Raw genomic sequence first — 279,339 nt, forward strand, 5'->3', positions numbered from 1 at the left:
AACATGAAATGTAGGTTCAGGACCGAAAAAAATGGGTCATTCTGGGAACGTGATTTCGAAAATTATAATGTCGTTTACCACTAATGAACAGGTGTGTTTAATTGAGGAGGCAGTGCGTACGGTTACTGCGCGGATACAGGTGGGTAATCCATGCAATAATAGGAGAAGGTGACGATTACACATCATTAAAGGCTGCGGAGGGGAGGGGAAGGTAAAGCCAACGCATCTCTGCCTACGAGTAAAAAACAGCGCTAAAAAGACGGGACAATAAAGGACACAAGACCACTGGCGCTACTTGTCCCAGTCTTTTTAGCGCTGTTTTTCGCTCGTAGTCATAAACCAACCAGCCCAAATGCGTACCCTACTACAGTGCATCTCTGCCACCTCACCCATTCTCCCTCCCTCCCCCTCCCCCCCCCCCCCCCCCCCCCCCCCCCCCCCCCTCCTCCGTCTTGCGAAGCCCCTGCTCAATAACGGAATTATTTCGCAACACTATACCTATGCGGAAAGTCTATAAAGTATTCTACAACGAGTAGCATTTCCTCTCTGTTTCTCATATTTCCACGCGTTCCATTCATGCACAATGAAATGTAAGAAGCCAGACGTGCTCGATTAGCGGCAGTGTGGCGCTGAGCAAAAGGCCGCTGGTCCATTACACGGCCAAAACGACCACGTTATGACGGGGACGAAGTGCTAAAATGCTCGTACAGCATGATTGGTTGGGAGGATGTTATAAGGAACCAGACAACCGAAATTCCGGAGCCCTCTGCTACGTCTACATCTATGCGTGTGTATTGAACGCACTCAACAAGACGCGATAGTGTATAAGATAAAGAAAAAAAGCGTTAGGCAGACTTCCTTTAAAAAAGCAGTCGTTTCTCTAGTCATTTCCCTGCCGTGATCAGCTATAGTAGTATGTCTTTATGAGAGAATATTACTATGGCCTTATTCGCGACATTCATAATTTTTTAGTGTGATTCAGAACCATCGTAACGCTGCATTATTGATCAGCATATACAGGTTGTTTTAAGAAATGTGTCCGGAAATCCTCAAAAATAAGGAAAATATGTTATTGGCTCGCTGCATTCACAATAAATTTTTTTCTGTGGTGCCAGACGCCTTAAGATGGCTAGAGACATTATTTACAGCATTAATTGTAGATATTAAAATATCTAACTTTTTATTTACAGGAGACAGGCAGGTTGGGTTAAATAGCAGAATTGAAGACCTTTCTGCGAAGAAGCCAGCGCCACTTAGCAATTTCCGGAAAGCGACTTCTGGCAATTATTATGCAGTGATGAAGTTCAACAAAATTCACCGGCGTAAGCGAAGCTGAAGCGCCCATGATCGCAACTAGCTAACAGCCAGGATGACGTCATTGTTTTCGACCGCGACTGCAGTGTTACAGTTCTGCATTCTGTAACCTAGGTCAGGGGCGTAGCCAGGTGGGGGGGGGGGGGGGCAAACCGGGCCCGTGCCCCCCCCCCCCCCCCCCCGCGCGAATTTTTTTTTTTTTTTTTGCTATGGCATACAGAGCCCAAAATCACACTTGACCATATCTGCCTGCCCGGCCCCAACTTCGAATCAAGGAGGTGCCCCCCCCCCCCCCCCCCGAAAGAAATTCCTGCCTATGCCCCTGACGTACGTGCGCCATGCGTGCTGTGATAGCAAGCGCAGCTCGCAAGCTCACCAAACGATATAGATCGGTGTTTGATATAACGACACTAGCTCGTGCTGGACCTCTCGGGAGAGCTGGGCAGTTGCGCTCTTCCTAACCTTCGGTTTCCGTTTCGCCGTCGAAACTGGTCGGTTTTTCATCACCCTATAAAAATTACCACCGGCCGTTTTTCTTTTTTTTTTTTTGAAAATCTCGAAGCGGCAATGGGCTTCTCGCAGGAGTGGTTCCAATTATCCTTGTCGACCCGACCACCTGTCTCCAATAATTGAAAACGTAATTTCATTTCTTTAATTAGTGACGTAATTGATAAGTCCGGTAATCTTAATATGTCTATCACTTCATCATAGGTATTAATGAAGGCAGCGAGCAAATATCGCATCTCCCTTATTTTTGAAGATTTTCTGACACATTTCTTGAAACATCCTGTGTACGCAAGTCATTCCCATTAACGCGGAATAATGGATCTTGGTGTCGACTTTCGATCACCGCCTCTAATGGCTGCCGTGTCGTCATGTATATATTAGCGGTGTCATTTTATGCATGTGTACGTATTAGCAGCATCCTCATGTAGATATTATGTATATAGCGTATGTGCCTAAAGAAAGTTGGTTATGCATCAGTGGCTATAGACTATATTCATTCATCCGCACAAACATCACTACAACAATTATGACTGCAACAAAACAAACAAGATCGCAGTAACAGTGACGCGTCACCCGTGTAGGGTCGCCGCAGAAAATTATTACCACAAGCGTCCAGTGGGCGCAATGGTCACTTGTGCTATCCTATTCTCCGCGGCTACAGACTATGGGCTTCAATGACCGCACTCAAAGGGGGCACGTTTCTTTTCTCCTTGTGGGTTTGGCGCAGTTCATAGTACAAGGCAATACTGTCAATATATCACTTACTTCTCCACTGCGCTTATCGTAGTACGTCGCGAATGTTTCCGTTACCTTCTGTCAACAATAAATACGCATATTCACATCCTGCCGTTTGTCACGGTGCATTTCAGCTTCCCTCGAAGGCCGCATACTCCAGCACATAAAAAGCGCACAAAGCACTACTCCGCTCCTGCTGGTCGTCGAACGAAGCGTGCTGCGCAGTCGCGCCTTTAGTCCACAAGCCATCATCAGGGGCATTTTCCAGAAGGTGGTCGACATGAAGGGTCACGGCGTTGTGCTCAGCGATGACGAACTTACGGATGCCGACACAGCAGACATAACGAAAGATGCCCAGGTGAGTTGGTGACGCATAGCAGCTTCCTTTCTGTGCGATTTCCATTTGACAATCGTTATTTAAGAATCCTTGGATAAAGATTTATAACGGTTTAAAAGCTGAAGCGGGAACGAAGCTACTCCTAAGAGTAATCCATATTTCAAAACATCGAAAACCCACAGTAGTGTCACTCCACAAAAGAACATTCTTTTGACAAAGTCGGAGTTCAATAAGAGTTTTCAACCGTCAGCGGAGCACCAAGCCCGACGTGCGTATGGCCACAATAGTCGGACTATAGTTGGGCCACGTTTCCCTCGCATTAGGTGGCTTTATTAAAGGGAGAAAAAGTGTAAATTATCGACCAAAGTAGAGAGGCCTCCTGTCACCGATGTAGATTCGTGAGACGACTAGAGAGGTTCAGCCAAAATTCGGAGGCACTGCACTTCAGCGGAGATATAGGGTGTATTCTTTCTGAAACGCTGAACATAACTCTTCTGGTGATAATGTGCATTAGTGGCGACATTACGATACACATATCGCCCCAGGCAGCCGAAGTAAGGTCCAAATAGTAGTATGTACAAAAACACTTTATTTGACGTCTGTAAGTTGGCTTAACAAGTCCCGATACGAGGGACATTGGAGCACTACGTAAATTTCAAATGGATCATTAGTTGGAGAGCTTGTGGGTGGATTTTGTGATATGACGTTGGCACGATACGCGTCCCCACAAAGTCACTTTTTTTCGCCTGGATCGTGGAGGACGACCGGTAAATCAGAGAATGCTTGTTCAATTTGCGCCAGTAATTGAAAGATCGCGTTATGATCGGAAACAATGACCGGACACTAATCAGAAAAATGATCAGACACAAATCGATAAGCTCTGATCACTGCTTGCTTGCTTGCTTGCTTGCTTGCTTTGCTTTCCTTTGCTTGTTTTGCTTGATTTGCTTTGCTCGCTCACTCGCTCGCTCTTCCACGTTTCTGGCAACGTGCAGAAGGAATTTGTTGCCCCTGGACAGACGGTAAATCAGCTATTTGCCTTGGAAGCATTAAGGTGCTTGAAAGTAATTTCCGAGAGAAGCGCCTACAATGGTAGAAGGCTGCAGATCTGTTCACCCATCGCGGTAACGCCACTGCTCGCGCTGCCTCGGATACTCTCCATCCTCAGATTGTGTGTGCTAGCCGAAATGGTGCTGTCGTTACGAGTGCTGGCGGAAACAAGAAGAAAATAACGTGTTTTAATTTAAACCACATTTTTTTCCGTATTTTGATTGTCTATGAAAACATGTTGTTGTTGCTTTTGTAATACACGTCGTTGTGCTTGTTGGTTCATACTGTCCAGAATGGCAACAAGGAAACTCATCGCGAAGAAGCTAACTCTACTGTGAAATATGTTAACAACACAACGGAAGGAGAAGCGGTGCTCTTTCCTGTCCTCTTTGTAAATTTGCCTTGCGTTGCGTTGCGTTGTTGCCATTCAGCTCAATTCCCTACGACTACATTATGAAGGGCCTCACGATAACATTCACCGGCGACGCGACAGCGTGGTGACACATCAATACGATATCGTGCGTGACCATTTTCATCCGAATTTTCTCTTTATCTCGCAGGCCCTGTCCGACGAAGCTCGGTCGTACCACGGTCTGATCAGGTACGACGTCTTCTCTGGAAACCGTTCAGCATTGAGCGACATCATGCTGCATGTAGCCAGGTACGAAAGAGCTAGTTCTGGCTGTTTATCTGCTCTTCATGGTCTGATGTACAAATCGCAGCCACTGTTAAGCGAACTGACTGTACAGCCACGTACAGTGCAAGACACTTTCGCTAGATCTATTTCCGAGGCTTTTGCCGGGTGCGAAATGCAATGTACCACACTGCTGTTAGTGTAAGAGGAAAAGTTCCTCCACCTACGTAGCCATTTTTCCCCTCGACTAGCCTCCAGTATAACTAAATGTGGCTTTTATCTGTGTTAATTATTACAGAAAACGTAGTTCATATGCAAACCGTATGCTAAAAGCATAAATGGGTGTCCCGAGCGCTTTCTAAGCGTGAAGCACAAAATATATTATATTTGTTGTAGGCAAAGTTTCTCGGCGACGACAATTCACCAGTACCAATGTGAATTTACATAGGGTATCCCAGACAAAAAAAAAAACACGTTATCAAAGATCAGTTCATTTTTATTTAAGATTTCTCATTAGCCAAGTAGTTAGTACACAAGCGTAGTGTCGGTTGCAGGAGTGGATAGCTGACGGATCGTATCATACATCTGATACCCATATATTCCACAAGCTATGTTTTTCTTTATTTAAATCAATGTTGGCTGAACTTCGCTGCAACACTCCGTGGAGAGCCATGCGGCAGGCGTCTGTCAGACAGCCTCGGAAGCCAATGCTTAAGTATACCCTAATAGTTTCTTTGATACAGAAAGGCAAAAAAAAATTAATAATTCCCCTCTTTGTTTTGTTCTAACTCGTACACATAATTTGCAGTCAACTTAACTGATTACCTTATTTTAAGCTGCCCGGAGTTCTTATTTTCTGTTCTGGTGCCTTGAAATTGAAAAGCGATAAAGAAAAAATAGGGCAGATGTGCAAGATGATTTCAACATTTTCTAATTGTTTCATAATTTATATGCATGTTTCTTGCACCAATAGGAAGCCATCGATCACCTTCGTGTACCGGATGGCGGGTATCAGCCGCACATTTACGCACTTGTACTTCGACAACTTCTATTCGGAGAAAATGGGTGAAGAGAACTTGGTGAGCTTTTACTGCTCGAGTTTTGTGAATTTTCTCGCCATGTCTGAAAATCTAATGGCAATAAATTGACAGCTGTGACGTGGTGAACAAAGCAGCTTTGGAAAGCAAAACGATAATTTATGTATTAGACACACTGCGGCTCTGTTCTCACGGGGGTATGGATGTGTAAAAAATTTCAACGTTTGCTGTTTCACGTAAATCAGAATCTTCAACAACCTTAAAAGGTCGCGTTTACTAAACCTTGCTAATACTGCTGACACCAAGACATGTAATTAAATTGACGTGTATTGGCATTCTTTCTTCGGTTAGTAATATCGCGCGAAATAATTCATTAACGTGTCCTTCATGTGAGTACCCTGGTAAAAAACGCCAGGCCTGCGCTGAAACCGCAGGACAGTCACAGCTTAAGCTGGAAGAGCGGCGTTTCTAGAGTCCGTTGTAGGCTCTCTTAGGGCTACTAATACAATGTACACTAGCAAGGTACCCACTACGCCATAAATCACAATTTTTGTGATGTTGGGAAGCACCTACTAAACCATTATTCGTCATTCTGCGGAGAAGCGAGGCACTAGCTACACGTCTGTAAGGCATCATGTGCACTTTATTGACGCGACGACTGATGACGATGAAGAATTATGGCTCAGCCCTTTGTAATGGGTTGGAAGCTTTAAACGGCCCACCAGTTATGTAACTTGCATTGGGTGACGCCCGGTCGCTATTTCCCTCTCCCGCCATGCTGTATAACATACGTGGAAAATAGGGGGGGGGGGCGAAGAACTTTACTGAGACCCGAGGAAATGGATCATGCTCTTATGGGCTTCCTTGGCAACCAATACAAATGCACTTGCGAGGAACCCACTATACTACAAATCATAATTTTTGTGCAGTAAGGAAGCATACACTACGCAATTTTTCGCATTGGAAGCAGAACCGTGGTACCTGCTAAACACATGTCAGGTATTATGTGCACTTTGTTGATGCTGTGGCTAATGACGATCAAGAATTATGGCAGAGCCCTTTGTAATGGGTTGGAAGCATTCAACAACCCACTCGTTGCGCAATTCGCATTGTGTGACGCCTGGTTACAGAATTCGCGTTGTGCGACGCTTGGTGCTTATTTTACTCTTCTACCACGCTACATTGCATATGTTAATGTGGTTCCTTCCCGACATGAAGCCTGTATAGGACCTTTTTGCAAAGCAGTTTCAAGCACCGGCATGGCTCAGAGGTTGAGTACTGGGCTCCCACGCAGAGAGCCCAGGTTCGAACCTCGTTCCATCCTGGAATTTTTTTTCTTATTTCGTTTTTTTTTTTATTTCGAGCGATAGTGGTTACGGACACCGGCGGCGGCGGCGGACAACTACGGCGCCAAAAACGGCCGCTGAAATCATCGCATAACAGCTTCCGCTGTAAAAAAAAAAAAGTATTGTAACGTTCACCCAGTATGTGCAGTCAAACAGCTCGCACTTTTCAATGACGTAGCAACGATATTATTGACGCTGATATTTTTAAGCTTGAAATGCACCCGTTACGTAACAATGCAGCTTGCAGAATATACCCATGCATGCTGGAAAATTCATCGAATGTCTTGCGAAACAGGTTAAACGTTGTTGTTAATGCCAAAGCATGCATAAAATGGACATAGAGGCTGGCGAGAGCTAACACCTCCCCACTGTTTAATCTAGGGGGATAAATAAAAAAATAGAAGATTGGGAGAAGGGAAGTAGAAAAGAAATAAAGACTTACTCGGATATCACTCTCTTAGTTCAAGCAAAGTCGAAGCGAGTAGTAATTAGTGTAGAATAGTTTCGAAACAAGGAGTATTTCAAATAATTAAATGTGTATAAAACAGATAAAAATGTTAGATATCGACAAATGTAAAATAACGTTGCTTTTTTACTTGCCAAAAAAGAAAGCAGGCACTCTTCTTTGGAGCCCGTCTATTTTCGAAGTTCGGTTATTCAAATATTTCCATGCAAAAACACAAGGCCGACATTTCTTGCCACTCTAGAATGGTTTAGACTTTACGGGCTCTTGCTCCCTGGTGGTGGTTGAGATCGCAGGAGTGTTTTGCGTTCACCGTAGTTCGTTGTCGTGACGCTGTGAAGTGAAACTGTGACAAGCTGTTTATGCTGGCTGTACCATGCTTACCTTCTACACGCGAACTAAGCCCGTCGCGCCATCCCTGCATCTTTGTTAATAAACTTGGCTCCTTCACTCTAAGTTACACTAATCCAGGAAACGTCGTGCAACTCCAATTCGCCCAAGCTAGCAACCTTTTTCACTAAACCATTAGCATTGTCTAAGTTCATAGACAAACGTGGTAAGCTTGCTAGCCGCTTTTGTGGGCCTCGGTCCGGACCGCGTGCCTGATCTCGCGATGATCTGCCGTCTTCTGATGCTCCTATCCGATTAGGCCTGTTGAACCTACCCCGTGTTGGTTCGCTGCTTGTCTTCCACTAATAATGTTATGGTTTAGTGCTACGTAGACGCAAATCTACTCGCAGGGGCCGCGTTGCTCTTCAGAGTCCAAGAAATCATCTTGCTAGCGAAAACGAAGCAATGGCATGGATTCTAGCCAGATGAGGTTATCTTCACGGCAGCTATTTTTCACTAAAATGTGCGCGGATATGTCACGAATACTTGAGCCACATACAGCGTCCAAATCTGTGAGCTATTATTTCGCGGGTTGTGCCTACGCATTTCTCCCGATACGCTATAACCTTGCGAATCCGGTATCTACATTTTGAGCGGCAAAACACGTTGCATTTTTCATGTTACAGTAGACAGCGCGTTTAACCCGAATTAGGGGTTCCAAAAAATTTAAATCTGGGTGCAGATAATATTGCGCAGCAAACCTCCCCTCGAGGGGTGGCTTCGTGGCAGAGCACACTTCTTGGAAAAGAGGTGTTTTCGTCTAGCGACCCCGCACTGCCGTGAAACAACCTTTATAATTAGGTTGCACCATGGAAAATACGTGTGTTGGTTCGTTTCAAATACTTCGAATACTAATATTCGAGCCGAAGTGAATATCACGAATGACAATAATCTGTCAATTATTCGAAAACATTGAATATACGTGCACGCTTAAAGAAACTAGCGGTTCATTGCGAACAAAAAAGTTTTCTCAAAACGAGACACATTTCTTGTAGGCAAATGAACAGAGTGCGATGTGCCTGGTTGCGTCCAGAAGCACAACCATATGGACACAGAAAATGATCGACGGTCGCACATTTTAGGACAAGTAGACGATTCTTCATTAGCAGCTATGCGCGCTGCTAAACAATCCTCTAATTAATTAATTGTTGGGGTTTAACGTCCCAAAACCTTCGCACGATTATGAAAGACGCTGTAGTGGAGGGCTCCGGTAATTTCGACCACCAGGGGTTCTTTAACGTGCACCTGAATCTAAGTACACGGGCCTCAAGCATTTTCGCATCCACAGAAAATGCGGCCGCCGCGGCCGGGATTCGATCCCGCGACCTGCAGGTCAGCAGTCGAGCACCTTAACCTTTAGACCACCGTGGCGGGTGCTAAACAATCTTCGTCCACGTACACACACACACACAAAACTATTCAGTTCCAGCACGGTGCTTTCTGTACTGCTTGATGATGCTAAGAATCGACAGAAAATCTTTGTTAATGTTGGTTGATGCATTTGTGATAAAGTTATAACATAATTACATGTATTTGTGTTGCATAAGGTTGCTTACATTTCTGCATTCTGACCAGATTCGCTCGGGAATTCTTGATCGTTTAAATATGATTCCCCAAAACTCCTCCGCCAGTAACCTCACCACATTTTCGCTTAGCACAGCACGCTTTTCATCAAGCGAATATTCTTCGTAGTTGCGTAAAATAAATAAACATCAAAGGTTCCTGCTCCCGCCGCCAGACACAACGCAAGATAAGATCTTATGTGATGGACAGAAAACATTGTTTCGGTTAAAAAAACAATACGTTTAGCAAGAACTTTTACCTGGTTGATCGATAACTTCATCCCCAAATGTTGTACAGAACTGCTTGTTTTTTCGTGCAGAATTTCGTAGTAGACCGCGATCTGATACAACCTATGGGGCGGCACGTCGGTTCTAATTCCATCGCAATTTCCATGACGCTGATGGCAAGGCAGTGTCCAAAGGATACCGTGGTCTATTTCCGGAATCACGTCAGATGCGTCGACATACCGCTGAACTTGACGCATGTAAGTATGTTACTCGCCACCACCCGTGCATACTGCTCAGCAAGAGACCGCGGACCGGGTTATCGAACCTTGAAGGAAATGCAACTTTTCACGCGCTTTACGCTAAAGTTGTCCGTACAATAATTGTGTGGTCAATCACGGAATACCGTAGCACGCAAGAGCAGTTTGACTTGGATATACTGCACCAAGGTTTGACGCTGGCGGACGATATTTATCGAAGTTCTTACTCTCATTTAGATAGTAAGTAGTAGGCACGTTAGCCTTGAAGTTCCTCACACCTGCGTCATTGCGATCTATTTATGGAACGAAAAATAAGGAACAATCTCAGCTCAGTAGAAATAGATTGGTCGTCTCACGGCTGTTGCTTTTTTTTTGTTCTTGTTGACTGGCGATTGAAGCCGCCAATAACCTTTCGATATCGTAATTTTGCGAAGGATTGTGATGAAAGCAAATGGTACCCAAGTTTTCTTTCAAAGAACATTGGGGTATCTAAGATAATTTACTAAAAATAAGTCCACTTCGCTATTTACCTAGCGAACCAAATACATTTTGACCGTATCTATCTATCTATCTATCTATCTATCTATCTATCTATCTATCTATCTATCTATCTATCTATCTATCTATCTATCTATCTATCTATCTATCTATCTATCTATCTATCTATCTATCCGCCTCCGTCTTCGCGCTCTCATGGTCGTCTCCTTAACTTAATATATACCAATTTTGCGTAACACTTCAGGACGAGCACGATTTCGCAGGTCATGACATGGATAACGTGACTATAGCCAGTCGTCTACACCATGAATACATCTCCACCAGTCACGCGTGCCACATATACTCGTACTGCGGCCCGTGTGGTATTCGGGTATGCGCCACAGGTGATTCACGGTCTATATGAACGCACACTTTGGAAATCTTAACGCGACAGCTTGAAGGAGCTCGTGTCGAATCCAATGCGGTGCCGTCGCCGGCGGCGTTGTCGATGGGTGAAAAAACTCACGGGGTCCCTTATGCACTCACCTAAGACGACTGGAAGGCGAAAGACATCTTTTTCTTCTAAGTCGATGTATTGATCCTGCCTTGCCACCCTCCGAAAGCTTTCTCCACCTAACGTGGTTCTGCACTGCTTCAGTTATGAGTCCACCTTTCACCAAGCAATGATGTCATGTGATGACGTCGTTATGTGACGTCACCGTCACAAATTTTGGCGATCTGTCACATCATGGTGACGTCATCGCGTGATTATGATTTTTTTACATCACTCGTGTTGACTCCGCCGACGCGGGACGCCAGTCAATTTTTGCGTTTGATGAGGCATTTAAGGATTTCGTCTTAATAATCCTATGGAAGCAAATAATAAGGTTCACGGCTCGAGCCGGAATCGAACCCAGGCATTCTTCATGGCAGCCAAGTGTTCTACTAGGGACCACGGACTTCCCAAGCCTCGGAGCGTCACAGAATAAAATGTAAGGAATTAAGGTGTCATTCCACCCTTTGAAGGTGGATGACCAGCAAAGTTGTAGCATCTCACGCAGGGTCACGCAAAACGTACCACGTCACACGTGGTTAGTGTTTAGGGCACGCTTCGCCTCCGCGTCTTCTTTGAGACAATCGGCGACTGTTATCTTAATTGTGTAGCAACTCACGTCATTCCGTGCCAATGAGAGCGTACATCGATGCATACGCGCCGCCAACAGAGCGCGCCCTTGGTGCTTTCTCTCTCTCTCCGAACGCGCATCTCTACCCAACACCAACTTGTCTGTAAGTGGTGTTGCTTTACCGCGGCCGCACGGATCCATGGACGCGGCCGCATGGACACAATATATATCCAGATCATAACCATAAACTGTTTCGCTGTTAAATACTCCCTTTCACCGAGGTTTCCAAACTAACAGGACCTATGGTAGCTAGGTACCTATTTGATGTACCTCACTCCAAGCACTGCAGGAGCACTAGTCCGCATTTGTTTAGCAAAATGACATTGTCGAAATAGACACAACCTAACGAAACCAACAGACAATGAAGCTAAGGAATGGGTAGGGGACATTACTTGTACGCTTTAGCTGTAGTACAAGAGTAGTGGCACAAATGGAAAGGAATTAAAGTGGACGAAAAATCAATTTGCCGCAAATAGGGACCAAACGTATACAACGCTTGTATAACGCGTCCGATGCTCTACCAATTGAGTTACTGCGGCGGTCGCTCTCCAATCCACTTTATTGGGTATTTATGTTTGCCTAATCTTGTTTGTCTAATACTATACTACAGTTAAATCATACAAGTGATGTCCCGTATACCTTCCTTAGATTCATTGTCTGTCGGTTTCGTTAGCTTGTGTTTAACAAAAGAAACGAGCCCTCGATCAATCCCCCCTCTTTTGTTCATTGTTTAAATTTAAAAAAAGTTGGAGAAGTGTCTTTGTTTCCTGTGCGGGGGCGCAAAGGCGATAGGCATTTCACAGCGTTTCTGCGTCCGTGTCTCGTGGTCACGACGCAACGATGCCGCGACTTTCGTTGTAGAGAAATCTTACCGCTTATTTCAATTTGCATTGTCACCGCAGTTATGCACGATACCCCCAGCCTATATCCAGTGCCATCACTACTCAGCCATGACGAGGCATTACCTGACGGGGGACGTTTTCTTCGAACTTGAGGCAACGTTAAGCGCCAAGGTAGGTGAAACGCGCACGTAACACGTCTGCGACCCCTAGCGCTGAAAACAGAACCGTATCAGTGCGAGTATTGTGATGGCTATGGCTATGTGTACGCCTCATCTCTAAATAACCATGTCTTTCCAGCGTCTTATTTGTATGCCGCGCAGCAGCGTTCAAGAACTTTTTTATTTGATGTAATGCCTCTTGTGTAGGCTTTCCTTGCTTTTCCAGGCTATTTCCTGTTCTCACTGCGCGCCGCGCAGACCGTTCATTTCGAAAAACAATTCCCGCGCTTCTTTCCTACGCCTGACCAATCCTCCTCGTACGCGCAGTGACGTCAACTCGGCGATCGCCGAGTTGACGTAGCACTGAGCTCGTCGATTGGTCTAAACCAGGTATCAACAAACAGTTGCCAAGGTAACGTCAGTTCCTGTTCCCACCCACCGCTACGAAACTGCGCCTTGTTTTTTTGGCCCTGCGGTGATGCGGTTTCGGCCACGCAGTTGTCGCGCGTATATTCCTCGCACTGCATAGCACCTGCACGCACTTCGCCTTCGACATGAGGCAAAGCGTTGTTCAGTTGCCGGCTGCAAATCGAGCGGGGAGAGGGGAATCTCTGGTAGCTCGGACGGGTCGCGCTTGCTCGCGCGGCAAGCGGGGTTCTCCAGGCTTTTCTCTCGCGCCCCTTCGACGTCTCGGAAAGCAAGCACGCATTCCTGCTGCATTGTGAACTGTCACAAAGGTTTAAAAATAGTGAAGAGCCGAAAACTGCCCGTCAAGTTACGGAGCACGTGCGACAATATAAACAATAAACAACCAGGAGCCGCAGCAAGCGGAAGTGCATTGCGACTGATCGAGCTCGCCCATGACGTCCATTGTTGACGTCGTGTCACGTTGCCGAAGTAGGCGGAGTCACGACGACGGGCTACGCCTTTCCCTCCATGTGGCGGAGAAGGGTGGTGAGGCCGCGCGAAAATTTGAAACCAGCTGAAACGGATGTTCTAACCCCTGTAACTTCCTTATCATAGCACGTACTCGCAAAATTCTTGCGGCAGCATGTTCACAAGCAAAAGTGCGCATATTTCTTTTCATTACAATTTTTGGACATCGGGGTTGTTTACTGGCCCTTTAACGCTGCGCGTCAACTTCTTCAACGCTGTTCTGACTCAACGTGGGTGCGACAACTACAGGTGCAACGGAGCAAAAAATGCTACTGCTACTGCGCGGAACGTAGACAACGTCCTGGCTTCTACCAGGAATTTCACAAAGCACCGCGTAGTGTCCCTTTATATAGGCCTGCTTCCACTGCGGGAGCATATGCAGGAACATTAGGCAGGTGTGATGTGAAAAGCGCCGCCAGTGGCGCTGCTGGCGTCACATCCCCATGACGCTTTTTAGATGCGAAGCATCTCTTGCTCGGGGGTATGTCCCGCGGCATGGTAGTCCGCACTCACACTACGCATGCGCAACTCTCCTCCTTCCCTCTCTCCAACAGCTGTACGTTACTCTCTCCACTTCTCTCCCAGCAGCTGCTTGCGCTTCTCCTGCGTTCTTGCTTCTGCTCTCGCGGAGTATGCGCTACTCTCCTCCTCTAGTCTCCTCTCTTTCAAGTGGTAGAGCGCTGCGCGCGTTCAATCCAGCGCTTGCTTTGGTTGACTCCTCTGAAATGCCGGCTCGACATGCCGAAATTCTCTCCTGCGCAGCGCCGCGATGAGCTCCGGCGCATGCGCGTCCCCTCCCTCTCTCTCTCTCCTCTTCTACGCTGCCTCCCTCTCGCGCGCCTGTAGACCGCGTTCCCCGCTCGCCCTGTGAGAATTAACGGCCAGGCTAGTGGGAAGACACGACGCGCGTAATGTTCCTCTTCGCGCTCCACGACGCGAGGGCGGTAGCATGCCTGAGGTCGGTAGCATGCCCAACGAACGCCAACGGAACGCGATCGTGCAAGTGCTCCGGCTTCGCATCGCCTCATGGTCTCCTTTAGCGGGAGATGGTGTAATTTTTTTAATACCTGGGGCTTGACGTCCCAAAACCAGACGCTTTTATGAACAACTGAATTGCGTTGGTCTACCCTGTGCCGCCGTCGTCGTAGCAATAGTAGCAGTAGTAGTCACTCGCTAGTAGTAGGCCTCAGCCGCCTCACGCAGACCACGTGGTCAGAGGGGCGAGAGTAAGGCTCAGCGGAAAGAGGGAAAGGGCTGCGCTTCACCGAGAGTGGCGAGAGAGAGGCTCACTCGGAGGGGGACAATGTGAAGAGCGTCATTGTAGGCTCGCGCGGATGGGGAGTTGAGTGGAGCATAACGAATGGCGTTAGCGGAAAATGAGTCAACCGGAGAGGAGCAGGCGCTCCTGTACATTTTACTCCGTAGGTGTGACGCACACAGTTCTGCACTATCTGCTCTCGCAGACGGCATTACGCCATTGCTTGAGCCAATAGGTCACGTGATCTCACTTCGGCCAATCAAGTGCAAGCGCACATATTTCAAATCTAGCGGCGGATTTACACCACGTGACCTCGTTAGCCGATCACCTACACTCGCGCGCTTACAGCGTTGCTGTCCGACGGTTTTCACGGCGTGAAACTGGCTGATTTTTTTGTTTATCTACAAATGCTTGTTATGGGCCATCGCTTTGTCCCAAGCCGGATCTAATACACAGGCGCCGGTTTATCTAACATGCTAACACGGCATTATCAGAATATCTTAATCTGATTAAATTTAACTTCAGTCTGCAGTGCGTAGGCGTTAAAGGTTAAGCACTACAAAATGGAAACGTGACACAATCAATGAACAAGTGCAGCCCAACAAACAGAGCCACTATCAAAGATCAGTAAGTATGGAATACTTACTGATCCTATTTCGGCATTGAAGTTTTCTGAGCCAAACGCTCCTGCGGGCAGACATATCCAATCAGTAATTGATTTGGGGCCAACACCTCGCTTTAAATTCTACGATACGTGCGAACTCAGGGCACAGTAAGGGATCGCGAAGTCGTCTTGCTTTTGCAGCAGGCTTACGTACCACACTAAGGCGAAATTCGCGTTCCTTTTCCCAGAAATAAATATGTGCAAAAAGGCCGGGCGGTTTAACTTTGCGACGTGCCTTCAGTCAAGAAATCGTGTGATGTTGCATGAGTAAACACGGCGCATCGTACCTTTTACACTTCCTTAATATAAATAATACAGCATTCCTCTATATACATTTTCTAATGTATCAACACGTTTCCTTTTATTTTTCGTTCTGGGGTTCCCACATAACAGTTGCGTATTCAATCTTGTATCTACCATAAGCGTTGTAGGTTAACATTTTTGCTCTTATAGGAGCCTTTTTAGGTTTTCGTTTCGAAGTGCACAGCTTCCACAGCGTCGACGTACATGTGCTCGAAATATGACTTGACCATGTAAGTTTGTTTGTTAGAATGACACCCAGATATATTTAACTGTCAACCAACAAAATTTTAGATGCACGACGCGTTTTCAGGATGCTTCCTCAGAGTTCGTCTCCATATGCCGCAGGTGTACCTCATTCTGGCGCAGCTGAAACGGGCGAGCATATCGCCCGCAGCGTTCATCCTCGAGCGCTACGACTTGGATACTCCGAGCGAGATACGATTCTACGACGTCAACACGATGGCACTCGTGCAGTGCGCTGCCAGACCGTTCGGGTTCACGAAGGCAACAAAAGAAAAACTTTCGAAGTTTTCGTAGACACTCGGGGGCAGGGGGCAACGCTCTTTCGTGCAGAAACCTCGGTTGTAGCAGCTTCTTCGAGTGGTGTGTTCTTGCAATAACGTCACGTGACCCACTTTTTTGTGTCATCATACTCGTGTTCTACTTGTAGTGAGTCAAATAGACGGACGATTGCGTACGCACGTGACTCATAATTCATTGTTACACTTGTGTTTTGAGATAAGGGACATCACTCTGTCACATTAAAGCTGAAAGATGTTGACGCTTAGCTTACTTTTACTCACTAACTTAGCATCACATATGTTCGTAATTTTACAGCTAAAGAATGCGCTCCAAAAATGCCGGAATGGTGGTCTATTTTGTAACATCCGCGGCATCCCTTGTCACGTTTCCGCAAAGGTACACGAACTGCACGTGGGCAGCTGAAACGCTTGTCTTTTACAGGCACTGGCTACGTGAAAAGTAAGAATTCTTGAGCCATTCAACTCTTTGAAGGTGGGTGACCAGCGAAGCTTTGTAGCACCCGGCTTTGATCAAGGGCACAGAAATCTCAATATTAATGAGAACTAACAGACAATAATGCCAAGGAAAGTATAGGGGATGTTATTTGTAGTAATACAGGAAGTCCCTTTTGAATTTAGCGTATGCTCGTTTAAAGCTTTCCGTTTGAGCAGTGTGCGTCTTTTTTTTTTTTTTTGCTGCGACATGCGTCGTCTTGTCTGCCTTGCCCCATGCGCTTGGTTTATCTTGAACGATCGTAATTGGTGCTTGCCGCCCGTGCGTTCCCTTGATATTTTTAGTTGACCAATGGCGGTCTGCCCAATTTCTGTGGGCAATTTATTTCTGCCCGCGGACGATTCGGTTTTTAGTGCCCCAGTGGTGAGTGGGGTTTGTCCAATTTCGGTGGCGCACACGTTGGTGTCTGCCACCCGTGTGTTCCCTTCATTTTTAGGGGACCAGATGCGATTAGGGGGGTTCGGCCGATTTCTGTGGCACAACGCCTGCGCTAGTGGTTTTCTGTTCGCAGAGTAACTGTTCGCGGAGTTACGACTCGCCTAGTTATATACGGCCTCACTGTAAAAATCCCCCTGATTCTGCAGCACATACACTCTAAATATGGTAACCTATGCAAAAGTGAACTTTTTCACATTTTTGTGCACCTATAACCTAAAAGTTACATCAGTGTAACTTTTACATTTGTAACCTTTTTAATCGTTACAAAATTGAGGGTTAAATCTTGTTTATATAGGTTACACCCTTTTATTTCGGAATGTAACCTTTGTAAAGGTATACGGCAACCGAAAAGACATAGGTTACTTTCAAAACGTCCTTTAATAAAATGTCCTTCGTGCTTTCTCATGACTCAAAAGGCAACTGTCATATATGCTGCAATGTGACCTGTATACAAATAATATCCAACCAGGAAAACGGTGTACAAAACCAAGACGAACAAAACTATCAGTGGAGTACATGGTTAGCACACATTCTTCTTTTTCAAGAGCAAAATAAGATTCTTCAGGCGGTTTGTGAGCAGTCCACGAGGAACGGTTGTGTCCGGCAGGGCAATCTTTTGCAGCAGGACAAGAATTGGTGAGAAAGCAGGCGGGTACTCTGCTTAGGCACTTCAACAACTCCACTATCTTGTTCTGTACCACCTACGTAGAATACACAATGAAATAAGAGACAGAATCGTTTCGTAACAAAACGTGAAATTCTGTCACGCTATCGATGCCGTCTGCACAATATGGTGCGCTGAACCCTCCGTCAACCAGTTTCGTTTATGTGTTGTATAAAGCATAATTCTGTGGCACCACACATTAAGTATTTTCACTCGTGCCCCAGGCGTATCGTCAAAAGCTTACGGCGCAAAACTCACTTCACAATACTTCACAATACTAAGAAGGAACACACAAACACACACACAGCGCTGACTTTGAACTGGAATGTTCATTTTTCATATGCACGTGACGCTTATATTGACACACGCGAGCAGGTGCACACAAAACAAGAAACAAAAGCAGGACCCAAACGCGCATGTTTTGCCACAATCACAACCAGCTGAACCAATCATATGTATTGGGTCTTCTATCGCTCCCTGTTTGAGCGACCTATTTCTGGCTCACCGCAATAAGCTGACGTCGTTGGCGTCTTGAGATTCGTAGACGACTACCTAATTGTTTCACGCCTTGACTCCAACAACTTTGACGCGGGGGTCGCTAGAACCCTGAGCATTTTTACTGACGTGTTGTCCCCTCTCTTACTGACGCATGAAGTCCCGAAGGACAATTTCATAAGATTTTTAGACATAGGGCTGTACTGCTGTCCAAGAGGTCTTTGTTGGAGCTACGAGCCCAGAGGTAACAAGCCGGTGTTGCCATTTGCATCGGCGCACTCCAAGTTAGTGAAATGTGCTGTGATTCAGTCATGTTTTCACAATTCATTGTACAAGTCTTGTGAGCATAAGATTGGGGAAAGTTTGTGGGGCCAGGCCAAGCGTCTGCGCGACTCCGGTTACACCATCAGACTGTTGTCAGCGGTGGCGGAACGCCTGAGCAAAAAGTACCGGTCAAATCCGAGTGAGCGTCAGAGTGACACTCGAAGGAAAAAGCTCGCAGTAGTGCCCTACATACACACCGTATCTCACAATCTGAAAACGATTGCGAGAAGGTCCGGTGTGGGCGTTGTTTTTTCTGCGCCCGTGGGACTGCAGGGACTTTGCAGGCGAGTGAACGCTGAAAAAGAAAATATTTCGTGTTCCACTAAACATAGCGAGAAGTTCGTGGCCTGCGTTAAAGACGTAATTTATTCCGTCCCGCTGTCATGTTCTCGTGTTTACATTGGCCAGACCGGCCGTTGTGTGAATCATAGGTTGAGGGAACATAAGTACAATGTCACGAAAGTTATTTCCGGACACCTTGCTATTCACTGTCAAAGATGTGGCTGTTTTCCCATGTTTGATAAAACTAGCATTCTCAACAGGGCAAGAGATCGATTGACAAGAGAAATTATTCAAGCATATGAAATAGATAAAATGAATGATACATGTGTCAGCATGCCATCCTTGTCACTCTCAGATACGGAAAAGAGATATCTGGATCCGTCACTCTATGTAGGTGGCAACTGGTTGTGATCGCGCGGCAAAAGATGCGCGTTTAGGTCCTGCTTTTGTTTCTTGTTTTGTGTGCACCTGCTCGTGTGTGTCTATATAAGCGTCACGTGCATATGAAAAATAAACATTCCAGTTGAAAGTTCGTGTTCCTTCTCCGTCCGCGACCAGTCGCGCTGTAGAAACTTAGCATGAACAACCAACTAGCCCGCCAACGCACTTTGGCTCACTTCACAAGTACAGAAAGCACGCAGAGTTCTAGAACTCTGGTTTAAAATATTGATGCCGCAGCCATGCACTGGAAGCGTACGCATTTATGACTACACGAAAGCCCGTAATCACCGCTGCGCACGAGCGCACATGAGAAGGCGATATTTATTTGGAGAAGGGTAATCACCCTACTTCTCAAAGATAGCACATGACAACACGACGCAGCTGCGCTAGTACTCTGCTATAAAAAGGAGATAGCAGATAAACCGACAAAAATATCTCTCTACAGAGTGTCGCGAGCAATAGGCAATAGGTCAGTAATGCGCAATGATAAACCAACTAAACAAACCCAAGGAACACACACACAAACCCAAGAAAGCGAATTGGAAATAAATTTCGCAACCGCCGCCAGAAATGCCTCATGCGTCCCGGGCGATTCTGCGCTGCACGCTGCATGCTGTGCACACGGTGCGCATGCGCTGCGCCTGTGGTGGCGCCTTCGCGCCGTCTAGACCTCTTGGCGCCGAACGCAGCCGACCGCCAAGCGGTCCGGAGAACCCGCGCTCGCAGCCGCGGTATACTTTCACCATGCTTTTACCCTTTTAAAGACGATAGTCTTTCTTGGGATACTTAAACGGAGAAATTTTGGTCTGTCTGTCTGTCTTTCTGTTTGTCGGCACGTCACTCGATTCAGCCACTCGGCCAAAGTTGAACCACTTGCCCAAGGGCCAGCCATCTTGAACGGCTGACTAGGTTCATACTTGTGTACATTGTCGATGAAAAAGCAAACATTACGCATATCTGAGGCGCAACATCACTAGGTACTTTTCACTCTTTTTTTTTTTTTTTGGCGAGGGACGCGGTGAGGCTGTGCACACATAAGTTACAGCGTTGTTCATAGGTTATTACGGACAGGTTACACTGCGCTTTCCTTGCTGGTAACGTATGCATTGCTCGAAATGTGGATTTTGTAACTTTTAGACACCGCAAAATAACGAAAACATGAAAATAAACTCCTTTGTAACCCTTATTTTATAAGTTACTCACGCCCAAAAGTTACATTATAGGTAACCGTGTTGAGTGTGGTGCCGTTCCTTCGTTGTCTCGTTGTGTGTATTTTGTCTCACAGTGGTGACCATGCAACTGTGTGCGTGTGTCGAGCATCCAGTTCCTTTGGGTGTAAGTGCACGAGTCACTTTAAGCGTTCTAGCACTTGGTCCATCGTTTGACGAGTACGTTAAGGTAGTGTGGGCCTAATCAAGTTTGTCATACAGCGACAAATAAACTTCTCCCGGAGTATTTTGGAGATATCAAATTACTCTGAAAAGCATTTCATGTAGATTAGCTTGAGTGAGATATTTAAGGTGTACGTACAAGTATGCTTTATGGGTGTGGTTAGGCTCCCTGACAAAAATATATTGGAGGCCAGGGGCTAGGCGGCGAGAGCAGCATACACCCCTGAAGTGGGCACCACTTCCATTCGGGTGCTAGGCGCTGAAAAAGCTCACTAAATAAAGTTTTTTAATTAATTAATTCATTCATACATTCAATCGTTAAGTCACTCGAACAGGCGGACAAAAAGGACGCGAGGCAAACCTAACTGTCGCAGTAATGAAATCTAAATAAATGTACGGCTTCTTTCAAACCAGGAAATCACACGCACCCCATATCGCTAATATGATGTTACGACTTCTGCGTTCACTAGGAGCACCACACGGTGACAATTGTATTGCGGCTCTTGCCAGCTCAAATCACTTTGCCAAACTCATGCAGGGTAAGACCACGATCAATTATGCAATGCGAATGGTGCATTGAATCCTAATTTTATGAAAGCCGGCATACTACAACGCATTTTTTTCGTCCTCGTCACCGGTAGCATTGTTTACCAGCATGCCTCCAGGCATATACATCGAACTGCCCCTTGTAAACCATGACACTTCTTTTTTCATATGCGGCCCATACTGATAAACTCTGTGTCTGCTCGAAACACCAATGGCGCTGTCGTCTTGAGGCTGAATCGTAATTGGTTCGCCGCTATCATCCGAGAAGTCGCGGCCAGCTACGATGACGTCAGCGATGGCGTGGAATGCCCAGAAAGAGATCATGGCGGCAGAAGCGAGGCACAGGGTGAGGCAGGCTGCGCGCACCTCCTTCTTCCAGCTGCTCTTAGTGAGGAGGGGATTAATGGTGCTGCTGGTTTCGGTGGCGCTGCCGCTTCTCCTTGAACCACTGGTCGCAGACTGCCAATTCACGTCATTAGCCCAGGACACGGAATGTCCAACTCCTCCCGCTGGCCTCGTGGGGTGGGCAGCAGCGGTGCGTGGTACCGGTAGGCTGTATTTCGGTAAAGATTCGCACTTATTATACAATTCTTGAATGGCATCAGCTGGACGTGACGTAGTCGGCATCGGTGTATTGCCTTGCTGGAAAACTTGTGCTTGTGCTGGTGGCACGTTGGGCACTAAGGTAGGGCTAGCTGGAAACGCTTGCGGCATCGTTGCGTAGAGATCTGCTGGAACATTTCGATAATGCGCGACGCTAACTGGAAGCTGAGGAAGGAGAGCAAGGGGACCCCTCTGGTCGTCCAGCCGATCTGCAGGGCGAAGTAGTAGTCGACCCGTGGGTTCTACACGTGGAGGCCGAAGGAGTGGTCCCAGAGACGCAGTGTCGAAGGCCTGCCTACGGTCGCAGTACGTGGGTACAGCGTCGGCCCTACGTTTTGGAGACACCCGGCCAGTTGTTCTGACTAGCCCCTTGAATGACTTGGCCAGAGAAGGTTTCTTCTTTCTGCGAGTTCGCAAGAGATTCTTCGCCGATTTTCCTCCCTCGCTATCGTCAGACGACGCGGATTGATGTTTGACTGATCGATGCGATTGACACCTGTGTCTGCGAGAGCCTCGGGACTCGGTAGTCATGTGGCGTGGTGCGAACGCTGCGCTTTCCATATCGTCCCACCTTGAAAGAGCAGAAGCGGGGCCATTCGTCGCCTCTTCCTTTGTCCGAGGACATGTGCGAGTGTGCAGGTGCATATCGGCAAGATGCGCCGCTGCATCCCAATTTGCAGTCAACGGCGATCTTGCGCTCTGCATTTGCGTGAAACCTGCCGTAACCTGGTACAAGCCTTGGCCACCTAGCGGAGCGTCCTGGTGGGCTCGTTCTGGAATTCGCGAGCACCAGAATCGGTGATATCGATAATGATTGTGATAATTTTCCTACACAACATGGCACGTTCCGACATTGAGAGAGACCATTCATTTGAAAACTTACACAACGATAGGGCAATGAAATATTTAAAAGGAGAAGGAGAAGTTGCGAGTTTTGTGCAATCTGGCAATTAGACCAGATGGATGAAAGGTTATAACCTTTACAGAACACATTGGAATATTGCTTGAAGAATTTGCCACGAAAATAATTTGTAGCACTGAGCGGCACAAAAATTAAGAGAAATTGAGATTAGATTTCGCTGGAATAAAGCAGCTAACAACATTCGAACACGTCCCAGTGGCTGAAACCCAGTACTGAAGCACCGAAAGATAGTACTATTTAATCCTGAACTCAAATTTCACCTAGGTTTATCTAGTTGCATTTCAGAATATTTTTCCCGGTGAGATATAAAAAAATATCACTATATCACCAGGGCGGCGTTTTGGAAATATTACAGTGAATTGCTGTTAGCCTCTAGTGGGGCGTAATTTTTCGTGACGCTGTTCACCTCTATAAGGAACTCTCCACGCAGAACCTGCTTTTTCAGTTGCCTAATATAAGGAATGAGTTAGCGCAGTCTTATTGCAGGAAATTATATGGTCGCAGCTGCCTTTGTTGGAACGTCGTCGTCGAGTGGAAGAGATGAGGATGATGATAATAATTTTCTTCCTGTATGGCTCATACACAGGGGATTGGCCAAGATTTGCTCATATGAGCTAGAAAAAGTATTTGAAAAATTACATAATGCTGAGAACAATGAACAGAAATGAAAACATATGAAGGAGGGACTGCAATAATTGTGTATTCGTACAATCAGACCAGACACCTCAAAAGTTAACCTAAATAAGACTTAATCTAGCGATATTAAAGTGTAGCCCGACCTCATTTTTAGGATGATTTATTCATTACTACTATAGGAATACTCATTAAAATAGTAATTAAAAGCGTACTCTTTTTGTTGCATGAATAAACCTACACACAGCATCAAAAACGTCCTTATGGCTGTAGCCCCGGACCGAAGCACCAAAGGCAACGAAAGGTTAGCGCAATTTGTTTTCTTAAGTTTAACCCAAGGTTAGCCAGTGGTATTTCTAGAAGTCTTTTCCTTTGTAATATGTAGCGGCAAGATGACAAAAAGTAATGCTCTATTCATTCTATTTCTAAGCAGAACTGGCATGTAGGTGATATTGCCAGACCAGCCCTGTGTGAACGCAGGCTTAAAGGAGTACTGACACGATTTTGAAGTGCAGCAAAACGGACGTTTTTGGTTTCCTTGGCATGTAGTGCTAACGCTCTCCCCACACCGCATCCGGGAAACACGTATAAATATTTAAGTTTGATTTTAAAGTTTTCATCTCCCAGCATCTGCAAGGCAGCTTCACCGCATGGAGAGCCCTGTGACGTTTCAAGTCAACCCACTTGGTTTGCGAAGTCTGGGTTCTGCATGCAGCCTAAATCACAGAAATCGCTGTCGGAGGCACCGGACGACAGTTCACTCATCATGAACCACGTTCGATTGACAGCAAAGGACAGCAAGTGCATATTTCGTGGGTTGCAGTCTGCCCGTGACGTCACGGGCAGACTTGACACGTCACTATGAAGACGCCCTCTCGAAACCGAAACCGAAACTGCTGGTTGAAAGAAGCGGTATTAAAAATATGTGCAATGCATCCCCAGGCACCACGACACTCTTTTTAGGGTTCTCGACACCCGTGCTTTCATTTAGGGCAACAACCCGAAAAATTTTAAAATTCATGTCAGTACTCCTTTAACGAGGGGGGGGGGGGAGGCTGCATCTTAATCTACTTATCGTGACTTCGAATTGTCTGGTGCTCGAAGTGCGAATAGTGCTCGAAGACGGGACATAGTTTGGACCTGGACAATGCAACGACGCTGGCCCGTGAACAAAAGAGGGAAAAAGGAAATTCCTCGAATCCTGGTGCACACGTCGTGACGCCTCGGCTCGCAACACCATCAGTGGCCTCCTGCCGGACGTTTGCAATGACCTGTGTGTTGAGTAGACATTTCGACATTCCCTAATTTCTGTCAGTATGTACTGAAGATGCAGTTTCTAAAGGTGACGTAATGTTTGTACCTTTTATTGTTAATTTGTTTTGTTAAGTAGTAGTAGGAGGAGGAGGAATAAACTTTATTATGAACCAGCAATTTAAGTGCCTTGGCCTAGTAGTAATTTTTTTAATTTGTGGTCGAGGCTGTACGTTTGGAAACTATACATGCTCACGCAATAACTATATTGAAAAATGTCCATTACGAAAAGTTTCATGACAGGGCGGGCCCAGCAAATTAAGAAAGAAAGGTACAACGCCAACTTGCCCTGAAGCCTGTTTTGCGGAATAGAGGTACGCTTTTCTTATGGAGCGGCCGTAAGCATACACACTGTAAGCGCCTAATAAGCGGGAAGTAGGACCATAAGCACAGATTAAAATGTAACTGTAATAATCAGTAATAATATTTTATATATAGTGTCAATTTCTGGAATTTCTGGAAAAAAATAAGCTACTTTGTGCAAATCAGCATGGCTTCAGAAGAGGCCTATCTACGGTTACACAACTTATCGAAACGGTTCACTATTTTTCATGGGCTTTGGACGAATACAAACTGATGTGATTTGCGTCGATTTTAAAAAAGCGTTGGACAAAGTATCAAATAGTAGACTAATTTATAAGCTGCGTCAAGTTGGTATCAATAATGACATTTTAAAATGGATTGAAGCATATCTAACCGGGCGGAGGCGAGTCGTGCGCGTTAATAATTCTGTGTAAAGCTTTTTGGTTGTACTTTCTGGCGTTCCACAAGGGTCGGTGCTAGGCCCGTTATTGTTTTTGCTTTATATCAGTGATGTCACATTTGTTCAGCCGCCAGGTGTGTTGAAGCTGTTTGCAGATGACTGCTTAATTTATGTTCCAGATACTTTTGAAAATGACCACGAAAAAGTTAACCAGTGCCTCGAAGGTCTCCATACTTGGTGCGAAAAATGGGATATGGAAATTAACTCCGCCAAAACCACTTTTGCGCATATTACCCGAAAGAAGAAGGTTCTTGCTTTCCAGTACCATATTGGCGGTGTAATTTTAACGAATGCTACTATTTTTAGAATCTTGGTTTTGTGATATCCTATGACCTTAACTGGCGCAGTCATATTGAACATGTCTTCTGCATCATATAAAAAGCTATGTTTTCTTCGAGTAAAGCTGCGAAACGCTACCAAAGACGTCAAGCTAATGGCATATACAAAACTTTTATTGGTCCTGTTCTAGAGTACGCTGCCGTAGCTTGGAGTCCTCATCAAAAAGTCCTAATTGCTGAACTGAAAAGAATTCAAAGACTTGCAGCCAGATTCATGTGTTCTAGGTATAAAAAAATAACTCAGTTACCGAGATGCTAAGTTCGTGTCAATTGGAATTGCTTGATATTAGGCGAAAGAGGAACAGAATAAAATTATTGTTTCATATTCTCAAGGGTCACATAAATATTCATAAAAGTATATACATACGAGAACCTGGTAGAATTAGTAAAAGAATAATCATAGTGCAGCCATTAGACCTTGTGCCACGCGCACAAACCTCTTTCGGTATTCATTTTTTCCCCATGTTATTAGAAAATGGAATGGGCTACCTTCACAGATTGCCGAGTGCACTGACATAAAGGCGTTTGAAGATTTACTTGAGAGCTACGTTCCCTGAAATGCATTGGATGGTATCTTGATGTTCTACGTTTCTTGTCAGGCCACTTGATGATTTTGATATTTTGGATTTCTTTGTCATTGTTGTTGACATTTGACGTTCTTTGAGAGTTACTTATATCAATTGTTATTTTATGTAATACCTCCCTGTAATGACCCACAAATGTGAGTTAACAGTATAGTTATGTTTTTCCATGTTCGTTTTCTCCTTGATGTGGATTGAAGTCCCGTCAAGGAGATGATCGACGTCGATGAAGCAGGAGGCAGGTTGGAGGTAATAAAAAGTTGAAGGTATATTGCAGCGAAATATTTACAGTCATATATACATCTTGCCGAAGCACACCGATGATAACATAGACATCAACAGCGTCTTACTCTTCTACTTAACTTTTCTTAAGTTAGAGCCTAGAACACTGTTACTACATACGAAGAACCGAGTCTCACTGTTCGACCACCAAGTGGTTACGGCCCAGACAAAAGTTGCATCGTACGGAGTCTTACTGATCGATCAGTTAAGTGATTACAGCCTAGACTGAAGGGAAACGAATTCCGTCCAGTCTTAAGTACCTTGCGGTAAACAAAGAAAAAGGGAGGTGGCCACTGGTGGTCCGCCTCTACATTCCCTTATCCAATCCGTTTACCCTCAGATTAAGCCACTCCCCACTTGGCTGTCCCTAATCTCGACAGCGTTGTCTTTACAGTGTAGACAGGCGTTTTGGCACTCTTTCCCATCATGGCTCTCCCTCTCCTTATCTCACGCTTTCAGGGATTCTCACAGTCGAAATACATCGGCATTGTAGCCCTGGTGCATTCACGCCATTTTCCCACACTCATCGAGTTGAACCCACGGCGCCGGTCGTTAAACGGTTCCTGGAAACAAAAGGCGTTTGCGTGTCCTTGTCTCCCTCGCATTCGGACCTTGCATTGCTGCGAAAGCACATGTCGGTCGTTAAAGTGTCCCCTCGAGCGACGGCGAAGAGCAGGAGATGTTTGCCCGCCTCATCTTCCCACGCGTTCGGGCCGCTCTTCCCCAAGCAGGCCTCTGAGAAGAGAACGGTCGCGTGACCGCAACGCCCGAGGGCCAGCGGGGGAGACAAGCTGCTCAAAGGAAGCCGTTTCCTTTCCATTGATAACTGCACAGCCAAAGACCATGCAGAGAGAGAGAGCCGAGAAAGAAGCTTTGTACAACGTACAGTGCCGCGCCGTCCCTTCTGCACGATCGACTTATGAGCGGCAAAACATAACAAGTATGTTCAAATAAATAAATAAAATTATCAAGTTAATCGGGAGAGGTATTGTTGATACTGTCGTCAATATAGTACCGAAATTCGCTCATTTTAGGGAAAAATAGTTTTGAAAGATTGAGCAGAAGTAGAGATATCGATTTCGAAAGGTATGGAAAAGTTTCGCCCGTTTTGCATTTTGTTCGCGGCGCGGAGGTGTGTTTTTATCACAGAGTGGCTGGCTGACACCGGAGTACACGGTATCTGCTTATTGATATCGACTTTTTTGTGATATTGTCTTCTTTTTGTGGTCCGTTTAATAAGCGCTGCTCTGTCAAACTTTGCCGTTAATTTTAGTATTGACTGTACTGTAAGAACCTGGGTGTCCTCATGGACTGGCACGCTGCATGGTGTTTAATGAGTATCTGTAGCTTCAGTGTCCTCTGTTTTCATGTCTGTGGCATGATTTACAGTTATCACGTATTACTTTTTTTTGCTAAATTGTGCAGGAAGCAATCAGCTGAACTCTTGCGTCGTCAGTGGATCTGATGGGTGGTCCTTCGTGAATGGTTCCCGGCGGCTACGCTTCCTTCGTTTGTTGTGCATCCTTTTGCGGCATTCTGGGCTTCATTTCAACAGGCTGTGCTTAAAACTGTAGTGCTGGGTGTGTCCAGATAAGATCGAACACGAGGTCCCGGTTACCATTCCCTATTCTGATGAAATTTACTGTAGGTGTAGGCATTACACCCAGAACAATGGTTTCGCAGTTAGTTTTGCGAAAAAAGAATTTGTTCGCCTGAAAAAAATATACAAACTTTGGCCGCAAAAAAAAAAACGCTTTTCCGCTAATTTCGCGATTTCTGAATTTTGAGCGCACCTAGGGAAAAAACGGTGCACTTCTTCGTCACAATATTTATTTCCCTTAAAGAACAAGTAAAATACAATCTCATGAGTCTATTTACTTGCTTGTCGAAGCACTTTTGAAGAAAAAAATCACAAACTTAGCAAATCGCACAAAATACCTGTATTTCAGGAATTTATTGCTGCAAGCAAGTTGAAGTGAGGATAATAAAAATCGGTACATATTAACTTTCATACTTTCGCTCTCTTTTAAAATAATTTGCGTGGGTTTGTCGCGCTCAGTTTTACTTGATAATTGGGCTGAAACGTAAGTAATTTACCAAAAACGCCGAACTTTGAAAATGATTTTCTCAAAAAGGCCATTTTTAATTTTTTTTTTAAATCCCTCTGATTGAAGTCAAGGACGTCATCTACCATTATGCAGAAAAAAACGTTGCATTATTTTGGTTGCTAACAAGTTATAGTGCGTCAAATGAGACCATGCCAGCCTAGCGGCCGCGTCGTTCGTTATGGGCTGAAACTCGGATATAAGTTGCTCAAAATACTTGTACGTGACATAATCACAAATCAGCAGCTCCACACCAACAAATGCGCAGCCCGGTGTCATGGTTCAGCAAGCTTTGTCTTGGGATCAGCCGCTTGACAAACCCGCAGCAGCGGCCGCTCGACGCTGCGGGCACTCACATTACATGAGTGCCGCTTCGACTGCGGATGAGCTCCGCTTGCGCGCCAAACTACGCTCAGAGGACAAACGAGAGAAGGAATGCATCACTGTGAAAGTTAAAGGCAGTTAAGTGCCAACAAATGTCATAGTATGCAACGAAAACTCTGCCGGCAATTTCCCAGTGAGCGCCTTCAATACAGCACGGATGTATTTTTTTTTCCCTGCTGTTATGCCCGAAGCCGCATAATATCATGATAAACGCTCGACTTGCGTTGAATATTCTATCTGCGGACGCACAATAACACAGTATTCTAAAAGCGGTTCTTTAATGAAGTAAGGGACTTGGACACACTTCTTTTCACAGCCGGCTGACACAAGTGTTCTGGCACGAGATGAACAACTACAGTTTGAGTTGCTCGACCATCGGAAGCACGTATGACAGCTTTCTTTAGATGTCAATGGCTTTCTTTTGTGTCATATGTTGCTCATAGAATGAACCTAATTATCTTTAGGGCTTCAGAAGAGATGTAGAAAGCAACACATGAGCACACTACTGGAGGCGCTCAATGAAAAATTGCCGGCAGAGTTTTCGTTGCATACTATAACATTTGTTGGCACTTAACGGCCTTTAACTTTCACAGTGATGCATTCCTTCTCTCGTTTGTCCTCTGAGCGTAGTTTGGCGCGCAAGCGGAGCTCATCCGCAGTCGAAGCGGCACTCATGTAATGTGAGTGCCCGCAGCATCGAGCGGCCGCTGCTGCGGGTTTGTCAAGCGGCTGATCCCAAGACAAAGCTTGCTGAACCATGACACCGGGCTGCGCATTTGTTGGTGTGGAGCTGCTGATTTGTGATTATGTCACGTACAAGTATTTTGAGCAACTTATATCCGAGTTTCAGCCCATAACGAACGACGCGGCCGCTAGGCTGGCATGGTCTCATTTGACGCACTATAACTTGTTAGCAACCAAAATAATGCAACGTTTTTTTCTGCACAATGGTAGATGACGTCCTTGACTTCAATCAGAGGGATTTTTAAAAAAATTAAAAATGGCCTTTTTGAGAAAATCATTTTCAAAGTTCGGCGTTTTTGGTAAATCACTTACGTTTCAGCCCAATTATGAAGTAAAACGGAGCGCGACAAAACCACGCAAATTATTTTAAAAGAGAGCGAAAGTATGAAAGTTAATATGTACTGATTTTTATTATGCTCACTTTAACTTTCTTGCAGCAATAAATTCCTGAAATACAGGTATTTTGTGCGATTTGCCAAGTTTGTGATTTTTTTCTTCAAAAGTGCTTCGACAAGCAAGGTAAATAATAGACTCATGAGATTGTATTTTACTTGTTCTTTAAGGGGAATAAATATTGTGACGAAGAAGTGCACCGTTTTTTCCCTAGGTGCGCTGAAAATTCAGAAATTGTGAAATTGGCGGAAAAGCGTTTTTTTGCGGCCAAAATTTGTATATTTTTTTTTTCAGGCGAACAAATTTTTTTTTTTCGCTAAACTAACTGCGACACCTTTGTTCTGGGTGTAATGCCTAGACCTACAGTAAATTTCATCAGAATCGGGAATGGTGACCGGGACCTCATGTTCGATCTTATCTGGACACACCCTGCTGTTGATTTCACGTGGTCTTCTGCTTTGCTTTTTGGTGGCTTTTTGCATCTTCGTTTCTTCTTGTATTGCTTTCCCAAATGCTGGATCATCAACCGAAAACTGCAGCTTATTGTGAATAAATGAAATAATAAGAACTCAATTGTTATCTTGAATTCCATCTGCTAGAGCTCTGTGGAAGGAAAATGAACAGTGACTCTGCAGTGTTTGCGTGAGAATTCCATCATGCGACCAACGCGTGACACGATCAGCATAGAGTAAAGAAACTGCAACAGCACAGGAAAAAAAAATACTCCAGATGCATCTCACTGAAATTCCGTCTGGACGGAGTAAAGAAATTCGTAAAATACTCCGGAGGTGCCACGAAAAAACTTCGGATAACCGGAGTGAAAAACAGCAAAAAATACTCCACGGAGTCACTCAGGCCAGCCGGAGTGAAAGCTTTACTCTAGAAGTCCGGAGTAAAAAAAAACTACCAATGAGCGGGGAGGGGGGGGGGGGGGGGGGCTGGCTAGAGGACAAGCATTTTACTCCCACCTGGAAGTTATTTTTTTTTTACAGTGTAGCTTTCGCGGCGCTAGAGTGATTGCTAAGAGCTCGGTTTCAAAATGGTAGTGAAGTCTGGCAGTCTTAATGAAAATTACCAGCCAAGGAAAGATGAAAAAAAATGCCTACGCCAACCTTTTCGTCAACTACTGAAGCATCTGTGGTTACTCCATCTTAAAGGAACTATGACACACAATTTTCGCTCATAATCTGTGTTATGTGGGTTAATCCTTGGGTTTTCACAAACAATCTGGCGAAAGTTCGGCGCATTTGGTCGAGAACTTAATTTATAACGAGCATTTTTATAAAGACGCGAGCAGCCCGAGAGTCTGACAACAGTGGCGCACTTGCGAGCCGTGACGTGACAAGCCGCTTGTTTTGCAAGCGTCTGTATTCCGGACGACGATATTGTTTCGTGGTCAGCTGCGCGTGCAATGGAGCTATTAGAGCTTTCTTCAGTTCGGCATTGAAAGTTGAACGGTTTGCAACGGCTGAAACTTAGGTAGAAGACGACGGCTCCACTCCATGAAGCACATGACATCGCACACGCCATGGTAAAATGGCGGTCGCCGGCGGTGGGCGGGGTTTACAACCGGCGACTTCTAGGGCGGATTTTGCAATGAAATATGCTTTTACAGTCCATTTTTTATGCATGTACAGGCACAATAGACCCTCTACTTCTATATTTCGCTGAAAACCGCAATTTAGTGGGTGACCTTGTCATGGCCCCTTTAAAGGCGAAGGCCTTACATGGCTCATTAAACGCGAAATTTGACCGTCGGCGGCGTCACGCGTCCTGCGGCGACGGGGACGAGTGATGCAAAAAATCATCATCACGAGATGACCTCAACATATGACGTCACAGATCGCCGAAATTTGTCACATCATTACGACATCATCACATCGCATCTTTGCTTGATCAAAGGTGGTCCGATCACGGAGGAAATGAAAAACCAGGTGAAGTGCCTCCGATCTTGGAGGCAGTGCAAAACCCCGTTAGGTGGAGAAAGCTTGCGAAGGGTGGCGGGGCAGCATCAATAAATCTAGAGTTGCTATCTTTAAAGTTACTATCTTATGCTATCTTTAAAGGGACACTAAAGTGAAACAATGATAGATTGATAAATTGTAGTATGAAAATGCTAATCTCGTTAATTTTACCACCGTAGGCTTATTAATGGCGGAGAAAATCAAGGTCAAAGTTCCATTTTTCAATTTCGCGCCGAAATCGCCGCCCGTGACGTCACGAATTTTAAAGCGTAGTTTTCGTGTTTTGACGACATTGTCTCAAATAAACTTCTTGAAACTTGGTATGTTAAGTCTAGGCCCTCTCAGGGAACAATGTACTTCATTTTTACCGATTAAGAACGCCGTAGGACCTAGTAGAGACCGCCAAAATCTATGACGTCACGACGCTTGGTGCTGGAATTTCAAGGTGGAGTCGCCACCCGCATTTTCTTTATGCGCGTTTTCCACCTTACCAAGCGCCTTTTCGTGGCGTGCATGGTGATATTGGAATTGTTAAAGAGTAATTTACTAATATGATAAAAATTGTTTTTCTCTTTAGTGTCCCTTTAAGGTATCCATATACAGTAACTCTGATTCCATCGGCTGAGAGGAAAAAGAAGATGGCTTTCGCCTTCGAGACGTCTTAGGTGAATGCATAAGGGACCCTGTGAGTGTATGACCAGTGGTTTTTTGTTCGCACGTGTGCAAGGTAACCTTGCAACCGGGTATTTAAAGAGGTACTGACACAATATTTCGCGGCCGGGATAGCCTGCGGGATCGATTCCAGTGAACATATGCGTATATCATATGCAAAATACCAACAGCGAATATAGCTTGGAAGTTATTATTGCGATAGAAATTATATGGACAGTCTCGGCTGGTTTTTGCCGTCGCCGTCGCCGCCGTCATGCTGCGTATATGTATAAGTATGTATATATACATCAATATACCAAAGAAAAATTAATCAGAAAAATGCTTCCGAAGCGCGGAATCGAACCAGCGACCTCTCAATTCGCAGCGCGGTGCGCTAAGCACTACTCCACAAAACGTAGATCCCTCAGGTAGCTAACGGCGAGCGTTATATACACACCCTTTACCGTTTGCAGCCCTCCGAGACGGAGGCGCTTATAAGCGTTTCTTCATTACCAGCGAGATGGCGCTAGGAGCGCGACGGGCGCACTTAAAGGCGTCGGCCAGCTCTCTCGCTTCTTCTTATATTTGCGCAGGGAGAACCTTGCCCTTCCGCTGTCTGCTCGCGCGGGCGCTCGAACAAGCTACCGCAGTGTTCATGATTCTCAGCAGATGAAGCTACGTGGTAGCTCTCACCGCGCGTCGCGTACGTGTAGCTAAAAGCGTTTCAGATGTCGTGCACGTAACGTACGTGTACTTTTCACGTTTGCGTACGAGAAGTCCCTACGTACGTGAAATTAGAACTGTCTAGTAGCTGCCGGGAAGTGATGGACGAACGGTAGTTGCAGCGCGTCCATCACGGGCCACTTTTCTTGCTATCGCATTCATTGCTTCGCCCTTGCGGCGAAACTGTGACTTTTTTAAAATAAATTTTGAAGTTTGCGTGAGCAATCAACATCCTCGCGCTACTGACACCCTCAAAGGGGACCCTTAGAGACCCCCCTACTTTCCTCACGTGACCACGTTGCAACAAATTATGATGACGTCATAGCCGCCATGTTTTTTTGCCGCGTTTGCTCCAGCCAAGGAGGTTTAAATAAAAGATGCTGGAGTGGAGGCCGCCTGTACTTACCAATGGGTCGCAGTGAAGCCGAGCGAGCGGCGGCCATCTTGCCATAGGCAAGAAACGGGAGCCAAAGCGCGCCCGCCGCGTTGACCGCGTCTCTCCGGCGTGGTTTTTGACGCTGATGGCGACCATTAAGGGAAAAGTTGTCAAGAATAAGAAGCCAAATGGCATATAAGAATGCAGTGAGTTTTATTCTGTTTCTTTTGGCGGCTTCCTTGCAAGCATGCACACCGAAGAAGGGTCTGCATCACCGTGGTTTTTGAAAATATTCATCCTCGTAAGAGCACACCTCACTTCTCGGCACTCATTTTCCTGTTTATTTCATTCGTCATGTGACGGAGTCTTATGCATATGTGGAGTTCGGCCACTTTCTTTGAGCAGAATATAAATGTGGGTGTCCAAAGGATCACACTCAAGGATATCCTTATCAAGGCTTGAAAGCCATTTCTCAAGACAAGCTCAAAACCTCCAAAGCCAATAGTTTTGGCTTTGCCTGGACGTGCTTCAAGTATAGGCATTCAGCTTGCAGTCGACACTATCTCAATATATATATATATATCTTTTCGGTACTATTTCGGTGGCTCGGCTCTCTCTTATCCTGTCAGTGAATCAATTAAAAACGCCCAAGTGGCATCCTAAGTCGTAAGTTTAAGCCAAATATACACATGCAGTTGTCATCATGCATCCAGTACCAAAGTCTACATATCTAACCACTTAGTCGCCCACAATCTCAACATGTTTCCTCATTTGTCTTCAACAATCGAAGTAGAGTGGAGTTTCTGTGCGGCATTGGGCTAGCTTTTTCGAGACAGTCACTCATCTGTGCAGCCAGCATTTCCTTTGATGGAATTCTGTATACCGTTCTCGTATAGTGCGCTCTGCTGACAGTGCTCGATTAAACTTCGAGCGTACATACTCATAAGCTCATGGAGAAAAGAAGCGTAGCGTTAACGCAAACGCCTGCAGCTCGAATGGATACGTGCCTTTCTGGTCGTTTCGTATCCTGTGGAGGGGTTGCTGTATGTGTGGGGAAAGACTGCAGTAAACATTCCCCTGCCCTATTCAGACATGAGCTTTTGATTCTTTATCTCCTTTATTATCGCTTCAGGATCGAGCCTCGCTCTTTTTGGTCAGTCTGCAATTTCTCTAATGCAGAATTTTCATCTAGAGCTGTTTTATTTCCCCTTGGGAAACATGAAGCATTTCTTCGTAATGCTGCCGTGTAGGCGATGCAACTGTCACATCTTCAACAACTTCTCTTTTTAATTTGAACACGTATAACGGCCGGAGTACCCCGCGGCCGTCGGTTAGGTCGCTTTATTTGCAGCTGGAACGAGCATTGCAAAGTTTACACCTACTGGTTTTACTCGCTAAACTGCATAAAGCAAATACAAATAACAAAAGAAAAGGCACAAATGTAAGAAAAAACTAGGTCCTTGAGTATTGCCCATATGACGTTACGTAACCTCTTAGTTGCGACCTACCCTTTTATAACACAACAGGGCAACCGATCGCGGAATCTAGGGAGTCGCCTGTTTATATAATTTCAACGAATAGCGAACGGTGCGTCCTTTTCCTATTCGCGCTCCGCACCAGTGGTATCAACAAGCACAAGAATGTGTGTGATGTATCACTGGGTTTTGCAAGTGTTTTACAAATGCGTCAAGCACAGTCGGACAACTGCCGGGTCGCAGCCTAGTCCGGTCGAAACAATTCGGCGAGAAGTGCCTCTAACACATGTGATCGCCGTCTTTTGGCTTGCAGACTTCCTGTCAAACAGCCTGCCCCGACGCGCTTACCGGTTAGAAAAAAAGAAAGACCGTCAGATGTGAAATTAGAGACAGATTGCGAGCTGTCAGCATGTGTTCCGGCATATAGAGAAGTTTTCGTCAAGCTCGAAATGGTCTGCTTACAACTGAAACTTCATTCCGTTGTGCCTTTGTGTGGAACCCAATGAAATTTCTCGTCATAAATAATTCCCAAATATTTTAGCGACTCAACTCGGCGAATGGGCTCTTGTTTATAGCCTAATGAAATTGAAATGGTTTCTGCTATTGGGAATACTAAAGACTGCGCTTTTGTTTACATTTAAGGACACGCAAATTGTGTGACGCCATATTTCTAGCATACTCAGTATCTTTGCAGTTTTTGATATATGTAGTTATTGTCACTATGCGCCGAAAGAAACCATCTGCATGAACGTGTACTTGTAAGTACTGGCACTTAGGCATAGAGCTTATTAATATATTGAATAATATTGAAGACAGGACTGTTCCTTGGGAAACATCGCGAGTCTGTTTGCAAGGCGTAAGCTTTCGTATTTTTTTCTGCCGTTCGCCAACGTCTGGAACGGTTCAATGGAAGGAGTATCCTGTTACCACCAAAATGAGTGTCTTGCATTAAATTTTCACCAAGTCGGAATTTTCCTCGTTCCAAAATCGTACTTGTCAGCTTTACATTTTGTCCTCGAGAGAGCTTTTGTTCAACCACGACGAAATTTTTCAACGGAGCCTTATAGAAAGCGATCCCCTTTTGCATTTGTTTTACTACTCCGGAGTAGCAGATGATTGTTCAGATACGTTCGCATTCTGCAAGCGTAGGTGTTTAGCCCCGTGGGTGAGATGATCGCCTTCGGAGCGTGGGAGCCTAGGTTCGAAACTCAGCACCGCCAAGAAACTTGATTTTGTTTAATACATTTCTTTCTGATTCGTCTTGAGTGGAAGACGAGGGACGGAAGTATACAGCTTTTTTGTTGGGCCGTGCAGAACTACATGCTTACGCATCTAAAACTTGGAGGACGCTTACAGAGGCGTAAGCAGAAATTTTTTTTCAGGGAAGGGGGGGGGGGGGGGGTGGGGAGGGTTTCCTTGATCTGAAGTGGAGGCCGCGCAGGCAGATGTGGTCGAGCGCCATTTTGTGCTCTGTGTGCCATGGCAAAAAATATTTCAATTTCAGGGGGAGGGGGGCACGGGCCCGGTGTGCCACCCCCTGGCTACGCCTCTGGAAATTTGAGCTTCGCCTTCAAGAGTGGAACGCGATAGCGCAATCGGGCCCCGTTGGCACCGCGTTCTAATTCGATTGTCATGATCGCTTCTCAGTGGGCACCTCAGCCGTGCCGCAAGGAAAGGAACGTCTGCATGCGTAACGTTGAAGGTCTTAAACTCTCTTAGAATGCCTACTGCAGTTGCGAAAGATTATATGTTATGTAAGGGTAATGGGCGCCGCCATCGTGGGCTGTTAAACCGATGTTTTCTTATTTTAACACGAAAGTGTTTTATGCTGGGGTCCACCAAGACTTCAGTGACGTATTTTCGTCACGGAAATGACGTCGAAAAATTGTACACGGTCAGATGGCAAAGAAAAAATCTTCCGTCAACGGGCATCGAACCTACGACCGCTCGGTCCACAACAAGAGATGCCGGGCACGCTATCCGCTGCGCCACGGTTAATTTTTTAAATGCGAAGCATTTCTTTGCGAACCTTTGGCACTTTGAGCGTTTCTATCTACGTATATCTATCTATCTATCTATCTAGCCGCCTACGTCTGGGTGCTCTCATGATCGCCTCCTTTCCTTGGTGAAGACCAAAATTGGCATGGGAGGGTAAGAGCATTTGACGAATATGACTGTCGGGTCATGAATAACGTGAAAATCCTGTCGCATACGTCGTCAAACCCTTTCCTCCAGACACGTGTGGCACATACCCGTTTACCGCGGGTCGCGGTGCACGGGTATGCGCCACAGGTGATTGACAGTTTATATCTACCCAGGAACAGCGAGAACAGACTTTGGTAACTTAAAAAATACGAGAGCGTTAAGAAAAACATACATCGGCAGCATTGACCCCACGAATTTAAAGAATGAACATTCCAGAAGGAATCGAACCCAAGCATTCTGCGTGGCAATCAGGCATTCTACCACAGAGCCACGCCAAGTCTGTAAACTGGTTTCGAAAAACAGCCGACGCAGGCGTAATGCCGGTGCGAGGTCCATTGTGGTTGTGTTGCTGGCTATCTAATTTTGCAAGAAAAGAATAAACACATGTGTACTCCTACGATACAGGCGTCATATCAGATTAACGTCTGTGGTTCCAGTGTTGGCTGTGCTTTTATAGCAGTCTAATAAACATTACGTTTGTACTCCCATCATTCAGCACGCTATATTGAAGACTGATCGACCCCGGCGGAATACATCAACGATAGTTACGTATGATATTCACATCATCGCACTGTAAAGTGCACTTAGTCCTCCAGAACGACGCAGTGTCATCATTTCTTACGAGGCTGGCCGATGGCCTCATGCTGACCGAGGGTGATGCCAGATTGACTGACAACCGCTTTGTAGACTAGGCTACGTAGGCCACATGCGCCCAGATAGTCTGCAATACGAAAAGCGTCGTCCACTGATGTTGCTCTACTTAGCACTATCCAGGCCTACCAGCGTCGACGGCTTATACCTCACCAACGCTAACGGTGACTTCAGGTTCCGACATGTCGCCGGCTTTATCGACAGACAATTTGTCGATGAAATGACCGAGGCGTCCACGATTTTCAACAGCTGTGCAATACCTCATACTTCACTACACATGGACCCCTCGTCACCGCGATCATGACTGAATCAAACAAGTCATGCCCAGCTGCTGGTGCTCACTGACCACGGTGATGATGACCTTGTTCAATAACTGTCAAGAACTTCTTCCGCACATGCACATGGGTTCGTGAAACGTGCGTGTGTTCTCCATCATAAGGGACAATATAAGCACTGCATATCAGCTTACCGCTTCTGGTGCTGGTAATACCGACGTTGGCGTTGGCAGCGTTACCCAACTATAAACAACTGGTCATATAACACATCTGCGGCTTTTCAACATATATGTGTGCGTATCAAATTTATACAAATCTTTGGCGTCATTTTGTAACGTTTCGCTCAGTAAGAAAAATTACGCCACAGTCACCCTCCCGCCGCATGCTTCGCAAACATCGACTCTCACGGTACGTGGGATCTGCCGAATTTTTTTCTTTATTGCTACACACAAGTATTTTCACACACTGATCGTAAACCACGGAACAGTACAATGATACACCATCAGCTGTTAGCTGACTACATGTTAAAACTTTGGCATGTGTAACAACGACTCCACTCTGGGAACCCACTCCGGTACATCCATCTGCACCAGGGGCGTAGCCAGGGGGGGTTGAAATTTCGAGGGGTTGAAACCCCCCCCCCCGAAATTTTTCAGTTTTGCTTGCATATATACACACGCACACATACAAACGCACGCACGAACGTACATAAAGTATGGTTGAACCCCCCCCCCCCCCCCCGAAAAAAATTTCTGGCTACGCGCCTGATCTGCACTTTGTGCATTTCGACAAAACGAGACGCACATTCGCGAAAGTAATCGCGAACAGGCCTGACTTCTACATCGGCATTGTGAAAGGTCGTTCGGGTTTGGCATATACTATGCAGGCCCAGGAGCATAATAAGGTCGTAAGGTACGCCATCTTCATTTTCAACGGAGAGAAACCGGATTCTATGTGAATTTAACGGTAACTTCTTTTTTAGAGTTCTTTATAATATATCCCAGCAAAACACCCCACTCCAGCAGTCTATGAAAACGTTTCAATGGTCTCCGGTTTTTTGCATAGGAAACAATCTGGGCCCCATGGTACAAATAATCCTTTATCTTCCTACCATGTTTTAACTGGTCAAGCGCCGATGTGCAATTTAAAGAAAAATGTTCTAACTCCTGGCGCTACGAGCATTCTTTTCACGCGTTTAGGTACATCTTGGCCTGGGCCTGCAGAATATACATAGCTTGCATTGACGTCACCGTGGCCGACATCTTGGGGTACCAGCTGGTTGAGACGCTCCGTGAGCTTTTGCTCGAACGCGCCGAGCAAGAAACGGTGACGGCTCGCCATCAGATTCGCCCCCAAACATCTTTCATACCAAAACCCTCGCGTTCCTTTGTGTTCCCCCGTGGCGCGGCTGGCGAACAAAAGAAAGCGGGGAGAGCAGGCCCGTAGCTAGGATTTTTTTTCGGGGAGGGGGGCGGGGCACTTGCTGAAAGCCTTCACTATTTGAGAAAAACACCTATTTTCATTATTTATTTTCGGTAAAACACTAATACGTATCAAAAATTTCGGGGGGGGGGGCTAGCCCCCCCCCCCCCTCTGGCTACGGGCCTGGGGGAGAGCACAACAGAACGCGGGGACCCAACGACTGGGTGTCCTCCTCTTCACTGACACACTCTAAAGAGGTTAAAAAGTCACGGTGGCCCCCATGTTGGGGCCCCAGTGCAGAGAACCTGTGACGTCACGTGCGAGGCATGTATAATAGCTCACGGTACAACGGCACAGGCAATAAAATATCAACAAGGTCTTTATACAATTTTCTACGTGACACCTCAGTCAAGTATTCAAATGAAAAACGCACTGACAAGAAATGGAATGATGAAACATCTTCTTTAAAGATAGTCCCTTATGGGTCCTTGCACACTTTTTTGTGACGAAACTATGAATGCCGGTAAGACTCTGCGCCACGGTCACAGACTCTAGAGGCTTTATAAACGCGCCTTTTATATCTATCACTCTCCCGGTCGGCGGGGTGGTGTTGCCCTCTGGGAGCGGTAAAGTAATTCGTCGTTATACTGTGGCCTCCGCGATTAACACCTGCAACGCGTTACACGTCCGTCCCATTCGGCGCGCTTTCAATAGAAGTTCAATTTTGTCAATGCCTTACACACCGCGAGGTGGCGATCTTAGCCCAAGCGTCGTAGGGATGCCTACATGACCGGCCGTTCACCTGGCCCCGCTCGCGGCCGGGGGGGGGGGGGGGGGGGCGGCACGACGCGCTTTGCATTTCCCTCTAGTCAGGTCGTGGTGTTCAATCACATTTTAACATGCCGCGGTATGGCGACCAAGTTCTGCATCCAAATCACACCTCGTTTTCTGATTACGTTTTCACCGTTAACTACTACAGCTACCACAAGGTTTTGTGTAATCATTTAACATGGACGTTAGTCGTCGGGATGTACCACCGATCATCAAAGTGGGTGCGTCCACGTTAAAAGGTGCTATAGCTGCCAGACATCAATATACATTGTGCAAACTGTCTTATATCAATGTGCAGTAAACATTCAGTTTCTTCTGTAAGGGCACGCTTTACTTTCGTGTTATTCCGATTCCTATGACGGAGGGATCAACCATCTTTTTGTATCCCTGACGCGAACTGATAAAGTCAGCAAACGCCGAATACACCAACCCAACAGTTTTCATGTGTATACGCCCATCGCAGGGGTGGCACACGGTGCAACAGCTGCGCCAATTGCGCCAATTTGATACGATTCCTTATTTTTGCCCAAGCTGAGCCAAAACCGTGAAATTTGTTGAAATTGCGCCACGCTGCGCTAAAATGCCCGACCAGCTTCAAAATTTTGTCAGTTGCGCAAATTTTAGCAAGAAATGGAGGCCGCGTTGGTCATCTGCAGTGTGAGCATCATCACCCAATACAGACGCGCAGACCCTAACCCCCCCCCCCCCCCCCCCCTCGCGAAAGAAAAGAAAAAAGTCACAGTTTCACCACGAGGACGAAGCAATGAATGCGATAGCAACAAATTGTAATTTTATACGAAGCGAGGCTGGCAGCAAACTCTTTGGTATCCAATCTCGCGTAACTCTACAAAACGTTGGTGTGAGAGAATACGGCCGCGCCAGGGAAAGATGCTCTTTCTGCACAGTGTCTTCGCATTGAGAGCACAGCGCGTAGAAGGGTATACGAGCCGCCAGTTGATGGCTGCCGAGATAGCGCGCGCGTCAGCGATCGCGATCGCGCCCTTAAGGCCCGAACACACGTACGCGTTGCAGCGCCGCGCGCCTTCTCTCCTCATAGGGAGAGGGCGCAACGCCGCGTCAGAAAGTCACGCGTTGACGCGCTGCAACGCGTACGTGTGTTCGGGCCTTTAGAATCAAAGTTCAAAGTTGCTGCTCGAGCGACATCTCCCCCCCTCGCGTCTTTTCATGCTCGTTCAAGACGGGAGGGGCATTTCCTCTCTGCTTCGATGGCAGGCCTCCCGAGCGGAGTGGAGTTATCGCATGCGCCCTACGAGCGACGGAGATGGGCCGGCTCGTTTGATCTCTGCTTCAGCCGCGTTCGTCGCCCGCACTCGCGCGCTTTTACCCGCGGTAGAACATACTATGCGCGGGGGGGTGTTATCAATTTGGACTTTATACGGGACATGACGGCAAAAACACGTCGAGAGTGTCCATATAATTGCTATCGCAATAAAAAAGGACAGTGGTTAGCAAATTTCTTGATGCAATTGTTTTATTGCGCCCAGAACGCTTTTTAGGCCACTTTGGCCGCAGTACACTAGTGTCCTGCGGAAAAGCGTACTGAGATTTAGAAGGGGCTATGAGTACAGCTGTCAGGGACACAGCACATTTTGTTCCTTAATTACTCATTCGTGCACGCGCAGTGTAATTACGAGTACTAGTATGATCGCTGGCATCTAAAAAATTATTGGCAATTATTTGGAGCTGCTGTGTATGGCGTTTCTGTGGCCTTGAGAAACAAATAGACAAAAACGTACGCTAGTTTTCTTTGCTCCTGCTTTACGAATCTCCCGAATTTTGAGGTTGCCATGTTCACAGGTCCACATTAGCATTTGCTGTGCCTATCGAAATATTTGATAGGCCCCGCAAATGCTAATGTGGACTTAGTCATTGCTCGCATTGCGGGGTACGTGGCTCAACACACTGCTTTTATTGGAATAACAGTGCTCACGTGCACTGTGCACGAGCTTGCTGATGTTGAATGGTTCATAGATATTCTTGTTTTCTTTTCTAAAAGTCAGCCTTATTTGTTATACTGCTGCAAATTTGGGTTTTTTTGCTAGAAAAACGAATTTTTTTTGTGACCTGCTCCAAATTTATATTTTCATGCTCCAAAAGCAACATTTTGCTGTTCCAAAAATTACTCCAAATCCTATTTTTGCACCCCTGCCACCGTAACACTGTTCGCTTAGTTGTTCAAGATAAAACACGGCGAGGTTAACAGCCCAGCATGGCGGCATCGAAACCCGTCCGTAAAATAGCTAGTCTATAGCTATACGCTATAATTCACTGGTACATTGGGCTGGCCTGGGCACCTGACACGCCTCTCTACCCGCGGTAATGAATGCGCTAATACGGTAGCCCGAGAGCTCACAATTCGGGCGCCATTAGAAGAGATGTCCAACCCATGACGCACCAACAGAACCACTGATCTACACTGAAGCGCTACAACATTACGGAGAGAGCCCGAGATGTATACTCGCTACCGGCCACCCCACATATCCCTCAAACGAGAGGAAGCTGCCACGTGGCGGCTGCGCTTCAGACTAATTCCTTCCCTTGTCTTTTCACCCTTCGCCTCTTCCACCCTGCACAATCTCACATTGTCCCTACTGTGGAAATGTCCCCACACGCTGGGCTACACCCCCTATTTCTTCACCATTACATTGCACATTCGTCCTAGGAGACTGCGCTAGAGCCGCGGCAGCAAAACGCTTACTGGGCCGGTTCCAGACAGCGAAATACCTCGGGATAGGTGAGGAAAGTTTCAAGCGCTCTGCCCCTTAATTATAGTAACAACAACAAAATAATAATCATGCATGACTATAAAAAGTCCTTGCTCTTCGGAAGTGCATGCGTTTCCAGCGAATTGCTCTTTACGATATACAATCAGCTGATTGGAAGACTCGCTCCAGTCAGAGACTTGCTTTTTACTAGTTCTACAAAACCTCACTACGCCGAAATTATTGTGCAGGAGAACAAACATGAATTCCCAAACGCACACGCATATGTCAACGCATATGCCAGTTGCGAGCGGCGTGTTCTGGCTTATCTATCACGGAGGCTGTAAAACTGCGGCTCTCGCACCCCGAGGCACATAAACTTCAGAGTTTTACCATAATAACGATGTTAAATTTATACTCTCGTAAAGAAAGACATCTTTCTAACGGTAATAAATAGTCATCTATGTCACTCGCCTTCTTCGTTATCGCAGTGCACCTAGTACCAGCTAGTACTTTTAAGCCACAGACGTCATTCTTGATGGGAAGGATGCGAGCTCCGAGTCATCGAAGAAAGAAACGCACGCGTGCTTGGTAAGGCGATCCTGATGTGGTCCAACAAGACTTCTGAAACGGCACAAACTTTCCATGTTTTGACCATAGCAAATTACAACGATCACAACGCTGATTTTTCCGGGCTTTTGCGTAAGTTCATTAAAAAACTCTGAGGCATTGCAAAAAATAAATCTAACCCTTACAAATACGCTGTAGACAAGAGCGAGGAAACGAGGCCCACATCTTTTTAAAACACGCTGCGGGAGTAGTTGGTAACGCATGTTTTTCCTCATAAAATGTATCTAGCGCTTAGTTTTGCGACAAACACGAAGAAAGACGTGACGGGACAGGCGCAGTTTACCGATTTACATCTTTTACTGATTTTTTTTTTCTTTTCTATGAAACGTAAGTTCTTTTGTATACAAATAGTTTCGATTTCGGTTACCGTTGAAGTTGAGTTGAGAACAGGCAACACTGGTCTGCCGCTTTCCCGCGGAAATTATGCGTGCGTGATCGTGAACCGTGCGGCGGCATAAACAACGGCACGCATTTCAACCGATTGCGCTTGCTAAATGCACAGACGTGAGCGCATTTGCGTTTTGTGCGTTTAAAGTTTATCGCGTTTCGTACAAGCAATGCCTCGACAGCGCAACGGTGATATTACTACGTCGGAAGGTTCTCAGGAGCCGCTGAGGTTCTTCGTGCTGCCAAGTGAGGCCAATCCGTTGCACATTTTGCGTTGTTAACGCTCTTTCGAATCGTATGATTGCTAAACTTGTCAGGAAGGTTTCACAAGGCTCGATGAACGCTGATCAATCAGTACGAGCTATCTTGTTTTTAAATGACAACACGGGCATGCTCTCGCTAGATGTTTAGTCGATGTTGCTATTGAACTTGGCGCTATCGGCCGTCTTCTATTAGAGAACAAGCGGGGGAAAACATCGCTCCCTCACGATTATCTATGCCATCCTCTCTTTCTTATTAATAATAAACGGTGTACTCATGCTGTGAATGATGTCTGAAAACAACATTCGCGCAATGTTTCCACGACGTACGGCATCTTACTTGCGTTTTCAAAGAGCTCACATCACTGTTCACTGCTGCGTCCGTGCGCATGACACTATACCTTTGTCCGTGTAGTGTCAACAACCCAGCCTAAGACCGCCTGCTTGAAGCCTTCCTCGTAACAAGTCTTTCTCGAAACACTCATGATTTGCATGTTGAAAAGAAACGCAGTAATTATACCCCCCCCCCCTTTTTTTTTCCCCGTGTAGATGAGTACGCGGCAGGAGACGAACAAACACACAGCATTGTACCACTGCCACACCCAAAAACAGGTAATATTTTTGTGTTTGTCTACTTGCTGTAGGAGACGTTACTGCACTGCATTGCATGACAAGTACAGTTGTGAAATGAACACACACAAACACACACACACACACATACATATATATATATATATATATATATATATATATATATATATATATATATATATATATATATATAGCAGTACACTGCCCTGGCATATCCTGTTTAAATTTGCTGCCCTGGGCGAATATGATTTGCTACTTGATAAATTCTGGTTTCTTGCTGCTTATAGTTTTTATTTATCAATACATTAAATCTTGGAGTGCAGTTTGGTTGGGCTACTTAGACTCATGTTAAAACATTTTTGGCTGATGTGTTAATTCTGTTAATTGATGGCATTGTTTTGATGTATTTCACTGACATACAGTTCACATTGTTTCATTAATGACATCTTATACACAATCAATCATTAATCTCGAGTGCATGGATCCTTTCCTTCTTACATTAGCTCAGATTGCGTAGATATTTTTCTCATTAAGACAATTGCTGAAAAGCTAATTGCATTACAGACTATGTACATTTAATCCCCCACCTATTCCTTCAGAGGCATCGTCACTGTACCTGAAAGCGGACTCGGGCAAATACCTAGAGCTAGTCAAATTCAAGGAGAAGCGTGGATCCTGGATTGTTGAGGACTTTGTGGAACCAGGTATAACATGCCTTACGACAGATAGTTACGCTCTATATGTTCTTAATTCTTTGTAGAGTCAATCAGATAGGTCTTTTGTTCCTATTATTTAAACCAACACAGTATTCCCAGGTTGGTGAGAGCAGTGCCGCCTGTGTTTAAGCATGAAGCATCTTGTGGACGCATCTTTTCATGCTTGAAACGTAGTCATTTTCAAGATCTCTCAGAGTTGAAGTTAGCAGATGCTAGTCGTTAGCAATGCGGGATATATATGAGTTGCACACATTTTCAATGTGGATTAGGTATGCTATAGGAGTTTAGTGTGTCTAAGCCAGTTTCATGCACTATTCTCAAAACTGTCTTGCGTCAAGAATAAGGTTAATTTTGGGTTGGCTCTGGAACACTGAACTTCAGCTTGAAGTAACACAGTGCCTGCATTGTTCATTATTTTAGAGTGGCCATCCTTCGGAAAGTTTGGCTCGTACTGTACAGAACTACAGAAATATTGCCTTGCCTGCCACCAAGGGGATGTTTCTTTACAATCTCACAGAGGTCTTGCTCAAAGTTGAGAGTATGCCTAATATCTGTTTCTGTGTTAAGAATGTGTATTATATTCTTGACTGCTGCAGGGACAATGCGTGACACATGTTCTCTGTATTTGTGAACAGATGGCTCACTGTATGTTGCCACTCCCATGGATCCCCTCTTCTTTGCTGTGGCTCTCTTGCAAAAGGTACAGCTGCATTTTGAACATCAGTGATTGTGCTTCAGTTTTTTGGGGGTCATTGTCTAAGCCACTGCTAACTCTTGGCACTGCAGTGCATCAATTTCTTCCAAGTAAATCATTTGTTCAGCACAGATACATTTGGTACAACCATTTCGAATACAACAGTAAAATAGGAAATGGTGTATCAATGTTGTGTGCATGGTGCAAGAAGGCCACTGGTTAAAAATAATACTTGTTGTAATGACGGGGGAAGAGAGCACAACTGGCGCTTGGCTACCGATGTGAGGAAGACAAGCACCAGAGTTGCCAGTTCCGCTTATATTAAGCATGAACACGAAGAAGTGCGCGAAATAAACAGGGACAATGAAGACACGCACAAGCACAGACTGCACTTGTGCATGTGTCTTCCTTGTCCATTTGTCCATGTTTATTTCGCGCAGTTCCTCGTAGTCGTGGATTACCAACTCACCCAGCACTCACTCCTTCTAAATTATAATAAGCAGATTTGGGCTTCTTTTTTCACCTAGTCGCTTGTAGAATTTTCTAGGCACTTGTTGCGTTTTTTGGGCTTATTTGCATTTTTCCAGCAAATATACTTATCTTAGTGGTCATCACGTTCACCAATAGTGCGTTTGTCATTCACTAATAGCATGTTTGTTGATGACTGAATGGTTGAGTGTTGAAGTCAAACATACGTTGGGAGAATCGGCATGTAACGTTAATCATGCACTGGCAAACACGCATTCTACTGAACGGAGACTACCCTGGAGACAGTGTTAAAAAGAAAATATGTGCTTCGTTTATAGTTGCGCATATTTTCGCTGTACAAAATAATGAAAGTGATTTTTTTAACTCCCCTTCATATTTGAGTGGCATTTTTTTACTAGAATTAAACATATTTTGAAGAATGGGAAAATTCATTAAATTGCCACTTCTTTTCTGCTTCATCGCGAAAGTTGCACCACTTTTTTTGGGCTCCTTTTGTGATGATTGTTTGCTTGTTAGCTCAGTAGCAGCTGGCAACTCTGACAAGGACTCAAGTCTCGATTTGGCTTTACAGCCACACCCATACTTGGGTCTTTGTCTGTATGTAAAGTGCACAGGAAATGGTCAGAAAGGAGGGAAAGGAAAATTAGTACCTCTGGATTCCCCAATCAGTGTAGCACCACCAGCATGTATGTGTGTGATCTCCATTATTTATGGCTCAGCATGTTATCTTTAACCTCGAAGGCCATTGCTCTTGATAAGGAACTTGCGATAATACATGGATCAGTGACTTGAATTTGTCATAATTAATGCAGTGCATGCCAACCCTACTTGTACCATTCTAGCACCGCATACATTAAGTGGTGTCTACACACAAGTGAAGTATCGGAGGTACAATAGTTTATTTTTCGCGAACTAAAGTTGCGTATCAATCATGCTACAGAATGGCAGTCATGACGCTAAGCCTCCCCTGTAGCCCATGGCCGGCCTGCCTCCCCGGCACTGTCAAAGTGCCCATCATTGTTTTGATAACAAAACCAAGCTAGTACATTGGCAAACCACCATTTATAGAAACTCTCCGTAGAGACGACATGCTATGAGCCTTAACAGTGTGTGAATGTGCCCCACGTGTTTGTTGCAAAAAGCCATTTAAACAGCCATTATCATCATTCATCAGCCACAAGAGTCAACTAGACAGGCTCTCAGCTTGCAGGGCATGCACAGTAATTCCTGCTCATGTGTTACAAACAGCATCTGTGAGTATGAATGTAAAGCACTTGGCACAGCCATTGTAGCTCCACAGACCATGCAATGCATGACAAGTTTTTAAGTGCCTCTGCTGCGTGAATCTTATATTGCTCACACAAGTCAATGTAGCACGTGATGGCTTTGTAAAATTTAAAATGTAGTGCAAGTTATCTTCTCTGACTCAATAAATTTTGTAAGTTAAAGGGCCCCTCACCAGGTTTGACAATTTTGAGCTAACGAGCGCAATGCATACTCTGGGCGTTCACGATCACGTCTGCCAAAATTTGCAACGCTACGCGCCGCGAAAATGGGTCAAATTTCAAGGTGAACGCTGCTTGCCCTTCCTCTCGCGGGCGCGCACTTTAGAGAATGAGGGCATGACGTACATGAGAAAATGGCCCTACGTAGATGGTAGTGCTGTGACGTCGCTCCTCTACGTAGACGACTGTGCTCTGACGTCGCAAACAGTAGCATGTGACACTGCGATGATTATTTGACACGACATGTGTAGTTTGTGTAATTTGTTGCTTGAATAGATTAATAAAACTTGAGAGAAATAATGAGACACACAAAGCGAATGTGTGCGTCTTTCTCTTTTTTTTTTTGTGAATTGCAGCGAGATGCGGGGCTAATGTGCCTCCCTTTCCCATGCGTTCGTGTCCCCGCGGTTAGTGCATCGAGCAGACGCCAGTCCTGGAAAAGAAAGTAATGTTCTGGCGCGTTCGAGCACTCATTATGCTCGTTTATTCTACCGCGTCCAAGTAAATGTTAATGCGGCACTGGCTCATGATACCGCCACTCTCGTGCTCGTACAAATGTCTCAACTTTCATGCCCGTCCCGCAGAAACAGGCAGTACATCACAGAGAACGCCGACAAAACGCCCACGGTCGCTACATAAAAACAAAGGTAGCGGCCGTGCAACGCCACTCGCGTGCTTGGGCTGGCTCGGGCACGTCATGCGCATGACGTGTTCATGCGTATGTGTCAAGTGAAGAGGGCAGGGAAGGGATTTGGCTTGCTAAGGCTACACAGGGCGAGTGGCAAGGGTTTGAAAGTCGCCTCCTCGCATCATGGTTTCGCGCCGCCACAAATTATTGTTTTTCTCAGTTCGTAATGAACCGATTTGAAAAATTCTTGCGGCATACTGCTCTTCATTCGGCTCACAACAACTTCCAGCATCTAACTAAAATTTGCTATGTGGCCTGGTGAGGGGGCCCTTTAAGGAGGATAACGGGACGGGACAAGCACAAACTGACCACTCATGGAATGTTAAAGTTCCTTTCGCAGAATTTAGTTTGAGAATGCCCCTTTAGAGGTACAATATAAATTACTAAAGGCTAAGGTTTAAAAAATTCAGGTGTGCAAGAGGAAGGTGTAATGCTGTGCTGGTGGGCAATTGAACTAGTTAACTTGATTATCAAGGCTGCCTTGTACGGGTTTGCCATTTGCTGTGCTGAACTGTTTTGAGTGTTTTGGCATGCTTCTTTAATGGACACACCTCTTACCAGTGCCCACATGTATGCTTTTAAGTGTTTTAATCAGGCATTGTAGATAAATCTATACTTTCGGTCTCCAGACAATGAAATTGATGGAACAACCAGCCGTGAGCTCAAGCTTCATAACGTTTGACTGGCACTGCTGGTTCTGAAGTAAGGCTTTCCTTGCCTGCAGGGTATGAGGACTCTAGCCATGCAGTTAAATTTCCTAAGCTGGTATTTAATTAATACAGGCAGCACAGTGAAAACGTTTCATGAAAAGCAACCAACGTGGTATACTTCCTGCTTGCAATGCCATTTGCACATTTCATTTAGAGTGCTTTCAAGCTTCTCCGTCGTAATTTAAACTAATAAATATTGTGAGCGCTGACTGTGTAGTCCATCATCTTCGTCTGTGCATATAAATCATCGTAATTATCATCATCGTTTGTCTAGCCGGTTGTTCCCCCTTTGGCTTGCGCGCCTGTGTTGTAAATACAACAGTCATACCGTCGTACCTGACGTCATCTTATAAGTGGTGTGGCTACTTTTGCTGCTTGCAAAATAGTCGGTGTTATGAGACCCAATTTGTGCCTTCCTCCATCTGGTTCATTAGGGGGCCATGACCCCTAATGCCATTGGGGGCATGGTTTGCCAGACATTGCAGTGAGTACGGGGCCTCTTGAGTAACCTTTAGATTATAACATGGTGTTAGGTCTGCATGGTTTGCTTCTACTACATTCTACACATTATTTCTGCAGTGTTGTTTTCTTGCTAAAACTGTTTTCCTTTTATTGATGACTTGTGCCTTGTTTTTTGCCCTCGTTCACACATGCTCTTCTGTGACAGAGTAACAAGTTCCGGCCATTGGAGGACTTTGTGGAGGACAACTCGTATCCTCACCTTCTGAATGTCATTCGTTCCTGCAGCAACCGTATGCAACACATTGCAGACGTCAAAGGTGCGTTTGCGCTTTATAGTGCCTTGGTTTGCACACTTGAATGAGCCAAGAATCTCCCATCTATGTAGTGGTGCTGGTAGCAGATCAGGGTATGTCTGTTCCCTCAGTTACATTTTATTTTCTTGGCCTTGAGAATGTTTGACATTCTATAGAGTCACAGACTTCTGAGATCAGGCTTTATGTAAGGCAGGGGTCTCAAACTCACATCAGCTAGCGGGCCGCAGTCACGACATTTAGTCTCCTGCAAGGGCCGGTACAGTGAAGAACATTGGAGCGGGGTGGAGAAGCTGTGGGAGGGGAGGGGAGAGAGAGAGATTGAACAAAATGTCAGCTAGCATTGCCATTTGCAAGAAGGCCTTTCCCATGTCTCACAAATGCATCATTTCTGAAGGGGATTTGACGTCAGGATTCTAGGAACATATCTATTCTGAGGGCCAGAATGACTAAGATCTGGACACCAATTCCGAAATATCGAGTTTTTGTTCCAGGATCATGTTTCACCACATTGCGACAGCATAGGGTGCTTCACAAAAAGAATGCTTGAGACTAGTCACGTCTCTGTAACTGATGAACGCGCTGAATAAGAAAATTTAAAAAAAAATGGGATGAAGACAGTCAAGTGAGAGTTCCGTGGGCCGCGTGTTTGAGACCCCTGATGTAAGGTATCGTATTTACTCTATCATAATGCAGCTGCAATTGTAATGTGATGGGGCGACTTCTCAGTCTGTTCAGGAAAAAAGTAAAATAAAACCGCTTTTGTAACGCAAAGTACTATGGCAAAAAAAACATTATCTTTACTTTTTAAATATCACAGCAAAAAAAAAAAATTTTCTTTCTGTGCAGTGTGATCGCTTCACTCATCTTCATCAGAAGTTGAGTGCTCAGTCAAATTCTCTGTCACTCTCATCTTCAGACAACCATATAATGTTCATATCTGCAAATCAGTTCTGCGGAATCCCGCAGGGTGCCGGAAGGGTTAAGAAAGGAGAAATTAGACAACCACCCGTTTCATGCTACAAACGGATGGTTGTCTATTTTCTCCTTTCTTAATGTTCATATCTTCATGATGTTCTCATCTTTACACAACCACAAAATGAGCACACAACCACATAATGTTGGAGCACATACCATGTCGCAGGTGCCTGTTGGGCAATCTGCCATGCACATGGTTGTTTTATTGTGAAAGAAGTCAAGATGTGGAGATGTAGACACAAGCGAGGAGAACCAGACACCACACACTGTGTGTGTTGTGTGGCATATGTGTTATCTGGTTCTTTTTCTGTTGTGTCCATATCTCCACACCTTCTTTCATGATGAATTCCTACTTGAATAGCTCAACTTTCTGTCTTTCTAATCTGTCATTTTATTGTTCCTGAACCTGAAACAGTTGTGGCCAGTTCCTATGCTGATCCAATCTGTGCACAACTTCCAAACTCTGTCTTTAAAAGGTTCGTTCAGGCACCCATCCAACGATTGGAGCTTGGCGGTGACACCATTGGAAATCACTGCAGGATGGGTTTTTGTTTCGGCTAGCAGCTATTTCACATCAGGCTTCAGGTGTCTGCAGTGTGGATCTAGCACCAGGACAGATCCTTTGGGAAGGAGGGCGCCTGGTTGTCAGCACCACGCAGTCTGTCATCAAAATGGCCTTCCTATTGAAGTTGGCATCGTAATGGGCGTGATGTGTAACCACTGTTCTACAGAGAACAAGGGAACACGAACTTGTGGTTACAGTGATTGCTACACGACGATGAAACAACTAGCATGAATGGCCCGTGCTGGAGGAATGCCCAAAGGAAAATGTTTTGACTTGCGGTGGGTTTCAGTGTGTGTGTACATATTTCCAAAACATATTGCAAACATGTCAAAACTGGAGGTTTGCAATCAAATCGGGTGTATTGTGGCATTTTTTGGCTAAAACTTGATTGTAACACGAGGATCGACATAAGGAGCCGCAGAAACTCTGGTTACAGTATGGTAAATATGGTATCTCACTTTTCTGCGTTTTACCCACCTTTAGATATGATAACTTCTAGAAAAGGAAAAAAAAATGAGGAGCCCTTCCCCTGTTGGGAAAAAGGGAGCAAGCGAAGTTTGGCATGGGACTGTCGGGCCTACTATTTTTCTTTCTTTCTTCCGCGTAGCGCAATGCTCCCTCGTAACTTTTTCCTTCCTCCATGCCGGGAATTTTACCTTCAATCAAAGTGGCTCTCGAGTAGTCTAAGCTCGTCCTCTTCCAGTGCCCTGCCGTCACCAATCTTGGTAAGAATGGATGAGTAGGATTAACACTGGCATTGGCGACTTTTGCACTGGTCCCTGTCCCGGCTTCGCCCTTCAGGGTTTGCTCTCAATACTGGACTTTTGCTTGTGCTTGTGCAGCCCGAGCCTCAGGATTGTCCTGCTGTTGTTTTTTTGCTTCGACATCGACCTGTCGAACTTGTGGAGTGGACCGGTGTTGTCTTTGCGCTTCTGCGATAGCAGCTCTTACCTGCGGATCAGCTCGGTGTGCTTGGGCTCAGCGTTCTTGTGTGGTGATGTGGATGAAGAGCCTGCAGTGAAAATTGCTGGGTTCAATATAGTGTTAGTCAGTTGCTGAGTCTGTGACAAACTGACTTACTGTCTTTCGTAATCTAGCTCTGCTATGCGGTGTCTTTGTATACCATGAAATTTATTTCATCGTGCGGTTAGGTTGTTGCCTCTAAAAAAAGCAGCACTTTGCCTATCCTTCATCTTTGCCTCACCGTAACTTGAACTAGAGATAAACAGAACCTGTTTTCCTGGTTCCTGTAGGTTCCGTTTGAAGAGAGTCCACTGTAAGACTGTGAATCATTTCTGCTCTTACCTGGTTTTTTTTTCTGTTTGGCTGATCCACTTGTGCGTACAAATGCAGAGCTGGGTGAGGACCGAGTGTACCGCTACAATGAGTCCAAGTGTGTAGCCTGGCTTACCAAGAAGGTGAAGGCCGTTGCAACAGCGCTTGAGTCAGCCGACATCCAGGTTGGCGCAACGTGTGTCAGTGCGGCTCTGGTCAGGAGCAAACGAGACACCAGGCCTTCAAATGGTAAGTTTGGATGCGGAGAATTTTTGGCATCCAATTTTTGGGACTTTCTGCCCAAATTTCAGGTCCGAAATGGCGTTAATTAAAGTTCCTACCTCTGCCGCGTTTATCATCTCGTAGGTTCAAAACAGCGTTTTCGTGAGATACGTACATCCGTTTGCGGCTGTAGGAGAGTCTGAAAGGCAGCTTTGTTGCAATGCCATAGTGGGATGTGGGTAAAGCATATCGAAAATCTGAAGGGGCCACTGTCATGGCTCCAACAGCACAGTGCAGTCGGTGCGGCGATGTCTTTACGAATAAACACTGGAAATGCACGGAGGCGTGACGGCAGCCGGAGGCAAATGCTCCAGTTCGGCTTAGTGCTGACAACCCTTCTGATAAGCAGCTTCATCTAACTGCTCGGTAGTGCATGTGGCCTAGCGCAGTGGTATGCATATAACCCAAACACGCCGCGCTGCCATTCCGCTGTCTCTTTGTGCGAGGCTACTAAGTGCGCCGCACAGATGCGTTGCTTTCATGAATGAAAGCAGCTCGCCATCGCCGCGCCCGTGTGCGGTCAGGACTGGAGTGGGCATCACGAACACTTTCATGACAAATGTGTGCGTACGGTACAGGGAGCACCCCAGCAGTCTTTGTGTCAGTTAAGTGCCCCGCCACAGTCTTTGTGTCAGCAAGCGCCCCGCCACAGTCTTTGTGTTCTGCGTCATTGTTTCCAAACACTCCATGCGGGAGAGCCGTAATCTGTTCTGCGCTTTGCTGGTATCGGTGGTGCTCATCACAAGACGCAAATTTGCAAGTGGCGGTTGGCACGTAGATAAGCTGAGTTCGCGACAGGTAGCGAATGTATTCACGAGAGCCCAGGCGTGCACCAAAATGCCTGATAAGTGTACTGGGAGGCATTAAAGCAATTTTGGGCATGGCTGTGGCGATTTGACTGCTTGAGTGGAATAAAGAAGCATGAATTCGTTTTTTTTGGACTGCCTCATTTTCCAGACGATTTCACAGTCCATAAGGAGTCCGGAAAATCGGACGCTGACTGTATTTATCTTCTGGAAGTTCGAATACTTCGAATAGTCAAATTCCGGTGCGAATCGAATTGAATAGCAAAACTATTAAAAAAATATTCGAAAGTTTGAATATTCGCACACCCCTTTCGCACACCACATTGTTTGCAAGGAACCATGGCAGTGCACAAGTCATATCTAGACGTTTGGTTTAGTCCTTTGAAGTGCCTATGTTATAAGGGTAATGTTGCCACTTTTGTTAAGTGCAGTGTTGTTTTTTTTGTCGTTTTATACTAGCACCAGGGCAACCATAAATGGATTGAAATAATGGCTGACCCACTGTGATAGCTTAGCAGATAAGGTGTCAAGCTGCTTAGCTTGAGGACATGGGTTCAATTCCTAGCCATGGCGGCAACATTTTGACGGCGGCAAAATGAAATAACACCCATGGACTTAGATTTAGCTGCACCTTAAAGAACCCCAAGTGGTCACAATCAACCCAGAGTACCCCAATACTACGTGCCTCACAGTGATATTTTGGTTTTGGCACGTAAATCTGCAGAAATCAAATCAAAATAACGGCCAGCAGTCCTTTTGATACAAAACTATACTCCAATGTGAGATTTACCACGCTGCAACTGGGGGCAAGCCGCAGTATAGAGGTCCCACCACAAATTTTTTGCTTTGCAATATCTGCGACGCCTATATTGGGTGTTTCAGTAAATACCTCCAAAAAATCCTGAAAATAAGGGAACTGCAGTATTTGCTCACTACCTTCAGCATCACTTTTTTCGTGGCAGCAGACATCTTAAGATGACTAGAGACACTAATTGCAGTATTAATTATAGAAATTAACATAGTTACCTTTTAATTAGTGGAGACGGGCGATTGGGTTGAATGGCAGAATTGAGTTGAGCAAGCAGATCTCAAATTTCCTTTACATTTAAGGATTTTCAGGTGCATTTCTTGTAACACCTGGTATACTATGCTGAGAAGTAATTAACCTATAATTGGGAGATGTTTAATGTCTGAAATTCAAATGAAAAAGAATTAATACACTTCACACCTTTCACATATTAACATGTTGGTGGCGATCATGACCAAAATTGTGCAAAAGCTGACCGCGTTAATAGCATAGCATGTATGGCCACCATGTTGAACGCGGCTGGCAACGCATGCATTGGTGATGCTGATGAGGTGACAAGCACGCCCAGTCATCCATTCACAGGGTGAATGCCAAAGCGATCTGCATCAGCCATATTTATGTGTGAACAGAAAAGAATTCTTGTAAATTTGAAGCCAAAACTTACGGCTGCACGCACACACAGTTGTGTGAGCGGTAGCCAATGCACTGGCCTAAACAAACCTTGCAATAGAAAGCAAAAGTCAAAGGTGCAAAAAGAAAAAAATTTCTTGCATACACACCGGGTACTGGAAATAAAAGGAGTCGAAAAACAGGCACGTTTTCCAAACATACAGATGGCACTGTATATTTACAGTAGTGACCCTCGAAGAGTTTATGCGGAAAGGAAGTACCTCAGTGAAATTTGCAATCACTTGTTCATTATGCTCCTCCATTTTAGGAGTGTCAAGCTCCAAATTTATGTTCACTGCTCTAGAACTCTTTTCTTGCTCCGCTTAACCTGCTCCAAGTTCAACATGTTCTACTTAAAAGTAGGGGTGTGCGAATATTCGAAATTTCGAATATTTTTCGAATAGTGTTTGCTATTCGATTCGATTCGCACTGAAATTTTACTATTCGAACTATTCGAACTTCCCAAAGACAAATGCAGTCAACGTCCGGTTGAAAGTGACCCCTTCAGATTTTCAATATGCTTCACCACATTACAGTCTCGTATTGCGGCAAAGCTGCCTTTCAAGCTCCGTTACGGTCGAACTTAGCCAAGAAACAAAGTCCGGTTGGAAATGGTCCCTAGATTTTCAATATGCTTCACCTCATCACACCCCCGTATTGCAGCAAAGCTGCCTTTCAAGCTTCATTACGGTCGAACTTAGCCAAGAGACAGTCAACGTCCGTTTGGAAGTGGTCCCTAGATTTTCAATATGCTTCACCTCATCACACCCACGTATTGCGGCAAAGCTACCTTTTAAGGTCCGTTACGGTCGAACTTAGGCAAGAGACAGTCAACGTCCGTCTGGAAGTGGTCCCTAGATTTTCAATATGCTTCACCTCATCACAACCCCGTATTGCGGCAAAGCTGCCTTTCAAGCTCCGCTACGGTCGCAAATGTATTAACTCAAGAAAACGCTGGTTCCAATATGGAGATGAAAGATGTGGCAGAGTTGGGGGCTCAATTAATGCTGTTTTGGACCTGAAATTTGGGCAGGAAGTCCGAAAAATCGGACGCCGAAGCTTTTTAGCATCCAAAATTTCAGAGTTCTTATATATCGACGTCTACGAGGCAGATTTGGAACTCCGGACTTGAAGGGAGCACACCCTTGTCCGCCACTTCAGTTGGCCTTTCACAGCAGTTGAAAGAGGAGGAGAGGCTGAGGAAATGGCATCTCTGCCTATCACGTGTAAAGTGTTGTCGGCAACACTTTTGTTGCACCAAATCATGTACATAAATACAATTCGGCCTATGCATTGCCTCACTCTTGATAAGAAAGACAACTATGAAATATGACCCCACCTGCGCTTCATCAACCTAGCGAAAAGAAACACTTTCATGTTGCGATCTCACAAGAACATACTTAGGGATTCTCTGCAACTTTTTCTGTAATTTCACTTCGAATTATTCGAAAAATGTTTGAGAAATATTCGAAAATTATTCGAAATTATTCGATTCGATTCGCACTCAATCTTTATTATTCGAATTCGCTTCGCACCCAAAATTTTGCTATTCGCACAGCTCTACTTAAAAGGGAATACATGGTCTCCTGCTCCAAAAGTTGCTCCAAAATCTTGTCTATCTCTACCACTCCTGTATATCCTTTATGCTTGTGAGGGCAGCAAGCAATGCCTGTATCTTTCATTTGTCTATGTAGTTAGCCATATTGCGGTACAGGCAGCGGGCGTCATTAGGAGTTTCTCATGACAGAATGCTTAGTGCGAATATTTAGTAGAGTTTTTATGTTAATCTCATGATTGCCGTTACTCTCTTTTTTTTTTTCTGTATGTTTGTCACTCACCTAAGTGTGGTTGCATGGCTAGCCAGAACATGTTGAATTGGCATAGCTTCTCAGTTTTTCTCTGCCAGCACACCTCCCTGAAGCGTGCAGTGCATCTTAATTGTGTGCTTTTTTTCCCCTTCAGAGGACTACATGGTGACGGCACATTCGATAGTGGCTGACTATGTTCCACCCCCCTTGGGTTTGTTACTGAAGTCATCACTGGGGTATGTTACTATGATACACTTTATTTAAAATAAGCAGAATGCACTGTCTGAAAAGTTTCACGTCAGATTTTTGCACCAAAAGAAACATTTTTGAGCAAGAAAAGCTTTGTGAATGTGGGCACTGGTATTCATTTTTAATTGTTCGAACAACACACCGTCGACTTTTGTTAATTAATTCCTGGGGGATCGAAGAAATTATTTGAATTATCGAGCACATCAGAATTAACAAGCGGCACAAAAAAACACCATAACACACTGCCGGTTTATTTGGCTGTAAGTAGAATCTCGATGATACGATCACGGCTAATACGAATTTCGGGATGATACGAATTTTTCTGTGGTCCCGGCCAAGGCCCATTAATTTACAACGTGCTTGAGTACGGTTGTTACGAACTGATTTTTGACCCGCGTCGTTTGATACGAATAAACGCCGCCCCACCCAACGCAACGTTGGCCCCACCGACGGCCGCGGAAGATAGCAGCGTGCACTTACGGCGCTGGAATGCGTGCGGCGCCGCCGGTTTGGCACGTTGCCAGCGCCGCCGGCGAGCAGCGCGCGACAGCCTCCAAGATCTGCGTGTATCGGAGGCCGGAGTGTGCCTTTTGCTTTCTCTTGAAGATTACAGATGGCGCTGGCCACGTTTTTTTTTTTTTCTTGGTGCGGAGGCAGGCCGGCAGGCGGAGACGCCGGAGAGGGAGAGGCACGGCCCGCGGGAGCTTCTTTCTTCTATGCGTGCCGTCGGACAGAGTGGTTGTGGTTGCTGTGCTCGAGCCCGCGTTCTTGCTTTGTTGTGATAGTGCCTTTTTTGCCGAGTGGCAGCAAGCTATGTCTCGCAAGCGGAAAGCCCTCTCCTTTAAGGAGAAACTGGACATTCTTCGAAAGGTCGATGAGGATCCCAAAAGAAAACGCACGGAGTTGGCTAAGGAGCTAGGCCTCGCAACGTCGACATTAAGCACAATTGTTGGACAGCGGGACTCAATAATGAAGAATGTGCTTTCATTTAACGTCAACGCGAGGCAAGCGAAGACAGCCCAACACGTGAAGCTTGAAGAAGCTCTTCTGACCTGGTTTAAGGAGGTTACTGCAGCTGGTGTGAACATCGATGGCAAAGTGTTGCGTGAGAAAGCCGTCGAGATCGCACTTGCTCTGCGCATCGACGGATTTCAGGCCTCAGGTGGGTGGCTGCACCGTTTCAAGACGAGACACGGTCTCGTTTACAAAAGCGTCTGTGGGGAAGCGAAGAAGGCTGACGAGACCGTTGTTAGCGACTGGCTCGCGAAGCTGCAGTCACTCATCTCTGGGTATGAGCCTCGTGATGTTTTTAACGCAGACGAGGCTGGCCTGTTTTTTAACCTTCAGCCTGAGAAGAGCCTTTGCTTAAAAGGCGAAGCGTGCCAAGGAGGCAAGAAAAGCAAAGAGCGAATAACGGTGCTTTTGTGCTGTAACGCCGACGGGTCGGAGAAACTTAAGCTGATGGTAATTGGCAAATCCCAAAAGCCTCGGTGTTTCAAGCGCGAGAGCCATTTGCCGTGCGTCTATCGCGTAAACAAAAAGGCGTGGATGACGGCGGCCCTGTTCGAAGAATTTCTGTCGCTCCTTGACAGAAGGATGGCCTGCAAGAATCGGAAGATTGTTTTGATTCTTGACCAGTGCGCCGCCCACCCGAGGCAAGTAACGCTCCAAAACGTCAAACTGATCTTTTTGCCCGCGAACACGACGACGCACCTGCAACCGCTTGACGCTGGAATAATAAAAAACCTCAAGCATCATTTCAAGGGCCTTCTTGTGCGCCGCCTACTTGCCAATATTGACAGAAAACACGAAGGCGACCTGCGAATAAGCCTCCTGGACACCATCCATTTTATCGCTATGGCTTGGGATCGAGTAACGCCGACTACCATAGCAAACTGCTTTGCGAAATGCGGCTTCTTCAGGAGTTCCGAAGAGGTGCCCTCAGAGCAGGAAGAGCCAATTGAGGGTTGGGAACTGCTTGATGCTGGGTGTACAGCTGAAGACTTCTGCACGGCGGATGACAACCTCGCCACTTGTGGTGCGCGCACGGTGGAGGATATTGTTGAGGAGGCCACATGCGAGGTTGCCGATTCCAGCGATGATGGCGACAACATAGACGAGGGCGATGGTGAAGGACCACCACCGGCGGCTGAAACGCTGCACGCGCTCGACGTCCTGAGGCGTGCTATGGCCGCTGATGAAATCAGCGACGACACGTGCACGCGTTTTTACGGATTTCAAAGAAGTCTGCTGAGTGACTTCGCGAAAAAAAAGAAGCAGAAAGACATTAGAGATTTTTTCTGCAAGAAATAAATGTTTTTTTTATGTGTTCCTAAAAATGAGTTTGCCTCTGACTGTTAATATAGCTAGTTTTACATGTGTTTCGGTGATACGAATTTCGGCTAATACGAATATTTTTCGTGACCCCGCGGGATTCGTATCATCGAGATTCTACTGTATTTGACCGAGTTTCAAGATGCCCCCCTAATTGAATGCTCATCCATTTTTGCAGGTTGAAAGTAGAAAACTACCATGAAAATTGAGTTACAGCTCTTAAACAAAATAGAAGCTGCAGCTTTTCAGCGACAAAAGCATAACATGCCTCGCGTTCTGGCAGTATGAAAAAACCAGCGAAATTCACTTTTAAGCAAATGCAGCTTGGTTAATGTCCATCGTAAAATTTTCTCAGAGAAAAAAAGGTGGGTGTTCGATGGAAGTAAACACTGCATTCATTGTGAGCTACTGCTCTTGCTTTCTGGTGATTGGCACGTGTTCTCTAGCTAGCACTGCTGTTCCCGGCTCGCATATGATCTGCAAGGGGTGCGAAGGCTGCACAAGTAGTGATGCAGAACTATCGGTAAATTGACTATCGGTAGTATCGATCGTTATTTTTAAACTATCGATAGTGCTACTATCGACAAACTATCGATAGTGCAATCGGTAGTACCATCGTTAATATTACTATAGCGATATTACTGCCACGCGTGATTATTGCTTTGTTTTGACGTCTTCGGGTTTCACCCACAAAGACTGTTAGCAATGTTTGACGCAGACCGCGCCGTAATGTTTGAGAAGCTTCACAATTGTTTGAGATCATTCTGTTAAGATTACGCGCCGGACGCGAATATTCAAGTTTATTCGAGAGCTTACGCGAGCACCCGCGATAACGCTGAAAGGTTTGATGACTGATGTATAAAGGACAACGCGTTCCACCGATGATCAGATTACTTGACGGCAGAAGACTGCTCCCGCCGCTATCAGTGCGCAGCATGTATTGCTTGTATTATGAGTTTTGATTTTCTGGGCACAAGTTCGCCCATTTAAAGAGCTCCCTAAGGAGTCTTACTGTAGCATTCTTCATCGTCACAACCACGTGACAACACTATCGATAGTGGTGTGAATAATCATGCGGTTGCTGGCCAGCCATATTGCCAAAATATTTGCGATAGCCAACTACCAGCTTCGCTTTATGTATGAGCAATTTTTCGCAGAGAAATAATTATTTCCTCAGTGAAAATGGTGGAATACAGTCGACGTCCGATTTCCCGGATGCCCGAAATTCCGGACATGCCTGATTTCCCGGACTCATCTGTGGCACCGTCAAGTTCCCCATAGAGTCAATGTATTAAAAAGTCCGAAATTCCGGACGCTTATAGCCTTCGCCATCCGATTTCCCGGACTTTTTACTGTTAACCGCCGACCCAAAGTCACCACCAACGCCGCCATTTTGGTTGTTTTCATATCCTCGAACCCACCATACTCGCATCGTAGGTGTGGCCAGCAGCACCGCCGCACCGCGCCGCGGCTGCCGTAACCTCGAAACCACACGTGTCAATCCGTTGCCAGCCGTTGCTTAGCCAAGCCAAACCTCACTGTTTTCGTTCACGTGTTGTTTTGTCAGCTCTGCAGTCGTGTCTGCGGTTGATCGTTTGCTGCTGCGCGCTATCTTCAGTAATCACGTTTCCCGACCTTCAGCATCCACCGAGTTCCTAGCTGTTTCGTGCTGCGCTTTTTGTTGACGAATTCGCCGTTTACAGTGATGGCACTGACTGCTCCTTCGTCTTCGTCCGCGCCTTCGAATCGCACAAAGCCCCCTCGTAGGCTCACGATGGAGAAGAAAGCCGCCATCATTAAACAAGTCCAAAGCGGTCGGTCGCAGACAGAGGTGGGGAGGGAGTTCAGAATTTCGAAGCAAACTGTTTCGGACTTCATCAAAAACAAGGCGAAGATCTTGGAAGTGGCTGCCAAATCAACCGGGGCTGGAAAGAAGAATGCGAGTCAGGGGGTTTACCCGCAGCTCGAGGAAGCGCTCCTCGTGTGGCTCAGTGCCATGAGGGGAAGGCGTAGCCCGTCGTCGTGACTCCGCCCACTTCGGCAACGTGACACGACGTCAGCAATTGACGTCATCGGCGAGCGGGATCAGTCGCAATGTACTTCCGCTTGCTGCAGCGCCTGGTTTATTGTTTACATTGTCGCACGTGCTCCGCAAATTGACAGGCAGTTTTCGGCTTTTCGGTATTTTTGAACCTTTGTGACAGTTCACAATGCAGCAGGAATGCGTGCTTGCTTTCCAAGACGAAGGGGCGCGAGAGAAAAGCGTTGAGAACCCCGCTTGCCGCAAGGGTGACCCGTCTGAGCTATCGGAGATTCCCCCTTTCTCCGCTTGATTTGCAGCCAACAACTGAACAATGCTTCCTCCACGTTTTGCTCATATTGAAGGCAAACTGCGTGCAGGTGCCATGCAGTGCGGGGAAGATACGCATGACAACTGCGTTACTGCGTGGCCGAAACCGCATCACTGCAGGGCCAAGAAACAAGGTGCAGTTTCGTAGCGGTGGGTGGGAACAGGAACTGACGTACTGTTTGTCGAGACCTGGCTTAGACCAATCGACGAGCTCAGTGCTACGTAAACTCGCCGATCGCTGAGTTGGCGTCACTGCGCGTACGAGGAGGATAGGTCAGGCGTAAGAAAGAAGCGCGGGAATTGTTTTTTGAAATGAAGGGTCTACGCAGCGCGCAGTGCTGTAATATTCGGAAAACGTGATCGCCGCGGTCTACTGTACGAATTAGCGAGCTTGTTTGGGGGTGTAAAAAAAAGTCGCAGCCTGTTTACGGTTTGAAATCCTAAATAAAAAGCCTTGCTTGTTTGTGTTAGTAGATTATAACTAGGGGTGTGCAAATATTCGAAATTTCGAATATTTTTCAAATAGTGTTTGCTATTCGATTCGATTCGCACTGGAGTTTTACTATTCGAACTTCCCAAAGACAAATAAAGTCAACGTCCGATTGAAAGTGACCTCTTCAGATTTTCAATATGCTTCACCTCGTTACACTCTCGTATTGCGGCAAAGCTGCCTTTTAAGCTCCCCCGTTACGGTCGAACATAGCCAAGACACAGTCAACGTCAGATTAGAAGTGGTCCCTATATTTTCAATATGCTTCACCTCATCACACCCCCGCGTTCCGGCAAAGCTGCCTTTCAAGCTCCGCTACGGTCGCAAGTGTATTAACTCAAGAAAACGCTGGTTCCAACATGGAGATGAAAGATGTGCCAAAGGTGGGAGCTCAATTAATGCTGTTTGGGACTTGAAATTTGGGCAGGAAGTCCATAAAATTGGACGCCGAAGCTTTTTAGCATCCAAAATTTCAGATGTTATTATTAGAGCTGTGCGAATAGCAAAATTTTGGGTGCGAAGCGAATTCGAATATTGAAGTGTGAGTGCGAATCGAATAGAATATTTTCGAATATTTCTCAAATATTTTTCGAATACTTCGAAGCGAAATTGCAGAAAAAAAGTTAGGACTCTTAAGCATATTCTTATGAGATAGCAACATGAAAGTGTTTCTTTTCGCTAGGTTGATGAAGCACTGGCAGGGTGGTGTTTCTTAGTTGTCTTATCAAGAATGGGGCAATGTAGAGGTCGAATTGTGTTTATGTACATGATTTGGTGCAACCAAAGTGTTGCCGACAACCCTTTACACGTGATAGGCAAAGATGCCGTTTCCTCAGCCTCTCCTCCTCTTTCTATGGAACTTCTGTGGAAGTCCAACTGATGTGGCGGACAAGTTCCAAATCTGCCTCGTAGACGTCGAATATAAGAACATCTGAAATTTTGGATGCTAAAAAGCTTTGGCTTCCGATTTTTTGCACTTCCTGCCCAAATTTCAGGTCCAAAACAGCATTAATTGAGCCCCCACCCCTGCCACATCTTTCATCTCCATGTTGGAACCAACGTTTTCTTGAGTTAATACATTTGCGACCGTAGCATAGCTTGAAAGGCAGCTTTGCCGCAATACCGGGGTGTGATGAGGTGAAGCATATTGAAAATCTAGGGACCACTTCCAATCGGACGTTGACTGTCCCTTGGCAAAGTTCGACCGCAACGGAGCTTGAAAGGCAGCTTTGCCGCGATACGAATGTGTAATGTGGTGAAGCATATTAAAAATTTGAAGGGTTCACTTTCAATCAGGTGTTGAGTGTATTTGTTTTTGGGAAGTTCGAATAGTTTGAATAGTAAAATTCCAGTGCGAATCGAATCGAATAGCAAACACTATTAGAAAAATATTCGAAATTTCGAATATTCGCACACCCCTAGTTATTATATATCGATCTCTACGAGGCAGATTTGGAACTCCGGACTTGAAGAGAGCACACCCTTGTCTGCCACATCAGTTGGGCTTCCACAGAAGTTGAAAGAGGAGGAGAGGCTGTGGAAATGGCATCTTTGCCTATCACGTGTAAAGTGTTGTCGGCAACACTTTGGTTGCACCAAATCATGTACATAAATACAATTTGACCTCTACATTGCCTCATTCTTGATAACACAACTATGAAACACCACCCCGCCAGTGCTTCATCAACCTAGTGAAAAGAAACACTTTCATGTTGCTATCTCATAAGAATATCATTAGGAATCCTCTCCAACTTTGTTGTCTGCAATTTCGCTTCGAAGTATTAGAAAAAATATTCTAGAAATATTCGAAAAAATATTCAATTCGATTCGCACTCACACTTCAATATTCAAATTCACTTCGCACCCAAAATTTTGCTATTCGCACAGCTCTAATTATAACCCTTTAATTTATATGCAAGAAATTTCATCAAATTCGATACAGTGGACACAGGGCAAAATGACTTCTCTTTTCCTGCCTCTCTCTATGTAGCCACTCCCAGGGTAAAGCTTCATCTTAAACAGCAAAGCATGCTTGTTATCTGCACAGTAATGCTTCACATGGAGGTAATCGCTTCCAGTTCATGCTTTACACAAACTCAGCCTTCTTAAAAAGCATTTTTCTTTCTTACAGGACCATGTGTTTAGTGTAATCATTCACCCACTCGTGCTATGTATCTGCGTAGCTCCGTTGATGCTTTTGAAGAGGGTCTACTGACACTCTTCCTCTTCTGCTAGAGCAGTTCTGCCTGCAGTACGTGTGCAATATGTGTAGCCCCGCCATGGTGGTCTAGTGGTTATGGCACTCGACTGCTGACCCGAAGGTCGCGGGATCGAATCCCGGCCGCGGCGGCTGCATTTTCGGTGGAGGCGAAAATGTTTGAGGCTCGTGTACTTAGATTTAGGTGCACGTTAAAGAACCCCAGGTGGTCGAAATTTCCGGAGCCCTCCACTACGGCGTCTCTCATAATCATATGGTGGTTTTGGGACATTAAACCCCAGATATTATTAGTGTGCAATATGTGTAAAGGGTAGATGCGTAAATGTTGTCACAATGCTCCCATAAATATTAGTCATAATTGTGCGAAACATTTGTTACGTGTTGTTCACTTGCAGACTGGACAAAAAACCTGCAGCTGACAAGAAGGCAGAAGCACCAAGTTCGCCTCCACCTAAGGTATGGTTGTGAACCCGGCAATATCTTGCGTACGGTCTCAAACAAATGGAACATGAACTAAAAATTATGAAGTGGAATAGTTTTTGCGAGGGATATCTCAAGAGCACTATCTCGGACCGCTTATTGTGTGGCCGCCCACGTTGCGTTAGGCCTCAAATTAAAGTGGGCAAGCCATGCTGTCATTGCACGTACTGGCGAAAACAAGAACAAAACGACGCGTTTTACTTAACCTTAGCTTGTTTGCATTTGAATGGTCCGCAGCTGTACATGTCCAAGTGGTGGCAAGACAACTACTGACATATTGTGCCTTATTTTACATGTTCTGTATTTTCATATTGTAGTCCTAGCGTCATTCTGACATGTCTCCTGTGTTCCCCATGAGATTCTTGTAGAACTTAATGCATCAATGTTATCGCTTCAAAAAAGTTTTCACGGAGCAAGCAGGCACATGTTCCCCGTTTGCTCTGTGAAAGTACTGTTAGGGCCACTTTTGTTAGTCCCGAAGCTATGAAAATGTTGATGATTGAAGCAAATGCAAGCATCTGCTGACTTTGAATGCTCCCAAAAATTGCATTGGCAATAGCTGTGCAACAGCCTGCTGTAAGGGCCAGTCTCAGTGCCATTGTCATCACAAGGGGCCAGCAGTTTTCATGCATTTCTTTAAAGGAACATACAGCTCAGACGACTTATAACGTAACTTTATAATGCAGGACTGTCTTTAATGTGGTCATTAATGTGTCTTTAATGTGGCCCTGTTTAGTGCCATACAACACCACGGATACGCATACCGCTTATTGTGCAGTCCCCCGAGATGAAAGGCTGGTTACAATGCAGCCAGCGGAAAATCTCCGCTGACAAGCGAGGTAGCTAGTGCACTTCTCAACGGAGTTGCGCTGTCTGTGGAGAGAACAATGAGGGCTATATGAAGGAAGAGGAGAGGAAGAAGAGGAGTGGACGCATGAGGGAAGGAAGGAAGAAGAAAAGAAAAAGGTTGCAGCTGCAGCATGTTGCATACACAGAGTGATAAAGACCGGTGGTGGGGCAGCTGCCTAGGTGACGGAGAAGCTTTTGTCGTTTGCTTAGGCATGGCTCCGGCCGCATCAAGTGCACATTGCCGCTGTTTGTCTCTTCAGTTTGCTGTCAGGAAAATAAATGGTAGTTGCATCGTCAAGGAGTGCAGATATCGCGCAGTTGACTTCAACTCCACCGTCTGTATGAGGGGTGTTCCACAAACCATAAAAAACTTGGTGGCTTTATGACCCGAGCTTTTGTCTCTGCTGCCAGCATGGAAGCTTAGATGCGTGGCAGGCTTTTGCAGGACGGTTGCCGTGGCTGATCTCCCAGCCGCGAAACCAAACTTTGTTCCATGCGAGCCACTCTTGGTTCAGCATGTGCGTGAGCGGGATCTCTTTGACACCCGATCTCCATGTCATCAGGGCAAGCTTCCTGCAAAACCATGCCAACTTGCAGGCTAGGCTTCATGAGCACTAACTGCCTTGTCAGTGTGACTGTGGGAGATCAAAGTTGCAGTTTGGTACAGAACCAGCAAAACTCTTTGCAGTGGCTGCATTGGCAAAGCGGGGATCACATTGTGAACGAAAGCATTGCTGTGTTTATGAATCTTCAACTGCGTGGGTAAACTTTCTAGACACAACCATATATTTTGATAATGAGACACCAAAGACAACTCCATATAAAAAAACAACATTTGACAAACAACAGATCTAGAATACACAAGTGGCCACCCCTGACATTGCAAACAGGTCATCTTTAAGGGACAAGCAACAATGCTGCACTACATATTTGTCAAAAATAAAGATTTCATAAAGAAGCTCATTAACCTAAATGCAATGCTAAAGAAAAAATTGCTTATACAGTAACCTTCACAAACCCTATGATGCATTAAAAGTCAACTCATTCATCCATTGACCACAATGAGATGCTATAATCATGCCATAAGAACACAATAGTAGCAACAATGTGTATTCTAACTACCAAATTCTGAAATGGGCAACCGAACATAAACAACACTCTCAGAAAATAATACAGCTTTCCCTGCCAACCAGAAACTTAAATCGATCTCTCCAAAACTGCCTGAAGTCACTTACAAATGCAACACCAGCTTTAAAGGCATTCTTGTTCATGCAAAACTGAGAACAAACACCGAGCCAATGCCTGGTTCTTCAACATACAGCCGTTATTAGCTCACCTATCTTATTTTTTGCTAGCTACTTGAATAGAGCTGTGCAAATAGCAAAATATTGAGTGTGAATTCGAATAATAAAATGCGAGTGCGAATCGAATAGAATATTTTTCGAATAGTTGTCGAATTTTGTCGAATATTTTTAAAATATTTCGAAGCGAAATTACAGAAAAAAAGTTGCAGAGGATCCCTAAGCATATTCTTATAAGATGCAAATACCATGCATTAAGGATCAGCAATGGAGCGAGCATACGTACGCATGAAAAGTGACACCTGGTACTTTCTGCAGTGCACGCGATTTGCACAGTGCACACGATTGCAACAGCTGGGCATTGCGTGGCTTTCCTAAAGAACACACAGAAGGGGCAGCATGCGTGAATCGACTGCGTCGCTTGCACGAGAAAAAAAGAAAAGACTACAAGAGTTTCGCGACTTAGTCGATGTGTGCATGCGCTTGCCAACGACGCGACGAAAATCTCGAAATGTTTAGCTGCTCCTTCACTAGAAGGCAATGCGGATGTTTGCAATGTGGAGGCTTCATGAATGTGACGTCAGGGCCTCTCCTTAGTATTCCTTCCTCCATGGTACCGAATGTATTCATTAGAGCCTGGGCGCGCACCAAAATGCCTGATAAGTGTACTGGGAGGCATTAAAGCTATTTCGGACGTGGCTGTGGTGATTTGACTGCTTGAGCAGAATAAAAAAGCATAAATTCGTTTTTTCGAACAGCCTGATTTTTCAGACGATTTCGCAGTTTCTAGAGAGTCGTAAAAATCGGATGTTGACTGTATTTAACTTCCGGTAGTTTGAATAGTTCGAATAGTCAAATTCCAGTGCGAATAGAATCGAATAGCAAACACTATTTGAAAAATATTCACAAGTTCGAATATTCGCACATCCCTAGTTTCGAACCATTGCTTTCCCAAGCTACTCCTCTATCTCATATTCTCTAGATCTCTTCATGCTTCTATGTGTACCATTTTAACATGAAAGTGTTTTATGCCGGGGTCCACCACGGCTCCGCTGACGCATTTCTGTCACGGATATGACATTGTAAAATATAAAAACTAACATATGGCAAAGAAAAAACTAGAAGAAAAGGTTCCGTCACCAGGAGTCGAACATACGACCCCTAGATCCCCAGCGCGCAGCGCGAAACGATTCCGCCACAGATGGCACATTCTTCGTCATACTAACGGCGTGCTATTTATATACACCATTTGCCAGTGGCGGTACTCAGAGATCCGGGGCACATCGGCGTGTTTTCGTTATCACTAGCGAGATGGCGCGAAGGGCTCGAAGAGCGCGCTTTAAAAGCCATCTCCCACGCGTTGAGATGAGCGCCTCTACAGGGCGTGGTCGCTCAAGCGCGCGCGCTTATCTGTGATGGCAGTGGTATGTCTTGCGCTATCACCGCAAGCTTGTGTTGAAGTTACAGAGAGCACGAAGGTCACTTCGCTCATTGCAGCGGCCGCTTTTGCGAAAGGAGCGCGCTGCTCACAAACAAATAAGTTACACCTGTGACAGTTCGCGCTCATCCTGTGTATACTTGTGCGTTCGTTTCGTGCGTGCTCCTTTGTATTTGACCAGCGCGCTTTAACTCTCGAGCTGTGACAGTTAGTTCACGCTCATCCTGTCTATGTTCGTTCCGTTCGTCCTTTCTGCTTCAGAGGCGCGTTGCAAGTTTCAAGCTGCTTGCCGTTCTTCGCGTGACATTACAACTTGTTGCTATAGCATTCATTCCTTCGCCCTCGGGGGGAAACAATGCACAATAAACGTTCAACTACGTCTGTGAAGACACGTTTTACTTTCGTGTTATACCGATTCCTCTGACAGAGGGGTCGGCCATGTTTTTTTTTTTTCAGTAACAAATTCTATCAACGTTTTCTTACAAACGCCTTGTTCCCCTCTATAGCCCATGGCAGCAATTCCTTCTTTTTCTTCACTATAGAGGAATGGAAGTGAGGGATGCAGGGGGAAAGAAGGGGAAATTTTCGCAGCTAAGGTCTCTTTTGTAGAGCTGAGCACCTGTTCTTCGTAAACCCATTTTGATTTCAGCATCATCACTGCAATGGTACCTTTGCCTGTTTAATTTAATGGGAGACACGGTCGGAAAAACATGTGCAGCTCTTCTGTGACCACTTCTCTCGGGTTGTTCCCATCCAAAGCCACAAAGCCATGAGTGGACCTCTTCTCTTTTGCAGAAACAAAGGACCGAACAGGTTGAGCCACTGGAAGACTATAGTCAAGGTACGCCAAAGAACGGCCTCTTCAAGCCAGCCAAGGTACGTACATCTTGGTGCAGCCACATCACCAGTTGATGACATTCTACTGACCAAATAAAGAAAAAGAGGTGGGGGGGGGGGAGGGGGGGCACAATACACACTAGCTATCTGCATATGCATCCGCCTTAACTGGATAAATACAGATAGGTTTGTTCACGGTGGCCATGTGACACCACATGCACGCATTTTATATGCCTGAATAATTAAGCAAAATTCAGTACATTGTTGCAAATGTTGGTCGCTGCTATGCATTGGCTCGACAGAGGTCATTGTAATTTGGGTTTGTTACAGAACAACCGTATAATTTTATGGAATTAGTATGCAGCAGTGTGGCATACTGCAACTGCAAGTAGCTCTACAAAATTGGTTGGCTACTTAAACCTTCTTGTATTTGTACGCTCATCGAGAAACACTTCTGTTTGTGGTAAAAGAATGCTCTGATTCCGTTTGCTTTTGCTGGCAGTTTATATACTATTCTTTAGCAATTCCAAGATAGTTTCTTTCAACTTTGGGATTATGGGCAGCGAGTTCTGCGATGTTCGTAAACAAGTGGCAACATCTGTTTTCTCGCTGATCGAGACCACTTGCAAGATAGCCTTGTCAGTGACGTCAGTTTCCTGAACAGTCGAAATCATTCAAAGACTAGTGATGGGGGGGTTGCATTTAGTATTACCACCTCTACAGTTACTCATGCTCGTAACTGCCCACAGGGCGGCAACAAAAGCACCAAATGGGGCGCTGATGCAAGCCATATGAGGCAGGGTACACGGAAGCATGCCGTGTAGAGTGCACGGTACAATGCGCTTGGATGCTTACATACTCTCCCTTTCCCACGCTTTGGGGGCAAGGAGGAGAGCATTCAAGCACCCTATGGTGTGCCGACATGTGTGCCTTCCAGTGCCCCTCATCAACACCGCCTTCGCAAGCATGTGGCCTTTGAGATATGGCCACTGCTCTGTTGCGTAGCACGCACTTACAAAAATGTATTCACAAAAACCACTTGTTGATCAACCATTGGTTCGTGGCACCCGCAAAAGTTAAACATATTGCCCGTCTTCTTTTGCAGCAGCAGTGAAACTTCGTTATATTGAAATTGCAGATAAGCACGATTTGTTGTATTGAAGTTAAAAATGTGTTCTCTCTATGTTAAGTTACAGAAAGTGGAATATCTTGTGGCATTGAAATTTGTTATGCAGTGGCGTGGCTACTTTTCTCCGAGGTCCCAACTTCCAAAATTAGTTTTACACTCTTAGCCATGCTTTTTCAGTACGATGCCCTGCTTATAACTAATGCTACTGTATACTTTAATTAAGGTATCTTTGAGGGAGATAGATGTGTCTTCACTGTAATTTGTACTAACTAGCCCAACCTAATTGTCTGTTAACTATATTAAGGCATGACTTTATGAAAATAAATGCAACGAAGTATTGTAGCCTAATGCCAAACTTGCATGGAGGTCTTTCTTTCCTTTTTCCTTTACAACCTGTGTTTTATGTTTCGTTGCAGACTCCAAAGTTGACAGCCAGCCAGAAAAAATTGCAGAAGGTGGACAAGACAGGCATGAAAAGCATTTCAAGCTTTTTTGGCAAGAAATGAATGGCACATCTTCAGTGCTTGCTTCAGTGAAAGTCGTGCAAGGCCTGTTTGGCTGTCTGCACAACAGAAACGTAATACATCGTCTCCTGCTGATTGCCAACACTAATCAGTTGACGCTCCCATCAGCTTAGAATCCCAGCACTCCGAGAAGGTGGACGTTCCTTCCAATTTCTAGCCAGATGAATATCTTAGCTGCGATTAGGAGCTTATCTGTATAGATTGCCATTCAGCGACATGTTGAAAGCTTCGTTGACCGCCATCAGCTTTCGTGAAAAGCGTGTTGTTGTTTGATAGCATGGTGTTTGTGGATCCATGTCTTGTATCTTTCGTTTTAACCTGTGTAAATTTGTTGCACGTGCATTGCCAATCTCATCTACCACATTCTTGTTTCAATAAAGACCAAATGTGCCTCTTCTTGAACAATTCAAGATGACGAGCAACGAAGTGTGTGGATGATGATTGCAGCCCTTTACCAAAGCGCAACTGTTTGTCCCAATATGGCCCTAATGATCTTGCAAGATTGCTTAGTAACTGCCTTTCTGAAAAGTATGGTGTTGCTGTGAGTTTCATCATTGACCACAATATAACTCCTTTGGGCATAATCGATACCGCCCAAATTATAAAAAGTGTATAGCAGCAGAATGAATTTAAAAACTCTTAAAGGGACCTCAAAAAGAACTTGACATTTTGTAGTATTGTAGAAACACGTTGAGCCAGTAACGCAAGCCCTTTGGATCATTAGCCGACTCATTGAAGCATCCTGCATAAAGCGCGTAATTTATTATAAGATCTTGAATATGCGCATTGCTACGGATAGCAGCAGTATTGCCAATGGAGTTTTTAGTTACCCCTACCCATGGTATGTTATACGGGTGAGCGTCACACAGGTGTGACCTAATAGGATGTCCCACTGACGTCAGGATTAATTTTTTCAACCTGATTGTGAACAAATGCTTGTAATGGAACGCTCTACAGCGTATTGCTTTGGTAAAGTAACAGAAATAGAATAGTACACTATCATAATTTACTACAGCATTTGGTAACTTCAGGCATTGTCTGTCTGCATTCCATGTTGACGTGAGCTGCTTAACCAATGTTGATCTGAAAATTTCATTTCTCCAGCACCACAAGTCGCACTCGGTGCAGTGTATGTGGCGATATCGTACTACAGTCGCCGACTGATAAATCGGACACCGATAATTCGGACATGCTCGGTAATTCGGACAGTCGCGCGGCACCGCCGATGATCCCATAGAAGTAATGTGTAAAGACGACCGATATTTCGGACAGCTGCGAGATCTACATTCGATAATCCGGACCCTGTCCGAGATTGTCGGGCACGCCGAATCGCCGGCCACTATCTCCTCCGGCATCCGTACCATACAAAGTATGGCCAGTATGGCCTCAGAGATTTGCAATTGGAAATGCCGATCTTGGAGGCACTGGTCAACTGTGGGAAATCGTATCGACATCGCGAACATCCTACATTCCGGTTCCTGTATCCCCGCGCTGCGCTGTTATCGCCAATGCGTCTACGGTAGAGCGTTTTGCACGCGCGTTCATTTTTATCTTGAGACTTGCTTCATTTTACGCTCTGCTGTCTCAAAAGATCTGAGTTAAATGGCACCAACGGTGCCCTCACAGTCAGCGCCGAAGGCCGCGCCGACGACAACGAAACTCGGCAGATACAGTCAACTGCCGATTTTCCGGACATGCTCGAAAATTCGGACGCTTTCGCGGCACCGTCACCAGCCCCATAGACGTCAATAATCAAGAACGTAGGAAATTTCGGACGCTAAATCTCTTCGGCGTCCGATTTTTCGGACTTTGCCCAAATTGCAGGTCCGAAAGGCAATAATTGAAGCCCCCACCTCTGCCGCGTCTATCGTCTCGTAGCTTCGAACCAGCGCTTTGCCGAGTCGACCTGTTTGCGACAGTAGCAGAGTCCGAAAGTCAGCTTTGTCGCGATGCCGAAGAGCTATGGAGCGAAGCGGACAGGAAATTCAAAGGGGCCGCTATCACGGCGCCGTGCGGCGATGTCTTTACGGATAAGCAGTGGAAATGCACGGAGGCGTGATGGCGGCAGGTGGCAAACGCGCCAGTACGGCTCAATCGCTGACAAGCCTTACGATAAGCATCTTCAGTCAACTGCTCGATAGTGCATATGGCCTGGTGCAGTTGCATGCGTAGTGCACGCATTTAATAGGCGAGAACCCAAACGCGCCGCGCCGCCATTCATGCTGCCTCTTTGTGCGACCGCTAAGTGCGCCGCACAGACACGTTGCCTTCACGAACGAAACCAGCTCGTCATCGTACAGCGATCACATCACACTGGCGGAGATACAGGCGGACTTGGTTGCACGTAAGCGGAACTGCGGGCAGCAACGCATTGACAACTTTTTCGGCCACTGAGACCCTGAAGTGTCAATAAAAGTATTTTTTTTTCTGACGCATTCGTTTTTTCGGACATTCGATAATTCGGACTTATTTACGTTCCCCGTGGAGTCCGAATTATCGGTCGTCGACTGTATAGGCGTCAAATGAAACCTGCACAGCAGCAAGCATTCTCAGTGGTATAGTGCATACCGTCTGGTTATCACCACGGACAGGTGCGCATACCGTATTTACACGATTGTAAGTCGACTCTAATGTAGGGCGAACCTCCTAAAATCGCACGGAAAAAAAAAAACAGTTCTGGTGTGCAAAGGTGGCTTCGCGGCAGTGCTTCAGAGCTCAACAGGAAAGCTAGCTTCGTGACAATACCCGGGAATCATTTTTTAGAAAATTTTCCACAAAACGTTGCTGAGAGTGCTGGTTATGCACAAGAACATACGATATATGTTTCAGGTAGAGCCAAAACGCAAACACAATGTTGTAGTCATGCCACGGCGTGCCTGATTTCTCGTTTGTTTCGGTTTTGGTTGTAAGTCGACCTTTCAACCAAAACTAGTTTCGGTTTCGATTCTCAGTCGACCCCCCCAACTTCGGATTTCAATTTAAGATAAACTGGGTCAACCTACAATCGTGTAAATACGGTATATGCGCAGTGCTGCCTAACCAGATGGGCATGCCTGTCCATGCTGATAACTGGACGGCGCGCACTATACCACTGTGAATGCTTGCCACTGCTCGGGTTTCATTTGACACCGGTTGTACCTGTGCAAGCGGCGAGTGGCGTGATTTCACCACATTAATCGGTACACTGTGCATCAAGCTGTACCTGATCGACGACAGGATCTGCGTTTTGGTGGCCGCCACTTCACGCCAGAAATTGAGAACCGTCCCGGCACGCAAATACACCGTGTGTACCAACAGCACATTTCAAGGCTTCCTGCGTCGACACATTGGCCACCGGACTTGAACTATCCGCCCTGGTTGCTAGAGCTACCAACTATTGAAACGTCAATAGAAGGACTTCGTAGTAAACATGACGTACCAGCCATTGCCGCTCTACAGTTGGCCTCACATCACCTGTTTGACAGGTACCAAGGCTACACTCACAAGTACACTGATGGCTCCGTCAACAAAGAGACTGCGACATCAGCGTTCATCATTCCGGAGTTACATGAGGAATATGCATGTCGGCTGGGTCATCTTTCCTCTTCAACAACATCGGAGCTCGTAGCTATTTTGCTAGCCATCGGCTTTATTAAACTGTCAACGACGCCCAGAAGGTGGGTCGTAATCACGGATTCCCTGGCGGCTCTTGCGTGTGTGGAAAATGCCACTTCAGGAAAAATAGATATACGTATAGTATACGCGATCTTGAAAGAGCTTTCAGAAGCTACGAAGTCAGGTCATCACGTGGCATTTCAGTGGGTTCCCAGTCACTGCGGAATCAAGGGAAATTAAATGGCAGATGAGTTGGCGAAAGGCGCTCATCATTACGCACAAACCCGCCTCATTCCTGTATCCCAATGTGACATAAACCGAATTTTACGAAGAACAAAACGTGAATTATGTTTATCCACCTGGTTCCCAGACAGCACAAAGGAATCGATCTTGTACGCTGTTGACCCTAACCTTGAGTGCCAATTAGACCCCCAACTCCCAAGACGTATCGACACACTCATTCATCGCCTAAGACTCGGAACCACTTACACAAAACACTTCTTATTTCGGATTCATCGTGCATCATCGTCAACACGTTCGTGCGGCCACGACGACGAGGATGTGCACCATCTGTTGCTCGACTGTCCCAAGCACGACACACATAGACAGCGACTCGAACAGGAACTTCACACGCTGGACTCTGAGCGAACGTTTTCCTTAGCGAAAATACTAGGCCCATGGCCGACTAGGATAAACCATAAAGCAATGAAAGTGCTCCAGCGTTTTTTTGAAGACACTAATATTTGCGATGGCTACTGAGTTCTTGAACTTGTAGGACTGTATATATGTATATATATTTTTTTAAATTTATTTTGTTATCCTAACAACTATGTGGAAAGGGGTAGCCGTCACCAAGCAATGGTGACAACTCCTTCATTTATTTTCTATTTCAATAAAAAAAAAAGACTTATCACAGCTCACATGTTTACGCTCTCCAGTGATTATTGTGAGAGAGCTTTGTATTGCCCGTAAACTTAGCTTTTGCACGTTGTCGGCTTGCTGGAGCATAAAGTGCAAGCGGCCAGGATTTGCACAGCGCGCACTGGTGCAGAGCTCGATTATGTGGGAGGTTGAGCCCCGATCACAGATCTGCAGTGAATGCAACCACTCGGCTATCTCAGCGAAGTTGTCGAGGAGGAAAAGCAGTGCTAAGAAAGAGAGTAACTACTAATTGCCCCTAGCTCCTTTGAGACAAGGGTGCTTCGCTTAAAGGAGTCCTGAACGACTTTTTTCCAAGTAATTATCGAATGACCTTGGTATCTGAGCTTATTGCCACAGGAATTTCTCGAATCCATGAAGAACGAGCTAAGTTACAGGGGTTTGTCGCTTTAAGCACTTTCTCTCTTCTCTCATCCCGAAGAGCACGCTGGAAGCTACACAGGGAGGCATGACACTGTGGAAAGAAGCTACGTCAGCGCACTTTATCACATGTGAGCACTCTCTCCCGTAGTGATTCCTGTGTGCACTAGTGTTGCTATTGTGTAATTTTAGCAGACAATGGCGTGCAGTGCCGGCACGTGGTGACACTTCGTGACAAGAAGTGCATGTGATCCAGACACTGCTTCTGCTTTATGTCAGCTATCAGCCAATAGCAGCAATCTGCTCTTTGAGGACATGCAGCTGACCCACCAAAGTGAACGAGGACAGAGCCTCTGTATGAAGAGGGGCTGCTTGAGAAAGTGGCAACTTCATGTTCTGCTTCTAAACTCTAGGTGTCGTGCACGACTTCACAATTTAGCTGGACTGTTCACAGTAGTGTTTATGTTCATAGAATGTGTTTATTCACCAAGCCTGAGAAGTGGTTTAGGACCCCTTTAAATTATGATTCGAATGATTTGATAATTTTGTATCTTAACCAGTTACACAAATTAAAAACACAGTTTCAGAGACCCCTTCATTTTTGATTCTTCTCAAGGTTTCGTGTGGAGTAAGTAAATTTGTACAGAAACGTACGGCATGAATATATTACATCCGCTATTTCCTGCCTAACCTACCTTGACTTTTGATCCCAGCTTTAATGGCCACATTTCGGTGGGGGCAGAATTCAGAAACCTTCATGTGCTTGTATATCGGTGCACATTAAATAACCTCGGGTGGTCAAAATTAACAATGTGATGTGTCCCGCAATTGGATAGTGTAGTAATTCTGGCACATAAGACCCTCTCATTTAATTCTTTTTAAATAACTAAGCTACTCTGAAATGGTTTATGTTATCAAGCCACTTGAAGTCATGTGAAGAACACTGAAGCAGAGTCTGCCAATAAACATACTGGCACTTGAGAGAACAACCAGCCATCTATTTTCCAACTATAGTCGGATGAAACTTTATAAGTCCACGGCATTTCCCCCTCAAAGGCGGATTCACACAAAGCCTGCACCAATGGGCACAGACTCCAGATCGACGTCATGAGCCGGACGGCCAGGGACCCTGCCTTTGGAGAAAATTGCCGAGCGCATGAGCAGGACTACTTCTTTAGTCGCAGGGGCGATCTGCTGCCGCGCTTCGGTCACCTGGGCAGGGCCTCTCCGGACTTCTTAAGCTGTATCCGATTACACGTGTCTAACATGCAGGTCCAGTCTGAAGTCTTTCAAAGTCTATGTGGCACGTTTTAAATTATGTTTTTATCAGTGGTTGTGTTTTTGGTTCAAGATTTATTGTGTGGAATGTGCATAGAGCACTTGAAGGGAACATAATGACTTCAACTTTTAATATGACTAGACAGTTGCAACATGTGCCCCTGTTGGGGTTTGGCAGTGAGGTTCCACTTCTTTCCTGCATTAGTGTTTGCCTTGTTTGTCTTTACACATGGCTGACAACAAGCAGCAAAAGCAGTTGCCTGCATACCTGCAGCAGCTCAATTCAGTGATAATGTGGTGGACATAAGACTGTAATTTATAAAAAAGTTACACCATCTCCCGCTAAAGGGGACCATAAGTATGCTAAGCCGGAGCACTTGCACGATCGCGTTCCGTTGGCGTTCGTTGGGCATGCTACCGAGCTCGCGTCGTGGAACGCGACGAGCGACGCTACGCGCGTCATATCTTCCCTCTAGCCTGGCCGTTAATTCTCACAGGGCAAGCGGGGAACGCGGTCAACAGGCGGGCGAGAGGGGGCAGCGTAGGAGAGGAGAGAGAAGGGGAGGGGACGCGCATGCGCTCGAGCTCATCGCGGCGTTGCGCAGGAGAGAATTTCGGCATGTCTAGCCCGCGTTTCAGAGGGGGAGGGGAAGTGGAGAGGGGAGCTGTGTGGAGAGGGTATGCGCATGCGCAGTAAGGGTGGTCACGCCGCACACCACCACCGGATTGAGCTCCGCCTTAAGATACTTCGCATCTAAAATGAAGTAGGCAAGCAAGGTTGTGAACTTCGTAGAAAAATGCAAACCAAGAAAATGCAGTGTGGGCCACTATTCTGTAGCATTGCCTTTTCCAGTGTCAATGCCTTTGGTGCTTTTCGTGCTTGGCCAATAGTCAGAGCGTCGATCTGCTTACGTTACGAACAGGAGAACTTTCCGAATACAAACTCAAGCCACTGCACGTTACTGACTGCAGTTCCTAAAATCTAGGTGACCTTGCTACAGACCATCATGCATCCATAAGGTGAACTAGAGCTTAGCACACCAGCTGCTGCCAATGTTACTTGCTGCCAAAATGGCAGAGACTGCTGCGCCGCGCGGTGCACGAGCCGCTCCCACACAGAAACGACTCCTGCACCGCACGGAAGTGACGTCATGCGTTTTCCGGTTAGGCGCGCCGTTTGAATATGCCGTGAATTCGCCGAGTCGGCAAGCGAGTATGCCTCCCCATCGGCCTCCCGTCAGCCGCACTTGCTGCTGCTGCGCTGCTGGTGGGCCTGTCTACAGGCCCTTTGATATTGGATGTTTGATGATCAGATGCAGCTGGCTGCATCGGTTTCTCCGGCATCCGCGTCAGAAATGTTGATTTGCACGGCTTATCAAGGCTCCGATGACAGGACGTGGTCTCAGAACTGAGTCACTGGGCGCCTAGATTTCGCGAATGGCTCGTGGTGACGTACTATATCGCGATGAAAAGAAACGCGAACTGCGTAAAGCGTGGCTTCGGAGCAGTCGAACTTCAGCATGCTTTCAAATATCGCTGGGCGAATCTGTGCTTTCGGCCGGCGTCACAGTAGCGCTAGAATAGTGCTCCGGCTGGCGCTATCGCATTGCGTGTGTGTTCCGAGTGCAAGGCATGACTGGTAGTGTACCGTTGGTACCGTCTCCGCGCGCCTCACGAAGTAATCGGCAGACTAAGTCGCTTCAAAATACTGAAGTGTCGACATGATGCTTTAGGCTACACTGTACTCTAGGCGATCAGCACTTGATAAACGATGCCCAATGGCAACAGCTGACTGCGTTAGCCCACCTACCTCCAAAACAGTGCCGCACAGTTTGTCTGCATTGCTGAATAACACGGCCGGTGACAGCACAGCATGATTGACCTAGCAACGGATGAACGGCCGCTACGTGTTCGCACTTTGCGAAAAACCTGCAGTGCAGGAGCATTGGCCATCGGAGATCACAGGCTGAGTAAAAACACTTCGCAGCCGCACGGGGATTTTTTGTGCGTCCGGACATTCACACGAACTGTCCTGTGGTTTTTGTGTCTTCAGTCCCGTCCCTTGTGCTGTTATATTTTTGCAATGTGCAACAACATTTATTTCATCGTCAACCTTACCCTTCGCGACAAGCACAATGAGGTACTCGGTTGCAAGGACACTTTCACCCTCGACAACACCACGTTTTGACATCGCAAACTAGGAAATGCAGAACTTCCAACAGCAACGCAACAATCCGCAGAACATCAAACTCTGCCGCACATCAATCTTCTCGCGGCTGCTATGTTTGCCTGCTGTTACCTTTCGCAACGCCCCCTGGATTTAAGGTGGTTGCGATATGTCATTATTAACAAATATACATTAAATAAGTCGTCAAACACGTTTTGTTTAATATTTTTGTAGGTTTAACACATTATAAAGTAATACTCTGTCTATTTGAGTTGTTTTAAGTTAACTTTAACGAAGTGACGTCACTTCCGTGCGGTGCAGGAGCCAGTTCTGTGTGGGATCGGCTCCTGCACCGCGCGGCGCACGAGACGCTGCCTTGAAAAATTGCTTTATGAAGCAAAACCAAAATATTGCAAGCAGAACCAACTCCGATTGCCATCTCTGTGAGAGCATCATTGGATCGAAATTGAATGATGACAATGTTGCTATCATAACAAAGGATAGCCTTCACCAGCGAACACACCATCGATTAACCAGCCATCATTCATCTAACGTATGGCAACACCATCCAACTGTTGCCAGTAGCAAGGCAACGTTGGCGATCCTTTAGTCAACACTAACGGCACTGGTGTGCACTCTCTGGTTGGCCGAAGGAACTTCCCACTTGCTATTGAAAGGACACAAAAGTGTAGTTCTAGGTTGGCTGAATCTGGTAATGTAAAAGTGAAGCTAAAGCATTCATTACCCCATGACTATATCGCAGCACATGCTGCTTTCGTGAAGCAAACAAGTGGACGATGGTGGTTGTGGTGGCGAAGTCAAGGCTGGGCAAAGATACTTTGCAATTGTGTCGAGATACAATGCATGATACCGAGACGATAAGCTTGCATACAAAGTGGGAATATAGCTTTCTCGATAATTCCATGTCCCATAAACTTTTGCTGGAGGGTGCACATCTCTACACAGCTTTTCAGATGAAGACCTCAAGTGTGCCGTTGAACCACTCTTTCTTGAGAATGCAGTGGCAACCAACAATTCTTGATGTATGATCTGTACATTTTCAGAAACGTCTCAGGACTATTCACATTTGTGAGCACTTTAGCTTAAAGCCATTTTTTAGCACTTTCATCTGCTCATGGAAGTTTTAAAATGACTGCTAGGTGTTCAGTACCACAATGTCTGCCAATTCCGTGGAACCATTCAATCTGCAGAAAGTCTACCTACAGCACATCTGCAAGAGTTGCCTAAGAACCGCCATTTTCAGCTAAGAACTGCCATTTTCATCGTCCGATTCCTCCAGCCCACACAAAATATTAATCCGCTGAATTTTCCTATATCCTACAGAGAATAAAGTTCGAACTGTGCAAGTCAAGTTCTCGATTTGGCCTGTGCAGGATGTATAAAGTGATGCATTAAATGTATTTTATAATACTTAACACATCGACGTCTATGGGGCAATGGCATTCCTTGTACCGCAGTGCAACACCATGCTCTGCATTGTGCCCAAGAGGTCCTTCATTCACTGCCAGTACCATATGGTGCCAGTAGCCAGTTTACAAGAAATCCTGTAATGCATCTGGAGCAAGTGACAGTAAATCTTGCTATGTTTGACACTACTTACAAGAAATCTTGCACAAGTGAAAGTATCCCTCAGACTGATTAAGAATACGGCCACAGATGTTGAATGCGCGTGCATCAGCAAGGGATAACATTGACACAAAGCAACAAAAAAAAAAGAAAGATGTTCTTTTTTATTGACATGCCTTTGGTTACACGGTTTGGACAAGACGTCTATGTACAAAAAGCTTTCTTACAGCAGCGAGCAACGAGACTCGCCCAGGAAACCGTGACCAAGCCTTCCCGTTGATGGAGAGATGAAATGACTGTACAGTGTTGGAGTCATGTGCAATGTAAACGTTGCCCTTCCCAGTAAAACCCACTTTGCCACATTTTTCACTCTTGCTGCCAGGTGCCATGAAGGATAAAAGCAGCACTAATGGACACATACTAATCACAGAAAAAAAAAAACTAGCCTGCTTCTGAAAAAAAAAATTAAAACTGGCTTGTGTGAATATCAACTTTTGGATTTCAAGCGGAGTGCTTGGTTTTCGGACGCTTCAATCTCGTATTTCAAACATTAGATTTTGCGAGGAGGCTCTGCTGTACCTACACAATCTGAATATATGCTTTTTATGTGATTCTTACATTGGTCTTTAATTCAGTCACTAACCAATGAATGAAATTTAGAAATTTCGAATAATGAAATCTGAACTGAAGCAAACATTTAATAGCATATTACTATGCCATCGATTATCCGAAAATATCGAATATTCTCACAAGCCCAAAATAAATCCCAGCAATTACGCCAAATTCAGCAGGTCGGCAGCGCAGGAAGCGCAAATAAAATTCATTGTGCGCAGGAAAACCTTTGTAACCCGCTGAATTGGCATATTGCACAACATAACAGTAATAAACGCACACTCATAATCATGTTCCTGCACAGGACATATTCAATATCATTCGAAACTAAAGAAACTGTTCCTCGCTGAGGTGCACTCCACAAGGTGCTAGTGGTGCTGCAATGACGAGTAGAGGGACTTGCAAGGCTCACAACAGCAATGATGTCAATTAATAAATTGTACGCAAAAAATCATTAGGCACAAAGCAGGAGCACTAGCAGCCTGTGAAATGGACCACACATACACAGCAACATATTGTATCTAATAAAAAATATCCATAACTTAAGATGATATGTACAAATATGAGGACATTTCTCAATTGAAATAGCACTGTACGCCCGGCCGCAAAGGTTTTTAGAATGCGGCTGCTTTCCTGAAAGGCCGAACTCCTGACAGCGAATGGATGACAGTTTTTTAAAAGCATTAAGATGACGATAAAATGCAACTACTCTGATGGTCGTCTGCGTCAAGCCCCATCCTTGTTACTAACTCATTGGGCAAATCAAATTATCCCTCGGTTGTCTATGAAATACCATTCCGCTGCATTTTCAATGCCACGAAATAAATTAGTTTTCCTTTCCTTTCTATTAGAGTTACAGAGTTAAGCATTCCAAAAATTTCTGCAGGCAGGCGTACGTCGACGTAAGCATACAAAACGAGGCACACGCAAACTCAATTGCAGGCAGCACACTCTGGCAGCACCATTTCATTAGCTCTTCTTTTTTCCCCTTTGTTCTAGAAGCCTGGGTCACCGCAATAAAACAGAATAAAGACAATCGATTGAAAACGCATGTATTGATGTCTGCTCAATATGCATCAACAACATACACTACAATATGGTAAAAATATGGGGCACTCCAAACAGTCGCAAAAATAAAAGCATTGCCAGCCGACAATGTAACCTGTTGGTTGTATGCCCACACATTCGCAACTTTTTTTTAAGTATCGACATACAAACTGTGGTGTACGCACGCTGCACCCTTCCCTGAACCTCTGCAAGGGTGACAGGGTGTATATAATTAAATATAAGCACTCTTTTTTTTTTTCTATGTCCCCACTGCCTTACTACATCCATCCTGTTGGAAATTGCTATCACACGACAAGAAACAGTTGCAGCGGCAAGGCCGTAAAGTTTTCCTTTCTTGGAAGCATAACTTCCGGAAAGAACGGATCTCCGTGAAATTACCCGCATGCATTTCGTGAAATTCATTCGCAGTACAGGCCTCGGAGTAGCCTTTTCCCCCACATGTGATTTTCCATACAACCAGTTGAGCAATCACTCTTCCTATAAAAGATGCTATACGGAGAGGCCATTCTGTGTCTGGCATTTTTTTTTTTTTTTTGCAGCTAGCCTCAACCACTGCGGACCAAGGAAGTCAGAGAGGATAGCAGCCAGGGGTTGATATTTATCCACGAAATGGATTCCGTCTGCTCGCCGCATTACTAGGCCATGAGTTTTGTTAGCCTTCTTGTGCACCAGTTCTTTCCTTTGCATGCAGTACTAAAGACATTGAAGCACCAGAAATGATAAGGTTATCTGTCTTCCTATGAGTGAATCACTGCGCAGCTGTCACATAAAAGATAAACCAGGCTCGCGAGCAGCAGAGAGGTCGCAACTGCAGATCGTACCAGACTGCAGAAAGATCGACTGTGATCATACCACAGTGGAATTGGTGAGGCACCAACAAACCCGCTTCCTGAGCTGTGCCTCGGTGAATAGCCAGCGCATTCAGCATGCAAAGAATCCGGGCAAAACAGTGACTCGCAAAGCACTATGTGCATGGCACCAATATCCCGATTGAAAGCCAGGCACGCATTTGAAGGCATCATTTCGACTAGCCTCTCCTACAATGGGTGTTAACAGTGTAGTTATGAGAGAATGCTACAGAGCAGATGGACCGTAAATTAGGGGAGTTGGAGCTTTGCTCTGCATTTCTAGCTTGCTACTTGCCAGATATCGACACGCAGCACACAAGGGGCATTACAAAAAAAAACGTGTGGAACAACCTTTTTCTCAAACGATGTTTAGAGGAACAGACGATTGGGCAATTTAGTTAAGCTTCATGCTAAGAACAGCGCTAGCATATGGACATGTAGGTAAGCAGCATAACAGCAGCAATCCTGTTGTCAATATTCACGTCCATTTAGTGTTTGCACTGTTCTTAAGATGAAACTTAGGCTCCTTTATGGGAAACCTTGAATGTGAAACACATACACAGATATATATCTTAAATTGGCCACAATTATCCTCAGCATACTTGTTCCTCAACACTGAAATTGTAATGTCGGCAGGAGACACTCACCACAACTCGTAGGTGCAGCTTAATGCCTCGGAATGCAAATTTAGTAATGAATGTCTTATATTTTAATGAAGTTAAAAGCAATATTCTGCACTGGCAAGGAATACGGTAGTTTCAGATCATAATGCGCATGGGAAGAAAGAGACTAGCACTGACAACTGCTCTTCATTCATTCGCTGGATCTTCCATATGCCAATATTAAAATCCAAGAAAGACAACACTGATTTAACAGACAGAACAATATTACTCTGTAGAAGCGACGCAGCTGCCAAGGCTTGCACGTGGCAATCATTGAGCTCGGCCCAAGCAAGCTTTTTTTTTTTTTAAACTCCCTGTAAAAACGCTACACTCAAGAACCAGTGCCTCAACAACCTTTTCCAATATGCCTTCGCTTTCTTTCAAACCACAACGTTGCCTGCATATTAAGGGAAAAAACTGCCAGGCGACAGTGAGGCAGGCTGATAAAGTGCATTTCTAGACACTCCTCTGTGTAAAAGCACTTACCACAAACGTGCCAGAATGCTCGAACACTGAGGGAGTTCACTGCATGACAGAGCATAAAATGCACACACCAAATGCAGCCTTCGACTCTCTTGAGCACACACACCCCTTCAGCTCTGTGTCTAGACCATCCGGCAACACATGCACACATGCACACAAGGGAAGGGTGAGCCAGCCAACCAAATGCAGACACCGCTGATCCGGAATGTTCACAGTCGGCGAGAGAAATCCAGAATGAATGCACACACACATACACACACACCACATGGCGACATCGGAGAAAGGTGTGCCCCTCTCGCAATGCAGGACAATGAGTTCCGTTATGCTACTCTTGGGTGATGTACGACACAATGTCCGTCACACTCTTCAGCTCGTCCTCTTCTCCTCCATCGCCAGCGTTCCTTTGCCGCAGGATGTTTGTAATGGTGAAGCCACCGTCTTGCCCTTGCGGGTTTGCACCAGGGGGCGGTGGGGGTCCTGCCCCCCAGTGAGGCTGGTCAGGGCCTGGGGGACCTTCCGAGTAGGAACTACCCGGGGGTGGTGGCGGCGGAGGCTGTGGCGGAGGCGGTGGGTGGTGAGGAGGGGGCGGCCCGTAGCCACCTTCCTCGGGAGGAGGGGGTGGCCCGTAATAGCTGGGCGGCCGGTTGTAGTAACCAGGATGTGGGTGCTGGTACCCCGACGGCGGTGGTGGCGGATGGTGATGTGGGTACCGGTAAGGACCGGGTGGACCAACGGGCGGCGGAGGGCCTCCACCGTAGTAACCAGGTGGTGGTGGTTGGTAAGTGTCGGGAGGCCGGTACTGGTCTCGATACGGGCCTCCCTCCAGGGGCGTCAGGTGGCGGCCACGCCCGTGAGGCGGCGGTGGCAGAGGGTGCGGAGGAAGAGGAGTGTCGAGACTGGTGAACTGGGGAGGACTGGGCGATCCACGTGTGTAGGGGTCGACTGGAGTCGGTGCAAGCGGTCTCCCATAGGCACCGTCCATAGGCACGCAGTCTCCGTATGGGTCCTGAGGTCCATACGGTGGCCGTGGACCTATGAAGGGGTACGGTGGGCGAACTGGCGGGTAGTGGCCTGGTGGAGGTGCGATACCCCGGCTATTGCCCGGGGGTGGAACTGGTTGTGGCAGCGGTTCTTCCGGAAACCCTTTTTCCTCCAGGTCTTCCTCCTCTGGTGGAAAACCCTTGTTAGAGTCTTCCTCCTCTTCATCTTCAGGGAAACCCTTGTCGTCACCTGCCACTCGCATTGGGGAAGAGACACTGCGGCTGGCTTCTGGAACTGCAAGAAGGCGTCTGCTCAAGCTGGGGGAGCCTTGTATTGCAGCCACCGCTGCTGGCCTGGTGCTTGCCTCGGCAGGAGGAGCACACTCCTGGGGAGGATTAGGCTGCGGGGCAACGGGACATTCGGGAGGCGGCTGTTTTGCGGCAGCAGGCTCTGTACTGGCAACTGCAGGCTTGTTCACACCTGCCGCCTCAGCACTGCAAGGAGTTGATTTCGGTGCCTCCTTGCTGTCAGAGGTGGTAGCTTTAGCTTCTTTCGTTTCCTTGACCTTATCTTCATCGCTTTCGTCGTCGGATCGAATTATGCGGCGGTTCTTGGCAAACTTCCTTTCTCCGTCGTCCGACGCAGCGTCACTGCTCTCCTCCTCATCCTCTTCATCGCCGCTTTCATCTGTCTCTTCTTCCTCTTCTGAGCTGCTTTGCAGCTGCTTCTTTGACTTCTGTGGTGCTGGCTTCTTTTTTTCCGATTTGCTGGTCTCCTTCTGTGGCTTCTTTGTCTTCTTCTCGGAGCTGCTGTCATCTTCCTCACTGGGGCCTTCGTCCTCTTCCTCGGAGGAATGTGGGGGACGCTTAGCTGTCTTTCGCCTGCGGTTGTCGTCGGAGCTCTCTTCCTCGGTGAACTCGGCCTCTTCCTCCTCAGATGTGGAACTGGCTCGCCAGGTGCGCCTGCCTTTGCCTTTCCGCTTTTTGTTGCAACGCCACTCTTTGTCACTCTCGGAGCTGCTTCTGGCCCTGCGGCGCCTAGAACTGAGCCGATGACGATGCATCAGACAAGAATCATGTACTCCTTAATAAACACTGCCACTTTTCAACTCCACTTATACAATTAGCAGAAGAAAAGAAAAGCTGATGCCAAATGTAGCATGTGGTACACTCGGAACTAATAGTAGCCTTTGTGGAAAGAATTAAAGTATTTTCGACAAATTTCGATGGATTGAGAAAGTTTTCAAGGAGTAAAGTGCTACAGTGCCTGACTTCCTATAAACACCAGCTGAAACAACGAGAAAATCCTTTTCCACTGCGCACAGAACGAGGACAAGAGGGGGGCTTGCTAAAGCCTCTTTAGCATACACCGTCACCAACTGCCATAAACAAGCTGGCTGCCTACCACTATGATCAAACTGGGGTTGGCTTGACTCTTAAGCCTGTAAAATACACAAAACAAGTCTACTAAGCTTAGCCAAAAGTAAATAAAGTTCAATGATTTTTCAGCACATTGTGGAACTTAAAGGGACGGACAACTGGGCAGAACGTGTGATTAGATCCTGGTAGAAATGAAAAGACCATTAAATATAATGACAGATTCTAGCATCCTTTTCGCGTTGTGAGTAGGATACAGTGAAACCTCGGTGATACGAATCTCACGGGACCACCAAAAATATTCGTATCATCCGGAATTCGTATCACCAGAAAGGATGGAAAATTAGCATGCGACAAAAGAAAGCTGGCGTACATTTTCAGATATTGTTTCTCAGGGCCGCAGCAAGGTCAGGAAGAACCCTGAATGGTTGTCAGTTAAGTTCTTAGATGTCGGCAATCATACCAGCACTGGTAAATCTACGGCCCGTACGCGCGTACATAATTAATGAACCAGGTGCATTGTGACCCGCGACAGCAGTAGCCCCTTCGAAATTTTAGCATGCTTTTTTTGCATGACACCGAAGTACTGCAGCGAAAATAACAAACGAAGCGCTTTGACGCGATGGATCAAGGCCACAAAATTACAGCACCACGGACCTGCATTATTATTTTGTTATTGCGGAGGCGTTGGGGATGTTTTTTGGTAGATTTGATTTACGGCCGTGCCCGCACATGTGCGACCTCAATGGTCGCTCATGTTGACGTTGTGAGGCCTGACTCCTTCGCCAAGACCGTCCTCGCCTTCTTTCTGTCCTCGTCCACCTTTCATGGGATGTCTGATGCACGAGGCAGGCACGTGTAAACACAGTACAGCTACAGCAGCCCGCGTCGATGCGCTAGAAAAAGAAGCATGGCGCTAATGTCCTCTGTAATCTAAACGCGAAGGCACATCACGGAGGCACATAAGAGCCTCAAAGATTCGCGCACACAATCTCGGAGGCCGTGACGCGTCTCTGTAGGTTTATTCTGAGCGTAAGAATAGTGTTATTCTTACACCGTGATTCTGACTATTTGGCGGTACGGCGCGCATGCCCTTGCGTTCCCGCGCTCGCACGTGCTTGGCGTGTCTTCTGCTACAGCGCGGACAGCACCTCTTTGTACCTGGTGGTAGCGTACGTTCGTATCAAACGCCGCTGGGTGAAAATCGGTTCGCAACAAGCGTACTCCATTACATTGCAGGCCAATGGGCCTTGGCCGGGATCAACGAAAAATTTGTATCACCCCGAAATTCGTATGAGCTGTGATCGTATCACCGAGGTTTCACTGTATATATTTTTAAATTGTGCTTAAAAGTAACAAAAACCAGTATTGTCGCGCAGCCTAGTGGAAGAGCCTTGAAGCTGGATTATGAAGTCGGTCACTTTGCTGTATGTAGTCACGTAGTCTGATGCTGTCATGCGCGCCATAATTGGCCTCAAAGTTAGAGTATGTATATTACCTATCCCCGCTCTGTTCTGTGCTGCCTACGAGGTAAAAGGAGTTGCACTGTGAGAAGCAGCGCTGCCTTCGCAGCCACCAGTGGCCTATGTCGAGCCGTGGCACATGCACGCGGAGTACACACATGCACAGTAAACCGGCGCGCTCGAACACGAACCACTCTTGCGCTCACTGTTTGCAGCATGTGTTGTCAAGTGTGTATAAGACTTCATGTTCGCAGCACATAGAGAAAGTCTGATTAAAAATGTTTCATGGCGTTTTCTACATTACCATTCCGTGGCTAGACACTCTGACCAGTTAGCTTTCCGTTGCACTAAAGAAAATCGGTGCCCTGAAAATTGGTTGTCAGTCCTTTTAACTCTGTGGCCTTTGAAACCGGCATTTGCACATACAAATTCTTTTCAAGGCTTTCAAAAACTGCAACTAAACCTGCATTTAATATGTTACCCTCTGTATCGTGCATGCGGCAGGTGCCCTTCTCCTCCTCTACCAGCACTCGTGACTTCATATTGCAATTAGTATTTCTTTTTATATTTTATCTCCCTACAGAGCATGGCAACGGGATCTCCGCTTTACAGACCATTCTGAAACTTGCTCTACCAAAAGTGTGAATTGAAGGGGTACTGACATGAAAGTTTTCGGTTGTCGTTTTTCTGCGTCAAATGAAGGGACAAGCCTTCAAGAGCCTAGAAAATGTACTGCTAACCATGAGTGCACCCTAAAAAAGTAATTACAGTATGTTTTTAAAAGCTAGTTTCGTTTCCTACTGTACCCTGACGTCACAACACAGTATGAGCTTCTGGTCACGTTCTCATGCAAGATGTCGTGACACTTCCGCAGCAGTTCTGCGCCGTGGCACCGTTGGTGACAGAGAAGCGGCCATTTCGAATGTTTTGGTGACACATGAGCGGCCATTTTGGAAGTTTTGGTACCTGACGTCATCAGAACTAACCAGACGGCTGCGTGAAGTCATCGGAATTAGTACTGTAACCTGACGTCAAGCTAGTGCCAATGTCGGTAGGTGCGCCACGGGAAAAATGACTTTAATATCAAAATTAAATACCTTATCAGCGTTTGCCGAGCTTCACATTTGCTCAGAGCCGTCTCTACATAGAAGAGGTTTGTACGGCAGAGTAAACTCACCTCTGAAAAGTGGTGTCGGTACCGCTTCAACCCTTTGAGGGTTTACGCCATACATGTATGGCATCACCTAATAGGCAACAAAGGGTTTACGCCGTACATGTATGTCATTGCCTGTATGTTTAAAATGCGCGCCTTTTTCAATCATTTCTGTTGCATGGGATGTGCTGCCACATTTCCGGAATACGTAGAATTTTTTTTATGCACCGATGTTTCCTCGTTTTTTTTTTCTTTCCAAAGCAGCAAGCCGGCTTTTGCTTGCGCATCTGAGCGCGAGTGCAGTGTGGCTGGTTTCGGTTTCGTCCTTCAGGTGGTTATCGCTTCTCGCACCCACAAAGCTGATGGCTGTCCGGTTTCTAACCTCTCAAAGGCTGACCGCTTGTTACTCTCTCATTTGTTGCTCCCCTGGGCACGATTACATCTGTTTCCGTGCGGTGCTAAATTACACAAACGATGCTGCCATGATTGCATTTTCTGTTTTGGGGACTCGGAAAAACCAACTCCGTTTCGTTGGCGATAAGATGAAGGATTATTACAGTGAAAGCTCGTTAATTTGCACCTCATTAATTCGAACTTCTGGGTTAATTCGAACTGATGGTCATGGTCTGGCCATGATATATAGGCATCTATGGGTTAACGATCTCGTTAGTTCACGCGCGCATCGGCTCCTCTATCGATAATTCGAACTGCGCGCCGCTGCGTGGTGGTATTTTATACTGCCACCGCAAGCTTTTATGGCTCAGCGATAGATGGCGCGAGCGCTGAGCGCAGCGCCCGGATACGTGGCGTCACTGGCGATATTGCACTAGCTCTTTGCATCGTGTGCTGGCTCGTGCCAGACGTGTCTGTGTAGTGTCCGTGTCTTTTGTGTGCCGCACATTCAGTCACTAGGCCTCATGTACGTCAGAGCTACAAAGTCGTTCGGTGCCGTGTCGTGGGTTTTGTGATGGTGTTGCCTTCGGCTGCTGGACCTAGCATATCCATACTTACTACAGTATGACTTCTCGCGGAAGAGGACAGAGCACCAAAACGCTCAAGGAGAAGGTAGGAATCCTTCGTGAAGTGGACGGTGGCAAAACAAGCAAGCTCGCAATCGCAAGGAAGCATGGCATCCCCCAAAACACTCCTTCAACGTACAGTCAACTGCCGATTTTTCGGACTCCCTAGGGACCGCGAAATCGTCCGAAAAAACAAATTCATGCTTTTTAATTCTGCTCAAGTGGTCAAATCACCACAGCCACGTCCGAAATAGCTTTAATGCCTCCCAGTACAATTATCAGGCACTTTGGTGCGCGCCCAGGCTCTCGCAAATACATTCGGTACCTGCCGCGAACCCCACTTAACTACGTACGTGCCAACCGCCACTTTTGCATCTCTGATGAGCGCAGCTGATAACAGCAAAGCGCAGAATAGATTACGGCTATCTCGCATGAAGCGTTTGTAAATGACGACGCGGAACACAAAGACTGTGGCGGAAGAGCGGACGACTCGTCCGGCTTTCCCCGATGCGTGTGCGCATGTAAACATGCGCACACACATCGCCGAATCGCCGCTGATACGCAGCATTTGCTGCCGTGTCATGCCGATCGTTTCTAGTTGTGTGCAGCCATCGCCAACTAAGCTGACGCCGTCACTTTGCTGTTGCTGTATTGTACGCACGCATTTATCATGAAAGGGTTCATGATGCGCACTTAGTTCCTGACCGCACACGGCCGCAGCAATGGCGAACTGGTTTCGTCCGCGAAGGCAACGCGTCTATGCGGCGCACTTAGCGGTCTCGCACAAAGAGGCAGCAGGAATGGCGGCGCGGCGCATTTGGGTTCTCGCCTATTAAATGCGTGCAGTACGCATGCAACTGCGCTAGGCCACGTGCACTACCGAGCAGTTAACTGAAGATGCTTATCGTAAGGGTTGTCGGTGATTAAGCCGTACTGGTGCGTTTGCCAGCTGCCGCCATCACGCCTCCGTGCATTTTCGCTGCTTATCCGTAACATTGCCGCACGGCGCCGCGACAACGGCCCCTTTGAATTTCTGGTCTGCTTCACCCCATAACGCTTCGGCATTGCGGCAAAGCTGACTTTTGGACTCTGCTACTGTCTCAAACAGATCGACTCGCGAAAGCGGTGGTGTGAACCTACGAGACGATAGACGTGGCAGAGGTGGGGGCTTCAAATAATGCCTTTCGGACCTGCAATTTGGGCAGAAAGTCCGAAATTTCGGATGTTCTAATACATTGAAGTCTATGGGGCTGGCGACGGTGCCGCGAAAGCGTCTGAATTTTTGAGCATGTCCGGAAAATTGGGCGTCCGAAAAATCAGCAGTTGACTGTATATACAAAAATAAGAGAGCGATTGAGGAGGCATACGCAACTGATGCGTTCACTGGCAGTTGCAAGAGGCTCCGCTCGGCGAAGCACCCGGAATTGGAGCATGCAGTGCTCATGTGGATCAAGGAAATGAGGAGCCAAAACATCCCACTGAGCGGCCCTATCGTTATGGCGAAGGCAGCAGACTACGCGTTTCGCCTGAACATTGATGATTTTAAAGCTTCAGAGGGCTGGCTCCATCGTTTCCGAGAGAGGCACGAGATTGTGTTGCGCACAGTGTCTGGCAAAGGCAAAGAAGTGAACAGCGAGACTGTGCACAGTGACCGGGACCGAAAAACTACCGCTGCTGATCATAGGGAAGGCCCTGAAGCCTCGTTGCTTCAAGAACATCCGCACACTACCGGCAGAGTACACAGACAACTGCAAGGCATGGATGACGCGGGAAATATTCAAACAGCGGCTCATAAAGCTCGACTGCAAGTTCGAATTAGCTAACAGAAGGGTGCTCTTGGTAGTTGACAACTGCTCAGCGCACGTGGTTGATGTGGACTTGAAGGCTTAAGCTCATGTTTCTGCCGCCGAGCACAAAGGCAGCCCTGCAACCAATAGACCAGGGGGTCATTAAGAACTTAAAGTGCTTTTACAGGCGCCACATGTTGGAGTGTTTGGTGTTGTGCGCCGCCGGTACGAAAGGCTACGATGTGACGCTGCTCACAGCCTTGCATATGGTGGTGCAGATCTGGGATCAGGTCATGGCAACAACTGTTGTGAATAGCTTCCGCCACAGTGGCTTTTGTGTGGCCAATGAGGGCACAGCTTGCGAGCCCGACGAGCGTGAGGCCGAGGTCATTCCCGCCGGACTGCGGGATGCACTCGAGGACGTGAGCTTCCACGACTACGTCGATGCAGATCGCTGTGCAGCGGTCTGTGGCACAATCACCGACGATGATATCATCGCACAGGTGACTGGCAGAGAAGCACCCACCGTCGATGTAGGTGCAGATGACGAAGAGGATGAGGCGCCGACGCGGGCCTCAGCTTCGGAGCTAATGGAGGGAGGCTACGCGTGTCATGCGCCTATTCTTCAGCTTCGAGGAGGGCAAAGAGGATGCTTTCCGCCACGTTCGCGCGTTGGAAAACAAGGCTATGGCGATCGCATTCAAGAAAGAGAAGCAGACAGTGATCACGGATTATTTTCGCAAGTAAATATTTTGAGTGATTTTTAGGGGTGTGCGAATATTCGAAATTTCGAATATTTTTCGAATAGTGTTTGCTATTCGATTCGATTCGCACTGCAATTTTACTATTCGAACTTCCCAAAAACAAAAACTACTGTCAACGTCCGACTGAAAGTGCCCCCTTCAGATTTTCAATATGCTTCACCTCATTACACTCTCGTATTGCGGCAAAGCTGTCTTTCAAGCTCCGTTATGGTCGAACATAGCCAAGAGACAGTCAACGTCCGATTAGAAGTGGTCCCGAGATTTTCAATACGCTTCGCCTCATCACACCCCTGCATTGCAGCAAAGTTGCCTTTCAAGCACCGCTACGGTCGCAAGTGTATTAACTCAAGAAAACGCTTGTTTCAACATGGAGATGAAAGATGTGGCAGAGATGGGGGCTCAATTATTGCTGTTTTGGACCTGAAATTTGGGCAGGAGGTCCGAAAAATTGGACGCCGAAGCTTTTTAGCATCCAAAATTTCAGATGTTATTATATATTGATGTCTACGAGGCAGATTTGGAACTCCGTGCTCGAAGGGAGCACGCCCTTCTCCGCCACATCAGTTGGGCTTCCACAGAAGTTGAAAGAAGAGGAGAGGCTGAGGAAATGGCATCTTTGCCTATCACATGTAAAGTGTTGTCGGCAACACTTTGGTTGCACCAAATCATGTACATAAATACAATTCAGCCTCTACATTGCGCTTCAACCTAGCGAAAAGAAACACTTTCATGTTGCTATCTCATAAGTATATGCTTAGGAATCCTCTCCAACTTTTTTTTCTGCAATTTCGCTTCGAAGTATACGAAAAATATTTTAGAAATATTCGAAAAATATTCGATTCGATTCGCACTTACACTTCAATATTCGAATTCGCTTCGCACCCAAAATTTTGCTATTCGCACAGCTCTAGTGATTTTCCAACAACCCGGTCTCAATTCTTGCTGTTTTTTCAATGAATTTCGTTAGTTCGAATTCGGTTTAATTCGAACTCATTGGGCATCCCCGCGGAATTCGAATTAACGAGCTTTTACTGTATAGCTTTATCACTCGTTTTGCTTTCCAGATGTGCGCGCAACCACACAGTTTTCTTCCGTGCACTCACTCATGTAGTTTGCTTACGCTGTGGAAGTGCGCGCCGGTTCCTCTGCTGCTAGTGAGTCGAGCGATGGTTATTCTGATGTGGACTATTCCCCAAGTGCTGAATCAGAATCTGATTTATTGGGTGTCAGTTCGTCAGACAAGTAGTATTTATTTACGAGTTCAGACTAGGATGACGATGAAGGAGCGACATCTTGACTATCACACGCTGAAAAGCTTTTAGTGTTACAGCAAGAACATTTTTTACCGGAAAAGTGCTCTGGTGTGCTTATTTTTGTATGTCTATGAGCTATGTTTAATACAAGGCATAATTTTTGTTAATAAAAAATCATGTTTTAAAGGATTTTTCGTGATGCTACTCGTGAATAAACCATGTGTATGCAACAACAAAAACGATTTTTCTGTCACTTTACGGTCACGCAAAAAATTTCAATTTGTTTCTGAAATAGAATAGTCTGAAGAAATTAATTCAGCAATAAAAAAACACATTTTTGGAGCACATTTCGTGAAAAAATTCAACCCTCAGGGGGTTAAGCATCTTACAGCACAATAAGACAGAAGACAAACTGAAGGTACACAACCAGGCCAGAAAATAGCATAAGTACACCAATAAGCTTGAGAGTTATGGCCACCTGAATAAACTGATACTGATCTGTTGATAAGGTCTCTTGCAGAGGCTTAGTGAATAATACGGCAAAATAAGAGACAGCCCACTGAAATATCAACAACATGCAAAGAAGGACCACATAAAGAAGCTTTCGCTACTTTTACTTACGCATGCCACCTTTCAACACCTGAAACACAACCGCAATGCAAAAAGACAGGGACTCGTCACTTTGGTTTGGGTACTGAGCATGGTGTTCTAGCTATGAACCTTCAGAACCACTGTCATAGGGAAGCAGTTATCATATCGCGTTCCTTTATAATGTCACAGGGGTCCCCCGTGAATCTGGGTCCCAGTTTAGGATACTAGTAATATTCTTTGTGCTAGAGTATATAACAGTCAATCCTCATGACATGTCTCATCCAACACGAACTAGCTTCATTATATGTGAACATTCATTATAAAGGTACATTTGCTGCACCGTTTCACATCACTATTCCTGACTTACTTTGTTGTAACTGATAATTCGTTATTATCGTGCCCATTATATAAAGGCCTGACTGTATTTGTTTTGAAGACAGATGTGCAGATGGGTGACATTCTTTGGCAGCAAACTTTGTGTTACCATCAATATGCTTTCCAACAATGGTCTGTCTCGTCACTCACCTGCTCTTCTTTACAGCGGGAGCAGCCTCTTCATCGTCTGACGAGAGCTCCCGGTAGTTGACTTGCTTGGTAGCTGCACGCCTGGTGCCATAGCCACCATCGCTGTCTGACTCGTAATCATCATCCATCACTGGCAACGAGAGAATCAATTTCAAATAAGTGTGTGGAAATCAACAACTGTGATAGTCATTGCACTTCAGAATACCGTATATTGCCGATTATAAGTCGTCATTTTTTTCATAAAATGACCTTCCAAAGTTCGGGGGTCGACCTATAATCGGAGTCAACCTATACATGGAATCGTATAGTCGACTTATCTGTGGGATCTGACGAAAGGTCGTCGTCCTCGGATTTCCTGCTGTTCGATGCATTGATAACATCAGCCACAGAGGCAGCGGAGTCGCGGCAACAGCTATCTCCCAACGCGCGCGCTCCGCTTCCGGAGCCGGACATTTTTGCGATCTGCCACGACGATCGCGAAACTATAGCGAAACCACGCGAGGCAAAACTACGGAGCGCGTTTGAAAATCACCACCGCGCGGCATTAATGTGAACTGCTTGGGAAACACGGTCTCGAAAGCAGCATTTCAAACCTTTGATAGAGGGCGAACGATGCTCTATGAATAAGGAGGAATTTACCTTGCGATGCGCCCTGCAGTTTTGTTTTCATACAATAGAAACGATTTGTTGATAAACCATCGGCATCTGTGTGGGCTGGCAACACTTCGCGGGGAACTAAACCACGTGACCAGTCACATGCGCCCACAAGCGTCTTCGCGTCTTTTTGCACTCACGCCTGTTTGCCATTTCTGCATTTCGCTTCACTTGCGAACAGTGGTGTGCGTGATTTGCGACGCTGCCAAACGGACGCCAAGATGCCACCGCTACGCCGGCAACAGTACAGTGCTGCTTTCAAGAGGCTAGCGATCCTCTATGCAGAGTCGGAAAGCAACGTTAAAGCAGGGCGCAAGTTTGATGTGTCGGAAAAGTGCGTGAGGGAATGGAGAAAACAAAGGACCAAGATCTTTGTGTGCGTTGCTACACGCCGTTCCTTTCGCGGACCGAAGTCTGGACGATACCTGGTCGTTGAGAAGGTGGGTCGAGATTGGGCTAACAACCTCCGGCACCCGTTCCGACGGCGAGCAGCAGCAGTGGCTCACACGATGGCAATGACCGTGACTGCGTCCTTTTCTCAAGCGACAAGTCGTAAGCAATGTTTCACGGGCAAATAAATGTTTCTTTGCATCGCTCCCTCTTCTGAAAAACTTATTGGTGAGCTATGGCCGCAGCATGAGGCTGTGTTTGGAGTCAACTTTTTTTTTCCCTAGAAGGGGTTGCAAGTTGGGGGGTCGACTTATAATCGGCAATATACGGTGGTCAAATGCTTCTAGAAGACCAGTGTCATTTTGTTAACGGAATAATGTGCATGAGGTAGTACATTTATTGCAGAGAGTACATTCAGGTAGCACGAGTTGTACTGCGCGATTCTGTAAAAGAACAGACCTGTAAACTGGCACTTCTGAGGTAGCAGTAATATAGGCGGCTATTTGTAATAAGCTGCTTCGTTGTATGTGCATTGCATATAGTAGCACAAACACTGGTGAGGAAGGCAACATATTTTCTTTTGCCGCACTTTCGGAGCATTTAACCACAGCATATACAGTAGAACCTCGTTGATACGTTTCCGAAAAAAACGCGGACAATAAACGTACGATCCAGGAAAACGTACGATCCGAATTCAGTAAAAATTGAGGCTGACAAGCCTATAATGAGGTGCAAGGGCAAAAAACATTTATTTCTCAAAAAACATGGAGGGACTCTTCAATTTTCGAACTCCTGGCATCTCGCTGGCCGCCAGAGGTCAGCCAGCTAGTTTCGGTCCTGACCGAAAATAACGTCGTGGTCACGTGTATTGAAATCCCGAGAAAACCCGAATATTGCAAAATCGAACTCTGGGACAACCAGCGTAAACGTAAAGAAACGCTACCACTGTGTCAGCAGACGAAACTGCGCCGCATGAGCGTCGGTTCTTTCTGCATTGCCGCTTGGAAATATGGGGCTAGGTTTGCCGAAGAGCAGAAGTGATATTCTCGAGCATATGCATTTGGGATATGATCACGTACGTTCGCAAGATCACGCGTGACTCGCCTTGTCCGTGAAGAAAACTGCCGCCCCGCTAAAGGCTCTTCGCAGTGCACATAACAATCGCGGTACGACACGATATGCGAAATCTCGCAAAAGTGATAAGCGTCCCCGAAAGCGACAGCTGTTCGCGGCTGTCGCATACTATGTCGCACACTCGCACTGATCAGTTTGCATTCTTTCTTAACTTGAGACATGTGCTAATATGTTTGCCGCCACTCGTAATCGCACCATCTCACACGGGCGGAACGGGCTTTAAAGATAATGCCCGGCGTAATGGCAACTGAAGGTGAAGTCTCCAAGCGCCCGCACTGCGATCATGCTGCAATCTGTCGAGTCCTCACAATGATGGCGGCGAGCATGCGTCGTCTCGTTTTGACGTCTGATAACCAGAAACCTCCCAGATATCCTCCCGAACAAATATTTTCTGGCAGCTTCTGACGACCCGCTGGTAGGCAGAATTGCCCAGCCAGAGAAGTACGAACGCCGACTGGAATTGCGCCAGGCGGAGCAACCCAAAAACGAATGCGCTCCGGGAGAAAAGTGTGGGGGAAATTATCGGCCATATTCACTGGGCACAATGGCGGCATTGCTATGGTTTCGGGTCGCGGCATGTTGTGCAGCGGTGGCGATGCGGCGGCAGCATGTGCATTTCCGCGGCAAGCCGTTTGAACATTTTGACGGCCAGTGTCGCCGCCTGCCTTCGGGCCAGTGTGTGGTTGACAGAGAGCGGCGATCGAGCAATTCGGAGAAGACACTGAGGGGACAATCGAGCAATTCGGAAGAGACGTGGAGGGGACAATTGTGCAAAGCAGAGAAAGCGCGGAGGGGGGAAAGACGAAGGTGAAGTCAGAGGGGCGAAAGGCGTAGAAGCTGCCGTCGCCGCGCGTCGGCTGTCTGCCACTTCGTGCTTCACAAGCACACGAGAGGGCCCTTTTTGCACACCTGAATGAGAGTTTCCGAGTACAAAACGTATCATACAACCACAGTTTTCCGCGGTGCTGAACGTTGCTGCCGAATAATCGTATTTTCCGGGAACGTATTAACCGGAACGTATTAGACAGAGCTGTATTGGGTTATTTTTAATTTTCGCGATTTCGAGCGTAGCAGCCGGGAAATCGTACTAAGTGGGAATGTATCAACGAGGTTCTACTGTAAATTATTCAGACATTCCATAGGAGAGCATCCCAGAAGAGCATTGCAGGACAGTGCAAATGAGCTCGGCCATGCGTGGTCTATGTGGTGATGGTTGTAGATACTGAGCACATAGGTGGCCAGCGCTCCTTTTTTGAGAGGCACTCTGTAGCAAGTGCAAAGGCTAGGCGAGCAGAGATGGTTGGTAGCTTCACATACACCACCTTCCTGGTCACTCGGGGTTGATGGTTGCTTTATCTCAATTTCAGAGAGGCGTTGATGCAATAGGTAATGCGATGAGGCTTTTGTTGAGAAAGGTGGTCCCCAAGAGCAAGAAATTTTGCTTGAAATAACTCTTGCCGCCAAGGCTTAGGAGTCGGAAGGGGCACAGCCCCCTTGCCTAGTGACCACTAATACATGTACATAAGCATACCCCCTTTCAAACACACATACACACATCATACAAGCAGCCCATGTGGGGTGGTACCGCCCCACCATGAACAAAGCGAGACTTTAGGCACTGCGGTGGCTCGAAGTTCTTAGTAGAGTTTGAATTTATGAGATGAATCAAAAGATGAACAGCACGATGAAACTTTCAGTTGGCAATCAGCGATCATCCTTCTGTCCACTTTTGTGTGTGCTCCTATAGTGCTGTTCAGTAATGATGAATGCATGAGAAATGTTTGCTGTTTAATGTAACCAGCTTTGCTGGGAGCAGCTATGCTGTTAGAATTATCTGAAAACTTGAATTTAGGGATTTAAAGTTATTCAGATTCTAATGTACCATGAGAATGTCCGAACAACTGATCAGTGAAAAAAAAAATTCCAATTGTAAAATAAATAATACTGCTTCTGAAGTTCAGGAGAGCGATGAAATTGCTTACAGACAATTGCTTAATGTTGTGTTCTATTAAAGGTTGCTTGACATTTCGTGACTGAGGCTATGGATGCATTTTACATTTCCCCATTGCGCAGCCTGATGTGTCTCGCAGGCCATAATAAAATGCTGATGCTGTGCATGTAGCGTTGACTCTGCAACACCTAGGCTGTGCTGCCCAAGGTTATTCGAAGCTTTATTTGCTTCTACCAGCATGCAAGCTTATGCAGTTCCAATTACATCAGTAAGCACACACACACAAGCTTCATAGACATCTGCCTATGTTTGCAGGCTGACTGCCCACAGACCATGCAAACCATGCCTATTGCTTATGTGATCTACTGGTAGTACAAACATTTAAGGGGAGATGCGGGATGAAAAATGCGAGTTTTTTCAAAAATTATTGATTTTTTGTTTTCACCTGTTTTGTTAAGATTAGTATCTCTACTGTTCCGAAAATAAAAATCAAAGTCGAGACTCAACTGTAAATGCGTTAAAATTGCGTCTAAAGAGCACAAGGTGGCTGTTAATCTTGACCGAAAGTGTGACGTCTTCTAGCGCCTCACGGCCGATAACGTGCGGCCGCTCGCCATTGGGGATCGCATGAGGAGATCTTCAAATAACCATGGTTTCCCGCGCTACAGAAGCACAAGAAATCATAAAAAAACCATGTTTTTGCCGCGCTTTCCGAGTGCTGCGACTGGCTTTTAAATCACGTGGTACGGATCGGGGACCGCCATTGGCCGCTGCACACCCTGAGTGTTGTGAAGCCTGCTTGCAGGGTCCGTGTTTCATCGAGCTGCGCAGCTGAACATTTCTCTCGTGTATTTATTTTCATCATGGACGAAGAGAACCGTAGCAAGCGCAGTCACCGGCCAGTGAAGTATCGCTCGGTGAACCAATTTTGAGGACGCTGGCGCAAATTGAAGCCAAACACTCGTCGAGCGGCAAGTGCGTCTGCTGCCGCGAGGCCTAGCGACGGCGATGCTTCCGACGAGTTTGCCGCGGCGTTCGAGTATGTCAGGGCCTCTCAAAGAGAAGATCGGACTCTTCGACGACAAAGAAAGATCACGGTAGAAAGAGTCTTCCTTGATCGCTGACATAACAGCATTGAACATCCTCGTGATGGGTGCAGTGTGTCCAACGTGTCACCGTTCGGGAATATGCGTCCGGGAACCAGCTTACAAACGCAAAGGCGTCGTTTCTGGAACTACAATGCGAGAACAGCGAGTGCCCCGAAAGTATTCTTTCGATGACGTATACGTTGCAGCGAGTTGCTTCGAGCGAGGAGGCCAGCGTAGGGGCAGCGAGTGACGGACCGATCGCAAGCAGAACCTACGGCAGCGGAAGCTCGCGCAAGTAGCTACTCTGCTCGAAAGAGCTGCGAAGGAGAAACTTATGGCGCTGGCTCCTTTTAGTGGCAGTGGCTACTAGAAGAACAATTTACCTCTTATGTGTGCAATTTTGATCGGATTTCGTTACCTGTTTCATAAATAAACATCCAATTTTAACTTTAAAATTCGTTTTTCTCAAAACACTTTTTGGCAACTTTTTCAGCGTGCCCCTCTTGTTTTTGGCGCTTCTCGGATCTGCATGAAATTTTGCCCAAATTTTCTCTAAGGTGCGAGGAGTGCCAGTCATCTTCCCCAAATCTCAATATTATTTATGCCTATTAGAAAATTCGCAAGTAAACATTTACCGGGGCCGGCGTAATAATGGATTTCCCATGTTTGAATTTTTCACGTCTAGCAAATATTTTCTATGTACTTTCTGGATAGTTTTCAGCACTCTACAGTTCAAATGGAACAATATGAGCCACTAATTGGCAAAATGTATAGAAGTTTAAGGATCGAAATATGGGGGCAAAAAGGCCTATGTTTTACACATTTGTCATGGTGCAGAACAAAAAGTATGCAACTTACTAGAAAACGAATTATATATTTCAAATCAGCATAAAAATCTCTATAAGTACCCCAGTTTCATTGCTCTAGGTTGAATATTAAAAAAAAAGTGTCTTCAACCCGCATCTCCCCTAAAGACATCTAAAACAACTGACCCATTTTTAATAAGTTTTGATAAAACAGGTGCTTTGTGAGTAGCATACAGTGACAATTAAGATTATGCTAATAGCAGTGCTCCATGCCATTTGGAAAGCCAAATATTCAAAATGAAGTGCTGTATGTACTTTCTCTGCGTTTCTGCAAACATCACAAAAGCATGACCTGATTCAAACAATAAAGCAAGGTCCATTATTCTGCAGAATTACTCAATATTCTGAGCAACGATTATGTTTTTCTTGTTAATATAAAGCTCGAATTTCGTATGTACTCTTCCAAGCTCCCTATGCAAAATATTGGACAAGTGTAAATGATGGTGGAGCACAGTGACTCACCAAAGTCATCTCGACGGTAGCCAGAGCGGGTAGTCTTCCCCTTTTTCCTGGAAGGTGCAGTCCCTCCACGGCGTCGACGTCTCGAGCTTGCTTGCCAGTCCGAGCCTGATGATGGAGGGCCGTCACTCACCACACTCGATGCACTTGCTTCCGACTGGCTTGCACTGAACACACGAAAAATGGCACAGTGTTACTGGTACTGGGACGCTGCCTAAAGGGGAGGTTGACCCAGTAGCCAACGTTGTAGAACTCCATGTACACACGTACTGTTTAGTGTGCAGTCCCCCCCCCCCTAAAGATGACAGACTGGCTCTGCATTCGCTCTCTTTCATCCTTCCCTCTGCCAATCGTTCGCTCAGTTCAGCCAACCCTTGAGTGCTGCGCTCTAAAAAAATAGGCAGCAGCACATTACAGATGTGCGAAGTGGGGGTGGAAATGGTTTCCTAAGCAATGGAGAAGTCTGAAAATTTTAGATCTCTTTGGGTTTTGTGGCTCCAACGTTCACGTTTGTTACAAGAGGGCACATGTCTAAGCTTAGCAAGTCTTTGCAGGATAACTGCCATGGCTGATCCCCTGGCCGTGAATCTCTTCTACATGTAATTTCTACATCAAAGGCATGCTGCCCGACACCCCGCAGGCTAGGCCTACCGAACGCAAGCAGCCTTGTCAACAAAACGATCTACAGTGGCCACATTTGCAAAATGAGGGAATCGCGTTGACAATGAAAAACAGGACGTTGATGGCATGTGCGACACTCAAATGGTGGAAACTTGGTTAGCGGTTTCAACATTGCGCATGTGCCCAGAGAATCAAATGAGGTACTGCACAGTGTGTGGAACTTCAGTTGCCATTCCACACAGCTAATGTGTAGTTGGTGTTTGCGCCGTGGAGAAATCCACATAATTGAGGAGGACTGAAAAATGCGTAACTTTCTTCTACGGCGTTTTTACTATCCCTCGCCTCCATTTTTTCAGCACAGTAGGTTCTTGAACATAACACTTCAACATCAGAACAGACATAGACATCCCAGTTGCATAGTTCAATACATGGACATTTATTTATTGTTTTCTTGATACTGTCGTTAATTCAGCATTTGGTTAATTCGGACAGTCTTTCTGGTCCCATGAAACCTGAATTAGCGAGCTTTTACTGTATTTATTTTCCGGAAGTTCAAATATTTCGAAAAGCGAAATTCTGGTGCGAATCGAATTGAATAGCAAACACTATACGAAAAATAATCGAAAGTTCGAATATTTGCACAACCCTACTGTACAGTGATGGACAAACAAAATTCAAACAAGAAATTACAAAGCAGAATACGTTTCATGAGTGCTAGCTCCACAACAGTTTCTTGGACTGCTAATTATGTGGTTGCCAAAAATAGTTTAGGCCTCAAAGTAAGCGTGCATGCCACAACCATGCTGACATAAAGCCTAGTAATGGAAGCAAAAACAAGAGAACATGTATTAGGTAACCGAACTTTTTCTGTATTTCAATTGCCCATAACAACATGCTTTTTTATGCTGTCATTTTCCCACATCCGCAACCTTCTGTTGTCACACCTAATGCTGACCAAGTGCATTACAACAAAATACAGCAGACTTCCATTAATAAATGCTGAATTTAACAGAGCCCGTTACCTTTGCATAAAGAACGTTTATTTGTAGGCTTGTGCAAATATTCGAGCACTTCAAATATTCGACGAATAATACAGTATACGAATTCGCTTTGATTCGAACTTAAATTATTGAAAATTTCGAAGTATTCGAAAGGAACGAATAGGTGTATATTAGTGTGCTTGTAACCCCCCTGTAAAAGTGCTTTCACTGCAGTGGAGGGGTGCTGTACCGTGTATACACCTTTTCAGAAAAAATCCGCACTGTCCGTTTGTAACCTCCTGTAAAGGTGGTTTCACTGCAGTGGAGGAGTGCTATGCCGTGAACACGCCTTTCCAGAAAAAATCCGCACTGCCGCGAAGCCCCACTTTAAAGGGGCCCTGCAACACCTTTCTTAGTTATATTGGAATAGTCTCATTATTGACGTATGACTCTTCACGAGTCATATGCCGCAAAAATTTTTCGAATCCGGCAAGTCTAAGTGGTGTTACCAAATTATAGAGATCACGTTCCGCAGCTTTCTCTCTCAACTCAACGCAGCGAGCGCGCGGAAAGCTGCGCGCGGCGTGAAGGGAGGGAGGGAGAGCGGAGGTGCGAGGAGGCGACGTCAGCGCCGGCGGCATTTTTTTCATTTTTTTCTCTCTGGCGTCTCGGCGCAACCACGTGGTCTGTGGCGCCACTTCCGGTCGGCTCGCGCGGTCGTCGTCGAGCGGCGGAGCCCATGGCACCGTGTATCGCGCGTGCTTGAAAACTGCGAGTCGGTTTGGTAATGTTGGGTGTGCACCTCGAACTGCCGTAGTGTTTTCATCGCTCTGCCAACCATGGACGCAAACTTGCGTGCGCGTTTGGAACGAATGACAGCTGAGATAGGTTTCGACCCACACTCCGATACACCGCCTCTTCGCACTGCTCGCGCTTGAATCGTATTCAACACGGCAAAGCTGCGTGCATCCTTCTCCCAGTGGCGGTACTTCGATGCTGTTTGCTCTTCGAATGCGGGCGCACAGCGAGTGCGGGCTGACAACAAAGAACTACAGACTAGAAGAAAGGATCGTGGGGCATCGGGCCGGCGCGGATCCATCCCCCGGCTGTCTGCAGCTACCGTGAAAATGCGAATCTACTTGGTTGCTGTGTTGCGGTTTCTCGGGAACCTGAGACTACGGGGAGGATACGCCGATGTACAGCTCGATGACATACTGAACAGACAGCGAACGGGACTCTCGCCATACAGCGAGCACAGGTATCCTAAGCTAGCCGGCGCCAGCATTGTTATCGGAGAAATGCTGCACCGCTGCCTCGGTCGGTCGTGAGAACGTGCCGACGATGCAGTTTCCAGCTGACGAGGCAACACTCGAACAGCTGCCACTCTCAACGGGAACCGGCGATGGTCAAAAGCACAGAAATATTCACGATTTCGGCGCTGCACATGGCGAAGAAAACGCAACCACGCAACTACGAGCAGACGAGCTGTCGGTGAGACCGGAAGTGCTAATATTAATGTTTGTTCGGTGTTTTAAGGGTATAACACAATATAAACATACATATTATCTACTTATTGAACTCAAAATTAACAACTAAGGTAATAATGAGCGTGTTATCGTGATTAAAACGTCAGCCAATGGTGGAACTGCCGACAATCGCGTCATATATTGCGGACTAATACATCATTTGTCGAGAGAAGAGGGAGCGATTTTCAGCTGACTTTTAGAATTTATTGTAAATTCCAGGCCGCTCGCTTCGCTATAATATTTGGCTCGCGTGTTCTCGGGAGCCTCGACTACCGATTGGCAGCGCTTTTTGACCCTGCTCAAAAAGTGTTTTAAGTTTATGAACATTTTACCCTCACATTGATTCATCATTTTTTAAGTTTAAAAACTTGTTATACCAGCTTATATGTTCCAAGTATAGTAAATTTTAAACCGTTACATATTTTACAGGTTATCACTTGCATTCTACCGAAAGCCATATCCTGCTAGTATTCAAAGTTGCTTCCACTTCTTTTGAACCAAAAAGAATGGCATTTGCACATGCCTTGTTACAATTTAAAAAATATGTTGTGCAGGTTGGTTGGGTCATGACAAATATGCTCTTTTTTCTTTATAATATGTGATATATACTATTCGAATTCGCTTCGAACCTAAAGTTTACTATTCGCACAAGCCTATTTATTTGCACTTAGTGTCCATTGCCGTCACCCTCAGACAGCATTTATCGTTGCTCATGGACCATGGCAGGCTGCCTCATGCATGCAGCTATCGCTTATGTAATACTATTCTACATTTACCAATCGATTCTGTAGCAACTGAAAATAAATTGGCGGCCCCACACCTCACTTAAACATTCTGCTAGTTTATCATGCAAGGCAACTTTCAGACCAATCTGCATGGAAAAACAAAAACAAAAATTCATTGCAAGTCACTATTTTCCGCCATAAAGTTTTCAAAAGACAGACTGAAAACCGTTGTTTTCGGGAAGCGGTGACATGCCTTGGCACTCATTTATCAACTCTCATCGTTAAGGGACGCATTACAGCCACTGTGGTCACCAGGAAGATCAAGCATGTTCTTGCCATCCAATCATGTTTCAGTTATTGAGCGACAGTCCATGTCGAGACGAAAATACCAAGAGTTTTGGCTCATATGGGCACTGGCCGCAAACCCTTTGGTCAGGATTCATTTAAGTGAACAAGTAAATATCCGGACTCAAGTTACGAAAGTGTGCCTCATAGCGTAATTTGGTTACCTCTTAACTGTTCATCGCTTTCACCCACTGCAAGCAGAAGCGAATGGGAAACGACTGCCCTGTGGCAGGGGCATTTGGTTGGCTACACTGCAGCACGCCTTCTTGTACACACCAACCATTAACCCACCTGGAGCCCTGGTACTCGTCGGTCTCGTCGTCACCCTCCTCCTCAGAGGTGAAGTCCAGGCTGGTCAGCTTGCGAGCCCTCTTCCTCTTCTTGCCTGCTGCGGTCACCTGCTTCTCCCCGTCCTCGTAGTCTTCGTCGTCTCCATCCTCGTCCTTGCCCTCCTCCTCTTCCTCCTCGTCATCTGGGCCCAGAAGGTTGGACATGTCTTTGCCCCGGCTCACCCCTGGAGCACGTGCAGCTGCGGGAACAGATGCAAAAAACGCCGTGAACGGGCTGTTGAGAACATTAAAGGGACACGAAAATTCACCAAAGAATAAGGATGGGCTGGAGCACACGTGGAAGGCATTCCCAACTCATGACAGGCAATCTGCCATTGGCCCTAAAGCAAAAGGTGCACAATCACTGCATACTGCCAGTACTAACATATGGGGTGGAAACTTTTTAAAGAAACTTGAGAAGAAGTTGAGAACAACACAGCGTGCGATGGAGTAGAAAATGATAGGTGTAGCGTTAAGGGATCGGAAGACAGCGGAGTCAATCAGAAGACAAACAAGGCTAGCCATTATTCTAGTTCACATAAGGCAGAAAAATGGACTTCAGTGGCCACGTAATGCGTCGGACAGACAACTTGCGCACACCTTGAACAAAGGAATGGATATGAAGGGATGGAAAACGCAACCAAGGTCAGCAGAGGGTTAGATGGGCTGATGAAATTAAGGAATTTGCAAACATAAAATGGAATCAGCTCGTGCAGAAAAGGGTAAATTGGAGATCACTTGCATTTGGCTTGCAGTGGACATAAAATAGCCTATATTGACAATGATGATGATGACAGATAAAAATCTAATCACGCTTGTAATAGTATAGATTATTCTTCTCAGACACCAAGCACCCTGCTCTTGCCACGAAAAGATTTTTTTGTGAACTTCACAACGAAGAAGATGAAGAAGGGGCCTACCTTTGGCACACTGTTCCGCAGCCACAATGTCTGGCTGCACAGCCTGAAAGATCATCTCGTCGTACTCCTTGAACTGGTAGCTGATGGCCTTGCGCTTGCGCGACGATCGCTTGGTCAGCAGCATGTGCCTCCGGCTGTCTTCATCATCTTCGTCATCCTCTTCCTCATATTCCTCTGCTGGGGACTCTTCTTCCTCTTTTTTCTCCTAAAGGACAAAAAACAAAGAGAAGAAAAGGCACCTTTGCTGGTATTATGTACTAAACGTTCGGCAGGAGAAAGAAATAGCTGTTTGCAAACTTTAATTTGCGGTCCTTTATTATACAGTCGAACTCCGCTACAACGAACTCCGCTTCAACGAAATTTCCGGTACAACGAAAAATTTTCGGTTCCCCGTCAACAGTCCATAGGAGTCAATGCATAAATATGCTCGCCACAACGAACACTTTTTCGGCTGCCGTTCCGCTTCAACGAAATTTCACGATGCCATTCGGGCCTCAAAAATTTAATTTACCGTGCAATAAACACAATCTCGGACATTTTGATGCATTTTACAACATAAAAATACGAATTAAAAGTCTGAATCGCGTGTTGGAACCACCAGAAACCGCCGCTGTTGACAGAGCCTGGGGGCCGCCATTGCTTGATAGTGACGGCGATCAGACTGCCCTGCTTTCGCAACTGGCTTGAGTTGCTTCTGAGTCGCAGACAATCCGAAGCCAAAGCTCACTTGTCGACACTGGGGTCAGCTGGGGTGCAATCGCGAAACGATAGCTTTTCCGATGCCTTTCCAATACTTTTCGTGCTTTTCGCGCTTCGCTAGTGGTCAGAGCGACGGTACATCCGCCACATCCACGTTATCAACGCGAGCAGCCCTGGGGTGCAGTCGCAGAATGGTGCCTTTTCCAATGCCAATGCTTTTCGTGCTTTTCGCGCTTGGCCAGTGCGACCGGTGGTCGGAGCAACAATTCGTCCGCGTTATCAGCGAGATCAGCCAGCCGCGAGTGGTGGATAAAGAATAGCATAGAATAAGGCGTAAGTCATCGCTCCGCGATAGCACGCCTGCATGTCGCCGTTGTCGGCGAATAGCTAGTGTTAGCGTGTTGGTGCAACTGTGCAGTTCGTGTTGCGCGCCCGCGCTTGTTTGATTCGTTCGCAGAAGCCGTTGTTTCTGCGTGCTTTTCAACGTGGCGTCGCTATGCATACCGTATTTTCGCGCGTATAACCCGCCCCTGCGTATAATCCGCACCCCCACTTCCAGCTCGCCGAGAAAAAAAAAAAAAATCCTCGCGTATTGCCCGCACATTCGATATACAGGAAAGGCTGTACAAAAGCTACTGCTCAGGTAACACAGCACATATGTAGACAGAAAAAGCTTTATTTAGCAAGCAGAATACGCTGCCTGCAAGGCCAGTCACAATCACTCACTGTCACTGCTCTCGCTGGAGCTATCACTTGAGCCGCAGTCCTCACTGTTATGCACAAGGTCATCTTCGGTTCCATCCATGTTGTTTGTGATGCAGCATTTTTTGAAACTTTTCCGCACCATCTCACCTGGAATGGCCTTCCATGCCTCGACTATCCACTTGCAGAATAGGGCAATATCAGGCCTTCGGACTCGCCCTGTCGGCGTCAAGTCGTAGAGGCCTTCGGCCATCCACTCGGCGTAATAGCGCTTGACATGCGCTTTGAAGGGCTTGTTAAGCGACACATCTAGAGGCTGCAACATTGACGTCATTCCACCGGGTATAACAACTAAGTCAGTCCCGTTGCGTGAAAGGCGGTCCTTCACTTCCTCAGTTGTGTGGCCGCGGAACGAGTCAAGAACGAGCATGGACCTCTTTGCGAGCATTGCACCAGGCCTCTTCTCCCATACCGTCTTGACCCAGTCCACGAACAAGTCACTGTTCATCCACGCGTTCTCGTGTGCGCGCACCACCACACCGGCAGGCAAATGAATCTTCGGAAGAGTTTTCCTTTTCAAGATGACGTACGGTCGCAGTTGCGTGCCGTCGGCGAGGGCACAAAGCAATACTGTGACGCGCAGTTTCGTGTTCCCGCCGGTCAGCACGCTCACCGAACTGCTGCCCGTCTTCTCAATCGTTGTGTCCAACGGCATTTCAAAATAAACAGGAGTTTCGTCCGCATTGCCGATTTGCGAGAAAATGTAATCGTGCTGCTTTCGCAGGCCAATTACATATCTCTGGTACTTGAGCAGCTTCTCCTCGTAAGAAGCCGGCAAGCGTTGACATATTGTAGTCCGCCGTCTGATTGAGAGCCCTTGCCTCTTCATAAAGCGGTGCAGCCATCCGCGGCTCGCACGGAACCCGTGAGGTAGGCCTAGCTCCCTCGACAGTCGCCGCGCTTCCACTTGGGCCATCTCGGTCGATACGGCGTGACCCCTGCTTCTCACATCTTCGATGAACTTTACTAGCTGCACCTCCAGCTCAGGGTAGGCGCCGGTCTTGGGGCCACGAAATGAGCTACGGTCGCGGTGCGCGGCTTGCAGGCTGTCTCCACAGTCGCACGCAGGACTCGTCCACATCGTGCCGTCTTCCCGCTTCGCGATTTCCGAATTCCTCGGCGACAGCGATGATCTTAAGCTTTTGCTGTGTGGTGAAGGACTGCCGCCGGGCGCTACTCATGGTGACAGAATAGGTCGACTTAGGCTTGGCGAACGGGTCGAGATGTGGAGAACTAGCGATATCAACGAGGCAAAGAGAGCTCACACTCGGCAATAACTTATCTTGACAGTTGACAGCACCGTGGAAGCAACAGAACCGAAATGCATGCCTGCTACCGCGTCAAAAAGTAGTACTTAAATTTACTGATAATATCTCATTTGCCTTGCTAAAATAACTACTGCTTTATTTATTATGGAACTCAAACAGTTGCGGGAAGTCGTAGGTAAGATACAGGTATTGTTCACTTTGCAAAAATGCCTTCCTTTTCTTTCTATTTCTTAGACAGCACCACCTTTTCGGCAAGCCCTTTTCCAAAGTAAACATGGCGTCCGTGACGTAGGGACAAGTGGAGGGTGGTGGAGGATGGGTGGAGGGTCACTGTGCGGCCGCAAACGTCCAAAAAAATATACTTGTAATGTGACAGTGAGGTTTACACTGAACAATCGAATTGTCTTTCCCCGAACGTTTTTCTAAACGCTTCAACGATGCAAGCAAGCGAAACCGAAATCGGCCGCAAGCTGCCGTACTACTTGCGGAGCAACACGAATTTGCGGAAACCGCCTCCGTAGCTTTCGCTACACTGTAAAGCGGCTTCACGGCACAATACGTATTGCTGTGAAGCAGCACTATAGGAAAACCCCCGCGTATTATCCGCACCCCTACTTTGCCACTGAAATTTTCGGGTTTTTGGTGCGGGTTATACGCGCGAAATTACGGTATATGAGAATCGCGTCGTAACGCTGCTGGGGACACAAAGGAAGCAGCAGACACTTTTTGAATATTGGAAATAAAAGTTTCACTGTTCTACTAGCTCAGGTCAGCCATATTTTTTTTATTTCACTACAACGAAATGTTCGCTTCAACGAACATTTTTCCGAGCACAGTCAATTTCGTTGTAGCGGGGTTTGACTGTATTGCCATAATGTTACAACCTACTCAATGTTTCATTTCTGCTGATATCATTCTTTAACCCTTTCCCTCTGGTTGACGACCGATGGTGACTATACTCGTCATCAACAAAACTTGGTCCCACATGGAACCAATGACAACTACACTCTTCACAGATGAGTTTTTTTAAGGTAGATGGCTACACTTGTCCATGTTGTGCCATATGTGTCTTGGCTTTCATTGTATTGCCATCCTGCATTTTAATGACATGCACTGAAGCCATCTTCAAGCTATCTTTTTCTATGCATTTAGTAGAATAAAGCAACCCACTGAATTGAAGTACAGTCAAACCTCGTTAATACGTACCCGCTTTAAGCGTACTAACGGTTAAAACGTAGTTGCGATGAATCCCCGACCGAGTCTCATAGAGCCTAATGCATTCGCTGACCGCTTAAGCCGTAGTGCTTCGTCCTACGCCTACCGGTTAGTGCGTACCCTACGTACCGCGATAACTTTTTGTGCCATAAAATTTTACTGCGCCACTGAACTTCCCGACCCCCCAAAGTGCCGCCAAAGGTTTTCCTTCTTCAACAAGTGCGTAGATCGGTCGATCGCTGATTCCGACTTCCGCGCGATTGCGACGACGCTTTTGCGAGTAAGCACCGGGAAAGAACGAAGGTGAGGCGGCAGCCACCGAAGAACGCGCTAGCATGACTTATTGCCGACAACCTTTTCGCAATAAGTATCTTCAGATATCTGGTCGGGCTCGCGTGCGGCGCAGCACTACTTTAAGCCTACTGCACGCTTTTAATAGGCGACAACCTGAACGCGCTGGGCCGCCGATCGCTGCCGCCTCGTTGTGCAGGGCCGTGCTCAAGCGCGCGCTGCTTTGTAGAAACGAAAGCAGCTCGCTGTTGCGGTGTTGAGCATTGCTGGTCGCGGGCGACGAGAAACCTCTTCGTATTGACGCCATCACGCTAAACGCGCGCGTACCTACAGCAAGCGTAGCGCTGTTGTAACCATACTGAACGCTTTTATTCGGCGACCACCCAAACGAGCTTCCGTCCGCTGCCAGCACCGCTAGAGCGTCGCAGAGTGCGCATCGCTTGCAGGAAGTTCGTCATCGCCGCCGCCGCGTTAACTGAACCAGCTACTCGCCGCATCTGTGCACGGTCTGGAGCTAAGTGGGTACGAAGAACGCTCCCACGACAAATGCGCGCGTGCAGTGCAGCAAGCGGCCCGGCAGCGACGGCGTGAGCCAAGAAGGCCACGCGCTGCACGCAACTAGCCAGGAGACGATCGGCTCCACGCAGCCGTACCGCGTTTCACTGAAACTGTCAGTTTTCGTTTAGCAGCAGATCGCGGTATAGACGCACACACACACACATAGCCAACACTGTCCGTTCCGTCGCTATGTCGGTCACTGCGTATACTGGACCCTGTAATAGTTCCGAAATGCTCCTTGGCGTCGCCACCTCGCGCTATCGGCACTACCGGCCGGTCGTGCGAGAGTGCCAGAATCTTTTCTGCACTTTGGCAAAAACAATGAAAAGGCTTTGCAATGGGTAGTTTAGGCAATATTTGCTGTGGCACTGTATATATTTCTTTGCTGGCGGCGATGGCATAAGCGAAGAGATGCAAATTTTTACTTGGTGGTTAATGCGTACTACCGTTTAGTGCGTAGTTATGCGGCGTTCCCGGCAGGTACGCATTAACGAGGTTCCACTGTAATGGTGCCATTTTATTCAGAAAAAAAAAAGCTCTACAAAGTGAGTGGAAAAAAATTTCCTGTATATTTGGCACAATTTTCCTCTTTTTCCACGGTAGGGAAGATGTTGAACCCAAATTCTCCGACATGTGCTAACTCTGAAAACCCTGGCACTCAGTGCACTTTTCCATGCTTGTCTCGCACACGTGACAATGAACCAACTTTAAAGGGACGTTAAAGTGAAACAAGATTTCTCTTGTGTCAACAGATTACTCTTTCACAATACCAAAAGTGCCACTCTTCTTGCGAGAAGGACGCTTGGTAAGCGATAAAAAGTAAAATAAGAAAACATCAATGGAGACGCAGTCTCGAGGTTCCCGCACCAACCCACCATAATGTCATAGACATTGAAGACGTCTAATCATTTGTCGATAAAATCATTTGTCAATAAAAATAATCATTTGTCGATAAAAATGAATAATGCTGTGCTATAAGGGAGCCAAGAATTCAACGTAGCAAGCTTCAGGCGATTTTACTGAGCCAATGCTGCCCAAATACAGGCACTTTGAAATCTGTCATGTCACGCTGACATGCACTTCACATCTTGAAATATTATTTAATTATTCATAAATTTTTGTACTTACGAATAACAGCTATTCGATTCAAAGACAGGGTCGAACATGACATTAACTGATTCAATATTCAAAATTTTCGAATACTCACGCAATCCCTGCTAACGATTAGCACGTACAGATGTGACAAACTTCATAAACACAGCTGAAGATTTGCAAAGAACTCACGAACTGCGAACAAATCGGCATGAAAGCCCATGGTGGTACGCAAGCCGCACGTGAAGGTCGCTAAAAATGCGCTCTGTCACACTCACCGGTTTCAGCACGTTATCCAGGCTGATGCCAACGTACGCCAGCCTCTGCTTTCTGCACAGAGAGGACCACAAACACATTTGTTCCACCATCCACAAAAACAGTGGGTAAACAACACAGCGATCGATACGGTGTACTGATTACGTGCAACAATTCTTGCGATTTCAATTTTGCAATGTCGACACACTGCCGCTTGCAGCGGTGCATGCATCAAAGCACCAATGAAGTAACTGTCAACCTATACGCAGTGGTGTGTACCACTCATTTCTGTGACAATGGCCTCACTTTATTTTAAAAAAAAAAGTGGACTCGAAACAAAATTAAAATTTCTACAGGCTAATTATAGCTAATGAAGTCGAGGATCTGACGAAATCTCTTCTGGTCGGGATGAAACATTGGTGAAGACATTGATGGATACAGACCAAAATGCAAAATATTTACTGACGTTTCAGCTCCCACATGGGAGCCAAAATGTCGAAATATTTTTCACTTTGGTTGGTGTCAATCAATGTTTTCACTAACTATAGCTAACCCTCGATATAAAGAGGCTGGTCGAATCGGCGATACTGAAATTTCATCACATTCAAATTCAACCTTTTACGCAATCCTTTACACAAGGTGTAGTAAGTCGCTGGCAGATTCTTTTTTAGACGGAACGTGCCGCAAGAATGTTCTAATAATAGGGCAGTATAAAAAAAAATTGAGTTTAGCAAAGCAAAAAAAAAGTCTACTTTGGCGTGCATGCATGCTTTCAGTTCCCACTGTTCCGGAGGTGAGAAGGAAAGCATCCAGGTTCCCCCTTACCCCCCCCCCCCCCCCCAACTGCTGCCTAGAGACACTGCTCTGCTTTAGCAGGTGCTCTTTGTCACGTGATGCAAGATTTGAAAATCTTGTTCGCAAAAAACTGCATGTAACTCCACTATTTGACTGCTGGTACTAGCAAAAGTTTCAGTTCACTGACTTGGTCTTTATTTCCGGAAACAGTGAGACTTTGTCACAGTAGGACCTCATTAGTTAAACCCCATGGATGCATAGTCATGGCACGTAGCGAAAACAAGACTACTGCCCGTTGCAGCCGCTGCAGACGAAACCGCAGACACTGTCAATGTGTTCATCGATAGTGCCAATGTAGTTCCTGAGCACGAGTAAAAACGAAACTAGCCTGCGACGGCCACTGAAGCCTTTGTCACCAACGTGGTATTGGATGGCGACCATGCTTTTCTGAAGGTCCACGCTAGGGCCAACATGGTATCACACGCGGCCGTAGACCAAGGAAACATGATGGTAAAACCGAATAGGGTGAATTGAAACATTATGATGATGGAAGTGCGCACAGCGCCGCCTCGGTTTGGTTGGATGCGAATGCCATTTTCACTCTTTTAGGTCGCACACTTGCGGTACTTCACCAGGGTACAGGCCCAAGCTCAGTGCACTCCAAGGATCGTCCGAATTAACTGGATCGCCACAAAATATGATAGTTTGATGGCACTAAACAATACATGTGCTTGCTTGGACCAAGAACACGTAAAATAAACATGGCGGGTTTGACATGTGCCTGGCCTTTTGCACTCCCATAAACATGGTGGCCTTGACGTGTTTCCAGCCTTGCGCCCTCCCACACATGTAAGCATGGCCTTTGAGATCGGCGCACACTATAAAGATGCTATCGCTGGCAGTGCAATTCGGACACCTCCTAGTGCCATTTGATCTGACGCCCTAAACGTGCATCTTATCTCCGGGAACTGTCCAAATTAACTGAAGTATGACCACATGCGTCCAAATTACAGTAGACTCCTGTTAAACGAAAGCTGAAGGGACAAGGAAAATATGTTTCATTTAACAGGAGTTTCGTTTACTGAGAGATGAAAAGGGGTGCAGAATTCAAGCACAAAACCAATCATGTTAGAGGCAGTTGTTCCATTTAAGCAGCAATTCCATTTAAGAGATTTTCGTTTATTGAGAGTCTACTGTAACTAGAGCTTCGTGCCATAGGCTCATGCATATTTTTTTTATGGGACCAGATGGCACATCTAAATTAACCAACTTTCAGAATTAATGTGGGACGAATCAACAAGGTTTTACTGGACAAGTCTTTTATCAAAATATTATCTTATGGGTAGTGCCCGACTTGAATGCACCATAAAGTCAAATATTAAAGGACCAAATAATAGTTAAAGGAGTCCTGACACAAAAATTTTCCCCCCACGTTTTTTTGCTGCAATGTGTTGCTGGGGGCCTGTTAGTCATAACACGGCACACCGTTTGTTGCAGCGCGCGACAGATAATTAATTACAAGCTCCTCATTACCGACACAGCCTCAGTTTTGGTTTGACAGAGCTCCAAGAACGACAAGCCGCCGGGTGCAACTATCACCACCTAGCGAGTGAAACGCTCAGTCACGTGAGCACACAGAACAGTGACGCATTTCCGCGCGATCTGTTGTTGCCGGGCTCATCGTCGTCTGATGGCGACGATTTTCTTGCGGCGGGGATGGAAGGAATTTTCGACGTGGCGAATCACTTCAGGTTTTACCCGCTGGTGAGGAGCGATTCGTCGGGAAGCGCGTCAAAACAGAAATGGCGGCTACGGCGTCATCATAACTTGTACCGGCTGCAACGGTTACGTAGGGGAAGTAGGGGGGTCACCTCGGGTCACCTCCGAGGGTGTCAATGCACCAGGTGCGGCCTATAATGCTGGATCGCGCTCGTGAACTTCAAAATTCATATAAAATACCTTCCAAGCTTTATTCGCTGTCGATATTTTGCAGATGGTACACGCACGTACATGGGAATCGATCCAGCAGGCTATCTCAGCCGCGAAATTTTGTGTCAGTACCCCTTCAAGAACATTTTGATCATAGTGGCAGTTACCATGCAAGTTATAATGCCCGCCAAGGTGACAGTCATTACAGAAACAACCTCTTTAAAGAGAAACTTCAAGGCAAATAAGATCCACTCACCTCAGCTCTTCCCTGTCCCTCTTTTTGGAGAGTGTGTCGTAGAGCTTGAGTTCTTCCATCAATTTCTCGCACAGCTTTCTCTGTGGTTAGAAGAACATCATAAGACACACTGATAATGGTTAGCAGCTATGATTGCAAGCTCACTAAATCTGCACATGTAACAGGTCCTCTGTTAAAATGCAGCTATAGTCAAACATTGGATAGAATACCATTCAATCAGACGAAATTACTGTTACATGGGTTACCAACAAGAGATCTGTACTGATTTTGATTTGCCATTCTGGCCTCCTTCATTGCTAAGGAAATTAAAGGGCAACTCTGGCAGTTTTTCGACGTCTGAATAAAAATTTTTAATACTACACGTTTAAAGATTGGTACGAAGTTCTTGAATGGTGCGTTTGAATGCGGGCCATCCAGCGTTTACAGGGTTCGTACAGGCTTTGAAGGCAAAAATTCAAGGGTTTTTAAGGACTTTCAAGGCCCGAAAAAGATTTTTTCAAGGACCCATATCAATAATTGATCTCGTACTCGTCATAAAAAAATGACAAATTTATTGAACACTTATTGAACAGCCTAAGACGAGTTGAATTATTGAACAGTCTAAGACGCGTTCAAGACTACAGTGAGGCAGATCGAAAGTGTTCATGAAAGCGCCAGCAGTTTTGTGGCGATTCCTTCGTTGATATTTAGCAGTTCTTGTGTCTTGTTTTTTGCTGTTTTTCTCAGACTATTTGACTTCACTATGTATGTGACATCACCTGTCTCTTCGGCTTTCAAAGCCAATTCATCTGCTGAAGTTGTCAGATCAGCAACTGTTGCTTCTAGCTTCACTTTCTTTCTCCTTAAATTATCGATTTCGTCCTCCACAAGGCGCCTTTTTGAATCATTCGCTTCTTCTTGTTGCTTCCTCTTCTGCTCTTCCAAATGCGCATGGTAGCGATGCCTTGCAGATGAAACAGAGGTCTTCAGTTCCTTTGTTATAGGGATGTTAAGGATGCCACCTGCCTTATCAACGGCGTCACATATAGCACGTTGCATGATGTATGACAGGCTTTTGAGGTTTTCTACAGAAACTTGCTTGTTTACACTAAACCCTCTCTCAACAGTTGCCTGGCCATGGCTCAACACAAGCAAAAGTTCCACTACTCTCCACAGCTCACTGTACGATGAGTTGAACTTGAGGAGTTCTAAAAAAAATATATCTAGCCTATCCGAACTCTTTTCGAACAAACGCAGCTTGTGCTTCTCCATCTGTAGCATTTCGGCATACTCGGCAAGTACAGTGTCTCGACGATAATCAGTCAACCTTTCAGCAGCGATAAGTGCATTCAAAACATTCTTCAGACCTGCTAAACACTGGTCCGGCTTGGTGCACATTTGCCGAGGATCCAGCGAGGAGAGACCTCTAACCAAGGGGAACTTCAGCGGACTCTTCTCAAGAACCTTTTTCGTCACACTGAGAAGGAATTGCTTACATTCCATTTTAAATGCAAATGCCTCTTTTGCACTGACCTTAGACTTCTTCAAAATTTGCTCAGCTGTATGTCCAATGTCCACTTTCTCAAGCGCAGTGTGATTGTTCACGTCTTCAATGTTGATTTTCAACAGGCCTGTCAGCCCATTTGATGCAGAGAGAACTGAGCACTTCAAAAACTTAGTAAGCAACTTCCGGACAATTGCTTCAAGATCCCTTGCGAGAAAAAATACAAGTGGTTGGTCCACCTGATATTCCGTCAGGAAAGGTTTGAGAATTAGTGCAATCGCAAGGGCGAAGTTCAGTTTTGCTTGAATTAGCGGGTCCCCACAGAAATTGTGCAAGTTCTGAAACGAAGCGCATTTTGGCTGGTTCACCTCTTTACGTCTTGCAGACTCGATGTACATTGCCACATCAGGCCACAGGGCCAGTGCACGTTCAATCACTGGAACGTTTTCGACCCAGCGATGGGCAACATACCTGAGAGGAAACATTGTCTTCCCGGTCACCATTGAGAAGTCCTCTCGCCTGGCTGGGGAATCTTGAAATAACACACCTAGACTAGACAGGAGAATGTCCAATCCCCACTTGCTGGCAGTTACACCTGCTCTGTATGCGTTGTGCACCACGTGTAGACCACAAGTGCCTAAATCAAGGCAGTTTACCTGATAGTTTTCATGCAAGTGCTTCTGAAAGCTTCTGAAAAATTTCAAATTAACGTTTGGTCCGTCCATAGAAACTTGAAGAATCTTTGCAAGTGGCAATGGCTCCAGTGCCTTCAACAATTCATCTTCAATGTCGTCCGCCGTTGCATGGCCCATAAAAACGGACGTCAAGTACCTGGTAGTTATCCTTTGAGATGCATCCCAGTATCTGATGTGAACGTCCATCTGCTTCTGGTGGAGGTAATCATTTGCGGATTCATCAAACAAAACCACGTAGCAATCACACTTCTCTATTGCCCGGTGGACGGACGATAGAAAGAAGGGGCCCAAACCATGGCACGCAAGGTACGCGCACTTCTTTTCTCCACACGTAAAGGCCTTCGCCACTTCGCTGTCGGGAAACATTTTCCGGAACAGTTCGCTTGTGTGTGCGGATGAGCTGTACGAGTAATGTGAGGTAACAACCTTCAATGCCCACAATATCTCGGCTTCGGTCGCTGCATCGTGGGCCTTGCACGCGGTATTCAAATCCGAGGACTGCGTTGGGACTGAACGAACGGATTCGCCACTCTCGCGGGGTGTCACATACTTTATCAAGGAGCTACTTGCTGCGTCCTTCAGGTTGCCGATGTGCTTCGCACTCCTCTGGTGGCTTTTTAGCGCAGACTCCCCCATCGATGAGACATCGAATGTCTTTGCACATGGTCTGCATCTAGCCCGATGCGAACTCATTGGGTCCGGCGCGACCCAGTCTTTGTACGCAACGTGGCTGAGCCACGATTCCTGGAAATTGCACTGCCCGGGCATTGCGCACAAACACAACTACGTCCACGTCCAACGCGCGCGGCATAGAACGTACTCCGATGAAGCGAACGAGAGGTGGCGAACAAGCGGGCTAAATGTCCATCGTCGATGAAAAACGCACGCACAATACGGCAACACGAGTGCTGATGGCGGACTTGTGGTACACTCTACCAATGCCTCCTTGACTAGATGCCCGCCGCGTCGCTCGCTTTCCCATTGCGGCGGCGGTTCCCTTAGTTCACCACAAAATCCGTGAGGCAGCGCTCGTAGCCTGACCGACTTCCGGCGGCAGCGGAAATACGCTTGCACCTTCGAGACTGTAACAGGCGTGATGGCAATCTCGGAGGCGGCAGCACGTGACCTTTGTTAGTAAGTAAGTAAAAGTAAGTAAATAAGTAAGGTGTTCCTATTCCTTTTTAACACAGGACAGGCGTTTTAAGTGCCGCAGGAGGAAAAACCCGTTGCATCCGTTGCAGGCGTGCGCTATAGGGGGCGCTCGTGGCCTGACCGCGGAGAAAAAAGAGGGAGAGGGTACGGAACCGGGTTACCGGACCACGCGGCGGGCATCTAGTCAAGGAGGCATTGACTCTACTTGTGGCGAATAACCAAATCAGATTGGATTGGCTTGGATCGGAAAGCGACCTACGAACGCTCTCAATGTTGCCGGTTGCTGAACAAACACTCGGCACCGCTGAAGTCCATAGACCTTTCACATTCTCACGGTGTTGTTGTTGGCGGTAGTTGTAGTGTGGTCCCTAGAATATGTTGCTAGTCTGCCGTCTAACGGCGCGGAGACGGCAGAAGAACCAGCGGCACGGACGCGGCCGTGCCCCTGGTTCATGCGCTGGGTGCCAGGGGGCGCCACGATCGATCGGAGCGCCGTGACCGCGGAGCATGCATGATCGGCGCGGACGCGGCCTTTCATGGAGACGGCAGACTAGCCAGTATTCTAAGTATTCTGGGACCATAGTTGTTGGAGAAAGAATGAGACACCTAATTTCTGCAGCCCATAAGGGAGCACGGCGCAGCGTCTCACGGTGTCAAGCAGCGACAACTGCCTCCCCTTCCGACTCCCTCTCAAGCGCAGCCTGAGTCTGCCCCGCAATGTTCTTCCACACTTATAAGATTTACAAAGCCACTTACATTTAAGTACATTAGCCACGCACCTTTCAGCGAACAATGTGCGAACGCGATGCGTTTTTTTTCCCCTCCGCTAATCGCCCGTCGTTAGTGAGCGGGGGACGCCGTTTCACCGGGCGCTGAGAAAGCGTTAGCAATACATGGATACCGGAAACAAACGTTACCTAATAAGATTTGTCGGCCGCGCTTCAATGGTTGTCGCTACTTAACAAAAGAAAGAAAAATAATCTAGGGACTTAAGGCGCCGCGGACGGAATTCAAGGGTTTTCAAGCACCACTTTCAAGCACCGCAATATTCAAGGGTATTCAAGGCCTTGAAAATGACACTTTCAAATTCAAGGGTTTTCAAGGTTTTCAAGGACCCGTGCGGACCCTGGTTTATGACGTTGTAGCCTACCTCGCTACCTCTCTGAGATGGCAATCAAAAGGAAACAGCGATCCTTCAGTGCAAAATTCATAGCTGAAATCGCCTCTGTTGAGTTCTGAAAAGCTGACACAATTCAATGCATTGTCTGACTACATCCCCGGTTTCTATCTTTCGGCACCACCATATACCATATGTAGCACTGTGTTTACCTTACGGCAGGGCAGAATGCTCTCCTTCTCTTTCTCTCTATCTTTATATCTCCCTCATCCCTTCCCCCAGTGTAGGGTAGCATACCGGTCCTTCCAGACTGGTTAACATCCCTGGCTTTCCTTTCTCTTCTGTTCCTTCCTTCCGTACGGCAGGGCAGGTTGTGATGTCATCGTAGACATTGTACACAGCAGCTACCCGTTTTGGTTTCAACACTGTTTTTTAATTATTTGAAATTATTAAATCTAAGCAAATTCAAGCACCCCATTTGTCGCCGGACCCTCAATATCATGGTGAATTCCATTGGCGGATTCGGAGTGGCCAACGAACTCTGCACCAGAGCACTGCACTCCGGCGGAGAGCAACGGAGGGAAATCTGCCAGTGGAAAATAAGCGCCCTCGCTAGAGCAAGTGGTAGGGGGCGCTAGCGTACACCTGTTTCGCAAGCGCCCAGCATCCCTCGCGTTTCGCACCGTTTTCGCCTTCATGGGCGCAAGCGGAGAGAACGGGAGCGATCGAACAGCGCATTGCATCGCGCACGCGGTACTCCACGCTCTGCGCACGCGCGGGGAACTCGCAACTTCCAGTCGAATCCGCTGCTTTTTGCAGAGTAGAGAGAGCTGCTCCAAGGAGTGAATCTGGTGGCGGAGCTGCTCCAGATCTGCCAATGAAACATACAGGGAGCACTCTCAATCCGCCAATGGAACAGATTTGCTCCGAATGGAGCAGAAAAACTGCTACCGGAAGTGCTCCGAATCTGCCAATGGAATTCACCATCAGTTAAAAAGGCGATATCATGATATGGTCAAAAGAAATGCCAGAGTTCCCCTCTAACGCTTTTTCTGTTATAGGCAGAGGCAAAGTTTAAGATGCCAGGTTAAATAGCAGCTAAGTTGGTAAACAGCAGCATTTCTGGAAAACCAATATGAAAAAGAAAAGAAAAAAAAAACATCAGTGAGGTTTTAGCAGTAAGAGCGAAAGTGCCAGCAATATAGTGTTGGAAAATGGGGGACCCCTTTAGCTTTGCGCATTTTTTTGCGCTGTTCAGTTTAAAGTTGCCTCTACCCACTCACGTCACCTCCCACTTCCATCATGTGACTTCCATTCTCTGAAAATCGCAACGCTTGCATGCTTGCCCACAGCTCCGGGAGAAATTACTGATAACTTTACAGATAGTGTGGCAGTGTCTCGGGTCTCACGGCACTTTCTTGCCCTGGGACATGAGACAAAACGCTGCTTCTGCACCATTGCCATTTCCCTCTCCCATACACCTGCAGCCTCACACTCACAAGAACAGCTTTTTCCAATTTGACAGTCCTGGAGCAAACGCAATAAAAAAATTCAGCCATCTCCACTCCATGAACACTGTCGAAACAGTGAAGCTGATGCCCGTCCTTCATCAGGCTATATCGTACTTCGTACTATGTTTCGTACTATCTTTCGATATTGTACTTCGTACTACATCGTACTATGTTTTTAAAGTGTTCCCTTCGCTGGCGCTTGGCTTCAACCTCTCTTGCGCAAATATCGCGGTTGGCTCGGCGACGACATGCCCGTTCTCGCATCAGCTTTCACTGACGCTCACGTCAGGCAGTTTCTTCATTAAGAGAATGAGAAATGTTCGCCATTTTGAAAGCGCAAACTCCTGAACACTGACACTGACACACTATTTTACCCTTCACTGTGCCTCACCGTCGCCCCATCTTGGCGCATTTCTCGAAGGTTCAACCCTCGACATGCTCCGCCCTCGCATCTCGCAGCACACGCAGCCCTCCCCTTCCTACCAAGCCTCCCTAACACCAAATGGTGAGGCCACGTGATCACCGCTACCACAACCCTGGACACGAAAGCCTCGACTAAGAGAAGCTTCGCTGTTTAAAACATTTTACATACAAACGCTGTCCTTAGACATCAGACAACTACGTAACACAAATCAAGCCACACTGAGCAACAACGAAAGGCTCACATGATCACACGGCGGGCAGAACCAGTCGCCATCTGGGATGATCATCAGTGCAGGCTTGAGGCAGGACGTGTGATAGCCCGCGTCACACACGTCGCACAAGAGGATCTGTAATACACAAGCTCACTTCTTCAGTGTCGGACACCAAGAGGCTCTACAACCTAATATAGCCTACAAAGAACTTTCCCTTATTTGGCTACAAGGATAAAAGGTTAGCCACATTGTCCTCAGTTTCAGGTTAAGAAAAGACAAGAGGTCAAAAGTGTCGATTTTCAGTGACCCCAGAAAACACACACACTTTTAGGTTGCCACCTGCCACTTAAATCTTCGCCTGGATGCACACCTCTTGTTAGATAAGCATGCAGGCATCAGCGAACCTCCCACCACAAACAGTGACAAGCAACAACGCTTTTCCACAGCAGTAACTTATTCGGTGACTTCGCTGCTACCCTATTTTGACCTGCTTCAAGAAGTTGTCTAACAAACTTGCTTGAAGGAAATATCCCTTGTGTTATGACCTCTTGCGCAGCCACAAAAAGGCGGCACCCTTTTGTAATGCTCACCTTTTTCTATTTTGTGTGTCCTTTCTTTTGTAATCATGTGCAGCCCGATTGAAAACACCATTAAAACATTCTTTTTATGAGAGTTTTCTCATTTTTTTCATAAGACAATACAGCATTTGTAAACTCATAAAGCAAGACCAAGTTCATAAACTTCACATATAATTTGGGAAGGTTGGCAGGGAAGGTTTAAGGTATAACACATCATGTATTACGTATAAGTACAGCATATTTCATTGACTCTTAACGTCCGCATTCTTTCTGATAAAATGGGCTTGAATATTGGCTGCGCATTGACAATTGAAACTGAAACCACGTTTTGTGGCACTGGCAACGGCTAGCCTGTTGGAGCAGTCGGACGCTGTGTCATCACAAAATGACAACAGAGCAGGATTTGTTCCTGGTTTAAGACAGTTCCGTTAGGTTACAACTGCTGCCCATATGCATTTTATCTATTCTCAAAAAAGCACAAATAGTGACGTGCCACTTTCATTATGTGAGCTCATTTCAAAGAAAAGTTGTTTTGCCCGTGGAAGACAATTGCAAGAGAGCTACATCATGCTTCTTTTGTTGCATGCCCAGGACTTGCGTCTGTGAGTGACACAAATAGAGAGAGAAGATCGTCAGCTGCATGTCAACCAGGAAAAGTTCCTATAGACCGAAGGCAAGACAAAATCTGGACTTCGAAGACAGGCTTGCAGACTGTCTGAAGCAACTACTTGTAGAGTGAACTTCTCGTGGTAACGGGATCTTAAGGCATGTCCATGAATGATTTCAAAGGCAGTTGAAGCAGTATCAGAGAAGTAACAACAAAATTGCCAACAGAACAAATGTTTTGTAATGTGAAGGCAAATTGTGTCCGTCTCAATTTTTTTTTTTTATCATCAGCTTTGGGCATGCCATGGCTTTCTTTTAAACACTGCGTGAACATTACATCCAGGTGCACTCTTATTTTCATATCTTGAACCTGCAATAAATTGGGTGGGCGTTTACAATAGTGTAAATGCGGTAATTCAGTTTTCCTTAAGCCCACTCACCCACTCCGGGTGATCCCCCTTGCCACATTTGGCGCAGGGCTTCTCGTCCTGCTCCGGTTCGCTCTCCTCTCCTCCGCTGCTGCCACTGGCCTCCTCCGCCACATCCGTGCGTGCTGCCCAAAATGGAAAGGAAGGTAAAGGGAACATAAGAGTTAGGCCTTATTTACACACTCCTCAAGTGCCCCATCACATCTCCAACAATGCGAAGGAGCACATTTTATTTTGGTTCCCCATTTGTGGATTCCGTGATCGACTGAGACCTGTGCGCGTCATATCGGTTCCCAATGACGCGTAAGTGGTGACGCACCACTTTCAGCTCCTGTCAAAAGAAACTTATCATGCACACCGAAACAGCCACAAGACAGCAGCATTGCGTCGTTTTTGCACGCTTGAGACCAGTGTCTGTGAAAGGCACACACAAAGGGAGGCCATTTTGAGCTGCATGTCAACTGGGAAAAGTTCTCACGGGCCAAAAACGGGAGGATACGCCAACCTCAAAGGCAAGGGGCGGGGATCATAGAGTTTCCTATTAACTAGAGGGGACTCTGGCGCTGCGATCGTTCAGCCACCATGGGAATGATGGGTAGTACATGGATTTGCCTAGTCTTCGTGCTTGCGGGCTTCGAACGCACTTGCGGCTTTGCTGATTGCTGTGTTCTGGTTTTCCTTCGGATAAAAGTATGATTCGCTGTGAACTTTGCGACCAGATTTGAATTGGTGAACCTAAAAAGGTTGAAGTGGTGTGGAACTGCTGACTTTTACTGAACTTCATTTTGCGACAAAGTGGATGCAGGCGACGCGGAGCCAAACGGAGCCTAAAGAATGAAGTTTAGACAAATCCGTGTACTACCCATCATTCCCATGCTGGCTGAAGCACCATGCGTTGCAGCTCCCATAGACACTAGCGCCAGAGTTCCCTCTAGTAAGTATTGTAGGAAACTCCATGGCGGGGATACCATAAAACTATTCCGTCGTGTTTCTGTTCCATCCTATGTAATGTGAAAATCAGGAAACGTGGGAACCAGCAGTATTTTCTTCAGAGCCTAATCAAGTGCTATTTCTATTTAGAGGAAACCCTGCTTTCTTTCACAGAAAACAAATAGCGTTGCCTCCTCTGACACAATTTGTTATCTACCAGGCAGAGATCACATTGAATAAGCGTGCATAAGCGGAAAGGTTTGAGCTATCAGAAATAAAGCAGACGATGAGATTACTGCACGCGCCTCCGACTGGTTCGGTTCCCGTTGCTTATCGTGCAGTGGCATACAACGATCGCAGCAGCTTGCAGCCAGTCATTAAAAATATGAATCTCAGCAAAGCAGAGTTCACGAAGCGGCGTGGTAATGCACAGATATAGCTAGACGGTGTTATAACACTGCCAGCAGCAGTAAATAACCACTGCCAAAATGGCTGGCAGGCACACGCCTTCTACTATTCCGAGAAAGTGCAGGTTTTTTTTACATATAAATGTGCTGTTTAGTAAATGAACGTTAGGTATTCCAACATCGTGAATGACACTGCGTGACAGGCAGGTGATTTTAGCACACAATAAAAATTTCTAACCAGAGGCGAAGGACGATGAGCGCGGAAGATGAAGTATAAGAATAATTCATTGTGTTATGCTCTGCCTAATCATGTATAAGGAATCATTATGCAATGGGGCATTTGCATGGATATTGTTGCATCACGTGATGAAGAAGTGATGTGAGCATGGCTCACAAGATTTTGAAAGAAATGGTGAGCTAGTGAGGATTACGTAACACAGAATAGTTCTGTGTTATTCCATCCAAGCTTGCAGAGATCTCAGGAGAATTGCAGGAGAGTAAATTTCCTGTTCTATGAAGGCAGATTGTGCTTGTCTCTTCTTTTTATCTGATTGTCAACATGGGAGCCTGCAACAATTTTCTTTTAAAGCTCTGGTATTGCTGCATTCAGGGGAATTTTTATTTTGGACTCGTGAATACTGAATATGAATTAGATTCAGGGGTGCGCTGAATTTGAGTAACTATGGTAGTTTTGCTATTTTTTGTCTTTCTTTAGTTCAATGTCAGTTACTGCTACAAAAGGACCATGAACTACCAAATTGCCCTTTTGCTATTTTTCACAATGTTCAGAGCAACAGGACAGAAATAATGACAACACATCAGCCGACAACGAAGGGTAAAAAGAATGCATAACTGACAAGGCACGTACCCTTTTTGACAGTGCGCGCCCTCTTGACCACCACCACCTCTGCGTTGGGGTCTACCTCCTCACAGGCAAACTCGTCCTCGTTGTCGTCAAAGTGCAGTTCCTCGTCCTCGTCGTAGGCCTCTTCCTCGTAGGGCTCCTCCTCGTCCTCGAGCTGCGAAGACGAGTCCGAGTCCGACGAGGCCTCCCAGGGGTTGTGGTGCGACCGGCGCCGATACGTGCCGTTCACCCCAGAGCCGCCGCCACCGTGCTTCCCCCCGCGGCGCCTCTTCTTCTTCTTCTTTTTCTTCATGGCCTTGCGGCCCTTGGCCTCATCTTCCTCCTCCTCCTCCGCACGGGCCTTGCCACTGCGCTTGGCCGAGCCCTGACTGCCCTGGTGGGCCTCGCCCTTCTGCAAGTTGATCCCAACATGAGCCACTCACAGACGTTGAATTTAGTCACACGAACTCGAACCGTTTTAGGCGCGACCTACGAAGAACTGTCTGCAAATGCTTCAAATTTTAGACAACATTATTTCAAGGCACTTGATACCCTATAGCAACAAAAATAATGTCATAGTAAGTAACCATAACCTTAATTAAATTGTAATTAAATGTATATTTATCCTGATGTCATTCGTGTTCCGTTTTTGCATAAATAGAATCAAATCTCAGCCTAGAAATAAAGTGCCATTTCGTTCTCAGTTATATTTATTTTCAGCAAAGAAAAATTATACTTTCATCGTGGCTCGCAGAAAGCAGCACATTGAACGACTCTTCAAACGCGGTAGTGCCTTCAGCAAAGTGATCATATGCAACAGCACACTTCAAAATGAAGTTAAATAAAGACACATTTATTACACAGGAGCTTCAATTCATTCCAGCCTCAATGTATCTTACTCTTCCTTAGCTGCTAGTCTACACGACTAGCAAGAACACGTCTACACAAATGTGTACAAAGTACCTCAGAGGGTTGAGGCAACCCACAAAGTGGCCATCCGGGAACATGGCACACACAAAAATCACGGCAACTTCTAAAATCAGTCTGTTTTTGTTCTTTTGGCTAGTTCAATAATTCAGTTTTTAGAATATTTGCACATTTTGGTGGTCTCCATCAAGTCTGAATTGCCACTCAATTTGCAAGTGCAACTGTGGGTTCATGAGACTACCGTTGTACCCTGTTAACTATATCACACAGATTAAGTCAATCAACAGGATCTCACCTTTGACCTTCGTTTGTTCTTCTCTGGAGGAACATAATCTTTGTCAGCTTGACGACTACGCTTCTGCAAAACAAAACCCACATATATCAGAGAAGTCACAAAAAAGCAGTGGAGATCCACCATTATGCAGACTAGCACAGCTCCTTATCCCAACACCAAAATCCCTTGTTTCACACAAAGCAGACAATTCAAGAGAAGCTGCACAACTGAAAGAAAGAAACAAAGATTCCATTGATGTGAAAGGAGCATGAGGCTATAGAGGAGACCCACACAGGTTTCTTTCTTAGAAGAAAGCTTCATAAACAGTTGGCCCAGCAGAACTTGTTAGGTGAAACAGCTCAGCAAAACACTTTGGAAGGGTGCTGGTCTTTGGTTCAATCCTTGAACAAGGATGGCCCCAATTGCACCTATCTGTTAGCATTAGCAGAATGATCACTCTAACCTTTTACAGCATGGCCATAAAAAATTATCGCTCCAAATAAACATGTATACAGTTAAACCTTGACATAATGAGCTTCATAATGAAATTCCCTATAAATTGGAGTATTTAACATTTATGACTTCATGTCCACAGATCACGTCATATTTTTAAGCTCAATATAATGAAGTGTGTTCAACTACGATTTTAGTGTAACGAAGTTTCACAGCCACCAAATATGAAGTTTCGCAGCCACCGCAATGCACTGAAACTTCTGCGGGTGGAGGTTGTCAACTGGTTGAGTGGTTGTCAACTGGTTGAGCTACATGAGGTTTTTACGAACGCATTTTTCAAACCTTACTCTGCCTGATGAAGAGCAGATGCTGAAGCGGAGCAGCAATTTTTATGACAGTGGATAGGCGGCAAACAGAAACCTGAATGCTGCCCTCCTCGCCTTGAACATGGAGACAACGAAGAAGCATGCAAGCACCCTAGCACGCTGTGTTGAGCACTCTACAACTGGCATAGCCCAGTATTCTGCTTCACCTATGCATAGTATTGGTGATAACTTGGTATTCTTGTTGTCACCATGTGTAAATTAACTCACAAGCATGAGTAGCCCATATAGGTGATACTATGTACTTATTAAACTCAATGACATATCACATATCTTGCAGCCAATCATGGTTGTTCAGGAAATGGATGTCGCCGGCGAGGCTAGTATGTTGCAAGCTATCTCAACCAGTTAAAAAAAAAAGAAAGTCACAGTTTCGCCTCAAGGGCAAATCAATGAATGCGATAGCAAGAATCTGTAATGTCGCAGGAAGAATGGCAAGCAGCTAGAAACTTGCTGCGCGCTGCTCAAGCACAAATGACGCAGGAAATGAAAACACACAAGGCGAGTGCGAAGTAACAACTGTCACAGCTCGACATTTGCAGCATACAAAGAAGGACGCACGAAAAGAACGCACAGGTATACATAGGACGAGCGTGAACTGTCACAGTTGTTACTTCAACTAACCCCAAGCCACTTTGAACTCTAGTGCTCGCGTTGCCCCAAGACCCTGCAGTGCCTTCCTTTGGGCGGTAAACAAAACCGTAGAGCGCGCGACCTCAAAAGAAGAAAATTAAGACGGCGCTTGGCAGTGGCACATGAAGCCACGGCTCGTAAACTAATTACATTTATGTAGCGTGGTGCGACGCATAGAAGGCAACGCATGGTGTAGGGCTTAAGCCTAAAATGTTGAGCGAGCCCATAATATTGTGTTATAAAAGTGCCTACATTACATAAAACTTACTTAGGAGAGCCTTAGCGACAGTTTCAGTGACTTTACTGTAATATTTAGTAAGATGTTAGCAACTTCACCTAAATTTAACACATGCTCAAGAAAGCTGGCAGCACTAAGCTATGCAAACTAATCAGATGACCACAGAGATTATATAGGCAGAGAACTACACTGCATCGCTGCAGTACTAGTGTCACACACATACAAAAATCCTGTTGCATGCCATGCAAATAGCCCCAGTCACCTCGACCAACAGGCCCATGGCATTCCTTCTCACTATCCGAATTAGGTTACAATTTTGTGTGCCTTAGAAAGCAGAGGTTGTGTTGGCAATTGTCAAAGTAGTAAATATAATTTAAGATTGTTTTTAATTACAAATAGAATTGGTTTGAGGCTGGCATATGTGCTTGTCATTTATTTACTACCCCAGTATTGTGTATGATGCTAAAACAGGACACATACGAGGCAGTGTCGCAACAGCAGCATAAAACAGGTCAACGCACCTTGGGGCTCTTGGTCGGTGTGGCCTTTCCCTTCGCGGCGGCCTCTTCCTGCAAGATGGTCTCCTCGAGCTGCTGTTCCAGAGCCATCTGCTGGGCCAGCTCCGACAGTCGCTTCTCCTGCTCCCGCTGGATTCGCGAACTCCGACGGCGGCCTTGGCTATCCTCATCTGCCAGATCACCTTCAGGTGCTCCCAGGAGGCAAGCCGCGGCCGCACCCAGCTCTCTGGCCAGGCCACGACCCCTCCCCCTTGAAGCACCGCGGCCCCTGCCCCGACCCCCCCGTGACCTGCCCCTGCCGCCGCCCCGGGAGGCGACAGCAGGGGCGGGTTCACTTTCCGCGTGTGTCGCAGCGTCACCGTTAATGCCGGCGTCTTCGTCTCCTGCCTCACGGGGTTTCTTGGGCGAGGGCTCATCTGACGGTTGAACACGCCGCTTGACGTGACTCCAACGGCCGGCGCGACCCCTACCCCGACCTCTCCCGCGACCACCGCGACCTCCACGACCTCCACGGCCTCTCCAGCCACCCCGCTTCTTAACTTCCGGAGAAGCGTCCTGCACAAGCTCGGTAGATCCCTGCAAAGTGCTGACCGCTTCCTCGTCGGCAGGTGTGGTTGCGGAACCTTCGTGAGTTGCCGACGTCTCCGTCTCATTCACGGTAGAAAGCGGCGCGTCGTCCATGACAGCTTCATCCTTCGTGGCCTCGCTGCGGTCGGGGGCTGCAGAGTTGGCAGCACTTTCGTCACTAGCTGTCTTTCCCTTGTCTCTCCTTGCTGCAGCATCTCCTCTGAGCCTTGTTGAAATCCTGGAGCCCTGTTCACTTTTCGGTCTACTCTTAGGTTCTTTCTTTACATCTGCAGCAACGTGTTTGTCCGCTCCGTCTGTGTCTTTGTGAGCGCCATCTGTGTCTTTGTGAGTGCCATCTGTGTCTTTGTGACTAATTTCGGCACTGCGATCCCCTTTGCGTTCAGTTTCACTCGGCTGTTTCGTACTGCTCTCGGCTTTGTGAACTGGGTCGATACTGGTGTCGATCGATTTTTCTTTATCATCCTCCACAGCATCACTGCTTACAGCTGGCACCTCACTTTGACTTTCTTTTGCCTCTGCACACTTACTAGGCACAGGCCTCTCTTTGCTATTTTCAACGAATGTCTTCGCAGAAGATGCCTCGGGTGGACCAGCCTTCAAGGCATCACCTGCAGATGGTGACAAAACACTGGTCTTCAATTTCTGTGATGCCTCACCGTCAGTGTGGTCCTCACTGTCCTGCTGCCCTCTATTCTGCCTCTTGCCTTTCTTCAAATCTGCAACGCACGAAGAGAGTGTCCTGCCTCGTCTCTTTTTTAACGAAGTGACACTGCCAGTCTTCTCTTCCTGTGTCATGGTGTCGCCACCGCCCGTGTGTTTCGTTTGAACAGAATCTTTTTCATGAGGTTTTTCTTGCATAGCTTTATCCTGAGCTGTGGCTTCTTCGTCACATGCTTTGTCAGCTTTGCTTTTGGTCTTTACGTCGCTTTCACCTAGTGTTTTGACTGTGGGTTGGTCTTCAAGACTAGCTCTGAGTGCACCTTTACTGGCACATGAGTCTTGAATTATTGCTCCCTCCTTAAGATCCTCAGTCTTGGTGCTAGAAGCAGGCACCTCCCTCTTCTTTACAGTAGCTCTGCCTTCTCCCACACTTTCAGTAGCATCCTTTTCCAGGGTGCTGTCACAGTGTTTTTTACTGCCAGTTGTTTCAAACATACGTGTATCGCTTGTCCCTGTAGTAACACTGCTCTTCTGCTTCTCACTCTCTACACAGGGTGGTGAAACGGTCTTATCCGGAGGATTTTTAGAAGCATGCTCGCTTGCATCCACGTCTACACAGTCAGGTTTATTGCTGTCCAGAGGCGTTCCGCTAGTTGCTTTAAGCTCCGATGTCACACCTTTCGATGAATCTGCAGTTTGTTTGCTATTTTCATTTTCTTCACTGGCTTCTTCGTCAAGAGTAGGCAGCTGCACCACAGCAGCCCGTTTACTGAGTGATGATTTTTTGCAGAAGCTGCTTCTTGATTCTGTCTTTACGTTCTCACTTTTGTGATCAGCAACGTCAACATGCTGCTGCTCCGTCGCTTTCTTTGTACGACTTCTCTCCTCAGGTGTGTCCTCCGGTTCACATGGAGCCTTCTCAGCCTCGAACGTTGCCGTTTCTGAGGCCGATTTGGCCTCTGCAACCGAAGGTGACAATGGTGACTTAGTGGTAGGCGAATCTTTATGTTGAGAGTCCGAAGACTGATGTGTGGCTGTTTCGAGATGTTGTGGCTTGCTTTTTCTTGACCTCTTTTCAACATCGGCCACACTCTTTTCTTCGCCTGCATCACGTAGATTAGGCTGTGGTTGCTTTGCAGTCGAACCTGTTGGTGACACCTCAGAGTTTCTGTGAGCATTTGCGTCTTCCTGTGGCTCGGCTGGTTTCGATAGTGCCATGCTAGAATTAGTGATCGGTCCTGGCACTGTGTCACGGACTGCACCAGGCTTTTCCCCCACTGTCTTGACTGGTGTATCGTCTTTTAACAGCGAGCTGCCAACAGTACTTTTGCTGCTAGCAACATCCTTCCCTTCACTGCATGAATGCTTGTCTGAGGATTTTGCTTCTGCAGCCGACGCTGATATAGTGGCACTTCCCTTTTCTTCAATATCAGCAATAGGAGATGAAGCTGAAAGCTTAGCACTTTTTTCTGCATCTGAGGCTGCTGGCACCAATGATGTTGGTTCGGGGGTAGCTACTGTATTTGTTACCTTATCGTGAGGTGTCCCCACGCAGCGACGTTCCGAGTGGCTTTTCCCCGAATGGCCTTTCTCTCCTAGAGATGAAGGTTTGCTACTGAGCTTCTCAGAATCCCCATCGGCAAGCTTCGCGCCACTGGTTGACTTATCAACCACATAAACACACTCCTTTTCACTGTTTTGTTCAGTCCTGGTTGACTTAGCAGATTCAAGCTGATCACTTGAGGGCACTGCATCACTAGAACTCCCTGGCGCACCACCATGCGTCCTTGCTGTCACTGCCTCACTGGTGCGCTGCAAACTGCCTTCACCAACACCAGACGACGTAGGAAGCACTGCACCCTTGGAACCAGTTGCACACGTGGCACTATCTGATTTATGCACAGAAGTTTCCGCTCCCGCAGTGCCAGCAGAAAGGCTGGGTGAAGATGGCGAAGCCGATAATTTGTCTCCAAGAGGCAAAGATGGCTTAGAAGAAGTATCATGGGCAGTCGTAGGTTTGTCAGCCCTACCGCGTCCCGACTGATCCACAGTTGTGTCCAAAACCTGGGAGGCGGAGACAGCTGGCATTGTTGTATTGACCGCGGAAGCTTCTGGTGAGACCCTAGTGAGGTCAAGGGCCAGCGGCTGCTCCACAGTGTCAACCCGTCGAAGGTTCGTCGTTGTCGACGACACCACGGGAGCGTGGCAGGTGTTCTCGTGTGCATGCGGAATGCTGCTTGGCGACTCTGGCTGGCCGTTCTTTTCGGATACGTGCACTTCCTCCGGCTTCTCGCCGGTTCGCAAGTCCTCAGCACCAACGTCGACGACCCGCCTGACCTCTGCGGGTTGGAGCACTTCCGAGGACGTGGGCTGGTCATCCGTAGGCACGCTTGGCTCCTCTCGGTGGACGACCGAGAGGTCACAGGGGAGGGACTCCGACACCACGGTTGCGCCATTTCCGTTGGCATTTCCAAACCCATGAGTGGCGGCTGGCTTGTTGGACAACGAAAGTCCACTCCGATTCGTAGCAGTGTGCGCTTGGTTTTGCGGTGGCGATGATGACAGCTTGGAGGATGGCCTGACCTCCCCGTCCTCGGCTGTGGCCCTCATGCATAAGTCCTCAGCATTGTTTTGCTCGGCTACAGATGGCTTTTTTGTCTTGCTGGTAACATCGTCTCCCTTGCTGTCGATGTCACCTTTCTTGTCCTTTGAACTGTCCTCACTGAGCAGAGCGGACTTCTTCAGCTCCTGGCCAGTCTCTCTCAGTGGGCACTCAGAGACATCATTCTGATTAATTTCGGCGTTTTCACTGTTCACGAGGATTACCTCCCCCTCCAAAGGTGACTTGCACTTGTCCGACTTTGGAGTTTCTTCTGAGGCGTTGTTTTCTACCGGCTCCTTTTTAATGACAAGCCTGGGGAAGGTGGTCTTGTCGGTGGTACCACATGCAGAGAGGGTTACAGAAAGTGTTTCTTCGTGGTGAGGCTCTTCGTTTTTTACTGATGGTGGTTGCCCCGTGTCGGTCACTGCAGGTTTTTCATCATCCGGAAGCCCTGAGCCCGGTTTTTCTGCGTGCAAGTGCATCAAGGTAATATTACCACTTGGCAGGTTTTAAATGGTTTCTACACTAAAAATAACAACAACTGCTTACCGTTATCACCCAACTGACAGCATTGCAACTTAACATGCAGATTTCTCGAACAAAAGTCATGCTGGTAAAAAAGAAGTAGCGCCTACCGAGACAATCAAACATGAAATTACTACCTAAGTAAGGCAGCTGCTTCATCAACGAAAGTAACCAGGAAGCAAGAAGTGTAAGCTAGATTTATAATTGCCAACCCAAAGCAATGAATGCCAGTCACCACACACCAATCACCAATGCACGATTGTTTACTAATGCCGTACAATCTAGCTTCTTCAGTTCTTTCTATCAAAAGCAAACTCTGAGCGGCGTAGCCTGTCTTCCACTGCCAGCATTGCAGCTTTCTAAGTCTCAGTTGCTGAATTTTTTTCTTATCACAATTTGTGTCGCTGGCCATACCAGAGGTGCTCTTCCTGCCTTGTTTTTTTTTTCTAAACATTTACTGCCTGAGGCTGTAGAATTCGGCCACCCTCTAACAACCACTACAGGCTTTGAGAGTATTCCAACAGTTTGCAGTACGTACCTTGAGTTATGCAACTTCACGACCAAATTTTTCTTCGACCATGTGGTTTCTTACTGAACTAGTTGTGCAGCTTTGCACTAGTACGTTATTCATCCTACTTTAATACCACTGCTAGTCAAAGGCCAGCAATCTCCCAGTTACAGTTCGTCCTCTGCTCAAAGTAAAGCGAGTGATGTTGACTAGTTCGTCATGTCAATCAATTTTATTCATAGAGTTAAGGCCGCTAATGTTCCAGTTCAGTGGTGCTACACGAAGTGAGGTCTTGTGTCGTTCTATGCACCTCTACTAGAGCAACGAAAAATCCTTCAGCAGGAAGCGTCGCTGGAGTCCACGTTTCGACAAACAGACATGGCTTTGTCAACATAGCAACTATTCAAAGCAACTCGTCAAGTTGCTGCCTTGACAAACACAAGTTTGCTTGTCGAAAACGTCGGCTCCAACAACACTTCCTGTTCCAAGGATTTTTTCTCTCTTCAAGCTTCCACCTTACAATGAATTTTTGCACTAGAGCAGGAACATTTTTGGCCATTCAGTGGAACATCCTACTGCTGTTGCCCCTGGACCATTTATAACACCTTTGGTACTTATGAGCTTGATGAGCTGGAGTAGCGAGCCCCCCTCCACTACATGGCTCTGCTTCCAACGATAAATAAAACTCCTCATTAAGAAACCCTGCCCAGAATGTGCATAGCTACACACTAAATGGTAGTACAGTCGATCCCGGACACTTCGGACACGGTCGCGGTAAAAATATGGCGCATACGAAGCGAAAAAAAGTTTAAACATGCCTTCTAAAGCGTGACAGGGGCGCGCGCTCGCGCGTGCCCCGCTCCAGTTTACTCGCTACTAATATCCCAGATCGGTCAGCACCGCACGCAGATTTCGGACGCTGCGAGCGAGGTCGCTCACTTTCCAGGCGTTTCTTCAGTGGTAGAACGGCAGTGAGGGAAAAAAAAAACAGTAGGCACTATGAAGCCTTGCGGTCAGCTTTCGCACGGTAACCTTTCCTGACGCCGTTCTCTGCAGCTACGACCGCCTGCGATGAACCAAACAATGCCTTGGAACGCAAGAAGGATAATGCAAGGAAGTGATAACCGCGATAACTTTCCATCGCATAAAGGTTCACTGCGTCCCTAAACTCGTCGAACGCCCACAATGTGCCGCGAAAAGTCGTCCGTCTTTTCGGTAACGGCAGAGACCGGTCGATCGGTCGATTACGAACTTCCGCGCGATTGCGGCGATGCCTTCGCGGATAAGCATCAGAAAAGAGCGAAGGCGAGGTGGCGGCCGTCGATGAACGTGCCATTATGACTTATCCGACAACCTTATCACAGTCATCTGTAGATATCTGCTCGGATGCGCGTGTGGCGCACGCCGTACACTGCGGATTGACGGCGGTACGAGCGCGCCATGCTGCCTGCGTTCGCAAGTTCGCCTCGTCGTGAGCGAGACCGCTTTAAAGTGCGCGTCGCTTGTAGAAACGAAAGTAGCTCGCTGTTGTTGAGCGGGCGCGGGCACCGAGAAACGTCGATGCACGACAGCGAGAAAGACTGCGTGTTTGACTAGGTGACAACTCAAGTGCGCTGCGCATCGTCGGGCAGGGCCGCGAGAGCATCGCGGCGACGTCGAGTGGCGCGGTGCTTGCAAAATGCTTGTCTTCGCCGCGTTGAACGAAGAGTCTAGTCGCCGCACCGTGCACGGTCCGGAGTGAAGAAAGCACGAAGAACGTACAAACGCGCGCATACGGCATACAGCAAGCGGCCCGGCAGTGACTCCGCGACCCAAGTAGGCGACGCGCTGCACGCAACTAGCCAGGGATGATCGGCTCCACGTCGCGGTACCGCGCTTCGGTGAAACGGTGTCAGCTAATTGCAAAGGCGGTTAATTCACTCGTGAGCACGCAGCGGGCGTCGCTTCACGACGCGAAAAGGCTTAGCTTGTCACCGAAGGGGTTGTTAGCACTTTAATAAAAGTGCACAAAAAAAAAAAAAAAAACGGCTTGGCCGCTAAGCGCACGTTTTTAAGGGCGAGTCCATATACAACGAACTACTGATCATATAACGACCACTTTTCGCGACACTTTCGAGTTCGTTATAAACGGGTTCGACTGTATAACACCTTTGGTACTTATGAGCTTGATGAGCTGGAGTAGAGCCCCTCCAATACATGTTCTGCTCCAACGATAAATAAAACTCCTCATTAAGACCCTGCCCAGAATATGGCATAGCTACACACTAAATGGTAGTACTATGTAGTAAGGGCCAAGTGCAAATATGCACCTTTGGAGGTCCATTGCTGCTACGAACAAAGAAATGAGTGTGACGCCACAGTAAATGTTGCCTAAAGTACCTACTATGAGGCCTTTTCTTCTTAACTACCAAAGCTACAGATAAAATTCGCGCTCTCTGCAACAACTGTGTGCAATAGCAAGCAGTGGCACTGGCAAGAAGTATTTTGAAACTATGACAGGGAACACGCACAGCAGCTGACATGGACAATTCGTGTGGCTTTCTCTGATACTTGTGTGTGGACATGCACAGCGATACGCTACTGATGAAAACCCACAGCAGTTTCACTGAAACACAATACCTGCTGCAGCATACAGCCAATCGTCCCTAGCTTGTTGAGTGCAGTGGGACTGCCTACTAAGCTCATGCTGTCACTGGACGACTGCTGTACCGCATGCGCGTTTGGCATGGAAGTGTTCTTCTTGCCCTACTCTGCCACTGACCGTGCGTGTGTGTATCTTGCTGGGTCAAAGCTCTGATGGCAAGCTGCTTTTTGTTTCTGCTAGCAACAGAGACCCTATTTCCAAAGCGCATCTGGCAGTCCCTCACAAGGAGGTGACAGCAAATGGCAGTGTGGTGCATTTAGGCTGCCAGCCTTTTTAAAACATGCAGTACACTTACAGCAGCACCAACAGCATCATGTCACATGCGCTGCTGAGCAAGTGACTGAAGATGTGTATAGTGACAGGGTTGTTGATGTTAATTTGTACTAGCGTGTTCGTCAGTGGCCACCAGCATGCCTTCTTGCTTTTCACACTCTTTTGTGAAGGCATTGCCACACTTATACCAAAGCCCGAATCATTGGTCAATCAGTGACGTCAGCCACACCGCGCGGTTAGGTTTTTGCATGACAAAAAGAGATCCCAATGCACACTGACTGGTAGGCATAGCACAAGCCTGCGCAGCAAATACATTAGGCTCCATAAAGGCTAGTTTGGGGATCTGTGGCCACTACTACAGTAGAATCTTGGGGCAACAAATCTCAAGGGGAAGCAAAAATATTCGTATCACCAAAAAACTAGCGAAATCCGTTTTCAAACCACAATATATGTACAAAACATCTATCTCCGTCGAAATGACTCGCGTATGTCTTTCTGGGACACCCGTGAACAGACCGATAAGGGAAGGCGCAGCTGGCTGCTGCGAACGCGTGCATCACAGCTTCGCGTTAGGCCAACTGAAAACTATGTGCCAAAGTCCGCTTCAACATAGTCATAAGCGAAGAACAGGAACGCTGAAATGCTTCATGACTTTTTACGACTTTATTGCATTTAATCTACAGCTGCAGTAGCCGCGTACCTTCGGAGCTGCGTAGTTGCTATACATGATCAAGTCGACAGCAATCGTGGCTTCGTGCGCTGCGGTTGTGGCGGTTCTGTCTGCCGTTGTTGCAGCAAGCAACATCGCTTTGACTTGGTAAGCATTGGATGCGCATGTATTTTCGGGGTTTCGTTGTCGCCATACACAATCGCGTTGGTAACGACCGCAGTTTCGTCCGCAGTAGTTAGTAGCTACAGTTCTGACTGTGTGGATGCTGGCCGTGTGCGTACTTCCGAAGCACGCTGCTCCCGGCCGTCGCTCGACAGCTTCGGTAACAAAGTTGGTAACACCCGCTGCAACGCGGAAAAGTGTTCAGATCATCCGAATTTCGGCCCATTTGAGACAATGAAATTCGGCCCGGGAATTTTATGAATTAGTATCAGCCGGATTCGTATCACCGAGATTATACTGTAGTACATTTTAACCATTGTTACATTTAAAATAGGTAGGTGTTAGAGACATTTCACTGCACGACCACTGCGTTGCATTCAGCTGCAGCTCAGTTTCTTTTGCAACTCAACCTTGCTCCCCAACTGCTTTTGAGCTTGCTTAAATCCGAAGAGCCGCACTCACCCTCAGTCTTGGCGCAGTCTGGCTCAGTGAGGTTGCTCTCGCCCGTCTCACTGTCCATGGAGGAGCTCTCTTCCTTCTTGACTGAGAAGCTGCCCTCAAGGTCAGCAATAAGCTTGGCCAGCTCATCTCGTGTCCTGCATAGACACTGCTAGCGTCACCACTTGCATACACTCACACACGATACAGGGATCAGACACAGCATGCTGTTTCTTGCTCCGTGACTCATGCACACACTCACCGGGAGATGAGTATCCAGGAGTTCTCATCGTCGGGGTGCTCACGGTAGAGGCGCAGGTTGAGCTGTGGGTCTCTGTGTAGCCAGTAGAGGTGGCCGCGCACATCTCGCCCAATGGGCTGCAGCCGCAACACGTCCGCCTCCTGCTTGTTTAACTCTGCCTTGAACTTGCTGTTGGCATCAAACTGCAGTTCCAGCAGCCGCTTGAGCACGGCTAGCTTCACGGACAGCTTGGCCTTGCGGTAGCCAAAGCGCTCCAGCTCCCAGCCATCGACATTGGACCCCTGGTGGCAGAACTGGAAGGACGGAGGCCACAGCAGAGATCAGTGCACAACGAGGGGCAGAGTGCCCATTGGTGTGTTCCAATGCAATTCCAGCCCGCACTTTGTGACCGAAACTTGAGCACACGGCACAGAATGGCAGAAAATGCTAAGATAACTTTATGTATTGACGCTCCCACAGTTTTTCACACTTTTCACATGATCCAACGTGGAGCCCCTAGCAATTTGGAGGCACATTTGGAAGCTCAGTAGTTTCTTTGCCATCCATTCCTCTTTTCTTTTGTAGCGTCCTTTCTTGGAAGTTGCCACACCTCTCGATCAATTACCACCCATGCAAGTGCCCTCCCCTGGCTCATTGAGATTGGGCTTCATTGTTCTTTGTGGACTGAGAGAATAAACATTTATTGAAAATTAAGGCTGTTTGTGGTTATGGTGGGTAGGGCCACTCTTCCAGGGTAAATTGGTGGTTATACAGTCAAATCCCGCTACAACGAAATTGACGGGACGCACGATGAAGTTCATTGACGCAGAATTTCGTTGCAGCGAAATTTCATCTATAGACCACAAAAGTTAGGAAGATCTGATGATCATGACTCGTCCTTTGGTCCCGGCAAGCACATGCATTGTCCTTTGCATTTACAGTGATGCTACCGAGGACTTCTGATTTGGAGCAATTTTTGGAGCAGCCAAATTTCCATTTTGGAGCACCTTGGAGCAGCAAAAATTTCCATCTTGGAGTACTTTGGAGCAGATAATTTTGCATCTGGGAGCACTCTGGAGCAGCTAATTTCACATCTTGGAGTGCACTAGAGAAGCAATTAACATTCAAGCACCAGAATAATTATTATGGGGCTCTTATGAAGATCTAGAAATATTTCGATCCATTGCAAATCTCGTGGAAAAAAATAATCTCAGGAGAACTCCGTATTTCACTCAACAATGCAAAAATAAGGGCTCATGCAGTTTAGTCTTCGGGATTAACCTCTTCAGTGATTATTTTCGACACTAGCAAATAAACAGAATACCAGATCAATAAAATTGTACTTTATGAAATAACACTCTAAATACATCTATCTGGTTATTACAGACGTGGTAGACAAACGCCGTGGCGTACAACAGTGCCTCAATGCTAGAGAGTCCCACTGTCCCTAATGCGTTCCCCTAAGACGACTCCAAAGCGAAAGCCAGGTTCTTTTTCTTCTCGATCAATGTGTTGATCCTCCCCCTCCCTTTCTGCAAGCTTTAATTCTGCACCTCACATGGTTTCTCACTGCCTCCATGATCGGCACACCGATCATGGAAGCAGTGCAAAGCTACGATGTCATGTGATGACGTCACCATTATGACATTACCAGGGGCGTAGCCAGAAATTTTTTACAGGGGGGGGGGGGGGTTCAACCATACTTTATGTATGTTCGTGTGTGCGTTTGTATGCGTGCGTGTATATATACGCCAGTAAAATTGAAAATTTTCGGAGGGTTCGAACCCTCCCCCCCCCCCCCCCCCCCCCGGCTACGTCCCTGGACATTATGATCTATGACGCCATGATGACGCCATCAAGTGATGATTGTTTTTTGCACAGATCGATTGACGCCGCCGACGGTCAATTTTCATGTTTGATGAAGCATAGATCTAAGGCTTTCGCATTAATATTGCATATTGAATGTGAAAGCCTGGCCCTTAACAACCTGGCCTTACATGCCAAACTGTCCTCCATCATGTCACCTCTATGCCGTGCACGAAACAGCTTCGCTTATCATCCACTTCACATAGTGGAATGGCTCCTCATTTTTTTTATTGTGATAGCAATTATATGGACACTCTCGACGGGTTTTTGCCAACGCCGTTGCCGTAATTTTTTGTATAAAGTCCAAATTGATAACATCACCCCACCGATTTTACCCGCGGGTAAAAGCACGCGAGCACTGTCGACGAACGCGGCTGAAGCGGAGATTAAGTGAAATTCGCTGGGTACGTTCCTTTGCGCGTTTCCGTCATTTATGCCAAATTACAGGCTTGAGACATGCGCAGATTGTGTGCAAATGAATTTTAAGATTGTCTGCAAACGCCCTCCTGGCTTCCCACAATTTATTGGCAACATTGCGTCTGTGACGTCAGTGTTGGCAAGGCGGCGGAAGTGACGCAGCCGAGGGCACCGCTAACTTCGGTGCTTAGGCCGCTACAGCGAGCGTCTGCTGTGCACAAGGCGACAGACAGCGTTGGTTTGGCCGGCGCTTCACTGGTCGTCCCGGCTGTCACAGTTTTTCATACTCCGCGCCGCCGTGACCGGCATGCCTTGCACGACTTCCGGTCGTTCGTAACAACGTCTACGTCATACGTAGACAGTACACTCGGTTGGGTTTCGGTTTTCGGTGTTGCGCTTTTTGTGCTTATTTAAAATTATTCTCCAATTTGCCGAGTATTTCTGCTATCGGGCCGTAGCAGGAGCATCTCAGGAACATAAAAGCGTCATCGCACAGAGAGCGCATGCGATAAAATTTTCCCGCATGCGGGCCTGCCGTCGATTGCTCATCAAACAGAGAGGAAACGCCCCGCCCGTCTTTTGTAAGGAGCATGAAGGGACGCCAGGGTGGGGAGGACTGCATCGCTCGAAGGGTGCAGTCACTGGCGCGCGTGCTATCTCGAGGCATCAGCAAACGGCTCGTAAACTTGCTGTGCTCACAACACTTACTTCGCGTTTAGAGAACTCACAGAACAAAAACCGCTTCGGTTCCTGGAGCGGCTCTATTCCCTTAAACCAGCGTTTTGTTGAGTTACACGAGCTCGGATCCAAAAGAGTTAGCTGCTAGCCTTACTTCGTATAACAATGCAATTTGTTGGTATCACATTCATTGCTTCACCCTAAAGTGAAACTTAAGTTTTTTTAACCGTGAGCTATTGACCCTGGACAGCGAGCAGCGGACGTGTAACATGGTGTAGCCGCTACACAGTGGGCTGTCAGCGACGGGCCCGCTGCTGACAGCTGCGCATAGTAAAACGCAATTGCGGCTGCTCCGGCCAGGAGGCATGTTTTTATTAATGAGATGACATGTTGTTGCGATAGCAATTATATGGACACTCTCGACGGGTTTTTGCCGTCATGTCCCGTATAAAGTCCGAATTGATAGCATCCCCCCACGCATCGTACGTTCTACCGGGAGTAAAAGCGCGCAAGCGGGGCCGACGAATGAGGCTGAAGCAGAGATCAAACGAGTCGGCCCTCTCCGTCGCTCGGAGGGCGCATGCAATAACATCACCACGCTCGGGAGGCCTGCCATAGAAGCAGAGAGGAAATGCCCCGCCCCTCTTGAACGTGCATGAAAAGACGCGAGGGGAGGGGGGGTCGCTATCGGCAGCCATGCGCGGGCGGCTCATATATCCTTCTACGTGCTGCGCTCTCAACGCGAACAGACTGTGTGGAAAGCGCATCTCTCCCTGGAGCGGCTGTATTCTCTTACACCAGCGTTTTGTAGAGTTACGCGAGATCGGATCGTTGCTATCGTATCCACTGCTTCACCCTTGCGGTGAAACTGACATAAAAAATGCAAGAAAAAAATTGGAATCGGAACCCTAGCACTCACGAGCTCGAAAGGGTAGGGCCTTTTAAGGAGTATTTACCGCAGATTGCAAACCCGGATACGCTGGTGGAAGGAATTACAAAAAAGTTCTTCTGGATGAAGAACCATGGATAAAGTATATCTGAGGAAAAGTGTCAATGCAGTCCCACCGTTCACGTGCTCTTCCATAGAGGCGAAGCATGGAAAATTCAATATTGTTCCATATATTCTATTGCTAGTGATCCCCGATTTCATTTCACGATGACCAGAAACAGAAGTGACAGACATTTTAGTGGCACGCGTGTAGTTATTACTCAACATTGCTTTTATTACGTGCCGTGCGACGCTTGCAGCGAGCTATCAGCAGCGTTTCTGGAACAGACGACGTCCGCCGATGAATCGCCGCCACACTTTCTCGCTACCGATAGGCCTAGACGTCACGAGCCTCTGCGAAGAGCGCGTTTTGCTGTCAAGCCGACTTGCAGAACAGAAGCTGCGTCGGCACCGTGCATGGCGTCATGGCTTACTCGGCACGCATGCGCGAGCGCTGTTTATATGGCGGAATAATTCTTGGCCCGTGGTTGTAACTTTGACAGTCCCAAGATGTTTTGATGCGTCAGCAGTGCAATTGCCGGTGATAGACACCCCCAAAAACCCTACACTCTGGCGCAGTTTGACACAATTTTCGTCGACATTATCAAGATGGCGCAGTGAAATACAATTTGGTGCACTTTGGCGCAGTTGGCGCAGGAGTGGAATCACTGCATTTAACTCTCGCTAACTCAAACGTACTTGGCCGCACACCGAGTGAATGTATTTTCTCGCGTATAACACGCACGAAATTATACAGAAAACTTAGCGCCAAATTCGGGGTGCGGGTTATACACGAATTTCGGTGCGCAAGTTGGCTTCACGGCAATGCAAGGAACGTGGCTTTGCGTCACTACGCGAGTTGTACACATGGGTTATACACGAGCAAATACAATATGCAGGCTACCCTCGAAGCGTGCCGAGCGCGTAGCATCGTGAAGGAGCGTGCCAAAGTTCGCTAGAGGCTAACTGAAAATGCTGAAGCTCTGCACTACCACAGTCATAAACGAGCGAAAGGAAAGCCGAAACGCGTCGCGCCGTTTTACAACTTTATTGCCTTTAATCTTTCTTCTGGTGTGTTAGCTGCGTACTTGAGTGTATTCGCTATTGATGATCGCGACAATAGCGACCGCGGTTTTCTGCGCAGCGGTTGTGGCAAATGGTAGTTCCGTTTTCGATCTGTGCGCTCTGGCCGTGCGCGTGCCTTCAGAACTGCGTCGTTGCTATCTGTGATCACGTCTACCGCTGTTCTGACCTTAGCATTACTTTGAGTCGGTGCGTGTACGTTGGACGCGCGCGTACTTTCGTGGTAGTCCATGATCGCGTCGACCCGACCGCGTTTGTGTTCGCAGCGGTTACGGCACAATATAGTTACGCTTGGACTAGGTGCGCGCTGGCAGCGCGTGTGTCTTCAAAACTCCGCGGATCTCATTCACGATCACAGGGCTTGTAACGATGAGCAGTAGTTTTGTTTTGCGTGCTACGTCAAAACAATGGCGGGAGTTCTTAAAGAACGATCCTTCCGCGGCCCGCACGCGCATCAAACCCGCCAGCAGCATCATGGCGGATGGACGATCTGTCGCCGAGCATCTCAATGGCGAATAATTTACCGGGATGTGCGTGTGGTGGCAGAAAGCATGTCTCCGATGATGACACGGGTCTTGCGATGCGGCCGCACGGCTCTGGCAACGAGAAATGGTCGAGTTTCTAGCGGAATTTTGCGGCAATCCTAGGCAAGCTCCTTTTCCTTATGTGGTGGCACTTGCGAAAACTTCGTTCAAGCCGAAATACCCAGAAAAAGTATTCGTCGTGACGAGACCTTTTACACATTGTTTTTATGGGCGGCTGACAGGGAATCGAAAATTATTCGTTGTGGCGGAAATTTCGTTGTAGAGGTATTCGTTGTAGCGGTGTTCGTTATAGCGGGATTCGACTGTAAGTGAAAAGCTTTGAAATGGGCTCCTTATGGAAGTCTTTGGGTGTTTAGAAACTGTTTGTTGTGTCCAAAAGATTGCCCTCAATGGGATGGTTTCAAGTGAGGTCAACTGTACACTGTGAAAATAATGAAAAACAGTTTAGAAACAAAGAACACTCCGAACAATGAAAAACGCGTGCTGTCGACATAACTAGCCAGTATAGTCGAACATTAGTACAATGAAGCGATGAAGCCATATGCAACACCAAATTATCTTTGCTAGGACCAATAATTGCTATAACCAGGCACACTGATATCAGTGACAAGGAGCGATAACATGATCGGGTTTATACGGAAGAAATGCAAGCCTGATGCATGTAACAACACATTCAAAAGGCTGCTGTCAACTTTGATGGCCTGTTGGCAGCCTGCCATGACAATTTGTGGTATGTGACATTTTTTTGCTACTGAATACATGCTTCAAACTGCAAGTACACAAATATTTTCTAGGCTGTTAATTATGACTAGATTTACCAAGACCATCACTGCACTTGTGGATGATACTTCTTGGTTATAATGGAAAGGGTCGGGTGCTGGAGCTATTGCACAGATACTTGAGAAATGCCACCAAATCATCTTGAACATAGTCTTGTGGACACTATGAAAAATACTGCTATGGGGATGTGAACATGACTGTTTATTAGAAGTTTCCTGACTTTCTTCTGAAGGGACACTGAATAGGTTATCTGTTCTACACTCTTAGAAAGAATGATATCTGCACCACAGGGAATAAAAACGGTAAAGAAAATTATGAAGTGCGTTCACAAAATATTGATGACAATGTCTTTATAACACCCTTCAATCCACAGTCTATAGTGGGGCACAATGTCTGATAACTTCCCACCTGAATAACAGAAAGGAAAAGCAAAAGAAGTAAACAAGCGAAAATAGAGAAATAAGGCCCGACAGAAATAAAATAAGAACAAAAATAAAAGCAAGATAAATAGAAATAAACAAACACATAAATCAAATACCAGAGAAATAAAAAACAAGAATGATGAAAAATGTGACACGACTACCGATACATAAAAAAGGCTTAAAAGCTTGTAGCAAAAATTATTTGGTGTCGCATAATTGTCGGGGTTTTGCATCCCAAAACCAAGATATGATTATGAGAGACGTGATGAATTTCGACCTACCTGGGTTCACCTAAATTTAAGCACACGGGCCTCCACATTTCGCCTCCATCACGCCTGGTGTCCGTGAGAATCATAAGAATGTGCCAAGCATATCAAAGTGCTGGTCTGAACGAAGCATATTCATGAGGAAACCATCAGTGTTGTGGAAACACAATAAGTGTCTAAGCGTGTGACATTCTGAATTCTATACTGACTGACAAAGCATGTGCCTGTGTCATGGCGGCTAGAGCATCAGGCTTCAGTATCAAAGGCCCAGAGTTCAAATGCCACCGTCAGAAAAATGTGAATACTATGCAGTAAAAGCTCGTTAACTCGAACTTACAGTTAATTCAAACTGACGCCCTGGTCCTGGCACAGCCCTGCGTATTTCCATGGGGGAAAACTCCCGATAATTTGAACTTGTCAATATCAACAACGGTTATTTAGAATTGGGAGCCCCTGGTTTTTATAGCTCCTAGCAGAAGTTGGCCCTGAGTGATAACAATGTGTTGGAAAACCAAACCAAACCAAATTTACTAGAGATGCGAAACAACGAAACAGCAGCATTTCTCAGCAGATGAGTATTCGGACGCTGCGCTGGAGCTCTTGGGGAAGCCGCAAACGATGCTCATGAAGTCGCGACAGAAGTAAGGCAAGCAAATGACTGACTACTTTTAATTTTGATTGCGTTATCTGTGCCATGTAAATAAACGCATTTTGGAGCATAAATAGCGCCACACATTTCGACATTAGGGCTCACTGCTCACATGAGTGCATGTCGGTGCCTGTTTCTGGCGTATCACTGACTGATCAATTAATTTGTGTTCGCTGTTAGAGCTCCATGAACTAATTTACAAAATCACCTGCCACAAATGTGTAGTAGTGCCTAAGTCGCGATAACGAGTCCAGAGGTGGCTTTCTGGGGCTCTGCCCGCACAGTGTGGCACGATTTTCGTTAATTCTAGTGCCTGCCCGCTAATTCGAGCTCTGCTTAATTTGAACAATTTTATAGTCCCCTTTGAGTATGAATTAACAAGCTTTTACTGTATTCAAGTTTATCAGTAAATGCATGCTGCAATAGCACACCACTTCCACGTGTGTGTGTGAGCAATGTCACAGTGGAGACTGAATAGTCCATCTATCTGGAGTCTATTCTAACAACCAAAGAAATGCTATTCGTATTTAAAAATGAAACATTGTCTTCATTCAATTTCAATCCAATGGTCGTAGTTGCATACCAAAACTACTTATGTCTTCTTATGTCACAGCAGCTGAAACAACAGTGGGCGCTATGCATCGACTTGGTGCAGGTGGACCGGAATCAATGCACCGTTACAAGAACCAGGCTCCGAAAACCCTGTCAGTAGCTCGATTTGGATTCTACTGCCATCACTTCTCCTTTATACTGGACTCACTGGACTCCAACAAAAGATATCAAAGTTATGGGCGTAAATGTGACAATTATGCGCAAGTATAAAGAATCAGGCATTATACAAAAAAAAATCTGAAAACATCAGTTATGCGCACTTCGCTATCATTTTTACTAGAGGCATCAATGCTTGAAGTTCTCAAACATGCACAATTGTAGAATGGATGACGGGCTGTCTGCCTATTCAAAAGCAGGCTCAAACACAATGAAGATGCCCTACCATCAGGGGCAGCATTTTCCAGCCAAGAAAGTGAAACTACGGAGGCTGAGCTTTTGTATCTGTACTCTATCTACTCTCTCATAATGCACAAATGATTTCTCATGGCCAGAAATGAAAAAGAAAATGCCACTCAATCAAAACAAACAGATTTTCAGACATCACGGAGTATAACACCCTCGATTTTTACCTCACCAAGGTTTACACGGTGCGAGGTAGATATGGCCATTTCTTCTCACTTGGACAAGGGGAACCTAAAGCTCTGACGCTGCTGAAGATGCAATCTGCACACTAGCTGTAGGCGTCATTCAATGACTACACACACACAGCTGCTTGCAAGAGCTCTCGGAAGCCAAGGTATGGCAAAGCATGACCTTCAATACTGAGAGGCAGAATCCAAGATTAGGGATTCAATTTCAGCATGACCTTTCAGTTCTGTGCTCCATTCTAACATGTATGCCACATTTTAGTTAATTTTTTTCTAGAAGAAATAGCGCGTGTTTAAACCCAGTAAATGCGACCTCACTGCGTCTGGCAAGCTGGCTGAGTGTGGTGTTGCTTTAGGTTTCTCTGACCTTGTGTACTTTGTTTAATCTCACTAAGGTAACCACAGTCTAATTGGTGTATATAATATGTTAGGTTTGGTTGCAAGTGTGCATAGATCTGAGGGGGGTAGTCAAGCAGATGTCCTGATCCCAGCTCTTCGAGGTTTGCAAGCACAGCACCACAGCATGTGACGAACTCGTGAAGTCCTTTTTCCCAACTATTACTGTGTTGTTAAACCACGTACAGGGGCAAGAATAATTTTTTTATTAACACAAATTGTAAGCATCCGTCAAATCATCATCAATCTGTATTTCAAAGTCATACACCTCGCCACCCCCTCAAATCTAAATCTACGCCTGGTTTGCAAGTCTCAGAAGTGAGCAGAACAGCATGTTTTAGAGATGCGCAAATATTCCACAAAAGTCTCCCATGCATATGTTTTCAAACTTTGTGCTGCAACAAGCAAAATATATCCCCCCCCTTTTCTTTTTGTAGTAGGAGAATGTCACATTTGTCTTTAGATAACTTTGTAACTTTGTCTTCAGGATCAAAAATACTCGTCATTGGCAGGCGAGTTTCCAACACAATATTAACAAGGAAAACAACAACAACAACAAAAGACTACTCTGCTCTCCATACAGGATCGCATGTGAAGCAATATGAACAAGACAAACCTTTATGAGTGCTTTCTCCCAACGGTCACGCTGCACCCTCCTATTTCCTTTCCTCAGAAGATGAACGTGCAGGTCTATCAGGGTCTGGTCCACTGCATTCCCACAACAGAACAAAAACACAATCAGAGTTCATAGTTGTGGAGGGAAAATGTCACAAAACCTGGTGATGCCCAATTAACTACTAACAACAAAAGTACTGCAGGCAGTATGTTTACGAGATTACTACATTAGTGTGAACTCATTTATTGTTTCTCTCTGGCACCAATTCAAAGGCATACTAAAGGAAAAAGAAAGATGATATTACTAGTATTAGGAGATTACTCTGTTACAGTACCAAGAACACCACATTTCCCGCGAAAACACGCTTGGCAAGTTGGGAAAGGTGTAAAAAGGGGAAAAAAATTGGCGAGGGGCGAAGCATGCAGTGTGCGCCGGTGTTTCCCACAGCAAAATCACTGCTAATGGGCAATGAGAGACAGAAGAAAGATTAGACACAGGGACTCACAGTCTGCTTTTAGTTAATGTGTGCACCGCGAATCTTTATTGTTCAACTATGCACAAGAGAAATCTGCCACCGGCACACTGCATTGCAGGTCAAGATCCAGTGCCTATATATACGCAGTGGCTGGTGAACGATTGTGCAGCGTAAGCAGTCAGTTATTTCAATGAAGAAATTCGCTAGCAGATGTTGCCTGTGTCGTCGTTGTCTCTCGCGGGCGAGGGTGCGTACTTGTTCCTTGCGAGCTGGTAGTTCAGCGTTCATCGCAGAAAGAGCGTTTCCACAGTCAACACGCGCCATTCGCTTTCTCTCACCACACAGCGAGCACTGAGGCAGTGGTGTCCTCGCTTGCACTCAAGGAAATGGACTGTCATGACAGCAGACAACGATGCACGCCGCGACAACAGACAACGCTACACGCCGACACGCTGAGACCCTAAGGTGCTTCACCCCTAAAAGCGCACAAAAAGAACAAGTGGCAACGGTGTGTTCAAATTTTATAGCTATGGCATGCTACAGTGCGGCACTTCGGGTAAATGTTTGCCGCCTGGGGTTGCTCTAATGTGTACCTAAGTCTAAGCAGGAAAGGGCATTCACATGCACTGAAAACCAGCCAGTATTAAAACCCCAGCCTCAACAGCACAACAACACAGCTATCAAGGCAACTATGCTGAATGGCTGATATCTTCACAAAGCGATATACTCCAGCCTTTTTGATAAACTATTAACTTAAAGTCCCAAAGCCATATGCCCAGTAATTTCAAAACCGCACACCTCCAGAATGACCACTTACAGAAACTTCTGGGTGTAGGTCACCCTTTCTTTTTTAAAGGGTCCCAGCAACACTTTTTTAGCATAGTCAGAAAACGCTGCCGATCAGTAGTCAAGGCTCCTGAGAACACAGGAGCCAAACATTACAGCGGAGTATGAGGCCTGGAATTTAGAATTAATTCTCAAAGTCAGCAAGAAATCGTTCCCTCTTCTCTCGACAAATGATACCATAAACCCAAATTAAAATGACTGCGCCATAAACTCAAAGACCACGGCCATTGGTTGATTTGAGCATCGTGAGCTCCATAGTTACCATGGCTGCTGCGGTATGCCGCCACATGCCCGCGTGCGATCGCACTGAAAGTAAGCCGCACGTTTGAAGAAAAAATGAAAAGTGCTCAAGGTCATCATGCGCCCTGACAAAGGGACGCATCTTCTTGCCCCCTTGTCCTACCCCTCCCGGCGTAGCTTTCAATGCACTCGCTAGTACAAAGGGGGAGATAAAGCGCTTGACGCGTGCAACAAATCCCTGCAACTCCGCTCATACTTGATGGATTATAAAAATTTTTGTCGCAGTCAATTCATGAGGTAATAGGTCCTTTTAATGAAGCCATTTGACGATTACTTGGAAAAGTGTTGCAGGGCCCCTTTAACAGCCGAGCATTTAACAGCGAAGCTGTTTAAGCCAAGCATTAGTCCGTCCGTCGTGAACAAAAAACCTCGTGGAGCGATGACGTCACCTTGCACTGCCTAGCAACCCCTGGCACATCAGTGCATAATTTGGCGCTGGCTTCGCTATCACACCCTTGTGTGGCAAGGCTGGCTACTTGGCTCAAAAAAGCAGGGCGCAGCTTGCACTGGTGGCGCAAGGCTAGAGATACAGCAGAGTTGATCAGTAAAAAACTGGTCCTGGCTCGAAACTGAGCACTACTGGCTACCACCAGACAACACTGCACTTGTCTCTGATGTAGGAGGCACTACTGAGACTGAAGGCTGGTTCAGAGTGATAGAGTAGGACTTGGTGCATCTGGGCATCCCCTCGCAACACTTCACAGCTTCCACGCACCAAAAACAATGAAACACATTACTGTTGCTGTCGGTAGGCTCAGCATTTTATTCTATAGCCTGATGAAAAACAGTTTTGTGTAAGCTTGCATATGCTAAAAAAGGTTAAGCAAATTAACTAAAACAAATAATGAAGTTTGGTGAAACCACACTTGCACAACCTCATGAGATGAAACGTTGCATGGACAGAATCATACAAATACTTATGGGTAACACTAACAAGTACACTGAAATGGGACACACACACATTAATTAATAATGTGTATCAAAAAGCATTCAGGTAACTAAGGTATCTGCGCATAAAACTTGCAACAGTGCCCCTGAATGTCACACTCTCATGCCTATCAATCTCTCGTATGCCCCATTCTCGAATATATTAATGTCGCATGGAATCCATACCAAGTGTAACATCTCGAAAACTTAGAGGCAATAGAAAACAAGGTGCTTTGTTTCATTTATTTTACGTACTAAAGGAATGGCGATGTGACACTACTGCACAATTGCGCTGTGATACAGACACTTGAAACCTGCCAGCGCATTGCTTCTTTGAAATTTATGCATTTCTTATATCATGACAAACTCACTATTAATAACTATCTCAAGCCACCCTATAAGTGTTCTTGCAGACTCAACCATACAAAGTGTATCACGCCATGTATGTCATGCTGCGACACAAGTGTTCTTTCTTCCCGTTTACCACAGAAAAATGGAAAGCAAGCTACGCCACATGCTTGCATGAATGTTCGAGGCATTCACTGCTGAAATTGATGAATTCCTTTTTGTGTAACCCCTTGAAATTGCTATATTTCTACATGGCTAAGTTCACTCTTACACCGAATTTTGTATGTACGTAGCACTGAGTCATGCAAAAACAGAACTTCTGGTTTTTCTTCTCCAATTATGTAGACAACTTTGTCACATTGTGTTCAAGTGTGGCAACTATTTTCATGTTATTCTGCCGAAAAATTTACCTATGTACTCATTGTTCACTCCTGTATGGGCATGCTTAGGCTCACGGTATCCAATAAATAAAAACAGATAAACTTCGGTATGAAACATGAAAACAGATTTCGGGTTTACATATATGTGCCCAAAGGAGAATAATGGAAGCTACGAAATCAACTGCTGGGCACAAAATTTTAACAAACAGTACAACGTTGCAAAGTAACACATCTTACAGCGCTCCACTACCGTAACCAGATAAAAAAAAAAACAGCAATTAATTCCCGAGAGATCATAGCTAGGCGCCAGTGGCAATTTGCAGCACAAATACATCGGGTTCAGTATAAGTTGTGCAGGAATTGGCGTGAAGTGGACAGGAGCCCAATGGGACACCTCGAAACAAGAAGCGGAACCAACGTGCTACGCATCACATGACACGCGCGCTTTCGGATGCGATGCGGCGGAGCCGACAGTTCGACCCGCCCACGCCGTTTTCGCACCACAGCGGCCGCGTATTACGCTTTCATTTATTTTCTCATTGAATATTCACAGACGTGGTCAGTGTATGCAGACAGCACGGTCGTAAGGGGAAGATGCGATGAAATCGCTGAACACGCACGACACGCAAAAGCCGGCAACTCGCATGAGCGCGCGGCGGCGAATGCAGACGACAGAAAAAATAAAACTGCTGGCGTGAGCAGCGCGACGCTGCCAATATCGTTACTCAAGCGCCGTCTTCGAGAGGCACCGCAGTGCTTCGACAGTAGCGCGCGCAGTCTAGCTGTGATCACGTCGATGCGATAAACGACGTTATACGAACTCTGGAAAGCCTTTCTTTTCCCCCTTTCGCTGGCGCCCGCCCGCGCGCGCCGGACTCTTGCCAGCGGGAGGCGCTTCCGCTTATTTTTCTTTTTCGCCGCTGCCGTTCCGGTCAGCTTCGAACAAACAGGTCTCATCCCCGATGGGCCGTTTCGAAGCGCGCAGCGAGCAGCAACGGCTACACACTACTGCGGCGAAAACGAAAGGCCGCTACAAATCACACAGCCTGGGAAATTTCCGACCATTAGACGCGTGCAGCCCGGCACCCGAGCCGCGCTGTCAGCGCAAATTGCGCCGCCGCCGATGGTCGGCAAGTCGAACCAGTCACTCCGTCGGCTTTTACGATGCGCTAGCTTAATCTGCAAAAAGTCGGCAGCTGCTGGTTGACCTACGCGCTTAAGGCTTCGCAGCGGTATTTGAATCGAAGCTCAGAAAGCGATCGTACCGCTGCCTGCCACAAAAGAATGCTCGTAGCATCGCGCGACCGACGCAATCGCAAAGGCCCGAGAGTCGCTGCCGAGCCATGGAGGTCGCGCTCGCGCTATCGTTCGCTACACGGAAAACACACGACGCTCGTCGGCACCAGTTCTTCCTGAGCGTTCGCGTTCGTGGTTGCACGTGCCTGCGATTTTGCGATCGGCGTAAACGCGTGTCGATGTTGCATCGTTCACGGTACCAGGCAAATGCGACGCTAACGGGCCAGCGATTTTTTCGAGAGGGGAGAAGGGGGGAAGAAGAACACGGCCCATCGTCGTTCGGCGGCATTACGAGAGTGCAGCCGATCACGTACCATTTTTGGTATCCTCCAGCATAGACTGCAGCTCGGAGATGGAGATGTTGACGCCGCATAATTCACCGAAATTCAGTATGAACGAACAGATCACCGCAAAGTTTGGGTCGTCGTGACAGTTTTCTTCGGCGCTGGTCGCCATTTTAGAAACGCTCTTCGACAAAAGGTTGTGTCCATCAATGTTGACAGCTTGTGGTCATAAATCTACTAATAAAACAGTTCATTTGCGCCGCAATAAGCTTCTCATTTCACTAGTAACCTTGTTTCACATCAGCTATTACACGACACAGACAGCTAGTGATTTTTAACTATTTTTGCACTTTCGTACATGTCGTGCTATTGACTTTACTTTTTCAAGCTCGCTAGTTGTCACGCACTGCGCACTAATATCTTTAATAATTTTATTAACGCACTTTTGTGCTTGTATTGATTGATTTATTCGCGGTTTTTAATTTAATTTGTGGTTTGTTATAATTACCCGCAGAGCGAAAACATTTGACGTCAGGCAACACTGCAACATAGCTTAAATATAATTGTAGTAGAACACTTTCAGTTCTATGTTTTACAACGCCTGATTATTGCCTAATAAAATACCTCATTTAAACACTTAACTTTATATTTAAGCTATAAGGTATGTACAAGTATATTATTTTCAAACCAATAAAATTTATATATTCTTATTTTTTCACCATATTAGGAAGAACTACTTGACATGTTAAACAGAAAGTTTCGTACTCAACGCGCTACCTCCACTAAGGTGTTTCGTCGCTACGGCATTCGTCACCGTCACTTGGGTTGAGTTTTCGTGGCGGTGGCGGTAATCGTAACGACATGGGTACGCTAGTCAAGCAAGTGCTACAAGCTTTCTTTCCCGGAAAATGCTACGACGAGATAATCGTACGACACAACTTCGAAAATGGTAAGTCGGCGACCGAAGCCTCGGCGTTATTTTGTATTTTAGTCCACAACGTCCTGGGTTCCTTCGGGGTCGTCTGCTGTGTGTCGGATGATCGCACTTTCCGTCGAGGAAATAGCGAACGCAAAAAGTCCTCGGGGGCGAAAAGAAAAAAACCGCGTGCGCGTGTTTAGATGTGTATCGCTTCCGTTCTGCCTCCTCTTAAACTAATCGAGCGACAGCGCGGTTCTGGACTTTCGCTTATCTGGGACGAAAAAGATACGCGCAATAAGACGACCCGTGGAATGGACGTTTTGTCGTGAAGAGTTTATTTCTTTACGAAATTGGTGCTCGTCATACCTGCTTGATCGAATGTGGGCTTCCTGACGATATTGTTCTCGTGCGAGAAACGTAAAACTCGTATCGCGTCAGCGAAGGGCAACGTCCCCTCTCTTTAACACAGCGGCATCGGCGGTGTCGCGCGCGATAACACGTCCGGGTGAAAGTTTAGAACTTTCATTGTTCGGACCCCCTCACTGTTTCCATTGTTGCCGTGAATCGCCTTAAAGACCTTCACTTCCTCGTTGGCCCCGTAATCACATCTTAAAAGGAAACCAGACTTTCCTTGCCGAGTGCTATGTGCTGCCTTTTAATTCCTGCAATCTCTCTTCCCTTTCATTACCTTCTGTGATTGCACTGTCTTCTTTGGCCCGTTTTACTCATGTTCTGTGTGATCATACTCCTTTAGCGGGCTATGTGAGACGAGTCTCAAGGAAAAACACTGTAACAGAGCTATGAAGTTTCACAGTTATACGTGACTTCAACTAAATGACTATTATATCTACTTGAACATCATCATTAGCACTGGCTGTTCTAGATCATTGTTTGCTAAATGATAGCTAGTGATGTCTGCTAGTGCTCGCTAAAGATGGCTAAGCGATCGAAAATATTGTTCATCTGCAACAACACCATTATCATCTTCGTTCAATCTGGTAGCGATTGATTTTTCTGCCATGTTTCTTTTTCTTTTGCAGTGGGCTGTCTCAAGTTAGCGTTGAGCAAATGTCTAGGCTACGGCATCATAGTTGGATCCACACTGGGTGAGCTAAACACACACGTTGCGTGTCCTCACACCACCATGCTCATCAAAACGCATACACAGCTGCAAAACACCTGCTGACGGTTTACTGCCCCCAATAGTCCCATAAAATACAAAGCAAGCAAAATGTTGGCAGCCAGTTGTAAAGCCCCGATTGGAACCTAGAGAGACCAGTGCCTACCTCCCCTTTTTTTTTGTTGCCCCTTTCTCTTTTCCGCTGCGGCCGCATTCTAAGGTGACCGTGAAAGGCAACAGTGTCGCCTTGCGTGATGTGTTGTCTGACGTGTTCAGTAGCTGAATCAAATACTTGCCCATGACATGATCGTTGCACTGGCCGTTGGTGATTTCGAAAGTCTTACAACACAAGAGAGTGTACTGTAGGAGCACAGAGTGTGGAGTTTGCGAGTGTGCCGGCTTCTGTGCAGTAGCTTGGCTTGGCTCTGGCTATTTGAAATAAAAGAAATGTTGAAAGTGCTTTAACCATTTCTTATGTAATTGTTTAAAGTGCAGTATAATTTTTAAAGAATGTACGCTTGAGGGAAACGTATTCCAGTTTAGAGTTTACAGGGATACAGACACCAATTTTCGAAGGGGAGTTTAGTCCATCATACAAATCTCCTGCATACAGAGATGGCTCTGAGCAAGTGTGAAGCTCAGTAAATGTTGATAAGATATTTATTTTGATATTAAAATCAATTTTCGCAAGACACACCTACTAATGTTAACACTAGCATGACATCGATTTGGTGACTTCAAGCGCCAGTATGGCTAGTTGTGATGACGTCGTGCACCAAAAACATTCAAAATGGCTGCTTGCTCATCACCAAAATATTAAAAACGGCCGCTTGTGAGTCACCAACGGAGCCACGCATCGAAGTGGCCGTGGAAACGTCACGACATCTTTCACGAGCACATCACGACAAGTTCATACCTTGTCGTTACGGCAGGGTACAGTAGGAACCGAAACGAGCCTCTAAGAACATGTTGTAAGTGATTTTTCAGGGTGCACTCACGCTTACCAGATAATTTTCTAGGCTCTTGAGAGATTTGTCTTTCATTTGACACAAAAAAATGACAACTGAAAATTTTCGAGTCTGCACCCCTTTAAAACGGCATACTGAGAGAGTTTAGCTGGGGTGTACTGCCCCAGTGACATCGTCTCAACATCTTGCCAGTGCGCAATAAACCACACGAGCAATGCACAGTTCATGCTGCTGGCATGTTCAAACTACCAAAAAACACGTTCTCACAAAACAGCGATCACTGAAAAACAAGGTTAGGCTCACTCAAAGCTTTAGCGTAAAAAAAATGCTGCGCGCCTCCACTGAGGAACAACACTAGAAAGAAGCTATCATCTGTGTCACTGAAATGCTACACTTTACCACCGACCAACGGGGAAAAGGTGTTTTTGTTTACCAGGCATGTCAAAAACACCGTAAAGTGCCTTGACATTAAGTTGACATCGCCGAAATTACTAGATGGTGCCATCAGTTTTCCGGTTTTGCTCACTAGCCAGTCAGTGTGCATCAAACACGACAATATGGCGATATCGCCTACGGCGATAACCTCAGACTGCGACCCCTGGTAGTTAAGCTACACCGAATAGTGGTCAAGAGTATTGTCGTGCTCAATGAGACATCATTGGCTGTTTGTTTTTGTTTATTGCAAAAAGTTATGAATAGGTCATCACTCGCTAGTGCCGTGTTATTCTGCGTATTTTTTATTGCAGACATTGTGAATATACCACACAGACTGTAACTAGATGCAGTTTCCATATACTTTTAACCTAATCGTTGGGTTCCATGTGATGTGCGGCTGTAGTTGCTGGCTTTCGATTGCCCAAACATTTTGCTATATACAGTAGTGTATTGTGCAGTCACATTTTTTTATAAAAGTCTTATAGAATGAATGAATAAAAGGAGGGAAACAAATTAATTAAGGGGCATGTTTTTTGTTAGGCACAACTGTATGAAGCTAACAGATAATGAAGCCAAGAGAAGCAAAGAGGGCATTATTCATAGGCTGTGACTAAAGTGCACTAAACTATGAAGTAAAGAGAAACGAAAGTGGATGAAAAACAACTAACTGCCTGTAGGCACCGAACCTACAACTTTCGCATTTCGGCATTACCAGTTGAGCCAGAACATTTCACCGGTACGACTGGAGTAGTGTTACATTTTGGTCTGTAGCCTCTGAAAACCAGGGAAAAGTGATTTGAAATAAAAGGGCATAATGCGCCTTTTACCTGAATGACAATTGTTCTTGCAACGTTAACAAACTATTCTACTGACTGGCGACCTAAATAGGCAGTGGCAAATACACCCTTGTCAAACTTTAAAAGAGAACTTGCATACATCCACCAACTGAGCCAGCAAGTTATGTTCACTCATATCAATACGTGGCGAAAGTAAACAACTTTCAGTCATAGCTTTTTTAGGCTCTGCCCTTCAAAACTACGTTTTAGAGTACAGAAGTGCAAAACGCAGGAGCTGCGGAATTTCATGGACAGAGTTTGTGCAAGATGCTTGCTGATTTTGTCTTGGATGGCATGTCGAGAAATTATGCTTGAGCTTTACAAACACGCTTTGTGAACACAGCCTGGTGGGATGTCTAATTATGTCTGGACCACTTTTTTTTTCCTTTAGGATTTGCTGCGGAACATGAAGGAAAGACGCAGAGAAAGAAAACAAAAGCGTTCAGTGCTACATTGTGCGAGAAATGTAGCCGTAGAACATGTGCTAGTTGTTCTTGTCATTTACCGCCAAGTCGCTGATGACTGCATGGCTTCAGAACGGCGCAACAAGGAAGACGAAAATACGAAAGATCACACGAACACAACGTGTGATCTTTCGTATTTTCGTCTTCCTTGTTGCGCCGTTCTGAAGCCATGCATCTGTACCAACTCGCCCAATTGTCAGTGCTACTCGCTGATGACTGCTAGTGACATAATGAGTTTATGTGCGCCACAGAAATCTATCTAGTGCAACTTCTTTAAGCTCACCTTGAATTTCCCTGTTTTGAATGACAGAAAGCTGAGCTAGTTGTTAGGGGTTCGTGATAAGAGACGCAGCATCAAACACCAGCATTTGTGTTGTCCTGGCTTCACTCTTGTGTCTGTATTTTCACACCTACCATATCTTATCATGACATTTCCCTGTGGTTTAAAAAGAATACTATCTAGCCATGTTGTGCCTGGCTGACCCTGTTGACTCTTGCCTTCCCAGAAGAGTATTATTTTGTCCTAAGAAGACCATGGGGGATCTCGCAGTGCACTCGTTTGGCCACTGAAAGGATGACAATCAGTGTGTGGATTTTTATGTGGCTTGGCTTCGCTGGGAAAGTACACTGCTGCAGATGATGTTCCATTTAATTCAGCCGTCTTGCACGCTTGCTTCACAAACTTTATTGAGATCTGTTGAGTGTTTTATATTGGCAACTACTCGCATGATTTCCAGTGCATAATTAAGTCTGCACTTTCGAGTATCCCTGCCACTACATCTGGGTGAGAGGGTGACAATTGTTGGCATTTTAAAATTTTGAAATACTACGTCTTATTTGTAGCTAGGCAAAGAACAAAATGATGATGAAAATTAAAGGCAAAATGCAGCTGAACCAAAAGGGGGAGCATTACACTAATGTGTTTACTACACATATCATTCCTAAGGTGCATTAATACTTGTGCTAATGGCTTCCACGTGCAGTTAACACCGGATTAATTTTTGTGTCAATGTCTATCCTTCGAAGCGTTTATAGTCTTTTCCATCGGGCACCTTCTGTAAGAGCACAAAAGCACATGCTGCAATGTCTACAATGTTGCTCACGGTGGCCCACATACGTTCACATAAAAAAAGTATGCTGGGCACTTTGGCAATGCTGAAGGAGCTTTCGATGGTAAGGTACCGTCGGTAGTCTGCGTTGTTTATTCAGACACGTGTATCCTAGCGAGTTCAACAACGCTGTATTTGCATGAAATGCTCATTCGCAAACAGCACGCGGAACCTTCCGAACATGTTGCACGCATTGCTAAATAAGCTCCAGGCACCCTAAAGAAACAAGACGCGCCTTGTTTTTCATGATGCCCGAAGCTTCCTCGGAAATGCATGCAGCCTATTCGAAATGCGCCCAACCTCGACAGGGACCAGCAGAGAGCTCGCATCTATGTACGTGCTGCACCGCTCAGTTCGCGTTGAAGCCATAAGCAACGCCAAGGTCGCTTCGCTCGCTGCAGCTACCGCGTTTCCTTACGCCATCGTTTTGTTGAGTCGCGCCGGGTCGAATGCTAAGGGAGTGAGCTGCTCGCCTTACTTCGTATAGCATACATGTTTGTTGCTACTGTATTCATTGTTTCACCGTTTCGGCGAAACTGTGGCTTTCGTGTGAAAACATGTCCAACTTAGTCTTGTTTTTCCGTGCTATCAAAATGCCGCTTAACAAGGCCAGTGTTTGTTGCAAGCACCAATGAAGGCTTCACATAGACCAGACAGACCATGAAATCCACGTGTACATAGTTTTTATTATTTTTTTCTCTCTCTGAGCTTATTTAAAATTTGTTCATGCGCGCATGTAAAACATAGCGGGCTGGCTTCCCCGCATTTAACGTGTTCGTCAGGAGAAGCCTCCTTCGGGAGAATCCGATCTTTGTTTTTTCTTTTTTTTTTTTTGTAGGTTAACGCTCTTTTTTGTCGACTGCTGCCGTGGGTACGTGCAAGCATGATATGACACCTCGATTGTTTTTTAGTCCATGAGACGATAAAGGGTTTGACGAGGGCGTGGCAGTCGGAGCGAATTTATGTGAGCTAGTGCAGAGGCAAATATTGTAACGTGGTCGTGACGGTGAAGAAGACTCCAGAAGAACTTGGAAATACGCAACTCTTTATTTGGCCGAACTTGTGGCCGGGAAATGGAAAGTCAAACTGCAAGCAAGGCACTCAGTGTACTGATAGCAGGGAACAGAGCGTCGGCCGTCGATAATCTGGTGTGCAGTAAGGCGCGGCGGCACTTATACATGCGGCATCGAACATTCGAGCCTTATCGCTGGTGGCCGCGTTAGTTCGAGAATAATCTCAACTGTTCGCGTTTGTGCGCTCAAGCCTATAAGAAGATTCCAAGATAATCTGGAAGGTTGCCAGACATTAGGGCGCGGCTTGCGCAAGGCGGCGGCTACGCGTGCAACGGACTATAGTTACATAAAAACGACAAAAAGAAGCGCGCGTGGCGATATCAGTGCTGCAGTAGTTAGCTCTAAGGGATATCTCAGTGCCCCCGCAGGGGCGTCTGTGGAAACAGGCGTTTGGTGTGTAGCGACACCACGTACCCGAGCTAACGGGGGGCTTCGACCCCTCCCACGCCTAGCCGTGCGTGGCTGTGCCGTGTCCGGGGAAAAGGGGATCCTGGGGGTTGAGCCGACGCCGGGTGCTTGGACCTTTAAGGCCCCCCGGCAGAGGCAACACACCCCTTTGGCCCCTGCTTCACGTAGACGGCACCCCTGGGCTGACCCACCCAGGGGAAATCGGCGGTCGCCTTTTGCTATCCCCCTCTCTGATCTTTCGCTTTCCTATCCTCTTTCCTCGCTGTCCTGTCTCCTAATCTCTTCTGTTACTTCCCCATTTTCGTAGGCGGCCCGGGTTAACCGTGTATATGTGTCCTCTCTTGGACATAATATATTAGGCTATAGTGGCATTGTACGGCTGGCGTCTGCAGCCTTAGATCATAAGTGCTGCAGCGTCCCCAAGTTGCACTCCATGGTGGGTGGCCGCCACTGCTGCCGAAACACACACAACTATAACGGAAACAGCTCCATTCCCCCGTCTCCTTGATCGTTACCCTCACAAGAGGGTACGCACCGACGAAATGCTCGATTCTCTGACCCGAACAGCAGAAACGTTTCCAAAGTTCCATGTCCTTCACAGCCAGAACCCTGACAAACTCGCAAGAGCTATTTCACCATTCACAGTCGCAAAATCCTTGACCGAAGCTTTAGGGCCGGGCTACAAGGTAACCAAAATGGCGAGCGGTGACCTTCTTCTCGAAGTCACAGCGAAACAACAGTATGAAAAACTCAGCACTCTCGTATCACTTGGAAGCATAGCCATTACAGCGTCACCCCATAGGTCCATGAACACCTTACGCGGTGTCGTTTCTGAAGTAGACCTCCTTGACTTGTCTGAAGCTGAACTGCTAGAGGGATGGAAAAGCCAGAACGTAACTGATGTGAAACGAATCGTTATTAGAAGAGAAGGAAAAGAAATCCCAACGAAACACCTGATTCTCATATTTGCAACCAGTGTTGTTCCCCAAACCATTGAAACAGGCTACATAAAATTAAATGTCAGACAATACATTCCTAACCCCAGACGTTGCTTCCAATGCCAGAGATTCGGCCACGGATCACTCAGCTGCCGTAGTCATCAAACTTGTCCTAAATGCGGTGTTCAAGGCCACCCCTCCGACAACTGTGCTGAGCCACCACACTGCGTCAACTGTGACGGCAACCATCCTGCATACTCACGTTCATGTCCAAGCTGGAAAAAAGAAAAGGACATCATCACATTGAAGTACAAAGAACATTTCTTTCCGCGAAGCCCGTAAAAGGTGCTCACCCTTTCACAGCACACCCTACGCTGATGCGGCGCGCCGGGGGGCCGCGACGCATCGGCCCCCGCCACTCCCTCGGTCTGCGCAGAGCGACCCGTCGGCTGTGGCGCCTGCCCCCACGGCGGCAGTAGTCAAGTCTACTCCGCCAACTAGCGAACAGGGACCGGCGACTCTAGGGCCGTCGGGTTTCAAGGCCTCGTCACGCCAGACGAGGCCCCAAACTCGAGCCACTAGCCCGACCGTGCGGGCATCCAGTGCCTCCGAGGAGGCAATGGACACGGCATCGGCACCCCTGGTGCCGAAACACCGGCGCAGTTCTCTGGACCGCGCCAAGAAAACAAAAAAGCCAATAACGGGGCCGGACGACCGTCCTGCCTCCTGAAACAAAGTATTTCACTTGAACACTCCACACTTCCTTACTGTACACACAGCACCTTTTTATCATTAATATGCACACACAAATATTACAGTGGAACATCCGAGGCCTTCTGCGAAACCTCGATGACATTCAAGAACTCCTTTACGAACTCAACCCAAAAGTGCTGTGTGTACAAGAGACACATTTAAAACCACAACACAAAAACTTTCTACGCAACTACCTCATTTTTCGAAAGGACCGAGATGATGCCATGGTATCATCCGGTGGTGTAGCCATTATAGTCAACCAATCAGTATCATGTACACATTTACCTCTACAAACGTCCCTGGGGGCAGTGGCTGTTCGAGTGGTTCTTTTTAACAAACTCATCACCATTTGCTCTCTTTACATACCTCCACACTACCACCTGCAAAAACATGAATTCCAATCCTTAATAGATGAGCTACCAGAACCCTATCTGATTCTTGGGGACCTCAACGCACATAGCAGTCTATGGGGTGACTCTCGCTGCGATGCGCGAGGTCGGCTAATTGAACAATTCCTTTTCTCTTCGGGTGCTTGTCTGTTGAATCAGAAAGAGGCAACATACTATAACCTCGCTAACGGTACCTACTCGTCTATAGACCTCAGCATTATATCTCCATCACTTCTACCCTTACTTCAATGGAAGGTCATTAATAACCCTTACGGAAGTGATCACTTTCCTATAGTTCTGAGCACACAAATAGTAAATGAATGTCCCCCACAGGTTCCCAAATAGCACATTGACAAAGCCGATTGGGAACAGTTTCGTAAGACGGCTCTCTTAAGTTGGACAGACATGTGTGATTTAAGCATAGGTGCAGCTGTAGACTACTTTACAGCTTTTCTGATTAATGCTGCCACCAAATGTATCCCACAAACAAGTGGACTGTCTGGCAAACGACGGGTCCCATGGTGGAACAATGAATGCCGGAAGGCGCGCAAAAAACAAAACAAAGCATGGAGGTTGCTTCGGGACTCTCCGACAGCCGAGAACCTTGACAGTTTTAAAAACATAAAATCTCAAGGCAGGAGAACGCGCCGACAGGCAAGAAGAGAAAGTTGGGAGAAGTTTTTAACGGGGATCAATTCGTATACACAGGAGGCTAAAGTCTGGAATATGGTTAGTAGGGTAGCAGGGCGGCAAGTACATTCACTTCCTCTAGTAAACACACAAGGCGACACCTTGGAAGACCGGGCAAACTTCCTCGGCGCACACTTCGAACAAGTGTCTAGTGCCGCGCATTACTCTGAAGTCTTCCAACGGTACAAAACAAGAATAGAAAAACAAAAACTAGAGCGGAAATGTACAAAACACGAGGCATACAACCAACCCTTCAGCTTAGCTGAGCTCCAGGTATCGCTTAACAGCTGCAGTAATTCCGCCCCAGGTTCTGACCGTGTGGTATATGACATGTTGAAAAACCTACCTGCCGAAACGCAAAAAACCTTACTTTTCCTATACAATGCTGTCTGGTCTTCCGGCGAAATCCCCTCGTCTTGGAAAGAGGCCATTGTCATCCCTATTCTAAAACAGGGCAAGGATCCATCCTCCGTTACGAGCTACACCCATCGCACTAACAAGCTGCCTGTGTAAACTTTTCGAAAAGATTATAAACCGCCGACTTATACATTTCCTGGAAACGAACAATCTACTTGACCCGTACCAGTGCGGATTTCGCGAGGGTAGATCCACCACTGACCACCTTTTACGTATCGAGGCAGAAATCCGTGACGCATTCGTCCACAAGCAGTTCTTTCTTTCTGTGTTCCTCGATATGGAAAAGGCTTACGACACGACATGGCGCTTTGGAATATTAAGAGACCTGTCCCACCTTGGTGTACGTGGTAGAATGCTAGATATAATAGAGAGCTACCTGTCGGATCGTACGTTCCGTGTCCGAGTAGGAAATGTTCTGTCAAGATCATTCCTTCAAGAAACTGGAGTGCCACAGGGTGGTGTACTCAGCTGTACACTCTTTATTATCAAAATGAATTCCTTGCGTCTTTGCATACCACGAAATATGTTTTATTGCACATATGTCGACGATGTACAGGTCGGTTTTAAATCTTGCAACCTTTCCATGTGTGAGCGGCAGGTCCAGCTAGGTCTGAACAAGATCTCTAAATGGGCAAACGAGAATGGTTTCAGTCTTAATCCCCAAAAAAGCACCTGTGTCCTGTTCTCTCGAAAGAGAGGCCTTCATCCTGACCCAGACATTGAGCTGCATGGCCAACATCTCTCCGTGAAGACGGAGCACAAATTCTTAGGCCTTATCCTGGATAATAAGCTGACGTTCGTATCACACATTAAACAGTTAAAAAACAAATGCATAAAAGCAATGAATGTTCTAAAAGTGTTGTCACGCACTGCGTGGGGTAGTGACAAGAAGTGTCTTATGAATTTGCATAAAAGCCTCATACGCACTCGCCTGGACTACGGGGCAATAATCTATCAGTCTGCCACACCAAGCGCCCTAAAGATGCTTGACCCTGTCCACCATCTAGGCATTCGACTATCTACGGGCGCCTTTCGCACCAGCCCCGTGGAAAGCCTTTACATCGAATCGAATGAGTGGTCGCTACACCTCCAGAGATCTTACCTATCATTTGTATATTTCCTCAAAGTGAACGCAAACAATGAACACCCCTCACAAACTACAATCAATGAGTTGTCTGCTTCTGAACTTTTTCACAACCGTCCTTCTATGAGACAGCCGTACTCACTTCGTGTGACGGGCCTAGCTGAAGATTTAAATGGGTGTGCCACTTCTCGAACACTGTCTAATGGCTCCCGCGGCCCATCTCCCGCCGTGGCAGTGGCAGCTTATAGATTGCGATGTATCTTTCGTCGAAGTTACCAAGCACGCGCCACTTGCGCATATCCGTACACACTTCCTCGAATTACAATACAAGTACCCACACCCTAAATTCTTTACAGATGCCTCAAAGTCTAACACTTCTGTGTCGTACGCAGCCGTTGGTCCATCCTTTTCCGATTCCGGTATTCTGCACCCTGATTCAAGTATCTTCACGGCAGAAGCTTACGCGATACTTGCGGCAGTTAAACACATAAAACAACTGAAACTACAAAAGGCAGTGATATACACCGATTCATTAAGTGTAGTGAAAGCTTTAAAAACTATGACAAAGCACACAAATCCTGTCCTTGTTTCGCTATACTCTATTTTATGCACGATCTACTCCCTCAAACAACATGTCGTAGTGTGCTGGGTGCCTGGGCACCGCGAGATACAAGGCAACGTGTTGGCGGATCAGCTAGCAGCATCCGCCCGCGAAAACCGTCCCAATACAGCCGTAGCTATCCCTCCGCTAGACTTAAAACCATTCCTCAAAAGAAAGCTCAGGGCCTTTTGGCAGAGCACATGGGATAGGAACACACAAAATAAACTGCATCTTATCAAGCCGCAACTAGGTAATTGGACACCAGTATCAAAGTCACGCCACACAGAAGTTACACTCTGCAGACTTAGGATTGGCCACACATACAGTACACATTCATATCTTTTGTCCGGAGGCGATCCACCTTTGTGCGACTACTGTGGTGATCCTTTAACCGTACTTCACACGCTACTACAATGCACGGAACTAGACGCTTTCAGGAGAAAGCATTTTTCATCTGCATACCTGCACTTCCCACTTCATCCTGCTATGTTCATTGGCAGAGAACCCCTTTTTAAATATCAGTCCCTCTTTGAATTTTTAAAAAGTGTACATAATTTCAACGTAATTTTCCCAGGCGCTCCGTAGCGCGGCCTCGTGATTGAGGCTGCTGCTGCGGTTTCTATCAAAGGAAGCACCTGCCTCCCTGCCTTTGGGCTCAAAGGCCTTGAGGAGGCGTTCGTGCTGTTCTCCCGCTACTCACTTGTAAATACCATACTCACTCGTCATTCAACCCACACCCATAGATCACATCACTTGTCTCTGCCATAATTTTATACTGTATACACCCCTTTTACGCTTATTTATAGTGCGTGATTTTAGGCCCCTATACAGCCATAATACACCCTGTCGTCGAAATCATTGGTCATCGCCAACACCACACAAAAGACATGGCGCTCTTTGGCCACCCATGGCCCTTGCGCCACAAAACACCAATAATCATCATCATCATCATCATCGGGATATCTCAGTGCATGTTGAAATTCTGTGGAGGGCTGCTTAAGTATACTATAGGTATTGCGCAAAGCAACGAATGAATCAGACTGAAGCTAAAACACACACACACAAGACACTCAGTGCAAAGTGTCCTTCCTTTGCTTTGAACGATACTATAACATATTTAAAGTTCTCGGGAGATTGTAGGCTATGCGGTGATGTGCAGAGCAAGAGGGTATCAAAGGCATCGACACGTAGTGTTTTTTGGTAGAGTGCTGGATGGGTTTTTGAGTGCCCCCATCTTGGGCTAGCTGTTAACGTCACCGTTCTGCGTCTGTGCCAAATAAACGGAAAAGTACTGCAGTGCAATCATGCTTGGTGAAACGGCTGCACCCCAACTGAAGAAACAACGTCGCCTCTATGCTGGCCCAACGTGCATGACCGACCTGGCCGGCCATGGCCCGAGCTTGGCCAACAGAGTTGGCCCGAGGTTGGCATCGGTTAATGGCCTTACACCGGCCGACCTTTAACTGCTAACATAGGTCCAAGGCCGTAGGCCGACCTTGTATACACATCAGGTGGTGCCCAGCTGGGTTAAATAATCTCGTGCGAATAATCTAGTGCAATCTAGTGACAGCCGCGGTGCTGAACACTCAAACAATAACTTTTCGCTGACCGAGAAATAATGCGCGCGGTGTAGGGAAAAAAATTTGGTCCATAGATATAATGCAATGTCGGCTTGTCGCTGGCTCTTAGTGCCTGGCCAACGTGGTAGGTAGCAAAGCATGGCCCTACGGAGGACCACGTTTGGTCGCCCTAGCATTGGGTGCCGACTCTTTCCCTATCATTTGCCGACTGTTGGCTGAACGTCTTCGGCCAACTAATAACCAGCGTAATTGGTTGCCAATCAGGGCCCCACTTTGGGCCGCTATAGATTGCCCATTGCTCGGCCGACAATACCAGTTGCCGAGCGCCGCCCAGTTGTTTACCAACCATCGGCCAATTTCACTTGGGACGGATGCATTCGGCGTTTCACAACGTTGTTAATTGTACGTCGCTACATACGAAACTGAGTAAGCATTCTTTTAAAAGCTCGAGGTTGCGGCGTCCGTGAATCTGTTTCATTCCCTCGGGGGATGTACTTACGGGTTGTGACTTTTCTCTCCGCATGTGTGCAGTGAAAGTGCCGCAGATCATGAAGATCGTGCAGACGCAGAGCGGTGAAGGCATCAGCGTCACCTCGGTCCTCATGGAGCTGATGGGCATGACGGCCACGGCCGCCTACAGCTACGCACAGCGGTACCCATTCAGGTAAGCCTCCGTGACCACAGTCGCACGCTTGCCAGCGGGAACCGTTCTTCGGCGCTGCTCTCGGAGATTCGCACGGACGCTTCTGCGTCCGCGCGAGCTTCAGCGTCCCGCTTGCGCAGGCAGTTTCGTTCTTCATTGGACAGATACGGAGTTAAGCTCGTCGCGTGTGCCAGTTATCCTCCGGTTAAAGAGACACTAAAGGCAAAGTTAAGTCGACGTTGATTGTTGAAATAGCGTTCCAGAAACCTCGTAGTGTTTGTTTCGTGCAAGGAAGTGCTTATTTTGAATGAAAACCACGTTTTACTGGTCCGCATAGCGTTAGCGCACTTCAAATCGCGCGCCTGAAAAGGCCTCCTGACGTAGCATTTGCCTTGCCCAACGTTGCCCGTCTTTAGTGCCCGGCAGCCGACGCTGTGGTTTCTGCTTTGAAGGGCACATTACACAACATCACATGTACACGGCATTTTGTCGAAGTTTTCGTTAGTGCGACTTTCGTGAGCGTGCAAGGCAGACGCAGCAGTACGCGATAACGAAACTACCACTGGGACGCGACCGCGCGAGCGGAGCGCAGCCCTGCCAAAACGGAACTTTTGCACAACCCGCACCGTTCTCCACTGTAACGTCAAGTTGATTTTTCTATTAATCAAACACAAACGCACAACCAGCATTTTATGACGTCTTGCAATGCTCGGAATGTTCTCTTTTTATCATAAGTACCTTGAATGCTAGTGATAATTTGTACTCTGGACTCTTGACGCCATCGGGCTCGTTCCAAAATCTCCCACTTGGGGCACATATAGTGTCCTACATTTACCTTAATTTCTCGATTACTAGAGCACTATTGACGTTTTAGACGTTCCCAAACATTGAGCTTTCCATCTGACTTAAATGTTTATTTGCCTTTAGTGTCCCTTTAACAGCTGGTTACCGGACACATGACCCCCGAGACCGAGCGGAGTCGCCACCTAGCGGCAACTGACTGATCCACGCCTAGTGTGGATGGCTCCCTGCGTCGTCTGCTAGCCGCGTCATGTTTGCATGCGCGTGTACGTCATGCACGTCCTCAAAGGGCGGTTTGTCCGTTGTGTCAGCGCAATCATAACGTTATAACTGATGGAAGGCAGCGGACATTGTTCGCTTGAAGAAAGCATATTTTTGTCCTATAAAATAACAGGACCTTCGTTTCATCACTGTCATGCAGGTAATCAATCGAAGAAAGCTCTGTGCTGCACTGTTACCTTTTCATACTTCCACTGGAATAAAAACAAGCGCACACGTGTGAAACATCTTCATAGTGCTAAAGTGCTGTCAGCCACGCATATACTGTTGCTTTTCTGACTGAATTTCTTATCCCTGTCATAGACAACTAAATAAGAAAAAAAATCGTATTCGTGCGCACAGTGCACGAAAGATGAGCAGAAAGCAGATGCTTAATTAGTTCATTCACGCAACAGCAGTGCGCAGTAAGCGGAACACAAGTTAAACACGCACAAATAAAACAAGGAAAAACGTCATATAGTGCGAAAACGCAGGCTGTCGTCGAAGGAGAGCGTCCGTTTATTGCTAAATTGCGCTTCTCTCTAATGTAATACTAACGGTCGGCAGGCTTCTTGCATTAATACGGCAACGGAGAACGTGCATATGACCAGCAGGCTGCAATCAACGAGTTTTATTTGCCGACAATCTGCTCAAACCGCTCGCAGCAAAACGCCACTGTGTACACTTGTATACGCGCCGCCGACCGCCCATCCACACTAACGCGGCGCTGCCACCTGTAGCCCGATCTCGGTGCCATATTCTTGCGGCAGAGAGCCTGCCCAAGAATTAATCGTAATGCCCAGCCGTGTTCGGCTTTGATGGTTGTGTCGGCAGCGAAGTAATCGTCAACGTGCTGATCTTCCTTTTGCTTTGCTACGACGACCGTGCTCTAGCAATAGATGGTTTTAATTTGTCCGCAAACTTCTTTTGCGCTTCGCGAGAGGCCGGATAGGTGGTGCCATCTGGCATGGCCGAGGTGAACCAGGCGAGCATATTATTGTCATTGCAGAAACCTGGTGCATTTTACTTCTCTGCCGGTGTAAATTCGTGGCAGCGGCCGAACATCGAATGGGTTGCCTTTTACAGCTGAGCTGTCATGGTCGAGGTTTGCCTTGTGTCGTAGATAGAAAACTATCATCATGAACCGGCACGTGCTCTCTTCGTTCTCTTATTCATCGCTTTCCTCTTCTTCCTCTTCTGCTTCGCTCCCTGAAGACGTGCGCCAATGTTTCCGGCGAGGGATGCAATAACTCTGATGGGCGAAAGAACGAGTACACAGAGAGAGAGAAAGAAATTATTGGCGAAAAAAATTCTTGCCGAAGCGAGATTAGAACCCGCGTACCCACGATCCGAAGGCGAGCGTTCTAACCACTCGGATATCCAGGCACGCTGGCAGAGCATAACATAGCCTTGTATAGCATACTATAACAAGGGGGTGGCAAAGGGAAGTGAGGGTGAGAAGGACAGATTTGAGGAAGAGGAGGAGGTCAGAACGAGTATATATAGAGAGAGATAGAAAGAAAGAGAAAGAGAAGGCGAGAAACCAACTACAGAGAGAGAAAGAGATCGAGAAACGAAAGAAAGAAAGAAAGAAAGAAAGAAAGAAAGAAAGAAAGAAAGAAAGAAAGAAAGAAAGAAAGAAAGAAAGAAAGAAAGAAAGAAAGAAAGAAAGAAAGAAAGAAAGAAAGAAAGGCAGAGAAGGAGACATAAAGGAACAGGCACAAAACTATCATCTATCATCTAAGAAAACTATCATCTTCGTGAACCGGCAGGCTGATTGAAATGATGTTAAAGGGGCCCTGCAGCACTTTTCCAAGTAATGATCAAATGACCCCACTATCAGAGTGTATTGCCTCACGAATCGACTGCCGCAATTTTTTTTCGAATCCTTCATGTACGAGCGGAGTTCCGTGTTCGTTATATAGAGGCTCAACTGTATTCAATCCTCATTGCTATCAGAAGAAGGAAAGAAACAGGCGTCTCCTTTCTTCGTTTCTCTCGTTCGCGCAGTGCGCTGATCACATGCGGGGTTACGGAATGCCGAGTTTTACAGGAGCCGTGACCGGCAGCTGCAATTACAGAGTTACTGAATGTGGCTCGTTTAGCTGAGCCATAAACAGTAACTCTAGCAGCGACGCTGTACGTGCGACATCTTATAGGGGTTTATCCAACTAGGTCGCGTATGAAAGAAAAAAGGTTCTGGAAGCGTCCTTGACCCTTCACTTAGGTAGTTGCACTCGCACGTCGGCGTTCGTGGTGCCTTGGTGGTGTATTCCTTGATTTCATCTGGTGTTTCGCGCGCTGATGAGGCGGATCACAGAGGCCACGTAGAAAGAAGCGCGTTGTTGAGATCCGCTCCGACAGGTGCCACAGTGATCCCAGCCGCTCACTATCTTTCAATGAACTCGTATCTTTCAATGAACTCAATCAATTAATTTTCATTAATTATCCTGACAGTCAACTGGTCATCATCTTAGTAAACTTCCGCTCCGATATCATGTGTATGCAACGGAACTCTTAAGGGGGCCCTTCACCCCACATTACGCATGTCGTTTTCATCGGCCGTTTGCTTGCTGTGGGTCTTGGTGAGTGCTTTCGCACCAGTGAAATCGGCGAGAAAAAAAAGCGTTTGATATTTTAATTTGTTCCCGAAGTGGGTTTCCGCGCCGACTGCAGCGTCATACATCAACGATTTCTGCTGCAAGAAGCGAGGTATCGCTCAGCCTGCGCTGTTTACTTCGAATGGTTGAAAATGAAGAATATATTACGCACGCTTGCGATGTACTCATTGTGAGGAATTTACAAATTGTGAGATGTTTAGTTACTTGTTAGAGCTACGAAAAAGACACCCATTTTGTGCATCAGTTTCAATTTTTGTGCACCTGTGACACCGGTAGCGCTGTCGAATGGTCTGCAGTAGAGCTACCTAAAGGTAGCATATACAGTACTTTTCTACAGTGTGCATGCGCGTTCCCCATTCAGCCGCATTCTCTCCGCGTTCCTGCATGACCCTCGTCGCTGTCGTCTTCGTGTGACGTCGGTCTCGGCTTGCTTTTTAGGGGCGAAGCTCCTTAAGGCGGCACCCGTTCGTCCCTCGTAGTCGTCGTCGTAGTAGTAGTAGCAGTAGTAGTAGTCGTAGTCCGTAACAAGTCTTACGCTTTGACCTCCAAGGTGGTGCCGGTGGGAGATTTTTCCTGTGTATTGTTGAACAACAAAAAATTCGCAGCGTGCGCGTTAACTAAAAGCCGAATTCTTCTGTCTCTCATTCCCCATTAGCAGCCATTGGCATGTTCCAGTAGGTAACGTTAGTAGAAGTAGAAGTGTAAGTGTTAGCTAAAAGCCGACTTCTTCTGTCTCTCATTCCCATTAGCAGCCATTGTTTACCTCCAAGGTAGTGCCTGGTGAGATTTCTCCTGTGCGTGATTAAACAATAAAAATTTTGTTCAAAACGCCGTTGATTGATGAAATAAACCAACGAAAGACGCCAGATGTTTTGTAAAAGCAAAACGAAAGAACGCCAGATGTTTCTAAAGCAAAACGAAAAGACGCCAGCTGCTTAACGAAAGACGCCAGATTTTTCGAAAGCAATGGTTTTCTAAACAATGAAAATTCACAGCGTACATGTCAAATTAAAGTGAGCTGCAAGTCGTCATAACTCATCTAACCTGTAGTATAGACGCGCCCGATCTCACGTCGGTGATGATGTACTGGGCAGAATTCACGGAAGATTCACGGTTTACCGATGAACCTCCGCAGCTTCGCCCACTCATCATCATTCACTCCGTGGATATGCTGTGATTTTTTTGCTTGAAGAACTTTATTGCAAGTGCAATAGGGAGGAAGCCTGAGGTGGCCCGGAGGGGGTCACCCCTCACAAGCACGAGGTGGGCTCCTCATTACAGGAGCCCATTGGCGACCGCCGCGACTCGGGCTCGGTCGACCAGAGAGCCCTTCTGGCTCGTCAGGTCGGAACAGCCGAGCAGGGCTGCCTCCCAGCCTTCCCGAGTGAGGTTTGGTTTTGGGGCGAGGTTCTGGGTTGATTGGCATGCCCACACCATGTGGAACTCAATGTTCGTGGGGCAGGCGGCAAAGGCTGGCAGCTCTGTTTATAAAATCTTTTCTATGAAAGCACAAAAAATAAACAACCGCCCTGTGTTGCTTCACGCATAAAATGCTGCAAAGTTGTTAACAACTGTTCCAAGAGACGACTTCGCATTGGAAAATCACTTTTCGGATGCAGCTGGTTGCTGAAAAGCAGCTTGCAGAATTTGGTTGTCTTTTCTTTTGCAAATTAACATTCGGCAATTGGTTAACGCCTGAAAATAACAAGAACAAAAAAAGACTGCCGTTGTCGAATGTGAAAATGTGTATACAGATAAAATTGCGAATGAAATCGGCGATATTTGGCTACAAGTCTTGCTCTTTTTTTGCGTTTGGCTACATTTGGTCTTCAATTTGTCTCGCTTTTGGCTGTGCCGCCTCGTCCGACCTGGCAACACTGCGCCGACTTCGTTTCCGTTCAGTCCAGTCTCGGAAGACGCATGGGGCGTCCGCGCATCGTCCGTACCCCTGAAGAAGAGGCGGCTCTCGCCCAGCGCCGCCGAGAGAGCGCCCGTGAAAGAGCGCGTCGTCGACGGGCCGACCCTGCGGTGCGAGCCGCTGAAGCCGCGGCTCACCGCAAACGCCGAGCAGAACGACCCGAGGTCAGGCTACGTGAAGCTCAACATAAACGCCAGCGTCGAGAAGAAGACCCCGAACTCCGAAAGCGTGAAGCTCAAGCTAAACGCCAGCGAAGAGTTACCGATCCCGAGTTCAGGGAACGCGACGTTCAAGCAAAACGGCAGCGACGGGCGAACGACCCCGACTATCGGGCCAGAGAAGCAGAACGCCGCAAACAGCGTCGGCTCCTCGATGAAGAGCGGCCTAGCGCCAGTGTCGGGTATGATGAAGCGTGGCCTAGCGCAAGTGTAGTCTACGATGAGTCACTACCTAGCTCAAGTGCTACCATTACCAGTTTCCTCATAGAAGACACCGACGAAGACAGCAACGGTGAAGAAAATGAGGAGGACTCCAATGCAAACAACAACGGCGGTGAACGCAGTGGTGAGGCCAGTGGTGGTGCCGACACTGGTGCACGTGTTGTTAGGGGTGCCGACGGTGACCCGTTCGTGAAATTACCCCCAGCAACGAACCCATTCCGGCGTCAATTCCTCGAGCTCCTTCGGAGTGTCTTGCACAGTGCGTGACAGACTGATTCGACAACGAAGTGGCTCCGGTTTGGGGAATCCGTTCTGACGCGCACTAAAGCAATGCTTTCAAAGTGCTCAGTGAACACTACCCTGACGTAGAGTCGGTTAAAGTTTGCTCGCACTGCAAGTACTCTCTGATTCGAGGAATACTCCCTGCCTTCGTTACTGTGTGCGGGTATGTATACAGTGACCACAAGGGTACCCTTCTTTCTGTCATTGTGCTGGACCTGCAATAAACACTCCATTCTCCACCGTAATCGAGTGGTGTCTTTAATGCTTCTCACAAACACCTGCAAAACTAAGAAACCCTTCACTGCAGTAAATTGGGGGTAAGCGAAGCTTTACCAGGGTGCAAATGAACCTTCCCTTTGTGCAAAACTCGCACGTTGTAAAAACACCGTCAAATCACAAGTAAAATGCATTGCAGCACAAGGGAAAGGTTCAGCTGGAGCTTTTCACGATAGAGGAAGGGCTCCTCTAAGAAGGAAAAAGAGAAAGAAAAAAAGAAAGAAAGGAAACAACGAAATATAGACACAAATACGGAAAGAAACAATGATAGAGGGAAAGAAAAGTAGTAGGTTAGGCACGCACACGCCAAGCTTCGCTTGTCCCCATTTTCCTAATAGGGGAAGGGCTCCTTAATTTTATTAATACGTATATGCTTTTTGAAGGTGTCATAACCCCCTCCCCCCCCCCGGGGGGGTTGAAGAGAAAACACATCCTGCGGATAGCAGACTCGCACGCGTCAAATAAAGTTTAGAAGCGGAGTGCGAAGTTGTCATTTTCTCAAGCATGCACTCTATATAGAGGCCCGTCCTCACTCTCCATGGTGGGCGAGGCGCCTGCTGTTTGACGTCAAACAGCAGATAGCATGTCACTGGCCAATAACCGACATAAATCAAGAGCGGCGTTTGGATCAGATGCGCTTCTTGCCACGGGGTGCCGCCACGTGCGGCGCCGCGCTCCATATATAGTCTACTAACGTTACATAGTGAGCCACGCTGGCGCACGTGAATGAAACGGGAGAGAGAGGTCGTGTTTCATCACGCGCGCTAAAGGTCATGACGCGCTGACGTAACTTCCCTCCCTCCCTGTGTAGGTTCCATGGCGCTGTTCGTGCCGAGAGAAGATAGCTCTTATGGTGTGCGTCAAATCGCTCTAACTCCGCTGGTTCTTGACGGATTCGAGAAATTTTCGCCGCAATAGATTCGTGAGGCAGTAAACTCGCGATTCTGAGGTCATTCGAAAATTACTTGGAAAAGTGGTTCAGGGCCCCTATAAGTGAATCACCCTTTTTCTCAAGGAAGCTAGGGGCAATTAAAACTTACTCTCCTTCTTGTTCGCTGAACTCTTTTGCTGAGCGGTTGCGTTTAAAATTCGTGAAATGCAGACTTTTCGTAAAATGCAGACTAATGATTTTGACTTGCCATTGTGGCGACCCGTTAAGTGGAAAGCATGGAAAAGGATGAAGGCTTGATATGGCGTGCTCCAAAGAGTGCGCCAGTGCGACTTATCGCCGACATGGTGCGACATGTTTGCGATGCTGTAAACGCACTGCACGCATTTAATGGCCGATAAACGTGCCGTTCGCTGCCGCCTCCTCATTGTGCGGTACCGCCATGTGCACGCGGTACATGCACTGTGGTTACACGGAGTGCACGTCGCTTACAGTAACGAAAGCAGCTGACCATCGCCGCATTGACCGAGCAAGATCTTGGTCTTATAGGGTTCAACCAGCTCCCGGAAAGCAAAAGCCAAGGCCGTGTTCCTGAAGGCACCCTATCGCGTGAGCTCGTTCCGGGAGAAGTTGCCGTACGTATACCCATTCCGCTAGAGCCCATCGTCACACGTTGGCGAACGTGGCTATAGAAGCGGTTCAGCATTACAGCTGCTACTTTTCTGACATCAATGTCGGGATTAATGACTTTTCAGGCGACGAGAGTGCTATACCTTCAGAAAGGGCCAAGCTGTCCTCTCTCTGGAAGCTGTCCTCTCTCTGCACAGGTAAGCAAGGAGACCTCGCTTACCTGTGCGCCAACATCACGTTTCTCGCAAACACTATCAGGAAACTTGAACGCTCGGGAGAAACTCTTAATTGCGGACATTGCTGTAATTCTTTATGTACAGCAACGAATCGCTGCCGTTCCCGAAGAACCAGTAGCCGAAAAGGCACGTGCGAAGTTACAATCAGTCTTGGGCAAGAACGAGGCTTTTTTTTTTTTGTCCTTAAAGAAGTATCAGGAGTCCTTGCTCAGGAGCACTCTAGGATCCCAGTGTCGGATAAGCCATAGAATGTTCTCGAGTAGAACTACACTCCAATAACATCTGTCAACGTCGAGCGTTCCTTCTCAGCGTACGAGCTCATTCTCAGTGACAGGGGGTATAATTTTGAATCTGGAGATGGGCGGTAGTTTGCGATTGTTTCTACAATTTTCACAGTGATTGTTAGACTACGTTCCCATGTGCTCTCCAAACAAATTACTTCAAACATGTGCGCTTGAAATGGGCGGAAGTGTATTCGACATTGTTGGGACGCCTTGCCTGTGCGAATCCGATAATGTCATTGCATATGAGAATATTGCCACAGTTGCACCTAACAGTCCTCATGTAAAAAATGTTAATTTCTTAATAAATCGTCGTCTCTTTTGCATTTAACAAATGTCTGTTTTTGTTGTGTTTTAATTTATTTGCGTCAGTCAGACGTAAAGTAGCCATTTCTAAATCAGTATTTCCAGCTTTCAAGATTTCTTTTTCATGTCTATTTTACTATATGCAACACTCGGGCAAGCGACAGTGGCCATTGAACGTGAATGTGAGCAGTGTGCTTGTTGAACTAAGCCGACTGATCGTCATTAGTCCATCAGTCTCATGAGACGATTGCGCGGCTATGTTCAACTGTTGGCGCCTTTGTGCCATCACAAACAATAACATTTTTCGTTTCCCTGCCGTAGATACAGGTCGCGCACGTCTTCGCTCGAAATTACTTGCATTTATACAAAAAATTGATTATGCCTATATTTACGACGTTCGAGGCATGAAACGTTGTTTTGACTGCCCATTTTCGGCGCCTGAGACACCCTTTTTTAATGCCTAAAAATCCGGCTTCTAATTATTGCTATTATTATCGCTCCAGCCGCAGACTGTGGCGCAAAATTTCGATACCGTGCCCAAGTTGACGGAGATAATAATAAAAAAAAAAGCGTCATGTCGGCCTTTTCTCTCTTTTTGTTTTTTTTTTTCTTCAGAAAGAAACTTAACGCTCCTTTAGTGCTTACAGGATCGAGCATGTTGCGATGTAGAGTAAGTATAAAGACGAAGTGACCAGCAAACGGCGACGAAGTCGAGAAGCGTTCTCGGTGAAGAACGAGTTTCAAACGTTTCCCGCGTTTTCTCTCGCTTCCCCCATCGCCTCATTGAACAGCCGATAGATGGCGCGACGTTCCCACGCTCCAGGCCCCGGCGAAACGCGCGCGAAAGATTGCTCGCGTTTGAAAGTCGCCGCGGACCCACTGTGCGGTGGTGTTTGTAGAAAGGGATCAGCGTAGTATAAAGGGAACTGTCGTATTTATGTTTGTTTGGTTGTTTGCTTTGAGTTTTCTTTGTCTTCTTCTTTTGTTCTAAAAGTGGTCGAGTAGGGAAGTTTTCGAATCGAACGCCGTGTACTTTCTTCCGAAGAAAGGCTAAATACAAAAGAACAACATTAACATTAGAAGAACATCAACATCAGGCCCGTAGCCAGGGGGGGAGGGGGGAGGGATATGGCCCCGGCCCCCCTACCCCCTACCCGAAAATTTTTGTGGAGGGAAGTGTTATACCGAAAATAAATAACAAAAATCGGTGTTTTTCTCAAATAGTCAAGCTGTCCAGCAAGTGCACCCCCCGCCCCGAAAGAAATTCCTGGCTACGGGCCTGATCAACATTATGCGGCAAAATTGATGCCGTTTAAAACAGGACCTAACACCGTAGACTGGGCAACTTTTATGTCCTAAGACATAAATGTTATTGAAGCTGGCGCGTCCTGACTTGTAGTTTTTGCGCAGTGCGTTTCAGTGGTAACGTTTACAATGTCAAATAATTTTTCCATGCTTCTTTATTTGTGTATTATAGTTTTGTGATATCTGTCTGTCTTGTCTTATACTTTGCATATCTGTATTTACCTATTTGTTTTATACTTTTTAATGCTGCTCACTCTTCGGTTTCTACCTTGCTATTTTTCTTTTGAGTACCTCCTTAACAGATCCCCTTGACCGTTTAACAATGGGACCGCCTTCTGTATTTCCAACGCTTGCTCACAAATGATATTGCATGACGCTACGCTTAGTGAAGTTCAAGCTTATAAAGCACAGTTACAGTACGTCACTAGATGTTTAAGGAAACGATGTCTACTTACAACAGCATCATGCATAGGTTATACTAAGACCGACGGAAAGACAGGTGACGGGATCAATACCCAAATACGTAATTACTTCTTTGTAGGGTGCATATGAGAAAAAATTGGAGGCGGCCCTCGGCTATTCAGGCACCACTCGGCTATGCAGGCACGCTGGCAGAGCAGAGCATTGCATTTTATATATAGTACAGTACAGCAAGGTGGTGGGAAAGGGAAGTGAGGGTGAGGTGGAGAAATGTGAGATTTAGGAGGAGGGAAAGGAGGATGGGAGAACGAGCACGGAGATGTAGAGGCAGAGAGACAGAGAAAGAAATAGAAACAGAGAAATAGACAGAAAGAAAGCGAAGAAACAGACTAAAAGATAGAAGGCGAGAGAGCGACTTCAGAGAGGGGGAGGGAGGGAGGGAGAGAACAAGAAATAAGCAAGGGAAGAAGCAGAGAAAAAGAAGGCGAGAGACCGACTACGCTGAGAGAGAGAAATAGAAAAAGAAAGAGAAAAAAAGAGAGAAAGAATCAGAAGAAAGATAAAAAGACTGAGAAAGAAAGAGTTAGAAAGCAAGAGATAAACAGAGAAAAAAAATAGAAGGCGAGAGAGAGACTACAGAGAGACGTACTCAGACATATTTGTACAACAGAGATTGCTAGAATAACAGAGAGCATAGCTAGTTGATAAGTATTCATTCTAAAAAAATGACTGCGCGTGCAAACACGGACGCAAGAAAGAAGTCACGGCACCACAAACGCCGTACCAACTGAAGAGACGCACAACAGCGGAAAAGAAAGAAGCACGAAAATTTGTCAGCGCATGCCCATGCAATAGGTGAACCCATCGATCCGTTTGCAGATCTATCAATCCGTTCAAGCGTTTGTGGTGTCGTGACTTCTTTCTTGTGTCCGTGTTTGCACTCCCTGTCTTTTTTTAGAATGAGAGATAGCTAACCTAATCCAACCAAACCCAACCCATCCTAGCAGTCAACCTAGTCAAACCGAACTGACGTGCAGAGGTGGCAAAATTACTTCTAAAATTAATGAAGTTACATTAGTAATCACCTTTAGAATTTCTTTATTTTAATTAAGTTACGTTACACATTACAACTCTCCCACAGCAATAATCACCTTACATTACTATTACTTTTGAAAAGAAAAGAACTTACTTTGAAATTACGTCAACAAGATTTATTCAAGCAACGTTATTGAAGACTTCGAGTTCCGATGCTACACGGCTTTTCTGTGGGGCTGCTTCACTCCCACGCTTGAGACTTGGCACACACATTAACTTGCCTGTGCGATTATTACAGCGAAAGCTGTTATGAGATCATTTCACCGGCCGTTTTCACCGGCGCCGTAGTTGTCCGCCGCCGCCGCCGCCGGTGTCCGTAACCAGTATCGCTCGAAATAAGAAAAAAAAACGAAATAAGGAAAAAAATTCCAGAATGGAACGAGGTTCGAACCTGGGTCCCCTGCGTGGGAGCCCAGTATTCAACCTCTGAGCCATGCCGGTGCTTGAAACTGCTTTGCAAAAAGGTCCTATACAGGCTTCATGTCGGGAAGGAACCACATTAGCATATGCAATATAGCGTGGTGGAAGAGTAAAATAAGCACCAAGCGTCGCAAAACGCGAATTCTGTAACCAGGCGTCACACAATGCGAATTGCGCAACGAGTGGGTTGTTGAATGCTTCCAACCCATTACAAAGGGCTCTGCCATAATCCTTCGTCGTCATCAGCCACAGCATCAACAAAGTGCACATAATGCCTTACATGCGTTTAGCAGGTACCACGGCTCTCCGTAGAATGACGAAAAATGGCACAGTGCCTGCTGCCCTACTTCTCAAAAATTACAATGATTTATAGCGTAGTGGGTTCCTCGCAAGTGCACTTGTATTGGTTGCCAAGGAAGCCCATAAGCGCATGATCCACTTCCTCGGGGTCTCAGTAAAATTACAATGATTTAGAGCGTAGTGGCTTTCTCGCAAGTGCACTTGTATTGGTTGCCAAGGAAGCCCACAAGCGCATGATCCATTTCCTCGGGCTCTCAGTAAAGTTCTTCGCCCCCCCCCCCTCTCTCCTACGTCAACGTATGTTATACAGCATGGCGGGAGAGGGAAATAGCGACCGGGCGTCACCCAATGCAAATTACATAACTGGTGGGCCGTTTAAAGCTTCCAACCCATTACAAAGGGCTGAGCCATAATTCTTCATCGTCATCAGTCGTCGCGTCAACAAAGTGCACATAATGCCTTACAGACGTGTAGCGGGTGCCTCGCTTCTCCGCAGAATGACGAATAAAGGCTTAGTAGGTGCTTCCCAACTTCACAAAAATTGTGATTTATGGCGTAGTGGGTACTTTTCTAGTGCACTTGTATTGTAGCCCCAAGAGAGCTTACAGCGGGCTCTAGAAACGCCGCTCTTCCAGCTTTCGCTGTGACTGTGCTGCGGTTTCAGCGCAGGCCTGGCGTTTTTTCTTTGTTTATTTGGTCAGGTTTTGACGTAATAAGGCAAGCGGACATACTGCGTCTTAGTCACTAGTAATTAAGAAAGTAATCACTATACACAGAAAACCACTTTACACCCTTAAGGGGGTTTTGCCGTGTCTATAACTAACACCCTTACACCCTAGGAAAAGGGTGTTTTCCCGTATCAAAACACCCATACCATAGGGTGTTTCCAATGGCCTAAACACCCTTGTCACTGAAAAATGTGAAAAAAATCTACCAGTCAGGGAACATGGAACTATAGATGACATCAGCATAGAAGGTGTACGCACGCGCCACACCGCACACACAGCAAATCGTATTGTAAAATACCACATGGACGGAGCCCTCGTGCTACACAGCCTTACACTGTAAACCACTTTGCACCCTTAAGGGGGTTTCAAGCAAGTAAAACACCCTTTTGCCTAACCAAATTTGCAAAAATTAGGGTGTAAGGGTGCTTTCCTTCCCCAAAACAGCCTTTAGGGGGTAATGCTCTAACTAAACACCCTTTAGGAGTTAAGGGTGTTATTTGCTATCGAAACACCCATGGCCCATACCACAGCGTGCCAGATGATAACCGGGACTCGCTGATTAAAATGTCGTTGGATCTTCGGCGAGTTTAGATTAAAAGATATGTCTCTTTTAGGGCTATCTACAAGCGCACCATAAATTTACGCCTATTCTCCTAATGTTTAATGTTCATTTATACGGAACAGAAATATCTCCACCGGCACTGAACGGCGGCTTAAGATACTATGGCTATATATATCAGATGGTCAGTGTAAGGCTGTGTAGCACGAGCGCTCCGTCCATGTGGTATTTTACAATACGCTTTGTTGTGTGTGCCGCGGTGTGGCGCGTGCGCACACCTTCTACGCTGATGTCATCTAAAATTGCATGTTCCCTGACTGGTAGATTTTTTTTCAAAATTTTCAGTGATAAGGGTGTTTAGGCCATTGGAAACACCCTATGGTATGGGTGTTTTGCTACGTGAAAACACCCTTTTCCTAGGGTGTAAGGGTGTTAGTTATAGACACGGCAAAACCCCCTTAAGGGTGTAAAGTGGTTTACTGTGTACACTGACCAACTGGTATATATAGCCATAGTATCTTAAGCCGCCGTTCAGTGCCGGTGGAGATATTTCTGTTCCGTATAAATGAACAATAAACATTAAGAGAATAGGCGTAAATTTGTGGTACGCTTGTAGATAGCCCTAAAAGAGACATATCTTTTAATCTAAACTCGCCGAAGATCCAACGACATTTTAATCAGCGAGTCCCAGTTATCATCTGGCACGCTGTGGTATGGGCAGGGCTGGGCAAAGATACTTTGAAATTGTATCGCGATACGATACAAGATACTCAGGAAAGAAGTATTGGAGATACATATACAAGATACTGCCGCGATAATTGTATCCGATACGATACTTGGCAATTGTATCTTAAGATACTTCGATAAATTCTCAGATATGTTATTATAGATCCATATACTGTAGCAGCAAACGCTTTACACAAAAATGTCTGCTTGAAATTTCCTTAACTGTGACCTATTTTGTTTCACTTGAATGAAACGTCTGTTAGTATCTCAAAACTTCTGCTCTTCTTGCTCAAAGTACATTACTTTCCTTCCAAAACAACTTAATGCGGCTTGTTTTAGCTTCTTCATAGGACAACTCTTTATATACTTCGCTGACAGCGGTTCTTGCTTGTCATTTTTGCAATTGATGGGAGTCGCTGCTCAGCTTGCCGACCAGCTAGCGGATTGCCATATAATCACAAAAATAATAACGTCACTATGAAGCCTTTGCTCGGCGGCGAAAATACCGGTGTGGACTTTTACCTTGTCCGTAAAAGGCAGTTTGCGCGATACTGTATATCCGGACAGGTGTACCGCAGCATTGCCGCTGGTAGTGACTTTTTTTTTTGCGGGGGGGGGGGGTGCGCATGGTGTATGCGGGGTTTGAGACCGTTTGCTAGCGGCCTGGCCGGCACACATGACCATCTCCGTCCCATTTGTTTTTATTTTCTAAATAAGTATGTTCGTCAGCTACACAGACATGACTTGTCTCAGGCATTTTTTTCGTGAGGAACATGAGGTCACCATGTGCTGAAACATAACCGTGGAACCAAAACTCTATATTTCAATCCGCGTCCAGATTTCACTCGTTGTGTACATCGGTATCGATGTTTCTCGAATTCTGACTCAAAATCCCCTTCAGAAATGACCTGTATATGAGATATGGAAACGGCTTCCTTTAAATGGCAACGTCATTTTGTTCGAACTCTCTCCGACCCCACCATCTTCACTGTCCCGGCCTTTGGAGCTAAATTTCGCGACTGCGGTTCGCCGGCTATATATAAGCTGAGTTTGAGACCCCTGGTGTATACGTAGATGACGTAAAACTGCAATGAATTTCCTTTTTCTACTTAGCTGCTGGCGTGAGGGATTATTTGTTGATATACTCACTAACGTGCAACCTTTAGCAGTTTTTCTTCAGCGAGAGAACATGTGCAACACAGAAATGTCTCAGGCGTATTGTATAGTTGCACAAAGCGTCGCAGTACACCGCCGCTGTTCGCGCTATTGCCGCTTATAGCTCCCATTATGTGGCCATTAGTAATACAAAAATATTTAAGAAGGCCTAAAACAGGAAAACAAATATAAGTAAAATAGAGAGGTGATTGTGTATCAAACGTTCACATTGAATGAGTGCAGAAACACAATACAGACGGCGCCCTTAATATCTATGACCATGAAATATCGTCAACTTAAATGTTGAGACAATAGAAAATTCAGTGCCTATGGAAAATTGCCTGAAACGGCTCGTTGGGATGCTCATGAGTAAAACGGAGCATTCAGTGAAACAACGTTTCTCGAATCCTCTTCCTAACATCTTCAAGATGGCTCCTAATTATTTCCATTATTATAATGCAAACTCAATTTCGCTACTTTCGCAAGCGGTAAGCAGAATAGTTTGTACTGTATACTCGAGACATGCCCACATAATAATATATTTGTTTTCAAGATTGCCTTGGCAACGTGTAAATGTGTAAACAGTAGTAGGAATAAAGCAGACAGTTAGAAGAATAAAGCAGAAATGTTATTTTGGGAGCGCGTTACAAAAGACATACTGCAGTGACCAGACCGGAAAAACAGTGCAGAGACTTAGGTAGTGTAGGGATGGAAAATGACAGCCAAGAAAGTGCTTGTGCTAATAATCAAATTATGATTTCACAAATTCTTTGAATAAATGTAGCAGGAAGTGAAAAATATGATACGCCAAGATATTTTCTGTTAGCAACACGCTCGCTCTATTAGACCTAATAATAATAATAATAATAATAATAATAATAATAATAATAATAATAATAATAATAATAATAATAATAATAATAATAATCAATGAATCATTTATTTAACGTGCCCAGGAACAACCGTAAGGTCTTTGTGCTGGCGCACGCAAAAAAAAAAAAAACAATAAAAATAAACAATACAATACAGACAGTTTTCAGAAATAAAAATAAAAAGAGAAAAAACACGTAGACAAAGAGAAATGAACACAAAAGGGGAGGAGTAAAATAAGACAACACGAGAAATATTGACGGGGAATAAAAAATTAGATTGCATATATACAACTATGTGGAAAGACTGAGAACGGAAGACTTTGTACATTGTGCCACACTATGTCAAACAGTGCAAAGCTCGGATAAAAACAATGATTGTGGGCTATGAAAAGCGTCAAGATCAAGAAAATTAACATTATAGAGACTTTGTATTCTGTGAACGGTAGAGTGTTGGAAGAAGCAGGCGGGTACATGAAACGGTCTGTTCTCTCTGGTTAACTTACGCGGAATTCGAAAATTTACACAATTGAGAAGTACAGGGCAGGATATGATACCGTGGACTAGCTTGTAAAGAAATAAGAGATCGGAGCGATTTCGTCGGCAGTGAAGTGATGGCAGTGATAATAATTCAGCAGTATTTGAACGAGATCCAGAGTCATTTTTAGCAAAGCGATGGTTATATATGCTGAGGAATTTTTTCTGGACTCGTTCAACGGTGTTACCGCTGGATTGAGCAATGCCATTCCATATCACGGACGCATACTCAAGTTGCGGAAGACATATTGCCGTGTACAATTTGTGTAGGGCCATGGGAGACCTGAATTCTCGAGATATTCTACAAACACATCCGAGAGAACGAAGGCCCCGCATAGGAGCACGCTTGAGGTGAGAAGAAAAGTTTAACGCGCTGTCAACAACAACACCAAGATCACTGATTTCATAAACCTTGCGTAACGGCACAGAATTGACAGAGTATTGAAATGACACGCTAGATGTTTTGCGAGTGATAGACATGAATTTTGTCTTCGAGGTATTCAGAGAAAGGTTATTACCGTTGCACCATTCGGAAAAAGAGCTCATGTCTGACTGCAGCAAGCGACAGTCGTTAACTGAGTGAATTTCCTTAAATATCTTGATGTCATCGGCATACAAGAGGAAAGAAGAATTACGAATGGCAAAAGAAACATCATTAACGTAAATTAAAAATAGGAGTGGGCCTAATACCTACCCTTGAGGGACCCCACTAGTCACTTTATACAAAGAAGACGTTTGGCCATTTACGGCAACATAACAAGATCTATTGAGCAGATAGCTGTGCAAGAGATTCACAATCGACAAGTCAACGTCAAAGTGTGCAAGTTTAACCATGATCAGTGTGTGGCTGACTACGTCAAAAGCCTTGCTCAGGTCACAGTAAATTACGTCAACCTGTCCTCTCTGAGAAATAGGTGTGGAGATCTGCGTCATGAAACTAGCAAGATTTGTGGTAGTTGAGCGGCCAGCGACAAAACCATGTTGATTAGGAATCAATGAGTTTTTCACACTAAAAGACAATATGTTGTGAAGAGCCAGCTCGAAGATCTTTGATGTGGCACATAGAGAATTCGGGCGATAATTAGAAGCATCTGTTTTAGAGCCCGACTTAAATACTGGAAAAACACGAGCAGTTTTCCACATGCTAGGAAATGTGGAAGTGTCCAGGCAGTTATTAAATATCGTAGTCAGTACTGGGACAAATATACTACCATAAGCTTTTAGTATGGCGGAGGGGATGCCATCTGGCCCGCATGATAAGGATGGTTTTAAGCGCTTAATGCATTCGCAGATAAGATTTTCATCCAGCGACAAAGCACTGGATGAGCTAACCGCCTTGGGCTGTTGTCTGATATCAGTGCTAGAGCCTGAGGCCTTATAAACGGATGAGAAATGCGTGACAAAACATTCAGCGACGGCATGCACTTCTACCCCATTTGAGTACAGTAGTCTGAAGGACTCTCCACTTTTGCTGGACCGTTTACGTACATACTTCCAAAACTCAGCCGGCCTGTCAGAGGCGCTTTTTTCTAAGAATTCAATATACGAACTATGATCCCGTTTATATAGGCGTTTAGAGAGAGTTCGAAAGAAGCTGAACTCTTCCTTCCACTCGCTGGATGGAGAACATTTAGATTTCCTGTGTGCGTGATCTTTATGCTTCACTGCACTGATAAGTTCAGATGAGAACCAGTGGGGATATTTACGTTGTTTAGGTGTATATTGGGGAATAAAATTACGCATGCTGCTCAGTACAAGCTCCGTAAACCGATCAACCTGCTCATCAACATTTGGTTTGTCAGTAACCTGTGACCACTAATAATAATAATAATAATAATAATAATAATAATAATAATAATAATAATAATAATAATAATAATAATAATAATAATAATATCTGGGGTTTAACGTCCCAAAACCACGATATCATTATGAGAGACGCCATAGTGGAGGGCTCCGGAAATTTCGACCACCTGGGGTTCTTTAACGTGCACCCAAATCTAAGTAGACCTCGCATCAGTACCAGTGGTGCTAAGGTTGTTAGAATCTTATTTGCATGTAAGTTAATTCATTGCATGCAAGTCAAACTTACATCCACGAAATCCTTCAAATCACTGATATGTAAAATCCACGCGACGCAAAGCAACCCCATTCTTGCACGCATCATATTTCGTTACGGAGCAAGACGCGAGCGAATCTTCAATAACGACACTGTAACACTGTAACTGTAGTACGCGGCGCAGGACAGTGGCAAAGAGCAAGTGTCGTGGTATTCGCGCAACTAAAAAGAAAAAGAAATTGAGAAAACAAAAGGCTGGGCGTGGACGTCCGCGTGCTTGTCTTCCTGATCTTCTGCCCTCACTGGATGACTCTGGCGTAAAAATAAACTTACGTCACTGCCCTTAGACTTATTCAGATGGCTTAGTGGCACCCATACCAGCTTGAGAAGCGGAGCTTGGCCAGCGATTATTGTTTACTTACTACGGCGGCATGCATTTCTCCAGATTATGGATCACTTAGATTTATCCACGGTTGTTTGATAAACTGTTTCAGACAGTCTTGTGTCGCGATAATTGACTAGATATTTTGACGTGAAACATCTGCAAAGTAGCCTGTGTTGGTTGTTTCGCACGGCTGTGTTGCGATAGAAGTATCTTGTATCTTAAGATACACGATACATCATCGAATGTATCGGAAATACAGATACAGATACTCGTCTTTCGATACGTATCGCGATACAGATACAAGATACTCATAGAGTATCTAAGATAGTATCTAAGATACATGTATCTTCGATACTGCCCAGCACTGGACCGTATGGGCTATGGGTGTTTCGATAACACATAACACCCTTAACTCCTAAAGGGTGTTTAGTTAGAGCATTACCCCCTAAAGGCTGTTTTGGGGAAGGAAAGCACCCTTGCACCCTAATTTTTGCAAATTTTTGTTAGGCAAAAGGGTGTTTTACTTGCTTGAAACCCCCTTAAGGGTGCAAAGTGGTTTACAGTGATAGTATACTTTTCTTGAAAATACTTGCTTGAAGTAAATAATTAAGGTACTAAAGTACCAGCCCACAAAAGTCATTCATCGCATTACACACTACTGCAAAATTACTGCCAAATCTGAAAGAGATGTAGCCTGAGCGAATTTTCTCCCCCCCCCCCCTCCGCCGTGGCAGCTTTTGCAGGTAAAGTGTTGCGCTGCTGAGTTCGAGGGCGCGCTTTTCATTTCCGCATTTCTACGTGGGCGAAATGCGTGGACACCCGTTCGTCTGCTTCGATATAGATTTTGATGCACGTTCAAAAAACTCAGCTGTTCAAAATTTATTCGAAGTCTCCGTTACTACGGCGGCATGCATTTCTCCAGATTATGGATCACTTAGATTTATCCACGGTTGTTTGATAAACTGTTTCAGACAGTCTTGTGTCGCGATAATTGACTAGATATTTTGATGTGAAACATCTGCAAAGTAGCCTGTCGTGGTATACAACATAAATTTTTACACCCGTAAGGGTGTTTTTGTTGTCCCATGCAACGCGATAATTGATAAGGACAAGGACGATAAGGACAACAGCACTTTTACTGTTATGTATTATTTAATCACAAACAACAGCTAACTCTGGCTACATAACTACATGGAGATATTCGGAGGTCCCTTATTACGGCGTGCCTTCTTGTCGGCTATCGGCTAATTGCAAGTTTTCTTTCGTGAAATAGCAGATTTCCCTTTATTTGTTAAAAAAACAGCAAACTGTAGCGGAAAAACATGCTAGAAGTCGGATTAATGATTCAGTGTTATGTTTTCCGTCGTAAATTTGCATTCAGGTGGTTTACCTGAAAATATGAAAGGTTTTGTGTTTCCTTTTGCAAAAGGATGCTGGCATGAGCGATATGTCTTACAAAGATTGATATGACTAACTTCGATTTTAGGTCTTACAAATATTGAGTAATCTTGATTTTAGGTGAGAAATTTTCTTCGAGGCTTTGTGATCCATAATTCATACCGCTGCGTTAACTGGTAGTGTCTCGTCACTTTAATGCAGGTAAACTGTGCACTGAAAGAGTCTGAGGATACTCCGCCTGGAGATACAGTCGAACCCGACTATATCGAACTCGGGTAAATTCACCTTCATATCCAACTACTTTCGAACACCACAATGCTTTAATGTCATATCTTAGGAAAATGTACGGCTGCATCGAACAAAAATAGCCGGAACACTTCACACATCGAAAATTTATCACTGCGAAACGCCCCAGGAAGTAGACTTTCCCTCATAAAAAGTTCGTTTTTCTCGCGGAAGCAGACTCTCCCGCATGCATTTGGGAGCTCGAGCGGTGCCAAGGCGGTCTATACACCTTTTCACAGGAGCACCCTCGCACCCATGCTCGCACCAGTGCGCTGCAGGGGTCGAGGGTATGTTTTCAGTGTTGCCATCGCGCTTTGGGCTGCGCATGTTGTATCTGTACGCTTGGTACGCTTGGATGTTGTGTGTGAATTAGGCCCTTCTTTGCGATAAAAAGCGATTGTCATGGCCGGAAATGGTGCGTATTCAAAGAAACGATCGTCTGGCCATCACTGTGTCGTGCACGGGTGCACGAACAATAAGCGGAAAAGGAACATTTACGGCGTGATTGTGTGCCCGCAGCACAGCACGCCGCGCGAGGATTGGAAGTGTGACATGTTCTCGCTGTATCACTTTCCGTCGTCGCCGGAATTGCAGAAGAAATGGGTGGCGTCGGCAAATCAGAAAAACTTCCGTGCTTTGGGCTGCGCCAGTGCTGTGTGTGTGTGTTGCTTCGGTACGCGTTTGTGTGACTGTGTTATGCGCCTGTGTCCGATACGAAGTGACTACCATGGCAGAAAATTTACTGCATTCGCATAGCAAGTCATCTGGTCATCACTGTGTCGTGTACGGGTGAACGAACAAGCAGCGGAAGAGAAATATTTAAGGTGCAATCGTGTGTCCGCAGCGCATGTACGCCACGCGATGAGTGCAAGCGTGGCATGTTCGCGCTGCATCGTTTTCCTTCGTCGCCTGAATTGCGGCAGCAGTGGGTGGCTTCACTAAATAGTAAGAACTTGCGCGTGTCGCCCTGGTCACGCCTCTGTTCCCGGTATTTCGTTGGCGGCAAGAAAAACGACGAGAACAACGTTCCCAAGCAGCATCCTAGATAGGAAAGAAAGGTACGCAAGCCACTGATGACTCACCTACTAACTCGTGAGAATGTTGCGGATTCACACTTCATATCGTCCATAACACAGCGGCCGACACGGCTGCAAACTCCGCCTTGCCCGGTTACGCATGTGCAGCCTGCGCGCGCCGTACTTCAGCGGACGGCCTCTCGGAAACCCACGCGCGGTTCACGGCTTGCGACGGTGTCACATTCCCCTTCACCAGCACGACTTTTTCCTTCACACTGTGCGCCAGCGAATGACCCACACAGTCAAACTGCGCGACTCCAGTGCCTCGTAGTTGCACACCTGGCAAAGACCCCACGCATTCGCCTCAACGAGATATAAACAATGTTCGCTCGCGGTATTTCTGGCCACTCACAGGTCTCCTCGACCTAGTCTTCGACGTCGTTGGGGTGAATGTAGGTCAGCTGTATCTGTGAAGAAGGACTGTGCGGTGTTTACAGTTTACAGCTGACAATCTTACGCGCCGCGAACGAGTATGCGCGGAGGTTTGAAACTGATGGATAATCCGTAGACATTTAGTACGCCAATAAAGGAAAGCGGTAGACAGCTGCAAGAACGCTCTAGTTACCGATTATTAACACTTCACGCCGTGATCGACCTGGTACTACGCTGGCTGCTACTGGTACCGACGACGAAGCACTGCCGTTCGCAGACGCGGAGCTAATTCTTGCGTCGCACGGGCGAATGCGCGCTGCTGAACGGTTCAGACAGCGACGAATAAGTCAATGGCAGCGACGATACCAAACAAAACAGCTTAAAGAAACGAAAAATCAGCAAACACAGGCTTTAGCAGGGACCTCACACCAACAGATAGCGCGCCGGTTCGAGTACGCGCAGCCCAAGATGGCGATTTCGCCAATCTTGCACGTTAGACGGCGCGCATTTCAATATGGCGCCTCCCTGGCGTGAGAATTTGAAAAGGTGTATAGAGAGACCAGATGCTCCAGGCACCCGACGAGAGCGCACAGCTGCGTATAAAGATACCGGGGCGCTGTTTACGTCGATATTGTATAACTCGCCCCCTGCAAATGAACCGCACCTCGAACTGCAAGCCGCGGTAAATAAAAACGAAAAACAAAAATTTTTGTCTATTGCCGTGAAACCGCCGTCCTTGGATTATCGTCAAGCAGTGTCGCGAAGCCAACTTGCGCACTGAAGTTTGCATCGAAGATACAGTAAATTCTTCCAAAGCTTTATATCGCATTATACAATGTATCGTACATGATCCCCGCTTTCTTTCGTTAATTTTTGCGAGTTCGATATAGGCGGGTTTGTCTGGTAGCACAGGACGTGCTGTGCAACGCAAGCAGTGATCCGTCAGGCTCCCTGCTTACCCGACATGGCTCCGTGCGACGTTTGCCTGAATCTTGTTTGACGTTGCAAACAATGATATTACTTAAATGAGTGACAGACGGTGACTTGCATTAGTCACTGCGAATCATGCGCTGACGTGTCATGCAGTAAAGACAAAACAAAGCGAAACTTCGCACAACCTTGTTGTTCAGTTGAAAATTTTTTCTCGCGCGGAACAAAAGTTACTGTTTTCAAACCTTTTGCATACATTACCAACAAAACGTACTACGCAGACTTGTCTAATCCATATCTCCTTTTTCTTTTATTTGGATCGCTACACTGCGAAAATGAAGCCGCAGTATGAGTCACAATGCTTTTCTTCGCAACTTTGTCACAATGTTTCTGCGACCGGTAATAAAGTATGCGGATATGTGTGCGTACCGCGCGTTCATCTGACGCAGTGAGATTCCTGGCTGCTGTCCATGTTATAGCAGTGATTCTTGAGGCTGCGTGTGATCGTACAAAAGTGATTGTTAAGGTATTGGCTGCTTGCACGAGCGCCAAACATTCCTAGTCTGCCTGATCCCACCGCGCTGCGGCATATAGTGCGGCATATAGAGGTGCGGCATATAGAGGGTTCAACGACTTGCATACAAGGAAAAATTGGAGGTGCTGCGGTGAACTTGTATGCATGGTAAGTCGTTTTGGCCACATATGCGTGTCGTTTTCAATCGCATCTTTCGCGCTTATTCGCCCACTCGATGCGTTATAAGAAAACGCCAGTTAAAGATGCGTTACGGTTGAGCCGGGACACATTAGCAAGACTTCGGTATAGGGAAGCATTTGTTTCATCAGTCGTGTATACATGGCTTTAAGGACAAGCCAAGTTCAATACATTGTAAGTAGAACCACCCAAATCCCGACATTGCCACCCAGCTCCCGCTAGTCAACTTTCACACCACAGTGACACCAGATTTTTATTTAGGCTGCAGGGTGAGAAACGTCCCGTAACTGCGGCACATCAACTCATTATCATCATATTATCATACTAGCTTGTTGTAACCATGGTTACACACTTAGATCACATTTAGATCCTTGTAATCGTGCCAACTGCAGCGTACGAGATCAGTGAGGACACTATACGGGTCCTCAGCTCCGCGACTTTCAAGCTCTCGCCTTTTTCGTAGCGTATCTCGGGTCCCCATCGACGCCAAATCGCAGGGGAGGAAGGCCCTCCGGTCTCCACACTGTCGTCACCGCCGGCACGCGTTGCCGCTCTTACGCAAACAGTGGGGACGCCATTCCCTTAACCCCATAACAAATTGTCGCTCTTCCCGCGATCCCGCTGCCAGCAGGGTTGCGGGAGCAGCGTGCGCGATGCGGATGCCAGCGGCCGGAGTATCTATCAAACGGGGTCTCTCTGCATATATGTTCACTCGGAGGAAGAAAAAGTGGGGAAAAGAGCGTAGTGCACACACACACGTCCGTAACGTTTGTTTATATATATTCGGGGGTCACTGGTGCGTTCCCCATTCGGGAGTTTTTAAAACGAAGGGAGAGAGACCGCAAGAACAATGACCGCGTGGCCAACGACGCGCGAGTGCGGGTGTGTGTGCATGCCTCTGGGTGCGCTGCGGGAGTGGTGGGGTTGCGGTCTGGAGTTTTTTTTTTTACTCCTTTTTTCCCCTATCCTTACCAGATCCGGAGGAGCGTGAGTGCGGCGCTTCCGTCGGCGGCAACGCGAAGGCGAAGCGCCGCGCCCGCCGCACGGTCCCCATTACGCGCGGGGAGGGCCTTCCTTCCTTCCTTTGGGTGCTCGCGGACGCGTTATGTAAGGGAATCCATTAACGTGGGGGGCGCCCGGGAAGCAAACACACAAGGAAAGGAGTAAAGAGGAACCCCTTTTGGGGAGAGAAGTTAGCCACCCCTTTCTTCCCCGTCGCTGGCCTTCTCCTCGCTCTTTCCCGCGTGGGATTTTCTTTCTCCCCTCGGCATCTTGCAGCGGGAGAGAGTGGGAGAAAGGAAAGGCGAACGCCTTTCCCGGTATCCCTAATTGCATTTCCAGAGCCACGGCTCATTTGCTGCGAGCGCCGTGCCGGGCCGGTTTCTTTCCTTTATTAACCTTCCCCTTTCTCCCGTCTTCACCGGCAGGCACACGCGCTCCGAGAGTGTACTAATTACGCTCCGATAGCGAGGAAGAAGGGAGAGCCGCGGGTGTGCTAAGTGCAGTCGCCTGTAATGGGGATACGTACCCCCTCCTTCCCTTCCTCCGTCGTCGTCGTGGTGGTGGCGGTGATGGCAGGACCCACGTGACGGCCGGCCGGCCGAGAAGGTTCCGCCCCGTCGGCGCTTCTCCCTTTGATGTGCGCCGGGGCCTCTTCGATCCCGCACTCTCCTCCAATCACAGCGGTGCCGGCGGCTCGCCCGTGTTGCGCGCGAGGTGGGCCGTCGCGTCGGGGAGCGCCTGTGATCTCGGTCGACGCGTAGGAACATATAGTTTCATAAGTTCCCTACGAAGATTGCTCGAGAGAACGGTGGCGCTGGTGTGTGCGCGATGGTTCCGCCGTCATGGCGCTGACGGGGTGTTCGTAGATTTGCCTCAGCTTCGGCCAGTTCTGGTTTCCGTTGTCTCTGCGTTTGCGCTGATTGGTTATTCCTAGAGAAATGTTGTGCTGTGAATGCAGCCGCTCCCGTTGATCACGCATGCGCGCATATGAACCGTTCCCCTGCACTGCTTTAGAAAGGTATGAGTGCTTTGAGATTCGGAAAGACATATCGTTAAGAAATAGCTTCGGAATAAATATGACATTCAACGTATCTGGCTTCCTGCTCTGCGTTGAGCTATCTGTGGTTGCGTCTTCATGTGTCTGTTTATTTTTTTCGTTTTTTTCTTTCCTTATTTGGAAGTGGTGATATGGATTCGACTCGTGCTTTGACTTGAACATAGAGTTTCCTACAATACTTACTAGAGGGAACTCTGGCGCTAGTGTCTATGGGAGCTGCAACGCATGGCGCTTCAGCCAGCATGGGAATGATGGGTAATACACGGATTTGCCTAGTCTTCGTTCTTTCGGCTCCGTTTGGCTCCGCGTCGCCTGCATCCGCTTTGTCGCAAAACGAAGTTCCACTTCACCAGTTTAACTTTTTTAGGCTCATCAATTCAAATCTGGTCACGGAGTTTGCAACAATCCATTCTTTTATCCGAAAGAAAACCGAAACACAGCAATAAACAAAGCCACAAGTTCGTTCGAAGCCCGCAAGTAGGAAGACTAGGCAAATTTGTGTACTACCCATCATTCACATGGTGGCTGAACGATCGCAGCGCCAGAGTCCCCTCTAGTTAATTTTAGGAAACTCTATGGACATGAATAACACACGCCTACATTAACATACCAAGGCGGATATTGGCATAATAACGAGTAAGTAAGTAAATAAATAAATAAATAAATAAATAAATAAATAAATAAATAAATAAATAAATAAATAAATAAATAAATGTCTCAATCCATAGGCAAGAAGAATTGTGCACATCGTTACCGTGTTAGCTGAACAAGCGCTTAGCCTGAGTTTCCCGTACACATTTAGTGGAGAGTGAGGTTTGCTTAATTGGCAGGCCAAAAATTCAGCTGCAAATGAGAACATTGAGTGAAATGATGGCCCGATGCACAGTACAGGCACAAGGTAAGGTGCAGGACACACCACAACAGATAACATGCGTATTGCACTGCAACAGGCTGCGGCCACTCGTCAAGAGGGTCAGTAGATACAGCTGCTATGGGTACCAGGGCACGCTGGAGTTCGTGACAACGAGCTTGCTTACGCCTCCGCCCGCGAACTCTTACATCGGGCGTCCGCTGCTTCCTCCACAGTGCAACTTATCGCTGACCAGAACGACCCCCAACGCCTCCTTTTCGTATACCGATATCCTGCAACACGTTAGGGACGCACTCTACCCCCACCTGATCCTAAATTAGATAAGGCAACGCAGGTCGCGTGGCGACGATTGCAATCATTATCTTTTACAAATCCTTATATATTGTCCAAAATAGATCCTTCGGCGTATAATCCGCAAGGTAAATTCTGTCCCCAGACGGCCACCTTATTCCATATGGTCTGGGGGTGCCAAGACAATCCCAATATGTCAGCCAAACATAATCCTGCATTAGTTGAGTGGGAGGCGACCCTGTCCAGCTCTGACCCAGGGCAGCAACAAGCCCTGGTCGACCGAGCCCGGACGGCGGCAAGAGCCATTGGTCTTCCGGACTAGGAGGTCCAACCACTAGAGACTCAACTTGTTAGACATTTAAATGTTTTATTCTATTTCTCTCTCCGACTGCGTGCATTACGTGGAACATCGCACACAGGGTATGGGATATGTGCACAACATACACGTAACACTTCCCTTCTGCACGTTGCACCTTTACTTTTAAAATTTGTTTTGCTGGCTTATGCTTTCCAAGTGCTCGATGCAGCTATTGTCTTTTGTGTTCGCTTGTAACGAAAACAGGGAGTCGTTTTAGTGCAAGTTACACTAACTTTCTACTGCGTATGTGTGTCGTAGTGTACACCTTGCTATCGGACGTCACCGGACTATAGGTTATAGCGTCTTGTTAGGCACAATCGGATATCTAGGTATAGCATCGGTCGAGCACCCATCACGCGTATATAGCGACCGGTGCAAAAGAGCGACTTCCTTTGCTTCAGTACGGGTGCGTGCTTGCCGCTTTCGTTCGTTGCTTTTCTCAAGTTGGCCTGGCCTGCGTGTCGCTCTGTAATGCGGCGAAGTGGTCTTGCTGTGTCTTGCTTGTGCAACGGCACGACACGGCAAGTACATCCTGCTCCCTTCATTCAATCATGCATGCTCGTATATACACGCGCACACTGACTTCCGCAGAAAAAAAAACGCCGCAATGTGGAGGAAATGTTGCCCCATTATAATCTGTGGATTCATATTTTTTTTTTTTTAGGTTTCAATGCTGGCGTCTCAAAGTCGCCTTCTAAATATTGAAAAGTCGAACTTTTTGGTGCATCATTGCAAAACTATCAGTGCACAATCACGACGAGGAGAAGGGTGGTGTGTTCTTTCTTCTTGTCCTGGTCCTTATTGTGCGCTGGTGATTTGTAATCTCCCTCTAATCCCGCGCCATTTCTTTCCCGTGGAATTCGTTGTAACTCTCCTGCACATTATTTGTTTATGCTGCCCCCTCCTTTGGTGGATCGATATGCTTAGTCGGTCACTGTGTGCTCATTATTGGTCGTTGCAGCTCGTGGGGCGAGGGCCTGTTCCTGATGCTGGAGACGGCGCTGATCGCTGCGCTCGTGATGCGCTACCGGGGCCAGACGAGCCGCGTGCTGGGCTTCACGGCCTCGTACACCTGCCTGCTGGCCATGCTGATGATGAAGGTGGTGCCCGTGCCCGTGCTCTGGTCGGCACAGCTGCTCAGCCTGCCCGTCATTATCTGCGGAAAGGTCGGTCGAGCGATGTCTCATTTGATAACCCCGCACGCGTCTTTACTAAGCGCTTTCCCGAGTCAATAATATAGTAATTGTTGGGGTTCTACGTCCCAACACCACAATATGATTATGACAGACGCCGTAGTGGAAGGCTCCGGAAATTTCGACCACCTGAGGTTCTTTAACGCGCAGCTAAATTAAGTACACGGGCTCTAGCATTTAACCTACGTCTGTGTCTTCTCTCTGGTGACCCAAGACACATGGGGCCCCACGCTAGTTTTCATTTTTTGCGTCTCGGGTCAACGCGAGCGCAAGAGCCCAAGAGTGGCTTGGGTTCTGCGCATGCGCCCTGGCGGCTCGCAAGCTTCTTGGGTGCCCAAGCTCCTTGGGGCCCCAATTCTCAAACTCTCTATTTGCGCATGCCCAAGCAATAGGCGAACCTATCAATCAGGCACGCGTGGAGGTCTACGTGAGAGATAACTATTTAGACACTTGATTTCTTCTTGATGCAGGTTAATCGATGGTTGGCTCACGCATGCGCTGCCACTATTATCGATATGCCAGGCCTCAACCATAAAACGCGTTTCTTCGTTCCTGTGCCGGTACAAGTTGTTAGTCGGCGTTTGTGGTGTCTTGACTTCTCTCTTGCGCCCGTGTTTGCACGCCCTGTGCCTTTAACATTATATGGAACCTCTTTTACGTCGAAAATATTTAAGTTACCTGCGTGACGCACAGAGCGTGCGTTTACGAGGTTTAGTTCGTGCAACGAGAGAGTATACTCGGAGTCATCGCGTATAAGTCATTCTCGAGTGTATATACACCGAGAGCTTCCTTCGAGGCTGATCACCGGAAGGCTGCTGCGCCTTTCGCAATCGGCTCGCGGGTGGCCACGCCTGTTAACGCGCCAGCGAGCGCGTGCGTCGGGCTAATTGCGAACGCGGGTGTGTATGCGTGTATACACACTCTGCGGAAGCGGATCCCATCGGAGAGGCCTTGGTGTAAGCGGCCGCAGAGCGCCACTGCGACTGCCCGCGCGCATTCCTGCAGGTACCTCACTGGCGCTGCCACCCATCCTTGCGTGGCTATCGCGCGATGACGGGGAGAAATGAGCCGGACACGGTTCAAGAAGCAAGCGCCGTGAGCGCGCGTGTGTTCCGAAATAAAAAAAAAAAGAGAAGGCGAAGTAATATTTTCGCTGACGGCGCATGCACGCGTCTCGTGATGATACCCCCCTCCTCCCACATGGTTGGCAGAGGAGTGCACTGTGCGACCGACCAAAATATGTAAACTCAACCACAGGTCGCACTGTGCACTCCTCTGCCAACCATGTGGGAGGAGGGGGGTATCATCATATCATCAGGAGACGCGTGCATGCGCCGTCTCCCCATGTATGCATATATATATATATATATATATATATATATATATATATATATATATATATATATATATATATATATATATATATATATGTCGTTCTAAAGATAGTCACGAAATTTAATCAAAAATACATGCTACAGGCTGGGCTTGTGATCAGCGTGCTCTCTAAACAACAGCGGTCGGTGAAGATGACTCTCGAAGTTGTATGCCGCTTGTTGATATCACTTTACCAGTTCCTGGCGAATGAATTCTGTGTAAATGAATAAGGTGGAGCGCAGTGCCATGGAAGGGAAATCTCGATTCAATAGTAGGAATAACAGGTGGCGCCACCTATTCAATCGCGTCAGTGTCGACATCTTACTGACGGCCGACGCCATAAATGTTTCTTTACTGGCAAAGTGAGTTCGCTGTAATATAGTTCCTGATTGACGCTGCTGATGTATTTGATATCAGAGGTCTACTTATGAACGATATTATTTTATATTCATGCGCGCCATCACCTTAGTGGTTTTGCGAAACTGATGTCAGAGATTTTACATCACGACATCAAATGAACAAGGTCGTGAAAACGCCATTCCTACAGTCCTTTTATGCGCACGAATGCATGAAGGCGTTGTATGCATGCCGTTAATTGAACCGTTACGCATGCAGAATGGCAACGCCCTAGATGACGGCATTTAAATGCATCCACAAAATAGTATCTAAAGTTTTAAGAAGTCGTGTCAACCGGTATTTCGCTTTCTTGCCTCAATTCTTCCACTGCGCCACGAGACTTCGCAAATGGTAAGGCTACTGTTCTCGTGGTTCCGTGCGTTATCATACTGGTTTTCTTTAGAATACTATACTTCGAGTGACTGTGCATGCACTTATCACTGTACAACTATTCAGGCAATTTCTTCTTGCGCGCTTGTTGTCGCTTTGCGTTGTTTCCGGAACGCGTAAATAAATAACGCACGTTTTCTTTTTCTTCTCGCTTATGTGCGTCCGAAGCACCTCTTGCATGGAATGGCGGGCGCTGCCTCGATCGAAAGCGTGCCTTCGTTTCCGTGCGAAAGCGGACCACCGTGGTCCGCACTCGTGTGTTCTACAATAACACGTAGGTGTCCCCCGTGGTATTAAGCGTGTGTTAGGGCTTATTGACCGCGACAACGGCCGCTCTTGACCTCCTATATACTCTCGGCAACTCGGTGAGCCTGTCGCGACAGAGTGCAACGCGAACCTGGTGGTGATAACTCCGCGCACTAATTCCCGTTGACACCTCTATACTTCAAGCCTTTCAACGGAGAGCTATCGACAGCCTATACGTGTATGGGCCCGCGATGAAGCGTTTCCGCATGCGTGGCTTGGCGCCCCCTGCGAATCGGCGCATGCGCACGCAGTCGTGCCCGTTTGTACTATATGTATAGTATGCTAGATGGCCTCATCATCAGCGCGAGGACGCTGATCTCGAGAGCCGGCCGTTCTTCCCACCCTGAGGAGGCAATTAAACGCCGATCCATTAATTATTACTCTGTCGCTAGTGTGGCGTGGCGGGCGAGGCGTGTCCAGTTCTCCGGCGGGCCCCCGCCTGTCTGCGCGCCGGCGGAATTGGCTCGCTGCCGCCGCCGCCGCGGGCTACGGTGATCTATGGCCGATCGCTGCCGTGCGCGCATGCACGGCTGCGTTGCGCCGCAGTCGCATTGTCGTTCCCGTATAGCGGCTTCGTGATCGTGCAGCGATGGTTTATGCTGCTGCAGGGTATGCGTATTGTCACCTATATAGGTTTATGTGCCCGCGGTTTACACGTTCAACTGTTTTAGCTGATCATGCTGACGTCCCGTGCACTAGAGCTGTGCACGGGCCGTATTTCGGAGCCCGAGCCCGGCCCGGGCCCGCTGACTTTGTCGAAGGCCCGCCCGAGCCCGACAGCAAAGGGCTGCGAGCCCGCCCGGCCCGGCCCGACGTGCGAAAATACAATCCCGGGCCCGGCCCGGCTTTTTGAAGGTTCGCTGCGAAAACAAAACATCGTTTTCCGGTAGTTTGACATTTTATTGCACATATCGAATATGATCAAACGACACACGACGAACAGTCTCTATTACACAGATTACGAATTACAAGTAGACGGCCTCATGCCAGCAACAATGGAGTTCGCTCGCCAAAGCCGTCACGTGTATGGGGTATGCCCATGCAAGCGTCAGCTTGCACGAAGGCGATCTACGTCGGGTCGCTCGTCGCTGTCGCGTGCATTTTCACTCATATGGGATTTGGCCTTAAATCTAACGCGAACAGTCGCGTGGCGCCGTCACTAGCTCAGGTGGTGTTACTTCTCTGTTTGTCGGAGTGCAACATAGGCAGTGCTTTACCTGCTCCCCTTTTGTTTAAAGTAGCAAATGAAAAGGAAAAGCGGTAAAGGGCGGTCGCGGAAAAGGCGCTGTATGCGTGCTGGAAAACAATTCCCGCTCATTCTCTATATTTCGGGCTTGAGTCGGGCTTTGCGCCGGGCCCGAGCCCGGCCCGATAAAACTCCAAGTAGCCCGAGCCCGGCCCGGGCCCGAGGTGAAAATACGTCGGCCCGCCCGAGCCCAGCCCGCGGGCCGGGTCGGGCTCGGGCTTTCGGGCTACCCGGAGCCCGTGCACACCTCTACCGTGCACCTGTTCAGAGGGACACCAAATCCAAGTATGACGCTACTTTGCACGGTCACAGGACGCTGTCCAACACATACGACATTGTTTTCACTTGGTTTGACTTGTGTGTGGCCACTAGCAACCCGTGCACGACGTATAATAGTGTATTAAAATAGTAGGAATGTAGTAGAATAGGAATCCAGGACAGAGTGAGCGATCGCAACTTCACGAGGACGAAGAGAGAACGCACATGCACAGCGCTACTTTCAACGGAGATTTTAGTCTTGTAGTGCATGTTTAAGGGCTAGCTGGTGCATTGTTTCAAAAAGGAAGGACTGCGCAAAAAAAAACAGAACACACAAGGGAAAGAGACGATGCCATTGCGCAAGTGTCGTCGTCTCTTTCCCTTCTCTCTCTCTCTCTGTGCGTGTGTGTGTATGTGCGTGTGCTTGCGTGCGTGCGTGCGCGCGCGCGCGCGTGTGTGTGTGTTTTCGCGCGTGTGTGTTGTTTTGCGCAATCCTACCTTTTTGAAACACATTTTATTTTCGCGTGATCCCACGGAAGCAACATCGACAAAAAAAAAAAAAAGAGCAATCAGTGGTGCACATCGCTGAACCGAGCACGTGTCCCTGGCAAGATAGAAACGGAGCAATAGTGACCGCGACAAAGCAAGGAATTTCGTCTGTTTTTGAGATAGTGACGATGAAGTTTGGCTTGCGCGCGTGTCTTCTAATCAAGAAATCTCATCAGCCTCAACAATTTTCGTCCTCGTGAAGTTGCGCTTGATCAATCTGCCATTAATGCTAACCAACCAACCCGCCAAAGTGTTTTAGCCAAGGAACAGGAAAGTTCGATAAAAAAACGATCTTCGTATGTCGAGTTGAACGCCGTCTTTTTTTACTAGCTTGTAACATAAAGCTGGCGAAGGGCGCGTTTAAGTAATTAAGAATCCTGTCTATGTTCTTTCATACGTGTGTTCAATGCCTTTATCTTAAATGAAGGGGTTGTAACTATGAAATAAGTGAAAAATGTGACCGGATTCGGTGCCACATCAGTAATGAAACAGATTGACAGCAATGTAATTCAACAGCGTGGCACGTACCTCGTTTGAAATGTGGTGCGAGTTGCAGCAAATAATAAAATGTGGTTTCTTAACCGAGAGAAAAAAAAAATCTATGCATGTTGCCTAAAAGATTTCATGCTGTATCCATAAACACGTCAATAAATGCTGCTAATACGAATGTATATTATTAGTCTTCCAGAGAAAACAACATAAAAATTTGCACACATAAGCTGAAGGCTGACGCTCTCATCGTACTAACGAGGGATTTAATCCAAGTTCATGTTTAGGTGGCCGAGTTGAATCAGTGCTTCCGCGGACCATATTTGTCCCTCTACGCCGTGGCACTCAGGCACAAAACAATTAGCCCTAATTTTGAAGCACATTTCGCGTGCTCACAGGCGGCGCATAAACGAAATCGACAGTTGCTTACATATTGAACGTCAACGCCCAGCTCCCGAAGTTTTCATTCCTTTGAAAGGGGGAGCAAAAGATAAAACTTAGTGGCAGTTTTGATATTTCATTTCGAATGAAATGATGTCGCGTATAACACGTCAACAGTAATAATAATATCTGGGGTTTTACGTGCCAAAACCACGGTATGATTATAAGGCACGCCGTAGTGGAGGGCTCCGGAAATTTTTACCACCTGGTGTTCTTTAACGTGCACTGACATCGCACAGTACACGGGCCTCTAGTATTTCGCCTTCATCGAAATGCTATCGCCGCGGCCGGGATCGAACCCGCGACCATCCGGTCAGCAGCCGAGCGCCGTAACCGCTTCGCCACCGCAACGGACAACGCGTCAACAAATTACCGGCGTCGGCCTCTATCGCTCCCGCCATGTCTGCTGACGGTGCAAGGAATTGTGCCACAGTAGTAATGTGTGTAATGGCCTGTGGTTGAAAACAAAGCCTGTCATGTCATCCATGGTGTCCGAGGACTTGGAACAGTAGCATTCACCGCCGGTGCTGCTCTCCCGTTGCGCCGAATGCAGGAGGTGACCACCCCATGACCTGCATGTGGCTGTCCTAATAACGGCTATATGGAATAACGGCACATTCAAAGCCAATGGCATCCAAGCGTTCTGTAACCATTTTCAGAGGCTCTGCAAGCCTTGCATGTATAGTCAAAGACCACGCACAGTACTCCCGGACAGAGTTGCCAGGTCGAAGAGATAAAAAGTAGCTAGGAAATCTAAAAAAACTAACCAAAAAGTAGCCCTTGAGCTAAGGGCAGTAAAGGTATACACGAAAAGTATGTACGCGTGCGTGAAAAAACAGCAACGTTTTTATTTAAACGACCAAATGCAAGGGCCTTCTGTGGAAATGTAAATAATTTAATTAACAATACATGACGACTCCTCCAGAAAGAGCTCTTCAAAATCATAATTCCTGAGATTAAAGCATGAATTGTTGGCTGTAGCAATCCTTCGAGCAGGATGACGAAGTTTCTTGCACCGGTGCAGAAATGACACATCTCCCCACGCCTTTTCATGGTTTTCTTGAAAGGCGAACTACCAGCCTTGTGACGACGTGTAAAAATGAGTACGGCATAAGTGTGCTCAAAATCACAGTTGCTGGGATTGAAGTATCAATTTTAGCCACTATCACAATCGTTTCTCGTGCTATGATGAAGTCCGAGCAGTTAATGTCCCTGAATCGCATTCCGCATCTGCTTCTAAGAAATAAGGCATTGAGTTCGTCGCGTATCCGATTTCTAATATCGATGAGTGCAGAGCTTTCTGTTCTCCTGTCCACTTCCAATTACAGTTTAAATTCGTGTTCAGCAACAGGTGATTGCAAAATGAGGCTCCATGGAAGTTTTCCCCCGAGTCTGTGCCACGTATCCAAAAGTATTTTCTGTTACGTAATGCAAGAGCCAAACTCAATTTAGGGCGCTGCAAACACGCCTTGTACGCATATTCGAATGCCAGCGGCTGCGACGTCACATGATATCGATGCTTTGTTTGAAAACGAGGTAACAAGAAAGTAGCCAGTAGCCAAGGCGTTTTTTCTGCCGCCACCGGCCTATTTTTTGCTGAGTGCTGGGATGTTAACGTCTTGTTCTCGCAACGATTCCCGGATGTCTCGTTTGAATGCCCGGATAACGGCGCTAGCTTTTCTCTCCAGGTCACTTGCAAGCCGCCGTCAACGGGAACTGAAAGCATTTCGTGCTCAAAGAAAGCTTTAGTAATATGAAGACAAACCACAGGATCTTTCGTGGGATTCTGGGCGTGAGCTTAGTCCTACGAAAGGCGGCCGCCCTGCTCTGTCTCCTGACCATGGTCGTTTGGGGATACACCCGCGTTTTAGCATTGGAAGGAAGTACTTGTAGACGGGAAAACTGCCGGACAAGCAAAGAAGAGATGTAAATGTGTCAGGAGAAAAAAAAGAAAGACCGTCAGTAATAATGGCAGCGTCCATGCATAGTGCTATTGTTCAAAACGCTGTATTTCCGCCCAGGGCTATACAGCATGATACTCTTCCTGTCTCATATTTGTTTGTTCCTTGTCATTCGGCGCTCTGACACTTGCTCGCTGAATGAATCCGAAATATGTAGCCGCGGGTTATATGTCATGTATCTGTCATGTGGTGCGGGTCAGCTCCCCTTATGGTCGCTCGGTTCTACTCAGCACTCAGCATCGCGACATTCGGAAATCTCGCATCACTTGCAAGTTAGGCATGCATGCGCGTGTTTCTTAGTTCTGTTCGCCTAAGCCTTGGAAAAGCGCTTGGATCGGTTGTTTTGCTCGTGAACGGAGGGATTTTGTCCGCGCGTACAGCATGATACTCTTCCTGTCTCATATTTGTTTGCTCCTTGTCATTCGGCGCTCTGACAGTTGCTCGCTGAATGAATCCGAAATACGTAGCCGCGGGTTATAGGCCTCCCAAGCTCGGCCAGGGGGCGCTGCGTCGCACGCGTTTCGCCGCCTTTCTTGCGAAAACCGGTCGCTCCTGTCCCCACACCAGCCTTTTGACTGCGCTGTCTCCGCACGTTCAGGCACCCTGCACGCGCTGTTCTCTGCTCGCCGTGCACGTGCAGCTTCACGTGTCGCTTGCTCTGAAGGTTTAGAAAGATCCCAGAGATGGAAAAAAACGTTTTAACGGTGGGAATCTTACCAGAGGAGGACTTTTGATCGACCACCTTTTCGGGACCGAGCAGGTCGTCAAGGGCGATGCTGTTTGTGCGAGCGCTACGTGCGTGCAGATGCTGAACGGGCACATTTCTTTGACATGAGTAGGGAGGTGACTGCGCGAGTTCTGTAATTATGTTACCGGTAACACGCACATTCGTTGCGGCAGTCGTGTATACTCGGAGCTGTCAGCAACCATCCAGCACGCTTTCGCGTGCGTTTTCTATTGATAACTTTTCGATTGCTTGGATGCCAAGTTTGTCGTGCGGCTTTAAATTTATGATGAGCTCAGTGTGCAGAGCATAAATTTACATCTGCCCTGTTGAGTCACTGGCTGCATCGCAATGCGCAGTGTTCAGTTTCGTGGGAGTTTCACTTTTGCCGAGGTTTGCATCGAATGATAACAACGTCGGATCGCAAGTTTAATGTCGCCTTGGATTTTTTTAGAGCTCCCTTTGACAGCATAATGATATACGGAAACAAAAAATAAATAGATATTTCATGCCCACTTCGACCATGCATGTTTCTTGCAGAGGCGTGTTTCATTTCGAATAATATCGACGTCTGATCACGCACCGTGTTTGCTTATGCGAATGTCGCTTTGGTTGTTTCGACACCTCGCTTGGTCAGCATCATACTATACAGGGGCGTAGCCAGGGGGGGGGGGTTCAAACCCTCCCCGAAAATTTTCAATTTTGCTTGCGTATATGTACACGCACACCTACAAACGCACGCACAAACATACATAAAGTATGGTTGGACCCCCCCCCCCCCGAGAAAATTTCTGGCTACGTCCCTGATATTATACAATACCCACTGGGATCGCGCATGTTTATGATTATGCCGAGATTTGTGCCCAATAATAAGCGCATCTGAATTCTCGAAGCCATCGAAAATTTAATTGCCACCTTGGTTCTTTGTTCAGCTCGTTTCCAAAGCGGCATGCAAGGCTTTTTATTACGTGCCGAACGCATGACATTAATACGAGGCACGCCGTGGTGGATTAATGCGGATTAGTTTCGGCCACCTGGGTTTCTTTAACGTGTACGTAAATCTAAGTACGCCGGTGTTAGTGCATTTCGTTCCCATCGAAATGTAGCTGCTGTATGCGTGAATCGAACCCATGACCACGATTTTAGCAGCGCAACACTTCAGCCTTCTAAGCAATCATGGCGTGTCGCATGAAGGCCAATATAAACGCTCAGTGCAAACATACAGCTTAATTCTGTTTACAGGGAGCCGCGACGGGAAATGTACCGCAATCAGCTGAATTAAACACTTAGTACTCACGGTACGTTATTTAAACTGTGGTGTAGTAAGCCCAAATGCTCCGCTGCTGTAACATTACAAATGGTTGACTCGGAAAGCCAGCGCGCAATCTCAAAACGTACAGCGGCTGTCTATTTATTGCAACTTCGGTTCACAAACGCACTTCCCTTTCAAATGAGCACGATCATCGCGTTTCTCCCCGTTAATAGTTCGTAATACTGTGTACGACAAAAACTGCTTCAAGGTGACAAGACCGCGAAAGCGTCGCGGCGAACTGCCATAATCCACTCTTGACGCCTCTGCTCCTCGGACTGCTTGCATTGGAAACGGTAGAGCATGACAGGAAGTTTTCGGCTCTTCGACATTTTTAAACTTTTGTGACAGTTCACAATGCAGCAGGACTGCGTGCCTGCTTTCGAGTACGACGAAGGAACGGCACCCATAGCGTGAAAAATGCGAGATAAAAGCCCCGGGGAGCACGTTCTCCGCGCGCGCGATGGGAAAACCAAGCAAGAGCGACCCGTCCCAGCTACCGGAGTTTTGCCCTCTCTCCGCTGGGGCGGCGGACGGCGCTGCGCAAACTTGAGCGTTGGAGGCCTATATGTCATGTATCTGTCATGTGGTGCGGGTCAGCTCCCCTTATGGTCGCTCGGTTCTACTCGGCACTCAGCATCGCGACATTCGGAAATCTCGCATCACTTGCAAGTTAGGCATGCATGCGCGTGTTTCTTAGTTCTGTTCGCCTAAGCCTTGGAAAAGCGCTTGGATCGGTTGTTTTGCTCGTGAACGGAGGGATTTTGTCCGCGCGTATACTCTTCCTGTCTCATATTTGTTTGTTCCTTGTCATTCGGCGCTCTGACACTTGCTCGCTGAATGAATCCGAAATATGTAGCCGCGGGTTATATGTCATGTATCTGTCATGTGGTGCGGGTCAGCTCCCCTTATGGTCGCTCGGTTCTACTCAGCACTCAGCATCGCGACATTCGGAAATCTCGCATCACTTGCAAGTTAGGCATGCATGCGCGTGTTTCTTAGTTCTGTTCGCCTAAGCCTTGGAAAAGCGCTTGGATCGGTTGTTTTGCTCGTGAACGGAGGGATTTTGTCCGCGCGTACAGCATGATACTCTTCCTGTCTCATATTTGTTTGTTCCTTGTCATTCGGCGCTCTGACAGTTGCTCGCTGAATGAATCCGAAATATGTAGCCGCGGGTTATATGTCATGTATCTGTCATGTGGTGCGGGTCAGCTCCCCTTATGGTCGCTCGGTTCTACTCAGCACTCAGCATCGCGACATTCGGAAATCTCGCATCACTTGCAAGTTAGGCATGCATGCGCGTGTTTCTTAGTTCTGTTCGCCTAAGCCTTGGAAAAGCGCTTGGATCGGTTGTTTTGCTCGTGAACGGAGGGATTTTGTCCGCGCGTACAGCATGATACTCTTCCTGTCTCATATTTGTTTGTTCCTTGTCATTCGGCGCTCTGACACTTGCTCGCTGAATGAATCCGAAATATGTAGCCGCGGGTTATATGTCATGTATCTGTCATGTGGTGCGGGTCAGCTCCCCTTATGGTCGCTCGGTTCTACTCAGCACTCAGCATCGCGACATTCGGAAATCTCGCATCACTTGCAAGTTAGGTGGAAAAGCGCTTGGATCGGTTGTTTTGCTCGTGAACGGAGGGATTTTGTCCGCGCGTACAGCATGATACTCTTCCTGTCTCATATTTGTTTGTTCCTTGTCATTCGGCGCTCTGACAGTTGCTCGCTGAATGAATCCGAAATATGTAGCCGCGGGTTATATGTCATGTATCTGTCATGTGGTGCGGGTCAGCTCCCCTTATGGTCGCTCGGTTCTACTCGGCACTCAGCATCGCGACATTCGGAAATCTCGCATCAATTGCAAGTTAGGCATGCATGCGCGTGTTTCTTAGTTCTGTTCGCCTAAGCCTTGGAAAAGCGCTTGGATCGGTTGTTTTGCTCGTGAACGGAGGGATTTTGTCCGCGCGTATACTCTTCCTGTCTCATATTTGTTTGTTCCTTGTCATTCGGCGCTCTGACACTTGCTCGCTGAATGAATCCGAAATATGTAGCCGCGGGTTATATGTCATGTATCTGTCATGTGGTGCGGGTCAGCTCCCCTTATGGTCGCTCGGTTCTACTCAGCACTCAGCATCGCGACATTCGGAAATCTCGCATCACTTGCAAGTTAGGCATGCATGCGCGTGTTTCTTAGTTCTGTTCGCCTAAGCCTTGGAAAAGCGTTTGGATCGGTTGTTTTGCTCGTGAACGGAGGGATTTTGTCCGCGCGTACAGCATGATACTCTTCCTGTCTCATATTTGTTTGTTCCTTGTCATTCGGCGCTCTGACAGTTGCTCGCTGAATGAATCCGAAATATGTAGCCGCGGGTTATATGTCATGTATCTGTCATGTGGTGCGGGTCAGCTCCCCTTATGGTCGCTCGGTTCTACTCGGCACTCAGCATCGCGACATTCGGAAATCTCGCATCAATTGCAAGTTAGGCATGCATGCGCGTGTTTCTTAGTTCTGTTCGCCTAAGCCTTGGAAAAGCGCTTGGATCGGTTGTTTTGCTCGTGAACGGAGGGATTTTGTCCGCGCGTACAGCATGATACTCTTCCTGTCTCATATTTGTTTGTTCCTTGTCATTCGGCGCTCTGACAGTTGCTCGCTGAATGAATCCGAAATATGTAGCCGCGGGTTATATGTCATGTATCTGTCATGTGGTGCGGGTCAGCTCCCCTTATGGTCGCTCGGTTCTACTCGGCACTCAGCATCGCGACATTCGGAAATCTCGCATCAATTGTAAGTTAGGCATGCATGCGCGTGTTTCTTAGTTCTGTTCGCCTAAGCCTTGGAAAAGCGCTTGGATCGGTTGTTTTGCTCGTGAACGGAGGGATTTTGTCCGCGCGTATACTCTTCCTGTCTCATATTTGTTTGTTCCTTGTCATTCGGCGCTCTGACACTTGCTCGCTGAATGAATCCGAAATATGTAGCCGCGGGTTATATATGTCATGTATCTGTCATGTGGTGCGGGTCAGCTCCCCTTATGGTCGCTCGGTTCTACTCGGCACTCAGCATCGCGACATTCGGAAATCTCGCATCACTTGCAAGTTAGGCATGCATGCGCGTGTTTCTTAGTTCTGTTCGCCTAAGCCTTGGGAAAGCGTTTGGATCGGTCGTTTTGCTCGTGAACGGAGGGATTTTGTCCGCGCGTTTGCATACGCTTACCGCGAGCACTATGACCCCGCGTCGCATCGCTCTGGACGGCCCAGGCACTTGCAAGTGTCACCGCCGCCGGATGTGTCCCAGGGGTATAATCTCCCAGCGAGAAAGTTGTGGCGGCACCGACAAACTCCGAAACGCCTGTCTGTCGCGTGACCGCGCCCTGCAGCGGCAATTTTCTCTTCTTTGCGTATTTCTGCTCTGCGTACCGCGGAATGTGCGCGCGCGCGCATCCGCTCTCGACGATCCTCCGCAATCTGCGACAGAGGGGCGACGCCGTGACGAATCCCGGAAAACCTGTCGCGGCGGCGGCGGCCTCGTTAGGGCCAGCGCAACGGCGGCAGACGGTACAGGACGACGATGGTGCCGTAGCAGTGGGCGGGTGACGAGCCGCCACGCGGCTCGAAAACACGAGAACGCACGGGAGGCCGAGATTGGAGGCAAGGACGGAGGGATCGGTTCGGCTCGCGCGACCTTGACGCGTGACACCGGGCCCTGCGCGTGTGACGGCAACCGCGGTGGCATCGGCGAAGAAGACTCCAAAAGGGACACCGCTCGGCCGAGGGGGGTCAAAGGTGGCGGGGGCGCGCGCGCTGCTTGTCTCGTTCTCCTGCTTCGGTTCGATGCCTGCGCCCAGCGAGCGAGGCGCGGTCGGAAGGGACCGAACCCTTGCCGCGACGACCGTCCACTCGGTCGGGTCTTCTCGGACGTGGGATTAGCGCGACGACCACGCCGCTCTCCGCGCCTTGTCAATCAAGCGGCAATTTCTCCCCCCACCCGCTTGTGTCTTTTGTTTTGGCTCGCCGGGCAGCAGCGTGTCGTTGTCGCGCTGTTTCCCTGACTCATCGTGGCACGTGCTCGTCGACCCTTCTCTCTCTCGTGTGGTCAGTCTCTGTGCCGAGCGACGCCTTCCTTCCAGCAGCGCACGCCCGGCCGACCGGTGCTTGACTGCGTCCCCGCGGTTCTCGGATTAGCCGGCTGATCTGACGCGTTGGGTCGCCCCCCTACGGTAGGATGAGAGAGTCTGGCAGGCCGGTTGAACCGCTTGACGGCGTCCTTCCTTTCTACCCCTCTGCGTCCGTAGTGGGAGGCGATCGTGGCCATCGGCTTTGGCTCGTTTACGCCTCGTTTCTCGGCCCCGAGTGGACCCCTCGCGCTTCACTGGGCAGACTACAGGAGCGCTCACTCCCGACCTAGGGTGGCCTCTACACCCGGGCCTCTGACGTGGGCTCGTGGTTTTATTCCGCGTAGCGCTCGTGTTGGCGACCATTGGACCGATTGTAGAATGAAGTTTTTTTTTTTTTTTTTTTTTTATCTCTGGGGCTCATTTCGTTTCCAGTTTCTTCTTTTGCAGATAGCAAGTACCCACGGTGATACCACGTGGCATGACTTCAGGGACTAGACCTTTTAAAGCTAACACTCCAAAGGATGACGAGGCGCCTTTAACAAATATAGCTCCACCTATCGAAACGTCGGCCAGCTAGTCCTATAGGCACTTTATTCCTGTTCATACAACCTCTATGTTTCCATCTATTGGCTCCCACCTTTAGCTTGGACTTGAGTTATACAAGCACTGATGCTTGTAAGTGAAGTGCAGCCCGTACACACTCACGCACGCACGGCACACGCGAAATAGTTCCGATAATCCTTGTTGATATTGAAATCGAGTGTATACGAAAAGGCTGCTTCCCGCATGCTGGAGTTTAACCCGCGCCTTCAGCATCAGCGTGCGATGCTCTGCCACGCATTCTTTGAGGTAAAACTACCGACGTATACTTTACACATTATCAGGTCTCCACATTATTTCCTAACTCTACTTATACTACACTTTGCTTGACTTCGCTGTTTTGTTGACTTCATTCGATTTTGACTGAAAAATATCGAGCCGCTCAGTCCCCATTTTCTGCCTTACTGATAATGATGAGCAACCCGTGATAGCACGCAAGTGTAGTCGACGTTCCTTGATGGAGCTTTCACAGCCAACGACTTTGTAGTATGCAACGGGTGCCAAACAATACCTATCATGAACTCTTTATTTCGTCAGTGTCACCGCTAGCGGAAAAATGGTAGGCGTAACATTAAGACATCGGAAGACGGCAGTAGGGGCCATACAAATAGTAGGGCTAGCTGATATTCTATTTGCTATTAAGCGAAAGAAATGGTCCTGGGTCGGCTACGTAACGCGTAGGACACGTCCGCCGTGGTGGTACCGGGGTTACGTTGCTCGGGTGCTGACCCGAAAGTCGCGAGTTCGATCCCAGCCGCGGCGGTCGCATTCCGATAGAGGCAAAATGGTAGAGGTTCATGTACTGTTCGATGTCAGTGCACGTTAAAGAACACCAGATGGTCAAAATTTCCGGAGCCCTCAACTACGGCGCGCCTCATAATCATATCGTGGTTTCGGTACGTAAAACCCCAGATATTATTAGACAACCAGTGGTCAGTTAGAGCAACCGAATGGACACCAAGGGAAGGGAAAAGAAGTCGAGGACGGCAGGTAGTTACATGGAGCGACGAAATGAAGGAGTTCGCAGGGATAAAATAGAATCAGCTCGAGCAACATATGGTAAATTGGAGATCATTGGGATAGGCCTTCGTCGTGCACTGGGCATAAAAATAGGCCGAGAACGATGATAATGATGATGGCCGCTAGCTCAACGCACGCCTTTCCACACAAAGGGTGAACACACCGGCGCAGTTGATCACCGGAGAAGTGACGTTTTCTGGCTCAGCAATTGAATTCAAACGACGACGACGTCCTTTCCAAGAGTCGAAGCTGGGTGTTTTACAGAATGTCGGTTCTGAATCGTTGCTAAATCGCAGACGAACCCGGTGTGACCGTGTACCCGACCGGAACGCCTTCGTGGACTTTCGTAGCAGCAGCTCATACGGCCGCGCTTTGGATAGTTGACAAGGCTGCTTTATGATCAGACAGCGACATCAGCTGACTGAAAGCAACGCGCGACTTTCTTTTTAATTCGTTAGTTCGGGAAACGTGCCGCGTGACTTTGTCCATACAGCGTAAAGAAACTGTATAGAAGGGGTAGTTAAGCTTGTAGTAGAAGCTTTATTTATACAAGAACGTCTTTGTGGCTCAATCTCGGGTGGTGCCCTCCGGTGGGGTCCCACTGGCTTCCGCGGCTCGTCGGGGGCTCGCCAGTTGGCTTCCCGAGTCCAGTTCGGAGAGTGGTGCCTTCCAAGACCACGCTTGAAGCCTGTTTTGCGACTCGCGGTGAGACCGCCTTGTCTGCGCAGTCGACGCATCGATGTGTTGATGTGCGCAAGTGTCGCGGTGTGTGTGTTAACATCGCAGGTACAAGTCTTTGTCGCGTATGTATACCTGGAAAGATGGCGTGTAAGCGGGATAGACGTGGGTATTCGTGCTGGTTTGCAGGCGACGCCAGTCGTTGACCTGTTGCCTGTTGAGGTTGTTGTGAAGGGGAGCGTATCGTCTTCTCGTTAGACGTTGGCCCTTTCGTGTTTATCTGCTCGCGGTGGCTTGCTGTTGGGTAGCCACACGCTCTGTGAGGCGGTGTTTACAGCGCATCTTGACGCAATTTCGAGCAATTAACTACTGTCGCAGTAAAATTTGTGTCGGAAATTGTCACTTTGCAGCAACTGCCGCCGAAGCTGTGTGCCCTCGAAGCTCATCCTGTTTAAGGGAGAAACGTTTTCTGCGTTGAGAAATCAGTGTTAAAGGACTAAAAGAGCGGAGAACGAAATAAGTGGGATTCCAAAAGACAGCTATATATGAACTACGAGATTAATGCCTACAGTTAAAATTTTTAGCTGTTTATTTCGCCTATTACGGCAAGTAAGCATTCACAGATTCTTCGAACAAGAGGAGCTCCCGAGGCGTCGCCTTTTTGTCCTCTGTCGTCGTTCGAACCTTCGGATAGGCACTTGTTCAAAGAACTGGACAGTGGTTGCACTCTGATCCGTTATAATTTCATAACCTAACAGGGGCTTCTATGTGTGCGCGGTGCCTTACACCGCGACACTGTGCATTACATAGAGCTCAGGGAGTCATGTAAGTGAAATATTCACCGAAAGACCGTTTTTAAATGCAGTCTTCGAAAAATGAAACATTAGCCGGTAGGCGATGAGTCTTCGTTCGGGCGAGTGAGCGCGGCACGGGTTGCTGTCCCGCTCGCTTTCCCCGCCTTGGCGTCGTATCTCTGTTTTTTTTTTTACTTTCTTTGTGGTTGCGAAGCGGCGCGATTGACGCATGGGTCGCGGCAGCATGCAGAGCGTCGGAGGAAAGGGTCTCGACGGGTTGTGCATGGCCCGCTTGACGGCGGCCTTGTCGTGCTTCCTCTGCCGCCGCGTGCCTAATGAGGCCCGACGACGACATGCCGGCCTCCCCCTCTTCTTCTTCTTCGACTGCTCAGCTGATCCGATTGTGCGGGGGGCCCCGATGCCGCCGCGGAGCCATCCATCAGGGCTCGTTTTGAATACGCCGAGAGACCCCTTTCGCTCGCGCGTGCCGCTCACTTCTGCGCGTGCCGACGTCTCCTCTCGCTGCACTGGTGCATGTGTGTGTGTGTGTGTGTGTGTGTGTGTGTGTGTGTGTGTGTGTGTGTGTGTGTGTGTGTGTGTGTGTGTGTGTGTGTGTGTGTGTGTGTGTGTGTGTGTGTGTGTGTGTGTGTGTGTGTGTGTGTGTGTGTGTGTGTGTGTGTGTGTGTGTGTTTCGGTGCGGCGCTGCTACGTGACTTTTTACTCGTACGGCGCCGTTTCGCGACATTATCCACACTTTTTCTGTGTGTGTGCTTGTACGTTTATCTGAGTCTGTTGATGTTTCTGCGTGCATGTGTGTGTATATATGTGTATGTGTGTTGTGACTTTCCGGCCGCCCGACCCGGCTGCCGCGCGGAAAGAGCTGTCCGTATAGTTTTGAGTCTGTGTGGCTGCGCTGTCCGTCGTCGATATCGTTGCGCTTAGGAATATGTACTTCTGTTCGATCTAATTTCTTTTAGCTATATGTATCTTGTATGCACCGTGGCTCCCCCTTTGTGTTGTAACAGCGAAATCGTTCTCTGAAACTAGGCTAGCGCACTTGCCGTCTTGCTGCGTTAGTCGTTTACCCATTATGCTGTTTTATGAAAAACACCATCGTTACCCGCTCATTTCCGCTTTTACTCCGTGGCTCCCGCTCTTCAACAATCGCCGCATGACAGTGCTTGTGTAGCTATATAAAATCGCTCTGATTTGGACCGTACTTCGACACGTATACCAAGTGCAGGCATGCAATGTGCTTTCCGAAGCCTTTTGCAAGTCATCTAAACGCACTCTTTTGCTTTGCTTTTGGAACCACTATTTAGTTCGGGGTTTCATCTTCTTACGGTTTCTCACTCCGCTGCCGTGACGGTTTTATTGACCATAACACCATCTCCTTTACGATGTCGCTCTGCCGTGGCCGTGTATGTAGAGGCTCTGACGGAACGTTTCCAGCGTTTCGGGGCTGTCCGCACAACTTCCCGGCCTCCCAAACATTCGAGAGTAGTTCATCGGCGAGCGTCCAAATCGTTTTTCCGGCCCTCTCTATTACCGACGAAGCTGGCCGTACTCTTCTTTGTCGCGTGGGTGGCCCCGGTAAACGTCTGACCAGGACGGCCCTCCGCGAAGAAGACACCATCACCGCAACGACGGCGGAAGAGAGACATCATCCGGTCGCGGCGCTATGGCGTCACTGGCTTTTACGTGTTTACAGCTGCTTTGTGGCGTATATGTGTATAGGTACGTTCCTGCTTCTCGCTTGCTTATGAGGCCCCGTAGAACTGTGCAACACAGCGGGAGCGCTAGTGCTCGTACTTGTTAATATGGCGATAGCATGCCAGTGTCGCAACAAACTAAATGTTCGATTAAATTAAGATGTAAGAGGACCGATGCTGTTCATTTATTTCCTCCTGTTTTGCTGGCAATCGCTGGTTACCATATGTTCTAAACGCGCGGTTTACTTAATAGAAAGTGACGTCTTGCTATTGTAATGGTTTCCAGTCCAAGCGGAAACCTGTTATGTGTCATATGTATGCCTCTGGGATGGCCACTTAGTACATAAGGTATCACCTACGAGTTACAGTTGTTGTTTGCAATAAGTAAGCTTACTGAGCGTTTATGCACCTTAGCGTTTTTACTGAGCGTTTACGCACCTTCAACATCCTGATTAGTGTCCGTTCCGACCGTTACGATTAGCATGACCCCTCGTCAGGCCCGTAGCCAGGAATTTTTACAGCGAAAGCTGTTATGAGATCATTTCACCGGCCGTTTTTGGCGCCGTAGTTGTCCGCCGCCGCCGCCGCCGGTGTCCGTAACCAGTATCGCTCGAAATAAGAAAAAAAACTAAATAAGAAAAAAATTCCAGGATGGAACGAGGTTCGAACCTGGGCCCTCTGCGTGGGAGCCCAGTATTCAACCTCTGAGCCATGCCGGTGCTTGAAACTGCTTTGCTAAAAGGTCCTATACAGGCTTCATGTCGGGAAGGAACCACATTAGCATATGCAATATAGCGTGGTAGAAGAGTAAAATAAGCACCAAGCGTCGCACAACACGAATTCTGTAACCAGGCGTCACACAATGCGAATTGCGCAACGAGTAGGTTGTTGAATGCTTCCAACCCATTACAAAGTACCCTGCCATAATTCTTCATCGTCATCAGGCACAGCATCAACAAAGTGCGCATAATGCCTTACATGGGTTTAGCAGGTACCAACGCTCTCGGTAGAATGACGAAAAATGGCAGAGTGCCTGCTGCCCTACTTCTCAAAAATTGCAATTATTTATAATGTAGTGGGTTCCTCGCAAGTGCACTTGGATTGGTTGCCAAGGAAGCCCATAAGCGCATGATCCACTTCCTCTGGGTCTCAGTGAAATTACAATGATTTATAGCGTAGTGGGTTCCTCGCAAGGCACTTGTATTGGTTGCCAAGGAAGCCCATAAGCGCATGATCCATTTCCTCGGGGTCTCAGTAAAGTTCTTCGCTCCCCCCCCCCCCCGGCCCCTTTCCCACGTCAACGTATGTTATACAGCATGACGAGAGAGGGAAATAGCGACCGGGCGTCACCCAATGCAAATTACATAACTGGTGGGCCGTTTAAAGATTCCAACCCATTACAAAGGGCTGAGCCATAATTCTTCGTCGTCATCAGTCGTCGCGTGAACAAAGTGCACATAGCGTGAACAAAGTGCACATAATGCCTTACAGACGTGTAGCTGGTGCCTCGCTTCTCCGCACAATGACGAATAATGGCTTAGTAGGTGCTTCCAAACCACAAAAATTGTGATTTATGGCGTAGTGGGTACCTTTCCAGTGTACTTGTATTGTAGCCCCAAGAGAGTAGTTAACGAGCTCTAGAAACGCCGCTCTTCCAGCTTTCGCTGTGACTGTGCTGCGGTTTTAGCGCAGGCCTGGCGTTTTTTACTTTATTATCAAATGTTTTCTTCGGCTCAAAATTGAGCGAGTTTGCGCCAAAGGAAGCGAGTATGTTCCAAGCAGCTCTTAGCATCGCACAGCTAGAGCGTACTAGAACAGGGGAGTGCTCGGGACGGCCGCAGCACCAATTTACAGAAAGTGAAGCCCAAACAGGGTCAAGCCGCTTGTGGCGCTGCGATCGGTAGTCTGCAATGTGGCGTCCTTTTAAGAGTCGCGCGCGGCTCCGCCAATTAATTAAAGTGGTGCAGGGGCAGAATGCCCGCTTCCCACTGAAAAGGCCCGGGTTCGAATCGAAGCTTCAGATTGTGCGTTTTTATTTTTTAGTGTCACTTGTAATAGCTGTATTGGTTTTTCCTTTGTTTCTTAAAAACTAGCGTCAGTTGCTACATATTGCTACAAAAAGGTTCCCAATGATTTTTCGCAATGAGAAACATGGTTACTGGCATTGAGTAATACATTTTTTGGAAAGCTTAGACCTTCCCCTATTCTTCTATATTATTGCCCTTGAGATCAATGCATATTTGCATGTGGTGTACCATTTTCTTTACGCCTAAATCGTAGAACTCTCCCGCCGCGCCGAGGAATGCAGCTTAAAACTTCTTCTTTCAGCTCCTTTCTAGTTCTGAAATGCATCCTAACCAGTTGTCTTTCTTTTTTTTACAGCGAAAGCTGTTATGAGATCATTTCACCGGCTGTTTTTGGCGCCGTAGTTGTCCCCCGCCGCCGCCGCCGCCGGTGTCCGTAACCAGTATCGCTCGAAATAAGAAAAAAAAAACGAAATAAGAAAAAAATTCCAGGATGGAACGAGGTTCGAACCTGGGCCCTCTGCGTGGGAGCCCAGTATTCAACCTCTGAACCATGTCGGTTTTTTTTCTTTATTACTTACTTTTGCACCTCATACAATAATATTACAGTGCATAAACAATACATACAGAGGTAAAGACCGGAATGGTTACATAGTGACTAGAATTCCCTTATACGGATAAGTGGCTCAAGATGTTCGAGCCACTCTGGAATTGGGTCTTTAGTTTTACACTCTTCAATAAACTTCGTGATCATTTGGCGGAAATATTCACGAATGGGCAGTGTATTGATGTCGGCATGGCGGACTGCCATGTACTTTTTCCAAATACTGTGAAGGCCGAGCAACATAACAGTATCATAAGGTGCTCCATCGTCTTCTTCATTAACTGGTAAAAACCTGATCCCGTAGGCATCAATCGGTAAATCTTTTTTTATAGTTCTCTGCAGAATGTCCCAGAAGAACACCCCTTCCCAACAATCCAGAAATACATGTTCGATGGTTTCAGGTTTACAACAGAGAAAACAGTGCGTTCCCCACGGTACAAACAGTCCCCTTTCATGCATCCACGTTTTAACTTCTAGAGTCCCTGTATGGAGCTTAAAGAAAAATGATTTTGAACTAGATGGGACAGCCATTTTTTTTACTCGGGCCAGTACATTTTCGCCACGTCCAGCAGGGCACAAACTCCTGTAAAGTGGTACCGGTAAAACAATGTCGAGAAGGTCTCTATAGAACCTTTTTCGTTTTACTCCCGCTAGATATTCGCTAGAGAAACGTGCCAATAAAAATTGCGTGCACCAACTACTTCTTTTAGATAACCATAAAGCGCCCCATGCACATAGTCCGAGCTGACAACGTGTGAAGGTAAAACTCTTCCAAGCCTCAGCTGACGTAGAAACGGGTCTCTTGTGTCTCGCAGAAACATAAAACGACTAACGACCTTTCTTAAAAACAAATGTGACAGACTAAGACCACCGAACCGAACACGACGAAAAAGATTAGTGCGACTAGACCGTTCCCACACTGATCCCCATATAAATACTGCAAACACACGGTGCAGCTTTTGCACGTTTATACGCGAGCAATGTAAAACCTGTAATGTGTACCAGAGTTTAGAGACAAAGAAAAGATTACATATGGTGGCTCGCGTGAAAATAGAAGAGTCCCATTCTCTAACATTATCCACTTTTTCACGCATTTCAGTGGCTTGCCGCCGCCAGTACGGCTCACTGTCACGATAAAATTCTAGTGCTACACCCAAATATTTCGCAGGCTGATTCACCCATGGCATGTTGGCAAAAACGACTGGAGTGGAAGGCCAATCCCCATGCCAACATCCCAAGCACTTTTCCCAGTTTACCGAACTTCCACTAGCCCATGCCGGTGCTTGAAACTGCTTTGCAAAAAGGTCCTATACAGGCTTCATGTCGGGTACCACATTAACATATCTAATGTATTGTGGTATAACAGTAAAATAACAACCAGGCGTCACACAAACGCGAATTCTGTAACCAGGCGTCACACAATGCGAATTGCGCAACGAGTAGGGTTGTTGAATGTTCCAACCCATTACAAAGGGATCTGCCATAATTCTTCGTCGTCATCAGGCACAGCATCAACAAAGTGCGCATAATACCTCACATCCGTTTAGCAGGTACCACGGCTCTCCGTAGAATGACGAAAAATGGCACAGTGCCTGCTGCCCTACTTCTCAAAAATTACAATGATTTATAGCGTAGTGGGTTCCTCGCAAGTGCACTTGTATTCGCTGCCAAGGAAGCCCATAAGCGCATGATCCATTTCCTCGGGGTCTCAGTAAAATTACAATGATTTATAGCGTAGTGTGTTCCTCGCAAGTGCACTTGTATTGGTTGCCAAGGAAGCCCATAAACGCATGATGCATTTCCTCGGGGTCTCAGTAAAGTTCTTCGCCCCCCCCCCCCGTCTCTCTCCCACGTCAACGTATGTTATACAGCATGACGGGAGAGAGAAATAGCGACCGGGCGTCACCCAATGCAAATTACATAACTGGTGGGCCGTTTAAAGCTTCCAACCCATTACAAAGGGCTGAGCCATAATTCTTCATCGTCATCAGTCGTCACGTCAACAAAGTGCACAAAATGCCTTACAGATGTGTAGTGGGTACCACGCTTCTCCGCAGAATGACGAATAATGGCTTAGTAGGTGCTTCCCAACATCACAAAAATTGTGATTTATGGCGTAGTGGGTACCTTTCTAGTGTACTTGTATTGTAGCCCCAAGAGAGCTTACAACGGGCTCTAGAAACGCCGCTCTTCCAGCTTTCGCTGTGACTGTGCTGCGGTTTCAGCGCAGGCCTGGCGTTTTTTTTTTTCAGGGGGGGGGGGGGGCATTTGCTGATGGCTGTGACTATTTGAGAAAAATATCTATTTTCATTATTTATTTTCGGTAAAACACCATTTCTCACCCAAATTTCTGGGAGAGGGGGCGGGCCCCTGGGCCCCCCTCCCCCCTCCGGGCTACGGGCCTGCCCCTCGTGCTTACACGCACTGATCTGCTTTCGCAGCCCGAAAAGACTAGACTAGGCAATACTGATAGAGTGAATTATAGATCGGGCGCGTGTTAAAACAGGGTGGGTTCAAGCTGTGTGATGTGTAGCTGTGTACTTTCGTGGGAGTGGATTGTGGAAGCGCCAAGTGTCAGGGGCGGAACGCTGCCAGCACACTATTTCACCTCATTTATTTATTTCACTCTCAAGGCTCGGTTGCGTATGAAAGCAACAGTTGACCAAGCAAAATAAGCAGTTACAGCAATAAAACGCGATATAACAAGAACGCTTCAAAACTGGACACTCTTTAGCTTCCATGAGCCAAAACATACAAAGTGTAGGTCACACGCGCGTGTAACACAATATGTCACCTGAAATTATGAGATCGTTGAACAGGGATTGTCGCTGGAGTCATCGTTTCGACAAGTGGACTTCTTTCCGTCACGGCGAAGACAAGTCATATCGTCGAAACGCCGGCTCCAGCGACATTTGCTGATCAACAGTTTCTCGTCAGTTGAAGCCTCCACCTTCCCCATGAACTTGCTTCAATGTGTCGCCTGGTTATACAGTGCTAGCTGAAGTCTGGCAGAAGAGTTGGCTACCATTTATAGTTGGGATGACTTCGCGATTGTTGTTACAATCAGTACGGGATAAGAATGGCAGGTAAAATATCTCGGTGTGACAAGAATCGGCACCAGCTTTGTGGCGGTGATCGACACGACGGTAAAAAAAAACTGAGATCTAAAAGTTTGTTGGTCATGGAGCGTAGAAATGCGATATCATTTGTGAAATAGACGCAAATCGGATATTTTACGAACGTCACGCAAGAAAAGGAATGCCTACGCTGGTTTCCATCGAGGTTCAGCTGGCACTGCAGTTGTGATAGAAAGGACGAAACGAAGTCATTTTTTACGAGTTCAAGCAAAGTAATTAAAAATCACGTGGAGGGGATCACTCATAGCTGAAGCGTATTGAGCTTAAACGTAATAATGTGATATTTTTTAAAGCAAATAATGCTTTTTAAGGAAGAGGTTGCAATTGAAAACTTCCGAGATTCGATTGGCATTCTGGATTATGTATTCCACGATAAGTGCCCAGGACAGGTTAGACGTAATGTGAATATCCATGCATTTATAAGATCGTCCATAGCACTCACCAACACAAATTGGCTGATGTCACTGACGGATCCAGAGGTTCAGAGAAGGTCCTCGTAATCCGGTTTAAGAACATGACTTATGCAGAAATGGATATGCGTTCGTTATTCTTCTTTGTGGGCTTAAATTTCCTAATTAGAAATGAAATGAGGTAGTGGCGCAAAAACTACAAAAAAAAAACACAGAAAGAGCACCGACTTGCAACTGAGTCTGTTTTATTGAAACAACCAAGAATATATATGGCAGAATTGACGGCGCATCAAGGGCAGTACGCGTACAAAAACAAAGGTTTTTGGTTTTTTTGGCCACGCCAACAAAATCAAAAACCTGATGAGTGACAAGTAAAATTTAATATTCATTATTTTGCAGTAACACAGAAGGAACACTGATACAGGCATCACAATATTTTTCTTAGTGAACTACGCTTCAAGCGCTTCAGGAAGTTCAGGTGCCAGGAGGAGGAGGATACAACTTTATTCAAAAGAAATTTCATGGGTTTGGAGCTGGCCGCTTGTCTGCGGCGACCTCTTCTGCCCAGTGAATACTACCAACCAGACGCGTGTCCCCAAACTGGGCATGCAGTCACACGAAACACAGTGGAAGTGCAATTGCGAGCCTGTTCCATTTTTCACTGATAAACAGTGCTATCTTAATTGGTCGTTGGTGCAACATCCAATCTGACCGACATGAAGTTTCGCGTAACTAATAGAACATGCGACCTGAAAAAGGTTCAATAATTATTGAAATCTTGGTATTTATTGACAGCATCACAACGCCATCTATCGTGCAAGTATAACCTTGGCCTCTTCAGCCCATCCAAACACCTGATGTGGCACAGTAACCCATCTTGCAGATCAGTGGCTGCGCAGTCGTGCCACTGAGGACGAGGTAGCGGAGTTGATTCCCGGCCACGGCAGGCTCCATAACTATAGCGGTGGAATGAAAAGAAAGAACACTCACGTGTACCCTGTTTTATGCACGCAGCATTTATTTATTACTGCGATAGCAGTTATATGGACACTACCGGCTGATTTTTGCCGTCGCCGTCGGTGCCGCCGTGAGGTTCCGTATGAAGTAAATATCGATAACATTGTCCCGCGCGTCGTTATTTTCGACATGCGGCTGAAAACGTGCGAGGGCTGCCGACGATCGCCGCTGAAGCCGAGATAAAACGCGCGTGCCGTCTCCGTCGCGTGAAAGGCCCATCGGGGGTAGGAGCGGGAGCTGCGTGGCTACGCCAAACACTCCGCACTTTGCGCCACCGGACGCGGTCGGGTGCGCCTTAGTTCAGCAGGCGGCTCATAGCTTTGTACGTGCTGTTCTCACTGCTCGGTTTGCGATGAAGTGGTAAACAGCACTAAGGTTGCTTCGTTTGCTGCACCGGCGGCTTTTTCTCACACCGTCGTTCTCTTGAGTTACGCAAGGTTTCATGCTAAAAGAGTTAGCTTTTGCCTTACTTCGTATAATATTCCAATTTGTTGCTATTGCATTTATTGCTTCGCCGTTGCGTCGAAGCGGTGACTTTATTTATTTATTTATTTATTTATTTATTTATTTATTTATTTATTTATTTATTTATTTATTTATTTATTTATTTATTTGACACATGACGAAGGGTCCGGGGGCACAAATCTACATCAAATGAATCTGTAGTATTGCGGCCAACCAAATATGATGCCGATGCGATCCACTGATCATCGACCTCTGGAGAAGGCGGGCTTGTAAACATCGCTGTTCGGGGTGTATTACCTCCTTATGGTCGCATTGACGAACACTCCTAATTATAACTGTTAATCAGGAACCATCTCCTACATACAGCGTCCTTCGTACCAACTATTCAGCTTCGAGACGTTAAACCCTACATCTTAAGTTGCAGACGATGCTTAAGCATATTCTTGTGAGGTGAGAACACGAAAGCGGTTGGATCTCTGCGGACAAGGGCGCACTGCATTTTAGATGCTGCGTCGGCGGCCACGTGTGGCAGACGTCAGCGCGCCATCGCAGTGCGCCGATTATTCCTATGCGCTTTCCTTCTCCCCTTAGAGTCGCGACTTCCGCTTATACTGCGGAGATTCCCCTTCCCTACGCCGCAGCGGCTGCAGGTTTTTCTGCGGCAGTTGTTGGAGACGGCGTCAATTCCGGTGGAAGAGATCACGTGCTTTCCGGACACAGCTTTTGTGTACGCCATCCGAGTGTGCCCTTTCGCCAACCATAGCTAGCAAACCCTTTCGCGTTAATACTGGTGTTACTGTTATTGCTGTTATGATGCGACAGAGATGCGCTGTCCGCCGCAGGCGAATTGTGACAAGTGTAGCGAAAATTGCGTCTTATGTGAGGCTGTGCGCTGCTACCATTTCACTTACATCACGTTTTACTGAGAATGTGCGGGCTTCTCTCTCTAAGCGTGTGATAGCCTATACACGCAGCATTAGCTTCGTAGTGGCATACGCCGTGATCTCTTGTGTGGCGGCGAGTAGGAGGCTCTTGTGGCTGTGAAGGTAGGTGGGCGGCCTAATGGAGTGAGCCGCGACGAGCTGTGCTTTAAGCCTTGAACGGAAAGAAGCGCCGCAAGGAGGCGTGGCTATACAGTGCATACGTGTTCCTCAGAGAATGTGTTTACGCGAGGAGGCAGGTTTCAACGTTAATCTATTCTTTCGTTTTATGCCTTGAAAATAAGGCGCTACGGCATCATCAGTGGTGTGGGCAGTTCCCGAAAGTATACCTTTGGGCTCTGCTTAGGTTTCATTGTTATATATCAGGGGATTTTATTCAAAGAAGTTAATCATTGAAGGGACCTGCCGTAAAGGATAGGCGGATACCGCATTCCGTGCTGACCAGCTTGTCGCAGGTTCGATTTCCGGCCGTGGCGACCGCATTTCAATTGGAACATATTCTGGATGCTACTGTTTTCAGTCCTTTTGTCTCCCATTACTTTGTCAGTGTAACATAGCAAATCTTGAGTTTCTCCTACGGTTCATTTCGTTATGACAAAATACTATCTCATAACTTTTTTTCGTGCCAGAAAAATATGCTATTGCGAGGCATACTTGCGTACTAACTTTACTTACTTCCTTGTACTTCGTGTCCAAACGTCTACATCGGTGAATAAACTTTAAGCATGCGTAATAAAAGCGAAATTTTATGGCCATGTGGCTGGCGATGTGTAGCCTTAGTTTCTCTTGCGCCACTAAACCCAACATAACTCAGTGACGGTGCGTTAATGTGACGTCACTTATCCTAAAGTGCGTTGTCGAATTGCGACCGCTTTTGTGCAGTAAAAATTCTTGAAACTTGCTTACTTGAGCTTCGACCTCTTTTCGAATGCACTGTATATAGTCCTTGCTTACAAAAATTAACATTTAACTCAAATATTAGACTTGAGTGGATGCTTTCGAAATCCGTGACACTGCATTAGGCTGCTGCGAGAGCTTCTGCACGGCGTCGTTACCTGCCTTGCACATTTACGTCTCGATTGCCAAGCGTCCACCACGCAGGGGCAGGAAATAGATAGCCTCCCTGAGGTAACACCTATCGATGAACTATACATAACCTCCTTGGGATCAAATGAAATCAAGCCTCTACTGCGGAAGATGGATCACCGCATGAAAGTGTCAAAGGCAGCTGCCCTATGAATGCCAGCTTCGGGCATACAAATGTAAAGAATTCCAAGAACTACATCACTGGATTTTTTTTAAAGCTAGACATAACACGTTAATTAACAGTATGCATAGATGTGAACATAGATGTTTTTGGAATGCTGTTCTGAATGAACTACATACTTTTGCGACTGCAGAAACGTATAATATACGTTAACTTGAATAACATTACGACACCATCGCATTGATACTTGGTGCCTAGTGAGAGGTAACATGGGTACTGACCGGAAACATTAAAAGAGAGAGAGAGAGAGCAAGATGTTTTGGTTCCCATAAGGGGGCCGAAACATCGTGTTTTCTCGTTATGTTGTTGGCCGCAGCGTCCATTTCACCTTTGACTGCGAATAATTTTGACGAGTTTCCGTCGATTTCTTGATTTTAATCCTCAGTGCCCCTTTATGCGCCCTGTCTTTCCCATCTCGTTTTTCTAGCTCTCTGTGTGTTCTATATTATCTGTCTGTCCGTCATTCTTGTGTCGTTGTGAAGGGAACATAGATGTTTCGATGGTATATGCGTAACCAACAGTGTACTCTGCTTTCCTCATCAGCTGATGCAGGTGTGGAGCAACTATCGGCAAGGCCATACGGGCCAGCTGTCCCTGATCACGTCGGCATTGCTCTTTCTTGGTGGCGTGGCACGAATCTTCACTTCGCTCACCGAAACCGGCGATCCGCTCATCGTGGTTACCTTCTGTCTCGCCACCATCGCCAACTCGCTCATCTTTGGACAGGTGCGTGATCTCACAGTTACCTTCCTATTTAGGCAAGGTAGCTCTTTGGGCGAGTTGGTTGAATTTCATCGCAAAGCAGCGCAGACACACGAATACAGAATAAGAAGGCAACCATGTTTGCTGGCTCTATAAGCCCAGGACCGGGAAGCCGCTACTAGGTTATGGTTCCGGGCACTCAGAACTGATCAAAAATGGGGTGGCCTTCACGTGTTTGCGCGTCGCACTATCTTGTCATGACACATTGTTAGAGAGTTTTTTAGAGCAGCTCAACAGATTGAAAGTGGCAGATTATCCTGACTCTGTCCTTAGGATGACTGCAATAAAACTAATGAAATGAATAGAATAGGTGAAGTCTCAAAAGAAGAAAGATGGTAAAGACAAAGAATACCGCAAGAAAAATTACACCATTTCCCGCTAAAGGGGACCATGAGGCGATGCGAAGCCGGAGCACTTGCACGATCGTGTTCCGTTGGCGTTCGTTGGGCATGCTACCGACCTCGCGTCGTGGAACGCGAAGAGGAACGCTACACGCGTCTTGTCTTCCCTCTAGCCTGGCCGGTAATTCTCACAAGGCGAGCGGGGAACGCGGTCGACAGGCGTACGAGAGGGGGGCAGCGTAGGAGAGGAGAGAGAGGGGGAGGGGACGCGCATGCGCTGGTGCTCATCGCGGCGTTGCGCAGGAGAGAATTTCGGCATGTCTAGCCCGCGTTTCAGAGGAAGAGTGGAAAGGGGGAGAGGAGAGGGATAGTGGAGAGGGGGAGAGGGAGAGTGGAGAGGGAAGGTAGAGAGGGAAATGGGGAGAGAGGAAGTGGTGAGGGGAGAGGGGAAGTGGAGAGGGTATGCGCATGCGCAGTAAGGGTGGTCACGCCACACACCACCACCACCACCGGATTGAACTCCGCCATAAGATACTTCGCATCTAATAAGCGCACCTTTCACCTATTCCGTATGTGCACAAAATGCCACACGGCCTTAAGAAAATAGGAACGCGGTTTCGGGTTACAGTTGTGTTCTCTGCGTCTGTTAAGACCAGTAGCATTGCGCAGCTGTGCAAAAAGGGTCTGAGGGCAGGGCTATCAAGGGGTAAGGAGGGTGTGGCATTAGTCATGAATATGAGAAGTGTTTTGTTTCTTGTGCCACGAATGTAGTGTATAAAATACGCTTGTCTTGTGGTGCCTCATACATCGGCCAACACGGGCCGATGCTTGAATACGAGGCTTAGAGAGCACAGAACGACGTTAAAGAAAAATGAGCATGCTCACTTGGAAACCCACTGTAGGAAGTGCAATTGCTATCCTGTCCTCACTGATACAACCGTTCTATACATACATCAAGATCGCACCGTCAGGGAAATTATCGAAGCATTTCACATCAAAAAGAGGGGTAGGCGTTGTATCAGCGAGACCTCACTTGCTCTCCTAGAAAAGGAGATCAGCTTTCTAGGTGGCACTTAGGATGTGGAATATGATGTCTTGCTGTAATGGCGCATGCTGTCACTAGTTTGTGGCCTTGATACGCATATGTTGCATCATTGATGATCATCGTATATATATGCGTGTGTGTGTGTGTGGGGGGGGGGGTGTTGAATAAAAATTTCAGTTGATAGCAGCGCTCGTGTCGTCGCTTCTTCCTCCTCCTTCTGTATTCGTGCGTGTGCTGCTTTGGGATGAACTTTCTATTTATGCATCTCTGTTCAGAAATATGGGCGCAAGCTGCACGACTTCAAACGACCTCTGCAGGAGTAGGGGTTAACTTTTAATAAAATAAATATTCAAGCTACTTATAACTTTAAGATCTATAGACTGTTTTACCGATGGGTTTGGGTGCCGCCATATTGGGCTGTTAAGCTTCGCGTTTTGTATCTTTACAACTAAACGAACAGTGCTACAGTAGACGCATAGGGATGAAAACGGTCGGATTGGTTCGTTCTACGTTTAATGACCTTTCTGATGTGGTAAAATAAGAAAACATTCGTTTAGCAGCCCAAAGTGGCAGCGCCCATTTGTCTGGCATAAAGTCGGCTATAAGAGTTGTTTGTGCTCACCTAAAAAAAAAATGAGGAGACCGAGGAATGTCACTAAGCAGCTTAGTGTGATATTCTTTCAACCCTGCTTTTGTTCAGTTTGAATGAAAAAAATGAGCTAAAGAAAATGAAAGGTAAACCTATGATTTGTTAACTTTGTGACAAAAACCAAAGCAACACTAAGCGGAATTGTTACGGTGAGCAAATGTTCTCGAAACATGCCAAGTTCGGTCTCTGGTTCAGGTTAGTCTTTCATTACAGATTAATTAACTACGATAACCTACAGTATCTAAACATTCTTTCAATGCCGGAGCAAGCGGGCGTGGGAACTTTAGTGGGTGCCATGAGCTGTCTTTAGTCCTTCTTTTCTGTTTAATTTGCCAAATCTTTTCTCACAGTAAGCGTGGCTATATTCCTTTTAGATAAGCACAATTTGATAGCACAGCTTATTCTTCTATTGCTTCAACTCTAAATTCTTTCGACTGCGACTGCTGCATTGCGATCATTGCTGTATCTTTTTTGTGCAGGTTCTATATTACTGGGATGCCACTAACAAGCAGGTTAAAAAGAAGACCAAATAGCCTTCCCAGACTGAAGCGAGACACATCGTGTCGGTGGCTTTGGGAACTTGGACAGTGAAACGAGGATATTGGTGAAAAAAAGCCTCTTTGAAAGAAAGGAGTGTGGTCATCCTCCTTTTTTCTTTTCGTCGTCTTGTGGCTGTGGTCCAAGCAGGTGCAGCTGACAGCCGCCGTTCCTTGCCACCAGGCTGCGTACCTATGAATATACCACAGCGTGGGATAAATCATTCCTTGGCGAGGCATGCTTTCGCCGCCAGTGGCAAAGGTATACACTGGCAGCTGTGTATAGGATTGAAATGACAAATGTTGTGATGCCCTGCTTCAAGATGACGCCTCGTTCATTGCTTTATTAACTGCTGGGTTCTTTTGCTTAAGTATTGTCTGTGTCTTGGTAGACTTCGTTTTTCTCTTTAAGCCTTTAAGAGGGAGCTATCTTCTGTGAAACTGTCTCGATCTTCTCTTGTATTTGTTATCAGATTCCTTCTCATTCCTGTCTTTTTTTGCTTCCCTTTATTTTATTTTATTTTTTCATTTCATTAGCTCCGTGCCAAAGCCACAGTTCTAGCTCAAGCACGAGCCAGTGTAGAGTACACAAAAGTTGTTTCATTGCGTCCCCTTATGGCACAGAACATGAAAAATATGCGAAAAACGCTTGTCATGCAAGTGAAGTCTACAGGCTGCAACGGAATTCGCTGTATGAAATTCTAACGAGATGTAACAATGACACTTATGCTGTTTGCACTGTTTAGGGGACACGCTTTAAGCACACATGTTGGCATTCCATTGTGTAAGGCTAATCACAATATGTGTTGACATATGTTAGCACCCTTGCACTCCTGTATATTCTCGACTAAAATGTCAGATTAATTTTAGGTAACGTGCATTGTTTCGTTCTCGCTTCATTTTGTGCTAGCCTTCGTCATGTGAAGAGTTCACAATGATATGCTGCTTGCCTTTCGATCATGTTCATGATCTTGAAGTTCGTGTTCTGATGAAGTGTACGATGTTTTCTTCAAATTTGATAGTGTTGTACTATAATTTTGCTCTGCCTCCTTATCTTAGGTTGACACCAATTACTACTACTCATAGGCATAAAGTGGTAAGACATCTGGGGATTATGATTGCAACATTTGTATTCAGAGTGAGACTTTTAAACCATAGTAGAAAGAGATCTCAAGTGCTTCCGTGATAGCTTGTCTGCCACTAGCACAGAGGTTGAAGACTGCTGATGGTACAGTTGCAATCACCACCAATCACCTCAAGGGCCTCGTTTTCATGAGTTGATATTTATCAAAATATAACAGTTGTCAGCTGCAAGAATGGTGCACATGAAAAGCACCAGAGTGCATCCTACAAATGTAGAGTATAAACTATGCCAAAGCAGGATAAGGCATCGTTAATGCTAGCAAAAGCTTGAGAAATGCATATACAGTTGCTGGCATGCACAACATGAGACTCAGAAAGAGAATAACGTTTTAGAATGTAGCACTGTAGTAAAATTCTCAAGTGGCACTTTTAAACATGTCACGAAAGCAAGCGATTGAGCTTGCTCTAGCCGAGAAATATTATATGATAGATTCAGCATTGAAGTGAGTCCGCTTTCTATAGCATTGTAATAAAGTACAAATGAAATATACGTCCGGGATCTTTACCCAAAGAGTGTTGCAGTTCTCAAGGTGTGTATTCTGCCTAGGTAATTACTGTCACTTCTAAGTGCACTTTTGGCAACATACATCGCAAGATGGTGACTTTTTGTGCAAGGCCACGTGTACATGTAAATGTTTTGAGAGAGAGAGAACTGTAGGCGAGCGACGTTAAAGGGACCGACAACTGGCCATAAAGTGTCTTGAGGTTCTGGTGCTATTAGGAAGAGTGTCTCGCAATGACAATGATAATTATGGTTTTATTGGTAAACATAATGAACTTCTATCGGCACACAATGTTGCACAAGATGACGTCCTGTTGTTACACACGAACATCGCCAATAAATAAGCGTTCGCCTCCCAGAAATCATGCATTAGCTGTTTCCAGATGACTTCTTGAAGACGAGGAAGGTCGTTGATGTTAGTATGTTTTTCGTTCACTCAAATGTGTTATTGAAGTAACTGATTGCTTCTATTAAAAATGACACTTCTCAGCCCATGTAAACAATGCCATCGTTATGCATCTAATAACATGACAACTTGTATGAATGATTGTTGTACTTGGGTGAACCGCTGTCTGAACAGTGTAAATATATTATATATTGGCAATACTGCATTGTGCATGATGGCATTTCTGCGTTGCAGCTGCTCCGTAATATCTGCAAATGTTACGGAAAAAATTGCCCGTGTTTCCTGGCAATATGTTCTTGTGTTATATGCTATCGTTCACCGTCAGTTATAATTGTTGATGATGTCTTTACATGGTTAACGTTACTGTCAAGAATATTAATTTCGAAAGAAATTGTGTTGTTTCCTTGATTACCTGTGGTTGATTATAGACGTTTTGTACGGTAAGCTTTTTAATGCATCACAGAGAAGGACATCTTCGCAAACAGGTTCTGGGTCGCCTAAAGGGGCCATAAACTTGTGCTTGATGATGAAGCACATTCCGTAGCTAAAAGAAAGAGCTGCCAACGCATCGGCAAAATTTTGTAGTTATGCGTGGCGCGTAGAGTTCACAAGGCCAGTACGAACTTGACATCTTTCTAAAATATTTTTAACAGCGAAACTGTTAAAGCTGGCAGTAAGACGTCCGTTTACAAAAAAAACTCCGCTGCGCCGTCGCGATAGCAACCACCACAGCTGCTGCCACCTGTGCTAAAGTAGCCAAGCCGCTGTCGCCATAACAACCGCCCCAGTTTCTTACACCCTGTCTCAGTGGCAGCGATTTCAACGCATTCAGATTGGCAAGCTTTGTGCGTATTCCGGATCCGCTCGTGGCCGTCTCTTGGCTGCCGCTTCTTCGGTCAAGTACGCTGGATCCAATCGCCGCCGGCGTTGTGATTCCCGCGCTGCAGCACGTCGAGCTGAGGGTCGATTTTCAAGCTTTTCAAGCAGAGGCTTGCTCCCGTAGGTCTCTTCCCTGACGTCATTGGGCAGATTCCCGTAGAGGGCTGCCATTGGCCGACATTTTACGTGAAGTGGGCAGGACCTTTTTATCAACGTGTTCTTTCTTACTGATACTGAGTGTACTAAATTACGCAGTTGGTAGGCTATGCTAGTAAGGAAATCTACGTTTCGAGTTTTTATAACAATTGCGCAGGACCGCTGCAGTGGTCCAGTGGTTGTACTCGGCTTCTCGCCCGAAAGGCATGGGTTCGATCCCGGCCGTGGCGGTCGTATTTCGACGGAGGCAAAATGCTAGAGGTCCGTGTACTGCGCAATTTCAGTGGTATAAATTATCCGGAGTCCTCCATTACGGATAGCCTTTGAGTTGTTTTGGGGCGTTATAGTCCATGAAACCAACCACAAGAATTGCGCACTTGCGAAATGTAGTATTGTCATTTGCTTGCACTCAGCCTTGCTTGCCCTATGGAAATGGGATATTGCCCCAACGTTTGGAATGGAGGACATTTAGGGCGGATGGGAAGGACAGGCGTTGCGATTGTGATATCGTAGCTCTAACTAGGTTTCTGAAAAATGTACTTTGCCATCAGGCACGTAGCCAGAAATTTTTTTCGGGGGGGGGGCCCGAGGCCTAATTGTTCGAAAGAAAGTCTTTCCATGGCAAAAAGAAGAAAAAGTTGCCCGGAAATATAGAAGGTTGGACGAATTTCGGGGGGGGGGGGGCGGGGGGCCCGGCCCCCCCCCCCTTGCCTACGTGCCTGTTTGCCATTACACTTCTGTGAGGCGCAATCACTTTTTCAAAAGCATTTCTGAGACATTGAAAAATGTGCTAAGGGCCCCGTTAAAAATTCTTGGTACGTGCAAGAACAGCTGTTTAATAAGTATGTTGCACAGCTTGTATGATATTGTCACAAGGTAGCAGTGGGCCAGTGGCACAAGGGTGTAGTGGGGCCCACTCTGGAAGAGGGACAACGACGAAGTGCTGAAGGGACAGGCTCCGGTCAGCCATTGTCTCAGCGTCTATTTCTGCTTGTATATATTTGTAAATATACGTTTTCTCGTAACATTATTGGTGGAGGTGCGGGGTACGCCTACCTGCCCGCGTTTCCTCTCGGAAAACCAACACGGAACTTCGGAGCGGTCGTCGCCTCCCTTTTCCTGCAATGACTGACCGAGGATCGCCGGCGCAGCAGCAGCAGCACCAGCAGCAGCCCCATGTGGTTCTCCTGCCTCCTCGAGACCCAGGAACCTTTTCGGGCACTGACAAAGACAAGGTGAATGTGGAGGATTGGGTCGCATTGTACGAGCGCGTCAGCGAGTATTACAGGTGGGACCCCACGTTGATGCTCGCCAACGTGGTCTTCTACCTCAGGGAGACCGCACTCGTTTGGTACGAGACGCACGAGTCGGAATTAACCACCTGGGACACCTGCAAGTCGAAGCTCATCGAGTTGTTCAGCAGGCCATTTGGTCGCCAGCAGGCCGCAAGAAAAGATCTCGAGTCCCGCGTTCAGACGTCGACAGAGTCTTACGTCTGCTACATACAGGACGTACTGGGTCTTTGTCGAAAGGCTGACGCGAACATGACGGAGGCTGACAAGATTGCGCATATATTGAAGGGGATTGCCGACGACGCGTTCAATCTACTGATCGTGAAGGATTGCACCACCGTCGACGCCGTGGTCAAGGAATGTCAGCGTTTTGAGCAGGCCAAGAGTCGTCGCATCAGCCGCCAGTTCGTACGACTACCTAATACTGCAGCCACATCGACCTGCCAAGACCCCCCCACGTCCACGCAGGCTACGTCGTCAGAAAATGTCACCCGCATCGTCCGTCGTGAACTGGAAGCAATGGTTCCTGCTGACGTTCCACAGGCTAACGCGTCCACCGTATCGCTCATACAAGCAGTCGTACGCCAAGAGATTGCGAATCTCGGCATAGCACCTGTTTGCTCTATTCGCACCCCCGAGAGCACTCCTGCCGTCGTAAACCAGATCCCAGTGTACCCTTCACGCTACCGAAACCCTGCTGAATGGAGGACAACTGATGATCGGCCAATCTGCTTTCACTGCTCTCGCGTAGGACACATTGCGCGCCACTGTCGCAATCGGTGGTCGTCGACTTCCTGGAACACCGGGACATGGCGTCGATTTGAAGGCAACTCGCGCAGGTTTTCTCCTCGTTCCGATCTCCAGGCTACTGATGTCCACGTTCCAAGCAGAAGGTTCAGCCGATCCCCGTCACCCCAAGGCCGTCGATCTCTATCGCCGCTTGTTCGTCGATCAACGTCCCCTACGCGACCTGGCCCCTCGACCTCGGGAAACTAGTCCATGCAGCTCCCGGAGGTGGGGCTGCAACAATGACCCGGACTTCAAATCCTCTGTTGACGATTCCTACGCGCCGAAACATTTTAGAAATCTTGGTGGATAACGTTACCGTTACAGCCCTAATAGACACTGGTGCACAGATTTCAGTGATGAGTGCTGGTCTCCGGGAAAAACTGCGCAAAGTGCTCACGCCTCCTATTCAGTGTGCAGTAATAGTTGCCGATGGGAGCACATCAACAGTTCTTGGTATGTGCACCTCTCGCGTGTGTATTGCTGGCCGTCAGACCATCGTATTGTTCACCGTGCTTGCGCAGTGCCCACATGACGTGATCCTCGGTCTCGACTTTCTTTCGACGCACTCCGCTCTTATCGACTGCTCGACGGGCCTTCTTCAGCTGGAACTCCCTCTAGACGCCTACGTTGACCACGACGCTCCCAGTCGCTTATGTGCCATGGAGTTTGTGCATCTTCCGCCTCAAGCCGCGACGTACGTCCAGCTTATCCCTGATCCACCTGTGCGCGATGGTGAATATGTTGTTTCACCGATTACCGACGTTGTCTTGAAGTATTCTGTCGCCGTACCGCACACTGTCGTCACAGTATGCCGCAACCAGACTTGTTTACCTCTCTTGAACTTCGGTCTTACCACCCATGTGCTGCCTGCAGGTATTACGCTCGGCGTCGTGTCGTCACTGCAAGATTGCCATATCTCTCAGTTATCGGCAGGTGTTCCTAGTCACCATGCCAACTCGCTCACTGCACTCGACCTTGCACGCACTGACATTGAGAAAATGATAGCGCCCGATCTTCCGCCCACTGAAGCACAAGACCTGCGTGTTCTATTGACATCCTATGCCGATATCTTCGATCTTGACAACCGCCCTTTAGGCCAGACATCGGTTGTGACCCACCACATCAACACCGGCGATGCCAACCCAATTCACCGGCGCCCTTACCGTGTGTCCGCTGCCGAACGCGCTGTCATCCAGAAAGAAGTCGAAAAGATGCTCGCCAAAGGTGTCGTCGAACAATCGGCTAGTCCGTGGGCATCTCCTGTCGTGCTTGTAAAGCAGAAGGACAATACATGGCGATTTTGCGTTGACTACAGGCACCTCAACAAGGTCACTAAGAAGGACGTTTACCCCTTGCCACGCATCGATGACGCACTCGACTGCCTTCATGGCGCCAAGTTCTTCTCATCCATTGACCTTCGATCTGGTTATTGGCAGATCGCTGTTGATCCGCAAGACCGAGAAAAAACCGCATTTGTAACCCCAGATGGCCTGTACCAATTTAAGGTCATGCCGTTTGGGCTCTGCAATGCTCCCGCCACCTTTGAGCGGATGATGGATTCCCTTCTACGCGGCTTCAAGTGGTCAACATGCTTGTGCTACCTGGACGATGTCATCGTTTTTTTCACCAACATTCGCAAGCCATCTTGAGCGGCTCTCCACTATTCTCGAGGTATTCCGCAACGCTGGTCTACAGTTGAACTCCTCCAAATGCCGTTTTGGCCGTCGTGAAATAACTGTACTGGGTCACCTCGTTAACGCAGCTGGCGTCCAGCCTGATCCCGACAAAATTCGCGCAGTGACACAATTTCCCGTACCCTGTTCGGCTAAAGATGTCCGCAGCTTTCTCGGGTTGTGTTCCTATTTCCGCCGCTTCATCCGGAATTTTGCCGATATTGCGCGTCCTCTCACAGAACTACTCAAGAAAGACGTCAGCTTTACTTGGGGTTCACCTCAAGCTGCTGCGTTTTCGGCGCTCGTTACAGCCCTCACAACTACTCCAGTATTAGCCCACTTTGATCCCACCGCCCCGACAGAGGTTCGCACCGACGCTAGTGGCCATGGGATTGGTGCTGTTCTCGCTCAGCGTCAACACGGACGAGACTGCGTCATCGCCTACGCCAGCCGACTGTTGTCCACGGCGGAGAAGAACTATTCAATCACCGAAAGAGAGTGCCTTGCTCTAGTTTGGGCAGTTGCTAAGTTTCGCCCATACCTGTACGGCCGCAGCTTTACTGTTGTAACTGACCATCACGCCCTGTGCTGGCTCTCTTCGCTCAAAGATCCCACGGGCCGCCTCGGTCGTTGGTCTCTCCGCCTTCAAGAATACACCTTCTCGGTGGTTTACAAATCCGGCCAACTCCATCAGGACGCCGATTGTCTGTCACGGTACCCAGTAGATCCACCCGACACCGCAGAGAGACCCGCTGAGTCTGGGGTATTCTCAATATCAGACTTCCTCGATATAGGTTGTGAGCAACGCCGCGACTCGGTTTTACGTCCCATCATTGACAGTCTGAGTTCCGGAACTCCAAGCAGTTCTCTAAACTTGTACTGCCTTCACGACGGTGTTCTATACCGCCACAATATGCGCCCCCACGGCACTGAACGCCTTCTCGTCGTGCCTTCCCACTTGCGGGCAGATGTTCTTCGCCAGCTCCATGATGAACCAACCGCCGGTCACCTTGGAGTTACACGCACTTACGATCGAGTCCGGCGCCGTTTCTTCTGGCCAGGCCTCTATCGCTCTGTGCAAAAGTACGTCAGCAGCTGCGACCTCTGTCAACGTCGAAAACGACCAACAATGCTTCCAGCCGGCCACCTTCAGCCTATTGACATCCCCGCCGAACCATTCTACCGCGTCGGGCTCGACCTCCTCGGACCATTCCCCACTTCTGCATCCGGGAACAAGTGGGTCGCCGTAGCGACTGACTACGCCACACGTTACGCCATTACCCGCGCTCTTCCCACCAGCTGCGCAACTGATGTCGCCGACTTTCTACTGCATGACATCATCTTGCATCACGGTGCTCCTCGCCAGCTTCTCACCGACCAAGGCCGATACTTCTTGTCCCGCGTCATCCAGGACATTGTTCGTTCCTGTTCTACAAACCACAAGTTCACAACGGCATACCACCCGCAAACTAATGGGCTTACGGAGCGCCTGAACCGCACTCTCACCGACATGTTGTCGATGTACGCTTCTGCCGACCACCGCGACTGGGACGCAACGTTACCCTACGTCACATTCGCTTACAACTCCTCCAGGCATGACACCACAGGTTATTCCCCGTTTTATCTTCTGTATGGACGTGAGCCATCCCTCCCTCTTGACACGCTGCTTCCCACTGGCTCGAACTCGCCTGTCACATACGTTCTCGATGCCATTGCCCGAGCCGACATAGCACGACAGATTGCCCGAGAGCGCCTCACAGCATCTCAGGCCTCTCAAAAAGACCTGTATGATCGCCGACACCGAGATGTCTCCTATGAACCCGGTTCACTTGTCCTGTTGTGGACCTCATGTCGTCGCATCGGTCTCTCAGAAAAGTTGTTATTTCGCTATGACGGACCATACAAAGTCCTGCGGAAGGTCACTGACCTCACATATGAAATACAGCGAGTCGCCGATTCAGTGCAGTCATCGCCAACGCCATCCACTGTTGTGCACGTCGTAAGACTGAAACCATATGTGCCGTCCACCTCACTACTTCCGTGACCAGCGCCGGGTCGGCGCTTTTACGCCGCGGGGTAGTGTCACAAGGTAGCAGTGGGCCAGTGGCACAAGGGTGTAGTGGGGCCCACTCTGGAAGAGGGACAACGACGAAGTGCTGAAGGGACAGGCTCCGGTCCGCCATTGTCTCAGCGTCTATTTCTGCTTGTATATATTTGTAAATATACGTTTTCTCGTAACAATATGTTTAATCTATGTAAAAGCAAGATAGTCGTCGGTCGTGCGGGTATGTAGCTTATTTACAATTCGCCATTTATTCTCAGTTTTTACCTGTGCTGTCATGTGCATTGTATGCGCATGCTTTGCCCTACCATAGCCTCTTTCACGTTGCATAGAGTAAGAAGGTACTGGAGGGTAGGCACAAAATGATGCGGCGAAGTTAAGAAAGGTAGTGTAATAAGCATAGAATGCTTCTACTTCACTACTCGGACGCAGCAGACGCCAGGCTTCTGAAAGAAAATATGCTGTACGAAAGATAATGTAGACTGGGGATGGTGCAGAAAACTACATGTGGCTGGCGGAGTGAAAGAGACCATGTCATAGTACTTAATCCTACTGTTATGTATTTCTTGTGATTTTACTGCTTTTCATCTCTTGTGCTTGTGGGCTCTATGCAACTTTTTTTTCGTGTAATAATATTTTTTATTCTGTTGAAGCTGTCTTACGAGTTTATTTTTGAGCCTGCTTGGCTCGAATAATGCTGATGTGCGTGCAGCGTTCCTTTCTGAAAGGGCAAAATAGTGATCTACCCTACTGTAACATGAAGATACAAAGCAAATCTATTCGTGTGGACTATATATGTGTAGCTTCTTCCCACACACTGAGTGGTGGATGATTGGTCGTTCTTTTCAGGAGCGTTTTCCGGCCCTATCGTCGTCCGCAAAAATGATTTGCATGTACATAAAGTGTTACTTTCTGTACACAAATGCTAGTTTAGCTTTACGCTAGCGCATTGTTAAAGTGCGTTTTATGGGACGTGACCCTCTCATAATACCACGAGTAGAGAAATATGCATCATTCAGTCTTCACTACACGCAATCCGCTGCGGTGGTATAGTGGTTATGGTGCTCGGCTACTGTTATGAATTTCGCGGGTTCGATCGCGGCCGCGGGGGTCGCATTTCGATAGAGGCAAAATGCTAGAGGTCGGTGTACTGTGCGATGTCAGCGCACGTTGGAGAACATTAGATGGTCAAAATTTCCGGGTCCCTCCGCCACGGCGTGCCTCAGAATCTAATTGTGGTTTAGGATCGTAATATCCCACAATTTATTAATAGTAGGAATACACGCACTTTATTGTCAACTGCATAAACTCGTGCAAGTACCAGCAAAGTGCTAAATTTTGGATCTTTTTCTCCTCATTACTTGAAGGATAGATTGCCTGTGTAGGCAGGCTCTCACGTAGCCCTATTTGCAAGATGTATGCCATCAATCCTCTAACTCCTTTATTTTCTGCGGCCTTGCAAATTGGGTTGTAGCGTTATCAGTTCCGGGTCCATACAGCATCTGTCCGCAGCAGTGCAATTTATGACCACGGATCACACTCTTTCACACATCGGTGCTTTTAAAGCACCGATGTGTGCTTTCAAAGCACGAAGCTTCTTTGAAGCAAGCTCAATGAACCAGTTCGCTTTTCGAGCTGAAAGCAACACACAGCAGGTTTGCCGAGACTTAAGCTCCATTGTCATTCTGGTAAACAGAATGGAAACGTCACGTGAACTTATTTTTCTGCACCTCAGCGGTCAACTCGCAAAGTTACCCCTTCACTTTTTAAATAAAGCTGAGGTTATTTCGAGGGGTAATATCGGTCACCACGCCGCTCGGTATCAAAGTTTCAATACACCTTTAGCAGAGCCCGCCGCTTTCGCACCGAGTAGCACGATGATAAAGCTTGCGAGTAAACTTAATATTGATCACATGGCCAACGGGTACCGCTTGTTCAAAACATTGCATAACATCTCGCTGTGAGGTAAGAGGCACTTTGTGTTCTTTATTGTGCATGTAAACACTTTTTGCCACTACTCCAGCTAACAAGTGCTCAGCTCCCCTAAATCTTTGTGAGCGTCAACTTAATAGCATTTACCTGCAGCTCTATGGGTCTCTGGCTTACTCAAGCTAAACAGTGTAACAGGGCATTGGACAGGACCAATGTAAAGACACGGACAACGCACTGGCTTGCAAGGAAATTTTATTGACAAAAGAATGTTACATTCGCCGCAAGGACGAAGCGGTGAATCCGGTAGCAACAAATTACAGTGTTATACGAAGTAAGGCTAGCAGCTAGCTCCTTTAGGATCCGAGCTCGCGTAACCCTACAAAACACTGGCGTAATGAACTGCAGCCCCTCCTAGCAGCGAAGCGGTTTTCGTGCTGTCTGTCGCCTCAACGATTCCTCAACGCGAAGTACGCGGTGACGGCACAGCACATACGGTGGTATGAGCCGTCTACTGACCTCAGTCAATATAGCGCCCGTTTGCTCAACGCGATGTACGCGGTGAGGGCACAGCACATACGAGGGTATGAGCCGTCTACTGACCTCAGTCAGTATAGCGCCCGTTTGCTCAACGCAAAGTACGCGGTGAGGACACAGCACGTACGAGGGTATGAGCCGTCTGTGGACCTCAGTCAATATAGCGTCCGTTTGCTCAACGCGAAGCGGTGAGGGCAGAGCACATACGAGGGTGTGAGCCGTCTACTGACCTCAGTCAATATAGCGCCCGTTTGATCAACGCGAAGCGGTGAGGGCAGAGCACATACGAGGGTGTGAGCCGTCTACTGACCTCAGTCAATATAGCGCCCGTTTGATCAACGCGAAGCGGTGAGGGCAGAGCACATACGAGGGTGTGAGCCGTCTACTGACCTCAGTCAATATAGCGTCCGTTTGATCAACGCGAAGCGGTGAGGGCAGAGCACATACGAGGGTGTGAGCCGTCTACTGACCTCAGTCAATATAGCGCCCGTTTGATCAACGCGAAGCGGTGAGGGCAGAGCACATACGAGGGTGTGAGCCGTCTACTGACCTCAGTCAATATAGCGCCCGTTTGATCAACGCGAAGCGGTGAGGGCAGAGCACATACGAGGGTGTGAGCCGTCTACTGACCTCAGTCAATATAGCGCCCGTTTGATCAACGCGAAGCGGTGAGGGCAGAGCACATACGAGGGTGTGAGCCGTCTACTGACCTCAGTCAATATAGCGCCCGTTTGATCAACGCGAAGCGGTGAGGGCAGAGCACATACGAGGGTGTGAGCCGTCTACTGACCTCAGTCAATATAGCGTCCGTTTGCTCAACGCGAAGCGGTGAGGGCAGAGCACATACGAGGGTGTGAGCCGTCTACTGACCTCAGTCAATATAGCGCCCGTTTGATCAACGCGAAGCGGTGAGGGCAGAGCACATACGAGGGTGTGAGCCGTCTACTGACCTCAGTCAATATAGCGCCCGTTTGATCAACGCGAAGCGGTGAGGGCAGAGCACATACGAGGGTGTGAGCCGTCTACTGACCTCAGTCAATATAGCGCCCGTTTGATCAACGCGAAGCGGTGAGGGCAGAGCACATACGAGGGTGTGAGCCGTCTACTGACCTCAGTCAATATAGCGCCCGTTTGATCAACGCGAAGCGGTGAGGGCAGAGCACATACGAGGGTGTGAGCCGTCTACTGACCTCAGTCAATATAGCGTCCGTTTGCTCAACGCGAAGCGGTGAGGGCAGAGCACATACGAGGGTGTGAGCCGTCTACTGACCTCAGTCAATATAGCGCCCGTTTGATCAACGCGAAGTACGTGGTGAAGGCACAGCACATACGAGGGTATGAACCGTCTGCTGACCTCAGGCAATATGGCGCCCGTTTGCTCAACGCGAAGTACGCGGTGAGGGCACAGCACGTACGAGGGTGTGAGCCGTCTACTGACCTCAGTCAATATAGCGCCCGTTTGATCAACGCGAAGCGGTGAGGGCAGAGCACATACGAGGGTGTGAGCCGTCTACTGACCTCAGTCAATATAGCGTCCGTTTGCTCAACGCGAAGCGGTGAGGGCAGAGCACATACGAGGGTGTGAGCCGTCTACTGACCTCAGTCAATATAGCGCCCGTTTGCTCAACGCGAAGCGGTGAGGGCAGAGCACATACGAGGGTGTGAGCCGTCTACTGACCTCAGTCAATATAGCGTCCGTTTGATCAACGCGAAGTACGTGGTGAAGGCACAGCACATACGAGGGTATGAACCGTCTGCTGACCTCAGGCAATATGGCGCCCGTTTGCTCAACGCGAAGCGGTGAAGGCAGAGCACATACGAGGGTGTGAGCCGTCTACTGACCTCAGTCAATATAGCGCCCGTTTGCTCAACGCGAAGCGGTGAGGGCAGAGCACATACGAGGGTGTGAGCCGTCTACTGACCTCAGTCAATATAGCGTCCGTTTGCTCAACGCGAAGCGGTGAGGGCAGAGCACATACGAGGGTGTGAGCCGTCTACTGACCTCAGTCAATATAGCGTCCGTTTGCTCAACGCGAAGCGGTGAGGGCAGAGCACATACGAGGGTGTGAGCCGTCTACTGACCTCAGGCAATATGGCGCCCGTTTGCTCAACGCGAAGTACGCGGTGAGGGCACAGCACGTACGAGGGTGTGAGCCGTCTACTGACCTCAGTCAATATAGCGCCCGTTTGCTCAACGCGAAGCGGTGAGGGCAGAGCACATACGAGGGTGTGAGCCGTCTACTGACCTCAGTCAATATAGCGTCCGTTTGCTCAACGCGAAGCGGTGAGGGCAGAGCACATACGAGGGTGTGAGCCGTCTACTGACCTCAGGCAATATGGCGCCCGTTTGCTCAACGCGAAGCGGTGAGGGCAGAGCACATACGAGGGTGTGAGCCGTCTACTGACCTCAGTCAATATAGCGCCCGTTTGCTCAACGCGAAGCGGTGAGGGCAGAGCACATACGAGGGTGTGAGCCGTCTACTGACCTCAGTCAATATAGCGCCCGTTTGATCAACGCGAAGCGGTGAGGGCAGAGCACATACGAGGGTGTGAGCCGTCTACTGACCTCAGTCAATATAGCGCCCGTTTGATCAACGCGAAGTACGTGGTGAAGGCACAGCACATACGAGGGTATGAACCGTCTGCTGACCTCAGGCAATATGGCGCCCGTTTGCTCAACGCGAAGTACGCGGTGAGGGCGCAGCACGTACAAAGGTATGAGCCGTCTACTGGCCTCAGTCAGTATAGCGCCCGTTTGATCAACGCGAAGCGGTGAGGGCAGAGCACATACGAGGGTGTGAGCCGTCTACTGACCTCAGTCAATATAGCGCCCGTTTGCTCAACGCGAAGCGGTGAGGGCAGAGCACATACGAGGGTGTGAGCCGTCTACTGACCTCAGTCAATATAGCGTCCGTTTGCTCAACGCGAAGCGGTGAGGGCAGAGCACATACGAGGGTGTGAGCCGTCTACTGACCTCAGGCAATATGGCGCCCGTTTGCTCAACGCGAAGCGGTGAGGGCAGAGCACATACGAGGGTGTGAGCCGTCTACTGACCTCAGGCAATATGGCGCCCGTTTGCTCAACGCGAAGTACGCGGTGAGGGCACAGCACGTACGAGGGTGTGAGCCGTCTACTGACCTCAGTCAATATAGCGCCCGTTTGATCAACGCGAAGCGGTGAGGGCAGAGCACATACGAGGGTGTGAGCCGTCTACTGACCTCAGTCAATATAGCGCCCGTTTGCTCAACGCGAAGCGGTGAGGGCAGAGCACATACGAGGGTGTGAGCCGTCTACTGACCTCAGTCAATATAGCGTCCGTTTGCTCAACGCGAAGCGGTGAGGGCAGAGCACATACGAGGGTGTGAGCCGTCTACTGACCTCAGGCAATATGGCGCCCGTTTGCTCAACGCGAAGTACGCGGTGAGGGCACAGCACGTACGAGGGTGTGAGCCGTCTACTGACCTCAGTCAATATAGCGCCCGTTTGATCAACGCGAAGCGGTGAGGGCAGAGCACATACGAGGGTGTGAGCCGTCTACTGACCTCAGTCAATATAGCGCCCGTTTGCTCAACGCGAAGCGGTGAGGGCAGAGCACATACGAGGGTGTGAGCCGTCTACTGACCTCAGTCAATATAGCGTCCGTTTGCTCAACGCGAAGCGGTGAGGGCAGAGCACATACGAGGGTGTGAGCCGTCTACTGACCTCAGGCAATATGGCGCCCGTTTGCTCAACGCGAAGCGGTGAGGGCAGAGCACATACGAGGGTGTGAGCCGTCTACTGACCTCAGTCAATATAGCGCCCGTTTGCTCAACGCGAAGCGGTGAGGGCAGAGCACATACGAGGGTGTGAGCCGTCTACTGACCTCAGTCAATATAGCGCCCGTTTGATCAACGCGAAGCGGTGAGGGCAGAGCACATACGAGGGTGTGAGCCGTCTACTGACCTCAGTCAATATAGCGCCCGTTTGATCAACGCGAAGTACGTGGTGAAGGCACAGCACATACGAGGGTATGAACCGTCTGCTGACCTCAGGCAATATGGCGCCCGTTTGCTCAACGCGAAGTACGCGGTGAGGGCACAGCACGTACGAGGGTGTGAGCCGTCTACTGACCTCAGTCAATATAGCGCCCGTTTGATCAACGCGAAGCGGTGAGGGCAGAGCACATACGAGGGTGTGAGCCGTCTACTGACCTCAGTCAATATAGCGCCCGTTTGCTCAACGCGAAGCGGTGAGGGCAGAGCACATACGAGGGTGTGAGCCGTCTACTGACCTCAGTCAATATAGCGTCCGTTTGCTCAACGCGAAGCGGTGAGGGCAGAGCACATACGAGGGTGTGAGCCGTCTACTGACCTCAGGCAATATGGCGCCCGTTTGCTCAACGCGAAGTACGCGGTGAGGGCACAGCACGTACGAGGGTGTGAGCCGTCTACTGACCTCAGTCAATATAGCGTCCGTTTGCTCAACGCGAAGCGGTGAGGGCAGAGCACATACGAGGGTGTGAGCCGTCTACTGACCTCAGTCAATATAGCGCCCGTTTGCTCAACGCGAAGCGGTGAGGGCAGAGCACATACGAGGGTGTGAGCCGTCTACTGACCTCAGTCAATATAGCGCCCGTTTGATCAACGCGAAGTACGTGGTGAAGGCACAGCACATACGAGGGTATGAACCGTCTGCTGACCTCAGGCAATATGGCGCCCGTTTGCTCAACGCGAAGTACGCGGTGAGGACACAGCACGTACGAGGGTGTGAGCCGTCTACTGACCTCAGTCAATATAGCGCCCGTTTGATCAACGCGAAGCGGTGAGGGCAGAGCACATACGAGGGTGTGAGCCGTCTACTGACCTCAGTCAATATAGCGTCCGTTTGCTCAACGCGAAGCGGTGAGGGCAGAGCACATACGAGGGTGTGAGCCGTCTACTGACCTCAGTCAATATAGCGTCCGTTTGCTCAACGCGAAGCGGTGAGGGCAGAGCACATACGAGGGTGTGAGCCGTCTACTGACCTCAGTCAATATAGCGCCCGTTTGATCAACGCGAAGTACGTGGTGAAGGCACAGCACATACGAGGGTATGAACCGTCTGCTGACCTCAGGCAATATGGCGCCCGTTTGCTCAACGCGAAGTACGCGGTGAGGGCACAGCACGTACGAGGGTATGAGCCGTCTGTGGACCTCAGTCAATATAGCGCCCGTTTGCTCAACGCGAAGTAAGCGGTGAGGGCACAGCACATACGAGGGTATGAGCCGTCTACTGACCTCAGTCAATATAGCGCCCGTTTGAACAACGCGAAGTACGCGGTGAGGGAACAGCACGTACGAGAGTATGAGCCGTCTGCTGACCTCAGTCAATATAGCGCCCGTTTGCTCAACGCGAAGTACGCGGTGAGGGCGCAGCACGTACAAAGGTATGAGCCGTCTACTGGCCTCAGTCAGTATAGCGCCCGTTTGCTCAACGCGAAGTACGCGGTGAGGGCACAGCACGCACGAGGGTATGAGCCGTCTACTGACCTCAGTCATTGTAGCGCCCGTTTGCTCAACGCGAAGTACGCGGGGAGGGAACAGCACGTACGAGGGTATGAGCCGTCTACTGACCTCAGTCAATATAGTGCCCGTTTGATAAAAGTTCACAGTTTCTGCCGGAGCGATGCAGCCCCTCTTCACCCCCATCCACAGGCTACCGTTCATGCGCCTTCGCCTGATGGAGCCGGCCGGCGCGTTTCTTCTCTGCTTGAGCCGCGCCCCTCTGCAGCCTTTGCAAGCTTTCGCTCGCACATAAAGCGTACGACGCGCTTTGCGATGTTATCGACTTATACTTTATACAGAACATCACGGCGACTTCAAGAATCCGCCTCGAGTTTCCACATAGTTTCGATCGAAATGAAGTGTGAAAACACCATCTTCACTAAGGGGAACCATGTGTGGATCCGAAGCAGCAGGGAGATGGTTTAATTTTTTTAGGAGCTGGCTCGCCAGATTCTTAAGCTGGTGTGAAGTCCCGCGCCGTAAGCTGCATCCATTCATTAAAAGCATCGTGGAACGCGAAGAGGAACGCCACGCGCGTCGTGTCTTCCCTCTAGCCTGGCCGTTAATTCTCACAGGGCGAGCGGGGAACGCGGTCGACACGCGCGCGAAAGAGGGGGCGCTAGGAGAGGAGAGAGGTGGGAGGGGACGCGCATGCGCTGGCGCTCATCGCGGCGTTGCGCAGAAGAGAATCGAGCGAGAGGAGGTGGGGAGCGTAGGAGAGGAGAAGAGGGGGAGGAGGATGCGCAGTAAGGGTGGTCACGCCGCACACCGGATTGAACTCTGCCATTAGCTGCTTCGCATCTAAAAGGTAGTCTGTGGGAACTACACGACGGTGGGAAAAATAGCGCAGATGCCTAAGTAGCGCGTTTGCACTATAAACGACTTTAACAACTGTTTTCTTGGGTGAGCTCTTTCGTACCTGTCGGAAAGCCTTTCAAATAACTACAGACATTTCTTGAAGCACCTCCGGCCGACCGTAATGCTTTTTTCGCATTAATGTGCGAAAAAAGTAACCAATATGGGCGTTGAAAATTTTATGAGAACACACTTTTGGGAAGCGTAGCTGACCGCTTAATAAGTGCTAAACTTACTACTTAACGGTTAAGAGCATCGCCGATGATAATTTATGGCTTAAAGTTGAAGGGTCTACATTGTAAAAATCAGGGTGCCGAAGTAGCCTACTTGTAAAACCCCAGAAAATCCGAAAATTCATTGACTTTTTCTTTTGTTTGACGGGGGGAAGGGGTCATTCGCCGCAGTGCGTATGAAGAATAACGTCGAACGAGGCCTTTTAGTTGTGCGTCTTGCAAGAACTGTATAATTCAGTTTGCAAACTTGCCCGTCACCCAACGGTTGTAGTTATCAGGTAGATATCGCTTCAGTGTAGCCTTTCTCAAATATCTTTAGTCTGATAGGCCGCGTTCAAAGGTACATCCAAAACAGGTGTCCATCGTCGAAGTGGGAGAAACAACTTTAATAAAACAAGCCTCCCTGGTTTCTGTGGTCGGCGCCCCTCGTCTAGGGCCCCACTGGTTATTGCGGCTCGCCGGGCGTGGCCAAGGATCGCCAACTGACCAACGAAGCCCAGTTTGGAGAGTCGCGCCACCCACGGGCAATTTGCGAGTCTGCCCTTAATTAGCGCCGAGACTGGCGTCTCCCGGATACTGTGTGCACTGGTAGGTTATGTGTCCGAGTGTAGGTGTGCAGTTGCACCAGGACATTTGTCGCTGTGTTTTGAGGGAATTATCTTGTGAAGTCTACGTAAGTTTCCACTAGAGCCGAGCACGATGGGCGCCTGCTCGGTCATATTTTGTCGAGCCCCAAGCCCAGGTAAGGGAGGGTGTAGGGGTTGTTCCATACTGAAGCCACGCCGTAGTAAGATTGCGGGGAAGGAATTTCACACAAGGGGTAATTAAGGAGCTTGTGTCCTGCCGTAGGCTTGATGTTAATGCTCGGTGGAAAGCCCGCGCATTCGACAGAAGCGATACAGCCTTGCTAGGCGCAGGTCCGCTTTGATTTGTCGAGTTGAAATCTGTTGTGAAATTTTAAAAATATATATATGTAAAATGGGTCGCACTGGGATGAGCTTAAAGAACTTATTCATCTAATTCGGAGCTCCATGCAAGGTGTACTGATAGCTCATAGGTGTGTGGTGTGTCGTTCTAGCGTAAAGAAATTTCAGAGCAGCACGTCCAGGGCGCGTTTTCTCGTTTACCAACGTTCTAGTGAAAGCGGGGTGGGGAGTGATGAAGAGCTATACCCCCCCCCCCTCCCGCCTCACGACCGCCAACAGGTCATCATTCGCTACCAGTTGGAACAGGGTCATCCTGTTAGTGGATGCTCGACGTTTATTATTCCCGCTACACTCGCCTGCGCCACCAAAGACTGCGTACGGGTCGCCATCACTCTGCCTGTCCTTAACCCAAGAAATGTGATCTTGTCATTTTCAATAAGCTTTGTTGAATGTGTCAAAATTCTGATTTCATCGCGGGAACATTAACGCGAAATTCAAAGTAGTGTTTCTGGTACGGTAGAGTGACGTTGAGGATAATTAAATGGTGCTGACCTCTTGATACGGAATGATGTTTCAACTTCATTCTGCGCGCCAACGTAAATGCTCCATATTTGAAATTGCTGTGGTGGAGTGTGTCCCCGCAAGCAGCTCAACCTTGACGCAATGCGGAGAAGGATAAAGACGAAGCGTCGCGAAAGATGCGCCTCTGAGCCAAGATCAACGCGAGTAGGCGGAGAAAACATTGGCGTACTAACTGCATTAACTACCATTGTGTCTGGTTGCCACAGGTCGGCGAACTCACTCATGAGTCAACTCACTCACACTCGGATTGAGCCGTGAGTCTGAGTACTAGTGAGTCCTTCTGAGTTATATTTTGATGAGACTGCGTCAGAATGAATCCTGTTAACGAAAAATATTCGTGTATCTGAGCCCGAGTGAGTCTGGCTGAAGAAAATTTTTGTGAGTCTGATTCTGAGTGAGCCCGCTTCAGCAAAATGTTAGTTCATCTGAGTCCGAGTGAGTCCTAAGCGAAAAACATATTTATAGAGTGAGTCTGAGTGAGCTCCGTTTATTTTGCCGACCTATGCTGGTTGTACAAGCAAACACGAACACATTTGACTCAGTGACACCGAACATATTGCCACGCGCGCTTCTTTTTCTAATTTTACGTAACCGGCCCGGTACACGTGTAACCACTGCTCAGCACGTCTGGGAACCTTCCAGATTATTTCAGAATTTTCCGATTAGATTGCGCGCACAACGCGAAAGATAGAGTTTATTCTGGAACTAACGCGGCTACCAACGACAATGCTGGAATCTTCGATGCCAGATGTATAAATGCCGAAGCGCTTTACCACTGGTCAGATTACTGACGAGCGACGTTTGTGGTCGAGGCTATCGTTGCGCTGAGTGTGTCAGTTGTTTTCGTTCTGGACACAAGTTCGCCGAATAACGTGTTTCACCCTTACCTGCCGGAGTTCTGCTTGCTTCACCCTCTCAACCACGTGACGATATGATTTCCCAGTGCGGTGGTCAACGGGTCAACTACTTTTGCGCGTAATCATAATTGCCCCATTGGTCAAATCGCCGACATGTTGCGCCAAAGCTATCCTGGTTAACGTAAAGAGGCAGTCTAGGGTCATTGCACAAGGTAATCGCAGCGATTCGCTCGCGCGTCGCCCGCGCTCACGGAGTGGAGCGTCGCTGCACCTTCTTTAAAACATTTTTTTTAATTTATTCATTTCTTCAACAATACAAGGCACTGCCCGTGGTCACGACAAAAGAGAAGTTTTTAACGTTCTGACTGGGTCCTGCTCGCGCTTGGCGTAACAGCGGAAGCGTTATTACCGACAGTGAACCAAGACTAAATTTACGCCTTTGGTCATTCAAGATGCTCCATTGCACCGAGGCAACACCAGCCTGCACTGTTGTAAATATATGCTCCCATCTGCAGACATGAGAGAAGCCAGCCATTCCAACAGCCACTGCATGTATGTATTTTACCCAAGAAACTTGCTAGTAGTAATCAGGCTTTTTCAGCGCAAGCGGTCTGTGCAAAACATATTCATGTGAATACGCAGATGTTTGCCGCAACGATAGCACTATGTTCATGTTGCGTGACAGACATCGCGTCGTAGAGGAAACGTGAGCTGCGCTGGCACTCTTGGAGGCCGTGATCGGGGCTCAGTTTTTGTAAATGCATTGTACTGTTCGGCTTTGAACGGTCAAAAAAGAGACGCCTGTTAGTGTCGGACTTGTAAGGGCACTAGTTACTGCAGCTCTTGTGAAAGAAAAAAGAAAGCAGTTTGAGTGCTTTCGAAATGCGTATACGCACGCTTAAGTTTACGAGCATCATGCGTATATGGTAACGCTCTAATGGAGCCCAACAATGGCGTCTCTGACGATCTCACCGACGGCGCACTGCCAAGTCTTCAAGGACGCAGACATTATAAAGGGGCCGAAACCACGCCTGTTTAATGTCATCAGGACCTTGCACAGCGATCGCGGCGCGTGGTGTCCGGTTACTCTAACGAGGACAGATCATTCAGGAAGGTGACTCTGCATCATGCGGTGCACAGCGTGTTAAGCAACTAGAGGAAACGCATCTGATTATGCCATGTCTTCAAATGAACGTCGTGCTTCCTGAGCATTTTACAACGAAGTTGTGTATGGCTTTGGCGTGCCCGTCTGTCGTCTGCGGGCAAAGACGCATATGTCTTGCCCAACAGCACTTCCGGTTAACAGATGTGAAACACAACTGGTCTGATGTCATACGTTTGTTAAGACTTTTAGGGGCGAAGCTCCTTAAGGCGGCACCCGTTCGTCCCTCGTAGTCGTAGTCGTAGTGCGTAACCAGTCTTACGCTTTGACCTCCAAGGTGGTACCGGTGGGAGATTTTTCCTGTGCGTTGTTGAACAATAAAAAATTCGCAGCGTGCGCGTTAACTAAAAGCCGAATTCTTCTGTCTCTCATTCCCCATTAGCAGCCATTGGCATGTTCCAGTAGGAAACGTTAGTAGCAGTAGAAGTGTAAGTGTTAGCTAAAAGCCGACTTCTTCTGTCTCTCATTCCCATGAGCAGCCATTGTTTACCTCCAAGGTAGTGCCTGGTGAGATTTCTCCTGTGCGTGATTAAACAATAAAAATCTTGTTCAAAACGCCGTTGATTGATGAAATAAACCAACGAAAGACGCCAGATGTTTTGTAAAAGCAAAACGAAAGAACGCTAGATGTTTCTAAAGCAAAACGAAAAGACGCCAGCTGCTTAACGAAAGACGCCAGATGTTTTCTAAAGCAATGGTTTTCTAAACAATGAACATTCACAGCGTACATGTAAAATTAAAGTGAGCTGCAAGTCGTCACTCCTCATCGAACCTTTAGTATAAACGCGCCTGATCTCACGTCGGTGATGATGTACTGGGCAGAATTCACGGAAGATTCACGGTTTACCGATGAACCTCCGCAGCTTCGCCCACTCATCATCATTCACTCCGTGGATATGCTGTGATTTTTTTATCATAGCACGAAGAGCACGAAAATGATGCAGAAACCATCAAATATCATTGTAAAAGTCTGCTAACAGCTTACGCGGGTGGCAAATAATATAAATAGGCGCACATGCTATGCTGGCGATGTGAATAACGGTGTTTGGCGGCGGTCGCTAGGTGACATGGTTTTTTGGTAAGTGGCACGACAGCTTGACAACGAGGGAATGATTGAGGCTGCGACGACGGCAGTGTGAGCAAAACAGCATTGTGACAGCGCATTCTGGACAGTGTGGCAGCGGCGACGGCGAGACATTGACGACATGGCGTCAGCGCAATCATGATGACAGTGTCATTAGAACTATTCATACGACACAACGGCATGCAACATAGGGACGTTAACCATGTGCTGATTTAGAACGGTAAATTTAGATGTGACTTACGGCGAAGAATAAAATACAATGCTTGTGCCATCAGTTCCTTTCTTTGTCCCTGTGTTTTCGCCCTATTTTACTCTTTACGATGAACGCTAACCATAGTTCACCAGAGAAGTATAATATGCTCCTGGGTTTGTTTCTGATAAGAACGTCGATGCATGTCCGGCATCCCCTTTAATTTCGCTGGAAATAATATATTTAACTGTCCGAGTCTCCATGACAACAGCACCAATCTTAGTTTCATTAAAAAAAATTTTCCTTTCGTCGAAAAATTCGAAAGTCGCCACTGAGCCAGGCCCAAGGAGGTTGGCCAGGCCCGCTCTTTGCTAATTGCGCGAGAATTGTATTTTGACGAGATCCTACAAAAAAAAAACTGTTGTATCTACTGGTTTCAGAATTTTTCTTGGCATACTATGAGTAGCGTGAGTTTAGGACATGCTGTTACCTTGCAGTATTTGGACCCTTATTTTAAGAATAAAGATCGCGAATATGGCACGTTGTTCAATAATGTCCTAATTTCAGATTTTATTTTGCTCTGGTTGTATGACAGTCGGTATTTTGAAAATTTTCTGAGCGTTGCCACAATTAGATTAACAATTGTAGAAAATGTAATTGTCGAGTTTATCGTCAAACGCAAACCGAAAATGCTTATGTAAGGGCATGTCTCTAAAAATGCAATATTTTGGAAAATCAATAAAAAAAAAAGCTTGCACTAAGCGGCGCAAGGCTTTAAACAGCGGAACTATACGATTCTGAACGCAAGTCTGGCTGCTTCTAGGTTGTTTCTGGGCCTCAGCTAGGTGATGCAGGTTATTTCTAGGTTGCTTGTCGTTGTTAGGCTTTAGATAGGTGATGCTAGGTTTTTTCTACGCTGATTCTCAGCGCAGAGAGGTTCGAGCTAAAACACAGACAGTCACAGACACGACACGGATGTCGAAACTGCATAGACAGAACCTCTCGCTGAAGCCAAATGTTCGCACCTCTCATAGATCTACGGGCACGTCGCCGTTGGCGTAGGCCTTCCATCGCTTCGGGGCCGCCGTCGCTTTGCAGCCATTTGTGGGGCTAACTGTAGCCTTCTTGAACCTGTGGTGAGTAGTGAGATTTACTCAATTTCTGTGGCAGATACCCGTTTATGATGACGACAGTTTTTTGGTTCGCCGGACAAGGAACGACTTGCTAAACAGCTACGCTGTTAAGAGGCCATGGAATTTCTTTGAACTCACCAGAATCAAAGCCAAGCACATGTTATAGATATAGAATATGATATAGAATATCTATAGTAACTAAAAGTTCAGCTGCCTAATTTCTGGCCAAACCCCTCCCAGTGTGGGCACGAGCTATCTTATACCATCACCATCGTCGTCATCGACTTCCGCCGTTGCAGACGCCATCATGATAGCGAGAAGGATGGAATTCCACATTGTTTCGAGTATCAATCCTAGCGAATTCCCACTCGCGGATGCGTTCCACACAATGAAGGTAACAGTGAAGTAATACGAAGTACCATCGCTGCAGCTAGCCATGTGCACCAGTACGTGTCTATATGGTCCTCCATAAATCCACTACCGACTGCCTCACCTTTTTCTCGCTCCTTTCTGAAAGAACACGGCATGCACGCAGAGTGCGCTCAAGAAATGTGCGGCGCATGTCTCGCAATGCTGTTTCTTGCAAACGCGTGCGTAGATTCACGTACGGACACAAACTGCTGTAAATGTTGGTGCAATACGAGCTTTGGCTCGACTGTGCCCGCCGAAAACGTTGCAGGCCGAAGCCAGGGTCGGCGGATCAGCCGAGCGACGGCCGTGATTGCATTTCTTGGGTATGGCACATACGACGGCCCTTCGTTAATGGCCCCGAAGAACCACGCGTTATAGGCACGCCATGGTAGCGTATATGGCGCCGACGAGGTCGAGAGGCCATATAGATCCTCAGATGAGGGGCGCGGTACTACGGCCGCCAGAACCGACGACGCCGGGCTTTCCTCGGCGGATACACGCACGCACCCGGCGCACAGCGCATGCGCACGCAATCCGCGTGTCGGGGAAGATCCGCGCGCGCCGACGGGCCATCGCGTTAAGCGGTGATTAAGCGAGCCCCGTTGCAATTAGAGTCGTGCGCGCAACGCGGGCAGCAGAGAGAAGCCACGACTCCGCGCGGAGAATGTTAATGGTCGGGGCGCGGCAACCCGGTTCGCCTAATGAAGCGAGCGGTCTCTGTCTGATGGGTCTATTAGGAACGCGAACACGCCGGTCTGTCTCTACATATATGTGCTTTTTTTTTTCACTCGGCTGCCCGAAATGCGCGTGCGTATATTCGACGCTTCTGTGTGTTCGCAGATTTAGCACGCGTTTGCGAAAGGCGACACGAAGTCACGTGTACTCATGTTTATGTCCCTGATTGCCTCCGGCTAAGCAGCTTCTGCAGACAAAACGAGAAATTTCCTTGTTTCTTTCGCCACCGTCGTCAGGCTGGCCCGGCGTGTGTGGCGTTCTGCTACCGCGGTGCGGCGTCCTGCATTCGGTAATTAGTAAAACGTATTCGCACAAAAGTAAGACAAGAGGGCAGCCAAACACACTCCTCTTGTGTTTGTGCATCCCAATTTTCTTGCCTTTACGCTCGGGTGTAAATACGCCTACAGTTATGCAATGCTACCAACTTGTAGAAACCGGCACTCTATACTGCAGGGCCATTAAAACCTCTTTACTCATATTTATTATCGAATCCTGGCCGCGGCGGTATTCTTTCAGTGGGAGCAAAAAACGCGGTACTGACATTGCGCAGTGTGTTGAATCATTCATCGCGGCTTGACGGAGTTAGTGCGGAGTCCTCTGCATGGAGTTTTTGTGGCGTATAGTTCAAATGGAATAAAGGTTCAGTTGAACTATATCTCTTGTCAGCTTCAACGGCATCAAACACATCCATGCTTTCCTTTTCGTTCTTACTCCGTTAGTGCAAGCGCACAAGTGTCTGCTCAGCTTGTCTCAATTGGGAAGGGGTGTCGTTGGCGGAAGATCACATTTAACGCGTTCTTGGAGCGCAGTCAAGAACTCACGCTGTCGATACGTGGAATCTACACTGAAGCCACGAATACAGAGAGTAGACAAAGGGTCAATATCCTATACGTTTCCAAATCCCATTTTCACTACTTGTCAGTTTATTTTGTTTTCTGCTGCCACCAGATTCTTGCTCCATCCCTTGTGGTGGGGTACCGTCCAAAACAGTCACAATAAACACTAAAGATGTCACCAAATCGGACAAGCGTGAAGCTTCGCTTACTTTCCGAAACCTATTGAATCCGGTCATTTCACGTAAAACGCTGACAGACAAACATGGCGGGAGAAGGCAGGACGAACGATTACTGACAACTTAGTCTTTTTTTTTTTTTTGCGAACTACATATAAAGATACTTCACGGCTAGAGCCTTTCAAGTGAACAGCTGCCAGCGCGATGGCATGTTAAAATTAAGAGATAAGAAAATATGCTGTCATTGAGTGTGATCGGTCTCAAGAAAACTTCATTGACAATGATACGAAGATATGGCACCCTGACTAGCAAACCTTGTTATCTTCACCGTAAAAAGCCTCAATGAGTACTCGTGCTAATTTATGCGCGCGTTTGAAAGAAATTTCTTCCACTCTTGAAGCGCTGTCCAGTCTCGACATCGTTGGTAGTGTCGAGACAAATTAAAATTCAGTGAATCACGATGTTATGTTAGGCCAATTCAGCATTTCAGTTAAATCCGACCACGGAAGGCGGCGATGTACACCTGCGTGCATGGGCACGCTAAGGGGTCGTCGACGTACCGCATACCATCGAGAGTTGAGGTTGTTGTAACTCAGCATGTGTGTAATACGCTCACCGGAAACCACGTGCGGTTGCGATGTCGGCGCAGATACGATAGATGGCGGCAGTCGCATGAGAATCGATAGGTGTTACTATCCTGCAGGATGCTATTTCTGATGTTGAAGTGCTAAAACCATGTGCACGGTGCGATTACGTGACGCACCGTAGTGGAAGACTCCGGTTCAATTTAGACCTTCTGCGGTTCCTTAATGTTCACCTACATCTGATACCGGTGTCACACGGGCACTTTTGATCGCGATCAGGACCGATCCGCATAAAATAGTTGCTGCTATACGGTCCAAACTAATCCGAATCGAGTTCGGCACGTGGCGTCGCTCAGAATCGTGGTATGGGAGCCGAATCGTGCGACACCTGCTTCATCACGGCAGGTCTACAGGATGTTATTGAAAAGTTATAACATCTAATGATGCATCAACATTGAACTGTCTTGTGCATCCATGGAGAGGTCGCACTGACTATTCCGGCGAACGAACAAATTTACGACAAGCATACACGAGTGAAAGAGCGGGTCGGACAGTCGAATATAAACAAACGATCCGTTTTTCCAGACATTCCCAGATCCTTTGTAACGCGAAATTCGTTTATTGTCGTTAAGTGGCAGCGTCGTGCTCAACCGCAGTGGCGTTGAGATAGTCGTCAGCGAGTACGATGAAACCTTCGCTGCTCGATTCGTCTCCCGGAATCCCGGCCACGACGATGCTTTTTCGCTTCCAGTTGCCATCTTGGTCGTCCTCGGTTTCTCCGCGGAGCTCTCGCATGGCAACCTCGATGTCGTTCTCAGGAGGCACGGTCATCGAATCACCCTCGCCATCCACGGCGCCGTCAGACTTGCCAAAACCCGCGGCAAAAGGCGGCAGGACAATGCCAGAGCTCCCTTCGTACTTGATCGCTTGCATCACCCAAAAACAGAACATAAACGCCACCCCGAGCAGTACGAACAGTGGCACCGATTTGACGCAGCCCGTCCCTGCACTTTCCGAGGATCGTTCTTCCTTGGCCAATGTGCTTGCGCTGTCCTTATCTGATTTCGAGGAGCTCGCCTGGTCTGCTGCCTCGACACCTGGTGCGAGGTTTTCCCCGCGTCTCGATTTGGTTCTGGGAACGCCCGAGCGCTTTGACCAAGCGGCAGCTCCTCCCTCGATGAATAGGACACACACCTGCTGGTGCGACGATTCCGTAATTTTCTCTCGTCCAGTGTTGTAGTCTGACGCGGGCGCTGCTGCTTCCGTGGCACTGGCAGCGCATTCGGCTCCTGAAGGAACCAAGTCGAGGCTCATGTTACGAGAAGACTGCACGGGGTCTTCTTTTTCCGTAACCGAGGCGGTGACCTGAGCGGCGAGCACTTGTACTTCGAGTGGTACGGCCGCGTCGAAGTTCGCCGAATCCGTTGGCCACAGCATGGCTTTCAGTCGCTCACCGGTGTTTCTCGAACCCCGCTTCGACTGTTGCGGTAGCGCCTGCGGTTTCGTCGACGCAGCCAACGATCCGCCATCAACTTCTAGAGTCTCCTCTTTCAAGTAACTCAGCTGCAGAGGCGCGCTTATCGGCATTCGTCTCTTGACCACATGTAAGGGCGGCGATCGCGGACGCGGGAATGGGACGACGTGCTGCTGCGCGGTCTTCGTCGATGGTGTCGTGACGTTGTCCGATCTGGTCGCTGTGGGTGCTGTGCCTTCCGCAGGCCCCTGTTGCCCGAGTGAGGACCGATGGCCGTCCCGCTCCACGAGCTGGAGATGGGGAAGCGAGAGGAACCCGTCGGAACGCAACAGCCCTCGCGGTGATGGTGAGGCGTGGTATGGCACTGGGCCGACGACGGCAAGAACGGGGCGACGGCGACCGGGCATGTTTGCTTGCTGCAGCGTCTCACTTTGTCGTCTTCGTTAACGGCTGCGAGCTCACGTTCTTCAACTTGTTGATGGTGATTGCGATGATGATGACATAGACACTGGCTCACACCCGCCGGTGGGATTGGCCAAAAAACGAATAAACTTAAGACGAAAGCCTTGGATTCCTCATCAAAAGCGAAAATTGGCCATCGGCGCCGTCATTTCAAAGTGAGAGAGAGAGAAAAGGTTTATTATGGCAGAAAAGCTGAGAGGTCGGCCTGAATCAATGTTCTGGCCTGCTACTCAGCAGTAGGAAAGGGGAGAGTGGTAGTATAGAGAGTGGAGAGAAGATGCGGATGATGATGATGGAAAAAAGTTCGGTGGCAAACTTGCGTAGGGGTGGCTACCGAAATCGGGAGATCCGCGTATGAGAGTTCGGAGAGGATAACGTAGAACTCCAGCATTTAAGGTGGTAAGACTGTGTGCAACCTCGTTACCTCGCCCCTGAATCCCCACGTGACCCGGCGTCCAGGCGACTCTAGTGTCAATGCCATTCTTCTATGCATGTTCAGGAGAACCTTGCGGATACGTAAAGCTGTGACATCTTCTGTATTTGGATCCTCTGCGTCCTTTAACTCTCCTGATCAGTGACCTGCGGGTCTCCCTTTTCCTAATAAAAGAATTTATCTTTTCTCGGACGCCATTAATAGCCCTAGCTTCGTAGTGGGCTGTAAATCTAGCAATTAGGGACACGTGAAGATGCTACATTATGTAATGTATCTGACGAGCGAAGTAACTTCAGCTGGAGAAAGTACACTACACTCAGCTCATTGGTGCTGTGAGCGTCAGACTCTCGCTATCAGATCAACGTCAGGATGCACGCGTCTGCGGCCGTAAGTTCACCCCCGAAGACACACCCGCATTGCCCACGTGTACGCGTATCACTGATCGTCTTCACCCCCATCGTGCAACAGGCCTCAGGCCTGACCGACCACCCGACCTCGACCACTTGATCCATGGACGTTACCATCGTTCACTGTTAGTATTTATGCACGAAGCAAATTTGCATCTGTATTAAATGCGAAGCATTTCTTAGCAACCTTAGGCACTTTGGCCGTTTCTATCTACGTATCTATCTATCTATCTATAGCCGCCTACGTCTGGGCTCTCTGCAGGTCGTGTCCATAACTTGTAATATACCGAAATTGGCATAGCAGAGGATCAGTGTATGACGAACACGATCCACTGGTCATGGCATGAATAACGAAAAATAGCTGTCGCGTACGTCATGAAACCCTTTCTCTCAGTCAGTCACGTGTGGCACATACCCACATACCAGAGTTCATGTTTTGCGGGTATGTGCCACATGTGATAGAGTCTCGACCAACGCACTAACCATGAACACACACACACATTCACACGCAAGGAAAGTCATAATAATAATTGTTGGGGCTCTATGTCCCAAAACCACGATATGATTATGAGAGATGCCGTAGCGAAGGGCTCCGGAAATTTTGACCATCTGGTATTCTTTAACGTGTAACGAGATCACACAGTACAGGGGCATCCAGAATTTTGCCTCCACCGAAATTCGACCGCCGCGGCTGGGATCGAACCCGCGACCTTTGTGTCAGCAGCCGAGCACCGTAACCGCTACACCACCGCGGCGAACGCAAGGAAAGTGAGGAAACTGAAGACAGAACCTCCCTGGAAGACGCTCAACTACCATCCACTCGTCCACGTGGTCCGCAACGCGGACCACGTGGATTACGCAAAAACCGGCGTGAATGCTTCCTACAATAATTCTGCTGAGAGAACCAGGTCTCTCATCATTACCGGTGACATCAACATTGATTTATCAAGACCCAAAAACGCCTGGTCCTTATACTGCGTGAAAGACGGATTGGATGTGGAGAGGGCATCAAAAGACCTCGCGGCCGCGTCCAAGACAGGAGGCATCATAGATCATTTCATCGTAAGAGGCATCCAGGATTTCCACCAGCTGTACTATAACTCGCACTTAACTGCACTTAGACCCCTCGCAGCCGCGATCACGAACGGATCCGAATAACAAGTCCGGCCCAGCTGCTGGGGCTCACTGATCACGGTGATGATGTCCTTGTTCAAGAAAGGTCAAGAACCCCTTCCACACATGCGCACCGGTTCGTGCGTGCGTGCGGTCTCCTTCATAACGGAGAAGTATAAGCATAATAACTGTAACTGCGACTGTAACGTACGTGCAGTACACCTGCGCGTGCCACACGGCTGCGTACCATGTATCTAAGGAAACTTTCCTAAATGAAGCTTAGTTGCGAGTAACGCCTGTCCTGTGCATCTGTGTTCCTTCTTTGTCTTGTTCGGGTTCGCGCTTTCAAGTATTGAAGAATATGAGCACTACATATCAGCTTACCGCCCGTCTGGTGCTGGTAACACCCATGTTGCTCTTCGCATCGTTACGCAACTGTAAACAACAGGTTATATAACACATATGAAACTCTTGACATATGATTGTGCGTATACCACTACCACATTTCTCTAGCGCCATTCCGTTAACGTTCCGCTCAATGTGAAAAGTTACACCACACTCACTATCCCGCGCATGCTTCGCATAACATCGATTCCCACGGTACGTGGGATCTGCCGAACTTTTCTTTTTTAACACGAAAGTGTTTTATGCCGGGGTCCACCAAGTACATCCGTCACGGATATGACGTTGATAAAATGGACGCCAACGGGTGAGAAAGAAAAAAAAACAAGAAAAAGATATCCCGCTGGGAATCGAACCCACGACGTTGCGGCCGCGACGGCGAGCGCCCGATGCCCGACCGACTAAGCTAACTCGGGAGATGCTGCGCACCGCGCGATCGCGCCTTATATCTTTCACACATTCTCTTTCGCGGCGGGCGGAGCGGGGGCGATGCCGCCGTCTGTGAGGTGTGAAAAGAAGTAATGCTTCCCGATCGACACTTACTAGCGCTTACTCCGCGATTGCATGCGATATCGGAGGTAATGGTTAAAGCGTCTCGATACCAGAGACGTAGACTGGTCGCGCTGGCGTCGCCGAGGCACCCTTGATGCAGTTACGTTCTTTGCCTTAGGCTTCGTGTTAGCGTGCGTCGGCTCATCGGAGTAGTGCGGCTTCCACGTGCACCAACGGGATATCTCCGCCGCCGACTGCTTCGATTGCGAGAGCACCGACTAACAAAACTGCTGCAATATGCGTTGCAGAAAGGACGCGATTTCGACGGGCGAATGTCGTGCCTTGGTGGAGCGAGAGCAGCGCCTGCGAGACAGAGGCCAGCGGGACGCACGCGTTTGCGGCTCAGGCTACGAACCACTACCTCCCGTGTTGCTGAAGCGCAGTGTGTGTTATGTATGCACGAGCACAGGCGTCGGCTACCCATTACTATAAAGCGCACACCGTGCCGTTTCTCTCCTTAATTGACGACGCTTTGAAGAAGTGCATACCGCGTACCAGTGTTGATTATTCGCTTGTTGATATCATCCTTACGCGGGGTTCACGATTCGCTGTGTCCAAATATATGTGCACACCGTCAGCTACAACGGTTTAACCATGATCATGGGTGTTAGTCGTGGCGATAGAGACATGCTGTCAACATGGGTGCATCCACGTCAAACGGGCAAACAAGAATAGACATTGTACAAGCTCTCATATATCACTACACAATGAGCACTACTTCTGTGAAGACACGTTTCACTTTCGTGTTATACCGATTCCTATGACGGAGGGATCAGCCATGTTTTTTGATACCACGAATTACTATGCCTAAGGGCAGGCTTTCGAAGTTAAAAAAAAAAGATACGTTTTGCATGTCCGTATACTTCTTGGCGTTTGCATATTATCGGCGTACTTTCATAGTTGTGAACGGCTGATATCGTTGCGGCATCTGGTGGAACTTATCTCAACCGTGCGCTTCTTTTTTACGTGGCCTCCGCGACCCGCTTCTGCAGCGCACGGTCGCGCTGCCGGAGTGGACTGCGAAGGCTGCGCACATGGGAGCACTGCTCAAACCGTCGAGTGCGCTGCCATCGCCGGCGACGGCTGCGCGTTCGACAAGTTAAGAAGGAAAAGCAGTGCTGAGAAGAAGGGTAACATCTAAGTGCCCGTAACTACCTTGATACAAGGTGCGTCGCTTAATTTAGAATGCGATGATTTGATGATTCTGTAGCCTAAATTCTGACAAAATTTTAAAAAGAAAGCTCTTTCAGGGTTCTTTTAAGACGACATAGCTGGAACTGTGACATGTTCTTGAGACTTGGGATGACGCTAGTCCGATTCGCTCTCCTATAAAAGGTGATTATTTGACGTTAGCACCTTTTCTGCTCTTTCTTCTTTTCTTCTGAACATGCCTATTCAGTATTTAACCTGACCTGTCTGATGTTGGTTGGTTGGTTGGTTGGTTGGTTGGTTGATCCTCAACTACTTGGCGCAACCCCCCGTGGGGGATCGGCCATGAAACGGGTGGTACCTTATTTTAGAAATAAGACTGTTTTAAAATCCGAATATGTTTAGGAATGAATGGTATAAAAATAAATTCACTGGTCCAACGCAGATTTTCGATTTGCGAGGCAATATCTCCAGCTTTCGTCCTCTTTCTTGCTCCTTCACCCATGAGCCGAGTAGCTGGCCAGGTACATGCTACTTACGCCGCACTCTCCCCGTTCCTTTTTTTCTTTTTTTGGACTGAAGCTTGGAAGCAATACTCCGTGACCAGAGCCTGGAGTTAAAGCTGAAATTTGGGCTAGTTTGTCTTGACTTAAAGGGACACTGAAGCACTTTAAAAAAAAAATGACTTTGGAATGTGTAATCATAGTTTGATCCTTGCTGAATACTAAAACCAATGTAAGAGTTCACAGAAGTGAACGCAAATGGGATTTCTTGGCAAAAAAAGAGCGGCTGCAGCCGCAGGGCTTTTTGAACTGCTGAGCGAAGGCGGTGACGTCACCTTCGGTATTCCGCGTCATCGGCGCCATCAGCTCTGTAAAAGCATGGCCTTCGCGATCAGTTCCACCAACGCGCGCAGCCAGAAGTAGTCACGGAGGCCACGGCTCCGCCAAAACCACGGTGGTAGAATAAAAGAGGTGGTCCATCGAGCGCCGCGAGCGCGTCGCCGTACTGCTCGAGTTGCTCGCGGCCGCCGCTAGGTTCGCGACGAGTTTTTGGGCCGAAAGACGCGCATTGCAAGCTCTCGCTGGGCTGTAAAAACCGGTTTCTCTAGCTAATTTTGTGGATTTAACCGGTTGTTTGTGCTTTTACTAGCTTGTAGTGGCTGTCTGCCAGCTTCGACCGCAAAAGTGAGAGCGCCAGGCTTTATGAAGCTTAAAATTTTTTAATCGGCGCGGGTAGTCCCGATATGACTGTCACAGGGTGCCGATTGCAAGAGACGCGCGCGTATCTTTTTTTTTTTTTCGAAAGCGTGCAAAATTCTACCGGCGAGTGTATAGAGTAAAAAAAAAAACATTTGGTTTTCACGCTATCGTATGTATGTCGGAAAACAGTAGCTGGCGGTCTTTCCGCGGAATTGCATTTCTCCACAACTGCAGTCGCTTTTCGTCTTTCGGCGCGGAGAGAAGACACAGCTTTTCTTTGCACGTTTTGTAGCCAGATTTGCAATTTCGAGCGAAGCATTTTCGTCCCATGGTGGCCGCCACATCAGCGGCACAGATCGAGCCACCGTGGTTTCAGCCGTGGTTCCAGCTTACAAAGTGAGCGGAAACACTGATGCGGTCGCGCGCGTTGGTTTGACAGAGCGCAACAAACGCGACGCATCAGAGCGGATCTCAAGCCGTGGGATCACCTAATCACGACCACAGTGATCTGGCCGCGTTCATGACTCGAAGGCTGATTGCGACTTTGCGACGCTGGTTGCGTCACATAGGGACGCTCTTGCTCTTCGGACGCTTGCATCCACGGACGCCTCCGCATTTATCGAAGATGACCAAGCAGAAAGGAAGAGACGCGGCTGAAACGCTGGTTGCGTTGCATGCTTTCATTAGTGGCGCGTCTGTTCTAAGCGACGGCAACTCTTCAGTGTTGCTCTAGGCCTCTCTGGTGTAATAAATACACCGCGGATCTCTTTCTCAAAAGTTAAAGATGTAAATTGCAGTTTAAATGCTCACGACGCACACTGGTCACATGCTTTCAAATGCGCCGCACTCTTAAAAAAAAAGTTCGTAAAAAGGTAGTAACTGGAAGGAAAATGTTAGTAACAGCCACTGTTACTAACTCTCTGAGACAGTTACTAACCATTTACAAACTCGAAAGCAACAGGCGTGTTGTTACTACCCAAACAGCCAAGTTACTAACTCGAGTTAGTAACAAAAAGCTACTTTGCTTATAACCCTTCACAGTGCTGCAAAAACATGCATTCACTCACTGAGTGAAAGTTTTTAATATATTTTAATATATTTTCTCAAACCCTTCTCGTATTCACTTTTTTTGATCATGGCTTGAAGACATATAATTTGTACGACCAATATTTTTAGACGAATTGATATTTGAGTCTGATTGCATATCGCCCGAAATATAATGCTGTCGTGTTTATCTTTGTTCCTCTGGATACGACGCTCGCCTTCGGACCATGGGCCCCTGGGTTTGAATTCCCACCATGCCCAGAAATTTGTTTTTTTTTTCTTTTGAGCCAAAATAGCCTTAGATGATTTATCGAGCTGAAAAGTTACCGTCAGCGTCCCGCGGCGTCGGGGAAAGCACGAGTGACGCGAGAAATTATGTCGTGATGACGTCACCATATGATGTTACGTCATAGATCGCCAAAATATGTGACGCCGTTATGCCGTTATCACGACGTCACGTTACAGGATAACGTCATCACACGACATTGTAGCTTGGTCAAAGGTAGATCTATCACGGATGATGTGCAAAACCACGTTAGGTGCAGATAGCTTTCGGAGGGATAAATACGACGACGGAGAAGAACAAGATGACGGCTTTCGTCTTCGACTCGTCTTACACTCTTAAAAGAAGTTTGGAAAAAGCTTGTAACCACGAGCAAATAGTTAGTAACAGCCGCTGTTACTAGCTTTCTTGGACCATTACTAACTTTTTGCTACCTTTTCACTACCTACGTTAGCAGACACTTAAAAGTTGCAACGGTTACTACCTCTTGCGTACCGTTACTAACTTTTTGCGATGCACCTGTTAAATGAACTTGCTAAGCGAATCATAGAAGTTATTATTACGAGCTTTTTACAGCCTGTTCACTAGCACGGGGATCCATTCAAGATCATTGAGGCGATATTAGTAAGCTTAATACCCCGTGTTGGGTCTTCTATATTAGGCCATGTTGAGATGATATTACGCAAAATATACATATAACATATTGATTTTCTTAATATGCTTGATTAAAAGTTCTACGCTACGTTACCTCGCGCACCTAATAAAATTGTACGCTATATAAATATAGGCGCATAACTTAACCTACCTATCCTAAAGCCTAGCTGCCCACTGGCACCAGCTGCGTGCCCCAGAGGTAGGGCTATATGTACTCCTGGAAGCTCTTTTGAATTATACGTGTCGCGTAGCCTTGTCGTTGTGTATGTGTGCTGTTTCTGATTCATGTCATACTGTGCATAATTACCTAATGATATATCGCAATGTTGGTGCTCGCGAATTTGACCGTTATAAAAGCAGGAAGCTAGTGATGCGAAAGGATCACGGTTACTAATTTTTTTTGGGTAGTAATCGTTACTACCTATTTTACTAGCTAGCAACGAGAAGGGTAGTAACCGCTACTAAATGCGTTTGTAACGGCGAGGGTAGTAACGGTTACTAACCTCCCCGTTACTAACCGCACTTACTAACAGGGTAGTAACATATGTGACAAGTAGTTAGTAAACCGAAGTTAGTAAGTACTACAACCTTTTTTTTAAGAGTGCGGAGCGGAGATATCGGCCCAGAGTGTACCTTCTGCCACCTTGCGGAAAAGCGGCGGCAACTCGAGCACCTCCGTGACACGCGCGGCGCATTGGCGGAGCGCCGCGTCGGGCCACCTGTTATTCTACCACCGTGGCCAAAACTACCGACGATGACGTAGTTGCGGTCACGCCCACACTTTCGGCGCGTTCGCGTGGGCGGAGCAAGACGGACTTTTCTTTCGCGTATTTTAAAGCTCCTGCTGCCACAACAGCGAAAAAAATTACGCCATCGTCGACAATAATGTTGGTCCTTGTTAACAACAAAGTTTTACCGAATTGTAAAACCACTTCAGTATCCCTTTAAATATACATAATATAGCGGAACAAAACAAAGAAGAGAAAGATGCACACAGGACGACCGCTAGCGGTCGTCCTGTGTGCATTTTTTCGGTCCTTGTTTTGTTCCGCTATATTATGTATTTAAGCCGAGCCTGGATGTTCAACTTGAGGCCATACAAAGAGCCGAGGAGGAGGCTGCAAGGCATTGCCTGATAGCCATTCCTCAGTAAACCAAACTGACGTCATGAAGCTGTGTCCTCCTCCTCCTCCTCCCGTTTTCTTGCACGAAAGATTCTCTGGCCCCGACGTGATTTCAGAATCCCGAATTTGGCGATATGATTCTTTTGCAGTCAGCCTCCCCTCTATCGCTTGAATATTGACGGGTACGGCAAGTTTTGCTTTTCCCTGGCGTAAAAAAAGGTGTTTCAAACCTGCATAAGCTAACGAAAAGTAATGAAGCAAATTATTCCTGCTTGTTAGTGAAGCGCTCACACGCCTTGGTGCAGCGAATGAAGGCAAGCAACACACTGTTGTCTAAAGCGAAAGAAAAAAATTCACGAGCCCTTCGCATATGGGGGAAATGGGGCCAAGCTAACCTTGGTGTGGGCGTGCCTGACACACGGTTTTTATTTCTTTCTTTCTTTCTTTCTTTCTTTCTTTCTTTCTTTCTTTCTTTCTTTCTTTCTTTCTTTCTTTCTTTCTTTCTTTCTTTCTTTCTTTCTTTCTTTCTTTCTTTATAGGTGGCGGCCGTCCCCAGAACGCTGTTTTCGGGCGGAATCGGTGTGGGGTCTTTCACGTTCTTTCCAGCGTTCGTCAGCCTGTAGAACGGCTCAACGAAAGGACCATCACGTGATCATGGAAACTTAGTTTAGGAATTCAATTTTCTCGAAGTCCGAATTTTTTTTAAAAGTGCTATTCCTAGTATCGACCTTACGCGTTGTCCAGCAGATCGCTTTTACTCCTCCAACACGACATGTTTCAATGAACCGCCCATAGCAAGGGCGGTTCATTGCTTTACAATTGCTTTTCGAAGCGTCGGTAGCAGAGGCGTAGCCAGAAATTTTTTTCAGGAGGGGGGGGGGGAGGCACCTCCTCGATCTGAAGTGGTTGTCGGGCAGGCAGATGTGATTGAGTGTCATTTTGTGTCTGTAGCCATGGCAAAAAAATTTCGGGGGCGGGGGGGCGGTGTGCCTCCTCCCCCTGGCTACGCCACTGGTCGGTATAGATATGTTTCAGTTCAGTTTACGTTTGAGAAGCATGGGTGTGTGGCCTGGTGGTCAAAGCACTCGCTTTTAGACCGGGGGGAACCGGGTTCAAGCCCCAGCCCCGCAAAAGAAAAGTTCAGTTTTATTTATTATGTCTTTGGGGAACGCCAGCTCCGAATGATGAGAGATTTCGGTTGAGCGCTTCACATGTTTTTTTCCGCGGCGGTGAGTTCTTTGGAACACCACCAGCTTCACAGATCAGTCAATAAAAACATGGCTTGAAAATCACTGCTCGAGCCGTAATCCAATCCAGGCCTTCTGCAAGGCAGTCAAGGATTCTACCACCGAAAGAGGCCAGTGCTTCAAACTGCTTCGGAAGATGGCCCTATACAAGCGTCATTTCAGGACAACGCCAATTGTGGTTGCGGTGTGGGCTATTCGCTTTTATATCAATTTAATAAACATTACATATGCACACCTATGACTCCGTAAGCAAGGGTTCCGCAAATACGCGTACTAATGATACGCACGTCATCACAGCGTGAAATTCGCGACAGACACGACGTCTCTGCTCTAACGTAACTGCTGACGTTACGTCAGACCATGAGTTACCCTTTAGACGTCAGTGTGCTCGGCGCGCCTGGTGAGCCCACAATAGGCTACAACTACTCACCTTACACAATGACGATACCCCTCGTAACACTTGGCTCGAAGCAAAAAAAAAAAAATTGAAGCAGGCTCACTGACTTAAAGTGGCCATGACGCCCAATTTTCCATCACAATCTGTGTTATGTGGATTAATCCTTGTGCATTCACAAATAAGCTGGCGAAATTTTAGCGCATTTGGTCAAGCACTTAATTTATAATCGAATATTTTTATAAACACGCGAGCGGCCCGATAGTCAGGCAACACTGGTGCACTCGCGAGAAGTGACGTAACAAGCAGCTAGCTGTGCAAGCCTCTGCATTGCGGCGAACGATATTGTTCCGTCGTCAGCTGCACGTGATATCGAGATATTTGTGCTTTCTTCAGCTTGGCACTGAAATTGAACGATTTGCAGCAGCTGAAACTTTGGTAGAAGGCGACGGCTCCGTTCCGTGCTGCACGTGACGTCACATGCACGATAGCAAAATGGCGGTCGCCGGCGGTGGGCGGGCTTTACAGCCGGCGACTTCTAGGTCTTGTTTTGCAGTGAAATAGTCTTTTACGACCCACTTTTGAAGTCCGTATAGGCATAATAGACCCTCTACTTCTAGTTTTCGCTGAAAACCACAAATCTTTGGACGACCGTATCATGGCCCCTTTAATATCGCGAAGACTGGCTAAAGAGCGGAGCTTGTTGCATCATTTTGCTTCTAGGAGCTTGCTCCTTTTGCTTCTCCAGCAAAAGGAGCAAGCTCCATTCTCGGCACGTGCTCTAGTTTGATAGGAGACCGCCAGAGGGTCGCGCCTCAGATAGCGGTCGCTCTTGGCGCACTCCCTTTCTCTTTCGCCGGACATTACTCAGTGCACTTCGCTACCGCTGCTCATCAAGAACACCGAAGAAGCCAAGGCAGCAGAGGCGGAGTGCTCGCAATACAGCAGCATTGCGGGCTCGCCGCCAAGACCCTGCGGTGAGAGCTCACGAGGCCGAAGAGAGACGCCAGAGCCGACAGCACGCACAAGCCACTACCAGCACGGAGGCGGCGGCTCGCTGCTGCCGCCGCCATTATACAAAGCTATTATACTAAAAGGAAAGCGTTCCCCCGAGCTTATGTGATCCGTAAATAAGCTCTTGAACAAAATGTATATACTGCATCAATATGTCAATTTGTGTGTATATATATGTGTGTGTGTGTGTGTGTGTGTGTGTGTGTGTGTGTGTGTGTGTGTGTGTGTGTGTGTGTGTGTGTGTGTGTGTGTGTGTGTGTGTGTGTGTGTGTGTGTGTGTGTGTGTGTGTGTGTGTGTTCTTTTTATGTTGATGATTGAGCAGATGTACAGAGGATTCACGGTTTACCAGATTTAACCTCTGGAGCAAGCTCCTTCATCATCATTCACTTCGTGGATATGCTGTGATTCTTTCATTATACGTTTAGTGGACCGGAGGTGAGTAGTGGAGCTTGCCCAATCTCTGCGGCACATAGGCTAGTTATAGACAGCTTCTGCATTTCAATGCGACAGCTCTAAAGAGCTCATTTCGCAGAAATTCCGGTGTCGGCGTCGTTGGTTGTGAGCGAAAAATCACCTTGTCCGTGACCGAAAAGTCGAGAAAGATACAAATAAAATAAATAATAAAGAACGTCGGTTCGAATGAGAATCGAACCTAGGCCGCCTGCGTGGCAAGAAGGTGTTCTACTACAGAGCTACGCTATGTTTTTTCTTTCGTGGTATTTATTACAAATGTGCGTCATGTACACACATAGCGAACAAAATACTCAAGGGTGCCTCTACAAGCGCACATTAAGCGTTGCACAGAAAAGAAGTTTCAAATAACACCGCGTTCTAAAAGGGAACCAGAGCAGTACATTTCATGAACAGGGGTGCTATGCAGGATGGCCCGAGCTTCTCGGGCACACGAGTTTGCTCCGAGCTTGCATTACGGTGGTCATGACAGGAAGACAGTGAGGAGCACGCGATAGCAGCGTTGATAAAAACGGCTACAAGAACGAGCATGGCGTCACAAGCGCATATGCGGCATTTGCGGCGGTTTTCAAAGGAACACCCCGTGCGAGCGCGTCAGCGCCGCCACGCAGTCAACGTTTTGACAGTGCAGCGACGACAGCGTGATTGTCGCGCTATCTTTTTGCCAACTGATCATCGCGCCGCCCACGGGCGTGTTCGTGGGCGTTTGTCCTCTTTCGTAAAATTCTTTCGTTCCACCTGCAGCATGGAAATTTCCACTCTCGAAGGCAACAAGGGCGCACGCGCAGCATTCTGTTGCAGCTCGTTTCGCTTCTCTGGAATATTACAGATAAATAAACGGACAGGTTACTGCTACACTTACATTACACGTCTGAAGATTTTTTTGTAGTAGCGAATCGGTAGAAACAATGCCTCCACAAACAAGTAAATAGTAAACAAATAAATAGTTCTCGCCGAAAATCCCACCAGGGGCGCTTGCTTCATAGCTGTGAGTGGTACGTCGTGAGAGCGGTGAAAGTGAATGCGAGACATCGTAGCCACGTGATGATATAACCTTTAGTTCTTTGTGGTGTGTACATAGTCTGTGCGATTCGGCTCATAGATGAATCGTGCCGCTCGCTGGCGTTGCGTCGTGAGCACTGTTCCTCGGCAAGAGGAAACGCGGTGGCGGACCCGCTCTTCGCCGCGGGCGTCTGTCAATCAAATTGATTGACCGCGAACTCGGGCACAAACTCGTTGATTCTGAAAAGGCCCCAGTTCAACTCGTAATTGGCATAGTGCCGGTGTGCTTGTCAAGTGTTTGTGCAGTGGACGCTACTCAGCAGCTTTCATTGCGTATAAAATAATTTCGTCAGCTTGCACTACTTTCGAAAGGCTGGGGCCATCGGATGTAGCTTGTGATCACCTAGCTTCTTCCAGCTTTTTACGTGGCTCGTCCTACTCAGTATGCTTGGTCTGCTTCGGAGTAATGACCGTGTCAGTTCGGTTTCAATATTCGTGCTAATTGATTAGGAAGGTCTTAACTAACATGATATTGAATAGCCATTCTTAATTGTTAATGTTTAATTACCACGACATTAATTACCCAGGTTAATTCGCAAGGGCCTGAATAGCACGGAGGTAATTAGCATAATACTAATTAGCACGATCCTAAATAACACGGCATCAGTGAGTAAGGTCCTCATTATCTTGGTTTTAAGTACACGCTCCTAATTAGCGTCGTGTTAATTAGCACTAATTGTCGATGTTTTAATTACAGCGGCATTAATGACTCAGGTTGATTTCGCAAGGTGCTGAATAGTACAGAAGTAATTAGCACGATTCTAATGAGCACGATTCTAATTAACACGCTCCTAATTAGCGTCGTGTTAGTTAACATTAATTTATAGTGTCTTAATATCCACGACATTAATTACTCAGGTTTAATTCGCAGGTCGTGAATAGTACAGATGTAATTAGCATAATCCTAATTAGCACGACCTTAATTAACACGATCTCGGTGAGTAAGGTTTTGATTATCTTGGGTTTTAATTACATTTTCCTAATTAGCGTCGTGTTAGTTAGCATGATCTTAATTACCTTGCTCTTCGCTTTTACACGATTTCATTAGCATGGTCTGAGTAAGACGTGGCTTAGTTTGCTCGGCCTTAGCATAATTGGCCATCAGCTTCGTCATAGCACGTCCTGACTTAGTTAGGTATACCATCCAGCCAATTAGCTAATCAGCCGGGTGCACGTGCTCTGGGAGCGATCAGACGATGAAGAAGAGAACGACGAGGGCGCGCGCCGGCCGAGCGACGCGCTAGAATGTACAGGCTGGTCATGGTGATTATACACGCGGCCTCGGCGATTAGCTCTAGCCGCCGTGTTATAAGGCGCTCGGTCGGAACTAATCTCAGAGGACACGGTGCTGATTATCCTGAAGGATACTTAGTGCAGACATTAAACGCTTGAAAATGAATTCAAACGGCCCGCGCACACATAAAAAATATAGTTAGTAGAGCTTTCTGCCACTTTTCTTGCATGGGTGCACTTCTGCACTCAGTGGAACGACAAACAAATGAAAGAAGTTTGACGACACCACCCAACCTTCTCGACCGCCCTTGACGTGACGCCGCGTTCCATCGTAACCAATGGAACGGAGCGCGCGCTGAGGGATGGATTTCACCTTATCGTACTATTAGCTCGTTCAAAAGGGGGTGTCGCCAGAGCTCGGAAAGATCCCGAGTTTCGCCAAACTCGGGCCATCCTTCATAGCACCCCAGTAGATACCAGTCCGGCTGGAACTGTAGCTGTTGACAAAAGTGTTTTACCTGTAGAGGTATTTAAAAACAAATTTATTTAAATTCTTACAGCTTACATTATCCCGTGCCACCCAAAAGCAATTCTATGCCTGTCGACATGATCTTGCTAATGGGTATGCACAGTTTATGGAAAACTCGCATGTTAAACAGACATGCGGAACCATATGTATGATCGCTGATGCATTTCATACAAATGGCTCTACAGAGCCACGCTATTGCTTGAAACTGTTTCAGGAAAAAAAACACTATATGAATGTCATGTAGTAGAAGGAGTCTCCTTAACGCATGTAATATTGCGGGGCAGAAGCTTAGAATTGCCCCGGGTGTCCAAACATATGAATTGTGCAATGAGTGAGTGTTTTAAAGGCCAACCCAATACAAATCGCCCAGACATACTTAATAATCATCAGCTGCAAAAGCATCAACAAAGTGAGCAGCTATGTAGGTTCGCGTTTTGCCTTACGGACACGTAGTGGGCCCATCACTGATTCGCAAAAGGAATAATTATGGCGTAGTGGGCACTTAACAAGTGCACTTGCAGTAGGCATTCTAGGATACTTTGAAACGGCCAGTGTTACGCGCACGGTCGTTCGCTTCCTTACGGCATGTTTGAGGCATGCACCGAAAACCGAAGCGAGGCTAGCAATTGAGAAGGTGATGCGCACTGATCCCAATTAGGCTATCAAGTTCTACTCTTGAAGGCTAAGCTCAAGCGTCCTCCAAGTTTTTCAGTGGTCCGGACGCGAGTAGTGGGACTTGCCCAATTTCTTTGGTACATACCCGTTAGGAGCTGCTTGCCGCAGGCCCGCTAAGCTTGTTATAGAAAGAGTCTTCATATTTAATGACGAGCTACTTCATGTCACGCCTTCCCTTACCCCTTTCCCACCACATCCCCAACAGCGGCCAAGAGCCGTCCTTTTCTCTCAATAAAGGTCACATTCATTCATTCATTCATTCATTCATTCATTCATTCATTCATTCATTCATTCATTCATTCATTCATTCATTCATTCATTCACATATAGTGTACCGAAGGGGTGTAGTTCAGAGTAGCCGATTTCTGTGGCACATACCCGCTAGGAGCTGCTTGCCACATAGCCACTAGGCTTGTTATAGAAAGCTTGTTCATATTTAGTGACGAGCTACTTCATGTAGAAGTAGAAGTAGAAGTAGATGTTTATTTCATGAGCAATACAGATCATGAGGAGTGAGAGAAAAAGCTGCTTTTAGGCAGCTTGACAAAGCTCTCATCCCGTGTATCTTGGAGTTCGGTCAGCATTTGGCCACAGACATACTATTAATACAATACATCACTAGAATATATAAAAATTGTGTTTAAAAATCATTAAAATAACAAGTTTGCACACTATTATTATCGAGAAAAGTAGTACAAAATATACAAGAAAACAATCCAGTGAATAAATAGTACATGATCCTGCATGCACGTCCTCCCTTACCCCTTTCCCACCTTATCCCCAACAGCGGCCAAGAGCCGTCCTTTTCCCTCAAAAGGTCACATTCATTCATTATATTGTCACGGTAATAAAAACAAAAGTCAATAACAGTCCGGCTTTCAGCACGTCTGTTACAATCGAGCTGAACGTCGTTGTCCTCTTCTACTAACCGCCAAAAACTCCGCCACGCACAAATAGCAAAACTGCCTCGCACAACAGACAAAGGCCCACTGTATGCACGTGTCAATATATAGTGTACCGAAGGTGAGTAGTCCAGAGTGGCCGTATTCTGCGGCCCATACCCGCTAGAAGCTGCTTGGCACATAACCGCTAGGGTCGTTATAGACAACCTCTTCATTTTTAGTCCACTGGAGGTAAGTAATGGGGCTTGCCCAATTTCTGCGGCACATAACCGCCCCGAGCTGCGCTACGCTCCGCAGGGATTAACCACTGTCTTAGTCGTCTCTTAAAAATCCTGCATAGGCTACTGCTAGCCGACTACTTCGCATGAAAATTGATTCCCACAATACGTGGAATGTCCCGTATTTTTCTTTTGTTTTCGACGATTTCGTGATCACGCAGGATTGTCCGACTGACGACTATATAATGATTTCACCTTAGTATACTATATGAATTTAGGTATATTGCATTTGTCGGACCGATCATAGCTCCCGATATGGTTACATTGTTGCTACGCATGTACGCGCTCATAAATTGTGTAATTGACACTGGACTTCAAACTCCTTAAATGTTTGACGTTTATCGTGCCGTTACGTGTTAACCTACGCAACTAAATGGGCAGTTCACCAACAAAAATTTCTATGTATATCCCGTTATGAAAATTTGCACTGAACTTGCGAATAAACCATGCACGGTCGACGAACCCAGCCCACACCTATCATGGAGACCACTGGTTATGTTTAATCTTCTGCGCGTAAGGCATTGTAGAAACAAATGCTCACGCTTCAGAGTCCTGCTAGTACATTAGTACAGGATGTTTATAGCGTGTAGACAACGGGTTTCAAACTCAATTTTGGTTGAAAAGAATACGCGCGACAATGTATTGCGGCAGACCGTGGGTGAAATGGCCAGCAGCGAAAAGCAGGGCGGATGAAAGAAAAGGACGCCCTTGTCGACCTGTACGAGTGGACTGTCGCAGGACACGATGGTTACACTCTTAGCAAAATGCATCACTCTGCTTTAGTACTCGCTGTTGTGTTTCCGTAAGCCTCGGTCCCGCCATAGGTAAGGCCACTGGAATCGACGCCTCGTCCGGAGTCAGCACTATTGTCGACGGCGCTCCCTTGTTCGAGGGGTGCGTCCTTGTGGCCACCATAGCTGTCATGTCGTTCCGAGAGCGCTCTCCTTGATGGCGGCCTCTCCTCGCTCGACGTCCTCGTCCTGGTCCTTGCGTCCACTTTCGGTACTTCGCTCCTACGGCAGCCTCTGAGCCATCCATCTCTGGAGGCACGGTCAGGGATTCCCCGACCACCATACCGCCAGCTTTCTTTGGTGGTTTCATGGCCGAGTACGCGATAATTCTGCCCATGCTGTCTCCGAGAACGTGCAGCCCCTGCAGGCACAGCAGGCACAGGACCACGAGCAACAGAATCAGGGCCACGGCGTTCAACCAAGCTTTGCTGGACTGTATACGTCGCTCTGCATCGGCGCCGCGTCCCTGTCCCTGGTCATCCCAGGCTTTCGTCTTAGCGCTGCCCCCGCTGTTTAGGGGGCTTCCGCTGACAGCGGACTGCGTCGACACGTCCTTCGTCGCCTCTTCTTTGTCCCCGGAGGACGAAGTACTCGGCCAGATCTTCAGCGGGCTGCGCACGACTACGGCGTGCGTGGGCGAGACGACGGGACCTTTGTCTATCCAGCGGACATCGTCCAGCCGCTCGAACTCGTTCTGTGGCTGGGAAGAAGCGCCAGGCCTCTTCTTCGGCTTCGATGCCACGACGTTTTCTACGCGCGATCGGTGCGAAGACCGCCGGCTGCGTTCCTCCATGCGAGCGATGATGGTGGGAGTGGAAGTCGCCTGTGGCACGAGACGAAGGGATGCCTCCAGGTTCACGGTCTTCACAACCGTCGAGTGGGCCTTGGGCCGCCTCACAGTGTCTGTCGCCCTGCGAGGGCCGACGGCCGCATCCTGCCCCGGCCCGAGGGGTTCGCCCGATAAGACAGCGGATGGCGAGGGGAACGTTTTTGCCGTCGCTTCTGCGGCGCTGCGCAGAGGCCACGAAACCGGCAGGCGCACGAGCTTGCGCTCACCGGCCACGGTCTGTCGCTGGGACCGCGGGCGCCGCGACTCGAGGTCTTGCGACTTCCCACCGTCGCTGCCCGAGGACAACGCGTGGCGGTGCTGTCCAAGCGTAGTGGCGGCCGACCCAGTGGGCCCATCCTCGGCATCCGGTAAACGCGGTTGCGAACTTCTCCACTGCGCAGGACGCACGGACGGAAGTGAGTGGAAGCAGTCCCTTCGCTGCTTGCCGAACATAGACGTCTGCAGGCGCGCCGATGGGCAGCGCACGGGAAGGATGGGACTGCTACGGCCGGCCATGCTGCTTGCGGTGCACCACTTCGTTGTTCTTCTTTACTAATCTGAGCGGCAGTTGTTGCCGTTGAACATGCGGCACATACCCACTATTGGGGATTGGCGAATAAATGGGCGGATTATTTCAAGTTATATTCAGAAATAAGTTTTATTTACTCCTACTGAATAAATGCTGCTGAAATGTGAGGTTAGACGTTAACATGAATGCAGTAACAGAGTGAAGTTTCAATAAGTGATATTTACGAATTACAACAACGACGGCGACGTTAAACAGCAACAACTCTACAGGACAGAAACAGAGGAAAGAGGATATATAACACGGCATTTGGTCGGACTGCATAATAAATTTTGTGACAGCGGAGCGAACATCCCTGTTGCCATTTTTCCTACGTTCCTCTTCAGCGACCACGACGAGAGAGAGCTTGAAGGGGTACTGACACAAAATTTCGCGGCCGAGATAGCCTGCTGGATCGATTGCCGTGTACGTGCGTGTACCATCTGCAAAATATCGACAGCGAATAAAGCTTGGAAGGTATTTTATATGATTTTCGAAGTTCGCGAGCGTGATCCAGCATTATAGGCCGCACCTGGTGCATTGACACCCTCGGAGGTGACCCGAGGTGGCCCCCCTACTTCCCCAACGTAACCGTTGCAGCCGGTACAAGTTATGATGACGTCGCAGCCGCCATTTCTGTTTTGACGCGCTTCCTGACAAATCGCTCCTCGCCAGCGGGTCAAACCTGAAGTGATTCGCCACGTCGAAAATTCCTTCCATCCCCGCCACAAGAAAATCGTCGCCATCAGACGACGATTAAGCTTACGACGACAGACCGCGCGGAAATGCGTCACTGTTCTGTGTGCTCACGTGACCGAGCATTTCACTCGCTAGGTGGTGATAGTTGCACCCGGCGGCTTGTCGTTTTTGGAGCTCTGTCAAACCGAAACTGAGGCTGTGTCGGTAATGAGCAGCTTGTAATTAATTATCTGTCGCGCGCTGCAGCAAACGATGTGCCTTGTTATGACTAGCAGGCGCCCAGCAACACACTGCAGGAAAAAAAAAACGCGGGGCGAAAATTTTTGTCTCAGGACTCCTTTAATTTTTAGCCTTCGGCTGATGCGGTCCTCGCGTACTCTCGAAGAAAAAAGCCGGCAGATCCCACGCATTGTGGGAATCGATGTAATGCGAAGCAGCCAGCAAAGAGCTGCATACATCGTCTTGTATGTCATTGAGGAAAATGCGTGTCATGGTTTTCATGTTAACTCCTATTATTTATGTTCGTCACACAGTAACGTCGCGCAATACCAACTTCGGGGTCGATCAAGCTAGAGAAACGGCCGCCAGCGCCCCATGAGCGTGGCACGCAAGTCATGCTGTACATGACGTACGTGTCATGACTTTCATGTTAACTCGTGTTATTTATGTTCCTCACACGGTCACGTC

The 279,339-nt window shown here is 47.2% G+C and overlaps 3 protein-coding genes across 3 annotated transcripts; 2 read left to right on the forward strand and 1 right to left on the reverse strand.

Annotated features, from left to right (window-relative positions):
* The first annotated feature begins 44,703 nt into the window (after positions 1–44,703).
* Positions 44,704–72,478, forward strand: LOC119386739 (ribonuclease H2 subunit B). Its single transcript, XM_037654022.2, has 10 exons — positions 44,704–44,916; positions 45,480–45,542; positions 46,121–46,225; positions 46,873–46,937; positions 50,991–51,102; positions 53,993–54,163; positions 58,442–58,523; positions 66,324–66,384; positions 70,792–70,872; positions 72,379–72,478. Exons 1-10 carry the CDS (start codon positions 44,841–44,843, stop codon positions 72,466–72,468), a joined length of 906 nt encoding a protein of 301 aa, XP_037509950.1. The 5' UTR covers positions 44,704–44,840; the 3' UTR covers positions 72,469–72,478.
* Positions 72,479–82,614: 10,136 nt separating this feature from the next.
* Positions 82,615–156,195, reverse strand: LOC119386741 (uncharacterized). The gene is made up of 16 exons (XM_037654023.2): positions 156,019–156,195; positions 151,133–151,224; positions 141,249–141,541; positions 141,011–141,144; positions 131,920–136,232; positions 129,713–129,775; positions 128,515–128,902; positions 126,322–126,434; positions 124,728–124,832; positions 118,105–118,184; positions 115,148–115,199; positions 108,985–109,189; positions 108,027–108,264; positions 103,542–103,705; positions 96,997–97,126; positions 82,615–88,108 (listed from the first exon to the last, which is right to left on the reverse strand). Exons 1-16 carry the CDS (start codon positions 156,158–156,160, stop codon positions 86,410–86,412), a joined length of 8,211 nt encoding a protein of 2,736 aa, XP_037509951.1. The 5' UTR covers positions 156,161–156,195; the 3' UTR covers positions 82,615–86,409.
* Positions 156,196–156,744: 549 nt separating this feature from the next.
* LOC119386742 (mannose-P-dolichol utilization defect 1 protein) lies at positions 156,745–233,452 on the forward strand. The gene is made up of 6 exons (XM_037654024.2): positions 156,745–156,937; positions 157,948–158,013; positions 170,304–170,436; positions 199,225–199,429; positions 228,221–228,403; positions 230,954–233,452. The coding sequence occupies exons 1-6, from the start codon at positions 156,850–156,852 to the stop codon at positions 231,005–231,007; spliced, it is 729 nt and encodes a 242-aa protein (XP_037509952.1). The 5' UTR covers positions 156,745–156,849; the 3' UTR covers positions 231,008–233,452.
* Positions 233,453–279,339: the final 45,887 nt, after the last annotated feature.

The sequence above is a fragment of the Rhipicephalus sanguineus genome, chromosome 3, assembly GCF_013339695.2.
Source record: "Rhipicephalus sanguineus isolate Rsan-2018 chromosome 3, BIME_Rsan_1.4, whole genome shotgun sequence".
Lineage (NCBI taxonomy): Eukaryota > Metazoa > Arthropoda > Arachnida > Ixodida > Ixodidae > Rhipicephalus > Rhipicephalus sanguineus.

What these genes read in the sequence shown, in the direction of transcription:
- LOC119386742 (XM_037654024.2), top strand. Translation starts at nt 156,850, where the DNA reads ATGGGTACGCTAGTCAAGCAAGTGCTACAAGCTTTCTTTCCCGGAAAA. An exon ending in ACGACACAACTTCGAAAATG is followed by an intron (nt 156,938 to 157,947) that starts GTAAGTCGGCGA and finishes TTTCTTTTGCAG; the next exon opens with TGGGCTGTCTCAAGTTAGCG. An exon ending in GCACAGCGGTACCCATTCAG is followed by an intron (nt 170,437 to 199,224) that starts GTAAGCCTCCGT and finishes TGGTCGTTGCAG; the next exon opens with CTCGTGGGGCGAGGGCCTGT.
- LOC119386739 (XM_037654022.2), top strand. Translation starts at nt 44,841, where the DNA reads ATGCCTCGACAGCGCAACGGTGATATTACTACGTCGGAAGGTTCTCAG. An exon ending in CAAGTTCGCCTCCACCTAAG is followed by an intron (nt 66,385 to 70,791) that starts GTATGGTTGTGA and finishes TCTCTTTTGCAG; the next exon opens with AAACAAAGGACCGAACAGGT. An exon ending in GCCTCTTCAAGCCAGCCAAG is followed by an intron (nt 70,873 to 72,378) that starts GTACGTACATCT and finishes GTTTCGTTGCAG; the next exon opens with ACTCCAAAGTTGACAGCCAG.
- LOC119386741 (XM_037654023.2), bottom strand. Translation starts at nt 156,160, where the DNA reads ATGGCGACCAGCGCCGAAGAAAACTGTCACGACGACCCAAACTTTGCG. An exon ending in GGCGCGCACTGTCAAAAAGG is followed by an intron (nt 126,435 to 128,514) that starts GTACGTGCCTTG and finishes CATTTTGGGCAG; the next exon opens with CACGCACGGATGTGGCGGAG. An exon ending in CCCGCTGTAAAGAAGAGCAG is followed by an intron (nt 88,109 to 96,996) that starts GTGAGTGACGAG and finishes TCATCGGCTCAG; the next exon opens with TTCTAGGCGCCGCAGGGCCA.